The 257555-nt window shown below is 39.5% G+C and overlaps 3 protein-coding genes across 3 annotated transcripts; 1 reads left to right on the top strand and 2 right to left on the bottom strand.

Annotated features, from left to right (window-relative positions):
- Window positions 1–49526: 49526 nt before the first annotated feature.
- Window positions 49527–219944, top strand: MYH15 (myosin heavy chain 15). The gene is given in 44 exon segments (XM_061193051.1): window positions 49527–49614; window positions 53587–53693; window positions 57103–57246; window positions 58679–58835; window positions 59477–59504; window positions 60757–60850; window positions 62659–62751; window positions 65777–65840; window positions 65918–66013; window positions 75202–75305; window positions 76535–76673; window positions 91451–91569; window positions 109376–109481; window positions 116860–116903; window positions 117514–117684; window positions 125163–125342; window positions 126416–126548; window positions 129537–129604; window positions 130438–130525; window positions 134038–134155; window positions 135057–135180; window positions 137092–137228; window positions 141480–141735; window positions 144804–145058; window positions 146435–146611; window positions 148294–148439; window positions 151552–151642; window positions 155118–155507; window positions 169456–169582; window positions 179797–179915; window positions 182638–182834; window positions 186351–186592; window positions 186595–186699; window positions 188776–188900; window positions 191738–191853; window positions 197497–197689; window positions 197921–198126; window positions 201962–202089; window positions 204592–204667; window positions 204669–204750; window positions 206533–206637; window positions 218437–218536; window positions 219496–219626; window positions 219858–219944. Coding segments are annotated over 44 exon segments (5802 nt in total). The 3' UTR covers window positions 219891–219944.
- On the bottom strand, window positions 53849–54595 carry LOC133093292 (pancreatic progenitor cell differentiation and proliferation factor-like). Its single transcript, XM_061193052.1, is given in 2 exon segments — window positions 53849–54129; window positions 54131–54595. Coding segments are annotated over 2 exon segments (498 nt in total). The 5' UTR covers window positions 54458–54595; the 3' UTR covers window positions 53849–53958.
- Window positions 219945–224458: 4514 nt separating the features above from the next.
- Window positions 224459–241272, bottom strand: HHLA2 (HHLA2 member of B7 family). Its single transcript, XM_061193050.1, is given in 8 exon segments — window positions 224459–224506; window positions 225296–225354; window positions 227711–227840; window positions 227843–227859; window positions 230433–230750; window positions 238035–238301; window positions 239305–239655; window positions 241209–241272. Coding segments are annotated over 8 exon segments (1254 nt in total).
- Window positions 241273–257555: the final 16283 nt, after the last annotated feature.

Raw genomic sequence — 257555 nt, 5'->3', positions numbered from 1 at the left:
ATCTAGCCATTCTTGCAAGTATGCATTTATTTAAGCCACTCAGTTTGCCTATTCTTAAAGACCTATATAGGCAGAGACTCCATATGTTTTTCAGCCTTTCTTTAATATAGTAGTTTTAACCTGTTAATCTCTTCTCCCTGAAGAAGAAAGGCCATGTTTCAGTTTTAAAGGTGAGTACTGTCATCCATCTTCACTTCTCTTTTTTCATAGTCTTTCTCTCGTAGCATCTTTCATATTGTTCCTGTTGTGTTGTTTTTCTTAACCTTAGTGTGTGGGCTACCTTTTTGGTTTTTTTTTTGCTTTTTGGTTCTGTGTACCTCAGATCAGAAAAACAAGTGTGCATGTGTAAATGTGTGTATTTTTTCTTCTTTTGTAAAAAATTTTATTTTAAGCAAGTTTGAGTCACTACCATTGTCAGAGTTTTACAAATGATTTCTATGTGTGTATTCCCATTTCTTAATGGGGAATACAAAACTAAGTAAATGCATCATTATATTAGAATTGTTCATATTCTCTAAGAATTTTGCTATAAAGAGTTTGAATCCAAGTGTACATTAACACACTTCCTTATACTGTTTACACTTGCTGCTTGAACAAATAGAGTTTCCATGGCTGATTGGAGTTATACTAAACTGTCATCTATTTCATGTCAGGGCAGAAAAAAAATGCTCATTAAAACTTAATGCTGTGTTTTGGGGGAAAATTGTCAGATTAGTGCCCTTTTAGTTTTCTTTATTATATGTTGCAAAAACTAGTTATTTATGTTAAGGATATAGTGAGGTTCTATCTTGAGTTAGGACTGTTAGTTAAATGAAAATGTAACTGAATTTAAACTTCTACTTGAGGCTCATTCTTATATGTTATAGGTACCTCTAATCAAGGTATAGTCACTGAAATACATAACCCTATTGTACTTTGATTTTTTTCTTTTCCTCTTTTCAAATAGTTATGAATCGTATTTACTACTTTGCTTTTGACTTGCCTACTGTTGGATAAAACACATGTCCTGTGTGTAACTTAATTCCTTTGCAGAAATCAGCATACATTTTTTGTAAAGGGCCAGGTAGTAAATAATTTAGGTTTCGAAATATTTTAGGTTTCGTGAGACATACGGTCTCTCTTACAACTACTTAACTCTGCAATTGTAGCATGAAAGTAGCCGTCCACAGTACGTAAATAAATGGGCATGGCTGTGTTCTGATAAAATTTTATTTACAAAAGCAGTTGAAACTTTGCTATTAAATGTTATATCTTACTGATTAATTTGACCCTTTTATCATTAAGAAATGTATCACTTTATCTTTGGTAATCTTTGTCTTCACATCTATTTTATTTGATATTAATATAGCCTTTTTATGTTTTCTGTTGGCCTGGTATATCTTTTTTTTTTAATCCACTTTTAACCTGTGTCTTATAAAATGCATGACTTGTAGACAGTATGTAGTTGGGTCTTGCTTTTTTACCTGTTTTGACAAGTAAGTCCTTAACTTTCACAGTCCACTTGGAGTTAATATTGTACTACTTAACATAAAATGTAGAAACCTGACCACTGTGTGGATTCTCTTATCCTCATCCTTTATGCTGGGGTTGACATGTATAAGTATATACATTATTGACCCCCAAAACAATGTTGTGGTTTTTGCTTTAAAAAAGTATATAGAAATACCCTGGCTTTCAACATCATAATATATTTACCTATCTGCACACAATAAGACACACAAAGTAGTGCCTTCAATGTAGCATTACTATTTTTCCTTCTGGAAATAATAAGTAACTTGTGGGAAGATACTGCAAATATCCTGTTTCTTCCAACTTTTGCCTACTAGCTTTAGTGTCCATTGATGATTCTCGCTTGAATCAGTTATTACTCAGGTGGTTGCCAAGTGGTTATTTTCTTTTACTTTTTTAATAGGAGACTATTGAACATTTTGTTGATACTATGATATACTGGGCATAACAGTCTAAATTGAATTATCTGTTACATCATTGACAAAATACAGTGCTTACAGTTTTACAATTAATAGAGTATGTACTTTTTTGTTTGCATATTCTCATAAGCCGGGAATTTTGAGGTTTGCTTTCTGAAATTTGAGAAAATAAATAATACGTATGTTAAACATATTGAATATTTTTTCAAACCACAGAGCCCTTTTGATATTATCTTCCTTCCCAAGCTCCCTGATTTGACAATTGCTCATTTAGATTGTAAGATTCTATTTGTTTCAGTCACTTGGCCTTGGCTCTCTCAATGATCTCCAAAAAATATTAAATGCATGTTACCTGTAATGATAAATATTTTGAGTTAAGAAACTGATTGTATATTTTTAGCATTCACTGAGTTTACACTCAAGATAATAAATTTTAAAGAAATAATTAAGATGAACAAAAAAATATGACCTATGCCTTTAAACGGTAGATGGTTTATTTTATTTTTATAATACTGATAATGAGCCTGATAAGTACTTGAAATCGCATGCCTCTGTAATCCATAAGTTGAGAGGAAACATTGTAAAAATTAAAAAAGCATGGGTTCTTTGAGGTGCAAATGTCCTATCTGGTCTTCTCTGGAACCCTTATCTCTGCTGTCTTTTTAAAGGCAAATTTTAAAAAGATGGTAAAGTAATTTAGAACGTGACTTGTCAAGGATAAATAGAAATCTTAAGTGTCTTTTCTGTAAACACTAGTAAAAAGGGTTTAGCCATCTAGGTAGGTGACCTTGATTTGTTCCATCTACTAGAAGCCCAATTTGAATCCAGCCCCTTGTAACTGATGGCTTTTATGCTGTACCTGACTGAGGGCTGAAATTCTGAATGGGAACTATGAGGCCTCTGTGTTTGTTGTATGTTCATATGTATATGTGTGTTGTAGGTGTATGATATTGCCAAAAATGAATTCATAAGAGAGCTCTACTTAATTGGCATTAAAAAAAAAATTAAGTGCTTATATAAATACTCAGAAATAAAAAACAATCTGGCCAGAATGAATTTTCAGGTTCATGTCATCTGGAAACTGATATCTGGCATTGAAGGTGGCTTAAGCTTGTTGGTTTGATTAATATAGACATGTTTCTAGAGTCATCAACATTAAACATAATACTTCTGTTGTACCTAGGTTTATTAGACGTCAAATAAGACCTTATTCTATCTGTTACAAATTTGTCAACAAGAAAGGTAACTCAATGTGAAAAAACTTTTAAGAAAAGTAAAATACATGTTTTTAGTAAAAGTTGTAAAGAATGAAAAATACTGAAAAGAGTTATGCATGATCAGGATTTTGTAAGGTTGGATTGAATTTAGTTGGTAGATGGATTTTGTTAGGAATGGGCTAGAACAAGACTGGATTTGGTTTCTCCCTCCAAAGTATTCTTGAAATGCTTCTTTTGACAACAGATTATGTGAGTTTCTTTGACTTTAAGTGACTTGTATTTTCTTTTGAGCTCTTTTGTAACTTTGGTTAAAAAATAAGTATTGTCTCACAGTGACCTATGATCTTATTTGACCAAGTGCTTTAAAACTTTTTGACAAACTTCCCAAATACCAAATTTTAATTGTTTCTTTTGATTTCCAGCTAACTTTGGGGTACTTTAGAGGGCCCCTGAGGTATGTTAAAGAGAAATATTTAACTAGGATTATTTGGTATGTTAAGTTAAATGTAATCAGTCGTAATTCTGGTTATTATAACCAAGTTTCTTTATCGATTACACTGTAATCAGATGTTTTACCATGCCTTTTAAGTCTTTTGTCATTTATAGATATTTTTGTACTCTGAAGCTGTTACAAAAAGTGCTTCATCATCAAGGAGATTCATAGAAAGGCTAGGGAAACAGTTTTTCCACACCAGGATGATGGCTATGCGAGGATTCCAGGCTATACCAACTTAAAACAAGGAGGTGTCCTGCCCCTAGGGCCCCTAGATCAGGCATCCAGAGATTTTTACTCCCTGACAGGCAGGGTCGACGCTGCTACTCAGCCTTGAAGCAGTTACAGAAGACAGACCATCGCCCTTCTGCTTCCCATAAGAATATGGGAGTAAAATCTCTGAGGGGGGAATGAAACAGGAGGGGAGGAGGCAGGGCACAACCTTTGAAAGAATGACACAGTCCAAGGACACAACATAAACTGATTAGAACCAAATGAGTCCAAGATGGCAGACAAGTAGACTTCCACTAGACTTTGAGCCTCAGTATACACTCACATCAGCAAGCTAAATGACACACCCACAGGCGCCATGACGGTTCCAAGACTGACCATAAAGTTCAAAAAGTGGGCGGTGGCCCAATTCCTGGAAATCCCTGCCCCTTCCTGAAATAGCTGAATACTCCTCCCACTCATTAGCCTATGAAATTACCCACTCCTATAAAAACTGACAACCCCATACCCTGGTGCCTTTCTCACCTGAGAGGGCCCACACTCTGTGGAGTGTGTTTCTAAATAAATCCACTTCTTAACTAAAAAAAAAAAAAGCGTTCCTTTGAATCTGCAATTTACTTTGAAGTCTTATACAATCTTACTCTGCTTAGCATTTTGTAGCTAATTGACTTTCTTCCTGTCATACAAAGAGGGCTATTTTGTTTATGCTTGTGTTTAAGCATTTCAAAAATACCCTAGAGAAAACATAATTATCGTCATGAATGAAGAAGTACCTTAATTCTCAGAACCCAGCTTTTTTGCACATTGAGCCACAAATAGCCCTTCATAAACTAAATGTGAAAAGAAGTATCTTTCCTCCCAATTAAATGCACTTTTTTCATTATCTAATTCCCCAAGGACCCAGCATTCATATGGTTTTTTTTTTTTTTTTGGTTTTTTAAAAAATTTATTTTCTTGAAGTATAGTTGATTTACAATGTTGTATTAGCTTCTGGTGTACAGCAAAGTGATTTAGTTATATATATTCTTTTTCAGATTCTTTTGCATTATAGGTTATTATAAGATACTGAATATAGTTCCCTGCGTTATACAGTAGGACCTTGTTTATCTAGTTTATATATAGTGGTTTGTATCTGTTAATCCCAAACTCCTAATTTATCCCTCCCCGCCTTGCCCTTTGGTAACCATAAGTTTTTCTATGTCTGTAAGTCTGTTACTGTTTGGTAAATAAGTCCGTTTGTATCATATTTTAGATTCCACATATATCATATGATATTTGTCTTTCTCTGACTGACCTCACTTAGTATGATCATATCTAGGCCATCCATGTTGCTGCAAATGGCATTATTTATTTATTTTTTATGGCTGAGTAGTATTCCATTGTGTGTGTGTGTGTGTGTGTGTGTGTGTGTACCACATTTTCTTTATCCATTCATCTGTCAAAGGACATTTAGGTTGCTTGGCTATTGTAAAACATTGGGATGCATGTATCTTTTCAAATTAGAGTTTTCTCTGGATATATGTCCAGGGGGAGATTGCTAGATCATAGGGTAGCTCTATTTTTAGTTCTTTAAGGAACCTCCATACTGTTCTCCAGAGTGGCTGCACCAATTTACATTCCCACCAACAGTGTAGGAGGGTTCCTTTTTCTTCACACCCTCTCCAGCATTTATTATTTGTGGACTTTTTAATGATGGCCATTCTGACCAGTGTGAGGTGATGGCTCATAGTTTTGATTTGCATTTCTCTGATAATTAGTGATGTTGAGCATCTTTTCATGTGCCTGTTAGCTATCTTTATGTCTTCTTTAGAGAAATGCCCATTTAGCCCTTCTGCCTATTTTTTGATTGGATTGTTTGTTTTTTTGTTACTGAGTTGTATGAGCTGTTTGTATAGTTTGGAAATTAAGCCCTTGTTTGGTCACATCATTTGCAAATATTTTCTCCCATTCTGTGAGTTGTTTTTTTGTTTTGTTCATGGTTTCCTTTGCTGTGCAAAAGCTTATAAGTTTGACTAGGTCCCATTTGTTTATTTTCGGTTTTATTTCTTTTGCCTTACGAGACTGAGCTAAGAAAACATTGCTACAGTTTATGTCAGAGAATGTTTTGCCTATGTTCTCTTCTAGGAGTTTTGTGGTGTCCTATCTTATATTTAAGCCTTTAAGCCTTTATGAGTTTATTTTTGTGTATGGTGTGAGGGTGTGTTCTAACTTTATTGATTTACATGCAGCTGTCCAATTTTCCCAACACCACTTACTGAAGAGACTTGTCTTTTCCCCATTGTATATTCTTGCCTCCTTTGTCAAAAGATTAATTGACCATAGGTGTGTGGGTTTATTTCTGGGCTTTCTATTCTGTTGCATTGATCCATGTCTGTGTTTGTGCCAATACCACACTGTTTTGATTATTGTAACTTTGCAGTATTGTTTGAAGTCTGGGAGGGTTATGCCTCCAGCTTTATTCTTTTTCCTCAGGTTTGCTTTGGCAATTCTGGGTCTTTTGTGATTCCATATAAATTTTAAGGTTATTTGTTCTAGTTCTGTGAAAAATGTTATAGGTAGTTTGATAGGGATTGCATTAAATCTGTAGATTGCTTTGGGTAGTATGGCCATTTTAAAGATACTAATTCTTCCAATCCAAGAGCATGGGATATCTTTCCATTTCTTTAAATCATCTTCAGTTTCCTTTATCAATGTATAGTTCTCAGCATATAAGTCTTTCACCTCCTTGGCCAGACTTCTTTAGTGTAAAGAAACGCAACAGATTTATGTATGTTAATCCTGTATCCTGTTACCTTGCTGAATATGTTTATCAGTTCTAGTTTTTGTGTGGAGTCTTTAGGGTTTTCTGTATATAGTATCATGTCATCTGCATATAATGACAATTTTATCTCTTCCCTTCTAATTTGGATACCACAGAGGGTTTTTTATGTAAAGTCTAGCCAGTGCTGAATAAGAGAATGACATTGTCAAAGTCAATAGAGTAGGTTGAGTTACAGTTTCATTATGTTATTAGAAACTAATTTTTCACTAAGTAGCTGAGCATTTGGCAGGGATTTAGTAGTGAACATGATTCTGCCTCTCTGTTAACATTATCTACACTCTTATTCCAAGAGTTATATTTCACCTCACTTATCTCAAAGAGCCAAAAGAGAACAATGTATTAGAGTAGCCTTATTCTTTTCGCAAACTTCAAATAAAAAGGCTTATGATTAGCCCTTAGAAAAGACAACACTGTTCATGTTCAGTTAAGCAGGGTTTTTCTTTACCCAAAGGTAAAGACTAGTATTAACTACTACAAACTAATTTATATAAAGCTCACAGTTAATCAGCATGTTAGAGCTCTGGATTCTTAAAGAACAGTGAGCCCAGGCCTCATGTGTTTCACAAAGATATTTAAACTTTATATTGCATTTTCGGAAAAAAGACCCCATGATTCAAACACAAACTGATATGTGATTAAAAAAACATGTATTATGGACAATTTCACTTCTGGGAATTTATCTTAAGGAAATAAGGATGTGCACTAAGATTTAGGTACAGTAATATTCATTACAACACTGTTTATTGTGGCACAAAATTGGAAGCAATCCATGTATACAGTTAGAGGAGTAAAGTACATTCATTCAATAGAATAATGTGTTGCCTTTCAAAAAAAAGATACTGAAATGTATAAGTACGTGGAAAGAGATTCCTGTTGTGTTAAGTGCAAAAACAGGAAACCAAACTATTTGTAAACAAGGATTCATTTATCTGCCTATCTTTAGGATATAAATATATATATCTTTAGGTGCGTATAAATATGTATGTGTACATATACATATTATAAATGATGAAGTGGTTGCCTCTGAGTAATGAAATTATGTTTGAATTTGTTGTTTATTTACATTCTAAAATTTTAAAATAAATTTAACTTTTTAAAACCATGTTTCAACACATGAGTTTTATAACCACATCTAAATTTAACTTTTGTCTCAACGTAAAGAAAGTTTCATCAATAAAATGAGGATAATACATACTTCATAGTATTGTTATATTTTTTAAAAAACATAAAAATAAAGTGTGGCTTTTAGTAGTTTCTCAGTAAGTGTTTATCCAAACCCTTTTGGAAGAATGGAATAGAAACCTTTATTTCCTTTGTCCGTGGTTTCTTATTTCTCTGCAAACCTATAGCCAATTATAGAAAGTAAAATTAATGGTAAAGATTCTGCATTTTCAAAAGTAGTGCAGGGTGGTGAGGTTAGTACTAGGAGTTAAATCAATTCAAAGTATTTTTTTTTTTTTAAAGGGTCATTTTTTTTTAGCAAATGGAAACCTCTTTATTTATTTATTATTTATGGCTGTGTTGGGTCTTCGTTGCTGTGCGAGGGCTCTCTCTAGTTGCGGCAAGTGGGGGCCACTCTTCATCGCGGTGCGTGGGCCTCTCACCATCGCGGCCTCTCTTGCTGCGGAGCACAGGCTCCAGACGCGCAGGCTCAGCAGTTGTGGCTCACGGGCCCAGCTGCTCCACGGCATGTGGGATCCTCCCAGACCAGGGCTCGAACCCGCGTCCCCTGCATCAGCAGGCAGACTCCCAACCACTGCGCCACCAGGGAAGCCCCAAAGTATTCTTGTCTACACCTAGGGGTAAAATTTTATTGACTAAAGTTAGTCTACTTGCTTTCCTACGTAATTTACTTCTACTATGAGCAGTGTTAAGTAAACATTTTTCTCTTAGAAAGAATTATCCTTCATACTTTAAATCAGCCTTCTCTTGGGTGTCATAGCCTTCTCCAACTGATGAACATATTTACAAAATTTATTATGAAGTTGCACATTGTTACTGCTTTTATTTCCTGGAAGAGAGTATGAGGGAAAGACACAGTTGAGAAAAGTTTGCCAAACTTTAATAACAAAACAATATGTCTAGGATTTGGATCCTGTTATATTCCTAGCTCTTTTGGTAGATTTATGGATGCTAAAAGCAAACAAGCTTTAAAAAGATACTTGGCTACTTAAGCCACATATTTGTAACAGCCTCATTGATTTTCCACTTAATATAGAGTTTGCTTATTCTCTGTTAATATTTCTATTTAGAAGTGTCATTTTCATGTTATCCTCTTTTAAAAAGTCCAAAAATGTTTAGGGCCATGTATTCCAAAGTAAAGATTTATACATTTGTGTTTACAGAGATAATGAAAATATAAAACTGTAGTTGTAATATCAAGGAAGGGTTAAAGAATATTGGAAATCTATATAGAATCAAGAGGAGAGATACTGTAACGTGGTAAGAGATGTTTGAAACTGGCTGTGTAAAAATACCAAGAGAATAAGCAAGGTCACCCTGAACCATTTAGTCTGAGTGGCATTTCACGCAAATACCCTTGAGGTTAAACTGATTGAAGCCATGACTTGAATTGCTGCTATCTTTGAGCTGCTGATCTGAGAGACTCGAGGTATTGATGTTGTGGATGGATCCAAGTAGTAAAATGTCTCATTTGCTATGATGCCTGCGTGGGTACTTAACTTCTGATCATTCTGCTAATATTTCCAGGGGCTGTGTTTCTTTGTAAGGTTAGTTCAGTGATGATTACATATTAATCAAATGTATTTATGTTCTTTTTGGATCTGTTCCATTCCGTGGACAATAGTAGCACCTTAATTTTAACAACTGTGAGATTCTCTATTTGGGGAAGGGATGGGGGATAGGAATAGATTATATAAACACATGGTGCAAAATTCAAAATTTAAGAAAAGATACATGAGCTTTTCAGTTTCAGCTTCGACATGTAAAGCTTGGAAGCTGTCTCTTCTACCGTCACAAGAGAAAACTAAAACTGAAAAATCAATGGCTTTTTTTTAGATCCTTTGGAGAATTGAGGTCACAGGACTAACCACCACCTCAAAAACAGGAGAGACAAATGAATGCAGAGAATATAGATCAACCTATCTGCAGCAAAGGTATGGTGGGAACCCTTAAATAATAACTTTGGTAATTGCAAGAGGCTGTGTGAACTAGCTTGAGAGTTATAAACTTCTGGGAACCATCATGCTTTTACACTTTCCTGAGTTTTACCTCTGGGAGCCCCACCAGGTTCTCACAGTGAAGATCAGAGGAAATTTCCCCATGTTTGGCCTAGAGGAGAGGGAAAGTAACCCTTTTGAAATAAGCCCAGAACATTCTCCATAACAAAGTCCTATCAGACAAGGAAAAAACTGAAGGCTTGGAGGAAGGGTAATTACCTAACTCCAGTCCCTTTTAGCCTTCAAGTCTCACCTAAGGGAGAAAAAATGCTGAGAAGCACTTGTAAAGGTTACAGCCCAGGGACACAGGACCACTCAGTGAGAGTGGTCATCACTACTGATCTCATTAATATGAAAAGGATAGTAAAGGAATATTATGAGCATCTCTCTGTCTACAAATTTAATGACTTAGATGAAATGGACCAATTATGTGAAAGACAAGCTACTAAAATTCACACAAGAAGAAATGGATACTCTGAATAGGACTGTATCTATTAAATCAATAATTACTAACCTTCCAAAACAGCATCAGGCCAAGGTGGTTTCACTAATGAATTCTACCAAATATTTGAGAGAAATGATACAATTTTTCTACAATCTCTTCCAGAAAATAGAAGCATATCATTCTGTGAGGCCATCATTACCCTAATACCAAAACCAGACAAACATTACAAGAAGACCAATATCTCATGAACCAAAGATATAGTCATACCTTGGAGATATTGCAGATTCAGTTCCAGACCACTGCTAATAAAGAAAAGATCTCAATAAAGTGAGTCACAAATTTTTTGGCTTCCCAGTACATGTAAAAGTTATGTTTATACTGTAGTCTATTATGCATGCAATGGCATATGTCTTAAAAAATGTACATCATTTAAAAATACAAAACAAAAAAACAATTACAATAGTAACATCAAACATCACCAAAACAAACATAATGATGGAAAAGTTTGAAATATTGTGAGAATTATCAAGATGTGATACAGACACGAAGTGAACAAATGCTGTTGGAAAAATAACACTGATACACTTGCTCAATGCAGGGTTGCCACAAACCTTCAATTTGTAAAACATGCAGCATGTGGGAAGTGCAGTAAGGTGAAACACAAGAAAATGAGGTATGCCTGTACAAAAATCCTCAACAAAAATTAGCAAATTGAATCCAGCAATGTTTGAAAAGAATTATAAGCCACAACCAAGATGATTTAATAGGTAAACTGTTACATCCATACAATGAAGTATTATTCAGCAATAGAAAGAAAGGAGCTATCATGCCATGAAAAGACATGGAGGAAACTTAAATGCATATTGCTAAGTGAAAGGAGCCAGTCTGAAAAGCCTACATACTGTATCATTCTGTAAAAATTAATAAACAGGAATCTCAATTAAAATAGAGTCAGGAGGCCAGAAGGGGGAGCTCTTACACCCTACAACAGTAGCAGAGCCAACAGGAAAAAGAAAGACTTCTCTTCTTTCCTGGCAACAACTCAACCAATGAAAAGCCATGGACTCTTTGTTTACTATAGCCCTCCCAAGTCCCTTTTCCCCTCTATAAAAGAGTTCTTCCCTTACTGTGTGAGGACTTGGCACTTGGCTCACTAATGTTGCAAACCCTAAATTGCAATTATTTGTTGATCCCGAATAAACCAATTTTTGCTGGAGAAACAACTAGCAGTTTGTTTTAGATAAACAATTCTAACCACATGACATTCTGGAAAAGTAAAAACTAGCAACAGTAAGAACAGGGGTTGCCAGAGGTGTGGGTGAGAATAGCAGGAAGGATGGCTAAGTAGGTGGAGCTTAGGGTTTTTTTAGGGCAATGAAACTATTTTGTATGATACTGTAATAGTGGGTACATGACATTCATTTGTCAAAATCCATGGAACTCTGCAACACAAAGAGTGAACCTTAATGTAAACTGTAAACTATGGTTAATATATCAATATTGGTGCATCAGTTGTAATAAATATATCAGACTGATGCAAGGTGTAAATAATAGGGGTCCCAAGAAGTGGGTAAGTAATAAAACTATACTAAAAGTATATTATTTTTAAATGTTAAAAAGAAAAAAAGGTACATGATGATAATTATTCCCTTTTACTCCTCTCTCTTAGCCATCTAGTTCTCCACAGAATCATTCACTAGTTACCGGTTTCTTTATGTAGTCTTAAATAGAGGTACAATACATATGAACATGTATATGCATATACATGTTTTTGGTGGGTTACAGAAATGAAAACATTCTATATATATTGTTCTATACCTTCCCTTTCTCACCACACAGTATGTAGGAAAATGTTCCAGGGTATCAGCATGCATAGAACTTCTTGATCATTTTTGACAATTTCATAATATTCCACTGATAGATATGCCATCATTATTCAACTCATATTAACGAATACAAATTATTTTTCACCTTTTGCTATGATGAAGACTCTGCAATTAATATCTTTATATGAATGTCATTTGAAGTAGGATTACTTAGTCCAAATATATGTGCATTTCAGAATATCCCACCAGCAATGTTTGTTTCCCCACATCCTCATCATTTTATTGTAAGCAAACAGTATCACTTATTATGGTGTTAAAATTTTCATGGCTCTTGTACATGTAAAAATTACTTTTCTTCTGTTTCCTTTTCTGTAAACTGCTTAATAACCCCTTTCCAGTTTTTTTCTCTTGGGTCATCCATTATTTTCTTATTGGATCGCAGACAGTCTTTAGTAAGTAAATTTTCTAATTACCTATGATAAAAGTTGCAAATATTTTTCCCAGCTAGTTGACTGACTTTTGACTTTGTTTATGGTGTATTTTTCTATGAAGATTTTTAAAAATTTTTAATCTTTTCTAATTTTTGCTATTGCAGCTTGATAATGTTTTAATATTTTATAGAACTGATCTCTCCTCATTTTTTTATTTAAGAATTTTCCTGAATATACTTGTTCATTTATTTTTTCCGCATTATTTTAGAGTCATCTTGTCTAGTTAAAAAGTTTAACATTTGTATTTGAATAACGTTAGATTCATAGATTATTTAGAATTAACATCTCTATAATGTTAAATCAACTTTTCTTAACATGATATGCCTTTCCATGGATTGAAGTCTTTTATGACCTTCAATAGTATTTTATATGTATATAGTTTTTGTAGGTTGTTAAATTTTAACTTTTTGCCATCTTTTTATCTACTATATTTTCTGATTTAATATATATGTGTACACATATATACATGAAAGCTATTGATTTCTATAAGCAGTTTCATATTTTGTACCCAAACTATTACTGAATTTACCTGAAAGAATCCAAGAGAACCACCTACAGTATGATGTTAACATTTCACCATTAAGTATGATTGATTTCTTTTTTTAGAAATGATTTATGGGATTTTAAAGCTTTCTATTTTTAGTTTAAAAGAATTTAAAATTTTTAACAAATGCTTTCTCTGCAAGAGATGTAAGGTGGATGGGCTCCTCTATTCCCATTGATGCAGCAGAATTGGAGCTTCCTGCTCCATCAAGCTTAGGCTCTGCTGCATTTGCGTTTTTGTTTCCCAGAGTAAAATTCTTTCATCAAGGGGTACAACAAATGTTCTTTTTTTTTTTTTTGCTTACGTAAATTATTTTTATTATAATGTTTGGTAAAAATATATCAATATAATCTTGGTATAAATGCCTTATGCTTATATACCTATAAAACCAAAACATATACACAAATTCAATATAAATAAAGTCAAATAAGTGTCACTTGAACAATATTTGATGTGACACTTGATGTCGTTTTGCTGAAATTAAGACCCTACCCGAAATGTGAATCGGTATGATATAGATTCTTTGGAGTTCAGTGATCCATCTCACAACTCTTGACTGCCCATTGGGGAAGATGCCTGACCTTGCGGAGGGGGGACAACAAATGTTCTATTAAACTGGAGTTTGAGACCAGCACCTGGCTCTTTGAGTTTCTAATGCCAGTGAACCACCAGGAAAAGAGGGGGTTACTGTACTGGCTGAGATGAATGATCCTGCACAATACACAATGGAGGCAGGGAGGACAAGGTCTGGAACACAGGAGAGTCTCTAAGGGGCCTCTTAGTACTCCTATGTCTGTGAAAAAATTAATAGAAAACTGCATCAATTGCTAATGATTCCAGACTTTTAGGAATGACAGTTTGCATCACCCCAGTAGGCAACAACCTAAGACCAGCTGAAGTGTTTGTTAAGAGCAAAGAGATATGGAATGGATAGTGCTAGAAGGAAGATGGAAATACCAGCAGTAACTACATGTTCAGTTACAAAAACAGGGCCTGTAGTAGTTATGAGTATTTCATCCCAACTTTGAAATGAATGTGTGTATTCTTTTCTTTCCATTTCAGTTATTTTTCTTTGCTCTCCCCCCTGCTTCTATTCCCCTGTTATCTAACCTAAGATGTGTTAATAATGGTTAACCTTATAGCCTGGTGTTTAGGTTACAGGATATCAGAGGGGTAGTGTGATGCAGCCCAATGAGGAATGGACATCACCAGTGACTGAGGTGACGTGGAACTCTATGTCCTCTGCAGAGACGGTAAGTTTTGATTTGTACAGGGATAGATGAATCATTTTAAGTGGAAGCATAATTTTTCTACTGTCTTTATTTGTAAGTTAAGTATGGCTGGAAGTAAATATATCAGAACCTGTTTTTAAGGTTTATGATTAGAGTGAGTCAATAGAGAAACTGCATAAGATTTGGAAGACAGAAACAAAGCAGCTGCCATTACTTTCTGAAGGTTTCCATGGTTAGGTGTGGTGAGAGAAAGACGCAGAGACAGCAGGAAATCCAGGTTACCTTCACACTCTCTACTCTGGATGCAACTGTTCCTCCCACCTGCCAGTCCTACTGAGCCACAGCACCCCAGGCTGACCACCATCCATGGGGGCAGCAGCTTTCTGTAGACATCACCAGCTTTCCTTCACAGTCTCCCCTGGCAGCTGCCTAGATTCTCTTTCAAGCTCCCAACTTGCTTCAGTGCTTCAGGAGGCTGACTAGGAGCTTGTCTCTGATCCACCAGCTTCCCTTTGGAGGAGGGCCATCTTCTTCCACAATTGTTCCTCTTATTCCTACAATAACCCTTTATTCCATAATACCCATAGTAGTTCTGCTCTCCTGATGGAACCCTGACTATCACACTCATATTCCTTTCTACCTTCAGAAATTACTGTCTCATCCTTCCAACATTTACATTTGATTTTATTAGATATTATTAATATATTCCTCATAGGTTGTAGGTTTCAGAGCTAAGCAAGCCAGCCTCCTATCCCAATTGAAATTTTCCCATTCAGTCACCAGGGACAAAGCAGTAACCCTCTCCCCACTCTGAGGAGGGCTGTCCAATGTGTACCACAACAGAGAAGTCACTGAAGAGGAGAATATACTTCATTTATGGACAGAAAGTCCCAAGAGAAAGAGAGGTGGACCTGAATTGTCTGTGTTTCTCCAGGATGATGTAGTCATGGATGTCATGCTCTCCCAAGTTTCACCAGGCAGATAAGTTACCCCTCCCAGGAAGAGCAAGTGATGATCTCTGAGGAACCCCACAAGTGTAGATTTTAATGTGGTCCAGTCTTTGGGTGTAGGGGACAGCACCTCACTGGAAACTTGGGGACCTGAGACTTGGGGTTCCACCTTGACACATTTCACTTGCCCTTGTGTCACTGCAGCTTGAAGATCCTTCTTGTAAATATTTACTTTAGTTATGGCTACCTGGACTGACATTTCCTATTTATAATTCTATAAACTGACTGACTCATTACTCACGTCAACCCCTTCTTGCCTGTATGAGTTCTTTCTTAAAGAACTATAAATTCTACCATATGGGAAAATATAATTCTATACTTGCCTTCCCATCATCCCGTGATGCTAGGGATTGTCCTGAATCGCTGTTCTGGCCAGTGAGCCATAGAAATCTGCAAAGTGGAGTGTTGTTCTTGAAAAGCTTCTGTTTTCCTAATAAAAGGGGATAGACACAGGTATCACCAACCCTCTCTCCTTCTTCCTGTCTTGCACATGCAAGTATCTTCTAATGCTATTTGTTAAGACAACAAAAACAACAAAGGAAACGTCATTATGCATATAAATAACCCTCACCAATTATCCTGAACTGGGAAGGGGAGGGTCTTGGCTAGAGGATACTTATGTCAGATTTGGATGCTTTCTGCCTGTTTGTCTTATTAATTATAAGGCTATCAAATAATAAGTCTGATCATTAATATTTTTTTCTCAACATGGTTACCTTAGTTACAAAAAAAAAAAATTTAGTACCTTTTTCCTGGGCTCTCACATTGTTAGTACCTTAGCGGCTCTCAAATGTGAGTGTACATCAAGATCACCTGGATGGTTTGCTAAAATACAGATTTCTGGAACCCATGAAACCCATCCCCAGTTTCTGATTCAGTAGGTCTGGAATGGGTCTAAGAATTTCCATTTCTAACATGTTCCCAGGTGATGCTAATGGTACTGGTCTGGGGACCACGCTTTGAAATTTGCTCTTTTACAGTATCAATGCTGTGTTGTCTTTTTCCACACTTATTTTGGGATAATAGACCCCAGATGATGTCAGATGCTGTGATCAGTCATATTATGTTAAATTTTGATAAAGTAGAAGTGCTGCAGTGACTCAAATGCAAGAAGCACATTATCAAAAGTTGCCTTCTCAAAAAGAAAATAGTTTTCTTCTCACATCTATTTAATGATTTCTTGTACAAATCTCTTTAAATTTTAGGAACAATATGTAAAAAGAATAATTAATAATCAGTATTTCTTAACACACGAATTTTTAACAAAAATTAAGAGAGAAAATTAAACCACTTTCTGGTTTGATAATAATTGAATATTTTACATTTTTTTTTTTTTTTTGGAACTAATGGAAGACCAAATGATTTTAATTTAGTTTTGGATGTCATTGGTTTAATAGCATTTTTATCAGGCATCCTTCTAAGGATAAACCTATTGGAAGATAATGTATTATCAAATAGACTGGTCTAATTTTCTATTTGCAAGTTAAATTAATTAATACACCTGACATTTGCTTTATCATCATATGCAACTGGAATTTTCTGATGTATGCTTTGATGATTACTATCATTCAGCTTTCTTAAAGAACCTAGGCATCCCATTAGTATTCTCTTACTGAGCAGTGTGATCATTTGTGCAGCAGCTGGAGAAGGATCATATATTTCACTGGACTCCTTGGATTAATGGCAAGAAATGCTCTGGTAGTAACCCATGAATAAAAAACAGGAACCTTTCAAAAAGCTTTTCATATTAATGAGCTTATCTTTTTCAGAGTAAGTGATTTTTTTTTTTTTTAAATTCATTTTTATTGGCATACAGTTGATTTACTATGTTGTGTTAGTTTCTGCTGTACAGCAAAGTAAGTCAGTTATACATATATCAACTCTTTTTTAGATTCTATTCCTATATAGATCATTACAGGATATTGAATAGAGTTCCCTGTGCTATACAGTAGGTCCTTATTAGTTATCTATTTAATATATAATAGTGTGTATATGTCAATCCCAATCTCCCAATTTATCCCTCCCCCCCTTCCCCCTTGGTAACCATAAGTTTGTTTTCTACATCTGTGACTCTATTTCTGTTTTGTAAATAGGTTCATTTGTGCCATTTTTTTAGATTCCATGTATAAGCGATATCGTATGATATTTGTCTTTCTCTGTCTGACTTATTTCACTCAGTATGACAATCTCTAGGCCCATCCATGAGGCTGCAAATGGCATTATTTTGTTCTTTTTTATGGCTGAGTAATATTCCATTGTATGTATGTGCCACATCTTCTTTATCCATTCCTCCATTGATGGACATTTAGGTTGCTTCCATGTCCTGGCTATTCAAAAAGATACATGTATCCCACTGTTCACTGAAACAATTTTTAATCTTTGTTCATATGGTATGGTAGCAGTACTCTTCCATTTAAAAAAAAAAAAATACTTTGGAGAGAAGGAGAAAGACCAGAGAAATGGCAGGTGAAGAGTCCTCACATCTTGCTTAATATTTTTTGTGTTGCACACTCTGACTGCAGCCATAGATGCTAGAGCTCTGAAGTAATCTTGAGTGCTCCCCTAATTCATCCGCTCCAGTTGCCTGAATCCGTACTATCACACAGCATATATTTTTATCCTTCTATTTATTCCACAGCAAAGTTTATTATAGAACTTCCCTTTAGTTTATAGGCTACTGAATGCCATCACAGATAATGAAAATATTTTTCCCCATAGCAAGTCCAGATCCTTCTTGTGTCACGTAAATTCATTTCTTTAATCTTGTTAAATACCATTAAGTTCCTCCATCAATACCTAAACTTCCTACTCATCTGTCTTTCCATTTTTCTGGCAAAAGAACACCTGTTCATAAATCAAATAATTTAGCAGTTAGAAGGTACAGCTACAATTTATAGATAATCTGTTCCAGTGCATAGGTGTGTCTCTGATTGTATGTGAGATAATTTATGTGGTACAGGGGCCTGGCATTAAATAGTATTGAATCACCTGGTGAAAAGGTAGTTCCCCCTCAATTATCTTTCGGTCCTTCTGATTTCATTTAGAAGAGTCTGTATTGCATTCTAGTATGTCTTTAATGCCCCTCTAATACTGACTAACATCCCTATTTAGCAGGCCTCAGGATCAAACAGGCAAACATGTCTATCAAACATTTATTAAGATCAATTAGTTTTCATTGTATTTTTTTTGTGGTTATCTTTCTTAATGTGTTCCATTTATGAGAGTTTATAAATCTCATAAGTTTTCCTTTAAATATATTTATTTAAGAAAAAATGTGAACTAAGAAAATAATTTTTTTTTAAAAAATCAAGTAGCATGCGACAGGACTGCATTAGGACTTTTGACTTTAGTAGGCACTTTGCATTTGTGGGTCCCTTCCTCCGTATAATATTATTCAGAATGCTTATATGCCACAGGAAAGAACTCATTTAGTAAAATATGTTTTTCACAGTGAAAATCTTTTTGTTTATTTTGAGGCTCAACCAAAAAATAGTTCTTGTCTGTTGAGAGACATTGTAAGTGATCTTCAGTCATGCACTCCCACAGGTTTTTTGAGTCAAAGATTATTTAACTCTGATATCTTTTAAAGATATAATTCTAATATAGAAAACAGAGCATGGAATTTGGAGACAGACGGAACTGGTCTTGAACCCTCTCCAGACTTAATAGCTCTGTGATCTCGGGCAAGACAATTACCTTTTATGAGTCTTTATTATCTCATCCGCAGGATGGAGTTGGTAACTCCCACTTAAGATATGGTTTTGAAGATGAAATTATCTCCACCAATATTTATTGAGCCCCTCCTATGTGCCAGGCTCTTTTTTTTTTTTTTTTTTTTTTTTTCACACACACTGTATTTTATTTTTACAAGAGATAAATAGACTGACACCAAGCATTGTACATAGATGACCACAACAAAAGCAACAATGATTGCAATTACCAAACATGAAACACACTCATACTATGTCATAATATTGACATTCAGTCCAGTAATCCTCCACTGCAACAGCTCCTTTACTTTGCAGTGAAAATTGATTTGTATATTCTTTGCCTCTGAGTTCTTGTGGGATTTTTTCTTTTTTTAAATTCAACCAGAAAGTCACAAAAATTATACTCATCCTCATCAGTTCACTCAGTCCCATGTAATTAATTTTTTTTTTTTCATCTTGATCTTTTGTTAGCACTTTTATGAGCTCATCAGTTTTTCATTAGAGTTCTGAAAATGCTTATTCATTCAGTTCAGCAGTACAGTCAGGTACCAGAAACCTGTACTTGTCAGAGTCTTTTCCATGAATTTCCTGAAGATGAAACCCTTTTATAGGAACATATTTACAAAAGCATCAGAGTACACCCAGAACTGTCTGTAAATGACAAAAGACTTAAAAATGACCACGGTTAAAGATTGGATGAAAGTTCATAATAATGCAGTTGACAAGAAAATTAGTTATTTCTGAGATATACATTTTAAAGTAATAACTAGGATTATGACTTATAACATTATACCAGAACATATAAGATTTTTAGAAATTTCATGTAATGTCTGAAACATTTATATTAACATATTTCCATACAAATAACCCAATGAAAGTTTAGTATTAGTTGTTTTGTTTGTTTGTTTATACTGCAGGTTCTTATTAGTCATCAATTTTATACACATCAGTGTATACATGTCAATCCCAATCGCCCAATTCAGCACACCACTATCCCCACCCCACCGCAGTTTTCCCCCCTTGGTGTCCATATGTCTGTTCTCTACATCTGTGTCTCAACTTCTGCCCTGCAAACCGGCTCATCTGTACCATTTTTCTAGGTTCCACATACATGCGTTAATATACAATATTTGTTTTTCTCTTTCTGACTTACTTCACTCTGTATGACAGTCTCTAGATTCATCCACGTCTCAACAAATGACTCAATTTCGTTCCTTTTTATGGCTGAGTAATATTCCATTGTATATATGTACCACATCTTCTTTATCCATTCATCTGTTGATGGGCATTTAGGTTGCTTCCATGACCTGGCTATTGTAAATAGTGCTGCAATGAACATTCGGGTGCATGTGTCTTTTTGAATTACAGTTTTCTCTGGGTATATGCCCAGTAGTGGGATTGCTGGGTCATATGGTAATTCTATTTTTAGTTTTTTAAGGAACCTCCATATTGTTCTCCATAGTGGCTGTATCAATTTACATTCCCACCAACAGTGCAAGAGGGTTCCCTTTTCTCCACACCCTCTCCAGCATTTGTTGTTTGTAGATTTTCTGATGATGCCCATTCTAATTGGTGTGAGGTGATACCTCATTGTAGTTTTGATTTGCATTTCTCTAATAATTAGTGATGTTGAGCATCTTTTCATGTGCTTCGTGGCCATCTGTATGTCTTCTTTGGAGAAATGTCTATTTAGGTCTTCTGCCCATTTTTGGATTGGGGTGTTTGTTTCTTTAATATTGAGCTGAATGAGCTGTTTATATATTTTGGAGATTAATCCTTTGTCCGTTGATTCGTTTGCAAATATTTTCTCCCATTCTGAGGGTTGTCTTTTCGTCTTGTTTATGGTTTCCTTTGCTGTGCAAAAGCTTTTAAGTTTCATTAGGTCTCATTTGTTTATTTTTGTTTTTATTTCCATTACTCTAGGAGGTGGATCAAAAAAGATCTTGCTGTGATTTATGTCAAAGAGTGTTCTTCCTATGTTTTCCTCTAAGAGTTTTATAGTGTCCAGTCTTACATTTAGGTCTGTAATCCATTTTGAGTTTATTTTTGTGTATGGTGTTAGGGAGTATTCTAATTTCATTCTTTTATATGTAGCTGTCCAGTTTTCCCAGCACCACTTATTGAAGAGACTGTCTTTTCTCCATCGTATATCTTTGCCTCCTTTGTCATAGATTAGTTGACCATAGGTGCGTGGGTTTATCTCTGGGCTTTCTATCTTGTTCCATTGATCTATGTTTCTGTTTTTGTGCCAGTACCATATTGTCTTGATTACTGTAGCTTTGTAGTATAGTCTGAAGTCAGGGAGTCTGATTCCTCCAGCTCCGTTTTTTTCCCTCAAGACTGCTTTGGCTATTCGGGGTCTTTTGTGTCTCCATACAAATTTTAAGATGATTTTTCCTAGCTCCGTAAAAAATGCCATTGGTAATTTGATAGGGATTGCATTGAATCTGTAGATTGCTTTGGGTAGTATAGTCATTTTCACAATGTTGATTCTTCCAATCCAAGAACATGGTATATCTCTCCATCTGTTGGTATCATCTTTAATTTCTTTCATCAGTGTCTTATAGTTTTCTGCATACAGGTTTTGTCTCCCTAGGTAGGTTTATTCCTAGGTATTTTATTCTTTTTGTTGCAATGGTAAATGGGAGTGTTTCCATAATTTCTCTTTCAGATTTTTCATCATTAGTGTATAGGAATGCAAGAGATTTCTGTGCATTAATTTTGTATCCTGCAACTTTACCATATTCATTAATTAACTCTAGCAGTTTTCTGGTGGCAGTTTTAGGATTCTCTATGTATAGTATCATGTCATCTGCAAACAGTGACAGTTTTACTTCTTCTTTTCCAATTTGTATTCCTTTTATTTCTTTTTCTTCTCTGATTGCCGTGGCTAGGACTTCCAGAACTATGTTGAATAATAGTGGTGAGAGTGGACATCCTTGTCTCGTTCCTGATCTTAGAGGAAATGCTTTCAGTTTTTCACCGTTGAGAATGATGTTTGCTGTGGGTTTGTCATATATGGCCTTTATTATGTTGAGGTAGGTTCCCTCTATGCCCACTTTCTGGAGAGTTTTTATCATAAATGGGTGTTGAATTTTGTCAAAAGCTTTTTCTGCATCTATTGAGATGATCATATGGTTTTTATTCTTCAATTTGTTAATATGGTGTATCACATTGATTGATTTGCGTATATTGAAGAATCCTTGCATCCCTGGGATAAATCCCACTTGATCGTGGTGTATGATCCTTTTAATGTGTTGTTGGATTCTGTTTGCTAGTATTTTGTTGAGGATTTTTGCATCTATATTCATCAGTGATATTGGTCTGTAATTTTCTTTTTTTGTAGTGTCTTTGTCTGGTTTTGGTATCAGGGTGATGGTGGCCTCATAGAATGAGTTTGGGAGTGTTCCTTCCTCTGCAATTTTTTGGAAGAGTTTGAGAAGGATAGGTGTTAGCTCTTCTCTAAATGTTTGATAGAATTCACCTGTGAAGCCATCTGGTCCTGGACTTTTGTTTGTTGGAAGATTTTTAATCACAGTTTCAATTTCATTACTTGTGATTGGTCTGTTCATATTTTCTGCTTCTTCCTGGTTCAGTCTTGGAAGGTTATACCTTTCTAAGAATTTGTCCATTTCTTCCAGGTTGTCCATTTTATTGGCATAAAGTTGCTTGTAGTAGTCTCTTAGGATGCTTTGTATTTCTGCGGTGTCTGTTGTAACTTCTCCTTTTTCATTTCTGATTTTATTGATTTGAGTCCTCTCCCTCTTTTTCTTGATGAGTCTGGCTAATGGCTTATCAATTTTGTTTATCTTCTCAAAGAACCAGCTTTTAGTTTTATTGATCTTTGCTATCGTTTTCTTTGTTTCTATTTCATTTATTTCTGCCCTGATCTTTATGATTTCTTTCCTTCTGCTAACTTTGGGTTTTGTTTGTTCTTCTTTCTCTAGTTTCTTTAGGTGTAAGGTTAGATTGTTTACTTGAGATTTTTCTTGTTTCTTTAGGTAGGCTTGTATAGCTATAAACTTCCCTCTTAGAACTGCTTTTGCAGCATCCCATAGGTTTTGGGTTGTCGTGTTTTCATTGTCATTTGTCTCTAGGTATTTTTTGATTTCCTCTTTGATTTCTTCAGTAATCTCTTGGTTATTTAGTAACGTATTGTTTAGCCTCCATGTGTTTGTGTTTTTTATGCTTTTTCTCCTGTAATTCATTTCTAATCTCATAGCGTTGTGGTCAGAAAAGATGCTTGATATGATTTCAATTTTCTTAAATTTACTGAGGCTTGATTTGTGACCCAAGATGTGATCTATCCTGGAGAATGTTCCGTGCGCACTTGAGAAGAACGTGTAATCTGCTGTTTTTGGATGGAATGTCCTATAAATATCAATTAAATCTATCTGGTCTATTGTGTCATTTAAAGCTTCTGTTTCCTTATTTATTTTCATTTTGGATGATCTGTCCATTGGTGTAAGTGAGGTGTTAAAGTCCCCCACTATTATTGTGTTACTATCAATTTCCTCTTTTATAGCTGTTAGCAATTGCCTTATGTACTGAGGTGCTCCTATGTTGGGTGCATATATATTTATAATTGTTATATCTTCTTCTTGGATTGATCCCTTGATCATTACGTAGTGTCCTTCCTTGTCTCTTGTAACATTCTTTATTTTAAAGTCTATTTTATCTGATATGAGTATAGCTACTCCAGCTTTCTTTTGATTTCCATTTGCATGGAATATCTTTTTCCATCCCCTCACTTTCAGTCTGTATGTGTCCCTAGGTCTAAAATGGGTCTCTTGTAGACAGCATATATATGGGTCTTGTTTTTGTATCCATTCAGCAAGCCTGTGTCTTTTGGCTGGAGCATTTAATCCATTCACGTTTAAGGTAATTATCGATATGTATGTTCCTATGACCATTTTCTTGATTGTTTTGGGTTTGTTTTTGTAGGTCCTTTTCTTCTCTTGTGTTTCCCACTTAGAGAAGTTCCTTTAACATTTGTTGTAGAGCTGGTTTGGTGGTGCTGAATTCTCTTAGCTTTTGCTTGTCTGTAAAGCTTTTGATTTCTCCATCAAATCTAAATGAGATCCTTGCCGGGTAGAGTAATCTTGGTTGTAGGTTCTTCCCTTTCATCACTTGAAGTATATCATGCCACTCCCTTCTGGCTTGTAGAGTTTCTGCTGACAAATCAGCTGTTAACCTTATGGGAGTTCCCTTGTATGTTATTTGTCGTTTTTCCCTTGCTGCTTTCAATAATTTTTCTTTGTCTTTAATTTTTGCCACTTTGATTACTATGTGTCTCGGCGTGCTTCTCCTTGGGTTTATCCTGTATGGGACTCTCTGCGCTTCCTGGACTTGGGTGGCTATTTCCTTTCCCATGTTAGGGAAGTTTTCGACTATAATCTCTTCAAATATTTTCTCTGGTCCTTTCTCTCTCTCTTCTCCTTCTGGGACCCCTATAATGCGAATGTTGTTGCGTTTAATGTTGTCCCAGAGGTCTCTTAGGCTGTCTTCATTTCTTTTCATTCTTTTTTCTTTAGTCTGTTCCGCAGCAGTGAATTCCACCATTCTGTCTTCCAGGTCACTTATCTGTTCTTCTGCCTCAGTTATTCTACTATTGATTCCTTCTAGTGTAGTTTTCATTTCAGTTATTGTATTGGTCATCTCTGTTTGTTTGTTCTTTAATTCTTCTAGGTCTTTGTTAATCATTTCTTGCATCTTCTCAATCTTTGCCTCCATTCTTATTCCAAGGTCCTGGATCATCTTCACTATCATTATTCTGAATTCTTTTTCTGGAAGGTTGCCTATCTCCACTTCATTTAGTTGTTTTTCTGGGGTTTTTTCTTGTTCCTTCATCTGGTATATAGCCCTCTGCCTTTTCATCTTGTCTATCTTTCTGTAAATGTGGTTTCTGTTCCACAGGCTGCAGGACTGTAGTTTTTCTTGCTTCTGCTGTCTGCCCTCTGGTGGTTGAGGCTATCTAAGAGGCTTGATGGGAGGCTCTGGAGGTGGGTAGAGCTGACTGTTGCTGTGGTGGTCAGAGCTCTGTAAAACTTTAATCCACTTGACTGTTGCTGGGTGGGGCTGGGTTCCCTCCCTGTTGGTTGTTTTGCCTGAGGCAACCCAACACTGGAGCCTACCCGGGCTCTTTGGTGGGGCTAATGGCAGACTCTGGGAGGGCTCACGCCAAGGAGTACTTCCCAGAACCTCCGCTGCCAGTGTCCTTGTCCCCACGGTGAAACAGAGCCAGCCCCCGCCTCTGCAGGAGACCCCCCAACACCAGCAGTTATGTCTGGTTCAGTCTCCCCCAGGGTCACTGCTCCTTCCCCTGGGTCCCGATGCACACACTATTTTGTGTACGCCCTCCAAGAGTGGCTTCTCTGTTTCCCCCAGTCCTGTCGAAGTCCTGCAATCAATTCCCACTAGGCTTCAAAGTCTGATTCTCTATGAATTCCTCCTCCCGTTGCCGGACCCCCAGGTTGGGAAGCCTGACGTGGGGCTCAGAACTTTCACTCCAGTGGGTGGACTTCTGTGGTATAAGTGCTCGCCAGTCTGTGAGTCACCCACCCAGCAGTTATGGGATTTGATTTTACTCTGATTGCACCCCTCCTACCGTCTCACTGTGGCTTCTCCTCTGTCCTTGGACGTGGGGTATCCTCCTTGGTGAAGTCCAGTGTCTTCCTGTCGATGATTGTCCAGCAGCCAGTTGTGATTCTGATGCTCTCGCAAGAGGGAGTGAGAGCACGTCCTTCTACTCCGCCATCTTGGTTAATCCTCCGATTTTTTTTTTTTTTTAATGCTTATAATAAAGATCTACTTGGCTCTCTATCTAGTATCTCTCTACCACCAAATCTAGGAAGGCATGGTCTCTCTCCATCTATAGTTTCAGCCCCACCCAACAATTTGAGGTCAGTTCTGGCTTTGATCGAGAACCATTTTAAAAACCTTGCAGGATGAAGCTGTAGCTCTAATCAGATGTTTAGATTCTACTACGCAGGCTTTAGTCTTTTAATTAAATCCTATGTTAAAACGAAGTTCTAATAAATGGATTCCTAACCTGCCACCTGTGTTCTGGTTTCCTATATAGAACCCTAACTCCTTCATGACTGGGGCTTTGTCTACTCTCCAGGTCTTCCAAGAAGTGCAACCTGACTCTCTCCCATAATCTGACTCCCTGCCCTATGCTGTAAGGAATCAAGTGTATCTGCCACTGGACGATCAGATCATCATAACCAACACCTGTGTAGGGCCTTGCCTTTGACAAACCACTCTCATTTTTTATACATTCTCTTCTTTTTTTTTTTTTAATTAATTAATTTATTTATTTATTTTTGGCTGTGTTGGGTCTTCGTTTCTGTGCGAGGGCTTTCTCCAGTTGCGGCGAGCGGGGGCCACTCTTCATCGCGGTGCGCAGACCTCTCACTGTCGCGGCCTCTCGTTGCGGAGCACGACTCCAGACGCGCAGGCTCAGTAGTTGTAGCTCACGGGCCCAGTTGCTCCGCGGCATGTGGGATCTTCCCGGACCAGGGCTCGAACCCGTGTCCCCTGCATCGGCAGGCAGACTCTCAACCACTGCGCCACCAAGGAACCCCTACATTCTCTTCTTTGATCATCAGAAATGTTCAGGTGAGCCTGGTGATAGTACTGCAGTTTAATTTAATTACAGAGAATCTAAGGCTCAGAAGGATTAAATAAATTGCCCTGGGTCCCCGAGCTAGTTAGTAATCAACAGTGATATGCAGTTGGGTTCTCTGAATATAAACTCAGTACTGTTTTGAAACCGGCAGAATGCATCTCAGGACTTGGTAGAGTGTAGGTTCTTCTGTCTTGGCACAGAAAGAACTCAGTGAGAGGCAGAGTGACAGGTAAGGAAAGAGTTTATTAGTATAAGATGCTTGTGAGAGATACAAGCGGGAGGACAAGGGAGTGCCACCCCCAGAACTTAGTGGGCTACAGTTTTATAATCAAAGGAAAAGTGGAGGGGGTAGAAGACCACCTTCTTCCTCATTCTTGAGTAGACGTCAAGCTTCCTTCATTAGCTTCTCCTCCTCTTCCATGTCGGGCAGGGGAGTTTTCTTGTCCCTACATGGTCAAACTGGGACTGTCATGGCACAATGGAAATGAGCAAAAAGGTGGTAACATATACTAAAATATGGTAAATCATTTCAGGTTTCAATATAATGTCACCTTTTCCTTAGATTTTTGTTTTTAGTGCACACAGAGAAGCATGTCCTAGGAATCATTAAGTTACCTCACTGGGCAGGATGTGGATCTCATTTCACCATTGTTTTATGGTTTTGAGGCATGTCTCATGCTTCTGTTGCACGGTTTTGTTGCTAAGCAAGCTTGCTAGGTTTTGTGGTTAAGCAAACCTGCTTTCTTGAGTGATCATTAACTTACAGGGGTTTCCCAAACTTTTTTATACTTACGATCCCCTAGTGGGATTAACTATTTAATCACCTACTTTGGCCTTTACTCTGTCCCTATCAGTTTTTCTTAACCCTCCTCATGTACCAGACTTCTCTGAAATTCTGGCCCTTACTTCTGCCTGAACTTCTTTCTCATGCCTGCCGTTGGGACCTTCTCTAGGTTATCCTGTTCTCCAGATCAAACAGTCTTGCCCATTTTGCCTGTCCTGCTCAAAACTCATGAGAAGGAAAAACAAAAAGACTCTAAAATGTTTTATTGTTTTGCTACATCTGAGTTGAATTAAAGTACAGTCACAAAAGATATATAGAGACTAGGAAGAACAAATCACCCAAAACAAAAATTTATCTCATACATGTTTCCCTTCCTTTTGATTGCTCCCCTGAAATTGCTTATTCTAAGGTGAGGGAGGAGCTCCCTAACAAATCTGAGTTATTTTTCAGTTTTCATGTCTTCGCCTCTATAGCATCTGGAATTCCTTCTCTGTGATACAGTCTTTTTATTTCTTTGGTCACATCTCAAGTCCACATCCTTGGGGAAATAGTGTAGAAGAGTCGGGAGAAGGGGGGTGAGGACTGGGAAGCAGAATATCTAAATGCAATTCCTGACACCAGCCTGTTGATTTAGGTAAATTGCTTAACTTCTCTGGGCAGGGTGGGAATGGCCAAGGGTGCTGGCATCTGGAGAGAGACTCGCTCTGAGCCTAAGGCAGATCAGACCCTGTGCAGTGTCCCACCACACCTTCCTCTCAGAAAAATAGAGATAATATTTGCTTCCCTTACATTCCTTCCAACTGAGACTCACTTAACTTTTTTTGTAAATAAAATGCCCTGTAATTGAGAAAATTAATATTACTACTTTGTTTTTACATCATTTTATATCTTCCAAGTGTTTTTGCATGTTTCTTTACACTGATAAACTTGAAACTTAGAGACGTTAAGTAATTATTCCAAGGGTGCAAAATTAGAGCAGAAAGCGGAGACAAATTCCCTGTACTCTTATCCTCACTTTCCTCCACACGCACGGTTACTATTACCTTGACCCTGGATTACAATCACGTGGAGCTTTGCTCTATTCATTCCCTCGTTTATTTCTACAAGCAATAGCTAGAGACCACTTCCACAAAAATACTTGTTATGGGTCTCTATTCTCCTATGCAGTGTGTCTGACTGTGCATGGTGCTTTGAGATACCAAAATCTACCTGAGTAAGGGAAGTCTTTTGCACTTAATAGATGCTTGAAAGAATTAGAGGTGGAAAAAAGAACTGGAGAAGAGAGAAATGCTGGCTGCCTGATGATCATGGGCTCCACTGCTGAATATAAGAGCTACTAGGCACATGCAGCTACTAAGCACTTGAAACGTGACTCGTCTAAACTGAGTTGTGTTATAAGGGTGAAATACACACTAAATTAATGTGTGTATCTTCATATTAAAACAGTGTAAAATTTCTCATTGATCATTTTTAGATTGTCCACATATTTTGGATATATGGATTTAAATAAAACATATTACCTGTTTAATTAATAAAATTAAATTCACCTGTTTATCTTCACCTTTTCTTAATGTGACTACTAGAAAATTTAAAATTATTCACGTGGCTTGAGTTCCATTGCTATTAGACAGCACTGCATTTAGGCATTAATTCAGCACCTTCCATTTCCTAAGTTGCTTCTTTCCTTCTCGGTGTCTTCTGCGCATAAAACTTCTCCTGCTTAAATCCATGTCTCTTCTTTCATAACTTGGCTTGTCACAAAGTTTGACCCCAATCAGTTAACCAGCTTAAACTTAAAACCAAGTACCATTACAATATTAACCTTCATACACCATATGAATTATTCTGTTTCTTATTTCTAAAAAGAAGACCCAGTTTTCATGAAATTTCAAAGATAATGCCTTTTTTTTTTTTGACATTGTTCCAGGATACCTAGTGTAGCTCTAAGAGTTTATCAAAATGGGCTTGAATGCTATCCTGCAGACTTCTAAAGTCATCAGCCTAAGAGACAGCCCCACTGATCCTTCCCTTCAAATGGACAAACTGCCAGGCACACTAGGTGCCCTTAATAACAAAATGTAAACTAAAAAAAATAAAATAAAATAACAAACCATTCCCTACCTCTATTTTCACCTCTATTCTTTTAGGCCAAAATATCGTTTCCCTGCTGTATTATTACAGTTATCTCCTGCCTAAATTCTTTGTTCCTAGTTTCCCCATCAATTCCATCCTGAATCTCACTATCCATTCAATCTTCCTAAAATACCATTATTTTCATGTCAAATTTTGCTGAAAAGTCTTCAATGGCTTCCGATAGCCCAGAGCAATAATTCTCAAACTGTGCTTCACTGAAACACATGATTTGGCTCATTAGCATTAACATTTCTTGACCAGAGCAACGATTTCTTGCTCTACATATCATGTTCAATATTTCTACTAGTAACTTGAATATATGGAATACAGTTTGGTAACTGTTTCAATGTTCTTATCTACTAATTCTATCATCCATGTCATTTCTAGGTCAGTTTTGATTGACTGATTTTTTGTTCTCATTTTAAGCTGTATTTTCCTGCTTCTTTGAATGCCTGGTAATTTTTAACTGGATGCCAGAATTTTAGTTTATTGAGTGTTGGACATATTTGTATTCCTATAAATATTTTTGAGCTTTTTTCTGGTATGCAGTTGAGTTACTTGGAAACTGATCCTTTCAATTCAGATTTTGAAGCTTTGTAGGAAGTACTAGCACAGTGCTTAGTCTTGGGCAAATTTTCCCCACTATTGAGGCAAAACTTTTTTGAATACTCTTCCTGATTTCCCATGAAGTATGAGATTTTCCACTCTGACTTGGGGAAACAGGAACTATTTCTGGTGGACTCTGACAATTCTCCTCTAGTTCTTTTGGGTGGTCCTTTCTTCACAGGAATGTACTGATCACTACTCAGCTGAGGACTTGGGGAAGATCCTCTGAAGGTACCCAGAACTCTCTCTCTGAGCAGCTCTCTCCTTTCCAATGCTCCGTTCTATGAACCCTAGCCACCTTGGTCACTTCAGACTCCCAGCTCCATCTCCTTAACTCAGGGAGATGGCTGAGAACTCCCTATGCCCTGGCCTGGCAACTCTCCAAGCAGTCACCTGGGGCTGTCATGGGGCTCACCTTGTCTGTTTCATCTCTAAAGGATCATTGCCCTTCCTTGCTTGTTGAATAATGACTAGTAAACCATTGTATCACATCTCCTATGAATATTTTTCGTTGTTTTAGGTAAGAGGGTAAATCTACTCCATCTCTCCATCTTGCTAAATGCAGAAGTTTCAGTCAAGATGCTTACATTGTAGTTAGTTTGAAAAATGTATTTGGCCCTTAAAAGAATATTTTTAAAATCTAGAGTAAAATCTACACTCCTTAGCCAGACAGCCAAAGCCTTCCACAGTCTGCCCTCAGTCTGAATTTCAAGTGTATTGTCATGTTGCCGGCAGAATGACTAAATACAGCTTGTATGTCTCCACCTCTTTATCCACAGGTTTTCCCATGCTGTCAATGCAACACCATCTTCCTGGCTACCTTCCTCTTATCTGATCCTCTATTTTGGTCTAATAATTTTAGTTGCATTTACCTCATCTTACCAATACAATCATGTGCTCTTTTAAGATGGGAACTGTGTCTGGTATTTTTGTATTTTTCCCAAAAGCTTAGCACCAAGACTGGGCAGTGAGTGGATATTCAACATATGTTTGTAATTTGTCTAAGAGAATGTTGAATAGCCTGACAGCAGGAGACTGGAGTTTTATTCTTGCTAGTCTTAATTTGCGGCACACAAATTACTATATGACAGAATAAAAATAGGCTATGATGTAATTTCTGAGTAATCATGAGATGACATTATAAGTGTAATCAGCCTACTTTTAAAAAATCCAGACAGATGGTAAAACATTCCATGTGATTTTATTCTGTGTGCTCTGTGTCCAATCCAGCAACACACAACTTCTCACGTTCCTTTTCTTAGACACCAAAGGTCATGGTGCTGAAATTTTCCAGCATTCCAAGTCTGTTCTCTGTACCTGGTAGGGCGGAGTATGTAATGTCACCTTCTCTCTTTCCACTGACACCAAAGCTGCATGAATCTAATTATTTACTGAAAATAGTTGTCTCTGGGACCAACCCAGAGACAAAGGGCCAGAAGGGTGAAGATCATGGCCTCTGGTGTCAGCCTGCCTGACTTTGAGTACTGGTCCTGCTGGATATTAACACTGTGACCTTGTGCAGTCACTCCCTCCCCAAGGCTCGATTCCTTCCCTATAAACAGGAGATGATAACAGTACCCAGAGCACAGAGTCTTATAGGAGCTTAGATCTTCCTGCCACACTCAGTGTGAGTTTAGTGCTTTTGAAATGAATTGAGACATATGCTCAACCTCCTAAATTGGGTCATTGCTCTTTAAGGACAAAATTCCTTACCATGTTGTTTGCCTGAGTGCAGAAAGTCACAGCCATTATCCCTGATTTTAATGTGTCTGTGAGCTCAACCTGTTTCACCATGAAGACTATTGCAAGAGGTTGAAGATCCAAAGGAATTCATTATATACCTGCCTATTAGTCTTGCCAGGATATGGCCATTCTTAATTAGTGAGAAACTGAATAAATTCTACTCCTATATGCCCCAATGTAGTTACAATTCTTTTATAATAATTATTGCCACTCACTGAATACCTTCTCTCTTCCATGTACTATTCTGAGGACTTTATAGATATAATTTTATTTAAAATAAAAACCTTAAGATGTAGGCATAATATGGATGAGAAAACTCAGGAACTTGCTCAGTGTCACCTGGTTAGGTAAGAGTGGAATTTGAATTCACACTCAGGCAGCCTGACTTCAGAGCCCACCGCTTAACCTCTAGGCTCTTCTGATAAACCAAAACAAGATTTTGTCTATGGTGACATATTTGTCAAACCCCATATTGGCCTGACTAGCGTAGATACTGAGAAGTTCTGAGACATGGTCAACACAAAAAGAAATGGTGGAAATTCATTCTAGACATTACTTGGGGGTGGGATGGGTGATGATTTTTAAAAAAATGAGAAGCTACCTAGAATAACATAAATTGTCTCATAAAACATAGCCTCTACAGCTGAGAGTCCTTTGCAGTGGGAGGTAGTAAAGGATGTTTCCATGTAGACCTGTGCTGGGGCAGGAAGCCCTGGGGGGAAGACTTTCCTCTCTTGGAGTCTGGAGGCGTACTATGTGTGCCAGTGTCTAAGTCACCAGAGCAAGGTTAAGTGAGCCTGGTCTTTAGGGCTGGTTGAGTGGGTAGGTCCGAGGAGAATACAGTAGGCCCTGGTGGGTTAACACTTGCTTACTATTGCAGGAAATTCCTTTAGTCTAGCACAGTTGTTCTCAGAGTGAGGTCCCCATACCAGCAGCATCAATAGCAACTGGAAGCCTGTTAGAAATGCAAATTATCAGGCTTCATCCTAGACCTATTGAATGAGAAACTGGAGGTGGCACACAGCAATCTGGGTTCTAATAAACCCTCTATGGTATTTTGATAGATGCTGAATTTTAAGAGCCACTTCTAGCAGGATACCTTTTGGACTCCCCAATTAGAAATAAGAGTATTAAGATGTGAGAACATAGTTGAGAGCTCTTCAAGATGAATTAGTTACAGATAATGTAAATGAATTTTAACCCACTGCATGTGATCTGTTTTCAAATTCTTTTTTTTCTGAGACAAGTGCATCAGATAAGTCTAGTCCTCACCTCTTTCCTCAGTCACATACATGACAAGTGTTCCTAAAATCAAGGCTTAGGGTTTGTGGTGTAGATCAGATGGGCTGGAGCTTATGACCAGGTGTCAGCTAGGTGCTTCAATTGGAGAAAACATGTGTGAGTGATTGCAAGTAATATGCATTAATGTATGGATATTTTCAAATCTGTTCTAATTTATATATATTTTTAATGTCATATCAAACATTTATTATATATATCACTGATTCTCTGCATATTCTAATTTATATTTTTTAAATAAAAATCACTGGAGGGGCTTCCCTGGTGGCACAGTGGTTAAGAATCCACCTGCCAGGGCTTCCCTGGTGGCGCAGTGGTTGAGAGTCTGCCTGCCAATGCAGGGGACACGGGTTCGAGCCCTGGTCTGGGAGGATCCCACATGCCGCGGAGCAACTGGGCCCGTGAGCCACAACTGCTGAGCCTGCGCGTCTGGAGCCTGTGCTCCGCAACAAGAGAGGCTGCGACAGTGAGAGGCCCGCGCACCGCGATGAAGAGTGGCCCCCACTTGCCGCAGCTGGAGAAAGCCCTCGCACAGAAACGAAGACCCAACACAGCCATAAATAAATAAATAAATAAAATTAAAAAAAAAAAAAGATACAATGAAGTTAGATGCTTGCACGTAATGGCAGAATCACCATTCATTCAACAGTTTAAAAAAAAAAAAAAAGAATCCACCTGCCAATGCAGGGGACACGGGTTCGAGCCCTGGTCCAGGAAGATCCCACATGCCGTGGAGCAACTAAGCCCGCAAGCCACAACTACTGAGCCTACGTGCTGCAACTACTGAAGCCTGGGCACCAAGAGCCCGTGCTCTGCAACAAGAGAAGCCACCATAATGAGAAGCCCGCGCACCACAAAGAAGAGTAGCCCTTGCTCACCACAACTAGAGAAAACCTGTGCGCAGCAACGAAGACCCAACATGGCCAAAAATAAATAAATAAATATTATATTCTCTAAAAAAAAAAGAAATATACAATTGTTCAAAAAAAATCACTGGAAAACATAAGTATTACAAGTACTATTCCGTTTAAAGTAATTTGTAATGGGTCTCACCATAGGGCTGTGCAGTTCTGCTGTAGGGCCTGGGCGCCTGGAGGGCGGAGATCTGCCTATTTACCAGTGTTCACCTCATGACTGGCACACAGCCCCATGCCCAGCTGCCCAATAATCAGGTCATGAGCTGAATTGACTGGAAATGAGTAAAAAAAAATCAGAGAACATTAACCTCACAAGTGAGAGAACAGAGATAGGAAAAGGAAGCAGAACAGGGAAAATAAATTTCAGACTTGACGACTTTGCCATCTTCAGTTTCCTGTGAGGACTAATAGAAGTGTATGCCTCACAGCTGCAAAATCAGGTAGCTCTGATTTGCATGATTTATAATTTTAACATCCTCGGTGGCATGAATTGATTAATAAAGTGCTGCATGGAGAGTTTGTTTATTGAAGCATCACTGCCTAAGAGTCTAACTTTATTGGCCCATTTCATGTATTTGAATTCAGTTTCAATCATGAGGGAAAAAGTCATCCTGCTGAATGACAGATCCAGGAGTTTTCAGAGATAGTGGAATCTTAAATGAGCAGCTCAGCACCGGATATTTATTTATTCTTTTATTACTATTAGACATGATCAAAGAATAAAATAAAAAGACATATGTCTGCCTGTCATGTGGCCCTAATTGTAATTCCTGACCATTTCTTTAATAATTCAGGTATCTTATTTCAAAATCAGAGACCTGATTTGCTTAAAAAGTTTGCATTAGTTTCAATACATGACAAACAGTGGGGAAATATAATTTGAAATTTATCTCTTAGGTTCAAAAGGCAGCCAGATAACAGACCCACATTATAAACTACGGCATCTGCATTGCCTCTATCTTTACTTCTTAAAGATAAAATTTATTACATTCTTTTGCAATGCGCAATCTTATTAAAAAATAAGCTAGACATGAGAACATCTAAACAGCAGTTACTGTTTTGAATCTAGCCACTAGCCACTCATTAAAAAACACCCTGCAGCATTAACCCTTCTAACTGGAAAATGTTTTTTCTCCCAGTGAATTCTTTCTTTGATCCTTTTTTACCAGACTCATGAAGGAAGTTTCCAGATTCTTGAGAGCATCAGGCAACTGATGAACCAGAGCAATGGATAGGAAAAAAAAAGTCTCTTTTTTATGCAGTGGTGTCTGGTCACTTTTGGTTGATAACAATTTTCCAAATAAGTGGGCATCACCTGCTATAAAATGTCTGTTCCCACTTGGCTAGAGAAGAAGATGACTGGAGAGTGGTTGTGTTGGAAGAGAGAGGTTAGGGAAAGTAAATGAGCTCTGGAAAAATATTAGAAGTGAATTCATTAATGTATTTACTCATCATTTATTTATCTATTTAGAGTAGTATAAAGCCTCCATAAAAGATATATTTTCCCCAAAATCATTAGTCTCAAAGTCTCTTGACTAATTATTGTTTTGAAGGTCTCTTGTGGTAAGCTTTAGTCATCTTCCAAAATATTGAAACCCCCGGTTTTTAGCTGAGCAAGAGGCCACCTGAAGTAAAGACTGTTTCATAGTCTCTCTTCACTAGTGGCCAGGGAAATGTAAGCATCCTTTGCAGTTAAGTGTCATTAAGTTCTTAATGTGACGTTAATGTGATGTAAATGGAAATGGTGGACAATTTCTGAGAAAAATCTTTAAAGGGCTTGGCGCTTTTTTCCTTCTTCTTTCTTCTGACTGGAAATGGACGAAATGGCTGGATCGCCAACAGAATTTTGAGTCATGAGCTGACATGGGGAATAGAAGCCATGCACAATAGATCATCAAGAAAGAAGAAACTTGATCCCTTAGAGTGGGGTATACATCCAAGCTCTGGATTACGTCCTTCTTAACTTCACTTTATGACAGAAATAAACTTCTGTCTTATTTAAGTCGTTATTTTGGAGTTTTCTGTTCCCAAATTGTCCATTTGCAAAAGGCAATTTTGTTATTGTTGTCATTCCCCTTGGCACCTAATACTGGGACTACCAAGAAATACTGGCTAAATATAACCATTTATAATCCTCCAAAGCTAGACACATAAATATTCTTAGTTATAAAAAGAAAAGATAGGTATATTTAACTGTATCAAAATATAATACAACTCTTACCACAAACAAATTCAGGAGACAAATGATATGGTAAATTAAACAGATAATACAGACGGCAGACAAAGGACTGGGATACAAAATGTACAAAGAACAGCTGCAAATTGAAAAGAAAAACCAAACACCCCCATAGGAAAATAGGCAAAATAAATAGGCAGAATAAAAAACTCAATCAATTCAAATGACTGATAAGCTTTTGAAAAGATGCTCAAGTTCTTTAATAGGCTGGGAAATGAAATTAAACTTAAGATGAGATATTACTTTACACTTATTGGATTGTCAAAAATTAAAAAGAATGAGAATGCAAATACTGTCAGTAATGCAGGAAAAAGTGTACTTTCATACACGGCAGGTAAAATTGTTAAGTGTTACCGCCTTTTTGGAAAGCAATCTGGCAATATATATTAAAATTTTAAATGCATTTTCTCTGACTTAATATTCCCACTCCTGGGACACTTTCCCAAAGTAATAAAACTTTGAGTAATGACACACATACAAAGATGCCAATTACAATATTTTTCATGGTGGCAAAAAATATCTAGAAACTTCAATAGGGGAATTACTGAATAAATTATGGTACATCTACTCCATGGAATATCATACAGCCATTAAAATGAGGAATTAGAGTTCCTGTGGTTGGTTTGACAGGTTTTCAATGACGTTATTGAGTGAGGAAAGTAAGCCCTAGAGACCTATATATAATTGATCTCATTTTGTTAAACAACCAAGAGCAATGTGTGATGTGTTTGCATACCTATGTAACCATTTCAGCATGGAGGAAAATATCAAAGGATGAATTCTAAATTGTTAACCTGGGTCATGTGTGGGGTAGGGGGGAAAGCAAGAAAGATGTGAGTGGAAGTATAAGAAAATGTAAGCTCTGATACAGATTACGGCAAGAGGCCAAAGGCAAACCAAAAAAAAAAAAAAAAAAAAGATAGGTGTATAATACGTTTGACTTATTTATATGTTAATTATATATGTATATGCATATAGTATATATTATATATGTGAATATATAAAGACATACACCCAATTATGACCCTAATTTACATCCAGAAATACTGACCAGCATCTTATTTTAAGATAATTTTTTATTACACAAAAATGCATGTTTATACTGATGAACCTAGTGGCAGGGCAGGAATAAAGACGCAGATGTAGAGAACGGACTTGAGGACACGGGTGGGGGAGGGTAAGTTGGGACGAAGTGAGAGAGTGGCATTGACATATATACACTACCAAATATAAAATGGATGGCTAGTGGGAAGTAGCTACATAGCACAGGGAGATCAACTCGATGCTTTGTGATGACCTAGAGGGTTGGGATAGGGAAGATGGGAGGGAGGCTCAAGAGGGAGGGGATATGGGGATATATGTATATACTTATAGCTGATTCACTTTGTTGTACAACAGAAACTAACACACCATTGTAAAGCAATTATACTCCAATAAAGATATTTAAAAATGCATGTTTATTATAGATTAGAAAATATAGGGCTTCCCTGGTGGTGCAGTGGTTAAGAATCCGCCTGCCAATGCAGGGAACATGGGTTCGAGCCCTGGTCCTGGAAGATCCCACATGCCGCGGAGCAACTAAGCCCATGCGCCACAACTACTGAGCCTGCGCTCCAGAGCCTGCGAGCCACAACTCCTGAAGCCCGGGCACCTAGATCCCGGGCTCTGCAACAAGAGAAGCCACTGCAATGAGAAGCCAGTGCACAGCAACGAAGACCAAATGCAGCCAAAACTAAATTAATTAAATAGATTAATTAAAAAAAAAAAACATAGAGATGCAAAATAATTTTTTAAAGAATCCATAATCCGACTACACAGAGATAGCCACTATTCTTAAATGCATCGAGTAATTTTTAAATATACTATGATACTTTTGTAACATTCTCATTTAAATACCACACACTTCTCTAATAATTATCCTCCTCATAAACTTATGATCTTATTTTCTAACAAACATGAAAGCATCACTTTACATCCACACATCAAGTCCTTTGACAAATGTGCTCATCCTCAAATCGCACCGATAGAGTTGGGAGGGGAAAAAGATGGGCACCCTGGAAGGGAGAGGATTTGATAGTTCTGTTTTATTCCTTCTTTTAAATCTGCAGCAAACTCCTCTCTCCCTTCCTCCATTCACTAACGTACTCTAACATCTTTTATGATATTGACCCTTCCATCTAAGTTAAAAACAGAAAGAATAACTTGTAATAAATTGTGATTCAAAGCAACATCATGTGAATTATTTGGCTCTCAAATGGTAGTAACATCTGTGCAGTCAATGTTGCAAAACATTTTGTCTTCACAATTATTATAGTAAGATTTGAGATTTGACTTTTGGGTCTCTGTATTAGAGTGCTTGATCAACTACATTTTAAGTAGAATGACTTCTGGTCATCAATATACAACAAATCTTCAAAGGTGCTTCTCTGTTAGGAATACATAGTTACTTTAGTATTATTGTTCAGTCAATTATGTGTGGGATTTGATCATTTGAATATAGCAGCTGTTGACAAAATTTAGCTCTCACCTGTTTTATTTTTTTAAGACACAACTTTACAAGAAGGCTTTTGTTTTGATCCCCATTCTCTATGTAAGCCAGAGAATGAGTAACCCTGCCTCACTCTCCTGGAATTATCATAAGATGTCAGAGGCCACATTTTAATCTCCAGAGCTATCTTGCCTATCTACCCTGTAGGTTGGTCAGCTACCAAATGCCAGCTAGGCCACATCAGCAGCCCCCTGATCCTGCCTTTTCTTGGGATTTTTTTTTTCAATAGACTGAACCAAAACATTCCCTCTCCCTCAGCATGTGCACCTCCTCTTGCTCCCCACCACCTGCCCTCAGAGTCTACAGGAACATGTCTCTCCTCCTGACTATTCACAATGGAAACAGGTTTATTACTCTTAATAGCTGCCTCTTATTTATTCCAAATTAGACCCCTCTGAAAATCCAATCTGGTTAGTTTCTTCTGCTTTTGGAATTTTGAAACCTCAGAGCTCCTTGAAATGCACGTTAAACTGTTTTGTCTGCTTTATCTGGATTGATTCTTCTTTAAATGTCCAAACAGAGCAACACACCCGTTTTCTCAAGCCCTAAACACACAGGAAAAACGACTTCCGGTCTCCCATAGGCCAAGTAGACAGCTTCAATGTCCATTTCCTACAGACTGAAAGCCAGCCAGGGTGATATTTCTCTTGCTCATCTCATATTGCCTGGGATTCTGTGAGGTTACTGCTGTCAGTGTACTCATTCTAATTAAATTGCATTCCTGTAAGACGCAACAAGGATCATCTCAATTAGGCTGCCATATTGGCTCACTTTAGCATAACTGATTAGCTATAATTATGCAGTACTTGCTTCAGCATTTATTACTAGCCCATTTCTGCCCGTAACGCTGCTATCATAGGCTTCAGCATAGGTGTCTCTCGACTCTCTTCTTTTTTTCTTCAACGGAAAATGGTGAATTAATTGGTTTGAGTGAAGAGTTACGCGGAACTGGCCCAACAGTGCTGAGAACTGATTGCATGAGCTGTTTCCTATAACCTCAGAGAATTCCACATTTTTACATCGCTTCCCAAGTTATTTTAAACATAGTTCAGAAACTCCTTTGCTCCGGGGAGACATTTTCAGGTTTCGCAAAAGGCTTTCAAGTCCTGGAAAAGTGATTCAAAGCCAAGGGCTTTGTCTAGCTGTTTTTAGCTTTATAGCAATCAGCTGTTTGCTTTACCTAGCGACTGCAGCAAAAGAAAATGTCCTGGCACTTGGAAGAAGAAGATAGCAATATATTTCCTTGGATAGAAAGGACACTTTCTAGAATTACATTTTTTTGGGGAAGATATTAAAGAACATTGTCAGAATTGTCAGTGGATAATTGTATATCATAATGGTTACAAGAATAGATTTTGAAGCCCCAAATTCTAGGCTCAAATCTTGTCTCCAAAAATTACTAACTTATCACCTCTGCCTCTATTTTCTCATTTGTAAAGTGGGAATAATAAAAGTCCTACTTTTTAGTGTTGTTATATGAATTCATATATGCAAAGTGGTTAGAACAGTGCTTGGAACATAGTAAACCACTAATATGTGTTCTTTCTTAGTATTATTAGAATGGCCTAAATCAATAGTAGACAACTATTGTTAACTGTTAACTTGCCAACGTGGAAAATGTTGAGACCCTTAACTTGATTGTTCAAAATCACTGGGAGAGATAGCATTAGACCCCAAGACTCCAAAATTGATGTCACCAGAAGGGGTGTTGCTGCTTCTCTTATTAATATTATCTAATCCTATTATGCAGCAAGCATTTAAAGAATGAGTTAAATTAGTCTGCGGATTTTGGTTATAGAAATGGAATAGTTTTCTGGCATCCTACACCCTTGCTTCAGAGACATTTTGGGTGCCAAATCCAGATCCATGGGTTCAACTTCTCAAAAACCAGTAGACAAATTTAGAAACAGGGGCAAAATTGTCTGAAGTTGTCACTATTGACCTTTACAAAAGTGTATAAATTCTTGATTCAGCACTGGTCTACTCAGTTCCTTGGCTCTCTTCAAGGTAGGTTTTTTTCTCTCTGTTTTCCACCAGTACATTGAATGACGGGTACGAAAAACAATTTGCTATTTTTACTGATATTTTTACCTTGGGGGTTATTCATTACATGAAATGAAATATTTTAAGAAAAAAAAAAAAACCCAATGTGTTTATTGAATGGAATCCTTCTGAGGTAAGAATTTTAACAAGTTGTTTTATTTTCATTATAATCTCTTCGCAAATGTATGTCCCTTATTGCACTTACGCTGGAAACAATTTGTTGACAAGTCTTATCTCCTACTAAACTTAAAGTTTGAGAGCAGAAGCTATGTATTAATTATTCAGGTATCCCTAGTATTTTGCCAATTTTTGGCACTTATTGGGTGTTCAAAAAGTATTTGTTTAATTTAATTGAACTAGAATACATAATACTCCAGTTTTATTTTAGAGGAGTATATCTTTGAATATCGATCATGTGAAGATGTTGATTATAACTGTACTTAGTTGAAACTCATATAATTATCCTGGATTAAGAACATATCATTTAGAAAAATACATAATCAATGAGAATAATACAAATAATACCTTTGATTTATATTATACATCACCTTTTAGAATTACTAAAATATTTAATGCATATTATTTGGGCTGAATAATAGCACCAGCAATTCTAAACTAGGTATTAAGCTGTTATGCCGATTATGGGTCACTGACCATAAGGAATATTTTACTAGATCATGACAATGTTCTATTCTATCTAATATTTACTCTCTGAGTGTGGTTATAACCAGTGTATTATGGGAGAACATATTTGCCTTCAACTCTGAAGCACAAAGATACAGCCCCTAATCTTAGTTTTCTTCAGCTCCTCTTCATAGATCAATCATGAGTACTTTTTTCTAAACTCTGCTCAAAACTGTCCATACTTTCAGCCTGGCTCCACTGTCATTGCCTGGTAAACTTGGGACAATTGTTTATTTGCTGGTACCTTTTATGCTCACCTATAAATTATGGAGCACTAAGATAGTTGATAATAAATAACTTTTAGTTCTAGAATTCCATGGATTCAAAAGTTTTGGAATAATACAATACAGATTTCTTACAAATACTTTTCTTTAAAAAATAGGCTACTTATTTAAACCTTTCCCAGCAAGTTCAGTTTTCTTGATATAACCAACCAGTTGACTTTTATCTTCATCATACTCCTTTTAAGCAAAGACCTAGATTTTCATTTCTCATCCAAAGTAGAGAATGGGGTAGTGATGCTTTTCTAACCACGGACATGATCCCTCCTAAGCTGGAGTTCAGCCGGGATGCTGTACAGCATCACACTTAGGAGTGTGAACTGAGGAGTCAGACTGATGGGTCTAATTTGCTTGTTGGTTCATTCCTTAAGCGTTTATTAAGGCCCTACTCTGTGCAAATGACTGGAGTCTGCTCTGAATGGAGCAGACCTAGTCCCTGCCCTAAGATCGCTTACATTTAGTTAAGAAGCTAGACAATTAAATAATAGTAACAATATAGAATGAAGAGTACCATGATACACGTAGTAAAGGGATCTAAGAACACATCTAAGAGGGACACAGCCTAGAGAACACCTTCCTTTAGAAAGGTTGCTTAATGGAGATCCAAAGGGTAAAGAGGAACTAGCCAGAGGGGGAGGGGTAGGACTGAAGGTTTCAGCCAGAAGTCACCTCATGTGTGAATGTCCAGAGGTCAGAGACACTCTTGGTGCTCACCAGGAATGCACCAGCCAGGTCAAGTCTGCAATGAGAGACAGGGTGGGGACGCTGGGTGGGCCAGAGGGTGGAGGGCTCTGCAGGCCCTGTTAACATTTTGGACTTTATTTCTAGTAACAAACATGGAAAGGTTTTAAATAAGATAGTAATATGATTGTGTTTCTGTATATGCAGCCTCACTCTGGATTGGCTGCTGTCAAGAGACCAATTCAGAGAGTAAAGTCATAAGCCAAGAGAGAAATGATAATGGCCTTGATCAAGGTGCTGGCGGGGAAATAGAAAAATACGGATGGTTCTGATCGATATTTAGATAAAGAGTCAGCAGAGCTTGGCAAATGATTGGATATGAAGGTGAAGGGAGAAATAGGAATCAAGGATGACTTTCATGTATCCAGATTCCAAACCAGAGACATCACTTGCTACCTCTCCAAGTGTGCATCATTATAAAATGTGGGTTATTTATATGTCCCTCATATAACTGCTGTGAGATTTAAAAGAGTTAATATATGTAAAGCACGTAACCCAGTGCCTGGTGTACAATAAATCCTCAGAAATGGTAACTACTATTTGCACTTATAAAATAGTGTTGCTACTGAATCCACAGATATCATTTCAGGGGCATATGAGATTCTTTCCTTTGAGTGCAAACTTTTATTTTTAAAATACAGTTATAAGTGAGAGAGTCATGCCTCCATGACCTGTATCCCCCTGTGTATAGCTCTATCCTAGCAGTTCTCATATGGGCTTCTAAGAGCTGATACACATCTCTGTAGCCCAGCCCCAGATAGGATGGGAACTTCTTGAGGTCTTATTGCTCTTTTAACCCACAGAGCCTAAGAGGGCATACTCAAAAATGAATGCATGACAGAATTTAATCAGAATTGTTTCTTTGGGTAAATAGCAAATAGCTGAGTACAGAGAATCAGAGTTTTGATCCAAGGTGGGGAGACAGGAAGGAGTAAGACAAGGTGGCAAGGTGGTGTCGGACAGGATAGAAGGGGCCCCAGAAGCTGGGAGAGGGGCACCAGTGGAAGGAGGGAGCTCAAGGGGAATGTCACTGACAAGCACTATGTTGGTTGGGGATGGGTCTTTGATTAGTCAATGGACACAGGGGAAGAGAACAGAAAGAGGAAGGTATCCCAGAACCAGGGAGTAGGATTAGAGACCAAAAAGTACCATTAGGATTTGTCTTTAGGAGATCATTAGAAAGAAGAGTTTCTGTGGCGTGATGGAGGTGGTGGGCTGGGGAGAGACCAGGAGGAGGGGAGCAGAGTGGCAACTGGATCGCCTGGAGACGTGGGGTCATAATCATCATCACCCTTTGAAACGAGTGCTCCAAATAATCAATAATTTGTGCGATCTGCTTGATTTGTAACTCAATTCAACTCGATATTTTAACATTTCTCTCCTAAGGAGATAAACTAGCTTAAAGTCCCTGATTTTTTAGAAAGCTAATCGGTATATAAATAAGTAAAATGTAGGTATTATGGCTGGTTAAGCGGGGGTGGATTTATGCATAAAGACGAAGCGATTAGCAATTTTCTACTGAGTAAATCTTGCTGAGTTGAGGCACGTAACAGATTATCCCAGCAGCATGAATGTTAGATCTCGGCATCACTTGTCTCCCCAGTCATGCCCCTAATTAAGAGCATCTTGCAGCATTTCCCCAGATTTGTGGTGTTCACTGGGCCTTGTAAGTAAAAGTATTTCACTTACTGCCTTGAGACACATGTTCCAGCTTTTTGGGAATCATTTAAGTGCTTGATAATTCTCCCCTTCCTCTGTTGACATCTGGATAAATCCATTCTCGTTTTCAGGCACTTTGTCTCCAATTTTAATAATGGAAGAGGCTTTGTCAAGAGATTCTTAGAGTTTGTTTACTCAGAGGAATATTACTATTTCTTCTTATTACTTGCATCATGGTTTCCCAGCAGTGGAAGCCCTTGAAAGTAAACACGCATAATAACCTAACTTGATGAAGAACTCAATTGAATCTAATCAATTATGATGAAACCAACTTGAAAACTGTTGAGGTTGCTAATGTGAAAAGACTTTAACTCTTTTAACAATTTACTTAATAGGCATTGATTGAATTTCTGCTTACAGTAAAAGCACTAAAATGCCAAGGTGATGAGGATTTCAAAGGAGACAGTCTCTGTGTCTCCTCCCTCCAGAAATGTATTGTCTGGCCCTGATTGAAAGAGATAAGATTGCCCGGTGATGGATTCACTGTGGTCATCAGTGAGAGGACTAGAGTCAACGTGACCTCCCAGGATAGAGCACTGCCCAAGTAAATGATCCCGTTGTTTCACCCGCATCCACCCAACTACAGCTGCTGCTTTGTGAATTTCCATCTCCCCTCCCTACTTTCCCAAGCTATTGTCCTCTATTACAGTTTTACACATTTCAGATTCACTAATCAAGTTAGCATTCAAAGCCTGAACAAATGCTTGTGAATAGTAATAAGAGTAGTTAACATTGATTGAAATTTTACAATGCACCAGACACTGTGCTGACTTTTATTTATATATAATCTTCACATCATCTTAGGAGATAAAATAAGAACCTGTATTAGTACAGAGACTGGGACATAATGTCTTCGTTAAGGATATGTTGATGGCAAAACCAGAAACTCACTTAAGACCATTTAAAGCTGAGTTTAGGAGAAAGGAATAGAGATTTATTGGAAGATTATTGAAAGATTTTATGAAAGCCAAAGGCAGGAATTGAATCTAGGTCTCAAGAGGTCTGTAACCAGGAAAGCTATTTGGAACACAGGCAAGCAATCTCTCTTTCTCTCTCTTTCCTCATCCCTTTATGGCTGTTTCTCCTCATTCTTATGATTCCCTCTCTGTTGATGCTTCTGCTGATTACCATGCATGTGGCACCAGGTGACCACACCACAATGCCCACCTCAACCCCCAAGTCTGCATCACTCAGTTCAAGCAAAAGACCCAGAATGAGAGTGGCATCTAAGTCTCGAATCTGTCTTCCCGGAAAAGACACTGTGATTGTCCCTGATTGGATTGGGTACTCAGACTTGGTGTAATCAGCTGGGCCAGTGACCAGTGTCACCTTACAGACATGACAGTTTGTGGTTCCTTGTCTGTGGATGAAGGCAGGCACTTCTCAGAGAAGTGTGTGGGCTCAGTGGGCACTCCAAACCGTGTCTGCTAAAAGTGGCTAAGAACCTGAGAATTATAGAATCAAGAGAACTTGGTGATCAATTGAATGTGGGCATGAGAAAGAAGGAGAAATTGGAAATGACTCACAGGGTTCATTTCCAAAGATGGGAACCCTTCCATTGAAGCGGCAGGCAGAGGATGCTGGGGGAGAGAAGGAGCCCGTGAAAGAACAGTGTGAGGAAAAGGCCTCTCGTGTCAACAAAATCATCACCCCTCCTAAGGTTTTAGCTGAGTGGTGAGCTGGGAGTCACGGCTGTACAAAATCACCTCTTCCCCTGGCTTCCACCGTCCCCTGGGCTCCCTCATTCTGACCTCTGCTGCATGACCAGCACCATTCCTCCCCGGGTGGGGTGGGGGGGGGCATGAAGATTTTTCTCTACAAATTTGCCTAAAGTGTAGCTACAATTCATGACGGAAGGAACTCCCTCTCCCGACCCTGTCCAACCCAGTCCCAATCTATTACTCTAAGAGAGAAAAGAGTGTATTTTTCCTGCCCATTACTGTAGCCCCCAAGCCCAGTGTGGGCAGTTGTAGATGGGCAATTCGTACATATTGAATGAGAGAATAAATGGACATTTTCAAAAAGCTATCGACAAAATACCTGGAGAGAGAGAGAGAACCACAGAAAATACAACCAGCATAAAAACAGCTAATTTCCAAACTAGAGATTTTATTCTTAAAATAACTAAATGCTCTAGACTTAGGGTAACCAAATTGTTCCAGCTTGCGTGGGACTTTCCTGATTTGAGCACTGAAAGTCCCAAGTCCTGGGAAATGCTTCAGTCCCCAGACACCTGGAATGGCCGGTCACCCACGCTGGCGTCACTTCTCACATGGCAGTTAACTTATCGCCTATCAAGGGCAGCTAGGTTCTGACCAGCATGAGCCTTTCCAGGCCAAGGTGAAAAGTTCACATGTCAACTCTCCCTTTCACATAAGGCCTTCCCACTCCTTGTCTTTACGAGGTAACCAAGACACATTTAACTCTGGAAATTGTTATCATGTCAATGTAAATGGAAGCATGGTGGTTTATATACTTATTTACTCAATCCCTGAAAAAGTGAAAAAGTGAGTGCTAGAACAGAACAGTAATAGTTGTTTGGCTGTACAACGAACATGCATAAGTATCTAAGGCCTCTGTCTGAGGCCAGCTTTCTGAGAGTAATGTTGCCTAAGTACCCTGTGAATAATGGATACATGTAATCTGCACTTTGTAGTTACTTCAAAGGTACTAATGTAGGTCATCCTCTTGGCCTCAGTTACCTACCTCCAAACAGCTATACTCCTGGCAATGCAGTTTCCTCCTATCCAGGGCTGCTTTCTACACCTTTAATTATGCTAAGTGGTCCAGACTAGGAAAGAGATTTACACAGCTGTGTGCTCTGTATCTTGATGTGAGCTCTTTATCCTTGGATGTTATAATAAGAACTACTTTAAAAAATCTGTTATATATGAAAGTACATGCACATGCCACAAATTGAAACAGACCAGAATGGTACAGAGTGTAGGGTAACTGTCTCCTTCTCCCACCCATATCCTGTTCCCCAGAGACATACCCGTTTCTTAGGTATCTTTCCAGGAAATGTGTACACACGCACACACACGCCCACACACAAATTTATGGATATCTTCCATATCAAAATACACTTCCTGAGCTCTACTGTCTATTGAGCACGAGTCACCAGGAAGTCACACGTAGTGAGAGGAGGAGGATAAGGTTTAATTCTCTCACAAATACAGACTCACAACTTGTCTCCCTGACTATGGTTTCTCCCCGTTCCAATCCACCCTGAATATGCTGCCAGAGCCATTTTCCTAAAATACTGCTTCCCCTCATGTCCTTGCCCAGAGTCTACGATGTTTCCTATAGTCTGTTCCGAAGTTTCTCTGCCTAACTTTCAGAGCTTTCCTTCATCTAGCTCCATTTTAACTATTCAAATACTTATGAAGTATTATTTTTACAAATCCTAAATCTGAATGCTCACCTGCAGAAAGGTCAATTTTATCTTTTTCTCCTGGGCAATGTCACTCCCTTTCCCATCTCTGGGCTTTGGCTCATGTGCTTCTCATGAGTACTTTTCTTCTCTCTATCTTGAAAAATGTCCCTATAGATTATAGGGACTTGCATTGTGTAGGGAGGGAAACTGAACCTAGAGAGATTAAGTGATTTCCTACAAGTCACGTGCTTATTTTCTGGCAGAGATAAAATTAACTCTTGTCCTGGACCATCAGTCTTTGCTTTAAACCACACTCCTTAGATCCCAGAGGTGCTGTCATGGATGCACCCAAGTCACCACGAAGCAAAGAATAGATTAAGTGCAGTAAAATACATGATTAGGCTTGTTAATTTTCACCCACGTATGAAATAGAAAGTGATTGCAGTTCATTCCGGACAGGGTAGACCATGGCGCTGTTCAGTCATGAGGTCCCAGAGCTAAGCCACCTTGGAAAATCCTTCTCTACCTTCTCATCTATAAAATAGGTATAAGAAGACTTGCTGTGCAAGCTTGAGTGGAGAGGAAAAAGCCTAAGACCTTTTCTGTCCAATTGGAGAGAATGACCTCTCATTTGGGATCATGATAGCCCAGATTTCATTTCTTCTTCTCATTTTCAAATGTAAAGTGTGCAGATTAAAGATAAAATAAGTAAAGTGTTTGGTATAGACTGACTGCTTGATGAATTTAGCCCTGATAATTTGCCCAGCAACTCAGTCCCTCCAAGACTGGAACTTGCCTTGCTTGAGCTGATGAACTTACACCCACTCACTCCATTCACCACACAGCCTGCTTCCCTCCTTCAGCATGTGCTGCCCCAGGACAGCTTCCTAAAGGTCTGTCTGCCAGCAGTTTCATATACCATCTGCTCTAGACATTCATCTCTGCTGCAGTATGCACCTTTTTATTCCTTTACTTTCTAAGGCTGAACATTCCCCTCTTTGCCGCCATGATCTGCCTACGATGTTCCATCCACCTGGATGCATCTAGATACCTGCAAGCCCTTCCTCCACTCCTACAAGGGCCCCGGTGTCCACAGCTCGACATTTCTCAGTCTGCCCCATTCCACCACCCACCAAGGTCAGAGCTCTGTGCTTTAAGGTTGCATTATGACTTTCGTGGGCTGTAGGCACTTTTGTCTTTCTGGGCCCCTTCCTTCACAAAAAGTATTAAAAATTGCATTTTACAACTGTATTGGTATAAAGACTGATTAATAGAATCCAGGCTGGTTTCATTATTGTATATCATTAAAATTATATTCATATGTTTCTTCTGCTTTTAAAAGAAATTAAAATAGTTTTGTGGGCCCTTAAAAGCATCATGGACTCTAGGCACTGGGCCTTCTGTGACTAGTGGATACATTGATCCTGCTAGAGTAAGATTCCTTGTGTACAGTTTTGTCATATACTTGAGACACGGCAGAGAGGTAGTGAAAAAGAAGACTCTTAACCCTCGTTGGTCCATCTGTGGTGAATAGTTTCTCACTTCAGTGCCTGATGTCTCCCTTCCCCTGGTTCCTTCCTACACGTGTCTTCTGCAGAGTGAATCCTTTCAGCTCACGTTTAGGCCTCAGTCTGATTTGGTGGATCACTTTAAAGGAGGATGGACCTGTCAGAGCTTGGTGAGGCTGCGGCCTTCCTCCGAAGAAGTGAGGCCGAGCTGCTTCTGCGCCAGGCCACGGCCTTCGATGGCAAGACTTGTGGCGCCTGCTGGCTTCACTTTATTTTACTGCTTCCAGGCGGCAGCTATCTGATCAGTGGAGAGAAGCCATCAGTTCTGGAGCCTAACTTATTTGCTTGGGGTTCAATCTGTCTCTATGAACCACTGAGCAGTTGAGGAGCTCGGGGTGTGGAGGGTAAAGATGGAAGTTTGCAAGGAAGACCAGGAAGCCTGGGAGGCAACCCAGGCCCAAGCCCTGCTTACTTAGCCCTACAACAGGTTTTCTCTTCAAGGGAGCACTAATATAATACAGACAAATAGGTATGGCCCCAGATAAAGTCTTTCTCAGAAGCCTCTTCATGTGGGTAAATAGCAGAGTAGAGTGAGGGGGCTGAAACTGAGACTGTAGTGGGGTTGGTGCAATCGTAGGAAGAATGAAGGAACAGGCTCCAGGAAGGCGGGAGAAACAGAAGCTGTCCTGGGCCCTCTTCAGGATTTGCTGATGCTGGAACTTTGCCCTCTGGCTGTTTTCTAGGTCAAGAGGGTCATTCAGCCAACACTAAACAGAAGATAATTGGGAGACTTGCTCACCCTGCTGAATAATTTCTTGGCAGTTATAGGCAAGGACAAAGGTTAATGAGGATTTACCCATAAGATAAAGGCTGAGTACTACATTAAAATCTCTAAATAAATGTTACATTTCCCCCCTCTTTCTTTACATGTCTGGGCTGCATGGCCATCTTCTGAATTTTGGTTAATTGGAGACTTAGAGTCAGATTCACAGTGTGATCCAGCATCAAGCCACCTATATATCTCAATTCCAAAAAGTATTCGACAGCACAGCCTAAACCCCGACCGAGAGTTGTTCTAGTACTCCGAATTAGTCAACATTAGGCTTTAATATGACCAATTATAATTCAAGCCAGTTAGGTAGCACATTCTATTTCCATCATAGACCAGTCCTGGATCAGTTCCCAGTTTCCAGTCATTGGATGTCATTACTGTGATTGGATTTTAGAGTAGCTAATTATAATCCATCAAATCAAATACAATAACAGAACTATCCCTGAGGTCAGAACTGGTCATGCAGAAGCTTATCGCAAGTAGTTAGATAATGAGGGACAAGATCCTAGTGGTACCAGGGAGAAAATCAAAATGCCAAAGCATTCGAGATAATTGGATGATACATTTAGTAGAATCAGCACAGTAAATAATTCCTTAAAATATAACAATCCACGTAATTTCTAATTTTTTTTTTTGTTTTGGTCAAACAATCCTTCCTCATTGAAATGCATTGGCAGCACAAAGAGGAGAGTCAGCAGAAGTTTTTCATCCCCCTGGGCTAGTAGACAATGGAGTCTGCTTTTTTGAACTCAGGCCAAATGGAAGCTGTGTGATAAGAGTATTTGGCAAGTAGTTTGGGTTCAAATTCCCTGTTCTTGACGCCTTCTGGCTAATTAGAGCAAATCACTTTACCTTACTGAGCCTCTGTTTCCTTATCTTTCAAATGGGAACATATGCTTTCTCTGCCTACCTTCCTTCATGAGGATCAAAGAAGACAATAAATGTGAAAAATAAACACAATGCATTACTATGATACCTAGAAAACTAGAATTGCTGGGTGTCAGGGAGGAAGTGTGCTTTCAGAAATAGAAACAAAACACCATTTCAAGGCAAATGTAAATGATTTTTATAGAACAAGTAAACCATCTAGTTAAAATAACTACAAAACTGAATACAGTATTACTTCAATTTTGATTAATATCATAGAAAAAAGACTTGAAAAAACATGCTTCAGATAGATAACAGTGGTTATCTCTGAGTTGTTCCATTATGGGTGATTATTTTTAAATGTTTTTCTTTACACATTTCTCTACTTTTAAAGCTTTTTTGCAATAAACACATGTTACCTTTATTTTGGAAAATATATTTAATCATCTAAAACTATGAAATCATAGAGACAAACCTCCTGAGCTTACAGATGAGAAAACTAAGGCCCAAAGAGTTGAGGCCATTGCCTTACATCTTGTTACTAGCAAAGCCAGGCCTAAAATCCAAGTGGCCTGAATCAAAGCCATTGCTGTCTATGTTTCCATCCTTGCAATTATTCATGAGAATGCAAGGAATTAAAAGTTGACTGAGTTTATTTACTTCATCTTCAGAACCATCCTTCTCTGGGACTCGGTCTCCGGTAGGTAAGTGCTTCCAAAAATTCTTCTCTCCCACTGTTTCCAGAGGTGATAAAAGAAAGAGCTAATCATGAGGCAGGTGATGAACATAATTTCTGAGAGAAAAACTGGAGGGAAAAAAGCTCAGCATATAATATAGAGGAAGAATGCTTTAGTGGAAAAGCTCTGATTTAGGAGGTAAATGATCTAATTTCTAGTGTCATTATTCTAATGACTGTCACTAATTAGCTATGTGACTGTGGACAACTCTCTTAATCTCTCTTCCCAGGTTCTTTTTCTAAAAAAAATAAAAATGACAAAAGGGAAATCTGTACCAGGTGGTACCCATGTTTCTTTCAAGTAATAACACTTGGTTTAAAATGCAATACCTTAAGCACACACAATGTATGCAAATGGGTGCTTTTCAAAAACAAGCTTATTTTCATAGACATAACACAAAGCCAAATTCGCTTTTGCAAAAACACCAAAATAATCAATACAATTAAAACCAGTATTTAAAATGCAAACAACAAGTAGACGCAAATGCAAAATCAATCAGATGGGAATACAAAAATCCTCTTGCCCAGCAGTTTGAGTGGTGAATCGGTTGTAACCAGGGAAAGGGAAAGAGAGCACAGTATAGGTGGTGATGGCAGGAAAGTAGTGAGCAATAAAATTCTTTTCAGAGACAAGTGTGATGGAAGAGGGGTGCGTGCTGCCCAGCTTCACCTCCTTCTTCCACACTCAGTCCTCAAGTCCTATCGTCCACCTCTGGGGAGAGCGTCTGGCGAGGCTGCCCACCCTGCAGCAGTGAGGCTCGATAGCTTTTGTGACTCACGTGTTGGGGAGGTGGGATGGAGTTGGCACTACCCGCCAGTGCTGTGGCTGCAGTGGGGTCTCCCCTGTGCATCCCACAGCCCTGGGCTCAGATTTTCCCTCTTCCAGCCAAATGCTCTCCTTGCCCCCTCCCCCCTATCTACCTGAGGAGCTGTGAATGGGGATTTCTGTGAGCTTCTGGTAAGACTCACTTTCCTTTAAGAGACTCTTTTTTATTCATCTTCCCTAGCGATCTGCCTCAGGTGGGAGAGGAGTTGAGAAGCATCCCAGCAAGGCCAAGAGAAGCTGCCTCAGACGTTCATAAGAATTCTGGCTCGTGTCACCCAAAGCCTCTTATTGGTTGATCGCTTTGCAGAGGGCTGCTTTGCTAAGGCATGAGACATTGGGGTTGAGGAGGCAGGGGGAGAGAAAAATAATATATGGGGAAAAATAATATGAATCAGTTATGCTGTATGACAGAAATAATCCATATTCTCTCTCCTCAATTCTCCCCCCTCCAAGTCTACCATATAATTCTCTTAGCAGGCTTTCATTCCAAAGTTAAAAATAAGGTCTAAAGAAACCCTGACAGACAGACATGGCCACTAACCTAAATTTTCACTTAGTTGCAACCAGACGTTTCTGAGGGAAGTTTTTTGGAGGGGAGCTGGGAAGGGTAAGAGCACCAGGCCAACCACCAAGCACCTGGGGCTGTGAGTGGGAGGTAAGTGTGGGGACTGGGAGGGGTGGGTAAGGCTTTGGCAGGTAACCGTCTTGTAGCAAAATGTTCCCAATCTCCACTTGCTGAAACGCTTCTTGCTCCTAAACGGTCCTTATGTGGGTTTATCTTCAGGGTGAGCGTTCATGATTTTATCTAACTTTGCAACTTCCTATATTGGTGACGCCAGGTCAACAAGCAGACTTAGCAGAAATGAGACCATGTCCATCAGTATGAAAGTGTCCAATGTACATTTCCTACAGGGACTGTAGTTAAAAATCCATTTTTTTCCCCTCTGTAGGGAAGAAGAAATGCTGGATTCATGATGTGAAGAACGCTTATGTTGAGGCTGAGATTAAAGGGAGTGGAGATGATGGCAGAATAATTGTTGAGACAACAGTTGGAAAGGTAAAGAAATCTTTATTTCAGCCCATTGGTGACTAAGTTCTCTATTTAATTTAATAATTAGGTGTGTCCTTTCTCCAATTGTTTTGTTAAAAACCTGGGGTAGGAGATGCCACTGATACACTTTAGAAAACTCATTAATCATTTTCTTTCTTTTTTTTTTTTTTTGCTGGCTGCTTGGAGTTTATTTTCTACTTGGTGCAAGGCACAGGTTAGGGGGTGCCGGGAAGGCTCTCATGTGGCTTGGATAGTAAAGAGTGGAGTTCTCTCAACTTCCTTTTTGGTGTTTTGCTGTTTTGATATTAAAAACCCAACTGCTTCTGTTGGCTGCAGCCTGCTCACTCTCAGGGAGGGGAAGGAGGGGGGGCTCTGATGAGCCTAGCGCCTTGGGAGGAAGCCCGGCAGCTGGTGGTGGCCACTCAGGATGGGGGCCTGTAGTTGGTTTGGCCAGGCTGGCCGCCAGGCTGCTGCTTCCCCACGGCTTCCCGAGCCAGGTCACAGGTGATCATGCCGGTGGAGGCCTGGGCTGGTTCTGAGTGCTCTGGGGACTCCAACACTGTGGCCATGAATGGGAGAGTGGACTTCCCGAAAAAGAAGCTAGCCCACCAGCGTCCCGGGTCAGCTCTGGGGAGACCGGGGTGGTGGGGGATGCCTTCCCCAGGGTACTCGGCACTTCCGCAGGAGCTGTTACTGGAAGTGGAGCCCAGGTGGCGCCGGTAGTAGTCGTGGGTGGCCACGAGTGAGCCGCTGGAGGGGATGGCTGCCATGCTCCTGCTTGTGGGCTGGTGGAAACCTCGGCGGCGACCCCTTGCGGGCCTCGGCGCTCGATCACGGACGGCGGGGACCGGGGCGCTAGGCCACTGAGCCCATCTGCGCAGGAGACCACGGCCGACGGCTCCACAACCCAGACGCGCAGGGCCCTCATTAATCTTTAAGAAGCTCCTCCACTTAACTGTCAAAGATGTAATGACGAACATTGAAGAATCAGAGTAAACCGGCTGCCAGTGGTAAAGCTCATTGACTCTAGAATGCACAACTTTTTCCACTTCTTCCATCGTATTTCAAGTTCTTTTTTAAAGGTGCCTCTTGGAGTAAATAATGACCTTAGGAACTGTGAAGCAAGCTATGTTTGTAGGATCAGGAAAGAGTGGGATAATCTGAATAAAAATAGAACAGTGTCATAGGATCCAAGAATTGGGAGAATGGTCAGTAATGTCAAATGCTAGAGAAAGAGATTTAGGGCTTGGAGAGAGCCTTGATCTTCAGAATTAGGAGGTCACCTATGACCTTTGAAAGAGAAGCTTAGGTCAAGTGTTGGGGCATAAGTTAGACTGTGAGGGGTCATAGAGAGAATGTGTAGTGAGGCTGTAACAGTCCCCAACCCCTTCTCCCTGTCACCAAGGTATTCAGAGCAACAGGGCAGTATTGTACAGACAGCCTACTCTCAGAACCTTTGCCTGCATCACTGACCTCAGGTGCCTGCCAGCTCCATGGCAGAGAATTGGGCCCTATTTCTGCCCTGACTTGGATGAACACTTCATTATAGATTTTACAGATGATTTCCTGCCCCCATATGCAATTCACCAATCTCCTTCCAATTCTGCCCTTCCCAACTCCATAACAAGCCACATCCTGTAACAAACAGGTACGATCATTATCAAGAAAGTTTGTCTTTTTCATGCCCTTATCTTTGTATTTAGACAATTTATGATCTAAAGCATTGCCATCTGAATTGTAAAATTCTGGAGGCCACTCAAAAACTACCACTTATGGTGTCTTATATGCCTTCCTGATGGTGTCTGTACATTTAAAAAATCACAAGTTAGGTAGATTTTATAACTAATTAATGGAATTTAGGGCAGAACTTGGTCCTTATCAATAGGAATATACATATTTAGGCAAGGGAAAAATTCAGAATGTCTTAAATAAGGAAACTAAGGGATTCAATTATTTTCTCCCAGTCTGTGTGTTGTCTTTTCACTTTCTTGATTGTGTCCAGTTCAATTTTATTAGGCCTCCAGATGAGAAGTTTGTTCTTCTGAGCACATTTTTTAAAACTGCTGTCTTTTTAACAGCATTTATGGTGATTTGTGAATATAATGTGGTTACAACTATGAAAGAAATCATAGGAAGAAGAACATGAAAGCAATAAGTTAATGATGTAGAAAGAGGAGTCTAAAGGTGGGTGGTTTTGTTCTGCTTGACCTTTCACCATCTAATGGAGGTCCCATTCCCCCCAGCCCCACTCTGCATCCCCCTGGCTCCAGGCTTCCTCCTCCTGATGTTAGAAGTGACTACACTTCCAATCACCTTTGGTCTTTGTAACATTAACAAAGGCAATACAGCCAGTGGGTGGAGAGTAATACTTAAAGTTGGTAACGAAAGGAGAGAAAAATAGAATCAGAGCTAAGGGGAGGTTTTCGATGTAAGAGACCTGATTATGTTCTACGGGAGAGAAGGAGTCCATGAAATATGGAAACTGAAAGGGACTCAAAAGAAAAGGGATTACTGTTTGAACAATGTCAAAGAAGACCATGGATAGGAATGAGATCAGGAATATTGAGAGTGTGGGAGCCTCAGAAGAAGCAGCTATTACCAACTGGGATTAAATGGAGCAATCAGCTGACACCAATATGCATTAATCAAGGAAAAGGGCTATAGGAAATGAGGTTAGGAAACTTCTGAGAGTAACTCTAAGCAACTATTTGGTAGTAGCAATGCAGCCATATTAATTAAGATATCAATACTTATTGAGTACCTACTGTGTCCTTAGCATTGTGATAAGGGCTTTAATAACTTTAGAAGAAGAAAACATCTAGACTGCTTCTTAAGATGCTTATAATCTAGCTGGGAAATAGTTTAACACAGCCACTTATTAAAACATACACAAGAGTTAATACTATCAAGATAGTACAGGTTATGTATATGGTACTTAAGGAAGGAAAAATAATGAGCTGGGGGAGTTGGGGAAGGCTTGAGGAAGAGAATAGGTCTTAAACTAAGTCTGGAAGGATGAGTCTGCCCCCTTGATCGTTCACTCTAAATTCCTTCTTCTAAACCTCTAGGTTGTGTTGAGACATCTAGAGAGGGGCTAGATCATGTGCAATATAATGTGTGTTCTCTCAGGGGCAATCGGAGTCTGAGGAGCCACAGGATCAGGGCACTGCAATTTAGAAAATTTTGATTCAACAAAAACACTTTTAAAAAACTTTATCTTCAGGCAAGGAGAGAACATGAGTCGGAGGAACACCTGTTTCTTGGAAAAAACAGGTTGGTTTAACTTCCTCTGGCTCCATCCTCTAGTGAGGCATCTTTTTCTTAACTCCTTGAAAATTCTTCCCAGTGCATGGCAAAAATGAATGAGCATAGAAGAAATAGGGGAATATATCTTACATTTTTCTCCTCTCTGAAGAGTCTGAGTGTCAAGGAGGACGAAATCCAGCAGATGAATCCCCCAGAGTTTGAAATGATTGAAGACATGGCAATGCTGACTCACCTCAATGAAGCATCTGTGCTGCACTCCCTGAAGAGGCACTATAGCCATTGGATGATCTATGTACGCGTATATGTTCACTCCTGAAACAGAATGCTGGCATCACATTGGCGATGTCCCAGCCCTCTTTTGGGTGAAAAAGATATTGAATTTAAGCATACTCATATGAGAATAATCCTTGAGAAATGCCCACTGGGAAGGGACATTGTCTTAGCGTTTCCCCAATTTTATTTGGTCAGTATTCATATCCCTTCCCACAGGTTTTCATACTAAAGTAAAGGCATGAGGCTTGGAGCATGATAGACCCGTGTCCAAATGCCACCTCTGTTTCTTACTAGTAGTTTTCTTCTTGAAGTCACCTTATCTGTAAAGTGGGATAATAATGCCTGTCTCTCCATGGTAGCTTGGAGGATAAATAAAAGAATGTAAAGCATGTAGTTCAGTGCCTGTTACCTAGTTAGTGCTCAATAAATGGAATAATTTTTTTTCATCCTCATTAAATTGGTGATGATTGGTTGCTCAGCTTCTTTAATTCACTCAGAATCTATTCAGCAGGAGCTGTGCTGAGCAGATTAGGTAAAGATGATGGCATTTGGGACCCATTGCTGTAGCAGCCTTGCCATGTAGCCAGCTTGCTCCTGGGCACTCTGATTTACGGTGTGACTGTCTTTGTTTCCCTAAGATGCTGTAACAAAATTACCGCAAACAGGGTGGCTTGAAACAATAGTAACTTATTCTGTCACAGTTCTGGAGGCCAGAGTCCAAGATCAAATAAACTCAGCAGTCACACTCCCTCAGGAGCCTCTAGGGGAGAATCATTCCTTACCTGTGCTGGTTTCCGGTGGCTTTTGGCATATTCCCTGTGGCCGCGTCACTCCAATCTTTGCCTCCATCTCCACATCACCTTCTCCTCTGTGTGTCTCTTATACGGTGATTAGCTGTTGGATTTAAGGCCCATCCAGATATCATCCTGAGATCCTTACCTTAATTACGCGTGCAAAGATCCTTTTTCCAAATAAGATCCCGTTCACAGGTTCTGGCGATTAAGACGTGCACATATCATAGCCACAGTCCAGCCACCACGGTTTGAGTGACCCACGTGAGCTACTACCCCAGTGCCTTAAGCATCAGCTTCCTAATCTTCCTGAGGCACAGATTCCCTTTGGGCCTCAAATGCCTGAGAGCTGGTTACCAAAATCAACAAGCCTGCTGTCAGCATCCTCCTTGTCTTCAAAAGGTGTGTGTGTGTGTGTCAGACAAGTTAGTGGTTGACAGATCTCCCAGCGGAGAGGTAATCCCAGGCCCCCTTGTTACTCTAACCTGGTTCTGTCTCTTCCTATTAGAAGTCCCTGCTGTGCAAGAATCCAAAAGCTCTCTTTCTTTTAGTTCCTTTATAAGTAAATATTCGAGCAAATGTTACCTGACATTGAAAGAGCTGACAAACCTGGAAGTATTCCTAACTTGTTTTCAGAAATCTTTTCTGATCTTCTGTCAGATATATTCGGGTCTCTCCTGTGTGAGCATCAACCCTCAAAAGTGGCTTCCAGTGTAACACAGAGCAGTGGCAGCTGTCTACAAAGGGAAGAGGCGATCAGAGGCTCCCCCTTACATCTTCGCTGTGGCCAGTAATGCCTTTCAGGTTATGCTTCACAGTAAGTGGCTGCCCTACAAAATGAAGGGTAAAAATATCTGATCTACTTTTTCTCCGTGTCACTAAGAGGCAGATAGGCATTGTGAGCGGAGCATGGCCTTTATAGTTGCCTAATCACTTGAAGCCTCCGTTTCCTTCTGGATAAAACGTGGGCAAAATAGGGCCTACCTCCTAGGGTTATGGGGACGATTAGCTCACATATCAAATTAAGTGAGATAATGCCTTGAAAGTGCTCAGCCCAGTGTCTGGCCCAGAGTGAGCCCCCTGTAGATGTCAGCTCTTATTACAAAAAGTACCTGCTAGAATGTCTGGCACAAAGGTTATTTTGTAGCTATTATTATACTAGGCTTAATAAAAGGCTTAAAATAGCGATATGTCAACCATTCGTCATTTACCATTTGTATTTGGAGCAAGGAAAGAGTGATAGAATTTGTATGATCTTATGACTGGCCTACATAGAGTCAAGAGAAAATCTATTTTACTTTGTACCATTGAAATGGTATTTTTTCTAACTGTATACAGAGCAAATCCTTCTCCTTGTGTCTGACTTCAAACTGTAACCAAGGAAATGTTGAATAAGTTCATACCAATACATGGCAGCTCTGGTAGAAGAATGATCTGACATTTTCCTTTCTTTTGTAGATTGAAAGAATCAGTCTGTACTCTTCACGTTAAGTGTTTGCCTTGCTTTTTCTTTTTGGCCAGCAGTGAGAGTTTCAATCAAAACAGACACATTTCACTGGATATGAAACATAAATTCACTGCCTTTGAATTGTTGTTCTTTAGATACCGAATACATTCTAGGCAAGAGTAAGATAGGAAATTGTCATAACACTTTAGTCAGTGATTAGCCAAATATGGTGCCAGCTAGGCTGCCTCCCATTTTAGAAGATCCTTTGGAACCTGCGGTGCACATGCTGGTCTTAATCATTTTCTTGATGGAGAGAGCTCCCTGTCCAAATGATCATTTTCAAAGTTCTCTGGTCTGGCTAACTGGGCGGAAAGACTGAAAGTCCAGTGGGTATGACCACAGAATAGATAACATGGTGTTGTGAGCAGCCAGAATGGGGCAGGCCAAGGTACATTAAGTAGTGGGAACTAAAAGATGGTGAGGCTTAGAGGGACAAGAAAAGGAAGTGAAGAAGAAGGATGGAAAGGATTTCACTGATACCATATTGTGTGCTAATTTTGACGGGAAGAGCATTGGCTGGCCAGGTGAACTGTCAACATGGTGGTTGAGGGGAGAGGCTGGGACTCAAGAAGCAGTCAAATGCTCAAGTTCTTGCCTTTCCTATGCAGTGATGCTGCCGCCTCATGTGTTGGGCTGTCCATTGGCTTCAGCCATCCCCAGAAAAATAATAGGTCTCAGAATCTTAGAGTTAGAAAGGTGGTTAAAGTTCAGCCCTTTGCAGAGAGGATAGACCATTTTCTGGAGTTTCAGGCAGATAAAGGCAGGCCTTGATCCTATGACGCTTTGGGTGAGAGGCTATAAATTCACCGTTGTGTCCTCTCCACATTACAAAGTTACCTGATTATCAAAGGTAAAGGCCAGGTCCATGTGATTGTAGCCTTCATATGTGACAATCTCTTGAACAGTTGGTGGTGAGGAGACCTATCTCTAATTAGCAAAGATACTCTTCAGCTTTTTGTTAACAGGACCATGAGGAACAGGCTTCTTATTTTTATAAAGTCTTTGATCTTTCCCTGCTCCAGATTTTTGCTCATGATGTTTTTCCAGCCTGAGATGTCCTTCTCCTTCTCCCAACCAACTAAATGTCTGCATCTCCTTCAAGTTCCCTCTTAAGTTCCACTTTTCTATAAAACTTTCCCTCTTGCCTTAGTTTATATGGTTAAAATTATTTATCTTTCATTGCATTTATAATCTGAACCAGTTAACTGTGTCATTGAATTTCCAATCATAGAGGAGAATCAGGTGCTGGAAAGACTGTGAACACCAAACATATTATCTAGTACTTTGCCACCATAGCAACCACGGGTGAATCAAGAGAAAAGCCAGTAAGTGTTTATACATCTTGGCAGAAAAGGTGGGTGGCCCTATCTGCTAATCATGGAGGCTCTGCCCCGATCACTTATGGGGAGAAAGGAGGAAACTGCACCATAGAACAATTAAAAAATTATAGAAAATTCTTTTTCCCCATTTTTCCTTTGCCTCTTGGGAGGATCATCAAGTACTCTGAACCAATAACCCGAAAACATTAAATTACATAATTTGTTTCAGATCTGTTTCAAGGGGCATTTACTGGCCTGATCTTTGTTGCATGGACCCTCTGAGAATTAGCTACTTAAGACCCAAACCACCTTCCCCCAAAACTAGGGTTACCAATGCCTTGAATGACCACTTTTGATATTTCTTAATATTGAATATCTTCTTTGTGGTATTTCTTTAGCTACTGTGAGATGTCAGAATCCCTCAAATATGTACCAATAGAAAGAACTCTGCTTCCTTTACCACTAACTTCTGGACCAAACCCCAAATGCCCAATGGATGTACCCTCAACTTCAATCACATTCTAGGTTCTGAAAACTCTACCTTCTCTCTTTCTCTAATTATTTTTATCCTTGGTAATTTTTGCTTCAGCTTACTTTGTTTAGCTCCATTAACAGGTTGATGGTAATAATCTGAGGATACCTAGACCATGAGAGTTGGTATGCAAAATAAGATTAGATAATGCTGAGCAAAACTCAAAATCAATGAGTTACTGAGCTGTTGGAGCCTCTCATCTATGTCTGACATTGCTGCTTTGCTTTTTCAGTATGATCGTAGATGTTTCCTGCTGTATTTGCAAGATAAGAAGTATATCAAAATAGCAATCTAGTCCAATTTCCACACCATAGAAAGTTTCTTTTCCAACCACCACGTTCCTGAATTTGATTGATTTCTCTAGGTATCATTGAATTCTATTATTCACTAGATATTACTTCATTTGTGTGTACATTTTAGGTTGTTTTGTGTGCATTTGTTTGTTTGGTCTAACCATTGAGCCCTATGATAATACATAACACAATACATAATACATAAAAATTCTATGAAAAATTTTGCTTATGTAGCCCTTTTATTTATTTAAAGGACAGTAGACCCATAATACATAGAAGGAATATAGTATTTGTAAATCTATAAATTCTGAAATACCACATACTATAAAATGCCCCCCATAAAATGTATCTTTGAGGCTGACTGGAAAAAAACAAAGCTATGTTGCAGTTTAGGTGCTAAGTGGTCATTAGCACTCACTCAGTGTAGGTGACCTGCTTTGGTCCATCAGCCTGAGCCAATATGATTCAAATTCAAGACCAATAATACCATTTCAAGTCACTGCTTGGTATGAACCTCTAGGTTACTTAAGAATAATAACAAGCAAAAATGTAATTTAATAATGCTGCGTCTGCAGTATTATTTTTGGATAAATTTCCAGGTGTGAGGATTGAATGGGAAGAGAGGCAGATTAGCAATGAGGGGGAATATATGGAACGAAGTTTGGAAATAGGCTATGGTATTTGTTGTTGTTGTTTACTTTGGTAAAATATCAGTTTTCTTCTACTCAGGCCAATGCCAACCAAAAGAGAAGCATTGCAAATAAATGAACTCCCACAAAAGTCATGGGGCGTCATATATTATCAATCTTTCATCCATCTATTTTTGAGTTCCCATTCCAAAATAACCTTTCATCACCAAATTTGGAAGTAGTTTTTGGCTACTGGTTACCTAAACAAGAATGAGGTTTGACCAGGGTATGGAGGGCTTGCCATATTACAGAATTCTGGGAAAAGTTTCATCAGCTGTATTTCTCCTACCTGTATCCCAGGGGACTCTACAAAATCAAATCAAACGAGTGAATCCTGTCTTGAAAGCATTTGGAAATGCCAAAACCCTGAGAAATGACAACTCCTCTCGCTTTGTAAGTAACATGATTGAGCAATATATCAGAGTCTTTAGTTTTTAGCAAATGGTAAAATTCATGCCTGAACACACAGATCCAAAAACATTTTTAGCACATCAAAGAAGGTTATTGATTAATGTTCATAATATTAGATTCCTCAAGAAAGTCCACCAGTTTCATCATTAAGACAATTAAAAATACATAGAAATATGTACTTGAGAAGCTTCTGCTGTTTGGTCAGTTTCAGGAAGAAAATATTTATCTTAATAGTTTCAAATTCCTTTCTACTCCCAGTAGGGAAGCTCATTCAGCAAATTCTAATAATGTTTTATATTTTAGTACATTTTACAGATCTGTAAATACTTTCTCCTTCATAATTTCCTATACTCCTTGTAATAAGTCATTTTAGTAAGCACTTCCAAATTCACTTACTACAATTATTGTTTCTACTCTTGCCTATGGCCTCCCTGCCCCCGCATATTTTTCATTGAGGATTTTTTTGGGGGGCACGGGGAGAAAGCACTTTTTAAAGTAGTTTTTGATAAATAGCAGTCCCATGATAGAAGAAGGATTTGGATTTCAAACTCAAGCTTCACTAATCCGTTTTATGCCAAGAATGAGTGGCAGGGAGCCACTATATAATTTACAAGGAAATTTGCAGAAGGCTTCCTGTTTGAGTCTCTAGGCATAATTAAATAACAGCCTCCTGCTGATTTGGCTGTTTTCCCTCCAAAGCCTTAGAGTTGCCCTGACTACACTTACATCTGCTTGCGATGTCCGGCTGCATAGCAGGTACTAATACTGGGCAATAAAACAACTGCTAGATTTGGGATTTGTAAGAATGTGGAGGGATTTTCCGCTTAAATATGAAAGAAAGAAAGCTGAAAAAAAAAACCAAAAAACCGAGAGGGCAAAAGGAAGGATGGAAGAGAGGGAGGGAAAAAAGGAAGAAAAAGGAAAGGGAAGAGAGTAAAAGAAAAGGAAGAAAGAAAAGAACAGTAAGTAGAAAGAAACGTAAATAAGGAAAGAAAGCAACTGAAAAAGACCAAGAACAAGAAAAAAGTTGGAAGGATAGAAGGAAAGAAAGAAGTAGAAAAGCAAAGTAAACAAAATGGATGAATGGAAAGAAGGAAGGAAAGAAGGGAGAAGGAAAGAGAAGAGGGGGTTCAAAAAAATCAAGAAATCCAGGTTAAATTCTTTCGATTAATACTCTGTATGTATACTATGAACGAAGAATGTCACCTGACATATCAGTAAAAAAGGATGTTGCAGCCATCAGCCACTGTAGTCACCCCCTACCCCACCACTGTGCACCCTGAGGGGATTCAGGTTGGAGAAAAGCAAGATATTGGCCCTAGACAGTTAAGGTGCATATCAAAGGAACAATTTCAATGAGCCAGACTCTTGCATCTTCCCATACATAGAAAAGTACTAAATTCATTAACTTGAGATGTCTGATTTTCTTTAATTAGCAGTAGTCTTTCGATGTTCTAACTACCTGGTTTTTGTTGTAAAAACTCCTATACATCCAGGGACCTCCCTTACCTCTGCGGAGCAGCCCCTCAGAGCTACCTGAGTGGCTGTCTTCTGGGCTTAAGTCCTCAGAAAGTCCACCGAATAAACATAGTTCTCAACTTTTAGGTTGTGCATTTTTTTCAGTTGACAATACACATATTTATATGTAAATGTACATATGCATAGAGGTACACATATGTGCACGTATATGTGTATATATATACATGCGTATGTTTGTGTGTGTGACTCCCAGTAGCCTGCATTTTTTAACTTAATGGCTTAATCACCTTGTATTGGCTGCTCTCCTTCTCTTGCCTGGCTGCAGTCCTGGTCTGATTCCTTCCTTGCATGGGTATACGTCTACCAGTCTGCCTTCCCCTCTGCACCAACATCCTCATCCTGCGGGCTCTAGCCCCCTGGACTGCCTCCTTGGCTGCTTCTTGATGCACCTGGGCTCTGTCACTCCTGGGCAGACTCTCTGCCCCACTAGATCCTATCTTATGGCTTTTCATTGACCGGGAAGGAAGGGAGCCCCATCTATTATTCATGTCAAAGTTGTGTTTAAAACACAAGTCAGATCATGTTACTCTTCGCTTGAAACCTCCCAATGTCTTCTCAGCACAAAATAAAACCCCATTCCTTCCTGTGGCCACATGGTTTACCTGATACGGTGCCTGCTGCCTGCCTATACTCAGACTCCGTTTTCTGCCCCCTTTTCTCTTACTTGCTACACTCCTGCACAACTGCCTTTTCTTTTGATTTCAAAACACACCAAATATTCCTACATTAGAGCTGTTACATTAGCTGCTTACACCTAGAATCTAGAAGAGCCATGAACACACCTAGTTTTCTAATGTGGTATCTCCAGTGCCTAGCAGGTTTTCTGGATCATAGCAGATGCTCAACGAATGTCTGTTTAATAAATGGAAGAATACGCCAAGCAGATATTATTTTTCTCATTTTTAGATAAGAACACTGAGGCCCGGAGAGATTCTATAATGCACGCAAGAATGAACAGCCAAGGGGGCGGGGATAAATTAGGAGTTTGGGGTTAATATATACGCATAACTATATATAAAATAGATAATGAATGGGGACCTACTGTATAGCACAGGGAACTATACTCAGTGTCTTGTAGTGAGCTGTAATGGAAAAGAATGTGAAAAAGAATATATATATATATACACACACACGCATACATATATATGTATGTATAACTGAATCACTTTGCTGTATACCTGAAACTAGTACATTTTAAATCAACTGCACTTCAATAAAAAAAAAAAAAAAGAAGAAGAAAAAAAGAAGACACAGCCAGCAATCAGCAGGTCTGAGGCTAGACTCCAGGACCACGGCTAGTCCTGATGACACCCCAGCTGCCTCTCGACATTAACTGGTGCCATCACAGACCCGTGTTGCGTTTTTTTAACTTTGGGGCAAGTAATCACTTTGGGAGTGATGTGTGTAATGAAGCCATTGCAACTGCTTGGAATGTTTCAATAGGAGACTGTGTTCTGTGTCCACCCAGGGCAAGTTCATCGGGATGCACTTTTGTGCCAGAGGCAAGCTGTCATCTGCAGACATCGACATCTGTAAGTAGCCACAGCACTGTCTAATTACTTTTCTTCTACACCTACGTTGGAATCTTTACTCATGTCTCATCATGCAGATTTGCTTGAAAAATCCCGGGTGGTTTTCCAGCAGCCTGGAGAGAGGAACTACCATATATTCTATCAAATTCTGTCTGGGAAAAAAGAACTTCATGGTAAGTGTATTATTCTGGAGCTGAAGTTCATTCTAAAACAAGAGACAATAGTCAGATTACTGGAACTGGAAAAGTGCTGTTTAATGTCTCCTAGCCTCTTTAGGACTCAGTTTGTTCATCCTAAAACTTAAGAAATTGAACCAATTTTAGAACCAATGTTCTATAATTTTACATGGGTAGAGAGTAAATGGTAACACTTTTTTTCAATTTGGTAGTATTTGGAGGTGGGTAGGATGCCCAGCAGAGGTAAATGAATGTGTGTGTATGCATGTGTGCACACATGCTTGTGTGTGTGTGTGTTTCTGTGTAAAAAGCATTAGATAATTTTAAAGCTTTAAATGATTAAAACCACTAATCATTTAAGTGTGTGCTAGAGACAAGAGGCTAGAGGTGGGAGACATCGCCATGGTGTTTAGTGGTTAATGGGAGTTTTATAAAGAAAGGAGGACTTGGGTTGGGATATGGAGAATGGGAAGGGGATGTAACCAGAGTAATGTGTGGAGGGTATTTCCGGTAAGAGGAACAGTGTACACAATGTCAGGAAAAGGTAAGGCAATATCAGGGAACAGAGAGACCAGATGAACTGGAGGAAAGGATTTTCACAGAGGAATAGTAGAGATTTTATTCTGATGGTGTCTGAACTCAGGAAGTTGGGAGGGTGTTGTGTGCATGTGTGTGTGTGAGTGTGTGTGTGTGTGTGTGTGTGTTCCTGTGTTTTGTGGGGCGGGACGGGGTAATAGGAGGTCGTGATTTGTTGAGGGCAGTGGCAGTTAGGCTGGTGTGATGGGCAGGATAGACTGGAGGCAGACATACTGAGGGAAGTGATTGCAATAGTCCCAGGATGAGATGACAAGACAATTGTCTAAGGCACTGTCTGTGGGAATAGAGGGCAAGGGGATGGGCTCATGGAAGAATAGAAAAGTCTAGGCAATGATAAAATGTAGAAATGAGGGAAAATGTTGAGTCAAAAATACTCCCAAGTTTGGTAATTTGACTATGGTAAAAGTAGTGCCATGAACAGAAATGGAAAAGCAACTTGTAGGGTAAGAGAACAAATTTCTTGTATTCACTCAACAAATATTTATTGTGGGGCTGCTATGTATACACTGCTTTTTAAGCATGGTGGATAGAGAAGTAAACAAGACACACAGGTCCCTGCCCTCGTGAGCTTACATTCTAGTATGGAAGACGGTAACAAACAAGTAAACAAAGAAACATATAATTTCAGAGAATGGTAGGTCTATAGAGAAAAATAAAGTGGGTAAGGAGATGGAGTGAAATGGGGTTTGGATGATGTTATTTTATTTTATTTTTTTAACATCTTTATTGGAGCATAATTGCTTTACAATGGTGTGTTAGTTTCTGCTTTATAACAAAGTGAATCAGCTATACATATATCCCCAATTCTCCTCCCTCTTGCATCTCCCTCCCATCCTCCCTATCCCACCCCTCTAGGTGGCCACAAAGCACCGAGCTGATCTCCCTGTGCTATGCAGCTGCTTCCCACTAGCTATCTATTTTACATTTGGTAGTGTATATACGTCCATGTCACTCTCTCACTTCGTCCCAGCTTACCATTCCCCTCCCCATGTCCTCAAGTCCATTCTCTATGTCTGCATCTTTATTCCTGTCCTGCCCCTAGGTTCTTTAGAACCATTTTTAAATATTTTTAGATTTCATATATATGTGTTAGCATGCGGTATTTGTTTTTCTCTTTCTGACTGACTTCACTCTGTATGACAGTCTCTAGGTCCATCCACCTCACTACAAATAACTCAATTTCATTTCTTTTTATGGCTGAGTAATATTCCATTGCATATATGTGCCACATCTTCTTTATCCATTCATCTGTCGATGGACACTTAGGTTGCTTCCATGTCCTGGCTATTGTAAATAGAGCTGCAATGAACACTGTGGTACATGACTCTTTTTGAATTATGGTTTTCTCAGGGTATATGCCCAGTAGTGGGATTGCTGGGTCATATGGTAGTTCTATTTTTAGTTTTTTAAGGAACCTCCATACTGTTCTCCATAGTGGCTGTATCAATTTACATTCCCACCAACAGTGCAAGAGGGTTCCCTTTTCTCCACACCCTCTCCAGCATTTGTTGTTTGTAGATTTTTTGATGATGGCCATTCTGACCGGTGTGAGATGATACCTCATTGTAGTTTTGATTTGCATTTCTCTAATGATTAATGATGTTGAGCATTCTTTCATGTGTTTGTTGGCAATCTGTATATCTTCTTTGGAGAAATGTTTATTTAGGTCTTCTGCCCATTTTTGGATTGGGTTGTTTGTTTTTTTTGATATTGAGCTGCATGAGCTGCTTGTAAATTTTGGAGATTAATCCTTTGTCAGTTGCTTCATTTGCAAATATTTTCTCCCATTCTGAGTGTTGTCTTTTCATCTTGTTTATGTTTTCCTTTGCTATTTTATTTTATTTTATTATTATTTTTTTGGCTGCACCACACAGCTTGCAGGATCTCGGTTCCCTGGCCAGGGATTGAACCCAGGTGACACGGCAGTGAAAGCCTGGAATCCTAACCACTAGGCCACCAGGGAACTCCCCAGGAGGTTATATTTTAGATAGAAGGGTCAGATAAGACCTCTCTAAGAAGGCAATGTTTTGGGAATCCCCTGGCTGTCCAGTGGTTAGGACTTGATGTTGCTACTGCAGGGGCCCGGGTTTGATCCCTGGTCAGGGAACTAAGGAACTAAGATCCCGAAAGCTTCTTGGCGAGGGAGGTGGGGGGGAAGAAGAAGGCAATGTTTTTCCAGATACCTAAATGAGTAAGGGAACAAGTAGGCAAAGATTTCCAGGAAGAAATTTCCAGGAGGAAGTAACAGTGAGTGCAAAGGCCCTGACGCAGGAATGCATTTGGTTTATTCTTGGAATAGAACAATGGCCATCGTGGGGGGCAGAATGGAGGGGTGGAGGGTGTAATGTACGGGCAGATAGGCTGGGTCAGACCAAGCAGCACCTTCCAGGTTATGATGAGAGTTTACATCTCGAGTGCTATGGAAAGTCATTGGAAGGAGAGATTGACAAGCTGATTGGATTTCAAAGGTATTGCATCTGTCACTGAGGACAACAGTACTCCCACAGGAGTGACTGTGGGATGAGATTGGAGATCCAGGTGAGCAAATTGATGGGGAACAATCCCCTCTAGCCCATTATGCTTAAATGAAGTATGGTATAAATCCAGCAGCGTTTTGACTACATGGTCTTCAACTCCAAATTGTTCTCACCAAATGGAGAAAGCTCTACAAAGTGGACAGTTATTTTTGCCATGGGTGCAGCTGGTGATAAGAAAGCAGCATCTACTCTCTTTCCCACCTTCCCTCTACCTAACCCTGGAACAGGTTGTTTTTGTTTTTGTTTGTTGTTGTTTTTTTTTGGTCTTCCTTTGACTAGCCCTGCCAAATCTAACATTCTTGACACTGATTTCTATGCTGTGCAGGGTATCTGACACATAGGGTCCAATGTGAGTGCCAACAGTGACCGCAAGATTTTTTGGAGCTTCTCTGTTTACTAATAGAACCATCTGAAGACTGGGCTGCTATGGAAAATTCATGCTTATCGTGAATTCATGTACTTTGGTCAGTCTGTGGGCTGCTGAAATTGATTAGTGTACAAAGGCTGACATCTGGTGGTGCAAATTGGGTATTGTCAGTTCATTTGTTTATGGCACCAATTGTCATTCTTTGGGGTATTTAAAATTTTTAAACTCTTTCTATTCATGGCTGCCGAAGAAGAGCTTTAGAGTGTCCTGAGGAGTGACACAAGAGGGCAGAGCTTAGCAGTATGAGGACTGTGTCCAAATTTCCAAAAATAGGAGCATTTGTGTATGACAAACGAATCGGGTGTGAAAAATGACAGCAGAGGCTGGCCACCCACTGAAGGAGCCAAGGAAATGGAGTGATGTGTCACCCCAGAGCCAGTCCTCATTTAGCCTCTACCTGGCCTGGAAGATCTCATCTCCCCTTTCCTTTCAGTTAAGGCTGATCCTTGTTCCAGGTACAGCTAGAACCCACTTCCCCAGTCCCTTCAGATAAGGCTCCTTGAAATACTTTAGTTCTCAACATCATCTGTATATCTTGGTCTGGTGTATATCTTCCTTTTACTCTTCTTTTATTTGATTTTTTTCTTTATATTTATTTATCATGCACTCTTGCTATTCAACTGTTGTGTAAACTTCAGGAGGGGAGGTCAGGAAACAAGTCCTTGACTCTTAGAATCCTTGACACTTTGCCTAATGCTCTGAGAACTCAATCCATAAAGTGACAGTAATACACAGTGGTGGTTGCCAAGAGGTGCGCCTGAGAATGTCTACTGGTGCCCTGAATGCCTCTGGGGAAGGAAATGGTCAGAGTCTGGACCTCCTATTCTGGAGCATATTCAGTTTACCCTCTTTACCCATTAAGTCTCTCTTGAACTAGTCTCATATCTTTACTCACTTTCTCCCCACTGATTATTAGGGGGCATAAGATGTGTGTATGATTGTGCAGACTGTGTGCTTCCCAACTCCAGAGAATGCATTTCAAACCATAGACTATGTGAATGATTCTCTCTGGAGTTGGGCAGTGCACAACCTCTTCAGCTGTACACGGCAGCACTGAGGAACAGGTAATGACGGGTGATGTGGCATAGAGGCACTAGCTACAGAACTTCATTTGTGAGATCCTAAACTGTTTATTTTTGGCCCAGTGTCAGCTTCACTCCTTTCCATAGTGAGCACCGTCTTGGAGAACATTCAGCCATTCAGAAAGTAAAATTTAATGTCAGGATGACATGAAACAAAGCCTTGAGTGATGAAACACTCACCCTTAATGGGTTCTCTGCATCTCCTACTGGAGAGTGGGCCCTAGAAATAAACCTGTATAACGGTTGACACCTGCACTTTTTGGAATTGTGAAGCAGTTGACTTTTACCTTTAGCATCCCCTCATTCCCTCTCTTTCTGCCCTACCATCAACCTTCCTGACACACCCCCTGTCCCCACCTGCCTCCTCCCGTCCTCCAGGTGCCCCAGCCTGGTCAACAATCTTCCGTGTGGGCCCTTACTGGCCTAGACAGTCTCTCTGACTCCAATAGTGTCTCATAAAAATGCATTTAGTTTTTTTTCTCATTCTCTCAAGGCCATTTCCTGTGGTAGAAAGAAATTAATTAAATAAAGGAATCCCCGTTTACATGATACTCCGCTGAGATAACCTCAAACCTCAAACCAGTTAAAATTTACTGTTCCTTGAAAATAAGTTTTGATAAGGCCCAGGGTGGGGGAGATGTTTGATCTAAAGGCCTTTCAGAGTTCCTCATTCATGCTTCTAGCCTTGACATTCTCTGGAGCCACCACTTCATGCTGAGGGCAGCTGCTCCAGGGAATGGTTACCATTGCGGCAGCCATGTTTCCAGTTGTAAGGAGATAGAAGGAAAGTCCATCGGGTGTGCTGAGTGACGTCCAGAAATAATGCATCTGGAAGCGGGGAGGGGCTGAGGGAGAAATGCATATATAGCACTTGGGCTCACCATTCTGTCTTATTACCAGCCCCCTCCTGAATCTTGGCTCTTTCCTCCACCTGGTCCTCTCGTCCTTGGGCATGTGGCGTTCTTGCCCCCTGCTCTGTCTCCCTCTGTGTTTGTCCAGTGTTGAGCTTGCACAGAAGTAAGACCCTCCTTCTGTCTATGACAAAGGAGGAAATGGAATCCCGTCATGTTTACTCATACAGGTTTCAGTAGTGGGTGGCGTAGTCTAACAGAAACACTAGAGACTGTGTTCTAAATTCATTTTATCATTAATTTGACCCTGGGCAAGTAGTGAGCCTTTCTAGCCTTCCATTTTCCTATATTTAACATGCAGAAAATAATGTCAGATATAGCACATTTGATCATCATGACCAGGATGAAAATGATCAAAAATGACATAATAAACATGAGAGTAAAATGAAAATTCTATAAAAGGTTGATCTAGAATGATCTAACAGGTAATTCGTGGCAAAGCAATCTTGGAAAGTAGATTTTTTTTTAATGAGTCAGCCACTGAAACATGCCCCACCCCCTAAAGACACAAGGCAGTGTTTCCTGCACTGTTTAGGTGTGTGATTCCTCTAGCCTCCTCGAGGGAAAGGACTATTTTAGTTTTGTATCCTTACGTCCTCCCATAGCATATACCTATGGTAGAGAAAAAAGATTAAACAAATGCTTTGATTTGAAAGACATGGAGATGATGTCTGTATCTGAGCTGTGAAGGAGGTGAAGGGACAGGACATTGTAGCACCCAGATGTCTGGCCTGGGTGTGGTGGTGACATTCACTGGCATAAGGAACCACAGAAGAGGAATAGCTTCAGGGAAGATAAGGAAAACATCATCGATCTGGTGTGGTAATGTTGGGTTTAAGCTACCTATGGCCATCCACATTGAAATGTCCAATGGGAAGTTGGAGACTAGGTCTGGAGCTCAGAAAATAAATGTAGATTTGAGAGAGTCATCAGTAAAGTCATGAATGAACCTTGCAAAAGAATATATAGAGAGATTATTGACAGTATATAGTCGGGACAGTATTTGATACCCCTGCTGACTCCCTCTTCCTTGAAAATCTCCCCCCCTTGGCTTCTAGTATACCACCCTCCCTTGTTTCTCTCCTAAATCTCTGGGCATAGCTTTGCAGGTTTCTCTCTTTCATCCAGTCTATGACTTCAGAGTGCCCTGGGGCTCAGTCCTTGGCTCTATCTTGTGGTGATAGATCATCTAGACTGACCGCTTTAAAGATTTCTATCTGATGACTTGCAAAGTTGGATCATGAGTCAAGACTTTTCTTTAGTATTTCAGACTGATAGCTAACTGACTCTTTTATGTCTCTGCTTGGATGTTGAATAGGCGTCTCAAACTTCATATGCCTACAGCCTAGTTCCTGAACTCCACCCCGCAAGACCTGCTCCTACCACAGTGTTTCCCAGGTGGCTGAAGGCATCTCCATCCTTCCACTTGCCTGGGCACAAACCCTTGGAGTTATCCTTGATCAGCCTTTTTCCCACATTATTCTCATTTGTTCCATCAGCAAATCCTGTTGACTCTACTTTCAAAACCCAAGCTCTGGCTACTTCTCACCATGTCTGCTGTTATTCTCCCAGTCAAGTACCATCATCTCTGTCCTGAATTAACCCTTTCCTGGTATCCCTGCTCCACCCTGTCCCTCTGTCTTTAACCAGCAGCCTTAGTAAATTAAAAAAAAAAAATCAGATCATGTCACTCCTCTGCTCAAAAACCTGTAATGGCTTCATATCTCACATAGACCAGAAATGCCCAAATCCTCAACATAGCCTATGAGGCACTCTTGATGCCCCTCTGACCTCATGATCTACCCCTTCTTTGACCAACTGTAGCCACTCAAAATCCCAGGCAACCTTCCACCCCAGGGCCTTTGCATTGGCTTTTTTCTTTCTGGAACATTCTTTCCCTACTTATCCATGATTCTCTCCCATAACTCAAACTTGACCTTGTGGAGGCCTTCCCTGATCACCCTATTAAAAACAGCAACTCTGCATATCCAGCACATTTTACTCCCTTTCCCTGCTTTTATTTATCTCCATAGCAATTACTATCTTACATGTCATATATTTTACTCATTTTTTTTTTTTTTTTTTTACTTCTGTCTCCTCCTGTTGGAATATAAGCTTTATGAGGGCAGGAATGGGATTTTTTTTTCACTGATGTATCCCTAAAACTTACAATAATGTCTGGCATATTTTGGATCTCAAACAAATATTTGTTGATATAAAGTGAAGCATAAGGAAGAATATAAGGAGATTCCTGAGAAGTAGTAACATTTCAGGGACATTTGAATCACCACTGAAGTAAATACTTTAAAAAATTATTATGAATTATATTTCTATTTAAGTTATATATTGTACTTGCATTCAGCCTGATTTCTTTTGGGCTAGCCCAATTACTTTTATCCAATAGCTTTATCAAAGTATTATTGACCTAAGTGTAAGTATTGACATGTGTATCTGTGAGGTGAAACCATCACCACAATCAAAATAATGTATGTATCCATTCAAAAGTCTTCTCGTTGTCTCTTGTAATCCCTCCCTCCTGCCCATTCTCACTCCCTCAAGCCCTCCTCTCCTAACCCAGTCCCTAGAAAACCACTAATATGTTTTCTGTCACTAATATGCTTTCTGCAATCTATAGATTAGATTGCATTTCTAGAATTTTATAAGATGGAATCATGCAGTATATACTCTTCTTTTTCTGGCTTATTTCACTCAGCATAATTATTTTGAGATCCTTCCATGTTGTAGCACATATTCATAGTTCATTCGTTTGTTTGCTAAGTAATAATAATCCATTGTGTGGATAGACAATGTTTTGTTAATTATTGATGGACATCTGGGTTGCTTCCAAATAGAGCTGCTATGAACATTCACGTAGCCCAATTTCTTTGTTTCTGAGATTTGGGGTTCAAGATATTAGAGCCTCACTTCATTGAGTGCTAAACAAAACTCTGATTGGCTCAAAAAACTTCACTGGGAGCGAGTGTCAGGCTTTAAGAGGTTAATGTGATTTGGCCACTTCGGTTGCAGATGTGCTGCTGACAGCTTGCCTTGGCTTCAGCTTGCATTATGCTTCCTGACTAAGTGAATCACATCAGGAGTCTTAGACATATCAGAGGTGCAGCACTGAACACAGTAGCTGATTTATGGATCCCTTGAAAGATAGACTCAGCCTCCTAATAGGGAGGACGTGATGTGACAGGATTACACTGCTAATGTTCCCTGGGTGCTGACCCCAGGGTCGGCCTGCTTTCTAGCTTTTGAAGCTCAGGCCTGTTATAATTTACAAACCACTCTGGCCCTCAACCACGTATCTAGGCCAAATTCCTGTTTTCAACGTTTCGCCAACATGCATTATCTGTTTTTTTTGCACACCAATTCAAGCTGCTGCAATTGAATCTGCTTTCAGATTTGGCCTGCCTGGTCTTCTCTTGGGAGGCATTAACACATGACTGACAAGTTAATAGAGGGCAGAAATTGATTGCAGAGGTTTGGGTGTAGAATATGGATTTTATTTTGGCTCGTTTACAAGTATGCTGTAAGCCGTAAGAGTAAACTGTGAATATTGGTCACTTATTTTCTAAAGCCTTGTGGATTTCTTTAAGCTGTTTAACTGATGGTTTTCCCACTGCAGATATGCTCCTGGTGTCTGAAAATCCCTCTGACTTTCACTGTTGCTCTCATGGAGCAGTTGCTCTGGAGAGCTCGGATGATGCTGAAGAATTGCTGGCCACAGATGTAAGGCCTGTTAGTTATCAAAGTCTGGTAATGACAATGAGAAATGAAAGAAAGCATCTCAGATCTCCTCTCTTCCAAAGGATCCTGGAGAAGTGACCTTCCTTCCCCTGGGGGTGGAGAGTGGAAGGAGCCCCTCCAGGACGGTTTCTGTCCAAAGTTTTATACTTATTTATTTTGTCAATATAGTGACTTCGGTACATATGGAAAAGTAGGAAGATGCTTCAACTCAGTGACAACCACTGTTTTTAGTCTTTTTTTCTATTTGGGATTGTTGTTACATAGTTGTTTTGGTGGTTTTTTTAAAATCAAAGATTATAATCATACTGCATATGCTATGTGATATATAGTTTGCATTTTTGATTATTCTTAAGCATTTTTAGTGTTATTACAAACTTCATAAACATTTAAATGGATACTTAATATTTTATCAGACATTAATTCTATAGTTTATTTAATCATTCTCCTACTGTTAGACTCAAGGTTGTGGGTTTTTTTTTTTTTTTCCTACTGTGGTGAATGTCTTTGTTGGTGAGTGCTTTTTCTATATATCAGAGTCACCTTATGCTAGATTCCTAAAAGTGAAATTACTGGGTAGGATTATGAATTTTTTATAGTCTCTTGATACATATTCTAAATTAACCACTAGAAAGATTGTACCGATTTCCATCCTCCTGGAGTGTGTGAGAACACACTTCTTACCATGTGCAGTGGCTTCCTAGGATGCGGTTCTTTGGTGACATGGTTTTTCTTTTCTTAAATACTTCCTTTTGCCAGTCTTTAAAATGTATCTGGAATAAAGTTGGGAGAACATATGGGATCCCAGAAATAAGCAACCTATCAGATATGGTGCTACTTTCTTCCATAACCATGAAAGGCAAAATAATTTAGGTCATATAGCCAGTTAATGATAGATTATTGGAAAGGAGAGGATGGGGGCAGGGCAGCCGAGGAAAGTTCTAAAACTACTGGAAATTAAACAAGTCAAGTCATAAGCCTTCCTAATTCTCTTTTAAAGGGATAAGCAGACTGCGGGTGACCAAGCACCAACAGGGCCAATTTGCATTGCTTTGAACAGAGCTGTCACACTTCACTTTGGGGCTGTGGTGATCTGTCTTCCTGGCAGCCCACAGCCCACTGAGTGGAGGGAGGTGTGACACACAGCGGGGGTGAGGTGCTTACTGCAGCCATTAGGCAAATGAAGACTTGGCCATCTGCTTCTCTTTTTACAGCAAGCCATGGACATTTTGGGCTTTCTTCCTGATGAGAAGTACGGATCCTATAAACTCACTGGAGCCATCCTGTACTTTGGAAACATGAAATTTAAACAGAAACCCAGAGAAGAGCAAGTAGAAGCAGATGGCACAGAAAGTAAGGATTACTTTAAAGACATGGCATGTATGCTCTTCAAATCCCTGACCCCAGCCCTGTTCCCCTTTTCCTTGCAGTTAACCTCACCTCTTAGTTTTTGGAAAATGTTGAAATTAATCAGCAATCTCCCTCAGTTGCTGTTCCCCCAAATTATTCTCTCAGCCACCATTCTGAATTAGAATCCTTGTATCTCAGGATAAGACACATTCCTTAATTAATTATTGATGATGCCAGTAAATTTGCTAAACTTGGGTGACATAGGATTGACTAAGACGTAGCTTGCCTTCAGCATATAGACTATTGAGAAAAACAGAAAAAGGAACAAATTACCATGAGATGTATGAAGTGACATAATGAAGGTGTGAACAAAGATCTGTAGAATTCCAAAGCAGGAGTTTCCACTGGGTTGAAAACAAAATGGCTTCTTTTCCCTTTGTTTTTTATTCATATTCTAAAAATCTATAGTCATGCCTGCTTATCAAAAAATCTATAATGAGTTATCTGTCTAGAATGATCATCAAAATAGAAAATCACAATTATGAAAAGAAGGAATCATAGTCATAATTATTTCATTTAATATTAAAATTCCTGGCAATTGCAGCAAAAAGGAAAAAACATTCATTCAAATCTTTCAACAAATAATTTTAAAAATTTTATATGTTTAATTGTGGTAAAATATACACAACATAAAATTTTACCCATTTTAACTGTACATATTAGTGGCATTAAGTACTTTCACATTGTTGTGCAACCATCACCACTATTCATCTCCAGAACTTTCTCATCATCCCAAACTGAAACTTTATACCCATAAAACAATAATTTCCTATTACCCCCTACCCCTAACCCCTGGAAAATTTTAGTCTACTTTCTGTCTCTATGAATTTGACTACTCTGGGTACCTCATATAAGTGCATTCATACAATATATATTGTCCTTTTGTGTCTGGTCTATTTCACTTAGCATCATGTCTTCAAGACATGTTGTTACTAAGTGTCAGAATTTCATTCCTTTCTAAGGCTGCATAACATTCTATCATATGTATATTCTACTTTTTGTTTATCCATTCATCTCTTTATAAACACTTGAGTTACTTCCACTTTTCACTAGTGTGAATAATGCTGCTGTGAACATTAGTGTTCAAATATCTGTTTGAGTCTGTGCTTTCACTTCTTTTGTGTATATACCTAGAAGTGGAATTGCTGGATTAAATGGAAATTCTATGTTTAATTTTTTAAGGAACCACCATATTGTTTTCCATGGTGGCTGCACCATTTTCCATTCTCACCAGCAATGCACAAGGGTTCCAATTTTTCTACATCCTCACCAACACTTGTTGTTTTCTGTGGTTTTTTTTGTTTTTGTTTTTTGGTTTTTTTTGATAAGAGCCATCTTAATGGGTATAAGGTGGTGGTGTCTCATTGTGTTTTTTTTTTTTAAATAGATCTTTATAGGAGTATAATTGCTTCACAATACTGTGTTAGTTTCTGTTGTACACCAAGGTGAATGAGACATATGCATACATATGTCCCCATATCCCCTCCCTCTTGAGCCTCCCTCCCATCCTACCTATCCCACCCCTTTAGGTCATCGCAAAGCACCAAGCTGATCTCCCTGTGCTATGCTGCTGCTTCCCACTAACTAACTATTTTACATTCGGTAGTGTATATATGTCGATGCTACTCTCACTTCACCCCAGATTCCCCCTCCTACCTGTGTCCTCAAGTCCATTCTCTATGTCTACATCTTTATTCCTGCCCTGCAACTAGGTTCATCAGTACTTTTTTTTTTTTAAGATTCCATATATATGTGTTAGCATACGGTATTTATTTTTCTCTTTCTGACTTACTTCACTCTGTATGACAGACTCTAGGTCCATCCACTTCACTACAAATAACTCAATTTCATTTCTTTTTATGGCTGCGTAATATTCCATTGTATATATGTGCCACATCTTCTTTAGCCATTCATCTGTTGATGGACATTTAGGTTGCTTCCATGTCCTGGCTATCGTAAATAGTGCTGCAATGAACATTGTGGTACATGTCTCTTTTTGAATTATGGTTTTCTCAGGTATATGTCCAGTAGTGGGATTGCTGGGTCATATGGTAGTTATTTTTAGTTTTTTAAGGGACCTCCACACTGTTCTCCATAGTGGCTGTATCAATTTACATTCCCACCAACAGTGCAGGAGGGTTCCCTTTTCATCATACCCTTTCCAGCATTATTGTTTCTAGATTTTTTGATAATGGCCATTCTGACTGGTATGAGGTGATACCTCATTGTAGTTTTGATTTGCATTTCTCTAATAATTAGTGATGTTGAACATCTTTTCATGTGCCTCTTGGCCATCTGTATGTCTTCCTTAGTGAAATGTCTATTTAGGTCTTCCACCCATTTTTTAATTGGATTGTTTGGTTTTTTTTGAGATTGAGCTCCATGAGCTGTTTGTATATTTTTGAGATTAATCCTTTGTCTGTTGCTTCATTTGCAAATATTTTCTCCCATTCTGAGGGTTGTCTTTTTGTCTTGTTTATGGTTTCCTTTGCTGTGCAAAAGCTTTTAAGTTTAATTAACTCCCATTTGTTTATTTTTGCTTTTATTTCCATTACTCTAGGAGGTGGGTCAAAAATGATCTTGCTGTAGTTTATATCAAAGAGTGTTTTCCCTATATTTTCCTCTAAGAGTTTTATAGTGTCCGGTCTTACATCTAGGTCTTTAATCCATTTGGAGTTTATTTTTGTGTATGGTGTTATGTAGTGTTCTAATTTCATTCTTTTACATGTAGCTGTCAAGTTTTCCCAGCACCACTTATTGAAGAGGCTGTCTTTTCTCCATTGTATGTTCTTGCCTCCTTTGTTGTAAATTAGGTGATCATATGTGTGTGGGTTTATCTCTGGGCATTCTATCCTGTAGCATTGATCTATATTTCTGTTTTTGTGCCAGTGCCATACTGTCTTGATTACTGTAGCTTTGTGGTATAGTTTGAAGTCAGGGAGCCTGATTCCTCCAACTCTGTTTTTCTTTCTCAAGATTGCTTTGGCTATTCGGGGTCTTTTGTGTTTCCATACGAATTGTAACATTTTTTGTTCTAATTCTGTGAAGAGTGCCGTTGGTAGTTTGATAGGGATTGCACTGAATCTGTACATTGCTTTGGGTAGTGTAGTCATTTTCACAATGTTGATTCTTCCAATCCAAGAACATGGCATATTTCTCCATCTGTTTATGTCATCTTTGATTTCTTTTATCAGTGTTTTATAGTTTTCTGAGTACAAGTCTTTTGCTTCCTTAGGCAGGTTTATTCCTAGGTATTTTATTCTTTTTACTGTGATGGTAAATGGGATTATTTCCTTAATTTCTCTTCCTGATTTTTCATTGTTGGTGTATAAGAATGCCAGAGATTTCTGTGCATTAATTTGTGTCCTGCAACCTTACCAAATTCACTGATTAGTTCTAGTAGTTTTCTGGTGGCATCTTCAGGATTTTCTATGTATAGTATTATGTCATCTGCAAACAGTGACAGTTTTACTTCGTTTCCAATTTGTGTTCTTTTTATTTCTTTTTCTTCTCCGATTGCCGTGGCTAGGCCTTCTAAAACTATGTTGAATAAGAGTGGCGAGAGTGGACATCCTTGTCTTGTTCCTGATCTTTGTGGAAATGCTTTCAGTTTTTCACCATTGAGTATGATGCTTGCTGTGGGTTTGACGTATATGGCCTTTATTATGTTGAGGTAGGTTCCCCCTATGCCCACTTTCTGGAGAGTTTTTATCATAAATGGGTGTTGAATTTTGTCAAAAGCTTTTTCTCCATCTGTTGAGATGATCATATGGTTTTTATTCCTTAATTTGTTAATGTGGTGTATCACATTGATTGATTTGTGTATATTGAAGAATCCTTGCATCCCTGGGATAAATCCCACTTGATCATGGTGTATGATGCTTTTAATGTGTTGTTGGATTCTGTTTGCTAGTACTCTGTTCAGGAGTTTTGCATCTATGTTCATCACTGATATTGGTCTATAATTTTCTTATTTTGTGATATCTTTTTCTGGTTTTGGTATCAAGGTGATGGTGGCTTCATAGAATGAATTTGGAAGTGTTTCTCCTTCTGCAATTTTTTGGAAGAGTTTGAGAAGGATCGGTGTTAGCTCTTCTCTAAATGTTTGATAGAATTCGCCTGTGAAGTGAATTCTATCTATCTGGTCCTGGACTTTTGTTTGTTGAAAGATTTTTAATTATGGTTTCAATTTCATTACTTGTGATATGTCTGTTTATATTTTCTAATTCTTCCTGGTTCAGTCTTGGAAAATTGTACCTTTTGAAGAATTTGTCCATTTCTTCATGGTTGTCCATTTTATTGGCATATAGTTGTTTGTAGTAGTCTCTTATAATTCTTTGTACTTCTGCAGTGTCAGTTGTGATTTCTCCTTTTCCATTTCTAATTTTATTGATTTGCATCCTCTCCCTTTTTTTCTTGATGAGTCTGGCTAAGGGTTTATCAATTTTGTTTGTTTTCTCAAAGAACCAGATTTTAGTTTTATTGATCTTTGCTATTGTTTTCTTATTGTTTCTATTTCATTTATTTCTGCTCTGATCTTTATGATTTCTTTCCTTCTACTGACTTTGGGTTTTCTTTGTTCTTCTTTCTCTAGTTGTTTTAAGTGTAGGGTTAGATTGTTTACTTGAGATTTTTCTTGTCTCTTGAGGTGAGATTGAATTGCTATAAACTTCCTTCTTAGAACTGCTTTTGCTGTGTCCCATAGGTTTTGGATCATCTTTTCATTGTCATTTATTCCTTTGTATTTTTTTATTTCTTCTTTGATTTCTTCAGTGATCTCTTGGTTATTTAGTAGAGCACTGTTTAACCTCCATGTATTTGTGTTTTTTACAGTTTTTTTCCTGTAATTGATTTCCAATCTCATAGCATTGTTGTCAGAAAAGAAGCTTCATATGATTTCAATTTTATTAAATTTTCTGAGGCTTGATTTGTGACCCATGATGTGATCTATCCTGGAGAATGTTCTGTGTGCACTTGAGAAGAAAGTGTATCCTGTCACTTTTGGGTGAAATGGTCTATAAATACCAGTTAAATCTATCTGGTCTATTGTGTCATTTAAAGCTTGTCTTTCCTTATTTATTTTCATTTTGGATGATCTGTCCATTGGTGAAAGTGGGGTGTTAAAGTCTCCTACTATTATTGTGTTACTGTCGATTTCACCTTTCATGGTTGTTAGCATTTGCCTTATGTATTGAGGTGCTCCTATGTTGGGTGCATAAACATTTATAATTGTTATATCTTCTTCTTGGATTGATCCCTTGATCATTATGTAGTGTCCTTCCTCGTCTCTTGTAACATTCTTTATTTTAAAGTCTATTTTATCTGATATGAGTATAGCTACTCCAGCTTTCTTTTGATTTCTATTTGCATGGAATATCTTTTTCCATCCCTTCACTTTCAGTCTGTATGTGTCCCTACACCTGAAGTGGGTCTCTTGTACACAGCATATATATGGGTCTTGTTTTTGTATCCATTCATCCAGTCTGTGTCTTTTGGTTGGCGCATTTAATCCATTTACATTCAAGGTTATTATCGATATGTATATTCCTATGACCATTTTCTTAATTGTTTTGGGCTTGTTTTTGTGAGTCTTTTTCTTCTCTTGTGTTTCCCGCCTAGAGAAGTTTCTTTAGCATTTGTTGTAAAGCTGGTTTGATGGTGATGAATTCTCTTAGCTTTTGCTTGTCTGAAAAGCTTTTGATTTCTCCCTCAAATCTGAATGAGATCCTTGCTGGGTAGAATAATCTTGTTTGTAGGTTTTTCTCTTTAACACTTTAAGTATATCTTGCTACTCCCTTCTGGCCTTCAGAGTTTCTGCTGAAAAATCAGCTGATAACCTTATAGGGATTCCTTTGTATGTTATTTTTTGTTTTTCCCTTGCTGCTTTTAATACTTTTTCTTTGAATTTAATTTTTGTTAGTTTGATTAATATGTGTCTTGGTGTGTTTCTCCTAGGGTTTATCCTGTACGGGACTCTCTGTGCTTCCTGGACTTAGATGACTCTTTCTGTTCCCATGTTAGGGAAGTTTTGGACTATAATCTCTTCAAATATTTTCTCAGACCCTTTCATTTTCTTTTCTTCTTCTGAGACCCCTATAATTCGAATGTTGGTGCATTTAGTGTTGTCCCAGAGGTCTCTGTGATTGTCTTCAATTCTTTTCATTCTTTTTTCTTTATTCTGCTCCTTGGCAGTTATTTCCAGCATTTTGTCTCTAACTCACTTATTCTTTCTTCTGCCTCCATTATTCTGTTATTGATTCCTTCTAATGTATTTCTCATTTCAGTTATTGTGTTGTTCATCTCTGTTTGTTTGTTCTTTAGTTCTTCTAGATCTTTGTTAAGGATTTCTTGTATTTTCTCATTCTGTGCCTCCATTCTATTTCTGAGATTCTAGATCATCTTTATTATCATTACTCTGAATTCTTTTTCAGGTAGGTTTCGTATTTCCTGTTCATTTATTTGGTCTTGTAGGTTTTTACCTTGCTCCTTCATCTGTGACATATTTTTTTGCCATCTCATTTTTTTTTTTTTTTTTTTATGAGTGGGATTGTGTTCCTGTCTTACTTGTTGTTTGGCCTTAGGCTTCCAACACTGGAGTTTGTAGGCTGTTGGGTAGAGCTGGGTCCTGGTGCTGCAATGAGGACCTCTGTGAGACCTCATTCTGATGAATATTCCCTGGGGTCTCAGGTTCTCTGTTAGTTCAGTGGTTCAGACTCGGAGCTCCCACCATAGGAGCCCAAACCCCTGCTTGCAAACCAAGATCTCACAAGCCACATGGGGTGGCAAAAAAATAAAAAAGAGAGAGTACAATAACAAAGTAAAAAACAAATTTAGACTAGAAAACTAACAGATATATTAGAAAGAAAATAAAAATATAGATGAATCTACAACCGGAAGGTACAACCGTACCATAATAGTAAAAAAAGAGGAGAAGGGAAAAGAAAAAAAAAAAGAAAAGAAAAAAAAAGGGGGGGGGGAAGGCCTTAGCTGTAGAAGGTGGGGCCTAAGCAAGGGTGAAGTTTGGGCAGTGGGTGGGGTGTATGCTTAGGACCCACAGGGCTGGAAAATGCCCTGGGGGCTGTGGGGGTGTTGGGGCTTAGGCTCAACAGAACAGAAGAGGCCCAGGCATGCCTCCCACCCCCGTCTCAGAGGGCAGGGACCTCACCTAGGAGCCCAGCAGGCTTCCTGGTTTCAAGTGGGCGAGACAAATGCCCTCTGCTCCTCTACCGCTCCTCCTGGAGGGCCCCTCCCGCCTGCCTCTCCTGATCTCCTGACCTCCCTCCTATGTCCCCAGGACCAATGCGGCCGGCGGGGGGGGTGCCCTGAAGGGCAGGGGACCAGCCTGGGACCCCAGCAGGCTCCCCAGGCCTGAGTGGCTGGGGCAATCGCCTCCTCTCCTGCTCCTCCTGGAGGGCCTCTCCCACCTGCCTCTCCTGATCTCCCCAGCCTCAGGGTCACTGATCCTGTCTGGCCTCCACTTCTCCTCTCCCCTCAGTACCCCCACATCCTACCAGTTCACTTGGGGGTTCCTCCCGTCTCCTTGGGCATCAGGGTCCCCCACCAGCAGCCAGCAGGTGCCCTAGTTGTGGGGAGACACGCTCATTGTGGTTTTGAATTGCATTTCCTTGATGATTAGTGATGTTGAGTATCTTCATGTATTTATTGGACATTTGTATGTCTTCTTTGCAGAAATATCCATTCAATTCCTTTGCCCATTTTTTGGTTGCATTGTTTGGTTTTTATTGTTTAACAAATAATTTTGGGGGGCAGTCTGTGTGGGGGACTATTCCTGGTGCTAGAGATATACCTATGAACAAGATATAATCCCTGTCTTGATTGTCTAGTGTGGGAGATAGAAAATATATACATAAATGGACAAATATGCATGAAGTCAGAATGAAAAAATTAAAGCAGAGTAAAAGAATAAAAAATAATAAGAGTTGGGGGTTATCGTTGATAGTGTGGTCAGAAAGTCCACTCAGAGAAGAGGACACTTGAGCTCAGAGGAAAATACAGTAAGGAAATGTGCCCTGAATATTGTGTAAACATCTTCTATATTAATATATTAATATATGCTTTCATGGCATCTTGCTGCCTTATTTTGCTGTTTTTGTCCTTGTTCATTTTTTTGCTTTTCCAACGCTTTGAAACAAAGTTTTTAAAATTATTTTTATTACAAAAGCAAGGCATAGTTATTAATTAGAAAATACAGATAAGCAAATGAAGCAAAGCATCTCATACAATCTCCATGGTGGTTCCTTCTCAGGTTCTTTACTGGAGCGTCCTCATCTTCCTTACTTCTAACTGCTATAGGGCTGCTGAGCTCAACTCTTGAAACTTTTCTCTGCTCATTTCTTAGTTGATCATCTCAAACTCAACATGTATAGAACTGAACCCTTCATCTCTTCCTGCCCCTTCATTTCTCAGTCTTCTTAATAAATGTCAACTGGATTCTCCTGACTCAAATCTTACAGTCATCCTGAACTCCTCTCTTTCTTGTTGTCTCTGCCTTTAAATATATGTAAAACTCACAACTACCCACAATCACCATGTTCACTGCCACCACTTAGCCTGAGCCACCATTTCTCACCAGACTGTTGTGATAACCTCCTTACTGATCTCCCTGTCTCCACCCTCATCCCATCACTGTAGTTCTACATATTGCAGCCAGCAGTGATCCTTTCATAGTGTAAACCAGCCCATGTTCCCTCCTCAGCTCTAGGTTCGTGCGTGGCTTCCATCTTACTCAAAATAAACCCTCAATCCTCATCATAGCCTCCTTCTGTTACCTCTCTAAATCTCTCTCTAATCCCATCTCCATATTATGCTTGATAATATGAAATTTATATTTGGTCTTTGTCCCAATATCTGGCACAGAGCTCTTAATTTGGAATTTCTTGAGTGATGAGAGCCATAAAGGTGTCTTTTATGTTAATAAGGTGACTTTTGGACTGTACCTATGGATAGGGTCTTGTCACCACAAGAACTAACCCTGTGATTAGAGAGTTGGAACTTTCAATCCCACCCCTGTCAGAGCAGAGGAGCAGGGCTAGAGATTGAGTTCAATCACCAGTGGCCAATAATTCAATCAACCATGCCTATGTAATGAAACCTAAAAAATAAAATCTTAAAAGGACAGTGTTCAGAGATCTTCTTGGTTCCTGAGCATGTGGAGATTTGGGGAAATTGGCATCCTCGGAGAAGACGTGGAAGCTCTGTACCCTTTACTCATACCTTGCCCTATGCATCTTTCCCATTTGGCTATTCCCAAATTATATTCTTTTACAATAAATCATTGATCTAACAAGTAAAGTGTCTTTCTGAGTTCTGTGAGCCTCTAGCAAATTAATTGAACCCAAGGAGGGTGTTGTTGGAACTTCCAATCTGTAGCTGGTCGGTCAGTAGCCTAAGTGACAACCTGGACTCACAATTGGCATCTGAATTGGGGGAAGCAGTCTTGTAGGACTGAACTCTTAACCTGTGGAATCTGATGCTATCTCCAGGTAGTTGGTGTAAGAATTGAGACATCCAGCCGGTGCCACAGAACTGCCTAGCGTGGACCCACGCACCTCAATGGAATCAGGTGCAGAACCCCCACCTACCCTTTCCCCATTCTCTCACTCCCCTCACTCAGCCCACGGGTCTCTTGGCTCTTTTGGGATCATTCGAGCTCTCCTGTTGCAGGACATTTTCACTAACTCCTCCTTCTATCTGGAACTCTTCCTAGGTATCCTCATGGCTGACTCCCTCACTTTGTCAAGGTGCCTTCTTGGATGTTACGTTATCAGAAAACCCTTCCATGACTTCCCCCACCTCCTTCTCATCATTCTCTATCTCCTTATCCTGAATATCTTTGTTTGTGTCATTCATACAGCTGTTTTTTATTGGGTGTCCTACTCCCCAGTCTCCATCAGATGTAAGCTCCATAGGAGCAGGGGCCTAATATGCTGTGCACTGTTGTATTTCTAGGTTTTAATACAGTGCCTGGCACTGTATCATAGTAGCCCTTACCGTAGTAGTAAATAATTATTTGTTAAATGAATCCTACCCACTCAGGGACATAGGACATATCCTTTGTGTTTTTCTAGTTGAGTGGCTTTCTCACTATGCTCACCAATATTAGCAGTCACAATTTTCCTCCTGCCAGTTAGCCAGATTTTATTTTATATTTAAGTATTAATAAAGTTAACATTTTTGTAGGTTATTACCTATTTGTATTGTTTCATTTTTGAATTTTTGTTTCCATTGTTAGCCCATTTTTAAAACTGAGGTACGGGATTTTTCTTATTGATTTCTAAGGGCTCTTAATATTGATATATTAAGCATTGGTAATTTTCCTCCCAGTCATTTAAGAAGGAATTGAAGGAGCTGGACAGATGGAGAAGAGGATGGAAAGGGGGAAGGGCCCCAAACCTAAGGGGACATCCTTGCCTTTACCTCCTTCTTGAGTCCCAACCCCATATTTCTAACTTTCTACTGCATATTCTCCTGCTACCCTAAACCCTGCATGGCTAAAACTCAGTGTATCATCGCGTCCCCCAAGTGATGTCTTCCTGTTGACTTTTCTATCCATATTCACGGTACTGCTCTTCTCTCTGCTTCTCAGGTTAGAAACCTCTTGGTCATGTTTCTCAGTCTCTCTTTTTCCCTTTCCCGTTCCTAGTTTAGACTTTCAGCACTTTTGCACTCCATTGTCCCACAGTGGGTTCACCTTCTCTGTAATCTCCTCACTCTCGTCTGTTTTGCATGCTTCCACAATATTAATCGTTCTGAAGCCTGACTCTTATTATGCCATTTCTCTGCTAACAGCCCTTTAAAATATCTCCATTATTTAATTAATACCTTACAGTGGCATCAGATGTCTCCTGCGACCACAAATCACCCACATTTCTGTTTATCTCACTTCCTAACTTGTTGGTCCTATCCACCGTCTTTGACCATCGCTGCACTGCCTGCATCTGGGCCTTTAAGTCATGCTGTTCCCTGTCTCAGAAATGCTTGTTCTCCCATACTTGCCCATCAAAACCCTTCTCATCCTTCAAGGCTCAGATGAAATGCTGTTTCTTTCTTGAAGTCTTCCCTGGTCATGCAGTCCAGAAGGGATCTCTTTCTCTTTCAAACTTTCATGGTACTCATGATTTGTCTCTTATAGGCAGTTGTTTTATTGACTTGCTATTTTTGCCTGTGTTTTATTTACTCTCATGGATTATAAACTCCTTGACAGCAAGGATTTTTGTCTTGTTTATCTATCTTCTTACTATAGCATCTAGCACCAGGCCTTGCACATAGCAAGTGCTCAGAAACTCAGTTCAATAAATTAAGGAAGTTTGAACAGCTCAGAAACCATATTATAACCCTACATAAAAGACTAATTGAAGATCATTTTCAAAACCCTTTTTCACATTAGCCAGATTGTGGTTTGACAAAACTGGATTTTGTTTCTTTATATCTGGTTATTTACAGATCAGATAGAACTGGGATAGAATTGTCACACTGGAAGGGATTGCCTCTTGTTTTTCTCTACCTCCTTACCTGTTTTCAGGTGCAGTCAGACTTTGTTCTCTCCATCTTCTAAATGCACTTACCAAACCTGTCTACCCTTCTCTAGAGAGTAGTTCTCAAACTTGGTTGCACATCAGAATCACCTGGGGAGCTTTTTAATTCCTGAAGCTCAGGCCTCACCCAGACCAAAGGAAACCAATCTCTGAGGGAGGATGCAAGCATAAGGATTTGTTTTTATAACGTGCCAGGTGACCCCAATGTACAGACAAGGTTGAGGACCCTCTGAGAAGGACTGTTCTCAGACCCTCATGTGTATCAGAATCACCCGGCGAACATGCTAAAAAATGGGCCCAGACCCTTACCTTCTTCAGTGAGCTAGTCCTTTGTTCCTTTATGAGCTCTCCAGGCTATTCTAATCCACACCACCATTTGAGAACCCCCTCTAGCTAAACCTCTCCCAGGTAATATCATAAAACCTAAGTTAAAATTCATGGTTTTATTCACAAGGTCCTAGAAAATGATGTTTATTGATGGGAATTTCATAAAGCCTCTTTGGGGAACACATCAGGTTACATGTTGAAAATACGTTTACAGATGATGCTGTCTTCATGATGGCATCTCCTAAATGTCAGAAGGACATTTATCCATAGATTTAACTTTTAATGCAAATGAAGTTTTTTGTTTTTTTTTTGGAATATGATGACAACTATTATTTTCTGTAAAAAAAAAAAAAAAAGGAGAACGTGAGATGTCTAATGTACGCCTGTGGGATAAATCCACTACTCCTCTGTCTGCATATCCTTGAGTGTCTCTGGAGTAGGTGAGAAATAATTCTGTAATGTTGAAGGCTATTTCTGTTAGAGCTTAAGGTGGGATACTGTACAGAGAATTTTGATTTCCTTTGTTCATGGATAAAAATAGACTCAAAGGACTGTCATTAACACTGGAAAAAGGTTGTATGAGATTGAGACTATTGTTACCTATATTGTCCATCTGAATGCTTCCAATGCATAGAAAATCGAACTCCTGTCTTTTTTTTTCCTGGGCAGATACTGTGGAATTGTTCGTTGTTCACATTGTTGGTTACTATTCATCTCTGCTCAGATTCATCAGGTACGTTGCATTTCTCCCTTCCTTTGAAATAGTTTCGTTTTGGGTTAGATGCTCTTTAAAGTCTCTTCTGCTTCAAAAAGTCTATGATTCTGACCCATTGGCTTCTCAACTTGAAATAATCAGGCTTTTGTCCCCAAACATGGCACTCCTAGCAGGAATAACTCAGCATAGGATGAGCATGTCTGCTTTACTTTTGATTTTTCCATTTATTTTCCCAAAAGGGCTTTGCATTTTGAAAGGTTTCGTAGCAACTGAGTACCTAGACCATTATCATTGATATGGAGTAGGTGTAGAGCTTGTAGAAATGTATGTATAGTATACATTGATTTTAGTTAACAAGTAAATCAAACATTTCAAGCTTTTCAAGCCTTTGTGAAAATTTTAAAGGCTGACAGAAAGGAAATGGATACTGTTAGTACAAATGACATACAGCTCTCTAAATGTGTTTTGTTTTTACTTTATTCTCTATTTGTGGTTACTGCTCAGGAAATTTTGTACTTCTTAGTGAAGTAAGGAAAGACTGCATTTTCTTCTATACTAAGACATTAATTTTATGGAGTTACTACATCAGATATACTAGCATATCTCAGGATTCATTTAAAATGGAAGACAGCAGAGAGGTTCAGTTGAGTAAAATATTCCCTTTGTCTGATAACTGAAAACATCTGCAATTTGAAATGTGTTTATAACTTTTTGCCTGTGGCATTCTTTTGTGTTATTGTCATTTTTTAACACCTGGTGTGATACATGTCTATTTGCTTTTCCTTCTGATAACACTTCTTCTTCTTCACTTCTTTCCTTAGAAGATAGAAGTGCTGTTTTATAAAAGTACAATTGTGTGGGTTGTAAGTATTCTTGTTAGGCAGCAGAGGGCACTATGGGGCAAAGACTTCGCAGGAAAAGGAAAGGTTTCTGAAAGATACTGGGCAAGTGTTCTGGCTTCTGTTGATTGGCAGCTGTCTCGAATTATCCAATTACATGGTCCAAGTTCCGGTTTCATTGAAAGGATCTACGAATGTATATGTAGAAGGGGAAAATAGGCAAATAATGAAAATGAGATTTTTCATGTCCTTCAGATAAATAGTTCTTTTCAGAAGAGGGCCAGTATCAAGAAAAAGATTCTTTTTAAAAATTGAGTTACAATTCCCGTATTATAAAATTTATCCTTTTAAAATGCACAGTTCAGTGAGTTTAAGCATATTCACAATGTTGTGTGACCGTCACGCCTATCTAATTCCAGAACGTTTCATTACTCCAAAAAGAAATCCTGTACCCTAAAGTAGCTACTCCCCATTCCCTTCTCTCCTAGCTCCTGGCAACTACAAATCTACTTTCTGTCTCTATGGACTTGCCTATTCTGGACAGTTCATATAAATAAAATCATACAATATATGGCCTTTGTGTTAGGTTTCTTTCCCTTACTATAAAGTTTTCAAGCCTCATCCATGTTGTAGCATGCATCAATACTTCATTCCATTTTATGACTAAAAAAGTTCCATTGTATTAATATACCACATTTTGTTTATCCAGTCATCAGCTGATGGGCATTTGTGTTTTTTTCATGTTTTGACCATAATGAATAATGCTACTGGGAACATTTGTGTACAACTATTTTGTGTGAACATACTTTTTATTTATCTTGGGTGTATACCTAAGAGTGGAATTTCTGGGTCCTATAGTAACTATGTTTAACTTTTGAGTAGCTGCCAAATGGTTTTCTATAGCAGCTGTACCATTTTATATTCTAGTAGCGTATGAAGGTGCCAATTTCTCCACTTCTTCACCAAAACTCGTTATTGTCTGTCTTTTTGATTATAGCTATTCTAGTGGGTGTGAAGTGGTAGTTCATTGTGGTTTTGATTTGCATTTCCAAGAAATAGAGGCTTTTAAACATTTAGGATTCATGCATTTATTTCAAAACTACAATCTACCTTGCTATATCATTCTCAACAAACCATCCTTCCATCTTCTGGGTAGTCTATTGGGCTATAGTAGAATGAATTTTAATAGTGTTTTCCTTCCTCTCTCCCTCTCCCCACTTTCCTCCTTCTCTTTTTCTCTCTCCCTCCCTCCTTCCCTTCTTTTCCTTCCTTTCTTCTGACCAGATGCTGACAAAGCTGCTTTCCTCATGGGCGTTAACTCCTCTGAGCTGGTGAAGGGCTTGATCCATCCTAGAATCAAAGTTGGTAATGAATATCTTACTAGAGGTCAAAATGTAGAACAGGTAAGGTATTTCCAGAGCATTACGATTCTATGATCTTGTAATAATTGTAGACATATCGTATTTGTGTATTTTTCAACTTCTGATGATGTCTGCAACAAGAACTTCTATAAAAAAGTGACTTTGATAAGTATTCCAAATGTTTTCATCTGTGATGCACACCACAGTAAATGCTCTTGTGTTGAGTTTTTCTAGTCTGAAATATACCATTTGGACAGTTTTCCCTTAGGTAACAAGTCTCTTTGCAGATGCAGACAAGTCCTTTACTTGTTGTAATCAACATCTTTGTTGTCCAGCTAAGAAGTTTTTAAAGCTATTGGTTTCTGACATGAATAGAATTGGCAAATTGACATCTATCACCTATTTGGAATATTGACTTTTTAGGCAATCAGACACATTCATTAAGAGTTTCAGAACATATGCTGAAGTTAGCATTTGAAGAGAGGGGAAAAATGAGAATAGAAGTGAGAGATGGAAGGTCATTTGGTTTTATTCAGTATTCAGGAGAATGTTTTAACTATAGAATAACAAGTGCTCTGAGGACTGCTGATTCTGAGGCTTTGCAATAGACAGTCCCAGAGCTGCCAGGTAATGAGACCATCTAAGTATGCTAGTGCATTTCAAAATAATAATTTACATCTGTTATGTGTTAGTCAGTGTGAGATAGGCCATGCTGCAGTAATACACACACAGTAAAATCTCAGTGACAATAAAGTAGGCATTTATTTCTTACTCATACCAAGTCCAATACAGATTGCACCGCCTTCTTCAATTTTGTTCTTAGGCCATCTGGAATGCATGGCCTCCCATGTTGCTGCACAGGGGAAAAGATGATTTGTGAAGAAAGTACACCCACTTTAAATGCTTGGGGCTAGAAGTGATATCACCTTTACTAATATTCTATTGGTGAGAATTAGTCAAATTCTCTCCTTAGCTACAGAGGGGCTGAGAAATGTAGTCTTTCTGGAAAGTGAAAGTGGTTTGATTACATATAATATGTATAAAGCATTCATATTATCTCCTTCCATTCCTACAACAATACTCAGAGGTAAGTAGGGCAGGGATACTTAACTTATGTTTCTTCCAGTTGGGGAAACCAAGAGTTAGGGAACATAAATAACATTCCAAAGGACACACAGCTAGTATTCAGGTGACGCTTAGACTGTCTTACTCTGAATCTTAAATCTGAAAATGAGATAGACAAATGTGAAAATTTGTGGTAGAAGACAGTTATTTTGACTACAATAAACTCTCTTTCTTTTGGTTTATTAAGGTATCTGGTGTGACTATGTTATTTAAAACAGTTCAACCAGTAGTCAAAATCAATTTCCTAGTTCAGCTTACTCTATAAATCAATAATTCTTCCTCTACTGTAATACCAATTCTATGGGAATAATTTACTTACATTTTTGTCCTCTGTGGTAATCGGAGTTCCTTGAGGCCGTGGACTGTATCTAATTCATCTTAGTACCTCAGCATCTAGCACAGTGCCCTGCAAGCAGTAGGTGTTCCATAAATGGTTGGGTTTTTTTTTTTTTTTGCATCTTTATTGGAGTATAATTGTTTTACAATGTTGTGTTAGTTTCTGCTGTATAACAAAGTGAATCAGCTATATGTATACATATATCTCCATATCCCCTCCCTCACACCCTCTCTATCCCACCCTTCTAGGTGGTCACAAAACACTGAGCTGATCTCCCTGTGCTGTGCAGCTGCTTCCCACTAGCTATCTATTTTACCTTTGGTAGTGTATATAAGTCAATGCTACTCTATCACTTCGTCCCAGCTTCCCCTCCCACCCCCTGTGTCCTCAAGTCCATTCTCTATGTCTGTGTATTTATTCCTGTCCTGCCCCTAGGTTCATCAGAACCTTTTTTTTTTTTTTTTAGATTTCATATATATGTGTTAGCATATGGTATTTGTTTTTCTCTTTCTGACTTACTTCACTCTGTATGACAGATTCTAGGTCCATCCACCTCACTACAAATAACTCAATTTCATTTCTTTTTTATGGCTGAGTAATATTCCATTGTATATATGTACCACATCTTCTTTATCCATTCATCTGTCGATGGACACTTAGGTTGCTTCCATGCCCTGGCTATTGTAAATAGTGCTGCAATGAACATTGTGGTACATGACTCTTTTTGAATTATGGTTTTCTCAGGGTACATGCCCAGTAGTGGGATTGCTGGGTTGTATGGTAGTTCTATTTTTAGTTTTTTAAGGAACTGCCATACTGTTCTCCATAGTGGCTGTAACAATTTACATTCCCACCAACAGTGCAGGAGGGTTCCCTTTTCATCATACCCTTTCCAGCATTTATTGTTTCTAGATTTTTTGATGATGGCCATTCAGACCGGTGTGAGGTGATATCTCATTGTAGTTTTGATTTGCATTTCTCTAATGATTAGTGATGTTGGGCATCCTTTCATGTGTTTGTTGGCAATCTGTATATCTTTTTGGAGAAATGTCTATTTAGCTTTTCTGCCCATTTTTGGATTAAGTTGTTTGTTTTTTTGATATTGAGCTGCATGAGCTGCTTGTATGTTTTGGAGATTAATTCTTTGTCAGTTGCTTCATTTGTAAATATTTTCTCCCATTCTGAGGGTGGTCTTTTTGTCTTGTTTATGGTTTCCTTTGCTGTGCAAAAGCTTTTGAGTTTCATTAGGTCCCATTTGTTTATTTTTGTTTTTATTTCCATTTCTCTAGGAGATGGGTCAAAAGGATCTTGCTGTGATTTATGTCATAGAGTGTTCTGCTCTGTTTTCCTCTAAGAGTTTGATAGTGTCTGGCCTTACATTTAGGTCTTTAATCCATTTTGAGTTTATTTTTGTATTTGGTGTTAGGGAGTGTTCTAATTTCATTCTTTTACATGTAGCTGTCCAGTTTTCCCAGCACCACTTATTGAAGAGGATGTCTTCTCCATTGTATATTCTTGCCTCCTTTATCAAAGATAAGGTGACCATCTATGTGTGAGTTTATCTCTGGGCTTTCTATTCTGTTCCATTGATCTATATTTCTGTTTTTGTGCTAGTGCCATACTGTTTTGATTACTGTAGCTTTGTAATAGAGTCTGAAGTCATGGAGCCTGATTCCTCCAGTTCCACTTTTCTTTCTCAAGATTGCTTTGGTTATTCCCTTCTTTTGTGTTTCCATACAAATTGTAAAACTGTTTGTTCTAGTTCTGTGAAAAATGCCATTGTAGTTTGATAGGGATTGCATTGAATATGTAGACTGCTTTGGGTAGTATAGTCATTTTCACAGTGTTGATTCTTCCAATCCAGAAACATGGTATATCTCTCCATTTGTTTGTATCGTCTTTGATTTCTTTCATCAGTGCCTTATAGTTTTCGGCATACAAGTTTTTTGCCTCCTTAGGCAGGTTTATTCCTAGGTATTTTATTCTCTTCTGTTGCAATGGTAAATGGGAGTGTTTCCTTAATTTCTCTTTCAGATTTTTCATTGTTAGTATATAGATATGAGAGAGATATCTGTGCATTAATTTTGTATCCTGCTATTTTACCAAATTCATTGATTAGCTCTAGTAGTTTTGTGGTAGCATCTTTAGGATTCTTTATGTATAGTATCATGTCATCTGCAAACAGTGACAGTTTTACTTCTTTTCCGATTTGGATTCCTTTTATTTCTTTTTCTTCTCTGATTGCTGTGGCTAAAACTTCCAAAACTGTGTTGAATAATAGTGGTGAGAGTTAGTACCCTTGTCTTGTTCCTGATCTTAGAGGAAATGGTTTCAGTTTTTCACCATTGAAAATGATGTTGGCTGTGCTTTTGTCATATATGGCATTTATTATGTTGAGGTAGGTTCCCTCTTTGCCCACTTTCTGGAGAGTTTTTATTATAAATTGGTGTTGAAATTTGTTGAAAGCTTTTTCTGCATCTATGGAGATTATCATATGGTTTTTATCCTCCAATTTGTTAATATGGTGTATCACATTGACTGATTTGCGTATATTGAAGAATCCTTGGTTTCCTGGGATAAACCCCACTCGATCATGGTGTATGATCCTTTTAATGTGCTGTTGGATTCTGTTTGCTAGTATTTTGTTGAGGATTTTTGCATCTATGTTCATCAGTGATATTGGCCTGTAGTTTTCTTTTTTTGTGATGTCTTTGTCTGGTTTTGTTATCAGGGTGATGGTGACATTGTAGAATGAGTTTGGGAGTGTTCCTCCCTCTGCTATATTTTGGAAGTGTTTGAGAAGGATAGGTGTTAACTCTTCTCTAAATGTTTGATAGAATTCGTCTGTGAAGCCATCTGGTCCTGGGCTTTTGTTTGTTAGATTTTTAATCAGAGTTTCAATTTTAGTGCTTGTGATTGGGCTGTATATGTTTTCTATTTCTTTCTGGTTCAGTCTCAGAAAGTTGTGCTTTTCTAAGAATTTGTCCATTTCTTCCAGGTTGTCTATTTTATTGACATATAGTTGCTCATAGTAATCTCTCATGATCCTTTGTATTTCTGCAGTATCAGTTGTTACTTCTCCTTTTTCATTTCTATTTCTGTTGATTTGAGTCGTCTCTCTTTTTTTCTTGATGAGTCTGGCTAATGTTTTATCAATTTTGTTTACCTTCTCAAAGAACCAGCTTTTCGTTTTATTGATCTTTGCTATTGTTTCCTTCATATCTTTTTCAATTATTTCTGATCTGATCTTTATGATTTATTTCCTTCTGCTAACTTTGGGTTTTTTTTTTGTTCTTCTTTGTCTAATTGCTTTTGGTGTAAGGTTAGGTTGTTTATTTGAGATGTTTCTTGTTTCCTGAGGTACGATTGTATTGCTATAAACTTCTCTTTTATAATTGCTTTTGCTGCATCCCATTGGTTTTTGGTCATTGCGTTTTCATTGTCATTTGTTTCTAGGTATTTTTTGATTTCCTATTTGATTTCTTCAGTCATCTCTTGGTTATTTAGTAGCATGTTGTTTAGCCTACATGTGTTTGTATTTTTTACAGATGCTTTCCTGTAATTGATATCTAGTCTCATAGCGTTGTGGTCAGAAAAGATACTTGATATGATTTCAATTTTCTTAAATTTACTAAGGCTTGATTTGTGACCCAAGATGTGGTCTGTCCTGGAGAATGTTCTATGTGCACTTGAGAAGAAAGTGTATTCTGTTGTTTTTGAATAGAATGTCCTATAAATATCAATTAAGTCCGTCTAGTCTTATGTGTCATTTAAAGCTTGTGTTTCCTTATTTATTTTCATTTTGGATGATCTGTCCATTGGTGAAAGTGGGGTGTTGATGTCCCCTACTATTATTGTGTTACTGTCAATTTCCCCTTTTATGGCTGTTAGCATTTGCCTTATATATTGAGGTGCTCCTTTGTTGGGTGCATAAATATTTACAATTGTTTTATCTTCTTCTTGGATTGATCCCTTGATAATTATGTGGTGTCCTTCTTTGTCTCTTGTTATAGTCTTTATTTTAACGTCTATTTTGTCTGATATGAGAACTGCTACTCCAGCTTTCTTTTGATTTCCATTTGCATGGAATATCTTTTTCCATCCCCTCACTTTCAGGTTGTATGTGTCCCTAGGTCTGAAGTGGGTCTCTTGTAGACAACATATATATGGGCCTTGTTTTTATATCCATTCAGCCAGTTTGTTTCTTTTGGTTGGAGCATTTAATCCATTTACATTTAAAGTAATTATTGATATGTATGTTCCTATTACCATTTTCTTAATTGTTTTGGGTTTGTTTTTGTAGGTCTTTTTCTTCTCTTGTTTTTCCCCACCTATAGAAGTTCCTTTAGCTTTTGTTTTAAAGCTGGTTTGGTGGTGCTGAATTCTCTTAGCTTTTGCTTGTCTGTAAAGCTTTTAATTTCTCCATCAAATCTGAATGAGATCCTTGTTGGGTAGCGTAATCTTGGTTGTAGGTTTTTCCCTTTCATCACTTTAAATATGTCCTGCCACTCCCTTCTGGCCTGCAGAGTTTCTGCTCTAAGATCAGTTGTTAACCTTATGGGGATTCCCTGTATGGTATTTGTTGTTTTTCCCTTGCTGCTTTTAATATTTTTTCATTGTATTTAATTTTTGATAGTTTGGTAAATATGTGTATTGGCGTGTTTCTCCTTGGATTTATCCTGTGTGGGACATTCTGTGCTTCCTGGACTTGATTAATTATTTCCTTTTCCATATTAGGGAAGCTTTCAACTATAATGTCTTCAAATATTTTCTCAGTCCCTTTCTTTTTCTCTTCTTCTTCTGGGACCCCTATAATTCAAAATTTGGTACATTTAATATTGTTCCAGAAGTCTCTGAGACTGTCATCAATTCTTTTCATTCTTTTCTCTTTATCTGCTCTGTGGCCGTTATTTCCAGTATTCTATCTTCCAGGTCATTGTCCATTCTTCTGCCTCAGTGATTCTATTGATTCCTTCTAGAGTATTTTTAACTTCATTTATTCAATAATGTTCATCATTATTTGTTTGCTCTTTAGTTCTTCTAGTTCCTTGTTAAACATTTCTTCTATTTTCTCCATTCTATTTCCAAGATTTTGGATCATCTTTACGATCACTACTCTGAATCCTTTTTCAGGTAGACTGCCTATTTCCTCTTCATTTGTTTGGTCTGGTGGGTTTTTGCCTTGCTTCTGCATCTGGTGCATATTTCTCTGTCTTCTCATTTTGTTTAACTTACTGTGTTTGCGGTCTCCTTTTTGCAGGCTGCAGGTTCATAGTTCCTCTTATTTCTCTTGTCTGTCCCCAGTGGGTGAGGTTGGTTCAGTGGGTTGTGTAGGTTTCCTGGTGGGGGGGACTGGTTCTTGTCTTCTTTTGGGTGTGGCTGGATCTTGTCCCTCTGGTGGGCAGGGCCGCATCTGGTGTTGTGTTTTGGGGTGTCTTTGAACTTATTATGACTTTAGGCAGCCTGTGTGCTAATGAGTGGAGCTGTGTTCCTGTCTTACTAGTTGTTTGGCATGGGGTTTTCAGCACTGGAGCTTGCTGGCCGTTGGGTGGAGCTCGGTCTTAATGTTGAGATGGAGATCTCTGGGAGAGCTCTCACCAGTTTATATTACGTGGAACTGGAAGGACTCTGAAGGTCTCTGGCAGTCCAGTGTCCTGGACTCAGCTCTCCCAACTTGGAGGCTCAGGCCCAACACCCGGCTGGAGCACCATGACCCTGCCAACTGCATGGCGTGAAATTAATGAAGAAAAAAAAATGAACAGACAGAACCCCAAAACAAATGGTAAAAGCAAAACTAAATAGACAAAATCACACAAAGAAACATACACACACACACTCACAAAAAGAGAAAAAAACAAAAGGAAGAGAGAAACCAAACCAGTAAACAAACCCACCAATGCAAACAAGCACTAAAAACTAAGATAAGATAAACATAAAACCAAACACGAATCAAACACAGGAAGCAAACCCCAAGGCTACAGGTGCTCCCAAATTCCATCGCCTCAATTTTGGGAACATTTGTTGTCTATTCAGGTACTCCACAGATGTAGGGTTTATCAAGCTGATTGTGGGGATTTAATCTGCTGCTCTTGAGGCTGCACAGAGAAATTTCCCTTTCTCTACTTTGTTTGCACAGCTCCTGGGGTTCAGCTTTGGTTTTGGCCCCACCTCTGTGTGTAGGCCACTCTCAGGCATCTCTTCCCCACCCAGAGAGGAGGGGTTAAAGCAGTGGCTGATTAGGGCTCTCTTACTCCCTCAGGCTGGTTAGAGGGAGGGGTATGGTAGTCATAATTGGAATGTGGGGCATGCCTGCAGTGGCAGAGGCCAGTATGATATTGCAACAGCCTGAGGTGCACCGTGTGTTCTCCCAGGGAAGGTGACCCTAGATCATGGGACCCTGGCAGTGGCGGGCTGCACAGGCTTCCGGAGAGGTGTGGGTAGTGACCTGTGCTTGCACACAAGATTCTTGGTGGCAGTGGTGGCAGTAATAGCGGTCTGTGCCTGCCTCTGGGGTCCAAGATCTTAGCCATGGCTCATGCCTGTCTCTGGAGCTCACTTAGGCGGTGCTCTGCCATCTGTGGGTACATGGAGCAGGAAGCCCCTCTCCTTGCACACCCCAAAACAATGGTCTCTTAACTCTCCATCAGGTCCAGACTTTTTCTCGGACTCCCTCCTGGCTAGCTGTAGTGCACTAGCCCCCTTCAGGCTGTCTTCATGCAGCCAACCCCAGTCCACTCCCTAGGGTCTGACCTCTGAAGCCCAAGCCTCAGCTCCCAGCCCTCACCTGCCCCAGCGGGTGAGCTGACAACCGTCTCAGTCTGGTGAGTGCTGGTTGGCACTGATCCTCTGTGTGGGAATCTCTCTGCTTTGCCCTCTGCACCCCTGTTGCTGTGCTCTCCTCTGTGGCTCCAAAACACCAGTGAAGGGACTTCCTAGTGTGTGGAAACTTTTCCTCCTTCACAGCTCCCTCCCAGAGGTGCAGGTCCTGTCCCTATTCTTTTGTCTCTGTTTTTTCTTTTGCCCTACCCAGGTATGTGGGGATTTTCTTGCCTTTTGGGAAATCTGAGTTCTTCTGCCAGCATTCAGTAGGTGTTCTGTAGGGGTTTTTCCACATGTAGATGTATTTCTGATGTATTTGTGGGGAGGAAGGTGATCTGCACGTCTTATTCCTCTGCTATCTTCAAGATCCACCTATGTTTCTTTTTTCCAGGGGTGTATGTTAGCCATTCTGTACTTCCTATGTATTCTAGACAGCTCTGGCTTGATATTTCACCAAGTTGAAAATGACTTCTGGTCTGGGAACTTGACACACCATTGAGATCAAGTTGAAATAGTTTTCCAGCATTACATCCCTATATAGACTTTTCTGAGCAAGGTCCAACAGTTGCCACTCCTCCCTGCTGAAGTCTACAGTTACATCCTTGAAAGACCCCGATCCCTGATTGTTCTTCACGGACATCAGAGACACCTCTTCACTCAGCCCCTGGAAGCTCCGTGCTCACCAGCCCCTCACCCACGCTCATTCAAGACAGTGGCCATTTCATCACAGCCATAAATGTTAAAATAAACAAAATATTGAGCTGATGTTGAACCATACTCAGCAGGACAAGTAGCTAAGCTATTTCTTGGTAGTGAGGTTAGAGGTGTTTGGCAGCTTCTTGCCTTTTAAGACATTCGCCACCACATGCCTGCATGACATGCTATGATTATAGAAGAGGACTTGCTCTGTGTAAAACTAATGAACCCATAGGAGGACTGAAATCAAACCTTCATCTCTTTAATATTGTGTTCTCAGGGACTGAGTTACTACCCCAGCCTCTACTATAATGGAGTCAGTGAAGCAAGCTAATATATTATTATTCAACAGTAAAAGAAAAGAAACCTTCATCCCCCATCCTCTCCCTCCCTCCCCCACTCTCCCTCTTGCTCATGCACTCTCTCTATTTCGCTCTCTCTCTTCTTCCATCTCCTGGAGACAGAGTAAGAAAGCACACTGTAAGGCTTTTCTTTTCTTAGGAATTGTACTGACTTTATAGAGACAATTGTCATGGCTAAGAATAGAGATGTATATGCTGTTGATGACAATTGCAGAAGATGGCAAAAATTCTTGCAGTGTTAACACGCTATACAAAATTTAGTTCTAGCTCTAATGCTAACTAACTCTGGGACTTTGGTCAAATACAGCATCTCTCTGAGCACCCCATGAAGAAGTTAAAATCTTCTGTGTGTCTTAGTGGTGGGGTGATTGGCATCTAAAGGGAATAATTCTTCGTGTATGAGCGTGTCCACACATTGTAGGAGGTTTTGCATTCCTGCTCCAAGGTGCTAAATACCAGTAACACTCTCAGTCACTATGACAATGGAAAAATGCCCACCCTGTTTCCAAATGCCCGCCTCCTTTAGGGGAAGGTACCATCCCGAGTTGAGAGGCACTATACTTGATTATCAGGAACTAAGGTTCTTCAGGCCTAGTATTTTATGATTCCAGGAGAGTTCTAACTGTGCTGATCAGAAATAAGTTATTTTACTTTAAAAAGATTAATAATGATCAAACAATAATAATAATCAGTAGCCATTGAATGCTCACTATGGGTGCTATGCTATGTGCTTTGTATGGATAGCTTATTTAATCTAACAGCAAGCCTGCAAAATTGATCTTATTTACATTTCCATTTTATAGTTAAAGACAGTGAACCTTAGAATGATTAACTGCTCAAGGCAACATGGGTAATAAATACTGGATTGAGGGTGAGGAAGTGATAAAAGTGGAAAAGGGATGGGAAAGGAGGAACTAACATTTATTGGATGCTAAGTGCCAAATGTTGTGCTATGTATATTTACATCCACTGTCTCATTGAACCTCTCCCAACAACCATGAGACAAGAATATTTTAATATTGTTATTTTACAGATGAGAAAGTGAGGGATCAAGGTGGTTAAAAATATGGCTATTTGACTCCATTTCTTTTCAGTTTTGTTTTTTTCTATCATATACTCTTGACCCCCAAGTAATCAAAATCTTCTGTGAGGTTATTTTAAAAAGAGCTCAGACATGGGTCCATTTAGTCCCTGAAAAGTGGGCATGTAGATTTTCCTACCTCTGTCATCCTTCATTGGACAGAAAGTGATGAAAATGATTAATTGGTGAGCAGTATATTGGATTATCAGTTTTATTCATTGATTCAACACACATCATACCATCCATTTCTTCATCTGCTACAATTTCAGGCTTTCTTCCTGTTTCTTTGCTACTCCCCACCCATGGCCAGTTTCTCTCCCACTCTCACTTCTCAAGTATTTAGGGAATTAAAAGGGAGTGAGCAAGTTAGTCATGTTCTTTTTAACTTTCAAAGTGACTGCTATAGACAGAGAGTGATTTCCTCAGTGCTCTGGAGGATAAAAATCATTCCTGGTGCTTTATTTGTGCGGGTGTGCTCTTGACGCCAATAATAAAAAACTGTGATGCCATCCGGCTTATGGATTACTGTGGAAATGACTCAAGATAACTGATCAGGGAGTGAGTGACTCATAACTAAATCACTACCAGACACAAACTGGCTCCTGCTGTGTTCACTCTCCTGGGCAGCTAAAGGATGGATGCAATAGGCCTATTTTAAATGTTAAGTCATTGGAGCACATTCTGCTTCCAGGCTTTGAGACTGTCCAGCTGAAAGTCACTCCTACTTGGAGTCTCCCAGAAACCTGCTACTACAGCAGTGCCTTTGCATCATGGCAACAGGATCTGCATCTGTACAGCAGCATCAGGCACAGAGGTTGGAGCTCTCCCTAGTAGGTTATGAGAGAGCTTTTGCCACACACCTCCAGGGAGGGGAAATGCAGCCTGAGTTTTACAGTAGGAGAATCTGAGTCAGAATGATGCACTAAATTGCCATTCTCCCTGCACAGAGTTGAGAATGGCCTTGGGAACTAATATAATAAAGAAGGTGGAAGCTGAGGCTGGAAAGAATCTTCAAGAGCATAATTCAGGTGAAGAGACTGCAGCCCAGAGAGGTTAGGTCACTTGCCAAAGGTTATACAATTTATTAGCAACAGCAGCAGCAGGACAAGGGCTAGGGATTCGAGATTCCTAACCTACTCTACCAGTATTTTTCAAACCTTATGGTGTGTAGGAGTCAGAGGGGATTGTGTTAGAGTACAAATTCTGATTTATAGGTCTGGGATGGGGGGAGACCCTCAAGATGGTGGAGGATTAAGACGTGGAGATCACCTTCCTCTCCAAAATTACATCAGAAATACATCTACATGTGGACAACTCCTACAGAACACCTACTGAACACTGGCAGAAGACATCAGACTTTCCAATAGCCATGTGGCTGACAGGGTCTTGGTGCCCCAGCTGGGTGTCAGGCCTGTGCCTCTGAGGTGGGAGAGCTGAGTTCAGGATATTGGTCCACCAGAGACCTCCCAGCTCCATGTAATATCAAACAGCAAAAGCTCTCCCAGAGATCTACATCTCAACACTAAGACCTAGCTCCACTCAACAACCAGCAAGCTACAGTGCTGGACACCCTATGCAAAACAACTAGCAAGACAAGAACACAACCCCACCCATTAGCAGAGAGGCTGCCTAAAATCATAATAAGGTCACAGACACCCCAAAACACACAGCCAGATGTGGTGCTGCCCACCAGAAAGACAAAATCCAGCCTCATCCACCAGAACACAGACCCTAGTCCCCTCGACCAGGAAGCCTACACAACACACTGAACCAACCTTAGCCACTGGGGGCAGACACCAAAAACAACTGGAACTATGAAACTGCAGCCTGTGAAAAGGAGACTGCAAACACAGTAAGTTAAGCAAAATGAGAAGACAGAGAAACACACAGCAGATGAAGGAGCAAGGTAAAGACCCAGCAGACCAAACAAATGAAGAGGAAATAGGCAGTCTACCTGAAAAAGAATTCAGAGTAGTGATAGTAAAGATGATCCAAAATCTTGGAAATAGAATGGAGAAAAAACAAGAAACATTTAACAAGGACCTAGAAGAAATAAAGAGCAAACAAACAATGATGAACATTATTGAATAAATGAAGTTAAAAATTCTCTAGAAGGAATCAATAGCAGAATAACTGAGGCAGAGGAATGGATAAGTGACCTGGAAGATAAAATAGTGGAAGTAACTATTGGAAGAGCAGAATAAAGAAAAGAGAATGAAAAGAATTGAGGACAGTCTTAGAAACCACTGGGACAATATTAAATGCACCAACATTCGAATTATAGGGGTCCCAGAAGAAGAAGAGAAAAAGAAAGGGACTGAGAAAATGTTTGAAGAGATTATAGTTGAAAACTTCCCTAATATGGGAAAGGAAATAGTCAATCAAGTCCAGGAAGTGCAGAGAGTCCCATACAGGAGAAATCCAAGGAGAAACATGTCAAGACACATATTAATCAAACTACTGAAGATTAAATACAAAGAAAAAATATTAAAAGCAGCAAGGGAAAAACAACAAATAATATACAAGGGAATCCCCATAAGGTTAACAGCGGATCTTAGAGCAGAAACTCTGCAAACCAAAAGGGAATGGCAAGACATATTTAAAGTGATGAAAGGGAAAAACTTATAACCAAGATTACTCTACCCAGCAAGGATCTCATTCAGATTAGATGGAGCAATTAAAAGCTTTACAGACAAGCAAAAGCTAAGAGAATTCAGCACCACCAAACCAGCTTTACAACAAATTCTAAAAGAACTTCTCTAGCCAGGAAATACAAGAGAAGGAAAAGACCTATAATAACAAACCCAAAACAATTAAGAAAATGGTAATAGGAACATACATATTGATAATTACCTTAAATGTAAATGGATTAAATGCTCCCACCACAAGACATAGACTAGCTGAATGGATACAAAAACAAGACCCATATATATGCTGTCTACATGAGACCCATTTCAGACCTAGGGACACATACAGACTGAAAGTGAGGGGACAGAAAAAGATATTCCACGCAAATGGAAATCAAAAGAAAGCTGGAGTAGCAGTTCTCATATCAGACAAAATAGACTTTAAAATAAAGACAATTAATAGAGACAAAGAAGGACACTACATAATGATCAAGGGATTAATCCAAGAAGAAGATAGAACAATCGTAAATATTTATGCACCCAACATAGGAGCACCTCAATACATAAGGCAAATGCTAACAGCCATAAAAGGGGAAATTGACAGTAACACAATCATAGTAGGGGACTTTACACCCCACTTTCACCAATGGACAGATCATCCAAAATGAAAATAAATAAGGAAACACAAGCTTTAAATGACACATTAAACAAGATGGACTTAATTGATATTTATAGGGAATTCTATTGAAAAACAACAGAATACACTTTCTTCTCAAGTGCTCATGGAACATTCTCCAGGATAGACCATATCTTGGGTCACAAATCAAGCCTTGGTAAACTTAAGAAAATTGAAATTGTATCAAGTATCTTTTCTGACCACAATGCTATGAGACTAGATATCAATTACAGGAAAAAATCTGTAAAAAATACAGACATATGGAAGCTAAACAATACACTACTTAATAACCAAGAGATCACTGAAGAAATCAAAGAGGAAATCAAAAAATACCTAAAAACAAATGACAATGAAACCACGTCGACTCCAAACCTGTGGGATGCATCAAAGGCAGTTCTAAGAGGGAAGTTTATTGCAATGCAGTCCTACCATAAGAAACATGAGGCATCTTAAATAAACAACCTAAACTTACACGTAAAGCAATTAGAGAAAGAGGAACAAAAAAACCCCAAAGTTAGCTGAAGGAAAGAAATCATAAAGATCAGATCAGAAATAAATGAAAAAGAAAAGAAGAAAACGATAGCAAAGATCAATAAAACTAAAAGCTGTTTCTTTGAGAAGATAAACAAAATTGGTAAAACATTAGCCAGACCCATCAAGAAAAAAAGGGAGAAGACTCAAATCACTAGAATTAGAAATGAAAAAGGAGAAGCATTAACTGACACTGCAGAAATACAAAGGATCGTGAGAGATTACTACAAGCAACTCTATGCCAAAAAAATGGACAACCTGCAGAAATGGACAAATTCTTAGAAAAGCACAACCTTCAAGGCTGAACCAGGAAGAAATAGAAAATATAAACAGACCAATCACAAGGACTGAAATTGAGACTGTGATTAAAAATCTTCCAACAGACAAAAACACAGGGCCAGGTGGCTTCACAGGCGAATTCTATCAAACATTTAGAGAAGAGCTAACACCTATCCTTCTCAAACTCTTCCAAAATATAGCAGAGGGAGGAACACTCTCAAGCTCATTCTAGAAGGCCACCATCACCCTGATACCAAAACCAGACAAAGATGTCACAAAGAAAGAAAACTACAGGCCAATATCACTGATGAACATAGATGCAAAAATCCTCAACAAAATACTAGCAAACAGAATCCAAGAGCACATTAAAAGGATCATATACCATGATCAAGTGGGGTTTATCCCAGGAATGCAAGGATTCTTCAGTATACGCAAATCAATCAATGTGATAAACCACATTAAAAAATTGAAGAATAAAAACCATATGATCATCTCAATAGATGCAGAAAAAGCCTTCGACAAACTTCAACACCCATTTATGATAAAAATCCTCCAGAAAGTAGGCAAAGAGGGAACTTAACTTACCTCAACATAATAAAGGCCATATATGACAAACCCACAGCCAACATCGTTCTCAATGGTGAAAAATTGAAACCATTCCCTCTAAGATCAGCAACAAGACAAGGTTGTCCATTCTCACCACTATTATTCAACATTGTTTTGGAAGTTTTAGCCACGGCAATCAGAGAAGAAAAAGAAACAAAAGAATGCAAATGGGAAAAGAAAAAGTAAAGCTGTCACTGTTTGCAGATGACATGACACTATATATAGAGAATCCTAAAGATGCTACCACAAAACTACTAGAGCTAATCAATGAATTCGGTAAAGTAGCAGGATACAAAATTAATGCACAGAAATTCTTGCATTCCTATACACTAGTGATGAAAAATCTGAAAGAAAAATTAAGGAAACACTCCCATTTACCATTGCAAAAGAAAGAATAAAATACCTAGGAATAAACCTACCTAAGGAGAAAAAGACTTGTATGCAGAAAACAATAAGACACTGATGAAAGAAATTAAAGATGATACAAACAGATGGAGAGATATACCATGTTCTTGGATTGGAAGAATCAACATTGTGAAAATGAATATACTACCCAAAGCAATCTACAGCTTCAATGCAATCCCTGTCAAACTACCAATGGCATTTTTCACAGAACTATACATACAAAAAATTTTCACAGTTTGTATGGAAACACAAAGGACCCTGAATAGCCAAAGCAATCTTGAGAAAAAAAACAGAGCTGGAGGAATCAGGCTCCCTGACTTCAGACTCTACTACAAAGCTATAGTAATCAAGACAGTATGGTACTGGCACAAAAACAGAAATATAGATCAATGGAACAGAATAGAAATCCCAGAGTTAAACCCAAGCACATATGGTCACCTTATTTTTGATAAAAGAGGCAAGAATATACAATGGAGAAAAAACAGCCTCTTCAATAAGTGGTGCTGGGAAAACTGGACAGCTACATGTAAAAGAATGAAATTACAACACTCCCTAACACCATACACAAAAATAAACTCAAAATAGATTAAAGACCTAAATGTAAGGCCAGACACTATAAAGCTCTTAGAGGAAAACTTAGGCAGAACACTCTATGACATAAATCTCAGCAAGATCCTTTTTGACCCACCTCCTAGAGAAATGAAAATAAATCAAAAATAAACAAATGGGACCTAATGAAACTCAAAAGCTTTTGCACAGCAAAGGAAACCATAAACAAGAGAAAAAGGCAACCGTCAGAATGGGAGAAAATATTTGCAAATGAAGCAACTGACAAAGGACTAATCTCCAAAATATACAAGCAGCTCATGCAACTCAATATCAAAAAACAAACAACCCAATCCAAAAATGGGCAGAAGACATAAATAGACATTTCTCCAAAGAAGATATACAGATTGCCAACAAACACATGAAGGAATGCTCAACATCACTAATCATTAGAGAAATGCAAATCAAAACTACAGTGAGGTATCACCTCACATTGGTCAGAATGGCCATCATCAAAAAATCTGCAAACAATAAGTGCTGGAGAGGGAGTGGAGAAAAGGGAACCCTCTTGCACTGTTGGTGGGAATGTAAATTGATACAGACACTATGGAGAACAGAATGGAGGTTCCTTAAAAAACAAAAAATAGAACTACCATACCCAGCAATCCCACTACTGGGCATATACCCTGAGAAAACCATAATTCAAAAAGAGTCATGTACCACAATGTTCATTGCAGCTCTATTTACAATAGCCAGGACATGGAAGCAACCTAAGTGTCCATCGACAGATGAATGGATAAAGAACATGTGGCACATATATACAGTGGAATATTACTCAGCCATAAAAAGAAACGAAACTGAGTTATTTGTAGTGAGGTGGATGGACCTAGAGTCTGTCACACAGAGTGAATTAAGTCAGAAAGAGAAAAACATATACATGGAATCTAAAAAAAAAAAAAATTAGTCTGAAGACCCTAGGGGCAGGACAGGAATAAAGACGCAGATGTAGAGAATGGACTTGAGGACACGGGGAGGGGGAAGGGTAAGTTGGGATGAAGTGAGAGTGGCTTGGACTTATATATACTACCAAATGTAAAATAGATAGGAAGCAGCCACATAACACAGGGAGATCAGCTCGGTGCTTTGTAACCACCTAGAGGGGTGGGATAGGGAGGGTGGGATAGGGAGGGTGGGAGGGAGACGCAAGAGGGAGGAGAATTGGGGATATATGTATATGTATAGCTGATTCACTTTGTTATAAAGCAGAAAGTAACACACCATTGTAAAGCAATTATACTTCATAAAGGTGTTAAATAAATAAATAAAAAGAAAAAAAAATAGGTCTCGGATGAGATGCCAAGAGTTGGCATCTTTAACAATCTCTAAGGTGATGCCGATGCTGCAGGTCTTAGGACCACACTTTGAACAACAAGGCTTTAGACCATGTTGCCACACTACTCCAGGATATTTGGTCCTTTAGTGATAGGAACATGAATCTCTCACAGGAGTGTTGGGTAGGGAGACCCCAGGCTAGCTCACCTCCGTTCCCCACCTCTCTTCTGCTTTTCACCTCTCTCCCTCCCTTCTTGCTTTCCTCCCTTCCTTGCTTCTTTCTTCCTTTCCTCTTATATTCAGCATAAAGGTAGAACCACAGATAAATATGCTGGTTTTACTAGAAGGTGGTTGCTGATAGAGAATGCCCAGGATCAAAATGAGCACTGCTGTCAGATAAAGGAATACTTTCAATGTGATTTCCAGGTGACCTATGACGTTGGTGCCTTGTCTAAGTCAATCTCTGAGAGAATGTTTAAGTGGCTGGTGGCATGTATCAACAGGGCCCTGGATACCAAGCTGTCAAGGCAGTTTTTCATTGGCATTCTTTTTTTTTTAAACATGTTTTTATTTTTTATTTTCTTTCTTTTTTTAACATCTTTATTAGAGTATAATTGCTTTACAATGGTGTGTTAGTTTCTGCTTTATAACAAAGTGAATCAGCTACACATATACATATATCCCCATATCTCCTCCCTCTTGTGTCTCCCTCCGACCCTCTCTATCCCACACCTCTAGGTGGTCACAAAGCACCAAGCTGATCTCCCTGTCCTATACAGCTGCTTCCCACTAGCTATTGGTTTTACATTTGGTAGTGTATATATGTCCATGCCACTCTCTCACTTTGTCCCAGCTTACCCTTCCCCCTCCCCATGTCCTCAAGTCCATTCTCTAGTAGGTCTGCGTCTTTATTCCCGTCCTGCCCCTAGGTTCTTCATGACCATTTTTTTTTTTTTTAGATTCCATATATATATATATATGTTTTTCTCTTTCTGACTTACTTCACTCTGTATGACAGACTCTAGGTCCATCCACTTCACTACAAATAACTCAATTTCATTTCTTTTTATGGCTGAGTAATATTCCATTGTATATATGTGCCACATCTTCTTTATCCATTCATCTGTCGATGGACACTTAGGTTGCTTCCATGTCCTGGCTACTGTAAATAGAGCTGCAATGAACATTGTGGTACATGACTCTTTTTGAATTACGGCTTTCTCAGGGTATATGCCCAGTAGTGGGATTGCTGGGTCATATGGTAGTTCTATTTTTAGTTTTCCAAGGCACCTCCATACTGTTCTCCATAGTGGCTGTATCAATTTACATTCTCACCAACAGTGCAAGAGGGTTCCCTTTACTCCACACCCTCTCCAGCATTAATTGTTTGCAGATTTTATGATGATGGCCATTCTGACTGGTGTGAGGTGATATCTCATTGTAGTTTTGATTTGCATTTCTCTAATGATTAATGATGTTGAGCATTCCTTCATGTGTTTGTTGAGAATCTGTATATCTTCTTTGGAGATATGTCTATTTACATCTTCTGCCTGTTTTTGGATTGGGTTGTTTGTTTTACTGATATTGAGCCGCATGAGCTGTGTGTAAATTTTGGAGATTAATCCTTTGTCAGTTGCTTTGTTTGCAAATATTTTCTCCCATTCTGAGGGTGGTCTTTTCGTCTTGTTTATGGTTTTCTTTGCTGTGCAAAAGATTTTGAGTTTCATTAGGTCCCATTTGTTTATTTTTGTTTTTATTTCCATGTCTCTAGGATGTGGGTCAAAAAGGATCTTGCTGCGATTTATGACATAGAGCGTTCTGCCTATGTTTTCCTCTAAGAGTTTTATAGTGTCTGGCCTTACATTTAAGTCTTTAATCCATTTTGAGTTTATTTTTGTGTATGGTGTTAGTGTTCTAATTTCATTCTTTTACATGTAGCTGTCCAGTTTTCCCAGCACCACTTCTTGAAGAGGCTGTTTTTTCTCCATTGTATATTCTTGCCTCCTTTCTCAAAAATAAGGTGACCATATGTGCGTGGGTTTATCTCTGGACTTTCTATCCTGTTCCATTGATCTATATTTCTGTTTTTGTGCCAGTACCATACTGTCTTGACTACTGTAGCTTTGTAGTAGTGTATGAAGTCCGGGAGCCTGATTCCTCCAGCTCCGTTTTTCTTTCTCAAGCTTGCTTTGGCTATTCAGGATCTTTTGTGTTTCCACACAAATTGTTAAATTTTTTGTTCTAATTCTGTGAAAAATGCCAGTGGTAGTTTGGTAGGGATTGCATTGAATCTGTACATTGCTTTGAGTAGTATAGTGATTTTCACAATGTTGATTCTTCCAATCCAAGAACATGGTATATCTCTCCATCTGTCTGCATCATCTTTAATTTTTTCTTCAGTGTCTTATAGTTTTCTGCATACAGGTCTTTTGTCTCCTTAGGCAGCTTTATTCCTAGGTATTTTATTCTTTTTGTTGCAAGGGTAAATGGGAGTGTTTCCTTAATTTCTCTTTCAGATTTTTCATCATTAATGTATAGGAATGCAAGAGATTTCTGTGCATTAATTTTGTATCCTGCTACTTTACTGAATTCATTGATTAGCTCTAGTAGTTTTGTGGTAGCATCTTTAGGATTCTCTATATATAGTGTCATGTCATCTGCAAACAGTGACAGCTTTACTTTTTCTTTTCCCATTTGGATTCCTTTTATTTCTTTTTCTTCTCTGATTGCTGTGGCTAAGACTTCCAAAACAATGTTGAATAATAGTGGTGAGAATGGACAACCTTGTCTTGTTGCTGATCTTAGAGGGAATGGTTTTAGTTTTTCACCACTGAGAATGATGTTGGCTGTGGGTTTGTCATATATGGCCTTTATTATGTTGAGGTAAGTTAAGTTCCCTCTTTGCCTACTTTCTGGAAGATTTTTATCATAAATGGGTGTTGAAGTTTGTCGAAGGCTTTTTCTGCATCTATTGAGATGATCATATGGTTTTTATTCTTTAATTTTTTAATGTGGTTTATCACATTGATTGATTTGCATATATTGAAGAATCCTTGCATTCCTGGGATAAATCCCACCTGATCATGGTGTATGATCCTTTTAATGTGCTGTTGGATTCTGTTTGCTAGTATTTTGTTGAGGATTTTTGCATCTATGTTCATCAGTGATATTGGCCTGTAGTTTTCTTTTTTGTGACATCTTTGTCTGGTTTTGTTATCAGGGTGATGGTGGCCTTGTAGAATGAGTTTGGGGTTTGTTCCTCCCTCTGCTATATTTTGGAAGAGTTTGAGAAGGATAGGTGTTAGCTCTTCTCTAAATGTTTGGTAGAATTTGGCTGTGAAGCTATCTGGTCCTGGGCTTTTATCTGTTGGAAGATTTTTAATCACAGTCTCAATTTCAGTCCTTGTGATTGGTCTGTTTATATTTTCTATTTCTTCCTTGTTCAGTCGCGGAAGGTTGTGCTTTTCTAAGAATTTGTCCATTTCTTTCAGGTTGTCTATTTTATTGGCATATAGTTGCTTGTAGTAATGTCTCATGATCCTTTGTATTTCTGCAGTTACAGTTGTTACTTCTCCTTCTTCATTTCTAATTCTAGCAAATTGAGCCTTCTCCCTTTTTTTCTTGAGGAATCTGCCCAATGGTTTATCAATTTTGTTTATCTTCACAAAGAACCAGCTTTTAGTTTTACTGATCTTTGCCATTGTTTCCCTCATTTCTCTTTCAGTTATTTCTGATTTGATCTGATCTTTATGATTTCCTTCCTTCTGCCAACTTTGGGGTTTTTTGGTTCCTTTTTCTCTAATTGCTTTAGGTGTAAGGTTAGGTTGTTTATTTTAGATTCCTTCTGTTTCTTAAGGTAGGACTGCATTGCCATAAACTTCCCTCTTAGAACTGCCTTTGTTGCATCCCACAGGTTTTGGATCGTTGTGGTTTCATTGTCATTTGTTTTTAGGTATTTTTTGATTTCCTCTTTGATTTCTTCAGTGATCTCTTGGTTATTAAATAGTGTATTGTCTAGTCTCCATGTGTTTGTATTTTTTACATATTTTTTCCTGTAATTGATATCTGGTTTCACAGTGTTGTGGTCGGAGAAGATACTTAATACGATTTCGATTTTCTTAAATTTACCAAGGCTTGATTTCTGACCCAAGATATGATCTATCCTGGAGAATGTTCCATGAGCACTTGAGAAGAAGGTGTATTCTGTTGTTTTTGGATGGGACTTCCTAAAAATATCAATTAAGTCCATCCTGTTCAATGTATCATTTAAAGCCTGTGTTTGCTTATTTATTTTCTTTTTGGTTGATCTGTCCATTGGTGAAAGTGGGGTGTTAACATCCCCTACTATGATTGCGTTACTATTGTTTTTCCGTTTTTTGGCTGTTATCATTTGCCTTATGTATTGTGATGCTCCTTTTTTGGGTTCATATATATTTACAATTGTTATATCTTCTTCTCTGATTGGTCCCTTGCTCATTATTTAGTGTCCTTCTTTGTCTCTTGTAATAGTCTTTGCTTTAAAGTCTGTTTTGTCTTATATGAGAATTGCTACTCCAGCTTTCTTTTGATTTCCATTTGCATGGAATATCTTTTTCCATCCCCTCACTTTCAGTCTGTATGTGTCCCTAGGTCTGAAGTAGGTCTCTTGTAGACAGCCTATATACGGGTCTTGTTTTTGTATCCATTCAGCCAGTCTATGTCTTTTGGTTGGAGCATTTAATCCATTTACATTTAAGGTAATTATCAATATGTATGTTCCTATTACCATTTTCTTAATTGTTTTGGGTTTGTTATTGTAGGTCTTTTCCTTCTCTTGTGTTTCCTGGCTAGAGGAGTTCTTTTAGAATTTGTTGTAAAGCTGGTTTGGTGGTGCTGAATTCTCTTAGCTTTTGCTTGTCTGTAAAGCTTTTAATTTCTCCATCAAATCTGAATGAGATCCTTGCTGGGTAGAGTAATCTTGGTTATAGGTTTTTCCCTTTCATGACTTTAAATATGTCCTGCCACTCCCTTCTGGCCTGCAGTGTTTCTGCTGAAAGATCAGCTGTTAACCTTATGGGGATTCCCTGTATGGTATTTGTTGTTTTTCCCTTGCTGCTATTAATATTTTTTCTTTGTATTTAATTTTTGATAATTTGATTAATATGTGTCTTGGCGTTTTTTTCCTTGGATTTATCCTGTATGGGGCATTCTGCACTTCCTGGACTTGATTAATTATTTCCTTTCCTATATTAGGGAAGCTTTCAACTATAATGTCTTCAAATATTTTCTCAGTCCCTTTCTTTTTCTCTTCTACTTCTGGGACCCCTATAATTCGAATATTGGTGCATTTTATGTTGTCCCAGAGGTCTCTGAGACTGTCCTCTATCCTCTTCATTGTTTTTTCTTTATTCTGCTCTGCAGTAGTTATATCTCCTATTTTGTCTTCCAGTCACTTATCCATTCTTCTGACTCAGTTATTCTGCTATTGATTCCTTCTAGAGAATTCTTAATTTCATTTATTGTGTTGTTCATCATTGTTTGTTTGCTCTTTATTTCTTCTAGGTCCTTGTTAAACGTTTCTTGTGTTTTCTCCATTCTATTTCCAAGATTTTAGATTACCTCCACTATCATTATTCTGAATTGTTTTTCAGGTAGACTGCCTATTTCCTCTTCATTTGTTCGGTCTGGTGGGTTTTTACCTTTCTCCTTCATCTGCTGTGTGTTTCTCTGTCTTCTCATTTTGCTTCACTTACTGTGTTTGGGGTCTTATTTTCACAGGCTGCAGGTTTGTAGTTCCAGTTGTTTTTGGTGTCTGCCCCCAGTGGCTAAGGTTGGTTCAGTGGGTTGTGTAGGCTTCCTGGTGGAGGGGTCTAGTGCCTGTGTTCTGGTGGATGAGACTGGATCTTGTCTTTCTGGTGGACAGGTCCGCATCCGGTGGTGTGTTTTGAGGTGTCTGTGACCTTATTATGATTTTAGGCAGCCTCTCTGCTAATGGGTGGGTTGTGTTCCTATCTTGGTAATTGTTTTTCATAGGATGTCCAGCACTGTAGCTTGCTGTTCGTTGAGTGGAGCTGGGTCTTGATGTTGAGAATGAGATCTGTGGGAGATTTTCACCATTTGATATTACATGGAGCTGGGAGATCTCTGGTGGACCAATGTCCTGAACTCGGCTCTCCCACCTCAGAGGCACAGACCTGACACCTGGCCAGAGCACCAAGACCCTGTCATCCACACAGCTCAGAATAAAAGGGAGAAAACAGAAAGAAAGAATGAGAAAAATAAAACAAAGTTATTAAAATAAAAAAATAATTATTAAAATAAAAAAATTTAAAAAGTAATAAAAAAGAAGAAAGAAAGAAGAGAGCAACCAAAGGAAAAAACAAATCCACCAATTATAACAAGTGCTAAAAACTATACTAAAAAAAAAAGAAAAAAGAAAAATTTGACAGACCGAACCCTAGGACAAATGGTAAAAGCAAAGCTATACAGACAAAATCACACACAGAAGCATACACATACACACTCACAAAAAGAGAAAAAGGAAGAATATATATATATCATTGGTCCCAAAGTCCACCTCCTCAGTTTGGGATGATTCGTTGTCTATTCAGGTATTCCACAGATGCAGGCACATCAAGTTGTTTGTGGAGCTTTAATCCGCTGCTTCTGAGGCTGCTGGGAGAGATTTCCCTTTCTCTTCTTTGTTCGCACAGCTCCCGGGTTCAGCTTTGGATTTGGCCCCGCCTCTGCGGGTAGGTCGCCTGAGGGCGTCTGTTCTTCGCTCAGACAGGATGGGGTTAAAGGAGCAGCTAATTCGGGGGCTCTGGCTCAGTCAGGCTGGGGGAGGGAAGGGTACGGATGCGGGGCGAGCCTGCGGCGGCAGAGGCCGGCGTGACGCTGCATCAGCCTGAGGCGCGCCGTGCGTTCTCCTGGGGAAGTTGTCCCCGGATCACGGGACCCTGGCAGTGGCGGGCTGCACAGGCTCCCGGGAGGGGCGGTGTGGAGAGTGACCTGTGCTTGCTCACAGGCTTCTTGGTGGCGGCAGCAGCAGCGTTAGAGTTTCATGCCCGTCTCTGGGGTCCACGCTGATAGCCGCGGCTCACGCCCGTCTCTGGAGCTCTTTTTTTTTTTTTCTTTTTTTTCTTTTTTTTAAAGGCTCACGGGCCTAGTCGCTCCACGGCATGTGGGATCTTCCCAGACCAGGGCTCGAACCCGTGTCCCCTGCATTGGCAGGCAGATTCTCAACCACTGTGCCACCAGGGAAGCCCCTGGAGCTCTTTTAAGTGGCTCTCTTAATCCCCTCTCCTCGCGCACCAGGAAACAAAGAGGCAAGAAAAAGTCTCTTGCCTCTTTGGCAGCTCCAGACTTTCCCAGACTCCCTCCCAGCTAGCTGTGGCGCACTAGCCCCTTCAGGCTGTGTTCACGCCGCCAACCCCAGTCCTCTCCCTGGGATCTGACCTCCGAAGGCCGAGCCTCAGCTCCCAGCCCCCGCCCGCCCCGGCGGCTGAGCAGACAAGCCTCTCGGGCTGGTGAGTGCTGGTCAGCCCTGATCCTCTGTGCGGGAATCTCTCCGCTTTGCCCTCCGCGCCCCTGTTGCTGCGCTCTCCTCCGTGGCTCTGAAGCTGCCCCCCTCCACCACCTGCAGTCTCCACCCGCGAAGGGGCTTCCTAGTGTGTGGAAACCTTTCCTCCTTCACAGCTCCCTCCCACTGGCGCGGGTCCCGTCCCTATTCTTTTGTCTCTGTTTTTTCTTTTTTCTTTTGCCCTACCCAGGTACATGGGGAGTTTCTTGCCTTTTGGGAAGTCTGAGGTCTTCTGCCAGCGTTCAGTAGGTGTTCTGTAGGAGTTGTTCCACGTGTAGATGTATTTCTGATGTATTTGTGGGGAGGAAGGTGATCTCCATGTCTTACTCTTTCGCCATCTTGAAGCTAATCTTCATTGGCATTCTTGACATCACTGGTTTTGAGATGCTTAATGTAAGTATATTTGTTAAGAATGAAATCAATGTATATTTACAAGGAGATAAGACTATGTGAATTGAATTTCAGAAAATTTAGTCAAAACATGGTGAGATTCATTCTGTGCAAACCTGAAGAGTTACTTTGGTTGGAAAAAGCTATTATTAATAGTAACAAATAACAGTAACTATGATTATAGTTAATAGTGTTAAGAAATTAATTCAGCCTTAAGTAGAGGTAAATAAGGACATCTTTTATGATTTTGAATTGTAGTATCGTTAAGTGTTATTTGACTGTTATAATCTTTAGTTTGCAGGTATAGATGAAGGAGGTAAGAATTTAATTGTGCTATTTTTACTTATTGGGTCTATTTGCCAACATATGATAGTGGTTATGGTTTTCTCTTTACATTTTTCCAAGTGGACCTCAATTTTATTTCATTTTTTTATTGAGGTATATTTGACAATTAAAAAATGTATATATTTAAGTAGCACAACTTAATGATTTGGTGCACATATACACTGTGAAATAATCACCACAATCAAGTTAATTAACCATCACCTCCAATAATAACCATTTTCTCAATTTTATTTTTATCTCTTCTTCCTACCTAATCACAGCCTTGAAGTATAACAGCCTTGAACAAATTTGCATTCATTTTACCAATGAAAATTTACAACAGTTCTTCAGTCAGCACATGCTGGTTTTGGAGCAAAAGGAAAATAGGAGAGAAGGCATTGACTGGGTGTCCATTGAGTTTGGCCTGGACTTGCAAGCCTGCGAAGATCTCATTGAGAAGGTGATGTGTGTTTTTCTCCTCATCCATCTTTGTTTAAGGAGACTTGTCCCTGCCTGCCATGTTGATCCACGTCAGGACCCAGGCTCTGTCAAGGGGATGGGAAATAGGGCAGGAGAGCTCTGCACATTTTCTCTTAATGTTTTTTTTGTGCAGCACCGTGGCATCCTAACTAAACTCTCACGTCAGTTACCTACTCCATCATCTCTAACTCACACTGTCGCTACACATTTGCTGCTTACGCATGACCTCCACTGTTAATGGGCGAGGAAGCTTGTCGAGATGAAAAAGGGTCCTGTTCTTGACTGGAAAAACACAGAGCTGAAAAGATGAACCCTGTAGGGCCTGGCTGATTAACATAAGGTGAATGAGTAGACCCAGAACAGCTTAACGAAATTTGGCAAATTAACATGCAAACAAACCATTGCCATAAATCCTCAAGGCCGCTACCTTGAAGGATGTAGTTTGTTCATTTAATTGGACAAGTACCAGTTAGTTTAAGTAATTTATGACAATACTTCATGGCTTATTAGTAAATTAACTGCAGTGTATGGTTTCTGAATTTGATGATGTTCCTCTACTCTGAACTCTTTCCATGTGCTCTGGAAAAGATAAACCAGATTTGCTGGGGAAATTCAGTATGGTTTTTCCTGTGGCTTTTTCCAAGGGAGCAAGCATGGTGGGGTGTGAGCAGCTATATGCCCTTGTGTCTTGCTATAGCCATGGATTGCAGTGAATTCTGGACACAGGTCTGGGCAGCTATGCTATGCTGTCACATCTGATTCTCAGCAACCCTGTCAGGAAGGGGCAAGGGTGACTGACCTTTCACTGTCCTTTGTGGGGTCCAGATTTTATCAATCACTGTCCCACCCACTTTATATGTTAGACTTAGATGAAACTAAATCTTCCTTGATAATAGCCGTTATTCCTAACAGGAGTGGACATCACATTGATTTTACTTGTTTTATAACCAGTGAACTTCCTGGGGGGAGGACAGGCTGATTAAAAAAATAATGATAATGAACCAGCTTGTGAGCTGATTAAAAATAATGATAATAATGACCCAACCATGATCTGGTAAATGTTTGGTGGCGTTATTAAAGCTATAGTTTCCTAATTAGAAATGAAACAATAGAACTGGAGCGCCTTCGAGGGGCAGATTTAACTTTGGGCAACTGTCACCTATAATATCTACTTACTCTGATTATGACAAGGTACTGTGTTCAGGCAGGAAGGTGGGATGCAGACATTATTCAGATCCTAATAGCCCTGTGAATGCTACTGATTTGTAGTTGATCTGAAGCCTGTTATCTTATTTATGACAAGGTTATTCTAAATAAGACACTAGCAACCTAGATGTAATTTCCTGTTGTACTTTCTACTGATATGATAAAATGAGAAAAAAAAAAAAACTGAGCAGATGATAGAAGGAAAAGATAATTCTTTGGTTTCCTGTGAATGATTTCAAAGGTGTTCAGGTCAGGCAAATGCGGAATACCAAAACGTTTCTTGAAATGATTCTATATTTTGAAAAGATCATTGTGTTTGCTCAGGTACGTGAAGGAAATTTGTAGTAAATATTAATGATCAAACTCACTCCTTGAAACAGAATGCATCATGGGAAGTTTTAAAGTTCAAAGAAACTAAAATACATCAATACATATAATATGTCTTATAGAATGCATCTGTGTGTGTGTATATCAGGAAAAGAGAGATTTTCATACATGTAAGTTTTGTGTTTTTACATGTACAAAAAAGTTTATATCAAACTAAAAAAAAGTATTTTCTTACCAAGTTTGTTAATTTGGTCTTCAAACATACAGTAATCTTCTTCTATACATATGCAGTGAACAGATCTATTACAGGATTAGGTCACACTTATCTCATTACTTGAAATATTCTAGTTTGTTTAGAACTTGAGCATCAATAATTTACATATCAAAGTATTAACATTGATTACATTTATGGTTTTACATTAGGTATTGGTAAAGAGATTATTTTTATTATTTTTTTAAACAAATACATCCAAAATTATATATTTAAAAACTGTTGTCCCTTCAATGAGTCACCTTGAGAGGCTACATCCTTCTTCCAATAATTCAGCCCATTTGGAAAAAGTCCCTCATGGGATGGGGATTGGGATAAATTGTTAGATTGTTACTATCTTTGAGAGAAAATTAACTTCAATACTGATCATCTTAACTGTTTTCGAGTCCAAACTGTATTACCAACTTGGTCACATTTTTCACCTTATTTGTCTGACTTGACCCAGATAACTTGTGATTGTTTCTATGCAATGATCCACGGTCAGACAACAGGATGTTTCCACATGCCAATAGTCAAAGGTGTCAGATATCCCATAGAAGTTTCTAAAATATTTAAATCCTGGTAGCATCCTGGCAATGACTGTTGTTGTCTCCCAAGTAGAGTTCTTTGGATATGCTAATTCTGGTGTTTTTATTATAAAGTGAATCACATTAATATCTAGTTAGTTATCCCTTGTATGCACATGAATATTTTCCTTAAACATATAACATTGTGTTTTTTGGCTCACAACTCTTACTTTCTGCCTAACTATTGCCCACAGCAAAGCAGCGCAGGTCCCAAAGCTCGAACCTGTATGTCTTAGTGTTCGCCTATCAATTAATTCCTTAACAGAAATTTGCTGAGGGCCTCGATTTTAGTCACCTCAGGACCTACTCTGCTAAGGGTTGTGAGAAATACAAACCAGAGACATCATCCTGGCACTCAAGGTACTGAGGATATAATTGGAAAGATGTCTTAAGACCAAAATTTTACTTGTTTTCAAAGTTTAACAAGTAAATGTATTTAGCAACTACTTGTTTTGATCACTTCCTCCTCACCCCAGTGGTGAGAGAGGGATTCCTATCCTAGGGTTATGGGAATGGCTGAACATATGACACCTGACACTGGACAGATGAGATTGACAGCAGCTTATAAGTCACATATACTCACAGCCTGGGGGAGGAGGACACGGCCTGCCATGTGAGGCCACATGGCAGTTGCACTTGGGGGCAGAATGAAAAAGCGAGAGCTGTGGGAGCCGGGCTTTGTAGTAATAATAGGGTGAGGTGACACTGATTCCCACTGGAGGATGTGATTGGCTTGTTTGAATATGGACTGGCAGGTAACTGAAATCCCTTGCTCAAGAATAAGCAGGCTCGGGACTTCCCTGGTGGCGCAGTGGTTAAGAATCCACCTGCCAATGCAGGGGACACGGGTTGGAGCCCTGGTCGGGGAAGATCCCACATGCCTGCAGAGCAACTAAGCCCGTGTACCACAACTATGAGCCTGCGCTCTAGAGCCCGGGAGCCACAACTGCTGAGCCCACGTGCCACAACTACTGAAGCCCGCGTGCCTAGAGCCCGTGCTCCGCAACAAGAGAAGCCACCGCAATGAGAAGCCGGCACACCACAGCAAAGAGTAGCCCCCGCTCACTGCAACTAGAGAAAGCCCGTGTGCAGCAACAAAGACCCAATGCAGCCAAAAATAAATAAATAAATAAAATTTAAAAAACAAAAAAAGAATAAGCAGGCTCTGTGCCTGTTCCCATGATAAAGAATGTTGCATGGCTGGAGGACCTAACCCACTGTAGAACATGGGGAGGGGAACGCCTGATCAGGTCATTTGAGGCTCTCCTAGTGTTCCCCTGATGTCAAAGCCCACAAAATATTGGACCTTAATTTTAGGCCTAATACTACATTACTATTTATAAAACTTTGAATTAAATGCTGTGGAAGACTTAAGCATTTGTTATAAATAGCAGTTGCCCTTAGGATGTATGCAGTCAAATAGGAGATTTGTAAGTCTAATAAATGTAAAAATATGTGTCAGGATAAATGCAGTAAAGGCACAGACAAAGGCCCACAGAGCTCAGAAGAGCAGAGGTCACCTCTGCCTGCAGGAATCTAGGAAGGCCTCGTGGGAAGGGGGATAAAATTTCAGCTGGGTCTGAAGAAATGGATATGATTTCAGCAGGTGAAAAGAGGAAGATAGTGAGCATGTGAAGGGGCAGGCAAGACCAAAGGCTTAGAGACAGGAAAGCAATAGACACATTTCAAAATCTGCTTAGAGCTTGGAGTATACAGATGGAAGTATCTAGAAGTAAAAAAGGAGGGTCAGGGGCTTCCTTGGTGGTGCAGTGGTTGAGAATCTGCCTGCTAATGCAGGGGACACGGGTTCGAGCCCTGGTCTGGGAAGATCTCACATGCCACGGAGCAACTAGGCCTGTGAGCCACAACTACTGAGCCTGCGTGTCTGGAGCCTGTGCTCCGCAACAAGAGAGGCCACGACAGTGAGAGGCCCGCGCACCGCGATGAAGAGTGGGCCCCACTTGCCGCAACTAGAGAAAGCCCTCGCACAGAAATGAAGACCCAACACAGCCAAAAATAAATAAATAAATAAAAACATGTCAATTCATTTAAAAAAAAAAAAAAGAAAGGAGGGTCAGACTGTGAAGGATCTTAATGAATTTTGACATTTTTTAGGCAATGGGGAGCCAGAGAAGTTTCCACATTGGGCAATGGGGCAGTCAGAGGTGCTTGGGTTTAATCTGGTGGGTTTATTTATGGGGTCTGGGATGGGAGGAAAGCTAGAGTTAGGGCAATTAAGAAGCTATTACAGCAGGTGAGAAATAGAGGCCCTGAATCAGGGCAGCAGACATGGAAATAATAAGAAAGTGACAGATGTAAAAAGAGAGGAAGGCAGAACTGATAAGATTTGAAGAAGGGGAGGTTACAGCATTAATGTTCAGAGTCAGGGCAACTAACTTAGACCATATACTGTGCACTAGAAGACAATTGATGCTACGGGGCAGAACATAATTACTTTTTTTCCTGACCTATTTGGAAATTAATTTGCTAGAGGGCTTCATATTTATTAGGAGTTTTATACTTCCTAAGCATTGGAGAAATAGAGAAGACCCTGAAGAAATAGCGTTTTTTCCCTCCTCAGTGGTTTAATTGTTAGGTTTTGAGCTGTGACATCTACTTGCTTTGCATAAAACATCCATTCATCCCCAAACAGAAGATGGCTTCATTGGTGTCCCAGGGACACGATGGTCCTCATGTATGGAAGGTGGCTCTGCTGGAGATGGGGGCTGGTGCTCCCTGTGAGGCTTTGCCACATCCCTCTTGTTAACAGGCACCATCCCAGGAGATGCTTACATTTTTAAATGATTCATTCTAGTGTTCACTGAAGGTTGACTATTTCTGTGGTAGGAAAATATGCAATACAAGATGGAGTCCACACCTCTATGACCCTGTACCGGTGACTCAACTGTTTAGTTTTATCAGATTCTCCTTCCTCCTCCTTGTTCTCCTCCGCATTTCTCGCTTTGCCAAGAACTCGCAAGGTCAGTGCCGCCAGGAGCAAGACTTTGCATATTTACTCACTGCATCATTCCCCACCTGGATGCTTGGGAGGAAGGAAGATGTGCCAGAGCCCTTCAGTACAAGAGTTATTGATGGAATGTCATTCAATACATTTTCTATAAAGTGCAGATTCTAAGTCTATGAGACTAGACAAAAGAGGTAGAAAACCATAGTCCATATATTAGAATGATAGACTCAGGTGGATAAAAAACATGTTCTTCAAGAATGTAATAATCCAAATTAGACCCATTTGTATGCTCCAGTGGCATAATTTCGAACAAAGGATTCTAAACGACAAACAAATATTCTTTTCATATATCACCCAGCCAGAGCCTTGACTCGGAGTTGGTGTGTTCCTTCTCCATGAAAATATTCAAGCATAAGCTAACCTACTTTTTAGAGGGAAATTGTAAATGGAATTCAAAGAGCTTTTCGGTGGGTTGGGCCAGACCTATAATGTCTCTCCCAAACCTGAGCATTTGTGGTTCTTAGGTACAAAGGATTGGTAGAGAATCACGAAATCTATGTTGTTGGACCAAGGGGTCGTGGTTCTATCTTAGAACTCTATGACATTTTCTGTTTGCTTTGTAGTCTACATATTATGTGCATGTCTTATCTTCTCCGTTAGATGCTCTGCAGCCAGAGCCCATGTCTGATTTTTCTGTTGTAACCCAAAGTGTTTGGTACAGTGATTTGTTCATAGAAGGCATTTCAAAAATGTTTGTGGAGTAGATAAATGAACATACAAATCCACAAATAGATTTGCAAATATAGGAATCCTTCATCTTTCCCCCCCCATACCTGTTTTTCCCCATGTGAATATACCCTATATTGGTTAATGGCAGCATCCACTACCCATTTGCTCAAACCAAAACCTGGTCATCCTTCCTCTTTCTACTACACCCCACGTTCTATCCATCAGCAAGCTGTGACTCAGCTCTACTCTCCACCAGCATCACGTTTCAGTGACCTCTCACAGTCTCCAACACTATCAATCACCTAGATCAGGGTTCAGCAAACTATGGCCCTGTGGGCCAAAGTCAGCCTGTAGCCTATTTTTGTAAATAAAGTTTGAATGCAACATTGTCACACCCGTTTTATTTACATGTTGTCAATTACTGCTTTCAGGACTGAAATGACTGAGTTGATGGCAGAGGAGCAGCAGAGACTGTGGCCCACAAAGTCCAAGAGCTTTACTATATGGCCCTTTAGAGAAAAAGCTTGCTGATGCTGTCATCAGTTTTCTATCACATATCCTTTCTTGTTTGCTTTTTTAAACAACCCTTTAAACATGTAAAAACCATTATTAGCTCACCGGCTTTCCAATACAGACCATAGGCAGGATTAGCCCATAGGCTTTACTTTGCCAACCCCTTCCTAAACAAATAATCCTTTTCAAGTATTAATTAAATCACATCACTTTAAAAATCTCCAAAGGCCTCCCATTACACTTAAAGTAAAATCCAAATGTCTTACCATGGCCTATAAAGCCTTTGGGATCCAGTACTGCATCTCTCCTTCCATGCACTCCCTCCGACTAGCTCTGCTCTGTCCACACTTGCCTCTGGTAGGACCTGAAACTTGCCAAGGGTGCTCCTGCCTCAGGGCCTTTGCACTCTTCATTTTTCTGCGCAGTACAGTTGTACACAGGTCTTCTCAGGATTTGCTCTTCTCATTCAGGTCAGAGGGTTTTACTGGACTCTCCTACTAAAACAGCTCTCACATAGCCCCAGTCATTCTCTCTCTTTACTTTGCATGATTTCTTCAGAGCCCTTATGGGAAACTAAGTTATTTATTTAGTGTTTACTTATTTATTGTCTGTCTGCTCCACTAGAATGTAAGCACCCTGAGGACAGACACTTTGTGAATGTGGCTCATGGCTTCATCCCCAGCTCCTGCTGTTGCCTGGTACCTAGTAGGTATTTAGTAAATATTTGTTGAATGGATGATTGGCTAATTATATGTAGTGAAGCTCCTTTCCCCTTGTCAACTAATTAGGCTTGTGGGAAAGAATTTACATTGACCCTCTACTGAAAATACTGCTTACTGGTGTTTTTTTCAGCTGCTGTTCATCTGTATCTCCAACAGCCAATGGGCATCTTTTCCAACCTCGAAGAGGAATGTATGTTTCATCAGGCTACAGATGTGACTTTCAAGACCAAACTATCTGACAACCATTTTGGAAAGTCAGTGCATTTCCAGAAGCCCAAGCCTGACAATTTGAAGAAATATGAAGCTCACTTTGAACTTGTCCATTGTGCAGGAGTGGTAAGTTACCTCTAGACCCTCAGCCCTGAATTTTCCTGCCTCTGTTTCAAATGTACTCAGCCCAAATCCTTAGATAATATATAAGTAAAGTTTAGATTAAAGAGATGAACAAAATAAATCTCAGTTCCCAAAAAAAAGTTGGTGTAGCTTTTTAGCACTTAGGAAATGAAACACCCATACTATAATAACAGAGGTCAAAAATCTCAAAATAGTCTCTGTCACCCCAACTCAAAGTAAGACAGCTTCAGAAAGTTATGGAGACCATCAAAGGCATGGGCTTTTCCTTACTTGTCCTTCCTTTCAACTTAACATTGTGTGAACCAGTGATTTCAATTGATCTTTTTATTGAAGATTTTTTTTTCCTTCTCTCATAAAGAGTACTGTGAAGTAATGGTCTCCAAACTATGACCAACAAAGATTCCTAATAACCCTCACTCTCTCTCCTCATTTCCCCACTGGGGGGTGTGTGTGTGTGTGTGTGTGCGTGCACAGGCCCCTTATTTCTGCTTTTATGCTTCTGGTCAGTAATTCTGAATGGCACAAAAAGAGAACTGACGAAGGATAAAATAATACTTTGACCTAAAAATGACCTGCCAGTTGTACCTAGATATGCTTGTAAATCTTTTCTTTGATATCCTTGAATATTAATTATAATGACATTTATAGTAAAATATCATTGATAATGTTTTTGGACTGCTCACTGTGTATCAGAGACAGTTGTTTTATTGCATCTATTCTTGCCTATGAAGGACGGCTGATGTGAATTGTTTCTCCTGGAAACGCCATCTATTTCTTCCTCCCTCTCCTTGGTGTTTCTTTCCCTCCCTGATTCTTTCTCCCTCTCCCTCCCTCCCTTTCTCGCCCTTTCTTTCCACAATGTAAATGGTAAAGCCTGAGAATCTCTTTGGGTTGCACATAGATTTCTGGAGTATTTATTCAGTACTGTTACATCAAACTGATTTAAAATTAAAGGACCCACACAATTTATGATTTTTTTTAAAAGGAATACACAATTTTCTAAGTAACTTATGCATTCACCTCTTTTGTTACCGGAACTGCATGCCTTTCCAAAGGTGCCTTATAACATCAGTGGCTGCCTTGAAAAGAACAAAGACTTTCTTAATGAAACAGTGGTGGCTATATTTCAGAAGTCGTCCAACAGACTCCTGGCAAAACTTTTTGAAAATTACATCAGTACCAACACTGGTGAGTTGAAAAATCTTCCTCAATTTTTCAGCCTCAGAATGGAACCCAAGTCTGCCTCAGCACTTACAAAAATCCTGGCTTCTTTCCTGTGATATCTGTGTTTGCTCCCTGTGGTCTGTCATCCCCTCTTATTAGCCTTTCCGTCCTCTGGCTGGTGGTTTTTCGGGGAAATGGTGCTCTAAGGTAGATAGATTTCAAGGAGACTGCTCCAGCCTGCTTTTATCTTCTACTTAACCAAGCTGAAGAGACAGCAGAAAACCATGTTTTGATAAATGATTTGGGAGAGATAACAAGCTCCTTTAATACATATCCCCCAAATATCTTGGGATTCTCCTTCACAGTGCTTTTATATTATAGTAATGGGGTTTTTGTAAGCTTCATGAGAGCAGAGATTATGTCTCACTTGTTCAAGTGTATCCTCAAGCATGTAGCAGATGCCTGTTTAGCAGGCACTCCATGAATACTTGCTGACCAACTAACAACTAATCTTGTTTAGTAGTTTGTAATTTAAAAAGCACTTTTAGATACATTATCTTACTCAACCCTTGTCCTGACCCTTTTAGATACATGTAAAGGGAAATCTCTCCCTATCTTATAGGAGCAAGTGCAGAATTAAAGTTTCACAAATCTACTGTTGAAAGATAAACTCAGGCATGTTAAAATTTTTAAGAGTTTATTTGAGGAAAAAACAATTGAAATTGGGCAGCACCAAATCAGAAGTGGTTAACAGCATTCCACCCACAGGAGCTCAAGGAGAGACTTTTATAGAAAAAAGGTGGAAGCAAAGTAAAGAAATGATTGATTAGCTGTATCTAAAGCCCACTTGGCTGTTTGTGACTGGTTGTCCTTAGCATTTTGATTTGGTAACCTTGGGGCATTAACAGACTTAGATTTCGTTTGCTTACATAGGCTGCCACAGCATTAGAGCCATCTCAGTCTGATGGCCTCCTTGCTTCATTAATTTAACACTACTAAATGGCAAAGGCAAGGCAGGAAACAGGACTTGTGCTTACTAGCCTCGTGCCTATTCCACTCTCATTGTCTTCTGGAAACAAACAAAACAGGGAGATGGACAGGCTACCTGGATTCAGGATCCAATTCAGACTTCTGCACCATGATACAAAGCCTTGGAGGACACAGAGGCCAGGTTGCTGCCATTACCCTCGTGTCTGGACCACTGCCAGCAGCAGAGGGAGGCTTGTCACAGTTCATAGCTGCCAGATTGGCAGCTCCTGAGCAGAACTGGTGTTCAAACACGTTTGGTCCACACTGATTAAAAAAAAAAAAATTGGAAGTTCGCACATACACATTTGGACTTCCTTTTTCTTTTGAAAAATGGAAATTATGGGAAAATAGAAAATCTGGCCAGTCTGGTTTCAGATACCCTTGTAGCAATGGGGCAAATTGTACTAGCTGTTCTTTAAGTGGGGCGTGTCCTCTCACCTTCTGACATTCTCACCCTCTTGTCTTACACCCAGCTTCAAGCTCACTCCTGTCCCCTGTTGCCTGCTTTGGGACTCCTGATGGCATGGTCAGGGAATGGAGAGAATTTAGCACTTCCCAGGTCCATCAATCAGCACATGATGACATAATTCAGAAGCATGCCTGAAATCCTGTTGGCCCGCCTCAAGAGGAGCTTGAGAAATGCAAGCTATTGTGTTTGGACCCTGAAAATCTGCAGGTAGTGCGTTTGCTTGATTCTAATAGCTTCTAAAGTACCTCTGAGAAGTCTGATAAACAGTGGCCACATAAGTGTATGGCTCCCAGATGAGTAATTCTCTGGTCATAAGAAATCAGAGAGTGGTTTGGGCAGAGAATGAGAGAGGAAATTATCTTCTGACTCTTCAGGGTGTGCTGTGTTCTTTTGAACTAGAAGAGAAGAATTGTCCAGAATGTCCTTTTTCATAATTTTTTAAGGACGCCCTGAAAAAGGACTTGCCTCCAAGTTTCTGACTCATCTCAATTAAATTACTCATAATAACCATACTTTCTTCTGGAGAATCCAAGTACTGTAAACCAGTTATAATTCTTTTAAAAAATTAAAGGAAGGTAGTAGTATCCCCTTTCCATGGGGAAGTACAAAGAAGTCAAGTGATTCACTTGGAAGGCTTGGGGCATGTCAATAGGACATCAGTGATTAAACTTCATGACATCTGCCTCAGCACAGTTGCTACTCAAGCTAGAGAATATTTTATCAGTTTTTCATATTGACAGCTGGCCCATTTTTTCCAGATTGCCTATGGGTTTTGTTGTTATGCTTTTGTACCTTCATGAGTTAGCACTACACAAATGTTTGTAAAACAATTTGGCTTAGCATAGATTCCTTTGCTTCAAGAAAGTGGGAATAGATTGTTTTTATAAATTACAGAAGTAACGCATGAGTGTTGCCCCAAACACAGACAATATAGAAAAACTAAAAAGAGGAACATAAAAGTTATTTTAATCTCACATAGAGAGATCACAATTGCTAATATTTTATTGTATACTCTACCCAACATTTTTTATGTATATAGTCACCCATAATACAATCACACTTAAAAACATGAATACACACTCAGTATCATAATATACAAAATATTTTGTAGCCTAATTTTTCTCTCAAAATAAATCCGAGCAATCTTCCCATGCCAGTTATATTGATCTGCATCATCATTTTAAAAGATTGCAGTGTTTCATTGTATGCATATTCTTTCATAATTTAAGTAACCAATCTCCTGTTGGTAGACATTTGTTACCATTTTAATTTTTTGCTTATTTTTTTTGTAATGACTAAACAATGCTGCAGTGAGTATCTCTGCACAGTTGCCTATTTCCTTAAGGAAAAGCACCAGAAATAGACTTTTGTGTTGAGACATGAATATTTTTAAAGCTTTTGGTAGACATAGCCATATTGCTTCTAGAACTTTGACACATTTATGCTTTCCTCAGCAGGGTTTGGTAATGTGACAAAAAAGAGCCTTTTTAGTGCTTTTTTTCTTCTTTTTTTAGCTCTACAGTTTGGGGAGAAGAAAGGCAAGAAAGGAGCTTCATTCCAAATGGTTGCATCTCTGCATAAAGTAATTTTTAATTGCATCTATTCATATATTAACTACCTCACAATCTGCATATGTTACTACTTATTTGAAATTTTACGTCTTCAAATAAGGATAAAGTATCTGAAGTTAACCAAGTTGGAAAAGTTAAAGATTATCTTGATATTAATGGACTTTCGTGGACACTGTCAGTGTCCTACTTAGATCCCCTTTATCAGCCCATCTTACCACTTATGAAAATATTAGCTCATAATAACTCACAGTTGCCAGAATTGCCCTTGGTCAAATGGGAAGCTAATCTGTCTCCTTACTCTCCCCTTCAGATTCTGGCCCCTCCCTTGCCTCAAGGAGGTACCAACTGTAGTATAATTGGTGCATTTGTGCTCAGAGCTTCTGCAGGACTCAGACTAAACTGAGTCCATACCACTGCTTTTTTCTCCCCCTGCCCTACTCTACTTCCCTCCTTCTCCAAATAAATCTCTTGAACCAGAATCTCCATCTCAGATTCTGCTTCCAGAGAAACTGAGCTAAGATAAAAATTTTCCAGGCAGGAAACTTGAGAAACAATTTCTTTCTTCAAGCCATTTTATTGCCCATCCATAAAGTATTGCTACCAAATTTAAAACAGGTAGATATGATACACAACAGAACTATGTCAGTCAGATAAATATTGACTTGTCAAGGGAAGGAAATAATGTATTTTGGTAAGCAGGGAAGAATGTTGAATTCATTATTTTATTGTTGCTATGCATCTGGCTTTAAGACTAAGTTGATCAACATGGAGACTTTTGTGACATAGATTGGTGTTTTTAGTGATTTGCAAAGTGATTTTGTGTTGGTTATGGTCTCTATTTTAGGAAAACCTAAATAAGTTGATGACTAACCTGAAATCAACAGCACCTCATTTTGTGAGATACATAAATCCCAATGTGAACAAAATGTCAGGTAAATAGATTTCTTTTTAATCCACACTAGGAAATTCATTTGATTTAAGCTATGTTAAATGTCTTTTAATGAAACACTTACCAGTTTGTTTTATATAAGGGTAGTTTTTCAGATAGCAAAGCTAAAATAAGTTAAAAGTGAGTTTTTTAAACCTCCTCAAGATTGCCTTTGAATTGAGATTCAAGTGGACATACAGAAGGATTTCACAAAGCAGACTCAATTGGGTAACATTAGAATGCTTGATATTATCATTTAAATTCCTCCTTGAATTTCACGCTAAAATGTGGATGAGCTTCTGTGCCATTGTCTACAAGGGCAAAGTATAATAAGAAGGGATTGAATAATCAACTGGGGGATTAAGGTAGATATTTAAGCATAAAGGAAATCATTTGTTCTAAATTATCTAAATTGACCATAAAGAGAGTTTCTAAATCCATTTCTAATTGTTAAGAACTCCCTCTAGTCTTCCTTCATAATAGTAATATCTTCCCTCTCCTTAACACTACCTGTCTCTTTAGTTATGTACTTCTGGGCAGTAGATACTTTTTAAGAAATATTTTATTTTTCTTCCAATTTTATTGAGATATAATTGACACACAGCACTCTATACGTTTAAGGTATACAGCATAATGGTTTGCCTTACATACATCATGAAATGATTATAAGTTTAGTTGACATCCATCGCCTCTTATAGATACAAAAAAAAAGAACGAGAAAAAAAATGTTTCCTTGTGATGAGAACTCTTAGTATTTACTCTCTTAATAACTTTCAACATACCATACTGCAGTGTTAACTATAGTCATCATGTTGCACATTACATCCCTCATACTTGTTTATCTTAAAAATGGAGGTTTGTATCTTTTGACCACCTTCATCCAATTTCCCCTCCTCCATCCCACCTCTGGTAACCACAAATCGAATCTCTTTTTCTATGAGTTTGTTTGTTTTTTAAAGGTTCCATGTATAAGTGAGTGTGTCTGGCATTTTCACCATAAGCTTCTTTGCTATTAACATCTTTGCCCCAAGCATTTTTGCTGCAAACGTTTTCCCCACATAACTAATTGGCCATAAGGCAATTTTGTCATAAAAGATAAAATAACAAAAAATAAAAGAGGGACATTAAAAAGGACATAATGAAACAAGAAAAATGAATAACAAAATTAAAAAGACTATTGTGAAACATAAAATATTTGAATACATTTAAAATGTGTGTAGATTCACGACAATACTGTACAAATATCTGATTTTACTCTGTGGGTTGAACCTAAGCATTTATCTTCCAAGTCTTTGTTCATAGTTCATTATACATTTTTTGGCTTGTTGATTCGTCTCCTTGTTCTGCATCACACATTTTCTTTTTTGCTAAAATTTCTTCCCTCATTGAGAGAGGTATTGGTTTCCAAATACTAAGATACATGTTTGTAACTGAGCTTTGCGTTGTGTTATGAAAGCTTTCCACACTGTTGTTTGTTCTTGGCATATTGTCACATGTCTGTTGGTAGATGTTCCAAGTTCTATGGAAAATGTGGGTTCAACTCTGCACCTCTGAGGCCCTCAGCCTCTTTCAGATTCATGTAATATGAAAATGGGAGTACTGTGTCAATGGAGAAATGAAACCAAATTGTCAACCAGTTGAAACCAAACTGTCAACCAGTTATTTTATCTTTTATGGCAAAATTGCTGCATGGCCAATTAGTTATGCGGTGAAAACGTTTGTAGCAAAAATGATTTTGACAAAGAAGCTTATGGTGAAAATATCTAGAACCATAAATGAGATCGTATGGTATTTGTCTTTCTCTGTCTGGCTTATTTCCCTTAGCATAATGCCCTCGAGGTCCTTCTGTGTTGTCACACATGGCAGGATTTCCTCCTTTTATATGGCTGAATAATATTCCATTATACATATATACCACAACTTTTTTATCCATTCATCCGTCAATGGACACTTTGATGAATGGATGGTGCTAGGGCGGTGATGAGATAGATAGGTGGTGGTGAATTATTTATGTTTTTAATTAACAAAACAAAGTTTTTACAGATATTAATTACATGGATTACTTTCCTTACATCTTGGATTTGAAGATTCCCAGGCTTCTCTTTGGAATTACAGGCTCCTGTGGAGCTTGGTTGGAGGCTGTCAGCCTCAAAGTTGTATATGTGACAAGCACTTATGTCTTCAGAGCACTAATCACCCTTGGAATATGTAGCCAGATGTTGTTGATTCTGATTTCTCAGGTTCTGTAGTACCTTGCATTTTTATTAACCTCCTGTAATTAAAACTCCCATCTTGACAGCCTGTGACCTATTCTGGGAAAGTGTGATGCTAAACAATGATGCTGCAGTTTGAGTTTTTGCAATGCAAACACATCATGTCCATTCACGCTGTATGTTTTTGCCTCATTGTTTCTTATCAGCTGGGTTTCTGAATGCATCTAGGGACACTGCTTCCATCTAGCAAGGAATCTAATTAGCTACCTCTATTTTGGAGCAATTCTGTTACCTATTAGAGTTGCCTCCCATCGAATCAGCTCTGATTTCAGCAGGTTTTTTATTTTTTTTAAGTCTTAAGAGAAAGTCATAAGAAAAGCTTCGTGATCTAATCAGAGCAGTTCTTCATATGTCCTTAAAGGGAATGAGCGTGCTTGACCCTACTGTGTCATAGAACTCCACTTCTGCTCCTGCTTACAGATGACCTGTTTCTGTCTATGAAAGGGATGGGAGTGCAGGGCTATGGATATATGGCTTAGAGTTTATTTCTGTGACCCCGGGCGTAAGCAGAGAATCATCTCATTCCATTTTCCTTGTAACACTCTAGCAGGTCTTTGTTAGGAGAGTGCTGCTTGGCTTCTTCCAGAAGCCTTGCTGAGAGCCAGATACAGTGGTTCATTGCTTGGCTTTTCTAAGGCTTCTATCAGGGATTGCAGCTGCAGCTCTAGTGGGCTCCATCTCAGGAACAAAGGGGTACTAGGAGAATGCTTATACTATAGAATACAACTTAGGCTTTCTCAAGATAATCAGGAGAGAAAGTAGGCCGGTACGTGGCCCATTCTTTCCTAATACAGAACAGGAAACAGAATGTTGTGGCTGTTCTCATCTTCCCCTTTCCTTGTGTTCCCCCTTCTTGTAATCCGTCCCCTTCCTACTTGGAGATGCCAGTTCTCTTTTGTGTTTTATCCCCTCTCTAGCTGGTTTTTGGCTGGCAAATGGATATAATGCCAGTCATTTACATTCTAGCAAAAATGTATTTTTTTCATCTTCTAGGAGTATTTGCTTATAAAATCTTGACTAACTGTGAACTAAAGGATTCATTCCAGGTAAATCCTATTCGGAGACTCCTACAGAATAGGATGGGTACTTTGAGTGCCATGAGGCTGGGAGTGAGTGAATCCTCTTACCTATCATGTAGAGAACACTAGATTCAAACTCTTTTAACCCCAGATGCAGCAATTAGGACAAACTCTAGGGTAATCATTATTTTAGACATGGACTCATTGTGACCGTTTTTCTTCAGGTGTAATGGACGCTTATTTGGTTCTACAGCAGCTGCGCTGTAATGGTGTCTTGGAAGGGATCAGGATATGCAGTGAAGGTTTTCCAAACTGACTGCTGTATGCTGATTTTAAACAAAGGTAAACAGACATCCCGGAATCCAAGAAGCCTGGGGCAGTCCATTTTGTTTTCTTCTCTTTGAGTGTTTAGGCATGCATTGTTTGTGTGGTTGATATCCTCCAGACTACAGATTGATGTGTTTTGATGGTGGTGAGATATATGATGACAGAGTTCCATTATTATTTCCCCTTAAATCCAACATCTATGTAGCTGTAATATCCTTAAATCTCTATTACTGGATAATAGACCCACATATAGAAGAAATATATAAAGAACGATATGGAGGCTGAATTGAGTCTCTGAAATGTTGTATGTACTTAATCGTAGCTGCCATGTAAGCAGGCTGTTGCTTTACTAGCAATCCTGTGAAAGGAAGGAAGCCAGCAGGGAGTGCAGCAGAAGGCAGGAGAGGCACCTTTGCTTTCTATTTCCCAAATTCTAGATGCGTAAATTATAGGTGATCAAGCAAATGTGAGAAAAGTAGAGTAGAGTAGAAAGAGTACCTGTGTCAGAATTAAGAAGTATATTTCTAGTTTTCCACCAATTCACCATTAGGGTGAGGGAATCTTGGAAAAGACCTTTAACGTCTCTGCTTTTCAGTTTCCTTATCTGTACGATAGAGATGTACTTAAGCCTGCCTCTTTCTTTCTCTTTCTCCTAATCTCTCCCTCCCTCCCTCCCTAATTGAGCAGAGAATCAAGTGAGGTGATCTCTACAGCACTATGAAAAGTACAAACTATTATTCCAAAGTAAGGAATTATTGCTCGTGTCCTCATTATTACTGCCAAGAGTTTTGTGAAAACTGAACATATTGGTAGGAGGGGTGGAAGTCTATATATACCTCCTTTTGTCTCACTTGTCCAGATTTTTCTTTATTTGCACCCCAACCTCAAGATTTATTCTTTACTTATTTTAAATTAGGTACTACATTCTGAACCAAAGGGCCTTTCCAAAGAGCAAGTTTGTGAGCAGCAGAAAAGCAGCTGAAGAATTACTTGGCTCCTTGGAGATAGACCATACACAGTACCACTTTGGAATCACTAAGGTAACCAGAGAACTACAAAGAATGCTTTTGGAGAAGAGTGGGAGGAAAGTCTGTGATTCTTTTTTTTTTTTTTTTTTTTTTTTTTTTATAAATTTATTTATTTATTTATTTTTGGCTGTGTTGGGTCCCCGCCTCTGTGCGAGGGCCCTCTCTAGTTGCGGCGAGCGGGGGCCACTCTTCATCGCGGTGCGCGGGCCTCTCACCATCGCGGCCTCTCCTGCTGCGGAGCACAGGCTCCAGACGCGCAGGCTCAGCAATTGTGGCCCACGGGCCCAGCTGCTCCGCGGCATGCGGGATCCTCCCAGACCAGGGCTCGAACCCGCGTCCCCTGCATTGGCAGGCGGACCCTCAACCACTGCGCCACCAGGGAAGCCCTGTGATTCTTAAAATACCCATGAAAGTGCAATTATAAGGCATTCTACAGCTCTTGTGACCACAACTAATACAAACAGAGCTCCGATGAAAGTGAAAACTTCAGCACTATTTGAGAGAGCAAATTCAAAATTCAATGCTTTTTGAACCTCAGTCTTGACTACATTTACATTTTTATAATTATTCATCTAAGCAAGTTTGTGCCAAGATATAAAATACTGAATCAACTTCAGTGTGCTAGAAAATGTGTATACACATCAGAGCTAGACAAAATTGAACCAACTTACTGGAGATAACTGCTTGTCTGCATGTGATTCATCCACAAATACACTTTCAGGAAATTAATTCTGAAAGACTGTCTAAAAATGTTAAGGTCAACCCTACCATCCAAAAAATTAATCCAAAGTTAATTTCCTTAAATGTGATTCACTAAATTCTGCTTCATCTTGAAGATCTTAACATGATCCACATATTTTGGGAAACTTCCGACTAACAGATTTGGTTTTATCCATTAGTCAATATCAGGCTGTTTCTAATGACATCCATATAAAGGCCAAATTATTTGAAGGAGAATTGGAGGGTCTGGGATGAAGAGCTTACAGAAAAAGAACTCTGTTGGACATGATTATAAAATATTACTCAACTCCCACATTTTGAATACCTGAGAGTCTGTTTCTGCTGATTTTCACTCCTGGTGCCTTGCTTCCTTGTATGTTTAGTTATTTTTGCTGTATACTACTCATCTAGGGCAGGACTAGCATGAGTTGAGAGAGCCTCCTAAGGCACAAAATTTAAGGCAGCACTTACTCTTCAGGTTGTATGAGTACTGACTTGTACCACCCTGAAAGTGAGTGCTTCCTTAAAATTTGTGCTTTAGGTACCTCACTCACCTCATCTTGGCCATTACTAATGATTCTTCAAAAAATATTTATGTGTATTTTTTATTGTCTAAGACAAAAGTGACTTTCTCTAGAGCAGAGGTCAGCAAATTATGGCCTAAGGGTCATATCCATGGCCTATTTTTTATATGGCCCCCCTAGCTGAATATGTTTTGACATTTTTAAAGGGTTATTTTTAAAGAGGAAGAAGAAGAAATAGAAGAAAGAGAGGAGGTGGAGGAGGAGGTGGGGGGGTGTGGCAGTGGAGGTTCTACAAAGACTGTGTGTGGCCTGTAAAGCCTAAAAGTATTTACTATCTGGCCCTTTACAGAAAAACTGTGCAGACCCCTGCCTGGGCCTATCTTAAAACGTAAACCAAGTTCCCTAGACAACCTAGACTTTACTAATAGATCAGGAGGAGGATAGTCTAAGTTCTTAAGGAACCAATATAACCACAGGATCAAATAAAGTTGTTTTTTTTGTGTGTGGCAAACTTTAGGTTTATAAAACCAAACTTTCTAGAATTTACATTTTACACATTAAGAAATATTAGCAAGAAGTAGAACTGATAAACAAATACATCAATTGCTCATAGGGCCATTCAACAGGCATTTACTGAATGCCCACTATGAGTAGAACTAACATCTGACATTTCTTTTAGGTGTTTTTAAAAGCCAGCTTTCTGGGCCAACTGAAAGCAATGAGAGATGAGAGACTATCTAAAGTCTTTACATTGTTCCAAGCCAGAGTACGTGGAAAACTGATGCAAATCAAATTCCAGAGGATTCTGGGAGAGAGGTATGATATCCCCACCCTGCGTCCCCACTGCTAGAGTAATGGTGTGCCTCAGTCAATGTGACTTTAGCTCATTGCCTTACAGTAGGTCAGGGTAGAGAGCTCTGCCACCTCTGCTTAGTCTGGGACTTAACTTGAAATTTTTAAAATTATGGAACACCAAACAGAGCACAAAGGGCTTCTATTACCCTATCTAACTAAGAATAAGCATAATTCAGATATTTCTTGCACTGCTTCCAGTCTTCCCTTTGGAGGGATTCTTTATAGTTGGCAAAGTCTGGAGCTCTGAGAGCTGTGTGACTCATGATTCAAAACAGAAGTAGACCTAGAAGCGTTTGCATGCATCTCACAGCCAGCTCTGTGGGGAAGTTTGCTGCAAAGTAGGTAGGTGTTCTGACCACTTTACAGCCTCCCCTGGGTCAGAAACTGACTCTTGGTGACATGTAACCATACCTCTGTTACTTCATTTCAGGCAGGTTCACTAGGGACATTTATCATCACCTCTGGACACTGAGGCATAGGTTTTGTTTAATAGAAGAAAACCTTTAATAGAATCATGGAAAGCAAGCTAACAAAATCTCCAAACAGAGGAACTATGAGCAAGGGATTCTGTGGTTGTCGTATTTACTTTTTACCATAGCACAGTTTACCTTCTGGAAAGAGGTCCACAGGTCTTGGTATAATTTGCTTACTTGACAGTCTGTTAATTCCCTCTGTTTCCGCAAAGAAGAAAACTATTATTACATGGTGATGTCAAGGATATTAGAGAGACATCTCCTAAGAGTTTTCTGTGACCTCCATATAGTGCCCAATGTGGTGTGGGAGTTTATGAGAGTTTGGGGTTCAGGAGACATGGCTTCTATGACCAGTTTTGTAAACTTGGGTAAGACTCTTAATTTCTCAAGTTCACTTCCTTCATTTCTAAAATGAGGTCGTTACTATCCATTCTCTCTAAATCATAGAATGACTTTAAAGGAATTATTATGAAATATTTCAAATACAAAAAATACAGAAAATATTATAATGCATACTCATGGAGCTATCATCAAAGTACATCAGTTCCTAACATTTTCTCTGTAATATCTCACAACTTAAAAATAAATAATTAACAAAGTTGAAACCCTTTGTGTATTTCTCCCTTGATCCAGATCCTATTCCTAGCTCCTGAATTCATTTTTATCCCTCTGTTTCATTCATATTTCATATATAAAACATATAAAGTTAACATTTTTCTGTAGTTACTCACAATATATTTTAAAAAATAAATTAATAGACTCAGTTGAAGCTCCTTGCATATTTCTCCCTTGATCCAAGTTCTGTGGAGATATGCAGGTGTCCTTAAAAAGTTACATGATTTTGCATGTTTTTAGTCTTCACATAAATATGCTCTGTGTATTATCTTAAAATTTGTTCTTTACATTCAGTACTAGCTTTTAGATTTATTAATGTTGATAAATCTAAGGTTAGATTATTGATCTTAACTGTTGTATAGTATTCCATCATATGAATATACCACAATTTATTTATCCATTTCCCAGCTCAAGTAAACTTAAGTTATTTATAATTTTTTGCTATTACAAACAGTTCTGCAGTGACATTTTTGTAAATGTCTTCCCCTGCATATATGCAAGAGTTTCTTGAGGGCAATGTTACTCAAAACGCTGGTCCATTGGCTGATAGTACGTAGGTAGCAGCTGGCCGAGGCCCACACTTTGAGTGGCATTTCTCTAAGGTATGAATTATTAGGTTTTAGGCTATACACAACTCCAGCTTTATGAGATGTTGCCAAAATGCTTTCTATTTTACTCTTTACCAGAAGTATATGAAAGTCCCATGGCTCTATATTCTCACCAACTTGTGGTATTTCAACTTCAAAAACTTTTGCCAAACTTAGTCATGTTTCTGACTTTGGGGAAAGGTATCATTTTCCTCTTAATATCATGTTTCCTATAGATTTTTTTTTTGGTAGATATGATTTATTGTATAAAGGACATTCGTTCCATCTTATTTTGTTAAGCACGTTTACCAAGAAATGGTTAAATTCTTCTTTTGCATCTAACCCATAAATGTGTTGAATTAAATTAATAGATTAAAAAAGGTTAAACCCACTTTGTTTATAAAATATGATCTTTTTCATACATTGTGGGATGGGTTATAGTATTATAGTATTTTTGCCTCAACATTCATGAATAAGTTTGGCCTGTAATTGTTTCTTCTGCTGTTATCTGACTTTGAATCAAGGTTACCTTAACCTCATGAAAGAGTTAGGCAATATTTTCTCTTTTCAAAACATGAAACAATTTATTTTGATTATCTGTCTTTGAGTGCTTGGTAAAATTTGCCTATAAAACCATCTAGATCTGGTGTTTCTTTCATGACAGATTTTACAATTTTGATTTAATTTATTTAATAGATATAGGCCTATTGAGATTTTTTCTTCTTGAATCAGTTTAGATTAATTTCTTTTAAAAAAGAAATTTTAGATTTCTTTTAAATCTTCCAATTTGCTAGATTATAATTTTTAATCTCTATCATATCTACAATTATGTCTCTAGGGCATGATCATAGATTATTTTATTTTTAGAGTATTATCATTCCTAGTATTGTTTATTTATGCCTTCTCTTTTTCTTGCTTATTCATGTCAGATGTTTATTTAATTATACTATTTAATAACCCACCTTTAAATTTTTTCTTTATTTTTTTTGTTTTCTCGTTCATTAGTTTCTGATCTCAGCTTTATTCTTTCCTTCCTTCCCCTTGCTTGGGTTTATTTTTCTTAATTCACAATTTTTTTCAGTGTGTCTAATCAGCTGCTTAATTCTTCCATTGAGTATTTGATTTCAATGACTATACTTTTCAGTACTGGGCATTTTATATGGTCCTCTTTCAAATCCGTCTGCCCTTTTATCATACTGGCTCATTTCTTTCTTGTATTTTTCAGTTCTTTCCTTTATGTCTTTAATAATTCTTAAGAATTATTTTATGATCTCCACCAGATTGTTCAATTATCTGAAATTCTTGGGGGTTTAATTAAACTTTTTATTGTGGGTGCTCACCCTCACTTATGGTTGAATTTTTTTCTATATGTGTTTTGTAATTTTGAACGGTAAGTTCATCTTCAAGGGGACTTTAAGAGAATCTCTAGTGCTTGATTTTTGGGTATTTTCTTCAGTGCACTTTTGTATTTTTCCCCCAAGGGCCCAAAGGGTATTTATTACCAGTGTAAAAAAATGATTATGCTAATTTCTTGTGTATTTCTGCACTAATCAGGTAGTATAATTTCAATCTCAAACACTCCGGTGGTGCTGGTTCATAGTATAAAAAAAAAATTCTTAGCGTAGGACCTTTTTTCTTCACCCTGAGCCCAGACCAAATCAGATGTACTTCTCTTTGACTTCTCTCTGTGCCAGTGGGTGAATTTTTAAATCCTCCTTTTCATTAAGGGTGAAATTCTTTGAAAATCACAGCCTGTCTCTTTATCCACAAGGAAAAAATACAAACCCTACAATACCAAGCCTGGCTTCCTCCTTCCGTAAGGATGGTCAGACTGTACAAGCATTCAGTTTCGCTCTGTTTTTTTTTAGCTCCCTCTATACTTCTTACCCTCTTTAAGGGTCAGCTCTCATTTAAAGGATGTTTGTAGTGGAAACATTTTCAGGACACATAATCCACAACATTATTAGCCCCAGAAGTCCCTCAAAGGGTTTTTGATAGAATCAAATGAGAGCTTGGATGTAGAAGTGCTTTGAAGACTAATGAGGATTTATAATGACTCCTAAAAAGATGTGCTTATTAGGGATCTTAATTTGGAAAATAACTTTTATTTTTAAATTTTTTTATTTTTATTTTTTTAAATTTTATTTATTTTTGGCTGCATTGGGTCTTCGTTGCTGTGCGTGGGCTTTCTCTAGTTGCAGCAAGTGGGGGCTACGCTTCATTACAGTGCACGGGCTTCTCATTGCAGTGGCTTCTCTTGTTGCAGAGCACGAGCTCTATGCACGTGGGCTTCAGTAGTTGCAGCACACGGGTTCGGTAGTTGCAGCATGTGGCTCGCAGGCTCAGTAGTTGTGGTGCACGGGCTTAGTTGCTCCGCGGCATGTGGGATCTTCCTGGACCAGGGATCGAATCTGTGTCCCCTGAATTGGCAGGCAGATTCTTAACCACCCAACACCAGGGAAATCCGGAAAATAACTCTTTTATAGTCTAGGTTAACTTGCTTTTCTTTTTTTTTTTTTTTTTCCCCCTCGATTTAGGGATGCACTTCTTTTGATCCAGTGGAACGTAAGAGCTTTCATGGCTGTGAAGGGCTGGCCGTGGATGAGGCTCTTCTTCAAGGTCAAGCCTCTTGTTAGATCTGCTGGAATGGGAAAGGAGGTAGCTGGAGTGAAGGAAGAGTGTGTGCAGCTGCAAAAAGCCTTGGCGAAATCAGAATCTCAGAGGGAGGAGCGGAAAGCCAAGCAAGTCTCCCTACTCCAGGAAAAGAATGACTTGCTTCTTCAGCTGCAGGCTGTGACTGGCCCCACCATTTCTTCTTCAAATCAAGTTTCTAATTAGATTCCCTTGTTTTGCAGGCGGTATTGACTTGAAAAAAAATAGAGGCACGTGCTTTGCAAATACTATAGACTTTCATCCAACACAGACAATGGAAACACTTAGAGAGACACCCTCTTTTATAGTGAAGTGATTTCATTGGCAGTATGTCTTTGAAAAAGGAACAAACTTTTAGATGGGTTTTAACTATATAAACAGATGGAAATCTATCATGGGAGCCAGGAAGCTCTGGATCTTAATTCAAATTCTGTAGTTAGCACGTAACCCATTAGCAAATCAAAAGATAGGATCTTAGTACGTCCTGAGAAAAGCTTTACTGAGATCTTCAGGATTATTGCAGTATGCCCCTAACTGGTTTTCCTGATTTTGATCTCCGTACTTGCCCTTTCCCAGTCCAAGTCAATATCACAATCAGTTGAGTTCTTAAAACAGCAGTTTTCAACCTTGACTTTGCATCAAACTTATTTGTGAAGCATTAACAAATAAAAAGAAAGGTGCCTAGACTCCACTCTCAGATACTTTGACTAAGCGGGTCTTGTGTGGGTCCAAATCATCTGTATGGGTGATTCTGATATCCAGCCAGGATTGAGAACCATTGTCTTGAACAAATATGTTGCTTCCCTGATGAACAAGCTTCAGATCCTGCAATATGTGCATTATAGAATCCAAACCCTTGGCCCTGGCATCTGAGCCTCCATCTCTAATCTGATGCCGATGTGCCATTATTCACTCCCTTTTTTATTCCTCTTCTCTAGCTACCAGGACTACTGTTACATCCCAAAGGCAGGTATGAAATTTTATCCACCTTTATTGTACTCTCCACCCCACTTAGCACAGTGCTAAGTTAAATAATACTGGGTTCAAATACATTATATAAATATATTGTATTTTTCCTGCTTTTTACGGAAAACAGAGAAAATTTAGTGGTTTTAGGCTGACCCAAGTTATTCTTTTCTTTTGGGACTCTGCTACCCATCAGTGTTCCAATAGGCCATATTTTACATGAGAGTTTACACTCAGACCCACATTTCTGATACATATTTAATATAGCAGTGGTTCAAGAACTTTAGTGTGTATCAGCCTCGCCTGGGATGCTTGTTAGAAATACAGATTCCTAGGCCCCACTCCAAACCTACATTAAGATCCATATTGGGAGAATCACAGTTTGTAATATCATATTTTGTCTGGCTTAGGACACAGGGAGCCTTGGATGAGACCTGGCCTCCTAGTTTTCATCATTCTTCCTCTCAACAAAAAGAGTGGCCAGTGCTACCTGGGCTGATGCGGGGATAGAAATACACCCAACTTGTGAAGGGAGAGGTGGGTAAAAGTCTGGGATACATGATAAAAGATCATTGTGGGGAGCACAGGAGACACATGAAGCCAATTGCAGGGCAAGTCCAGGAAGGCTGAGATGAGTTCAAATTGTAACTGATTTAAAAAGCTGACCTGGCTATGAAATATTTTATCTCATTGATTTTTAAGAAACACACCTCCATACAGTAGGAATCAAGGAAACAAGGATTCTTTTCAAATTATTCACTAACTCAAAATACCAGCAGCACTGAGTGAACCCATTTCAATTATCGCTGCGAGTACATGAGAAACTAACTGCCACTGGGGAAAGGATATCCCTACTGTTAAACTGTCACACCACGGCTCAGCTGGCCCCAAACCCGCCATCATGTTTAATGAGAGGATTGATGATGGTCGATTGGATTGTTGGCTTCATTTGGTGATGGTGACAGGTCCTGTACATGTGCTGAATGGAAGAGAGCAAAGAGCTGTTCTGCCTGTCAACTAAGGTCAAATGTCCCCATTATTGCTCAAGCATTGGAAACTTCTCTGATTTGCATGGATCCTTTTTGCCTTAACATTTTTATTCGTTTTTAGTTTAGCCCTTCTCTTGGGTCTTCAATGATGTTGGAGATTCACTATTTTATACCTCCCCCATCTGTGCCTCTTTGAGCCCCATTTGTTGGGCAGACAGGCTGAGAGTTAGCCAGGATCCAATAGCCTGGATTTTTGCCCTTCTCTGCTCTTGATCTAAGTAGATGAAACAACGTAAGCCAAGCAAATAGTTAGGTAATAGATTGCCCAAATTGCAGAGGATGGATGAGGTCTAAAGATGAAATATGGAGATATGTGTGAAGTTATGTCACAACGAGACCTACAGTAATTAAGAACTTACTCACAGAAAAGAGGTTTTATTTAGCCTCTAAATGGAGACAAATGAAAGGAGTTCAGAGTTACACAAGGTGCTTTTGTAGCAAAAAGCAATCGGCCCCTTCGTTTTTGACTTGGACCATAACACAGAAAGAGTGGGCCACACAGTGAGGGCTGGCGGCAGTATGTTTGAAAAAAATAAAAGGAAGGAGGATTGCACACTCTATGTGTATAACTTGGGGAATTTACTCCTGGCAGAACCATCGAGAAAAATATTTTTGTTGGAAATAATAGTAAAGTCTAGTTAGTGATATTCAAGGAACCTCATGAATTGTAAATTCAGCCTATGAATAAAAAAATATACAGCCCAGCTCTATTTATTAGAAGATGCTTATATATTAAACAAGTGCATCAGGGCCCTTATAATAATATTATAAATATTCTATTGTCTGAGGGAACACCACTTTCTTAAAAGACCATATTCTGAGCAGGTACCGCCCTCAAACTATATGCCTGCAGGGATGCTTCCAGTAGCTGTGATTTAATCAGCACACCACTGATTTTTGGAGGCACGTTAGCTCCTTTAGCCCACCAGGATTCTATTAAGTGCTTTAGAAGAGGTAATCTAATCTACTGAATGGCCTAAAAGATCAAAAGCACCTCCAAACACAAGCAACTTCTCCACTTCTCAACCATAGGGTCAGGGAACTAGGAATATTATTTCAACTGCTTAGGAAAGGTAGGTGAAAGTGCCGGGCGGAGGGCAGGCAATTATCTCTCTGCTATGCGTTAAGCAGCATTTCGCCTGGCTGATAAATTACTTCCAGCTGTTGGCAACAATTTTCTCCTCATCATGGCAGGAGCGAGAGACCCTGGCAAATGCTGAAGAGCAGTGCGAGTCGCTGATTAAATCCAATATCCAGCTGGAGGCCAGCGTCCAGGCGCTGTCTGCGTGGGGGGTTGGGGGGGAGGAAGAAGAGGAGGTAAATTCCCAGCTGACTGCCAGGGGGCGGAGACTCGAAGATGAATGTTCCGCGTCGAAGAAGAAAGAAATCGATGACCTGGAAACACTATTGGCGAAATCACAGAAGGAGAAGCATGCTTCAGAGTACAAGGTACTTTTTCTATAATGTCAGGAAGGCCTAGATGCCTGAATTCCACACTCCCAATCGGGCTCCAGGACCAGACTTGCTCTGTTTATATTAATTAACACAGTGGTCCGCAACTTTACAGCACTGGGAGTCAGAATTGGCATCAGATGAAAGATGTGGTGAACTGTGCCATCCTAATTCAAAGTTCCAACTTGAATTTATGGAACCCCACTTAATCTCCCAAATGAAACGTTTTCATTTGTTCCAATCTAATTGCATCTGAAATCTGATAGAAAGAGCAAAATGGTTTCATTGGGCCTCTAAGTATCCTTTTTTGGAAGGAGAGGGAGCAGGATGCAGTTTATCGAAAGGTGATTTGCGACACGTCTGAATTCCCACCTCTGTCGTTGATTTGGAGCTTGACCTTGAGATGTCATTTTAATTCCAGCTAAGGACCTTAATGTTTTGTTCATTTTAGCTGAGGTTTTTATCTTGTGCATCTGTGTATAGACTGAAGTCAGCTGAGGGGTCTGTATCAAACCTTTGATAAAAAAAAAAGTCTCCAGAATAATATCGTAATTTTGGCAGATGATTAAATAGCAACTCTTGTACATCAGTTCCCTTTCATAAAAAGCACTTGGGCCTGATATAAATGGCTTACATTTTTGCCTATTTTATCAGCTGGAACTCTTCTTTAACTGCCACTTTCTTAGGATATTGAGGCACAAGATTAATATTACCCCGAATACTCTAAAGAAAGCTAAGTTACCTTTAGTGGTGTTCTTGTTATACAATAATACGACACTCTGAAAACTGGCCATCCACTGACCTATGCTGATAATATTTTTTTTTAAATTAATAATTTATTTATTTTTGGCTGTGTTGGGTCTTCGTTTCTGTGCGAGGGCTTTCTCTAGTTGCGGCAAGCGGGGGCCACTCTTCATCGCGGTGCGGGGGCCTCTCACTGTCGCGGCCTCTCTTGTTGCGGAGCACAGGCTCCAGACGCGCAGGCTCAGTAGTTGTGGCTCACGGGCCTAGTTGCTCCGCGGCATGTGGGATCTTCCCAGACCAGGGCTTGAACCCGTGTCCCCTGCATTGGCAGGCAGATTCTCAACCACTGCACCACCAGGGAAGCCCCTATGCTGATAATATTTGATTAACCAGAATACCCCATTCCCTGACCAGGAGAGATAACAGATCATTTGTGTCTGTGTGTAAAACAAAAAGTGAATTTAGAGTTTTAAAAAGTCCTTCAAGAATTTGGCTAAATTTGGTTCTTTATGACAGTGGATACCTCCTGAGATTTTTGGCCCTAGAAAAGAGAGGAGATGGCCCTTAGTGTTTATACCCCACCTTCCATAAGTGGCTCTCATGGAACTGTTGTCGTCTTCTCCCCACAGGTTAAGAACCTGACTGAGGAGGTGGAGTCCCTCAGTGAGGATGTCAGCAAACTTCAGCGAGCAGCCAAGACTGCGCAGGAGGCCCACCAGCAGACCCTGGAAGACCTGCACGCGGAAAAGGAGAAAACCCTCACCCTGGGCAAAACCAAGCTGACACTAGAGCAGCCAGCGAACGAGGTCAGTAGTGATACGTCTTGTTAGATAGCTGCGTGTCTACATCTGTGCAAACCTCCACTTTTTACTTAGTTCATTTATCTTGACATTTTCAGGAAAACTTAGTAGCATGGCTCGTTTCCCTCATTATTTAGAAATAAGAGGTGAACCACTACAGTAGAAGAAAGGCCCCAGCCTGTAATCTGTCTGGTTTTATATGCAACTTTCATACAACCCTGGGCAGTGGGAGAACACTGAGATGAATGGTGAAGGGGTATCACTCTGACTGACTGTTCCCCACAGAACCTGATGTTTTGCCCCGTAGGTATGTTGCTGCTTTATCTGACACTAGTATTGAAGGATTGCTTTAAGGCCCTGTTGTGTCTCCAGCCGTGCACTGAGGTTTGTTAAAGTAGAAAGATAGGTAAGTCACAAGCTGTGTTCTACCAACACTGTTGGAAAACACTTGTAAGATTCTGGAGATGGTGCCCCTGTTCTGCCTCCAAATACCCTATGAAATAAAGATGCTTCAGATGAGTCTCAGCGGTTAGGTTCATCACTCTCCCTGTTTCCTCCCAGCTGACAGTGTGTGCATTCACTCTTTTATTAGTCCCCAAAGCTTAGCCTTTATAAAATTGCTGACAAGGGTGGTTAGGTTATTTTTTTATTATCTGCTTCTTTTTCCTCATGCCTTTCTATCAGTTTCCTCTATTACCTATTAGTCGTCTCACTTCTCTTCCTATTTCCACTGATATGTATCTCACAAAGCCTCAAGATGGGGATTTATTGGTTGTGTGCAAACAACTCACACACACACACTGTCACACATGCATTCTCACACACTTGTTCTCTCCCAGAGTTCATTTATTTTCAGATTTTTGCATACGCCCTCCAGAAATTCTCCCTTCTCCCCTATTCGAATTTTATATCTTTTGCTGGTCACAGGAAATAGCTTCTATTGTGGCAAAGTAAATATATCACTGAAAACTAGCCATATTGTAACTGTTATTTAGCCTCCCGCTAAGCTAACCTCAACATCATGGTTGGCAACACTACTCCAGACAGAACTTGAATGTTCTGATCACCTTGTTGGAGGTACCAGAATATGACACAATGTTATGGACCATAGAGGGTACCAAGGTGGTAAAGGAGGGTGTGGAAATCATGCCATGTGAGATACGTTTGAAAGGGTCAGTGATACTGAGTTGGAAGACTCAGGACAGCTGCCTGATATTCGTGAATGATCATGTGGAGACAGATTTGCTTGGTGCTACTCCAGGGAGCAGAGCTTAGACCGGTGGGACGAATTTACAGAGACTACTTTGGCTTCTTATGAAGAAGCACTCCTGAGTAAATGGACTTATCCACCCATGAAATGAGCTGCCATGTGAAGAAGTGAGCTTCTCATCACTGGAAAGCGATCAAACAAGGGCTCACTAGGCATTTATTATTGGTTTCTTCTGTAGGCTAGAACACATATTCCTTAATCTCTAAAGTTTTCCTTCATCACCGTGATTTCTAGATTCTTTTGTTGTCCTATTGATGTGTACAATATTTATTTTAAAATATCCACATAACTGGGCATCATTTACAGACTCTGCTTGTATTTTGCTTTCTTTTTCCAGAAGGTAAGTGGTTAATGAACACATCTAGTAAAATATAAACTTTACCTATTTTTTGGGCTCAATAATATCTCCTTCTGTCAGCTTGAGGGTGCCCTTGAACAGGAGAGCAAAGCGAGAATGAACTGTGAAAAGGAAAAGTGCAAACTGGAGGGCGAGGTAAAGCTGAACCAGGAGAGCATGGAGGACCTGGAGAGCAGGCAGCTGCAGCTAGCAGAAAAGCTGAGGAGGTGAGTCACCTTTCTGTTGACTCGAGATTCTGGGAGACCTTTTATTGGAGGAAACAGCTCTCTCATGTCATTTATCCTCATGACCCTAGGACCAGATGTCTCAAGACCTGAAGGGGAGGATAAGGATAACAAGCCTAGGAAATTGATTTTTTTTTTCTTTTGCTAGACTTTATGTGAACTTTCTTTTTATAATTATGTAATAACCTACAAGAAAGTAACTGAGAAGGCTGACTAGCAGATGCGAATGAAAGGTGTAAGGCACAGGAGATGCGAATTATTGGAATTTGAAGTTACAAGTCAAAATAAAAATCGCTCACTTCTTTTACTCATGATGAGACCAATGGCCTAAAGTAAAAAAATAAATAGAAAATAAATCCTAATGTGAAGTCCCATATACCATCTGATCATTTAAAAAAACAAAACAAAACTTGTTTGCCAGATATAACCTCATTAACATTTATATAACTTTTTTTGGTCAAATAATTTACTGTGTAAGTATTAAACCTTAAAACTGAAAGCAAAACATAACATGCTCAAAATCAGTAGACCTTCAGTTCACATGGCTTCCCAAGGAGCTCAGGGCAAGAAGGCCCTCTCAGTTTAGTTTCATCATTCAGGTAACCTTGACAAGGATTTTCTCACCTTGTCCCTTTTGTCTTCCTCTGTTCAACTAGACTTTCTTCTTCTTCTCCATATTTTTAAAAATTTTTGGCTGAGCTGCGCAACATGCAGTATCTCAGTTTTCTGACCAGGGATTGAACCTGTGCCCCCTGAAGTTGGAGCCCGTAGTCTTAACCACTGGACTGCCAGGGGAGTCCCCAGCTAGACTTTCTTCTAACCATTAGGGATTTTCCAGTTATTTGGAATAGATCAAATAAGAGAGGGAAACAGTGAGATCTAAGAGTGAGATAAGGCCAGGTTAAAGCTGGGAGCAAACTGGTTATTGGAGCCCACAGTGAAGAAGAAGAAAGTCAAGTGAGCAACTATGAGCTTCTGGTTTTCTTGTCTGTGTACATGAGTTTCCATTACACATGCTTGTGGTCAGACTTGATTAATAGCCTACCAATAAGTTACTGAAGTGTTTGGAAAAGATGAAATAAGTAACCCTATGAATGTAACGGAACACTGAAAGGCAAAATGATGATAGAGTTCCCTAAGCATTCAATTTTGAAGGTTGTGTTTCAGCTCAGCAAAGTGAAAATGATACTCTATGTCCTTGTAGGCCACAGGTCAAAGAGCTCTGGCGTTTCAGAAACCCATGTTTTCAGAAAATGATAAATTTATTATACAACATTTTCTCTAAATGGACCTATGTATATATGGAAACAATACATGAAAATGTGGCATTTTAAAATGGTGATGACAGGATAGAATACTTAATAAATAACACCGAGATTATTAGCTATTCATCTTCTGAGATAAAAGTTAAATTTCTTCCTCACGCTATTCACACAAACACAAAATCCAGTTTCATTAAAGAATTAAATGCAAAAATAAAGCTATAAAATCATTAGAAAATACAGCATTATTCACCATAGCCAAGATATGGAAACAACCTAAATGCCCACTGATGGATGAATGGGTAAAGAAAATGTGGTGTATACATTTAATGGAACATTATTCAGCCTCTTTTTAAAGGAAATCCTGCCGTATGCAACAACATGGATGAACCTGGAGGACATTATGCTAAATGAAATAAGTCGGTCACAGAAGGACAAATAGTGCATGATTCCACTTATATGAGGGATCTAAAACAGTCAAACTCATAGAAACAGAGTAGAATGGTGGTGTCCAGGGGCTTGGAGGCAGGGGGAAATGTGGAGTTGCTCTTCAATGGGTATAAAGCTTCCATCGTGCAAGATGATTAAATTCTAGAGATGATTAAATTCTAGAGAGATGTACAACATTGTGCCTATAGTTAATAATATTGTACACTTAAATATTTGTTGAGAGGGTAGATCTCATGTTAAATGTTCTTCAATTAAAAAAAAACAGCAAAAACCATTAAAAAACAAAACCATTAAAAGACAATATAGGTGGTAAGTCTTAGGAAACTGGCAGGTCAGACTGAATGAGTCACAAAAATCCAAAGGCATAAAAGGAATATATTGATAAATTTGATGTTGATACATCAACATTTTAAACATTTATGTGGCAAAAGCCAACATAAATAAAACTGGGGCAAATTAGAAAGTGGAAGAAATATCTGCAGCAGATATCAAAAAATAAATATCAAGAGTATTAAAGGAAAATCTATAATTCAATAATTAGATGAACAACCTAACAGAAAAATGGGCAACGGACACAAGCGGACAGTTCATTTGTTTTATTGCCCATTTTAAAATCCTCATAGTTGATAACATGCTGTCCTCACTAGTAAACAAGGACATTCATTATAAAACAATGACATACTAATCTGTTAGATTAGGAAGAATTTAGAAGTGTGCTAATGTTAAGTGTAAATGTAGAGAAGTAACCTCACACTGCTATTGGAGGCCAAAGACAAGGTTATAAGTTTTTAAACACAAACCTATACCTAATGCACCAATTCCCTGCCCAATATCCACTCTGTAGAGACACATGTACACAAGGGTGCATGTATATGAACAGCATTACTTATAAAAGTAAAATTTGGGGGGAAACCTCAATGCTTATTAATAGGGAAATGGATAAATAACCACATGATGTCTAAATCATAAACTAGTATGTCACAGTTAATTTTTAAGTGAACTAATCTATGTGTAGGCCAACATGGAAAAATCTCCATGTATTATTGGGTTAAAAATGTTGTAGAATTATAAATTCAAATGTATCCAATATTATACCTTTCACAGTAAAGAAAATGAAACTATTTCTACTGATATATAAGCACAAACATATGTCAATACTTAGAAAAATGTCTGGAAGGATTCACACCGAACTGATTATGGTGGTTACCTCTAGGCAAGGAAGAGAGATTGGGTATAATAGCCAAGAAAACTTCAGCTATACATGTAATAGTTGAATTTTTTACAGTGAATGACTTCATATGTTATTACTATAATTTAAAGAATATTTAAACAAAATGTTATTACTCTGAGCAATTCCACTTGATACTTCTTTTCCCTAACAGGAAAGAATTAGAAATGAATCAGATGAGTTCAAAGGTGGAGAATGAGAAAGGCCTGGTGGCTCAGCTTCAGAAGATGGTTAAAGAGCTCCAGGTAATCATTTATCAAATACCTGCGTGCACCTGTAGTTAGATCCGTGGGTGATGATTGACACTTCAGTGACAAATGCTCTGCCAAGGTACCCATAGCTCTAGCCAACTATAGACGAGGCAGAAAAGAGCAGTGGTTGAGAAGGTAACCTGGCATTCTATAGATATGTGACTCTGGAGAACATTACTGTTTAAGCTTAGATTTCCTTATCACGAAGATAATAAGAAACAAGTAGCTAATTTGTTGAACGTTTGACATAAACTAGGTATTGTGCTAAAATCCTGGACGTCTATATTTTTACTCATTAATCCTCCTGACAACCTTTGAGCTAAAATTAAATGCAACAGTACATTTAAGTGGTAAGCTCAGTGCCTGACCCATGGTAAGCATTCAATGCTACCAATTTAATTTTTTATGATGATTAGTTTTTGTGATTAGAAGGCAATTATGCTGAAAATCTGTCTTGTAGCTACTTGTAGCCTCAAAACATTATTTGATAATGGGCAGCTATTTATAAGTTTTAGACCATGCAACTGTTTTATACTATATGACCACATTATAAAGTTATTTAAAGCATGGATACATTTAACTCCTCACGTATACATGCAGATGGATTTTTTTCCTTTGAAGCTAAGTATTTATCTCACTAATGTAACTATTACTCAAAATAATTTTGGAACTTTTTTCTGATTATTACCTTCTGAGATATTTTGAGCCAAATTAGACCAGTCTCACTGCTTTATGGGCAAGCTTTCAGACAATATTAATCTCCAAGTGATTGCCTATCATATTAACCAGACTTCTCTTCAAATGATACTTTATCCAAAAAATGTTCAATTTATCCAAAATACAAATTTTCTTACCCTGATGATTTAAAAAAACTCTCTAAAGGTTCTTTCTTTTTTTTTTTAATGTCTGAAACATTTATATTAACATATTTCCATGCAAATAACCCAAAGAAAGTTTAGTATTAGTTGTTTTTGTTTGTTTGTTTTTTGTTTTTTTATACTGCAGTTTCTTATTAGTCATCAGTTTTATACACATCACTGTGTACATGTCAATCCCAATCGCCCAATTCAGCACACCACCATCCCCACCCCACCACGGTTTTCCCCCCTTGGTGTCCATACATTTGTTCTCTACACCTGTGTCTCAACTTCTGCCCTGCAAACTGCTTCATCTGTACCATTTTTCTAGGTTCCACATACATGCGTTAATATACGATATTTGTTTTTCTCTTTCTGACTTACTTCACTCTGTATGACAGTCTTTAGATCCATCCACGTCTCAACAAATGACTCAATTTCGTTCCTTTTTATGGCTGAGTAATATTCCATTGTATATATGTACCACAACTTCTTTATCCATTCGTCTGTCGATGGGCATTTAGGTTGCTTCCATGACCTGGCTATTGTAAATAGTGCTGCAATGAACATTGGGGTGCATGTGTCTTTTTGAATTATGGTTTTTCTGGGTATATGCCCAGCAGTGGGATTGCTGGATCATATGGTAATTCTATTTTTAGTTTTTTAAGGAACCTCCGTACTGTTCTCCATAGTGGCTGTATCAATTTACATTCCCACCAACAGTGTAAGAGGTTTCCCTTTTCTCCACACCCTCTCCAGCATTTGTTGTTTGTAGATTTTCTGATGATGCCCATACTAACTGGTGTGAGCTGATACCTCATTATAGTTTTGATTTGCATTTCTCTAATAATTAGTGATGTTGAGCATCTTTTCATGTGCTTCTTGGCCATCTGTATGTCTTCTTTGGAGAAATGTCTATTTAGGTCTTCTGCCCATTTTTGGATTGGGTTGTTTGTTTCTTTAATATTGAGCTGCATGAACTGTTTATATATTTTGGAGATTAATCCTCTGTCTGATGATTCATTTGCAAATATTTTCTCCCATTCTGAGGGTTGTCTTTTCATCTTGTTTATGGTTTCCTTTGCTGTGCAAAAGCTTTTAAGTGTCATTAGGTCCCACCTGTTTATTTTTGTACAGGAGGTGGATCCACTCTAGGGGGTGGATCAAAAAAGATCTTGCTATGATTTATGTCAAAGAGTGTTCTGCCTATGTTTTCCTCCAAGAGTTTTATAGTGTCTGGTCTTACATTTAGGTCTCGAATCCATTTTGAGTTTATTTTTGTGTATGGTGTTAGGGAGTGTTCTAATTTCATTCTTTTACATGTAGCTGTCCAGTTTTCCCAGCACCACTTATTGAAGAGACTGTCTTTTCTCCATTGTATATCTTTGCCTCCTTTGTCATAGATTAGTTGACCATAGGTGTGTGGGTTTATCTCTGGGCTTTCTATCTTGTTCCATTGATCTATGTTTCTGTTTTTGTGCCAGTACCATATTGTCTTGATTACTGTAGCACTAAAGGTTATTTCTAAAGAAATATTTCAGAAATGTTTGGTTCAGTGACAGTATTGTTATAAATAAAAGTATTGGATCCCAAGATAACTAATTGGAAGGGGATCACAATTACCTGGATGTGGAAATCATACATTTTTTGGCACCTTCTCTGTCATAACTCATCTACAGATTAGATAGCCTTACTTATTGGGCTGGTCTAGAAATTAGCTTCCTCTCAGCAATCATACTCTTATTTAATGAAATTTTTAATATTCTAAAATAGAAGTTATCCTTCTTTCTCTATACTCTAACCTATGCCTAATTATTTAAGGTGATGTTAATGACCATCCTTGGTTTTACTGTACTGTCCCACAATGATGCTGTCAAGATTTGTAGAGCTCTTTGCCGTTACACTGAAAGACTTTCGGGCTCTGAGAGTTCTTATCACTTCTTTTCTTTGTCTTATAATTCTGCTTCTAATGATATCAGATTACTATCCAATTTAGTAGTCGCATTCCTCCACCAAATTGAAATTATTTGTTATTTCTATTTTCCTGCTACCTTAAATCACCTACAGACTAAGAAACCAAGTAACCAGGTTTGTCAGAGTTGTGTGTAAAATTAAATTGACGCTTATGAGTTAGCTGCTTGAACTCAGAGGTATTTAGTCTATTAATCAGATTTTTGCCCAAGTTTCCAATAGTTGAGGTTGTCAGGTAAGCAAATTCCAGATAAATGAGGTATTGTATATAACATTCATCATGTTAGTTTTTTTATAAGCTCTCTTTAAAATGATTCCTTGTTATATGAAAAATATTTTCTATTCCTTTGGAAAGTGCTCTTTATTAAAATTTCCTCTTCATGTATATCATATAATGAGGTTGCTTATCACCAAGGCCTGGGAAATTGGGAGGAATTACAAATTTAATTCTGCTCTTGGTACTGGTTTGGATCAAATCTCTTAATTTCTCTGTATTCTATCTTCTTTAACTATAAAATGAGAACCAAAAGTGTTATGTTGTTTTTCTTAGTTGTGAGAAATAAAAAAAAAATACAGTAGAGCTCTTGAATATAAAATATGCTACAAGTGCTTAGTAAAATCAAAATTATTTATTGCTACAGACTCAGATACAGGTTTTGAAAGACGAACTGGGAGCTGAAAGGACCACTCGAGCCAAAGTAGAAAGGGAGAGAACTGACCTCACCCGAGAGCTGGAAGACCTCAATGAGGGGCTGGAGGAGACAGGAGGGGCCAGTTTGGCTCAGCTGGAAATAACTAAGAAACAAGAAACAAAATTCCAGAAGCTCCGCCGAGACATGGAAGAGTCCACACTGCACTTTGAGGCAACCTCTGCCTCTTTGAAGAAGAGACACGGAGACAGCCTGGCTGAGCTGGAGAGCCAGGTAGAAAATCTACACCAGGTCGAGCAGACACTGGAAAAAGACAAGAGTGACCTGCAGCTCAAAGTGAATGACGTCCAGGCCCATGTTGAGCAGATGACCAGAGCTAAGGTAAGGAACATTGCCAAGCCCTCCTTGAGGATTTAGAACATGGAAATAGGCAGAGGAGGGGAAGGAAAAGAAAGCTAAAGCAAATTGGTGACTCAAAGTATTTGCTAGTGGAGGCTAGAGATCTTCGGATTGGCTAGATCAGGTCTAATCTCAGTGATTGTTAAAGTCACATGACCATCCCCTGAAGGTAGCCTGACAGTGGCTTCTGGTTTCATTGGAATTCCAGTCCATGTTCCTTGTGGGTCTCTCTAGTGATGATGTAGTAAGTGGGCTGGACAAGTGAAACCACTAGCTCATGAGTGGTGCTTCTCTCTTGAAGGATGGCTTTGAGTTGGGAGCACTCCACGGCGGGGCTCAGGTACTTCGAGTCCTTCTGAACAAATGGCAGCACAAATAGCTTTGCGGGGAGGAGAGAACTTTTTCTCCTTCATGTCCTCTGGCATCTCTTTAACGAGGCAACACTAGGAGAAACTTTATCACATGTTCTTTCTTCACTGAGCCCATTAATCTCTACACTGCCAGCTCTCATCTCCAATGACTAGTATCAGATCACAGGTAAGAGCTGCCTTACCTCCTGGCAGTTGAGAGGAGCCTTGCTTGAGGTCACACAAATTGGTGACCAAATTGGTCACACAAATTTGGTGCCAAATTGTCCTTGTGAGCAGAATTTGTAGTCATCCGGGAAAGACGAACCAACAATAAAGCTTGATCTTTATGGACGGTGGCCAGAAAAATGTAGAATTTCTTCAGATACTGAGTGACTCCTGAAACGTTTAGCATTAATTTCCTTTAAAGACCACGTTGAGTAGAAACACAACTACCCTGCTTTTCCTTCTCTTTCTTTCTTTCCGCTGTCCCTGCCAACCCACCTCCAATTATCTTAAAATATAAATCTAGTGAGGACTTAGGTCCTCTCTTCCTCCGTCTCTTCTGTATTCTGCATTTTGTATCGATTCTGTCCTCAACTCAACGATGAAAATATTCTCACTCCTTGCCCTTGTAGGCTTCATCTTCTTTTGTCAGCCCAAGTGAGCCCTGGAAGACCTTACTCTCTTCATACTCTTTGCCTCTCGTTCATCCTCAGGAACTCTTCTGTTTCTGTACATTTTAGTAGGATGTCATAAAATCATAAAACTGTTGATAGGTTCACCATAAATCCATACTAATTAGGTGTGAATTTTATACTTTCCAACTTCCTGTAGAATTTCATTGCTGCTCAGAAGTTCTTTGTTCTTCTAACTCACTTTGTTTTATTTTAGAAGAGAAACAGACCTCTAACCCTGCCTTTCTGAATCCTTCCTTTTAATAAATGTTAACATCTTACTGATAAGATTAAGACCATTAATTATAACTTCACTCATCCATTTATTTCCTTCTTGTTCCAAAGAATAAAATATTCTTCCACATGGGCATTATTCACCCACTGCAAAAAACAAAAGACTTTTCCATACTAAGAATGGTATTTTGAGAAAAAAGCGAAGTCTGTCCATATCTGTCTTAATCTGACTCCTTGACCAAAAAGTAATGTTCTATTTATCTATTGATACGTAACAAATCACTCCAAAACCTTAGAGTTAAAACAATAATTTATTATTCTCTCTCTTGGTTCCGGGGGTTGACAGGCTTATCGCAGATGGAGGTTGAGACTGGAATCATCTGAAGGTTTACTCATTTGCGTGTCTGGCTCCTGGGCTGGGATAGCTAGACAGTTGTGGGCTGGTTGGAAATCTCTCTTTTTGTGTGACCTCTCCATGTAGCTAACTTGGGTTTCCTCATAGCATGGCAGCCATAAGGGAGTTGGACTTCTTACATGGCAATTCAGGGCACTAAAAGCAAATATTCCAAGAGACCAAAGGAGCAAAGACTCTTGTGAGGAAGGCTTACAATACAGTGGAGTCATTCTGTATGACTCCCAAACAGTGATGAGTCACAGGGGTAAGGTCTACACGTGGCTGCGAATACTAGAGACTGTGGCTCCCTGGGGGGCCATCTTTGGAGACTGGCTCCCACAAGGAGGTGTATACCTCACTACCTCCTACTCCTTTAACCCCTGCAATTTCTTTTATTTCCTCTGATTATCTTTAAAGTATTTTCTTTTTTTTTAACATCTTTATTGGAGTGTAATTGCTTTACAATAGTGTGTTAGTTTCTGCTTTGTAACAAAGTGAATCAATTATACATATACATATATCCCCATATCTACTCCCTCTTGCGTCTCCCTCCCACCCTCCCTATCCCACCCCTGTGGGTGGTCACAAAGCACCGAGCTGATATCCCTGCGCTATGCGGCTGCTTCTCACTAGCTATCTGTTTTACATTTGGCAGTACATATAAGTCTATGCCACTTTCTCACTTCGTCCCAGCTTACCCTTCCCACTCCCCACGTCCTCAAGTCCATTCCCTACATCTACGTCTTTATTCCTGTCCTGCCCCTAGGGTCTTCAGAACAATTTTTTTTTTTTAGATTCCATATATATGTGTTAGCATACGGTATTTATTTTTCTCTTTCTCACTTACTTCACTCTGTATGACAGTCTCTAAGTCCATCCACCTCACTACAAATAATTGAATTTCGTTTCTTTTTATGGCTGAATAATATTCCATTGTATATATGTGCCACATATCCTTTATCAACTCATCTGTCGATGGACACTTAGTTTGCTTCCATGTCCTGGCTATTGTAAATAGAGCTGCAATGAACATTGTGGTACATGACTCTTTTTGAATTATGGTTTTCTCAGGGTATATGCCCAGTAGTGGGATTGCTGGGTCATATGGTAGTTCTATTTTTAGTTTTTAAAGGAACCTCCATACTGTTCTCCATAGTGGCTGTATCAATTTAGATTCCCACCAACAGTGCAAGAAGGTTCCCTTTTCTCCACACCCTCTCCAGCTTTTATTGTTTGTAGATTTTTTAATGATGGCCATTCAGACTGGTGTGAGGTGATACCTCATTGTGGTTTTGATTTGCATTCTCTAATGATTAGTGATGTTGAGCATCCTTTCATGTGTTTCTTGGCAATCTGTATATCTTTTTGCAGAAATGTCTATTTAGCTTTTCTGCCCATTTTTGGATTAAGTTGTTTGTTTTTTTGATATTGAGTTGCATGAGCTGCTTGTATATTTTGGAGATTAATCCTTTGTCAGTTGCATCATTTGCAAATATTTTCTCCCATTCTGAAGGTGGTCTTTTTGTCTTGTTTATGGTTTCCTTTGCTGTGCAAAAGCTTTTAAGTTTCATTAGGTCCCATTTGTTTATTTTTGTTTTTATTTCTATGTCTCTAGGATGTGGGTCAAAAAGGATCTTGCTGTGATTTATGTCATAGAGTATTCTGCTCTGTTTTCCTCTAAGAGTTTTTACAGTGTCTGGCCTTACATTTAGGTCTTTAATCCATTTTGAGTTTATTTTTGTATTTGGTGTTAGGGAGTGTTCTAATTTCATTCTTTTACATGTAGCTGTCCAGTTTTCCTAGCACCACTTATTGAAGAGGCTGTCTTTTCTCCATTGTATATCCTTGCCTACTTTGTCATAGATTAGTTGAGCATAGGTGCATGGGTTTATCTCTGGGCTTTCTGTCCTGTTCCATTGATCAATATTTCTGTTTTTGTGCCAGTACCATATTGTCTTGATTCCTGTAGCTTTGTAGTATAGTCTGAAGTCAGGGAGCCGGATTCCTCCAGCTCCATTTTTCGTTCTCAAGATTGCTTTGGCTATTCGGGGTCTTTTGTGTTTCCATACAAGTTGTGAAATTTTTTGTTCTAGTTCTGTGAAAAATGCCAGTGGTAGTTTGATAGGGATTGCATTGAATCTGTAGATTGCTTTCGGTAGTAGAGTCATTTTCACAATGTTGATTCTTCCAATCCAAGAACATGGTATAGCTCTCCATCTATTTGTATCATCTTTAATTTCTTTCATCAGTGTCTTATAATTTTCTGCATACAGGTCTTTTGTCTCCTTAGGTAGATTTATTCCTAAATATTTTATTCTTTTTGTTGCAATGGTAAATGGGAGTGATTCCTTAATTTCTCTTTCAGATTTTTCATCATTAGTGCATAAGAATGCAAGAATTTCTGTGCATTAATTTTGTATCCTGATACTTTACCAAATTCATTGATTAGCTGTAGTAGTTTTCTGGTAGCATCTTTAGGATTCTCTATGTATAGTATCATTTCGTCTGCAAATAGTGACAGCTTTACTTCTTCTTTTCCGATTTGGAGTCCTTTTATTTCTTTTTCTTCTCTGATTGCTGTGGCTAAAGCTTTGAAAACTATGTTGAATAATAGTGGTGAGAGTGGACAACCTTGTCTTGTTCCTGATCTTAGAGGAAATGGTTTCAGTTTTTCACCATTGAGAACGATGTTGCCTGTGGGTTGGTCATATATGGCCTTTATTATGTTGAGGTAAGTTCTCTCTATGCCTACTTTCTGGAGGGTTTTTATCACAAATAGGTGTTGAATTTTGTTGAAAGCTTTCTCTGCATCTGTTGAGATTATCATATGGTTTTTATCCTTCAATTTGTTAATATGGTGTATCACATTGATTGATTTGCGTATATTGAAGAATCCTTGCATTCCCAGAGTAAACCCCACTTGATTATGGTGTATGATCCTTTTAATGCACTCTTGGATTCTGTTTGCTAGTATTTTGTTGAGGATTTTTGCATCTATATTCATCAGTGATATTGGTCTGTAGTTTTCTTTTTTTGTGGTATCTTTGTCTGGTTTTGGTATCAGGGTGATGGTGGCCTCATAGAATGAGTTTGGGAGTGTTCCTTCCCTCCTCTGCAAATTTTTGGAAGAGTTTGAGAAGGATGGGTGTTAGCTCTTCTCTAAATGTTTGATAGAATTGACCTGTGAAGCCATCTAGTCCTGGGCTTTTGTTTGTTGGAAGATTTTTAATCACAGTCTCAATTTCAGTCCTTTTGATTGGTCTGTTTATATTTTCTATTTCTTCCTAGTTCAGTCTTAGAAGACTGTGCTTTCCTAAGAATTTGTCCATTTCTTCCAGGTTGTCCATTCTGTTGGCATATAGATGCTTGTAGTAATCTCTCATGATTCTTTGTATTTCTTCAGTGTCAGTTGTTACTTCTCCTTTTTCATTTCTAATTATATTGATTTGAGTCTTCTCCCTTTTTTTCTTGATGAGTCTGGCTAATGGTTTATCAATTTTGTTTATCTTCTCAAAGAACCAGCTTTTAGTTTTATTGATCTTTGCTATCGTTTCCTTCATTTCTTTTTCATTTATTTCTGACCTGAACTTTATGATTTCTTTCCTTCTGCTTACTTTGGGGTTTTTTCGTTCTTCTTTCTCTAATTGCTTTCGGTGTAAGGTTAGGTTGTTTATTTGAGATGTTTCTTGTTTCTTGAGGTAGGATTGTATTGCTATAAACTTCTCTCTTAGAACTGCTTTTGCTGAATCCCATAGGTTTTGGGTTGTCATGTTTTCATTGTCATTTGTTTCTAGGTATTTTTTGATTTCCTCTTTGATTTCTTCTGTGATATCTTGGTTATTAAGTTGTGTATTGTTTAGCCTCCATGTGTTTGTATTTTTTACATATTTTTTCCTGTAATTGATATCTAGTCTCATAGCATTGTGGTCAGAAAAGATACTTGATACGATTTCAATTTTCTTAAATTTACCAAGGCTTGATTTGTGACCCAAGATATGATCTATCCTGGAGAATGTTCCATGAGCACTTGAGAAGAAAGCGCATTCTGTTGTTTTGGATGGAATGTCCTTTAACTATCAATTATGTCCATCTTGTTTATTGTATCATTTCAAGCTTGTGTTTCCTTTTTTATTTTCATTTTGGATGATTTGTCCATTGGTGAAAGTGGGGTGTTAACATCCCCTACTATGATTGTGTTACGGTCGATTTCCCCTTTTATGGCTGTTAGCATTTGACTTATGTATTGAGATGCTCCTATGTTGGGTGCATAAATATTTACAACTGTTTATCTTCTTCTTGGATTGATCCATTGATTATTATGTAGTGTCCTTCTTTGTCTCTTGTAATAGTCTTTGTTTTAAAGTCTATTTTGTCTGATATGAGAATTGCTACTCCAGCTTTATTTTGATTTCCATTTGCATGGAATATCTTTTTCCATCCCTTGAGTTTTAGTCTGTATGTGTCCATAGGTCTGAAGTGGGTCTCTTGTAGACAGCATATATATGGGCCTTGTTTTTGTATCCATTCTGCCACTCTGTGTCTTTTGGTTGGGGCATTTAATCCATTTACATTTAAGGTAATTATTGATATGTATTTTCCTATTACCATTTTCTTAATTGTTTTGGGTTGGTTATTGTAGGTCTTTTTCTTCTCTTGTGTTGCCCCACCTAGAGAAGTTCCCTTAGCATTTGTTTTAAAGCTGGTTTGGTGGTACTGAATTCTCTTAACTTTCCTTTGTCTGTAAAGTGTTTAATTTCTCTGTCAAAGCTGAATGAGATCCTTGCTGGGTAGAGTAATCTTTTTTTTAAATTAATTTATTTATTTTTGGCTGTGTTGGGTCTTCGTTTCTGTGCGAGGGCTTTCACTAGTTGTGGTGAGCGGGGGCCACTCTTCATCGTGGTGCGCGGGCCTCTCACTATCGCGGCCTCTCTTGTTGCGGAGCACAGGCTCCAGATGCGCAGGCTCAGTTGTTGCGGCTCACGGGCCCAGTTGCTCCGCGGCATGTGGGATCTTCCCAGACCAGGGCTCGAACCCGTGTCCCCTGCATTGGCAGGCAGATTCTCAACCGCTGCACCACCAGGGAAGCCCTAGAGTAATCTTTGTTGTAGTTTTTTCCCTTTCATCACTTTAAGTATGTCCTGCCCCTCCCTTCTGGCTTGCAGAGTTTCTGCTGAAAGATCAGCTGTTAACCTTATGGGGATTCCCTTGTATGTTATTTGTTGCTTTTCCCTTGCTGCTTTTAATATTTTTTCTTTGTATTTAATTTTTGATAGTTTGATTAATATGTGTCTTGGCGTGTTTCTCCTTGCATTTATCCTGTATGGGACTCTCTGTGCTTCCTGGACTTGGTTGAGTATTTCCTTTACCATATTAGGGAAGTTTTCAACTCTAAGCTCTTCAAATATTTTCTCAGTCCCTTTCTTTTTCTCTTCTTCTGGGACCCCTATAATTCGAATGTTGGTGCATTTAATGTTGTCCCAGAGGTCTCTAAGACTGTCCTCAATTCTTTTCATTCTTTTTTCTTTATTCTGCTCTGCAGTAGTTATTTCCACTATTTTATCTTCCAAGTCACTTATCCATTCTTCTGCCTCAGTTATTCTGCTATTGATTCCTTCTAGAGAATTCTAAATTTCCTTTATTGTGTTGTTCATCATTGTTTGTTTGCTCTTTAGTTCTTCTAGGTCCTTGTTAAACGTTTCATTCTATCTGTCCATTGTATTTCCAAGATTTTGGATCATCTTTACTATCACTACTCTGAATTCTTTTTCAGGTAGACTGCTATTTCCTCTTCATTTGTTTGGTCTGGTGGGTTTTTACCTTGCTCCTTCACCTGCTGTGTGTTTCTCTGTCTTCTCATTTTGCTTAACTTACTGTGTTTGAGGTCTCCTTTTCACAGGCTGCAGGTCCGTAGTTCCCGTTGTTTTTGGTGTCTGTCCCCAATGGGTAAGGTTGATTCAGTGGGTTGTTTAGGCTTCCTGGTGGAGGGGACTGGTGCCTGTGTTCTGGTGGATGAGGCTGGGTCTTGTCTTTCTGGTGTGCAGGACCACGTCCGGTGGTGTGTTTTGGAGTGTCTGTGACCTTATTATGATTTTAGGCAGCCTCTCTGCTAATGGGTGGGGTTGTGTTCCTGTCTTGCTAGTTGTTTTGCATAGGGTGTCCAGCACTGTAGCTTGCTGGTTGTTGAGTGGAGCTGGGTCTTAGCATTGAGGTGGAGGTCTCTTGGAGAGCTTTTGCCGTTTGATATTACGTGGAGCCAGGAGGTCTCTGGTGGACCAATGTCCTGAACTCAGCTCTACCACCTCAGAGGCACAGACCTGACACCTGGCCAGAGCACCAGGACCCTGTCAGCCACATGGCTCAGAAGAAAAGGGAAAAAAGAAAGAAAGAAAGAAAGAAAAGATATAAATAAAAAGAATTACAGTTATTAAAATAAAACCTAAAAAAAATTAAAAATAAAAAAATTAAAGTTTTTAAAAAAAAGAATAAAGAAAGACGAGAGCAAGACAATCAAAAAACAAATCCACCAATGATAACAAGTGCTAAAAACTATATTAAAAAAAAAAAAACAAAAAAAACGGACAGACAACCCTAGGACAAATGTTAACAGCAAAGCTATACAGACAAAATCACAAAAGGAGGCATACACATACACACTCACAAAAAGAGAAAAAGGAAAAATATATATATATCTATATGTTAAAAAATAAAAGGAAGAGAACAACCAAATCAATAAACAAATCTACCAATGATAATAAACTCTAAATACTAAACTAAGATAAACATAAAACCAGAAACCAGTCAGTCGCATACAGCAAACCCCAAGTCTACAGTTGCTCCCAAAGTCCACTGCCTCAATTTTGGGATGATTCGTTGTCTATTCAGGTATTCCACAGATGCAGGTACATCAAGTTGATTGTGGAGATTTAATCTGCTGCTCCTGAGGCTGCTGGGAGAGATTTCCCTTTCTCTTCTTTGTTCGCACAGCTCCTGAGGTTCAGCTTTGGATTGGCCCCGCCTCTGCATGTAGGTCGCCTGAGGGCGTCTGTTCCCAGCCCAGACAGGACGGGGTTAAAGGAGCAGCTGATTTGGGGTCTCTGGCTCACTCAGGCTGCGGGGAGGGCAGGGTGTGGAATGCGGGGCGAGCCTGCGGCAGCAGAGGCCGGCGTGACGTTGCACGAGCCTAAGGCGTGCCGTGCGTTCTCCCGGGGAAGTTGTCCCTGGATCACGGGACCCTGGCAGTGGCGGGCTGCACAGGCTCCTGGGAGGGGCGGTGTGGATAGTGACCTGTGCTCACACACAGGCTTCTTGGTGGCGGCAGCAGCAGCCTTAGCGTCTCATGCCCGTCTCTGGGGTCTGCGCTGATAGCCGCGGCTCGCGCCCGTCTCTGGAGCTCTTTTTTTTTTTTCTTTTTTTTTCTTTTTTTTAAAGGCTCACGGGCCTAGTCACTCCACGGCATGTGGGATCTTCCCAGACCAGGGCTCGAACCCGTGTTCCCTGCATTGGCAGGCAGATTCTCAACCACTGTGCCACCAGGGAAGCCTCTGGAGCTCTTTTAAGTGGCTCTCTTAATCCCCTCTCCTCGCGCACCAGGAAACAAAGAGGCAAGAAAAAGTCTCTTGCCTCTTTGGCAGCTCCAGACCTTTTCCAGGACACACTCCCGGCTAGCTGTGGCACACTAGTCCCCTTCCGGCTGTGTTCACGCCGCCAACCCCAGTCCTCGCCCTGGGATCTGACCTCCGAAGCCCGAGCCTCAGCTCCCAGCCCCCACCCATCCCGGCGGGTGAGCAGACAAGCCTCTCGGGCTGGTGAGTGCTGGTCGGCACGGATCCTCTGTGTGGGAATCTCTCCGCTTTGCCCTCCGCACCCCTGTGGCTGCGCTCTCCTCCGTGGCTCTAAAGCTTCCCCCCTCCGCCAGCCCCCGTCTCTGCCCGCAAAGGGGCTTCCTAGTGTGTGGAAACCTTTCCTCCTTCACAGCTCCCTCCCACTGGTGCAGGTCCCGTCCCTATTCTTTTGTCTCTGTTATTTCTTTTTTCTTTTGCCCTACCCAGGTACGTGGGGAGTTTCTCTCCTTTTGGGAAGTCTGAGGTCTTCTGCCAGCGTTCAGTAGGTGTTCTGTAGGGGTCGTTCCACATGTAGCTGTATTTCTGATGTATTTGTGGGGAAGAAGGTGATCTCCACGTCTTACTCCTCCACCATCTTGAAGGTCTCTCTTAAAAGTATTTTCTTAATTGGTTCTTTCAAAATTCAGTAATGTCTACCTTTCCTCAAATTAGCATGTCTAAAACCAAACTTACCCCTTCTCCTGAAGCTGACATATTTCCTGTGGACATTTTTGTTACCAGCAGCACCCTGTTTCTTCCGTCACCCAGACTCTAAGCCTAGAATTGATTATTTGTTTCCTCTCTGCTCTTGGCTTTCCAATCAGTTATTACAGCAGGTCAATTTTGCACTGTCTTGCAATTTTTCATTCCATTCCCACTCACATGTATGACTTTCATTATCTTTTAACTGGACTATTGCAGTGGTTTTCTAAATTATCTTTTTTTGCTTTTAGTCTTTTTTTCCAATCTATTTTAAATAGTATCTGTATGAATATTTCGAGAGATGGCTTTATTGAATCATGTCCCTGCTTCAAAGTGAACTCCAAACTTGTGCCCTTCAAGGTACCCTGGGGCTTGTGATCTGACTCCACTTGCCCTACCTCTTTTAGATTCTGGTGCTTTGTTTCCTGGACCCTCTATTTCAGCCAGATATCCACTTTCCCACCAATATGCCTTTTCCAACTAAACCGTCTCCCTGGAATGCTCAAGTTCAACTTTCCTTATTAAAATTTTATCTGTTTCTTAATTCTTGTGGCACTTTTGGTGTCCCCCTTTACTGCTGCATTGTATGGTCTTTTCACTTTGCTTCAATAGAAGACATCTCTAAGGCAGAAACTAGGTCTAATTTTACTCATGTTTACTACATGCTTTCCGTAATCTGTACACTCAGTTACTAGCATTAATCTGTTACATATGCCTCTTGGGAATTCTGTGGCTCATAGGTTTAACAATTTGTCCAGGGTCACAAAGCTTATATGGCAGAGCTGGGCCTCAGCTCCAAATCCTGTGTATATCTGTGGGTGACTGCATTCTGCCTTACATATTTGTTGGTGGGATAAAGTGATTTTGTTCACCCTCATAGGCATATACATTATGCTGAACTTTATCCTGAATTGTTTACTTCATCTTTTCTTGACTTGTAATGCCAGAAATGCCAATACTCAGTGGTACAGTGGAAACTGAAGCATTTTTGAAAGTATATTAGGCTGACAGAGAGGCCCAGGGCAATTTAGAAGTTATAGGCAATCTCACAATTATCTTGATTATTTTGAATTCCCATTGGTTCCTGAATTTCTAGGAGGCAGCATTTTTATGCATCATTTTAAGAGCCAGCTTTAGGATGAGTGTGCATTATTTCATTAACCTTTTCCTTCTTGGTATCAAAATTTAGTGTCTATCTTTAGGCTTAAACTTGAAGTTCCTTTGAAGGTACCACCCCTTTGAATGTTATATCCCTGTACAGGCCACCTTTAGATGAACAATCTCATTGTCTTTTGCAGATCCTGCTTATGAAAATACTTTTTCAATTGAAAACACTATACCAGTGTAAACAATGCCCATGGATAACTACCATTTGAAGCGGTGCCTAAGGGCAAGTGTCTTTCCTGCGTGCCCAGTGGCTGCCTACTCTGCAGATGTGCACAGCCGGCTTCTCTTGAAAACTGGGGATTCTCTGGCTCCTTTGCTTGCCATATCCACAACACTGACTAAGTTGTCTTATAGAGATCTGTATTCTTTTACCCTCAGCAAACAGGTGTGTAGCAGAGCACACTCATGGCCACAAGCAGAATTGGCATTTCTCCCATCTGGCTGTGTTCCTCTTGGCCCCAGTTCATGGGTCATTTATTATTGGAGAGAACATAAAATCAAGATGGTTCACAGAGTCATCATATTTTTATCCAGTTTCTTCTGAGACCCAGGATTCATGACAATTTGAGCCAACTGGGACATTAAGTCAATTAATCCTTAACATTTCCTTTGTTGTTATGTCGTACAATGGATGCTTAGGAATCTAGGATCTAGTGCCTGACTTTTTTTTTTTTTTTTTGTATCTGCACAGGCAATTATCAGTTCAAATCCTAATCCCAATGCATACTAGCTGTGTGAATTTGGGCAAGGTATTTAGCCTCTCTAACTCTGTTTTCTCGTTTATAAAACAGAGGCAATCTGAGTTCTTGAGGAATATTGTGAGGAATACAGCAAGTGTGCCAACTTTGACTACCAAATTACTTTCAGAAGTGGGAGCAAACATATTCAACATTCAAAATATTAGAAATTACAGACTATCTAAAAACTGTTACCTGTGTCACTACTATAGCTTCTAGTAGCAAGTGGAGAATGTGGGTAATTGAGTGTGGCTGGCATTTGACATCAGTGCTCTAAACTACATGATGCTGATGGCATTGTAGAGAGAGCTGATGATTGAATCTTTGCCAGGTCTGGTTTCATAACCACCACCAAGCGTGGGTGTGCTATGGAACATCTGAGAATAGAACTATTCCTTTTCAGCCTCCAAATGGGCAGGCACCTGATTTGCCTCTTCCCTTGTTTGCTAATCAGTGGATAATATCCCAAGTCAGTTAAAAAAAAAAAAAAAATTGGGGGGTTGGGGTTTATAAGGAAAGCTTGAAGGTGACTTCTAAGTAAACTGTGGTGGGTATGTTGGCCAACCTCTCACTAAAGTCTGCAGTAATTTGAGTGTCCTAGACATTTATTAAGTGCCTATTTTGTGTCAAACACTACACTTGGCCTTGGGAATATAAGATGTAATCTAGGAGTCTTTCATAAAGAGTTTAAAATAGTCATTAGGGTAAGCTTAAAGAGAACAATCTTCAACAGAGCATAGGCTCCAGCAGAAGAGGTCCAATATTTGCTGATTCAGAAGTTTCCCAGAGGACCAAACCTGGTGTCATCTTTGAAATGTTTTTGGTCCTTGGCCATTGCTATATCATAAAAATTAGTTTAACATTGAAACTATTAGACTGACTACCAGATTTCACAGTTTTCACTATTTTCTTGGAATGCCATTGGTGTGATCCTTTCTTTGTTGTTGTTATCCCTCCCCCTTCTTCCCCTCCTCCTTCTTCCCCTCCCCCTCCTCCTCCTCTTCCTTCTTTTTCCATAGTACTATTTCTTTACAGAGACGAAAGTCTCATGGGGCTGTTTTATGAATTGTGATTTAAAACATGTAAAGAACAAAACACAAAAACAGCTATGTGAAATCTCCAGAACTGTGGTTCTATAGTACCACCAGTGTCATTTTATGACTTCTGACCATATTAATAATGAGAATGCAAATTATAGCTAGGTAAAGAGGATAGCACCATCTTACATTTGGCAGCTCTTCGTCCTGAAAATACTGGGTTTCATAGTCATTGGCATTAGTTTCCAGAGTGTGGCAAGAGTCTGATGATTAGATTGGTTACTTAAACCAGATAGAAGTGCGAAGGCCACATGCCATATCCATTTCTTCAAACATGAACAACCAATTCTGAGAAGTTAGAGTTTGGGATTGAAATGTTAACAGGGTAATCAGGAGCCTGCAGCCTTAGTGATCGGGAGGGTCCAGTTGTTTTGACAGTTTAAATTTCTGTTATTGTGCTACTGCAGCTCAGATCTATCTGTTTTCTCCTATCCTTCTTGGTCAGCCCTTTGGACTTCCTTCCTTCCTCCTCCATCTCTTCCCATCTTTCCTTTCCCTTCCCTCTGAGCCTACCCCCTTGTTAACTGAGCTCCTAATATGTGCTAGACACTATTCAAGGCACTGGGGGCATAATCTGTGATTAGATGGAATCTCTACCCTCATGAAACATATTCTAGCAGGAAAGAAAGATGGTTAAATATATAATACAATGTCAGGAAGTGAATATGTACTTCATCACTGACACGTTTTCTTCTTCAGAAAAGCAATGAATTCTAGAGAGGGTCCCCAATACCCAAAGAGTCGTTTCTCCATAAATACCTATAATCTCAAAAGTTTGGGCCTCTGAGGGGCCCAGACCCTGAGTGTATTGTGCTTTCCTAAATTAGAAGACATGGTTTCCCAATGCTGGCTGTGGCTTTCACGGCAGAGGAGAGTACAAGGATCCCAGGAACCACCCCTCCCCTCCTTCCTTATGCAGCTAATTCAGCATGGTCTCTATAAACCATGTCCAATCTTTCCTTCTCAACTTGTAGGGTAACGCTGAGAAACTCTGTAGTATGTATGAGGAGCACTTGAATGAAGCAAATGCAAAACTAGATGAAGTGACTCAGTTGGCAAATGGTCTGACAGCACAGAAAACAATGCTATGGAGTGAAAACGGTAAGTAAACTTTCAGTGCTGCTTCACTTATGAGTCTCAATCCAGCAGACTGGTAGAGAGACCACTGAAATGGTGAAACAGTTATTGAGCCTGAGTGGGCACTTAAAAATTCTAGCGGACAAATGAGGCCCTTGATGTTACCTTGTCCACAGACATGCTCTTGTCTGGGAAGGATCACCTCTGTACCACCTTGGGAGTCCCCGCCCAGGTCTCTTCCATGAAGGGGAAATGCAATATGCAGTTGACTGGAGCAAGTTTCAAGATCAAAGGATGGTAGGGGCTGTCCACACAGTCTACAAACATGCCTCTTTATCACATCTACCTCATTGAAATAGGCATTTTTCCTAATTTTCAATAATGAGCCCACACCTCTTTTTTTATATTTAAATTTATTTAAATTTATTTTTTTAATTGAAGTATAGGTAATTTACAATGTTGTGTTGGTTTCAAGTGTACAGCAAAGTGATTCGGTTATACATATATATATGTATTCTTTATCAGATTCTTTTGCATGGTAGGTTATTACAAAATACTGAGTATATTTCCCTGTGCTATACAGTAGGTCCTTGTTGTTTACCTATTTTATACATAGTAGTGTGTGTATGTTAATCCCAAACCCCTAATTTATGTTCCTCCCATCCCTGCTATCCCCTTTGGTAACCATAAGTTTGTTTTCTATGTTTTCTATGTCTGTGAGTCTACTATTTGTTTTGTAAATAAGTTCATTTGTATCATTTTTTAAAATTCCACATATAAGTGATATCATATGATATTTGTCTTTCTCTTTCTGACTTACTTCACTTAATATGATAATCTCTAGGTCCATACATGTTGCTGCAAATGGCATTAGTTCATTCTTTTTTATGGCCGAGTAATATTCCATTGGGTGTGTGTGTGTGTGTGTGTGTGTGTGTGTGTGTGTGTGTGTGTATATATATATATATGTACACACATATATATATACACACACATCACAGCTTCTTTACCCATTCATTTGTGGATCGACATTTAGGTTGTTTCCATGTCTTGGCTATTGTAAATAGTGCTGCTATGAACATCGGTTTTCTCTAGATATATGACCAGGAGTGGGATTGCTGGATCATATGGTAATTCTTTTTTTAGTTTTTCAGACACCTCCATACTGTTCTCCATAGTGGATGCACCAGTTTACATTCCCACCAACAGTGTAGGAGGGTTCCCTTTTCTCCATACCCTCTCCAGCATTAATTGTTTGTCGACTTTTTGATGATGACTGTTCTGACTGGTGTGAGGTGATACCTCACTGTAGTTTTGATTTGCATTTCTCTAATAATTAATGAAGCTGAGCATCTTTTCATGTGCCTGTTGGCCATCTGTATGTCTTCTTTGGAGAAATGTCTATTTAGGTCTTCTGCCCATTTTTTGATTGGGTTGTTTGTTTTTTTGATATTAAGCTGTATGAGCTGTTTATATATTTTGGAAATTAATACCTTGTGGGCCACATTGTTTGCAAATATTTTCTCCCATTCTGAGAGTTGTCTTTTTCCTTTGTTTCTGGATTCCTTTGCTGTGCAAAAGCTTTTAAGTTTAATTAAGTCCCATTAATTTATTTTTGTTTTTATTTCCTTTACCCTAGGAGACAGATGCAAAAAGATACTTCTGTGATTTATGTCAAAGTGTGTTCTGCCTATGTTTTCCTCTAGGAGTTTTATAGTAACCAGTATTACATTTAAGTCTTTAATCGATTTTGAGTTTATTTTTGTGTATGGTGTTAGAGAATGTTCTAATTTCATTCTTTTACATGTAGCTGCCCAGTTTTCCAAGCACCACTTCTTGAAGAGACTGTCTTTTCTCCATTGTATAGTCTTGCCTTCTTTGTCATAGATTAATTGACCGTAGTGTGTGGGTTTTTTTCTGGACTTTCTCTCCTGTTTCATTGATCCATATGTCTGTTTTTGTGCCAGTACCATACTGTTTTGATTACTGTAGCTTTGCAGTATAGTCTGAAGTCAAGGAGCATGATTCCTCCAGCCGTGTTCTTCTTTCTCAAGATTGTTTTGGCTATTCAGGGTCTGTTGTGTTTCCATACAAATTAAAAATTTTTTTGTTCTAGTTCTGTGAAAAATGCCACTGGTAATTTGATAGGGATCGCATTGAATCTGTAGATTGCCTTGGATAGTATGAACGCACACCTCTTTTTTACACTCAGTAAAAACCATAGTCTGTACAATGGCCTACAAGGGTCAGATGCTTGGGCCCCATTATCTCTCTGACCTCTTCTACTTTCTCTTCTCTCATTCTGCCTTGGTCACTTTGACCTTTTGCTGTGTTTTGAACATACCATGCACACTCCCACCCTAGAGTCTTGCCCTGACTATTTCCTCTGCCCAGAACACCCTATTAATTCAGCAAAGACTTAAAGATGAGGGTTAATCAAATAGATCTGGGGGGAGTCAGGATAGGCCTTGTTGGGAAGGTGACATTTGAGTGCTCTCAACCAGTTTTCTCCATGTGCTTCTGTTTTCATAGCATTTAATACCTTCAAAGAAGCTACATGCTTGACATACTAAATAAGTTTGTCGTGTCTCCACCTGCCAGAATGTAAGCTACACGAGGGCAGGGGTCTTTGTTTTGATCACTGATTTTTGTCAGTCATCTGGAACAATGCCTGACACTTATTGGAGATCCACAAACATTTGATCAATTGAAAGTAGAACAGTGTTCCACTGAGTTATTCTTAACTATCAACTGCTATTGTTAGTGAGATCTTTTTCCTATATTTTACATGGCGGCAATCTATTTAAGGTTTTTCTTTTTCAATTTGTCATGAGCTTTTTTGTATCTTGAATACTCAGTCATTTATAAGAGTGCTTCCAATCCATCAAGTAGAGGGACAATGGTTACTTCATCTTGCCCTGTAACTTGCTTGTCTGCTATGAACAGCATGTGGCTAGCTGTTTGTCTGTAATTAGAATTATTTTTAGTAGTATATTCCCAAAGATAGAATCCCTAGGTCAATGAAAATAAACAATGTGTTCTTGATGCCCAGAGGCACTCACTTTAAAATGAGAGTGAAAACCGTTTGTCCTTCTGCCTATGGACACCTCTGTTTCTAGATGTTAATCTAGAGTCAAAGCTAAATTAAAATGAACTGGCAAAATAACAAACCTGGAAATCTAGAAGAGGAAAGAGTTTTGGATTCTAGCAGGGACACTAAGTAGGACTCTTATGCTGGTGACAGGGTGTATCACACTTGGCCTCATTACAAAACCCCCAATTTGATCTTCTGTGCCATTTAGGATGTAGTCTGCATGGGGACTGTGCAGTTCAGAGACTAAGCTGGAGTATAACTTTATGTCCAGCTCTGAAGGTAGTATTGTATACAAGTTTTTTCATAGGCATCGCCTACCTCCCTCTACCTATTGGCATTAATTTTCTACTCACTTTTTTGATGAGGAAATTGGTGGGTGAGTGAAATGAAAGTGGATCTGAGATGATAATTCTGCTTAGGATGCAGGACCTTTTATTTCTTCCTTTATTCTTAGCTTTACCTTTTGGCTTTTGTACGAATTAAATTTTAAATATATACCTATCCAAACCTCCCCTCCTCTCACTAGGTCTATGCTCCAGATTTTTTGCTGCTTTTTTTGCTACTATCACCAAAGTTTCTTTCTCATGCCCTGTCCTGTTCACTGATTATACTCTGCTTTCAAAGGAGACCAATAGTAAATGTGATCAATTGAGCCATGTTAAGTGGGTCCTAATTCTATAAAATATGTGATATGTTTGTCTTAACCCCCTAATGCAGGGGTCCCTAGCCCCTGGGCCACGGTCCACAGCCTGTTAGGAACCAGGTTGCACAGCAGGAGGTGAGTGGTGGGCGAGTGAGTGAAGCTTCATCTGCCTCTCCCCATCGCTTCCCATCGCTCGCATTACCGCCTGAACCATCCCCCCCGACCCTGTCCATGGAAAAATTGTCTTCCACGAAACCAGTCCCTGGTGCAAAAAAGGTTGGGGACTGCTGCTCTAATGGATTGGCATTTCCCCAGAATACTTTTAAATATGATGCGTCACCCAGAGCTTCTCAATTTTGGTCTATGCAACCCCAGCAATTGTCAAGACTCTTTTAGGGGAACTAAGTAAGAGGTTAGAACTATTTCATTCTAATACTAAGATGCTGTTTGCTTTTTAAATTCTTTTGCCACTGCTATTGATGGTGCAAAAGCAATGACGATTAAAACTGCTGGAGCCTTATCACAAGCCGAGGCAGTAGCACCACGCTGTAGTATTAATCATTGTATTCGCTTGTACATACTCAACAGTTTAAAATAAAAAAAGTCAGTTTTACTTAAGAATGTCTTTAATGAAACAGTAAAAATTAATTATACTACATCTCAACCCCGAGTATATATCTTTTTAATATTCTGTGTGACAAAACAAAAAGTATGCATAAAGCACTTCCATTTCATACTGAAGTAGGATGTGTGATTGTGCAAGTTCTGAGTTGAACTAGCAATCTTTTCAGGAAGAATCATATTTACTTGAAAGAACATTTGACAAACTATGCTTATTCAGACTTAGATAGTGCAGATATTTTCTCAAAAATGAACAAAGTGAGCCTGTCACTACAAGGAAAACAGCTGACAATATTTGTTGCCAATAATAAAAGTGGAGCTTTTAGGTAAAAAATTAGATTTCGGAAAACAGGTAGGTACCATCATAAGCTTGATGGCTCTCAATTCTTGAAGGCTTTTCTTTTTCTTCCTTTTTTATTGAAATGTAGTTGACGTACAATATAATATTAGTTTCAGGTATATAACATAGTGATTCAACATTTATTTATATTTCAAATTGCTCACCACAATAAGTCTAGTAACCATCTGTCACCATACAAAGTTATTTCAGTACCATTGACTATATTCCCTATACTGTACATCATGTCCCCATGACTTACCTATTTCATAACTAAAATATGAAGTTTGTACATCTTAATCCCCTTCACCTATTTCACTTAACCCTCCCACCCCCTTCTCCTCTGGCAACCACCACTTTGTTCTCTGTATCTATGAGTCTGTTTCTGTATTATTTTGTTTGTTCTTTTTTTTTTTTTAGATTCCACATATTAGTGAAATAATATGGTATTTGTCTTTATTTGTCTGACTTATTTTATTTAGCATAATACCCTCTAGGCCCATCCATGTTATTGCAAATGACATAATTTCACTATTTTTTATGGCTGAGTAATATTCTATTGCATACACACACACACACACACACACACACACACACACTGCATCTTCATTATTTATCTATTGAAAGACAACTTAGGTTGCTTCCATATCTTAGCTATTATAAATAATGATGCTATGGATATAGGGGTTCACATATCTTTTCAAATTAGTGTTTTTATTTTCTTCCAGTAAGTATCCAGAAGTGGAACTGATGGATTGTATAAGGTTTTAAAATTTTTTTAAGTTTTTAAGGAACCACCATACTCTTTCCATAGTGGTTGCTCCAGTTTACAGTCCCATCAACAGTGCATGAGGGCTCTCTTTTCTCCACATTCTCACCAACACTTGTTATTTGTTGTCTTTTTGATGTATCCATTCTGACAGGTGTGAAGTGATATCTCATTGTGCTTTTGGTTTGCATTTCCCTGATGATTAGTGATGTTGAGCATCTTCTCATGTGTCTGTTGGCCATTTGAATGTCTTCCCTGGGGAAAAAATGTTTTTGCAGGTCCTCTGCCCATTTTTAAATCAGATTTTTTGTTTTGTTGATATTGAGTTGTGTGAATTCTTTGTATATTTTGGATATTAACCCCTTATTATATATATCATTTGCAAATATCTTCTCCCATTCAGTAGGTTGTCTTTTCATTTTGTGATGGTTTCCTTTGCTGTGCCAAAGCTTTTTAGTTTGATTAGGTCCCATTAGTTTATTTTTACTTTTGTTTCCCTTGCCTGAGGAAAGAGATCCAAAAGCATATTGCTGAGACCAGTGTCAAAAAGTATACAGTCTATGTTTTCTTCTAGGAGTTTTATAGTTTCAGGTCTTACATTTAAGTCTTTAAGTCATTTTGAATTTATTTTTGGGCATGGTGTGAGAAAATAGTCCATTTTGATTCCTTTCATTTAACTTCCAGTTTTACCAACACCATTTATTGAAGACTGTCTTCCCACTGTATGTTCTTGGCTCCTTAGTTGTAAATTAACTGCCCATATAAGTGTGGGTTTATTTCTGGGCTCTCTATTCTGTTCCATCGAACTATGTGTCTATTTTTGTACTAGTATCATAAAGTTTTGATTACTGTAGCTTTGTAGCATAGTTTGAAGTCAAGGAGTATGATACCTCCAGCTTTGTTCTTTCTCATGATTGCTTTGGCTATTCTGGGTCTTCTGTGGTTCTATACAAATTTTAGGGTTATTTGTTCTAGTTTTGTGAAAAATGCCAAAAATGTATTTTGATAGGGGTTGCATTGAATCTGTAGATTGCTTTGGGTAAGAATATTTTAGCAATACTAATTCTTCCAATCTATGAACATAGAATATCTTTCCATTTACTTGTATCTTCAGTTTCTTTCATCAGTGTCTTACAGTTTTCCAAGTACAGGTCTTTCACCTCCTTGGTTAAATTTAATCCTAGGTATTTTATTCATTTTGATGCAATTGTAAATGGAATTGTTTTCTTCATTTCTCTTTCTGATAGTTTGTTATTAGTGTACAGAAATGTAACTGATTCTGTATATTGATTTTGTATACTGTAAATTTATTGAATTCGTTTATTAGTTCTAATAGTTTTTTGATGGAGTCTTTAGGGTTTTCTATGTATAGTATCATATCATCTGCAAATAGTGACAGTTTTATTTCTTCCTTTCCAATTTAGATGTCTTTATCTCTTTTTCTTTTCTGATTGCTATGGCTAGGACTTCCAGTACTGTGTAGAATAAAAGTGGCAAAAATGAATATCCTTGTTTTGTTCCTGATCTTTGAGCCATCTTCACCATTGAGTTTTCACCATTGAGTATTATGTTAGCTGTGCTTTTGTCATAGATGGTCTTTATTATGTTGAGGTATTTTCCCTCTATATGTTCTCTGTCTCTCTCTGTGCTTTCTCTCTCTCTCTCTCCCCTCCTTCTGGGACCTCTATAGCACAAATGTTAGTATGCTTGATGTTGTCCCAGAAGTCCCTTAAACTAATCTCTCTTAAAAAGAGAGATTTCTTTTTTGCTGTTATGATTGGGTGATTTCCAATACCTCATCTTCCAGATTGCTGATCTGTTCTTTGGGATCTTTTAATCTGCTGTTGATTCCCTTAATGTGTTCTCATTTCAGTCATTGTAATCTTCAGTTCTGATTGGTTCTTTTTTATATTTTCTATATTTTTGTTGAAGTTCTCACTGAGTTCACCCCTTCTTCTCCTAAGTTTGGTAAGCATCTTTGTGAGTATTACTTTGAATTCTTTTCTGATAAATTGCTTATCTCCATTTTGTTTAGTTCTTTTTCTGGAGTTTTGTCTTGTTCTTTCATTTGGAAAGTATTCCTTTGTCTCCTCGCTTTGCCTAACTCTTTGTGTTTGTTTCTATGTATTAGGTAGATCAGCTCCATATCCTAGTCTTGAGAGAGTGGCCTTATGTGTGGCGCAATTCCCCATGGTCACCAGAGCCAGTTTTTCCCGGGGTTTCCCCTGTTTGGGCTGCATGCACCCTCTTATTGTGGTTGGGCCACAATTGCTGTGGGCACACTGGCTGAGGGGGCTGGCCCCAGGCCTGGCTGGCTGCATAGCTTGGTTGTGACTGCTGTAGATGTGCTGTGGGTGGCGCTGACCCCCAGATGGGAGCTCCTTGGAGGGGGTGCTGATGCTGGCCAAGGTGGCTCACCAGGTTGGATGGGGTAAGAGCCACTTTGGAGGGGCACCAGTGCCAGCTCGTGCCACCTGCCCGATGGAGTGGACATGGAGTGGCTTTTGAGGGGCCTTCCAAGGTGGGTCCTCAAGGGAATGTTGGGGCAGGGTACACCGTGTTAGCTAGGTTGATTGAAAGTAACAGAAATGGTGCCCACCAGTCCTGGGCCAGCCAGCTAGGTGGCAGAAGAGTTAAAAAAATAAAAATAAAAAGGTGCCCACAAGTGCTTCTGCCACTGGAGAAAGTTCTGCCAGATCCCTGCCCCTCCAAAATATGTCCTAATATTAGTCAATGAATTTCCTTCTTGTACGACTCAGGTGTTTTTCAAGCTATTGCCTTGACCAGGAGCAAGTGAGTTTGTACACAAGCATTGTCTGCAGTTTCCTGCAGTCCTCTGGCTCTCCAGGCCCTAAGCCCCACTGGTTTTCAAAGCCAGACATTACGGAGGCTTGTCTTCCCGGTGCAAGAACCCTGGGCTGGGGAGCATGATGTGGGGCTTGGACCCCTCACTCCCCAGTGGGGACCTCCACAGTTGTGATATCCCTCCCACTTATTAGTTGCCTTATTGGGGGTGTGGGCTCTGATTAGACCACGTCTCTGCCCTCTTACCCATTCCCCACATAGCCTTTTCTTTATAGCCTTAGTTGTAGAAAATCTGTTCTGCTAGTCTTTAGGTTGTTCTCAGAGATAGTTGTTCTATATGTAGTTATAGTTTTGGTGTGTCCATGGGAGGAGATGAACTCAGGATCTTCTAACTCCCCCATCTTGAGCTGAACCTTAAAGGCTTTTCTTATGAGATAAGTGGTGATGTTAACAAATATGATTTTTTAAATATTCTGTGATGAAATGTGTTAACATTTGGAAAATCTGCATAATTCAGTAAACGTATACTTTTCAAATCACCACTGCTTGATGTTGCAAAATCATGTGTAGGTAAAAGATCCCTTCAAAGCTTAAGACAGATGCATGAATTTTAATGTAACAGAATAAAATATTCATTTATATGGATTATACCATTAACCCTTAAGAAACTTCTATTTGTTGAGTTTTGGTACAGTATCAAACAATAGTCACAATTATCTGAAAAGACTATGAAAACACATCTCCCTTTTCTAACTACTTATCTGTGAGAGGCTGGATTTCTTCATGTGCTTCAACCAGAACAGTTGGATTCTTCAACCAGCTGACTTTTATTAAGCCAGAGATTTTAAAAAATATAAAATAAGCTTATTTTTCTCACTAATTTTTTGTTTGTTTTGGAACATACAGTTTTCCCTCTAAAAATCGTTGCTTCTGTTAACATGTCATTAAGATTTTTATTATTTTAAAATGAGTAAATACATACCTTAAATTTCTCTTTTAATTTCGAATACACTGTTAATATAAAACTCATATAAACAAAATCTCTGTGGGGTCCTCAAAATTTTTTAAGCATATAAAGTGTTCCTGAGACCAAAAAGTTTAGGAATTGTTGTTTTAACCCAAACACTCTTATAATGTTGAGAGTTTTAGAACTTGTTTGTAGCAAGATGGGTGGGAATCATAAATATTTGGGGCTTTTATTATTGCACTAATTGCATAATAGAAGTAACTGCCTTTGCTCAGGATTGGCTCTGCTTTAATACCATTTCTAATAACCAAGGCATTTCTCACCTATCATTAATGAAATAAGCTAAGCTGGGAAAGTAGACTAGAGTGAAATAAAATTTACCCTTCTCTTGGTCACATTCTGTACCATTTAATGACGATTTCTAATATTTATTTAGCAATTCAGTCTACAAAGTACATTCACACTCATTTAATTTTCATTAACAATATTTTATTGCCATCCTCAATTTACAAATGAGGCAAAGAAGTTGTAATTATCTAAAAATCACATGGTCAGAAATTTGTAGAGCCGTACATAGTAAACAAGGGAGCATGGCACAGAAGAAAGAATGCGTTCCTCAGGATTAAGAGCTTAACTTGAATCTACATCCATTGCATAGCTAGTAACCAGGTTTGTGTATCAATCCCATTTAAGTCAGTTGCCATATTTTCCCTTCTGAAAAATGGGTAACAGAATACCCATGTTATCAAGTAGCTATGAGAATTAAACTAGATAATATATATAAAGTACTTGCTCTACGGAAGATTCTCAATAAATGGTAGCTCACTCTCGACAGTTCTGGAAAGGATCATTGCCATGGTTTGCTGATAACTGGACCCTTGACTCTTTATAAATATCAAAAATATGTGGATCACATTAGTTGCTCTTAAGCCAACAAGTTAAGTGGGAGAGGCAGTAGATAAGAAGACCATGATTAACTTATTTTGTGAAATCTTTTTGTAGGTGAGTTCCTAAAAAGGCTAGAAGAAAAGGAAGCTCTGATAAACCAACTTTCCAGGGAAAAGATTACCTTCACTCTGCAGATTCAAGACCTGAAATGGCAAGTGGCAGAAGAGACCAAAGTCATGCATCTATTATTTCTCACCAGGAGCTTGACTGTATGTTAAAAAAAAAAATAGTGCTTGCTAGGTCAGCCTGAATATCTTCTCATATAAAAGAAGGGGGGAAAGTGCCCTAGAAGTTATGGAAAAAGATGTGTTGGATCTTACACGTGCCAGGAAGGACTCTGGTCACTGAAGGAACATCCTCAGTAATTCAGATCGCTTCTCTAGTTTGTCGGATTTAGAGCAAACTAAGTATGTGTTTCCATTTTGCATTATTGCTAGAACAGAAAGTCAGCAAAGTTCTTTATGGGTCTTTGATTCTGAATCGCACAAAGAAGTGGAATTAAATAAAAGAGCAGGATAAAATGAATGGGGCTGGATTAGCTCAATATTATTTTTAAATTGTCAATATATTATAAATATTAGTCATTATTAGTCATTTCTTCCCAAGAGAATATATAATGTTGCTAGCAGGTGACCACAGTGAAAGTGGTTCTTTTTTTTTTAAAGTGTTGCACTTTATTTTTTTTTTTAATTTTTACACTTTATTTATTTATTGATTTATTTTTGGCTGTGTTGGGTCTTCGTTTCTGTGCGTGGGCTTTCTCTAGTTGAGGCGAGTGGGGGCCACTCTTCATCGCAGTGCGCGGACCTCTCACTGTCGCGACCTCTCTTGTGGCGGAGCACAGGCTCCAAACGCGCAGGCTCAGTACTTGTGGCTCACGGGCCTAGTTGCTCCGCGGCATGTGGGATCTTCCCAGACCAGGGCTCGAACTCGTGTCACCTGCACTGGCAGGCAGATTCTCAACCACTGCGCCACCAGGGAAGCCCAAAGTGGTTCTTTAATGTTAAAGCATAGTGACTAAGATGAGAGATGGATTTTTGAGCCCTGGTATTCAAGTCTGTTCTTAGTTCATATTCAAGGCCTCTTTCTTACTAAGACCCCAAAGGACTTCACTTGTTATATAATCTCACTGCAACTCTTCAGACTTCAGTTTTTAAATGTTTTATTTTATTCCTTCTACTCTCCTTATTTTCTATATCATATGTACATTTTCAAATTACTGTCATGATTTGTGCATCAGACATCATGCTAGACGCTTCTCTCATGCCATCTAAACCTTCATATATAAGTCATATGAAACTGGTAGAATTATATTTTTTTACATGAAGTAACCAAGGCTTTGAGAAGACAACTCATCCAAGGTCATACAGCTGGTAGTATACTGTGAAGGAAGTTTAGCAGGTTGTGAAATGACTAGATTTATAGTTTAGAAGATCTCTCTGGCTGACTTCCCAGTGGCTTCCAACTGGCATACAAGGCCCTCTTTCTTGGCTCTGGCCTCCTTTTGTGACCTTACCTTCCACAGCTGCTTCCATCATTTACTCCCCTCCAGTCACCCTGGCTTCCTCGCTGCCCCTTATACAAGCTGCCATCATTTTGGCCTTAGGACATTTGTAGCTGCTATTCCCACTGTTTGAAGGCCCTTCCCCAAGGCCTTTGGGGGATGATGAGAAAGAACCAAACATTCTTCATCATGTCAATCTGTTTTATGTTCTCAGTGCTGTCAGCAATTTTACTTCATAATTTTTGTACATGTTTGTTTTATATATCCTCTTACTCCTTTTAGCTCCTTTGGACAAAGGCTTTGTCTCCATCTCTTTTACTTCAGTTAACACTCTTGCTTAGAACAGGCACTCAATAAATATATATTAAATAAGAGGAAGGGTAGCAATTTGAAGCCAAGTTTCCCAGATTCCAAAGCCTGTGTCCTTCTTAGGGTCGCTATGTATTATTGCTCCTCATTCACTGCCCAAAGGTGTCTGCCTGAGGCTGCCATTAACCAAGCCTTGTGCTTTCAGAGCTGCATCTACCTGAGAAGATGCTGTTTCCTAATATGCATTAAGGACCCATGAGGGCTGGCAGTGACCCTGGTTCTTCACACTAGACTACGTTATCTCTTGGGAATGATGTTGCTAGGTTAACCAGACCACCCCTTAAGTGCCAGCAATAGTCATTAAACTGAGTTCTACTGTCCAGTAAATACAGTAGCCACTACTACACTACAGGTGGCTACCTGAATTTAAATTGACATTAATTAAAATTAAATAAATTTGAAATTCAGTTTTGACTGAATTTGACCTTGTTTTGGGCACATTTTGAGTGTTTAACAGCCACGTGGCTAGTGGTTACCATATTGGCAGTGTACATATAGAATATTTTCATCACTATGGAAAGTTCTATTGGATAGTACTGTTGTTTTAAAGTTTTTAGGGATTTACATGTGAAATAAAAGGTTTTGTTTTCCTTATGAATAGAATGAAAAGGCTAGACTAAACTCATTGGTCCTTTCTAGTCCAAACAAGATCTAACTCTTGTATATTGCTAAATATAAATCTTATTACCTAAATGACAGTGAGTGTTCTTCTTGCTGCCTTTGCATTCTGCACTATTTCTAGAACTCCAGGCCTGTCTATTGTTGAAGCCCACATAGTCAGGCTGGCATTTCCCTAAATAGAACGCTCTTCCTTGTTTTAACAGCAGCAATTAGATACTCTCTCCTTTCTCTTCTTGTCCCAAATTCTCTCCCTGGTATCATCTTACGAGGTTCAGGTTCAGCTTGCATTTGTGGCAGGTGGTTATTAACCTTATCTAAAAACAATGATGTCACCTCCAAGCCTTTCATCATTTGTTAATGGTCGTGGTGCCTTTTTGTAACATGTGTTGTGTCCCCTACAGTCACAGAGCACCCTGGCCCAGGCTGTGAAGTCGGCCAAGCGTGACTGTGACCTTCTACGAGAGCAGTACCAGGAAGAGCAAGAGGTCAAGGCTGAGCTGCTCCGGGCCCTGTTCAAAGGCAATGCTGAAATGGTGAAGTGGAGAACCAAGTGTGAAGACGACACCATCCGGAGCACTGAGGACTTGGAGGATGCCGAGTGAGTGGGGCAGGGCTGCACAGAGGACTCGGAGAACAGTGACTTTGTCTTCGAGGCCACATGTGTACACTAAGCTAATCCTCACCAAGTGTGTGAACTAGCTCAAGACCAAAGCTGAAACAGCCACCACTGGCAAGAAGCACATGCTCTAGAGGGGTTCAAAAATGAAAATTATAATACAGAGTGACAAAGACTAGAGAGAGGTCCTGGGGAAAAAAGAGGTTCTTTCTAGGGGTACAAGGGAAGTCTTCATAGATGTGACTTTGAACCAGGGTTTGAAAGTAGGCTAGCACGAAAATCCTGTGTTTCATTTGGAACATCAAAATAATGGAGTCCATGTGTGTACATGTCTCCGTACATTAAAGTCATCATGTCTCTGGTCTACAACTTGTAGACTACAAAGTGCTCTGTGAAGATGGACAGGGGCAGCTGGAAACGTATTAGGATTTGTCATCCTGCCTATGGGACAAAGGTTTCTTTGAAAAGAAAGCGCCTTTGGGCCACCTCTAAGGTTAGGATATTGGTTTTATAGCCAACACTACATAAAAGCTTTAGAAGTTCTTCTCAGGAACTACAGAAGTTTGGGGCCCACATGAATCAAGACTTAGTACCAGGGTGTAGTTCTAAAGCATTTTGCTCAGAGGTCAAAGGACTGTGTGTCTTTGAGAGAAAGTGTCAAACCATCCCCGGCTTATAATCATTAAAGGTTGACTCAAAAGAGTGTATCCCTGGCTTGGTAGCTTGGCAGAAATTCAGGGCAGATCAATACATTTCTCTTTAGCATCAACCAAAAATATTATTTTTTCAGTTCTTCACCTAAATCTTTGAAAGGCATTGCTGTGCATGTGCTGAACAGCTGCTGTGTTCTGTCCCTGAAGGGGTACCAAGCAATCTGTCTCTGTAGCCACAGTAACTTAAAAAGGGCTTTGGGATGACAGATACTAAAAATACCTGCAGTAAATGTATTAAAAACTCTGGACTGCAGAAAAGTGGGGCTTTGAACTGAAATGGTGCCTCATATCCAAAATATGGCATTTGCTTCTAAAGTAAGATTTATTTTTTCCTAATAATTGAAGAATTCCAGTGAAAGTGTCTACCAGTCATTCTGTTTGAAGGTTTCTTAGGGAGGGACAGAAAAGAGGGAAAGTATATAGTTTACTTATGACCACGTGGATTTGTTGGAACTAACAAATTGTGGTCCTGTAGTACATGACAGCTAAAGAGAAATGATGGGCAAATGAGATAATATCCAAAGACTTTTTTTTTTTTTTTTTTGCTTTAAACTTAGTTGAACATCAAATAAATAAAGCATTGTCTGTATTATGATTTCCCACTAAAACCCCTAAGGGACGTGGAACTGCAAAAAAATCTAGGATTCCATTTTTTTTAATTGGAAAGTTGAGGATCTGTCTACTTAGATTTCCAGGCTGGGGTTCACATGATGAGTTAGTTTAGTGGAATCAAGCTCCCCTGAGACCCCATTTACTGCTTCTGAGTTCCCCAAGGATAGGGATCTGATTTCTTCATCTCCCACACCTTCTTGCATATTCTAGGAAACTACATAGGTGCTTATGGTTGGCAAGTTGAGGAGCAAAATTGTAGCTGGTAGTAAATGTAGAACAACATTATCAGTCAAATGAAGGTGATCAATTGTCCAGTTTGCCCTGGACTTGCCAAGTTTGAGCACTGATAGCCCCGTGTCCTGGTACAACCCCTCAGTCCCCCAGCAGTTGGTCACCCAAAGTAAAATTCCTGTTTTCTGGTTCCAATTGAGCATTTCTAAAGTAGTTAAAATATGTGTAATTATTTTACAGGACTCCTGTTTTAGGTGGGATAAAGCATCAGAATCTCCTTTTTTTCCCTCCCTTATTGAGATATAATTGACATATACCATTGTGTAGGGTGTACAAGTAAGGTGTAAAATGTGATAATTTGTTATATGCACATGTTGAGAAATCTTTACCACAGCATGATTAGTTAACACTTCCTTTACCCCACTAAATTACCATTTTATTGTTGTTATGGTGAGAACACTAGAGCTCTATTCTCATAGCAACTCTCACATATACAATACAGTATTATTATTATTTTTTTATAAATTTCTTTAGGGCTGCGTTGGGTCTTCGTTGCTGCACGCGGGCTTCCTCTAGTTGTGGTGAGCGGGGGCTACTCTTCGTTGCAGTGCGCGGGCTTCTCATTGCAGTGGCTTCTCTTGTTGCAGAGCACAGGCTCAGCAGTTGGGGCTCATGGGCTCCAGAGCGCAGACTCAGTAGTTGTGGTGCACGGGCTTAGTTGATCCTCGGCATGTGGGATCTTCCCGGACCAAGGCTCGAACCCGTGTGCCCTGCATTGGCAGGCGGATTCTTTAACCACTGCGCCACCAGGGAAGCCCACAATACAGTATTATTAATGATAGTCACAATGTGGTACAGCAGAATCTCTTCTTACCAGTTAAGAAAGATGAAGCAAAGATATGAAGTGACTATGGTTAGAAAGCCAGTGAGCAAGGAGTAGTTGTTAGAGCCCAGGTCTTTCTTAGACACTGAGCACAGATTGGTTTTGGCAGGACTCCACCAAAAGGGGGCTTTATGAGCACCCCGCTCTGTTGGGCTGCTGTGTGGAACATGTTAATTCCTGAGGATCTTCTTCTGTTTAATAACTGTAGATTGGAAAAAGCTTTGGTACGTACAGTACCTTTCATCTAAGAGGTGTGATGAATGAGTAAGAATGCGACTGCCAGTGTCCCTGCAGGAGATGGGAGCAAGAGAACACTTTGCATCCATAAGGAAGCGTATGAGCCTTGTAAGGACGGTAGAGGAAGCATTTTAATAAGCCACTGCATCTCAGAGGATTCTGGAGGGAGGACAGACAGGGGCTAAAGTACCCCCAACAGTAGTAGGACCTGATAAGTGAGCATAACGCTGGGATGGATGTGGGTATATAAATTTGGGAAGAGGAGCTGAGATGGAGAAGAAATTCAGAGAAAAGATAATCCGGGCATGTTTAGGAGTTCATGATGAGAGGAGGAGACAGTGAGCAGGAGAGAGCCAAAGAATGCTCCTTGGAAGCAATAAAGCCAAGGAGCTCTTTAGAGACTAGACGTGCCCCAAGACTTTTAACGGTTGCTTACTGTTGGGTGTTCAGTACCATCTTCCTCTTTCTCCCATTTCTTATGAAGTCTTTGATAAAGTCTGTATTGCTTACTTAAGGTTCAGGGGAAGCAGATACTTACAGGGATTCAGAGGTTCTGAGTTTCAAGTGCAGGTTGGCAAAGGGTGGGGGGGAAATAAAGGACATGTGGACACAGATGCCAGAGTGTGGTGGTCAGCAGACATCTGGGTTCCACAGGCACAAGGAGGTCATTGTCAGACACAAGCCGCTTCCCCTTCAGACTATGAAGCCACCCTCAGGGCTCCCCCCCCCATTTGTACCCGAGTGCTGTGTTTAATAAGGACACACTGCACGAGCTCTCTGAGGGTGGTGGCTTCACTCGCCCTTTGGACCTCCCCCTCTCAGGAGGAAGCTGGCAATTCAGTCGCAGGAGGCTGCCGAAGCCATGGGGGTGGCCCATGCCAGAAGGGCCTCCCTGGAGGGGGCCAGGCTCCGACCGCAGCTCGAGCTCGGGGACACCCTGTCGCGTCGTGGGAAGGCGCGCTGCGCGGCCGCTGCGCTGGACCGGCAGCAGCACCGCTTCGACACGTGCCTGCACGGCTGGAGGCGGGAGCACGAGGAGCCTCAGGCGATGCCCGGCGCCTCGCAGAGGAGGCCCGGGCCCTCAGCGCCCAGCTCCTCGAGCTCAGGCGCACCTACGAGGAGAGCGCCGCGAGCCAGCGGACCCTCCGGAGGGAGAACAGGGACCTGAAGTGTACGTTGCCCTGGGAACCGGAGCAGGGGCCCCGGGGGGACCCTGCGCCAAGGGCAAGGCTGCCTCGATGCACAGAAACCTCAGCATCGTCACGGCCTCGCTCGGGTCTTAACTTTGCCGTTTTTAATACTAACTTTGGAATTTGTTTTTCTTTTAACTACAGATACTATTTTCATTAAAGGAGTTCTAAACATAAGAGCACTTTCCTAACTTTAGCCCCAGTTCCTGTCAGTAAAGGAAGCCTATTAAGAATTTCTTTATATCCATAAACTGCATAATATGCGTGCAGGTATTTTTTACTTAAATTACACATTATTCTATACCTTTTACTTTTTCCATTTATTAACTTATTTTCTAATTTAACAAGTATTTCCATAGCCCATACTACGTGCCAGGCACTGTTCTATATATAACTATTCATTGTTTAAGTCTCAGAACAGCCTTATGTGTTAGTTTATCTGTAAAATGCAGATTCGATTGAGTCATTTAAGGTTAAGAACTTGGCCAAATTCACATTTGATAAGTAGCAGATCTGAGGTTTGAGCCCAGCCAGCTTGATTCCGGCATATACACACTTAACTACGGGCTCTGCCACCTCCCATGTGCCTGTAGCTGGAGCCCTACCAAGTGACTGTAATTAGCGGCAGAGTGTTTTATGATAAGGCTGACTAACACGTTTAACTAGACCTTATTAATTTTAGATAAAAATTTTCACAATTATAAATAATCCTATATTGTACATCCGTGTACAATGTGGACGTGTACAAATATTTCAGTAGGGTAGACTCCTAGAAATGAAATTGCTGGATTAAAGGAATGAATTTTCAAATTCTGAGATATTGCCCAGCAGCCCTTCAAAGAGGCTGCCAACTTATACCAGCACCAACAGTGATGTGCATTACAACCCTGAGATGCCCTGGGAGTAAGTTCATTACTATTGGAGGCATAAATGAAACTTGCTTTCTCTGTTGACCTACCTAGTCCATGAGCAAGCAGGTCACTGACTGGGCCTGTGAGAGGTGCTGGAACAGTTAGAAAACTTTCATGGTGTCCGAACCACCTGGAAGGCTTCTTAAAACATGGTTGGCTGGGTCTCACTGATACAGTAAGTCTAGGAGGGGGTCTAAGAATTTGTATTTCTAACAAGTCCCCAAGCAAGGCTGGTGCTGTTCGTGTGGGGACCACATGTGCTCTGGGCTGGAGCCTGGGAAGAAGTCTTTTTCAAAAGCTCTCTGAGTGTTCTAAGGTATGGTCAGAGTAGAGAACCACTGCCTTGAGTTTTCTCCTGGGAGCCCCTCTTCTGGAGAGGCTTTATCATTCACATGAGAATTGCCATCTCATGGGTTTGTTTTTGTAACTAAAAAATTCTTGTCACAGCCTATCCTAGCTGGGGATCTCAGAGCCAGAGGAGCGGTCAAGCTCTTGAATTCCTTCCACTGCCTCTGGACTGTGGGTAATTCCCAGAGCACTTGGCCCTGCTCCACACCTCTTAGGTTCCAGAGGCTTCCTTCATGAACAGGCAGAACTGACAATAACAGTGTCAGGTGGTGGAGGTTTTGTCGCTTCTGGATGCCTTGCTCTTTCAGAGACTTGTGTTCATGCATTGGCTTCTGGCAGACAATGACCCAGCTTATGCTGTAAATTCCCATTCTGGTGTTGAGCAACAGCTGACACAGTGGCCACCACCAGTGTTGATAGCTAAGCTCTTCCACTGGAATAGTGATTCCAGGTCTGTGTCCTAGAGCCCCACCAGGCAATATCTGGCATGGCTCTGACAAGCAGGACTGCCATGTACAGTCGCACAGGTTGTTCAATGCACAATACTCTAAGAAGCACCATCCTCACCAGTTGTTGTAGGCAACTTTGTGGCAGATGCCAAAAGAATACTTTGAAGAGGGGATTCTTTTTTCTAATTCAAACAAACGTCCCATACGTACCAGCGGTGGCCTTGCCATTGAGTTACCGAGGATGGCATGACCAGGGTCCCAGTGGGCCTCTGGGAACAGTCTCTTGTGGCTGATATCATGGATCTGAGACTGGTTCTTTTCACTAACTTTGTTTTTCATCCCTCTCCAGAAGAGATTTCTAATCTGAAAAATCAGATGAAAGAAGGAAAGAAGAACTTAAGTGAAATGGAAAAGGTCAAGAAGTAGATTGAACAAGAAAAGACTGAAGTCCAAATGGCATCGCAAGAGGCCGAGGTATTACCTCCAGGGAGCAAAGCAGGCTTCCATCACTGTGACAGTGCAGAAGACCTGCATTCTAGTCACAACAACAGCAACAACACACTTATAACCCTTGACCCTTATTCAGGGGTTAACTGCATGCTAGGCACTATGCCTGGCTCTTTGTATGCACTATTTTATGTAATCACCCTAGCAAACTATTGTCCTCATTGTACAAATAAGGAAATCGAGGCTAGGGGAACAGGATAAACAATCGTGGATGCAAATCTCTTGATTATAAAGAAAACAAGAACCATATCTATCTTGTCCCTAATTTATCCCCAGTACCTAGACCCTCACTACTCTAAACGTGGCCTGTGGACCGGTTGCATGGGCATCACCGGGGAGCTTGTTAGAAATTCAGACTCTCAGCTCTCTCCCCAGCTCTGTTGGATCAGAATCTGAATTTTAACAAGATCCCTGGGTGGTTCATATTTACCCTAACATTTGAGAAGCACTGGACTAGAACATTGCCTGGCATACAGTAGAGGTTCAATAAATATTTGTTGAATGTTGAATAACTATCCTCATACCTGCCCCTCTCTTTAAATAAAATCAGTCGAAACACTTTTTTTTTTTTTCCAAAAAAAACTTCAGGTAGTTTAAAAGATGAATTCAAAGCAATGTTCTCAAACATTTGTTGCTGAAAGCTCATCTCTGTGTGGGTTGTTTGACAGGAGTGTTTTCAGTGTTATGGATTAAAAGTTCAGGAAAAATCTCTGACTTTATCCCTAGGTGTGTGCTAGTGATTGAAAGGACCCCTGAGAAAATCTTTTTGCCAAAGAGGGTGAACTCAGAAGGAAGTTATCCTGTCACGGTCATTAATTAGTCAGCAAGGCTGACAAAGCCTCTTTTCTCCCAGCTGAATTTCATTTTCTTGACCTACCCTTTGACTAAGCACCCAGTCACATTAAAAATGCATCCCTCACCCACTCACCCTCCAACAGAGACAATAATTTTTAAAAGGCACGGCAAATCCATTTCAAAAGGCACGGGCCTTTTGAAAGGTGTGATAATGAAAAAATTAGACCCCAGAGGATTGCTCTGAGTCAAGCAATGTCTGATCAATTTATCTCACCACCACATTTCTGTAAGAAATCTACCAGACAGAAGATGTGTCAAGTGGACCGCTCTTGACACAGCTCTTGTCTTTTTATGCAAATTGTTTTCTGAGGCCTTCTACATTTTATATAGAATCCTTTCAGTTGGCAGTGTGGTGTCCCCTAACAAGGCTGGTCCTCGTAAAGTGGGTGAACTTTGTCCCATTTACTTGCTCCTTTTGGTTCCCGTCGGTTCTCTGGCCACCCTGGCTAGGGACTTTCTAAAGCCACCACCTTAACCCAAAGAAGTAACTTTTATGGTAGAAATTTCAAGCAACATGAGAAGCCAGTGAGAGCTGTGATTGGGCGGGGCAACTTTAGTCCTATATAACGTATAGACATCTTTGTACATTAAATTGACCTGCCCCGTTGAAGGTGAGATGGCTAAGGCCACAGCGCTCATACCATTTAGTAGCACTAGATGGCGTTATATTCTATTCACATTTTCTCAAGTTTGGTCTTCAGCTGCATCCATAAATACTTCATCAGCTTGGACATGTATTTGTAAAACTGGGTTATTTCTTTTCCTGAGTGAGCCTTTATGAGAAACGTTATCAGATTATTTTTGAAGTCACAAAACTCAAATTATCCCAGGTCACCTTCAAAGATTCACTTTCTCAGTGCATTCAAAAGGGTTAAAGGTGACAGTTTCCCCCTGAAGGAAGGGCATCATTCCCTCGGAGGAAATTGCTATACCGGCATTTGTTTTTTATTTATTTTCTTTTATATTGAAGTTAGTACTGAGAGAACAGCAGCAAGGCTGTAAGCCATATTAAAGTCCCAACATCTTTCTTATTTTTATTTTGAAATTGCTATTCAGTTTTACCTTTTACTTTTGATGGTATGTGCTAAGCACTCCTCAGAAGAGGCTACAAAAATTGCGTTTGCCCTCAGGACTGTCTGCCAATGGTTAACTGACCAATAGATGGTGGTCACCCCTTGTGCCCTTTATAGATATCCTCCTCAGTATCCTCCAAGTGTTCTGTTTGTTTCTTCTATATGAATTTTATCTTTGGAACAGGCTTTAAAGATTTAATCAAACCTACACTTTCAAACTTGAAACACCTTTATAACATCCCTGGCAGTATTTGCCTTGCCTACCTATATTTAAATACTCAAAGGGGCAGGAGATCTCCCTGCCTGTGAAAGCAATCCATTTGAAGTAATAGTAGTAATTATGGTGATAATGGCTCACACCAAGCGTTATGTGTCAGGTACATCATAAATTCCTTTATTTGAGCTCTGTCCTGTTTCTTGCTCTCTGAATGCTTTCAACTTTTTTTCTATCCCCCTGTGATGTCCAGAAATAAATAAAAGTTTCCAGGTAGGAATTATCACCTTCCTTGTTTTAGTTTTCATGCTTTTATTGATTCATCCCAAAGATGGAAACATTAGAAAAAGTCAAGGGTAATAAATTTAAAAATTGAAATATAGTCACAGACAAGATTGAAAATGTCTATTTTAAAAATGCTTTAGATTCCAGTTCTTGAACTACAGCTGAAAGCCCTCAGAACATCAGACCTATAGGTGATGTGACAAACAAAAGTAATCACTTGTCTCTCATCCTGTTCCAATCTTCAGGGACCTGATTTGAACTTAGATTATTCCTAGCAATTCTAAAGAGAGCTCCATTAATGATATACATTTAGAGAAAAAAAAATGCTTTTGTCCAAAAGTGGGCTGAATTTAGTGCTTTTTATTTATATATTTCAGGGAGCTCTGGAATGCAACGAAAGCAAGATTCTTTGTCTGCAGCTTGAACTCTCGGAAACTAAAGCGGAACTTGAAAGAAAGCTTTCAGAGAAAGATGAAGAAATAGAAAAATGTAGGTATTTACAATTATTTTGACGAGCCACAGTTGCGTATTTTAGAATCCTTAACAGAACCCGCTGTGTTTGGCTGCTTTTATGACCCTTGTTGGACTATTACCAAAGAAACAGCCAATCTAACCCAACACTAGAATCTTTCTAGTAAGCTCAGCACTGTTAATATAAAGGAATACCTCTACACGATTACTATCAGGTTTTTATGATTTTCTTATAAAATTCTGTTCGAGCAGCTTCTACTTGCATATGAGACTCAAGATAACACACCAAAAAAGAATAAGTATGTGGGCAAGGACTGTTTATGCTGTTTGGGTTTCCCTACAACAAGCCGCTTTCTTGAGCGTTCAAGACACTGACTGCTAATGCTAAACAGTGGAGGAAAAGAACTCAAAAATGTGATGCTGGGCATTAAAATTAATGTCAGATCAGAGTGAAATTTCCACATCCCCCCTGCCTGTACCTGTAGCCATTTGTTTGGAGAGGGGCCGAAGCCAAGAGCTAAGCTGCTTATGAATCCCTGTTGAAGCAGCTGGGTCTTAATAGTCAGGAAACTGAATTAAACAGGAATCCTGGGCTGCAGGATCTCTTCTTAGCTTCATCATAACAAGCTGATGATTTTAGAAATTTTGCTTCTTCGCTTCTCAGTGAAGTGAGGGGATGAAAGCAGCCCCATCCATGTCACAGAAGGTGGTGAGGAAGATCAGTAAGCTGATGTTAGCAAAGCACTTCACACTCTAGATCAAAGGCACAATTATAAACACATGGAATTAACTATGATTGTATTATCCATCTCATCTGTTCCCTTAAGTCAATGCCATATGTCAGCATGGAAAAGCATTTTTGAGTCGGAGGTTCAACTGGCAATTTGCTTTAAACGTGTTTGTTAAACAATTAAAAGAAAAAGTTACCATGTTCAATTGAACTGGCCTCTTACCCATAGCCCATCTTCAGACAAAACTCCCGTGGGGGTCATTTTTTTTAATGAGGATGTCAAGCCAAATTTGGTCCTCTGTGTGCTTTGAGTTATCTTTGCTCTCACTCACTGGCACTTTCCTCTATAGGACTGACTGTGGGGATGAATTCTGGTCTACTTAAGAGGCTCTGAGTCCGTGTCTAAAAGAATTTTTTTTTTTTGATGGAGGGCGAAAACATTGGGCCTTGATATTTGCCCTACTTCCTTCCATGAGGAACAAAAACGAATGTCTCCTTGTGCATTAAAAAAAAAACCAAAATACCCCTCGTTTCAGGTAACGTCAAACCTATGCCTATTAATAAACCCAGCTACGTAAAACTGAATCCTGAGAGTCTGCATCTTGTCAGGTACATCTGAATGTTGTAGAGCTGTTCACCAATTATAATAATTTTAGTGCACAGGAAGCTGGAGATCCAAACAGCTAGGGGTGGGAGAAGAAAGAACTGAAGATGAGGCAGGAGCTGCGAAGGGGCTGAAAAAAGAAGGGCGGGCTGAAGGGAGGAATAAGCTATTCCTGAGTTTTAGTTAATGATTCATAATAACTGTAATAGGTACATCCAGAAAGGAAAGATGAGCGTATCTTAACAAAATATCACAAATACCATGCAGACCCTTTCGGTGTGAGTGCCCTGTGCCAGTGGAGATTGGATCAGAATGCCTCGGTCTAATCCAAGGGTTTAATCTGACTTCAGGGCTAGGAGAGGAAGGGATTTTAAGGAAACAAGAGAATGCCAGGGGGAAATACTAGCAAAGCAGACGATTGGGAGCAATCAAGGGTAAACCAGGTAAAATCCAGAACTCAAGGGAAATATTGCCTGAGGGAAAGATGAAGTTCAAGGTTCTATTTCACATAATCCTTGGGAAGCTCCATAGAAACCGAAGGAGGCCTGTGAAGCAGGACCCGAGAAGCTGAAGGGACCAGGAGAACAAGAGAGAGACTCAGAGGCAAAGGCAAAACCTTGGTAGAGCTGCAAACCGGGTAACTCATTCACTCATTCTCTGCCCCCCGGCCCGCTGCTCTTCCATTCGGCGAGGACTGATCCTGTGTGAGCCGGGCTGGAAGCCTGTTGGTGGTGAAAGAATGAGCAGCTGGTACACGAGTTGTATGTTTCACTTGCTCAACAGATATTTGAGCGCTTCATGTTGCCAAGATGCTGTGCCTGCTCTTCTAGACGGGGCTTCCCAAACTTTTATGGATTGTTAGGACTTTTTTGTTTCCCTACAAATGTTATAGTTAGCAGAGCTAGAGGTAGGCAGGCGACAGTGCAGTCACTGCTGGAAGGAGGGGAGGAGCTTTGATGGCCGGCTTTGATCCTTGCCCTCCTCCACACAGGAAAGGAAGAGTGACATCGTGGCTCCTTGAAGGCCGGCTGGCAGCCATGACTGCTGTCTAAGTCAGGCCCTGCTGCAAGGCCCGACTGGGTTGAGAACAAGTTGGTCAGTTGCGTCCTGAATCTTCTGGGGCCACTGACTATATACATCCCCCTCCCAACTCAGGGTATTCAAGGAAATGCTGAAATGTGTGGCGGTCTTCTCAGTGGCCCGGGTGCCCCTGGCCTGCATTCTGCTCTCCCTGGACACACTCAGCGAGGTGCTGTGGAAGGAGCTTTTGGAAATGAGGTATCGAAACGCCTTACTCTATTGAAGTGTGCTTGTTTGCTTTGGTTTGATCATCTACGGAAGGGTTAGATGTATGGGGTCACATGGTAGATATTTTTGGCTTTGCAGGACATAGAGTCTCTGTTGTAGCTACTGAACTCTGCAATTGTAGCTTGAAAGCAGCCATAGACCATAAGAAATTAAATGGTCATGGCTGGGCCCATAGCCCATAGTTTGCCCACCCCCAGCCTATGGCCTCAGGTACCTGGTAACATTCCGTCATCTTTTCCTTCCATATAGTTCACTCCTCTGAACTCAGTAATAGTGAACTTTGCCACATGGTCTCAATTTACATGTACTATCCAACTTAATTTCTTTTATTGTCTGAGTCTCTGCCAGAAGAATATGTTTAAATCTCTTCTCATTTCTAAGGAAAATATTTTAGTGCGACTTCAAGAAGTAGGAGCTCAAACTCAGTCATGGCATTTAGTTAGCAAAATATCTTGTTAATCACTTTAAAGCTGAATCGTATGTATTAGAATTAAGGAAAATCTTTCATTTCCCTGATATAGATGAGCAACATGGCAGGAGAAAAATATTACTGATTGAATTGACTGTCAATTTAAATCCTTAACTTTTTCAAGTTTTAAAAAAGAATGGTTTTGTTTTTGTTTGCATTTGGTTTCTTTCCTCAAATTGTGTTTCACATTTCAGAAAAAAAGAGGAAAGAAAGTAAAGGAACTTCTTACTATATTGCCCTGGTCCTGACTGCTTCATTTTTCTTAAAAAATGTACTCAAGGAGCTTTCATTTTAAAGATTTCTTGACTCTGCATGGAATGCGCTGATTGTTTAGTGGCCATTCTCTAGGCCTGTGTTATACAGAAGCCTCTTAAACCGTAGCACTTTCTACTTGTCTGTAGGCACTCATGAAGTTTCATAAACAACTGTGGAAAAAGTACAATTTGAAACATTCATTTTGTCTGCCTAAGTAGAATATATCTCTGTACAGAGGATTTTGACACCAGCTTAGAGATGCCTTAGTGTTCCTGCATAAGGAGAGTCAACTGTGGCAAAAATGAGTTTCCTCATGTAAGACAGAGCAGTGTCTTAAAGCTTTCAGTGATGCTGAGTGTGTGTCCCTGTAGTATTATGGGCTAGGGCTGCCATAACAAAATAGACTGCGTGGCTTAAACAACAGAAATTTCTTTTCTCACATTTCTGAAGGCTGGAGGTCCAAGATCAAGTTGCTGGTAAGTCTGGGCCTAAGACCTCTCTCCTTGGCTCGCAGGTGGCCAACTTGCTGGGTCCTCACATTTTCTTTTCTCTGTGCACACCCATCTCTGTGTCTCTTTGTGGGTCCATATTTCCTCTTCTTATAAGGGCATCAGTCAGATTGGATTAGGGCCTACCCTAAGGGCCTCGTTTAACTTAATCACCTCTTTAAAGGCCCTGTCTCCAAATTTACTCGCATTCTGAGGTGCTGGGGGTTAGGGGCTTCAATATATGAATTTGGCTGGGGGGAAGAGAGGAGGGACAAAATTCAGCCATAACAGTCTCTAGTAACATTACGTGCTGGCATTCCTGTAGGATTCTGATCTGGGAGCAGGAAAAAAGCCCAGGACCTAAGGATAGGCAGGAGAGGCTGGCCGCAGCATGTGGGAGCCAGGACGTGGCGCTGGCAAAGGAGAGGTGCTGACTCTGGAACCAGAAAGAGTTCTTTCCTGTACATTTGCATAACTACTTCTGAAACCTCCCCCCCATCAATGGGGTGAGGGTGGTCACAAAAAGTGGCACCTCCACCTGTCACCCAACGGGAAACTCTGACCACACTCTTACTCCTCTGTAGGCTGTGTGACTTGCTGCTGGCCTCAGAGATCAGAATACAGGCTCAAAGACAACTCAGTGTGGAACCCAATTCTGACTCAAGATGAATATGTGTCTGCTATTTGTGCTGATGGGCTCTGTGAGTATGTCTTGTCTTACCTGCCCAGTACTAGGCCCTGTTTCATAGGGTGAGCTTAACAGGGCCTGTGTTATAACAGTTACACCGTCCTGACTCACAACCACCAAATCTTGACGGCTTAAAACCAACAAAGCTTATTTTTGCTTTGTGTCAGAGTCCAATGTGGGGTAGGATGGAGAGTGGGCCACTATCCCAAGTCACTCAAGAACCCAGGTTCCTTCCATCTTCTGATGCCAGATCATCCATGTGTGGCCACCAAGTTTGCTATAGATGGGGAAGAGAGAGCACAGGATCACACGAGTAAAAGGCTGTATGTGTGAGGCTTGGAAACACTTCTGCCCGTAGTCCATTGGTCAGAATTCAGTCACATGGTCCCAGACTTACTGCAAGAGTGCTAGGAAATGATTGCCATGGGTTCCCCACAGTTTTTCATTGTCTCTCTGAACACACATCTATTGTGTAAGCTTCTGTCACTTTGCAAAAATGATTTCAGCATGGACCTTTCATTGTTATAAAGGCATATTGAAGTAATTCAATATCACACAGCAGTTGGTTTTCTCAGCCTGTTCTTGGTTGTACTCTCAAACTCCTGGAGAAAGATAACCATGCTATTCTAGGGGAATTTGGTGTCACAGGCTGTTAGAGCAGGATTGCTGGCGATCAGGACTTATTCCAACCTGGGTGGCTCTTTCTTGCCGTGTTCAGACATGTTTCACCGTTGAAAGTATTTAAATATTATGCCTGTCTGAAAGTGCATCCTTCCTTCACCCTTAGCCACTCTAGGGAATCTAGACCGTCCTGGAGGGGGTCTTAGATAAGGCGAAGACTGACCCACAGGAACCTCAAAAAGATTCTGGTGCTTTTCTTGATTTTTCTGGGAAGTTGGTCTGGGAATCTTAGTCTGTTATGATGGACAAATGCTCACTGACCTAACCCTTCCATCTCCATGGTTTCCAAATGAAGACCCTTTAGACTCATTTTGTTAATTACACAGAATTTTTCTTGAATTTTAATTTTTTTTCTGATTCCTAAACAGTTGTGTGTACACAGCAGGTAATCTTTCTTAATTTGGGTGCATGATTTTTCCCCTGAATGTGATTCTAAAATTAGGAGGAAGCAGCAGTGTGCTATTCACTCCCTGCAGTCGAGTCTGGGTTCTGAAGCTCGGAGCAGAACTGAGGCCACCCGGCTGAAGAGGAGCATGGAAGGGGACCTCACGGAGACGGAACTCCAGCTCAGCTGTGTCAACCGGCAGGTGTCAGAGGCAACCAAATCCCTGGGCCAGCTTCAGATCCAGATCAAGGTATTTTCAATTGTAATGCAGGGGTGAGGCAGGGATGTCTCTGCTTACGGGAGCAAACCAAGCGCAGGTTGTGTTGGGCAATAAACGCGAGGACAACAAATCTAATCCTTCAGGAGAGCAGGAAGATGCTTACGTTGAATCTGTGGGGCTTGTTCAGAGCGTGTATGTGTCAGCGCAGGTCCCGCTGAACTGCCCGGGATCCGTGTCCCCGGCGCGTGTTTTCTCTCGCAGGACCTTCGGGCGCAGCTGGAGGACAGCGCACGCCTGAACAGTGCGCTGAAGGAGCACTTGGCGGTGGCCGATCGGCGCAATGCTCTTCTCCAGGCTGAACTCGAGGAGCTGAGGGCCTCGCGTGAGCAGACAGAACGCGGGCGCAGGCTGGCGGAGGAAGAGCTCCTGAAAGCCACAGGAAAAAAATCAATCTTTTCCACGCCAAGGTGGGGCCCGTAAACTCGCCGTTAGCCATGTCAGCTGGTGGGAGGCAATGGAACCACACCGGTTGGCCTAGGACGGTACACGGTTGCCACGTGGAGCCTTGCAGGTGGCCGGTGAGGCAGGGAGGGCCTTAGGCAGCAGAGTGGTGGTCTTGCCCTTCATTCATCCCCAAATGCATTGGTTCTCTAGGGCTGCAGCAGCCAAGTTCCCAAACTGATTACAGAAATGTAATCGCTCACAGTTCTAAAGGCTAGAAGTCTGAAATCAAGGCATTGGCAGGGTCGTGCACCCTCTGAATCTTGCAGGGAGTCCTTCCTTGCATTTTCCCAGCTTCTGGTGGTTTGTTGGCAATCATTGGTGTTCCTTAGCTTATAGATGCGTCACTCCAATTCACCTCCTTCACATGGCATTTTCTCTGCGTCTTTAACATCATCTTCCCTCTGTATCTGTCATTGTCCAAATTTCCAAATTTTTATGAGGACATCAGTCATATTAGATTCGGACCCACTCTAATGACCTCATTTTAACTTGACTACCTCTCTAAAGACCCTATTTCCAAGTAAGGTCACATTCCGAGGATTGGGGGTTAGGACTTCAACATATGTTTTTGGGGGGAGGGACACAATTTGACCCATAACACTAAGCCCTGGCCAGAAGAATGAACTGTCAGGGCACTCATAGCTAGGATGCTGGGGAGAGAGAGAGGAACATTTGCTAGTGTTCCAGAATCATTGGCCTGCTTCTCCTGTTCCCGCTAAGCCATGCATTCCCTGAGCATCCCAGGATTCGAAAAAAAATGCTCCTGCCTCAGAGCCAGGAGATTTCAAACAATTCTGAGTGGCTGCTGACAGGTATGATGAAGTGTCAGGACTCTGGCTTCTCATGGAAGGTTATGTAAGTGACACAAAGCGAGAGTTCTTAAATCGTTGCCATTCTCATGGAATCAGGAGAAGCCATAGTGGCTAGGACAAAAGCTTGACAAACATTTTTAGGGCACCCACCATAAGCTGAACAGGTATGCATGGTATAGACAGATGCAAAATGTCTCCATCGTCCTAAAAAGGTGGAGATCTAAGTTACCAAACTGCAGTGCACTGCTGGGGTTGTAGTGATAAAGCAAGCACACCCCTACAGAAAGCCTTCCCTGACGATCCTAGACTTAGGTAGATGTACAGTATGCTTAATCTGAGTCGTGAAGGACATGGAAGAAGTTAGCCAAGTAGAGAGAAAAGTCAAGGGCAGAGGCATGGGGAAAAGAGGGAATTTAGGATGTTAAGGAAAATTGATATACTTACTATAGCATACGGTAGGGGGTAGGAGAGATCAGCAGAATTGATGCTAAGGGAGAGGCAGGTAGAGCCAGGTCACCAGGGATCTTGATTTTGAGACTGATGGAGTTTGAATTCTATCATGCAGCTAATGGGGTTCTGCTGAAGAATTGTGAGTAACTGGGAGGGAAGTTGTTAGATTTGCATTTTAGGAAGTTTACTCTGGTGATTGAATTCTATCATGCAGCTAATGGGGGTCTGCTGAAGAATTGTGAGTAACTGGGAGGGAAGTTATTAGATTTTCATTTTAGGAAGTTTACTCTGGTGATTGTTGTGAAGGATGGATTAATGCAACTAGGGGCAGATGTGCCATGCTCTGGGATATTTAGAAACATCTGTGGGATCATTTTGGTTGCCATAGTGACTGGGAAGTACCACTGACATTTAGTGGGCAAGGTCCAAAGATACTAATGCTCCTGCAAGATCCAGGATAATTCAACATCCCAAAGAATTGCCCCTCCCAGAATGCCAACTGTGACCCCACTGAGAAACACTGGATAAAAGGAAGTATTAGTATAAACCAAAGATGTACCTGCTGGAAGGCACTGCATTTAGTTTGTGCCTACAGTTTGTGCCCATGTGCATGACACGATCCTATTAGGATACCATGTGGTATAAAACAAATAGGCTATACGTTATGCATAATTCCCAACAGGCTAACTTACTTCAATATTTTCTTTCTCTCTCAAGAAAACTTAACTAAATACAATGAGTGGGAATCTTATAAAGTAGAATATTGAATTTTTAAAAAGTAAATCATTCACTATCTGTAGTACTTAATATCTATTGGTAAAAAATTATTTGCCATGCATGTTATAACTGATGATATACCAGTGGGTCCCAATATGATGAAAAACCACTAGCCTAGAGAGAGATAAGGACATCAACCAGAGCAAAAGCAGACATAGAGAGGAGGAGATAGATTTGAAAAAAAAAGAAAGAAAATTAGGTAATAGACCTGATCTCCAGAGCAGAGTTTCTGAAACTTTACATGTATAAGAGAAACTAACACAAAAATGCACATTCTCAGGCCTCACCCCAGACCCACTGAATCAGAATCTCTGCAGCAGGAGGAATCAAACGAGTTTTCAGGTGATGCTGTCAGTGCAGAAACTACCCTTTGAGCAGCTCTGGTCTAGGTGACGTATTGCTCACAAAGGACTTCTCCCCCACCTTAGCCATTGGTGGCCCCCTTGCAATTACGGGAACACCGTCAATCTTCTGATTGACATACAGTGAGTATTTTCTAGAACCTTCTGCATCTTCAGACTTCTAGCCTAGAACAAACATATGAGGCCAAACTTATCCTTGTCTAATTACATGTGTCCTTTTTCAAACCTGAGCTGTGACAATCTAGATTGCTCTTCTGCACAGTACTCCCTCATCCCCTGCTTCCCAAACGGAACCAATCATTCAGCTTGAAAAGATTTTAACCATCAACTCCCTAACAGATTTTAAATGATTCTATGTATAAACGAATCACCATTTATATTGTACCTGTCTTTACAAAGAAAGAGTTTCTATGGAGTTATGTGCAGTGAGCATCCCAGCATACTCCCGGAAATACCCTCATCCCTCCAGGCCACACCCATGGCAGTGGGAGGCCTGAGGCACACAGAGCCTGGCTCTCCATAAGGACAGAGGATAGCAACCTTGATGAAGATGCTTCACGCCATCAAGGAAGTAGGGTAGAACCTGTGAGGCTGGAATATCTTTCTTCCTATTTCCAAAGGCTTAATCTTGCCACTGAGAGAGGCACTAGCTAGAGGAAAAGTGAATGAACAGAAGAGAACTTAAAAATAGGAAGGCTATGCCTTTTAAATACATTCTCTATGCTAAGATTTCACACCCTCAGAAAAACTGTGCTACAAACACAGACCAAAAAGGAGTTTCAGCCTCTAATGTCACAACCCAGGAAGGAAAGAATTAGGGCAGCATCAGCCAAAGAACACAAATAATCCTCCAGCGTAATGGAGGTTTCTCAGGCCTGGGGGATGAGGCTCATCTAAATTGCTTTTCCCACCCCCTCACTGCAAAATTAATAGAAGCAGAGGTAGATAATGAGGAAGATTTTCTTCCCCTGGAGCAGCATGAAGGAAACTTATTTTTATTCCCCAAACCCCTGCTTACCACATGTCTGCTTTTGACCCTGACTTCTGCTCTGGGACACTTGCTTCTTCCCCATCAAAGAGCAAAAAGCAGAAAAACATATCCCTCAACCAGCTGAAAACCAAACACATGTTTGGGGCTTGTAGGTTGTCTGGGTCCATTTCTCCTTTCTGACTCAGGCTGTCATCTCTCCAGTACTAAGCCTCTAATGGATGAAATCCCTTGCATTCAAGTCTAACATTGTCTCCTGGGCCTGGAAGTATTGCTTCATGAGTATGGCTGACGAGAGGAAAACACCCTCCCGGCCAGAGCCCCTCGCATTGCATGTCCTGAACACACCAGCTTGCGTTTGCACCACTGATCTCAACTTGCCTAATGAGGATGCCGCTTTTCCTTAGAGCACGAGTCTCCTCAGCCAGAAGGAGAAACTGGAGGTTGGTGTTGCCAGGATGCAGAAGGCAGCTGAAGAGGTGATGCAAGGATGTCAAAATGCAGAAGAGAAGGCCAAGAAGGCAGCCACCCACCGAGGTGGGTCCATTGACTGCCTGCTTGCTCCTGTCTTCCAGAGTTGATGGGAGCAGTAGCCAAGGGGCAGGGGCAAAGCTGCAGACAAAAAGGATTCCATTGATTCTCCATATGGCTACGGGGAGGTCAGCTGACCCCTCTGCCTCTGTCCCTATTTTGAAAAATTAGGCCAATTGGCTCCTCCCTTCCACTCTGTCCACACAATGAAAAGGAGCAGCTGAATTGCCATAAGCAAAATCTTATGAAAGCAAGAGATTTTTTAAAAAGTTAATCCACTTTCCACTTGTGAATCAATATATCTAGTGTCTAGAAACAATTCTTCTTGTGTTTCCTTACCCATAGATATTTTTCCTAGGGTCTGTAATAGCTTTATGATGATGATTTGCAAAGAATGCTTATTTCACTTATTTTGTTTTAATTTTTATTTATTTATTTATTTATTTATTTTTGCCTGCGTTGGGTCTTCATTGCTGCACGCGGGCTTTCTCTAGTTACGGCGAGCGGGGGCTGCTCTTCATTGCGGTGCTCGGGCTTCTCATCGCAGTGGCTTCTCTTGTTGCAGAGCACGGGTTCTAGGCATGCGAGCTTCAGTAGTGGTGGCTCACGGGCTGCAGAGCACAGGCTCAGTTGTTGTGGCGCACGGGCTTAGTTGCTCCACGGCATGTGGGATCTTCCCGGACCAGGGCTTGAACCCATGTCCCCTGCATTGGCAGGCGGATTCTTAACCACTGCGCCACCAGGGAAGTCCCTATTTCACTTATTTTTTACAGACCATACTATTGCTTCAGTAACAGAGTCAGGTTGGTGAAGAAGGGCTTCAGGATTGGTGTACCTTCCTTATCTGCAAGTTTAAAATTGTTTATAGTGGTGTTTTTCCTGAATGAGACTAAGCTCAGGGTTGGCTGCCAGCCTTGACTGTACCTTTGTGGCAACTGGAAAAAGCCACCCACTGGACCCCCACTGTGGGTAGATGCTGACTTCTCTCAAAAGGCATGGCAACCAGAAGGCAATACTCAGCAAAAAAAAAAAAAAAAAAAAAAAAATGTCATGGAGGAGGGAGGTGAGGAGAAGTCTGTGTGTGAAGAACCCAGCCTTGCAAGTGCCAGTGCTTGCTGAGCAGAGCTTGGGCTTGATTTCAGCCTCCACCCACCCCATCCCCATCCCCATCAGGTGGTTCTGTATAGTCCATCAACACACAAACACATGCAGCAGCCCTGACCTTGCCCTGTGAATGAAAACTGATCCTTTTGCTAAAAACTATATGGGAATCGAGGAGACAAGATATTCAATTAGATTTTACATTAGTCATTTTAAAATTCAAAAGGAGGGAAAAGCTTACTGAGATATTTCGCATTTGGGGAGCTAAACAAAACTTTTGCACCAAATCCTAGCTACCAGGTCACTGTAGAATCTAGAAGAATGGGGAAGCATGCCTAGCACTCAGCCATTCAAAGCAGACACTTTCTGATGGAAAAGAGGTGTGTGAAAAGCTTAAAAGCTTTCTGATGGATAAGAGGTGTGTGAAAGCTTAAAAGCGTTTGGCCAAGGAAAAAATAATATGCTTAACATTTATGAAAATCCACATAGATAGAAAGGAATAAAAAGAGCTTTTACTCCTGCTTGGTAGGTATATTCAGTCAACACATTAGGAAGACTCTATCTGTATAACCTCACCTTTATAAGATTTCCTTGACAATGTTGAAAAATGAACTCACTACCTCTTTCCTCGCTTTAATTCTCCAATAGTTCAGCTGTGAGTTCCAACCCCACATAGCAGAACCCAGTTACCTCCGTCATTCATTCTTTGCCCTCACCATCTACACAGACGTCTCACACTTAAATTATACAGATGGTTGGTAACCTGATAGACAGAGAAACTTTGTCTGGGAGGGCAGTGTCCTTACATTAAAGGCACTGAGAGAGTCATGAAACAGTTCTTAATAATTGCAGCGAGACCCCAAGCCCTTAGTATACATAGCCAAAGCCAAGAGTGGGCTTCACAAGAATTAACCCTCCTTGTGCCAGATTATTGGCACTGAGAGCCTCAGTTGCTACCAAATTCCTGGAGCCTAAATTTGTTTGCAGTTGCACATCACAGAATTATAGAAGTGAGACGTGAAAAAGGTTCTCATAGGCACTCCACACTTTTCCTGGTGCATGATGTTACAGGACATGTCCTGGTGCTTTACTCAGTTAAAAGCTGTGCCTTCAGTTGGTCATCTTTCTTTCAATACAGGTGTATAATAATGTTCACATGGTGTTTCATCTCTGGTCTGTTTCCACCACCCCTCACCCTTATCTCCAGTAGCTGCTGCTATCTTGATTGCCTTATGGTTAACAAACTCGAGGGCCACAGAGGTTAGGGAGAGCATGGTGGGAAGAGATTAAGTACACAGAGGCAAGGCATGGCACCTAGTCACATCAGGAACGGAAGACTGTGGGTAGAAATGTTAAGCTTGATTGGCTGCTGGATTGTCTCAGTCCCTTTCCTTCTTTTCTAGGTAGCAAACATGTCAGAAGAACTGAAGAAGGAGCAAGATACCAATGCCCACTTGGAGAGGATGAGAAAGAACATGGAGCAAAGACTTACAGGAAAGGCTGGATGACGCTGAGCAGACCGCCATGATAGGGAATAGAAAGCAAAGCCAGAAACTAGAATCCAGGGTAGGAGTTTGCCTGCATAATCATGGGGTCTTGACAACTCCCAATTCGAAGCCTTTTTGTCCTGTAATGTCACACCAGATAGCCCCTACCTCCCTCCTCACTTTTGCTTGTAACATGTTCAGATCTTTGACAGTGTCAGATCTCAGTATATTCTTTCCTTCTTCTTGACTTTGGGCCACTAAATAGGACTTTTCTTGGACTGGGTGAAATCCGCCATCCTGCTAAGTGAGAATGCAGTTCCTCCCACTCACCCGCCCCAGCTCTAGGGCTCCCCACAGCCAGGGAGACCAACTGTTTCCAAACACACCCTCGCAGTCTTGCTTCTGTGCCTTTGCTCCTGTTATTTCCTCTGTGGAGAATGCCCGTTTCCTAACAGCCAGACAAAGGGGAGGGAAATAACTAAATCAAGGATCAAAACAGACTTAGTGAAAATATAGTAAAAGGCCTGACAGAAATGATGTAGCACCTGCCTTCAGGGAGCTCAAAAATAAATAGGAAGACCTAGCTTGAAAATAGGATTTTTAAAATTATTGAATCAATTTCAGTGACAACGTATAGGTCATGTGACAAATGCTATAAGGATGGAAAGGATATTTGAGTGGGATTTCATGGTTCAGAAGGGCCTCTGAAAAATAAAGTATTGCCTTTGCACATTTATGGTATATCCGTATAATGGAATACCAATGCACATTGATGGTACATCCATATAATCACACTGATTAAAAAGGAGTGAGGAAGAGCTCTGTAATGTCCTGGAGATCATGGCTAGTGGTATAATGATGATAAAAGGTACAGGTGATGTTGAGAGTATACAAACTTCTGTGCAAGAAAGAGGGGAAACATGAAGACATGTACACATTTGCTTGTATTTTCAAAAAGAATTGGTGACAGAATAAAACAAGGACTAATAAAAACAATTACTCATAGGAGGAGAACACAGAGATAAAAGCTAGACCTTCTGAATGCAACTTGTATAGTTGGTGTGATTGCAAAATCATATGAAACGCACCCTCCCCCTTCAACCCCCTACCCCGTGTGCTGCTTTATTTCTCTCCATACCACTTATCACCATCTAACATAGTCTGTATTTTACTTTGTTTCGTTTGTGTGTTTCCCTTCCTTAGAATGGATGCTTATAGAGGGGAGAGAGTTTTGTCTGTTTTGTTCCCTGCTGCATCCCTGGCCCTGGTGTCTGATGCATAGTAGGCATCAAATATTTGTTGAATGAATATTATGTTAACCTTGGTTGTATAACTCTGTAAGGCTGCAGGCCAGCTGTTCATCTGTACTACAGCTCTCCCACAAAGCAGGTCTATGGGGCTGTGGGTGACATATGTGTGACAAAAACTCAGAGTCTGATTTCTTTAGAGAGTCAGAGCTTAACATGGAGAAAGAAGCTTAAGATGAGGCAGTACATTGGCTGAATCCTTAAAGAGTGCTATATATAGCTTATTCTCTCTATATACTTACGTACATTCGTAATACACACGTGTGTGTAATTTTGTAATCCAAGAGGGGAAGTTTATCACCTCTGCGTGGATTAGCCTTTCACATCCTTGAGTCTAAACAGCCCTTTTATGAGCTCACATAGTTCAACCAGCTCACTTTTGGCGAGGTGGTTTTCCCAGAGAGTTTGCCCTCTTTCACCACTGCCAGAATGAGAGAGCACCCGTCTTCCCTGATGGTGTCACTATTTCAAATGATCGTGCCAGCAGGCAAATGCAATGCCCGCCTGGCTTGCTGGCTGCCCGCCTGTCATCTGAGACCGTGGTTTGCTTGCAGGTCCGTGAACTGGACGGTGAACTGGAAAGCGAAGTCCGACGCAACGCGGAGGCCCAGAGGGGAGCCCGCAGGCTTGAGCGATGCATCAAAGAGCTGACCCACCAGGTACTCCAGGAAGCCACTCCCTGTTCGCCTGGCTGCGCTCTACCCTGGGCAGATGTGCTCCTTCAGGTCTGAAACGAGCCCCTAGGTCTCCTGTAGTTCTCTCTCCATCTTTGCTCTCCTTCAGCAGGAGACATCAACCTGCCCTTCCAGGGCTCCTGTGCTATTGTTGGTTTGGGATAGTCTCTTTTCAGAGCTCTCAGGAAGCAAAATGTGAGCAGCAAGTTGCAATTAGAAGTGAAAAGCTATTTATACTGTCCTTGTTTCTTCACACATAATGTCTGCAGCACTTTCAGAAAGATGTCTTCCTGTGAGAGGCTGAGTGAGAACAATGTGTAAATGAAGTGACTGGCAGAGACGGGGAAGGGGGGCGGGCGACTCAGCCAGCAGGTTGCATGGGACGCTAGCTAAATTGGAGCAGGGGACATTTCCACTCTTGTTTTCTGGCCGCATGAACACTCCAGGCCACCGAGGACTCTATCTGGTGCTGGGGCCAGGTGGAAACACAGCAAATGCTGAGAGGCCCCCGCAGCTTTCTGACTGTTTCCCTGTGGACTGGCCTTGGTCTAAGCAAATAACTGAAAAGAGGTGGGCAGACTTCTTACCAGTAACTAATGTATTGCCAAAGTAGCAACGTACTCCTTCACTTGTGTTTTCATTTTCTAGCCTTTCTTCCCTTTTCTTCAAATGGAGAAGACCAGCGATTCCACGGTAGCGGAGGCACAGTCTTGCTCACCACTCTGGGCCCAGCACCTTCCTGGCACAGAGTAAGTGCACGTGTTTCAGTTGTTAACACAGATGCCAGAGGTCACTTTCTAGCCCTCTCCGCTGCACAGTACAGCTTGTTCCAATGAAAAGGCAAACTCATCCTAGGCGCCCGCTTTACAGCAACTTGGACAGCACTCACGTGAGATCCGCTGGTCCTGATGCTGGTCCCTGAGGTTGAGTTGGTGTCAAAGACATCAAAGTCTGCCTTCCTTGCAATAGGAAGGATAGTGTTGATAAGAAAGCAGAACGCTTCAGAAACATCATCTTGGGCTAATTAAGACGAAATGAAATGAGGTATTCGCACAGTTCTTCTTTGCTGAATAAGTGGTTCTTTTCTAAGGCGAGTTAGTCTGACACTGGGGAATGCACCCATGGCATGTGTGGCTGAGGAAGTAAACACCTGGGGAACGTGAAAGGTGTGCTATTCTACTCTTTTTTTGAGCAAGGATAAGAAAACATGAGGAAGCAAAATGCTGCTTGTTAATTATGTCTGGCTTTTTCTTTCTATTTTCCTATGGATTATTCTTACAGTTTTCTTCTGTAAACAGGTTCATCATACAACAATACACCAAAGCTATACTTTCTTTGGTTTCTGTTGTCCCAAGGAATACAATCTTATTCTACTGTATTTTTATCTTTGTTTCTTGGTAGCAATAATCTTAGTGTTTCCCTTGTACTAGTATGGTGGTGTATTTCTTAATTTCTTCCAAGTGTCTGCCCAATGCTTAGAGTATATCTATTCAATTATACAATGATTTTTCTGCCATCAAATCAGATAATACCAATTGAGTACCTTTTTATTCAAGATAACAGGCTAGACCCTGTCAGTTTAAAGAGATGTTAGAGAGCTCTCCACGTTCTTTGATATCAATGCCTGCTTTTGAAATATTCAAGGTAGATGTCGAGTCAACTCAATCTGTTCTCCTTTAACATCAAAATAACCATCAGGACTATGAGGCAGGGTGTTCTGTGATAGTACATTGTAGATGCCTTTATGAAATGTCATTTTGAAAGGGACATAAATATGGTTTTCCTTTCCTAGGAAAAATCCTCCAGGAAGATCATACTGTATTGGAAAAGGGAATCAAGTGTCACCCCATCCACAATAGTTCTATGGCCAGTCCCCACTGAGCATTTATCTTCCCCAATATGTCCCTCTAGTGTCTGGAAATTCATCCTATTTTCCTCTCTCCAGTGTCTAAAAATGTACGCTATAAAGCAGGACATAGGATTAGGAACCTATACTCGTTATGGAAGGTAAAGACAGTTTTCCTCCCTCTCCTCCCACCTCTCCATCCACCTGCCCCATGTTACCTTTGTCTGCTTCCTATATTCAGGGATCTGTGTGTAGATGTTATTTAATCCTTTCCAATCTAAATATGGATATAGTATCTTCATTTCTAGGGATAAGAAAACAAAATTTAGTCTTGGGTTTGTTCTCCAGGAACCAGATGCCAGGATGGAGTTAAAGCACAAGAGATTTATTGGAGGTAACACCTGGGAAAGATAAAGGGGAGAGCAAGCAGGCTGAGGTAGAGAAAGCTTTCAGAGCACCTTGTGAGTCTGACACCTGTGAAAGGAAAGGGTGAAGGAAGGAGGATGGGATAGAAGGAAAGGGTGAAGGAAGGAGGATGGGATAGAAGGAGCCTCCGGTTGCAGTGCAGCTCTGGGCAAGTCTCCAGCACATAGATTGCTGTAAGAAGTCCCATGCTGGGCAAAAAAAGCCAGATCCTGGTAACTTGGCTGTGCCCCACTGTCAGCTGGGGGCTGCTTGGGGAGTATGTGATCTCAGTATAAATGCTACAGCAGATCCCAAAGGCACTGCAGTTGGAGGGTTTCATGTTCCTGCACTCCTCACAGCTGAATGGCAGGTTGTTTTCTTGAAGGGAAATCTGAGCCCTGCACAACTATGGCAACCACAGTTACTTAATGCCTTGGAGGGAGCTGAGATGTGAACCTAAACCTAACAAAGGCTTTGCCTCCCCACGTGGGGGGAACATCAATATCACCTAGCCTTTTTCAGTTTTCTCATGTGTGGCCTCCTTTCCCACACAGGAAATTTACTCACCTGAGTAAATTGGTTTTAAGCAGTTAAACCTCTATTGGGTTTGGAATTCCCTATGACCACATAATTCTATGAGTCTTCAAGTTTCTTAAACCTGAGAGGTAGAGAGCTAGGCAGATGAAAACAAAGAGGGATTTTATTTATAAAGTAGACATCTCATTTCCCCAATCAGGTGATTTCTTATATATTGGCCCCTGCCTTAGGAAGTTTAAAAATAGTAATTAATTATCTACTGTCAGATTGTACTTTAAGGTGGGAGTGGGGGAGGAGTGCTCTAGGCAGCACAAAGAGTTGGTTAAACCAAACTCTCCTTCCTCCCTCCCTTCCTTCATATATATATATATAAAACAGATAACATTGTATCAGTTTGGGGTGTACAACTTAATGATTTGATATATGTTGATACATGTTTACATTGCAATATGATTATTACAACAAGTTTAGTTAACACCCATCACCCCACATAGCTGCAAAATTTTTTTTTCTTGTGATGAGAACTCTTAAGATCTATTCTCTTAGCAACTTTCAAATATACAATACAGCATTGTTAACTATAGTCACCATGCTCTATATTACATTCCCAGGACTTATTCATCCTATAACTAGAAGTTTGTACCTTTTGACCACAATCACCCATTTCCCCCACCCCCAATCACCCTCCTCTGGCAGCCTCTAATCCATTCTCTGTTTATGTGAATTCAGTTTTTTAGATTCCACATATAGATTAGATAATATATTGTCTTTCTTTGCCTGATTTATTTCACCTATTATAATGCCCTCAAGATCCATCCATGTTGTCACAAATGGCAGGATTTCCATCTTTTTTATGGCTGAGTAATATTCCAGTGTGTGTGTGTGTGTGTGTGTGTGTGTGTGTGTATGTATGTACACACACCACATCTTCTTTTTCCATTCATCTGTTGATGGATACTTAGATTGCTTCCATATTTTGGCTACTGTAAATACTGTTGCCATGAACATGGGGGTGAAGATATCTCTTTGAGATAGTGATTTCATTTCCTGCAGATAAATACCTACAAGAGGAATTGCTGGATCATATGGTAGTTCTATTTTTAATTTTTTGAGGAAACTCCTTACAACTTTTCATAGTGGCTATACCAATTTGCATTCCTACCAAGAGTGTACAAGGACTCCTTTTCTTCACATTCTCACCAACGCTTGTTATTTCTTATTTTTTTTGATGATAGGCATTCTAACTAGTGTGAGATGATATCTCATTGTGGTCTTGATTTGCATTTCCCTGATGATTAGTGATGTTGAGTACCTTTTGATGTACCTGTTGGCCATTTGTATGTTCTTTGGAAAATTGTCTATTCAGATCATCTATCCATTTTTAATCAGGTTTTTAATTTTTTTGATATTCAGTTGTATAAGTTCTTTATTTTTTTAGATATTAACCTCGTCTTGGATATATGATGTGAAAATATTTTCTCCCATTCCACAGGTTGCCTTTTCATTTTGTTGATAGTTTCCTTTGCTGTATAGAAGTTTTAAAGTTTGATGTAGTTCCACTTGTTTATTTTTGCTTCTATTACTTTTGCTTTTGGCGTCAAATAAAAAAAAAATCCTTGTCAAGACCAATGTCATGGAGCTTACCCTCTGTGTTGTCTTCTAGGAGTCTTATGATTCCAGGTCTTAGATCCAAATTTGTATCCATTTTGAGTTCATTTTTATATATGGTGTAAGATAACGGTCAAATTTCATTCTTTTGCATAAGGCTGTCCAATTTTCCCAACACCGTTTATTGAAGAGGTGGCTGTCTTTTCCCCATTATATATTCCTGGCTCATTTGTCATAAATTGGCCATGTATATATGAGTATTTCTGGGCTCTCTATTCTGTTCAGTTGATCTACATGTCTGTTTTTATTCCAATACCATACTGTTTCAATTACTATACCTTCGTAATATGTTTGAAATTGAAATCAGGGAGCATGATGCCTTCAGCTTTGTTCTTCTTTCCCAAGATTGTTTTGGCTATTCGGGGTCTTTTGTGGTTCCATTCTATTTCTGTGAAAAGTGCCATTGGAATTATGGTAGTGATTGCATTGACTTTGTAGATTGCTTTGGGTAGTATGGATATTTTAACATTAATTCTTCCAATCCATGAGCACAGAATATCTTTCCACTTATTTGTGTCTTCTTCAATTTCTTTCATTAATGTCTTATAGTTTTCAGTGTGCAAATCTTTCACTCCCCTCGGTTAAATTTACTCCTAAGTATTTTATTCTTTTTGTTGAAATTATAAATGGTATTGTTTTCTTAATTTCTCTTTGTGATAGTTCATATTAGTGTACAGAAACACAACTGATTTTTGTATAATGATTTTGTATCCTGCAAATTTACTGAATCCTTTTATTAGTTCTAACAGTTTTATTGAAGTCTTTAGGGTTTTCTATATAAAATATCATGTCATCTGTAAATAGAGAGACTTTTACTTCTTCCTTTCCAATGTGGATGCCTTTTATCTCTTTTTCTTGCCCAATTGCTCTGGCTGGGACTTCCAGTACTATGTTGAATAAAAGCGGCAAGAATGGACACCCTGTCTTGTTCCTGATCTGAGAGGGAAAGCTTTCAGTTTTTCTTCACTGAGTATTATGACAGGTTTGGGTTTGTCATATATGACCTTTACTATGTTGAGGTATTTTCCCTCTATATCTACTTTGTTTAGAGGTTTTATCATAAATGAATGTTAAATTTTGTCAAATATTTTTTGCTGACATTTTTGAGATGATCATATGATTTTTACCCTTCATTTTGTTAATGTGGTGTATCACATTGATTGATTTGCAGATATTGAACCATCCTTGCATCACTGGAACAAATCCTACTTGATCATGGTGTATGATTCTTTTAATGTATTGTTGAATACAGTTTGCTAATATTTTTTGAGGATTTTTGCATCTATATGCATCAGGGATATTGGCCTATAGTTTTCTTTTTTTCATGATGTCCTCTTCCAGTTTTGGTATCAGGGTAATCCTGACCTCAGAAAATGAGTTTGGAAGTGTTCCCTACTCTTCTATTTTTTGGTATAGTTTAGAAAAGATTGGTATTCTTCTTTAAATGTTTGGTAGAATTCACCAGTGAAGCTGTCTGGTCCTGGACTTTTTATGTTGGGAGGTTATTGATTACTGATTTAATGACCTAACTAGCAATTGGCCTTCAGATTTTCCATTTCTTCATGATTCAGTCATGGTAGGTTGTATGTTGTAGAATTTATCCATTTCTTCTAGGTTGTCCAAACTGTTGGTACATAATTGTTCCTAGTAGTCTCTTATGATCCTTTGTATTTCTATGGTATCAGTTATAACATCTCCTCTTTCATGTCTGATTTTATTTGAGTCCTCTCTCTTTTTCTTGGTGAGTCTAGTTAAGGGTTTGTCAATTTTGTTTATTTTAAAAAACAGCTCTTAGCTTCATTGATGTTTTCTACTGTTTTTTTTAGTCTCTGTTTATTTCCACCTTGATTTTTGTTACTTCCTTCCTTCTATTAACTTTGGGCTTCATTTGCTCTTCTTTTTCTAGTTCCTTGAGGTGTAAAATTAGGTTGTTTGTTTGAGGTTTTTCTTGTTTCCAAATGTAGGCATTGGAACTTCCCTGGCAGTCCAGTGGTTAAGATTCCATGCTTCCCAGCTCATGCAGCTCAATATCAAAAAAACAAACAACCCAATCCAAAAATGGGCAGAAGACCTAAATAGATATTTCTCCAAAGAAGATATACAGATTGCCAACAAACACATGAAAGAATGCTCAACATCATTAATCATTAGAGAAATGCAAATCAAAACTACAATGAGATATCATCCCACACCAGTCAGAATGGCCATCATCAAAAAATCTACAAACAACAAATGCTGGAGAGGGTGTGGAGAAAAGGGAACCCTCTTGCACTGTTGGTGGGAATGTAAATTGATACAGCCACTATGGAGAACAGTATGGAGGTTCCTTAAAAAACTTAAACTAGAACTACCATACGACCCAGCAATCCCACTACTGGGCATGTACCCTGAGAAAACCATAATTCAAAAAGAGTCATGTACCACAATGTTCATTGCAGCTCTATTTACAATAGCCAGGACATGGAAGCAACCTAAGTGTCCATCAACAGATGAATGGATAAAGAAGATGTGGCACATATATACAATGGAATATTACTCAGTCATAAAAAGAAATGAAATTGAGTTATTTGTAGTGAGGTGGATGGACCTAGAGTCTGTCATACAGAGTGAAGTAAGTCAGAAAGAGAAAAACAAATACCGTATGCTAACACATACATATGGAATCTAAGGGAAAAAAAATGGTCATGAAGAACCTAGGGGCAAGACGGGAATAAAGACACAGACCTACTAGAGAATGGACTTGAGGATATGGGGAGGGGGAAGGGTAAGCTGTGACAAAGTAAGAGAGTGGCATGGACATATATACACTACCAAATGTAAAATAGATAGCTAGTGGGAAGCAGCCACATAGCACAGGGAGATCAGCTCGGTGCTTTGTGACCACCTAGAGGGGTGGGATAGGGAGGGTGAGAGGGAGGGAGATGCAAGAGGGAAGAGATATGGGGATATATGTATAGGTATAACTGATACACTTTGTTATAAAGGAGAAACTAACACACCATTGTAAAGCAATTATACTCCAATAAAGATGTTAAAAAATTAAAAAAAAAAAAAAAGATTCCATGCTTCCACTGCAGGGGGCATAGGTTCGATCCCTAGTCAGGGAACTAAGGTCTTGTATGCCATGTGGTACAGCCTAAATAAATAAAGGCATTTATCACTATGAACTTCCCTCTTAGAACTGCTTTTGCTGAGTCTCATAAGTTTTCGTATGTTGTATTTTCATTTTCATTTGTCTCAAGGTATTTTTTATTTCTCTTTTGACTTCTTCTTTGACCCATTGGTTGTTTAGTAGCATGTTGTTTAATCTCCATATATTTGTAAATTATTATTTTTTTCTTGTAATTGGTTTCTAGTTTTATACATTGTGGTCAGAAAAGATACTCAGCATGATTTCAATCCTCTTAAATTTATTAAGAGTTTTTTTGTGGCCTAATATATCATGTATCCTGGAGAATGTTTTATGTGTGCTTGAGAATAATGTTTATTCTGTTGCTTTTGAATGAAATGTTCTTCATATGTCTAAGTCCATCTTATCTAACATGTCATTTAAGGCCAATGTTTCTTTAATGATTTTCTGTCTGCATGATCTATCTTTCGATGAAAGTGGGGTATTGAAGTCCCGTATGTTAATTGCTGTTTATTTCTTCCTTTAGGCCTGTTAATATTTGTTTTATAGATTTGGATACTCCTATGTTGGTGCATAAATATTTACAAATGTTGTATCATATTGTTAGATTTACCCCTTTATCATTATATAATGACCCCTTTTGTCTCTTATTAGCCTTTGTCTTAAAGTCTACTTTGTCTGATATAAGTATAGCTACCCCACCTTTATTTTAGTTTCGTTTGCATGGAATATCTTTTTCCATCCCTTCACTTTCAGTCTGTGTGAGCCCTTATATCTGAAATGAGTCTTTTGTAGGCAGCAGATAGATAGGTCTTGTTTTTTAATCCACTTGGCCACTCTGTGTGGAGTAGAGAATTTAGTCCATTTACATTTAAAGTAATTATTGATAGGTATGTACTTATTGCCCATTTGTTAATTGTTTTCTGACTGTTTTGTAAGTCCTTTGTTCTTTTTATCTTCTCTTGTTCTCTTCATTTGTGCTTTGATAATTTTCTGTAGTGGTACGCTAGATTCCTTTATGTTTATCTTTTGTGTATCTACTATAGGGCTTTGCTTTGTGGTTACCATGAGGCTTACATAAAACAACCTGTATTTATAGCAGTCTATCTCAAGTTGATAACAACTTAAGTTTTGTTGCATTCTAAAGGTCTACGTTTTGCTCTCTCCCCACCTATGTTTTATATTTTTGATGTCACAATTTACATCTTTTTATCTTGTATATTCATTAGCAAGTTTTTGTAGTATAGTCATTTTTACCATTTTTGTCTCTTAATCCTACATAGTAGATTTATAAGTGTTTATCTACCACCATTACAATATTAGATTATTCTGAATTTAACCTATATTTATCTTTATCAGTGAGATTTATACTTTACTGTTACACATGAGTGCCCTTCTGTTTCAGCTTAAAGTCCCTTAAACATTTCTTATACGGCCAGTTTAGTGGTGCTGAACTTCAGCTTTTGCTTATCTGGAAAACTGTTTATCTGTCCTTCAATTCTGAAGGACAACTTTGCCATTAGAGAATTCTTAATTGGCAGTTTTTTTTCTTTCAGCACTTTGAATATATTGTGCCACTTTCTTCTGGCCTGGAAAGTTTCTGCTGAAAAATCTGATAGTCTTATGGAAGTTTCCTTTGTATGTAACAAGTTGTTTTTCTCTTGCTACTTTTAAGATTCTCTCTTTGTCTTTAACTTTTGACTATTTAATATAGTCTTGGTTTGGGTCTCTGTGGGTTCCTCTCATTGGGAACTCTAGGCTTCCTGAATCTGGATGTCTGTTTCCCTCCTAGGTTAAGGAAGTTTTCAGCCATTATTTTTTCAAATCACCTTTATGCCCCTTTCTTTCTCTCTTCCCCTTCTGAGACCCTTATAATGCAAATGCTGGTCCACTTGATGTTATTCCATAAGTCCCTTAAGCTGTCTTTACTCATTTTCTTTTTTTTTGCTACTTTAATGGGATGAAGTCCACTGCCGTGTCTTGAAGTTCACTGATCCTTTCTTCTGCTTCATCTAGTCTACTGTTGAATGCCTCTATTATATTTTTTTAATTCAGTTATTCTATTCTTCATCTCTGTGATTTCTGTTTGGAGTACTTTCTTATATTTTCTCATTTTTGAAGTGTTCACTTTGTTCATGCATAGTTCTCCTGAGCTTGGTGAGCATGTTCATGACCATTATTTTGAACTCTTTATCAGGTAAATCACTTTATCCTTTTCTGGGGTTTTATCTTGTTCCTTCATTTGGAACATATTCCTTTGTTTCTTAATTTTTTTTACTCTCTGTGTTGGTTTATATGCATCAGATAAAACAACTACCTCTCCCAGTCTTGAATGAGTAGTCTCATGTAAGAGAAGATCTTTATCATTCAACCCTACCCTAGCTCTTGGTTGTCTCTGAAACCTTTGTGATTGTCCAAGCGGCCTTCTTTGTTCTTAGTGGCTCCCAGTAGTTGAGGGTGTCCAAGAGCTGTCAGTGTCCCAAAGGGGAAGATCTCAGTCAGTACCTAGATGCAGGCTGATTGGAAGCCATACCCTCAGGTGGGAGCTTTTAAAGTATGCAAATATACCTCTTCCAGGAAAGACTGGGAGATGGGAATTTCTGTTTCCTCTGTTCTGACCCTTGGGGTGACAGCCAGTTAAGAACTGTTTCTTTGTTTGCTACTGTCCTGTTGAACCTGTGAACACAAGCCCTGCTGGTCACCGGAGACAGGATATCAAGGGATGTATCCTCTGGGCATCAGCTACAAAAGTCAGTGCACCAGACCTGTGCATAAGCTCCTTTCTCAGAGATACTGGTGACCTGGGTGGGGCATGTGAAGATGGTACCCAATGGCTTTCCCAGGCATTTCAGTCTGCTGCTGCTGCCCTGGAAGGAGCGGATGGTTGCCAGTTGAAAACTGTCTGTTTGTTGCAGTACTGTAGGACCCATGAACATAAGTCCTGCTGGCCACCAGAGCCAAGCTTTCAAGGGGTGTCCCCTGGGCAGCAGCTGTAAAAACTGGGCCACCGAACATGTGCACAAGTTCCTTTGCAAGAGATACCAGCAACCTGGAGTGAGGCAGAGGGACAGTGTGAAGATGGTGCCCACCAGCCTCCCTGGTCTCTGGAGAGTAATGCAGCCAGCCCCTTGATGTATGTTAAATTAGAAACCTTCCCCTTGGGCTGAAGCTACTAAGAGAAACAAATAGGCCTCTTTCAAGAAAACACTGGGCATTTCTGTCTGCTGCCTCTGTGGTGTGTCCTGGGGGATAATGGTTAAACCTAGCAAGGAGGGAACAAGCAGGATAGCTATGGAGGCACAGGAGATGAGACTAGTTGGAGTGAAGGGAGTTTGTAGAGGGCCGTGGGAGGTAAGTGGAGAAACCATGAAAGCCACCAAAAAAGTTGATACTTGATGGAATAGGTAAGATGGAGCCAGAAAAAATTTTTGAGCAGTGGGGGTATGTCTTGGGTAAATGATTTATCTCAGTCATCAGCCAGTTAAGATACTTTCTTCTTCAGGGAAGTTCAACAGCTCCAAAGTGGAGATACTCTAGTTAAAAGGGTGTGGGAAAGGGGGTGACATGCAGAGCCTTCCTACATGTCTGTCTCTCCACTGCTTTCTCCTCAGAATACCCAGGGCTTCACAGAGCATGGTTGAGAAATACCACCTCACTAGATTTTCTTTCTCCAGCCCAAGCCTGGATTGCAATGGAAGCAATGAGAACACACCAAACAGTGTCCCCACAGCTTATGGAATTTTCCTCACTATCTCTGCTGATGCCCACACCAGAATTCCAGAAAACTTAAACTTTCCTATAGTTCCATTATCCAAAGCCAAGGATCAACTAGAAAGTTCAAGGGAGGAATTGATTTGATGGGGTGTTGGAGGTGGGCACTGAGAAACCACAGGCAGATGTGGCTTGGCTGGGATGGGAGGGCTGAAGACCAAATTGAAACTAGTGGCTTTAACTTCCATTTTAGCAAAGGCTGGGAGTTCTGTGGTGGATCAGGAGAAATGACTGTCATTACTCTGAGCTGTGTTTATTAATTTCTTAGAACTTGGGATGAGTAGAGTTAAACCCATTTTTCAAATCATAGCTCTAAATTTGGTGTTTAATAAAATTTCCTTGCTCTCATTTCCTCATGTGGGGCTATACCCAATGCATACTGCTGCATCCTTCAAATCACCTTCACATACATACCTATACATTGCAGGCAGAGGAAGATAAGAAAAATACGAGCAGGATGCAGACTCTGATGGATAATCTTCAGCTAAACGTACAAAGTTATAAGCAGGAAATCGAGGCAGTGATAAGTACCTGAGGCGGTTGCAGCCTCATGGACTTCCTAGCCACTTACTTTTGATTCATGGAGATATGTGGCCCTAAGCTAGATGAGCAGCTTGTCAGAGAGGACCAGCTCAGCTTAAAGTCTGCTCATTCTGTTTTTTTCTCATGCTAGAATTATTACCTGTGGTTAAAATTTGTGCAGCTTTTCCCTCCAGGGAGGCAGAGCTCTCTCCCTTGACCTTGTGGTTATGCCCAAACATGTGCATTGCAAGAAATGAGCCAAATAAGAGCATGGTATCATGTAAAGATGGAACATTTTTGGTTGGGTAATCACCCTGAGACCTTCCTCACCCTAGGGCTTTCCTCACTCTAAAATCTTGCTTGAGCATAAATGCAGTTCACAGTCCTTTTTCCTGATGCGCCTGGACATAACTGTGGCCAAAACTACCATCTCTTGAAAGGTACTTGTCAACCCTGGTTAGGAGCCACAGCTCCATGGAATGTAATTGATAAGCACCATATATATTGGCTTATGCCTAGTAATAATATATCTTGAAGGGTTTTGAATTGATTATTTAAACGCTTTGGGCTAAAATACTGCTATGTCTAATAATTACCCATTGACCCTTATAATTGTAAAGACAAGCTCCCTCTACCCAGAATAGGATGTTAAACTGATTACAAAACAAATAACTGTGGTTAATCTATCACATACCAAATCTGTGAAAGCTGGACTACATCCAGTTGGTGGAAAGTGCTGACCATGTTCTAAATGTCCAGGGAACAACAGTTATAAAATGGATCTGGTGCCTGCTAGGAATCTGAATCCATATATATCATACCAAAATATGATATTCCATTCAACACTCAGAAGTTTAGATTCCTTTCACACATTTTTCAACTTTCTAATGTCAGAGCAGAACAAAAATATGACTAGTAGGCTCAGAGATTCCTTTTTTTTTTCATTTTTTATTTTTACAGGAAGCAGAAGCTAGTCAATACCTTTCCAAGTACAAGAAGCAGCAACATGAGTTGAATGAAGCTAAGGAAAGGGCGGAGATAGCCGAATCTCAAGTTAATAAGCTCAAGATTAAAGCAAAAGAGTTTGGGGAAAAGGTACGTCAGATATTCAGCTCTAACTTTTAAAGCACTTGTGTTTCAGGTTCATGTCATCACATGGAAATTTCTTGTTTCTGTCTTTAAAGGCTTTTTAAAAACTACATCAAAAAACAGGTTCTGACAAAATCTTCCTATATTTATTAATTCTACTTGTCCAGGTAGTATGAAGCGCTAAGCATTTGAGTGGGATGCACATTGTATTTACGCTTCTCAAATGCTTAATTCTAGGTTAATGTGCAGGCTCTGAGCTCCAGGGCCTAGATTCATGTGGATAGAACCGTCAGAAGTCCAGGGAGCAAAGATGATTGAAGAAGCACAGATGGATCTGCTTGAAATTCTAAGTGAACTTTTATTGTGGGCAAGTATGTGACTTTGTATCATATTGACATGGAGACCCCAGGTGGACACGTTTAAAATTGAGGCCATGAATGAGAACAAATGCAAGAGTCCTGCTTTTTAGCTATCTTCCCTAAAACAGAGAAAGGGACTGTCTACATCTCTGGTCCCCCAAACTTTAGTTCTGATCCAATAGTAGGGGCCAGTGCCCTAATTTTCCTGGTAAAGTGATAGAGTGACAGAGAGCACTAAACTGTAGGCTTGGCAGGGTCATTGTCTTAGTCTGTTCAGGCTGCCATAACAGAATACCAGAGACTGAATGGCTTACAAACTACAAACATTTCTCATGGTTCTGGAGGCTGGGAAGTCCAAGGTCATGGTGCTGGCAGATTTGGTATCTGGTGAGGGCCACTTCCTTGTAGACGGCCCTCTTCCCCCTGTAACCTCCCATGGTAGAAAGAGAAGGAAGAAGCTCTCTGGGGTCTTTTTTGCATAAGGGCATTAATCCCAGTCACGAGGACTCAACCCTCATGACCTAATCACTTCCCAAAGGCCCCATCTCCTACTACCATCACCATGGGGGTTAGGATTTCAACCTATGAATTTTGTGGGCAGGGACACAAACTTCATACTGTGGCTGTTAGGGTAGCCTCAGCTTCCTCATTGAGATTGTTCCCAGAAACACAGTTTTAGAGTGTGATCTGGCTTTAGGAGGAGAGAATTAAAGGAGGTTGGATACCCTCCACAGAATGCCTACAGAGCACTTAGCACAGGCACCGTCATTTCAGTTTTAAAAACATGGTACATGCTTGGTCTTTCTTATTTATTATAAATGAATTACTAATAACCCTGCAAGATAAGTAGATAGGGCAGCCAATAATAAATACTACCTTATGGGAGGGCGAAGGATCTCTTTTGAAGAAGAGACTAAAAGTTGGTTATATTGAATATATTTGGATCCAAATATGAGAAATATGAGACATTTGCAGACTCCAGAGATTTCTTATTGATGAGCAAATAGTTGTCTCAGGGATAAGGCCTATAAGGAGAGGTCCAGTTAAGTGGTTTGAACTCTGGCCTCAGTTTGAGAAGTGTTATGGCCTCAGATTGGGGTCTTCTGTGCAGAAGCTGCCCAGCAACCCCATGTAATGGATTTGTTTAGGGAAATACTTCACACGTGCGGCAATTGCACTCAGCTGCAGGAGGTCGAAGGGCCTCGGAAACAGATGTAATGCATTCGACTTTGTCACGATTATTTCCAACAAAGAATAAAATGAGTGAAGCAGAAATTGCTTCTGAGAGGCCAGAGATGAATAGGAAAATCGTCCTTGGCAGTGCAATGACTAACGGTTTTCCATTCACAGGAGGAGAGCCTGAAATTCCTTCAACTGTCATAAACCAAAGGAAGAGGTTTTCTGATAGAACTGTGCATCAGGTCTGTGGAGCAAATTGGTGATGTGGCTAGTCTCTCCCTCATGGGGTCTTCTATAGAGGGCGCTGCCTTCTCTGGCAATCCAAGGCGAGCAGAAAATTGAGTGACCGAGCACACCCTTGTGGTGAATTACCGGTGTCTGCTTTCTCTCATGCAGATAATTGCCTCAATTCCCTGCCTCCTTTTGAAGCTAATGAAGAGTTGGCTAAGTCCTGCTTACGTCTGGAAAGCACTGGGTTTCGTTCTTGGTATGCGTTGCACTAATGAAAGTCAGTCACAGGAATCTCACAGAACACACTGATATTCTGTTTTTCAGGTTCATGAAGAATGACCAGTCCTTGTTTATAAAGGACAGAGGCTGGAGAAGTACAAGGAGGTACTGTTTTATGGCCAGAAACTTAAGTTGCATTTGAAACATACACTTAATTTTTTTACTGAAGTATAGTTGATTTACAATGTTATATTAGTTTCAGGTGTACAACATAGTGATTCGACATTTGTAGGTTATACTTCATTTAAAGTTATTATAAAATGTTGGTTATATTCCTTGTGCTGTACATTGCATCCTTGTGTCTCACTTACTTTATACCTAGTAGTTTGTACCTCTTAATCCCCTTCCCCTCCCTCTACTCCTCCCGCTACTGGTGACCACTAGTTTGTTCTCTGTATCTGTAAGTCTCTGTTTTGATATAGCCACTCATTTGTGAAACAGACATTTAAAAAAACATGTTTATGCTGTGTCAAAAGTAGTTTAAACAAGGTGATCAGAAAATGAAATAATAAAAGGGAATATTGTTGCTTCCAAGTGTAGTGGGGATTTTTTTGATCCTCAGAGGCAAGTAAACATTTCACATGAAAGATTAAATAGATGCAAGAATCTTTTAAATTCTGATGTTAAAAAAATACTTTGTCCATATTGCTTCTTAATGAGTAATCACAGAAGACATGAGCTATGTTATGGTCTGCGGGGACTAGGGCCTATTGGTAAACAGTTATTACTGAAGTTAGTGAACTCTGCTGGCCTTATTTCTACATCCGTGAGTCTATATTTTTAGCCAATAATGGTGGGAGACAACAGGCTTTTCTTAGCATTCTATAGTGATTTACATATAGTCATAGTTAGGCATTTTGCACTTGTAGGTAAAACCCTCCTGCTGGACAACCACGTAGGCTACATACTTGTGCAACACTGAAGCAACACCCCACACAAGATGTTCAGATCAGTGATAGCTGGTATGCTGTCTTTGTATTGTACCAATTTGGCTAAGCTGGAGGTACATTTCCTGTGTGGTTCTGGATTAAAGTTGGTCACAAGAGAAATATGCACCAGATTTGAGAGGAAGAAGTGAAGGAACAGCTGGGTTCTTTCTGTGCTCATAAGGGCAATGTATAGCCCCAGGCACACTGATGATAGCTGGCAAATATTACTCCAGGCTAAAAAGGTGAGCTAGCTGGGATGGGCCACAGCTCCGTGGACCCGCAGCTCTCTCAGCTCCTGTCAGAATGCTCGCCCGGCAGGTGTGCAGCTCCATGGCAGTGGGCGCCAGCTTATCTTACAGGTCACTCACAGTGTTGACTTTGGAGGCCCTGAGAGACCGCATGGGGTCCAGTTTGTTCTTATAAATTCCAGTCCATCCTCAGTCCGTGTCCAGCCGTCCTTCCTGACCGCTGGCACAACTGACCGACAGCAACCTCAGGCCCAGCACCAGATGCAGAGGGGACAGCCTGGTGCAGACTTCTTCACCAGTGCCCACAGTTGTGTAATGTTGAATCTCTATAATAAATCCTTATTCTGTCGTTCTCAGCAGTCTGCCTCTCTGATCCAACCTGCTTCACACAGGTGGCTCTAAGATTAATTCAGGGACTCAGCGGCGTTGAAGGACACAGAATCTTTCTTGTCCGCCATCCTCAATGTGTCTGCTTTGGTCTTGAAATTTATCACCCTCATCACCGTAAGTAGACTAGAGCAATTCTGAGCACTTTCTCCTCACCAAGTGTCTTCTGTCCTTTTCTAAAGTTTTTCTTTAAGCGTCCTTAATACTCTACCATTTGTGATGAACACTGGTCACAACATTGTAGCAAATACCTGAAGTCAACAGAACTATGTGCAAACTAGGAGATTGTGAAAGAAGTCCAGCTGATAAAGAAAATTGGACCAGGTAGTATTAATACACAATTGAGGATTGGTTTTTCTCCTGTAAACTATACGGTTAAAAACTTGAATAAGATAACAAAAGTCCTGGTTAGGCTTTCTTTCTTATATATTGATGATAAAATTGAGAACAGATCATCCAGTCAGCTGAATTATCCATTCTCTCCTTGCATAAAAATTTATATGAAAATCTAAATTTATTAGAAATCTAATTAACAATATGACAACTGAGCCAAAAGAGTAAATCAAATTATCTTCATAACTAGGGTCACTCGGCTATGCAAACCCTGGTGTTGAAAGGTACAACCCAACCCCAGAGATGTCAATTCTTGAGTTGATAGGGCCCTTTGCACCCTGGGTAGTCTTAGAGATACTGACATTCTTACTCTTTGGGGTCCCTAAGAGTCACCATACTAAATCTAGTTGATTAAACTGATATTAACCATTCATATAAAACTAGAGTACAATACTTTAGCAAATCCACTGCCTTGTTTTCTAGGCTCTGGTTTTTCACCTTTTCACTAAAGTGACTTCTGCTTCTACCACTCACCCATCATTAGTTAATCAGATTTTGAATCATCTCTTAGTGATTCATTTCTTCTGAGTTCTTGGCGGAAACCTCACTGTAGCCTCCTGGGCTGATTGCAGCAGGAATGTAAATGAATGAGATAGATAGTTCTTTTCCAAGCTGAACTGGAATCCTTGGCATCCAGGCATTTATAATCTTGATGCATGTAGGGGGTCAATGAATGATTCTTAGGTCGTGAGAAAGAACGTAATTATTCTCTTTCCAGTATCACAAGTCTTTGCAACGGTAGAATTGTCAGGTCATGACAAGCCATTGCTGGAATCGCAGTGAAGAAAGGGGAGGTGAGATCACTGGATATTAAGGATGTTTGTGCTGTGTTGTCAACTCCTGTCTTCAGTTCCTTTAATGAATGAATATTCTGAAAGAGCCTAGAACCAAGAAAAATGGACTCAAAATCACTGTTGTTCATGTCAGAATAACCATTTTTATCTTAAGTATTTAACGCTGGTAGCGTTTTGTTTTGTTTTTTTGGGAGGAGGGAGCTTTAAGCTACTGTTTGCATCTGTAATCAGAGATCCATGAGACAGTTATAAAATAAGTAGTTATGAAGTCTGGGTCTTATCAGTCAATTTTAATTTTCCTGCTAGATGTTCCTGAGATTTTAACAAGTAGAAAAACAAGTTTACCCCACTCTTTACTGTTATTTATTCTGATTAATGGAACTCATAAATAATAAAAGGTGTGCAGCAAAAAGGAAGTATGCAATCAAGCTATAATTCGTAAGTGAATTATAAGTTCTGAAGGAACCTAGAAGTGGCTGGAAAAGTGTAGAAGGTCAGCAGTCTGAGTCCGGGCAGAAATTATAGTCTGCTTTTCTCTTCTTTATCTGTCTGTATTGCCTTCCACTCCTATGCAATCCCATGTTTCCATCAGAATAATAAGTATATTGGTGCATAGTGCCATTTGAAATCATCTTTACAAATAACAGTTGGAGATGATAAGAGCAAGCACTTATTTAAGCAAGTAGAGCATGTTTAATTACAGTGGGAAAAGCCTAAGTGTATTTTTTTTTTCCCATTCTATTATCCTGCAATCCCTCCTGCCTTTTTTTCTGTGTAAAAGTCCTGCATGATGATGTGTGAATCAGTCAAAACTTCAATTACCTTTTACAGTAGCATCCTTATACTATAAATAGTTTGATAAAGGAAATGCCTTACCATGTTTTCTTCTGCAGTACCGGCATGGCTAGATCTCTGATCAGTAGGTGGTTGCCCTTCTACAAGAAAAAACAGAACTTAGAAAAACATGTCTTCGCAAACACCCAAATTCTCCCTTATTCCCTCCTCAGTATAATTATTAGAAGCACGTTAGTTACTCCCCTCTTCAAATCTTTTTTCCAACAAACAGCATTAAAAATGCATTTAATGTACAAATACCTCATCAGAAACAGACAGCAGTAAATTCTTATGGCTGATTCAAGTCCTCCAAAGCAGGGATAAAGGCAATTCAACCAGGCCAGCAATTCCTGGCTCTTTAAGATTGTTGGCCTGATTCCTACCAAATATAAACAATGGAAAATAGCCAAGGTAGTGATGGATAGGAAAAAGAGACATAATGTCATTTCTCAAGGAAGGCCTTCCTTCTGGGTCTTGCTAAAATCTAGGATCATTTATACTAAGGGCATTTTAAAACAGCGTAATAGAAAAGGGACTTTAAAAAGAAAACATACAAGCCATAGTCATATGAAACAACAACCTGGGAACTGGAGGTTTTGTGACTTTTAGTTTAACAGCATGAAATATATTTTCAGCCCACCTAACTACAGAACTGTGGAACTTCTTTTTATTTTAAGTGGTCAATACCCTAACATGGTTTTTGCTGACATCTCCTGACTGCTCCTCCAGAATCAGAATCCATCCTGCTCTCTGCCACGGGAAGCTGACCTGGATGGGTTCTACCTGCAGGGCTTCTCTTCCCTCTGGTTTCCAGTTGGGGTGGAGATCAAAGGGAGGGAAGGGCAAAATCAGGTACTTATTCTAGCTCCTTCCCTATAGTCTAGCTGTGTCCTCTGAGTGAAGGTCGCCCTCCTTACAACACAGCTTGTTCCATGACTCTCCTTGCAGGTTTTGGGCACCGCTCTTTCTCCTTGTCCCTTCAAGTTCAGGTTTTCTAACAAACTTCTGGGGGAATGCACTGTCTGCTGTGCTCCCCTTTGTCCAGTTTTGAGTGTGCCAGGTACTTTGTGTTGGAACTTCACTTGTGCACACTTCCAATATAGAAACTAAACCATCATTCTTGAGCAGTATGTAGTGCCCCCTCTCCTATAATTTGAACCTAATCTAATCACAAGTATCATTATATTAGGGTTTGCACGTGGGGGACAAACTAGACTACCTGCAACCTCCCATCTTTTTCTACTTCTGGCAGCTAAGAGACAGGAGCAACAAGTAAGGGGACTGACCTATTTCTATAAACAATCACAGGGCTACAACTCGTGAAATCCTCACTCACTATCACCCTTAAAATCCTACCTTCAATAATGGTGTCTGCTATATCAAATAACCCTAACTTCAGCAGGGGCAATAGGCAAATATCAATCAAAAGAAGGGACATGGGATCTATTTCAACCTCCCAGGACACTCAGAGCTTTCTCGGAGAGATTATGAAAGAAGGGAGAGCTTCTTGGGGCCTAGATCTACCTCTGCCACTGGTTAGCTGGGTCATCTTAGGTGGTGCATATAAGAGTCTGTTTCACATACCTACTTAGCATTTGTGTTAACTTTCTGGATTCTAGTTTTCTGATCTGTAAAATGTGGAAATAAGTAAATTCAAGCTTTTCATAGATCTAATTCTGTTGATAAAAGCAAAGTCTTTTAAGAAGTCCTGTGACCATGGAATCTTAATGTATCATGTTAAATTACTACAAGTAATTAAATTGCTGTAAGTAACACAGGTTTCTAGCAGAAAATTTAGAAAAAGTTTTTCTTAAAACTTAACAAGGATTAAAATAAAAGAGCCCATCAAGGACAATGCTGTTTTGAGCAGTAGCAACTATAGGCGAAGCTCAAAGAAAGAGAAAACAGAGCCCAGGGACTTAAGGAAGTCCAGACATAATAAAAGTACGTGGGCAGATGTGTGGTGGAGAGATGTGTAGTACCTCTCTACAAAGGCAAAGAACGTTTTGGCTTCTTTCCAGCTATTTTTCAATGCAAGATAATTCAGATCATCCTGTGTATTATTTTACTGCCAGATCTAAATTTTCTCTCTTTAGTAGAAAAAAGACAAATAAAACAACTTAAATAACATGTGACTTTCAATTCATTTAATCAATTTCCTGTTATTTATTAAAATATTCAATGAAAAACTGGCAGTGTGATTCAATGGATGTGCTTTTATATAGCTTGCTGTGTCTCTGACCATTTAACTCAGGATAATTTCCTAGAAGTAAATAGTTAGGTGGAAATGTGGGCATCTTTTAAAGAATTTTTGAAAAAGTTTAAAAACAACTCTGCAGAAAATTCAGATCTATTTACATGCCTAGCAGCAGTGTAGGTGTGCAGCTGCAGATGTATCTTTGATACACCTCTACCTGAACACCTAGGCACACGACCAAATCCTCCGTGAGATATTACCTGTGCGGAAACAGATGCATCTTCTTGATTTAATGGCTAGAGTTACCCCTGAAAGCAACAAAACTGCGACTGCCACCAATGTTGAAACAATTATTCCGACAACTGTTCCTTGACTTGCTTCTAAATAAAACAAACAAAAAGTCTATAAGCTGGAAGAAAAGTTACCAGAAAATAAAAGAAAATGTATAGATGGGTGAGTAGAGTATGTTTACTAATTTTATAACTAGCTATTTCTGCATTCTGGATGGGAGACAGATTTCATATTAGTGAAAAGACTCTTCCTAGTGAAAAGACCCATTAAAGATATGAACAACAGCCCTGTCTGGACCAGAGTTTTTCATGAGCATAAATAATACCTCCCAACCTCAATGTGTCTATTGTGGGAAACCTGCCAAAGCTGTGATATTAACCAATTTGGGGCCTAGTGGGGATGAGAGGAGAGAAAAAGTCTGAAAACTTGAGAGACAATGAGTCTTCTATGTATTTTAAGTCTCTATTGTTTTTTATTGTAATAAGATAATTAACACACTTTTACAAAGGAATAATTATGACTACAAACTAGCCTCAGCCTACCGCATTCCTTGGGGGATGAAGGAAGGTTGCAGTGTACCCTTGGCTTGGAGAAGGCAGGATCCTAGAGCAATAGAGATGAGCAGTGCAGAGGGGATGGGAAGAGCTGAGCAGGAGCCATGATCTTGAGTAAAAGGTGACAGGTGACCACTAGGATAACCAATAGTGCTTGGAGCTCCTCAGGAATAACTGGAGGAGCCAGAACTCTTTTCAGCATCTTGGTTGGAACTAGCATTGTTATAATTAGTATTAAAGGAAGCGGGGAACTCAGAAGCCAGAAACTTGGAGACCTTGAGTAACCAAAGTCAGAACCAGCTAATCTTATAATCCATGTTCTACCAAAGAGTAAGGAGCAAGCATTAGAGAACAGAGGTCAAATTCAGGGGGGAAGATAATTATGGCTTTTCTTTAAAATGAACAGCTCTGTATAACGGATGTCAATTTTTATGAATATACTTTTACTTAATGTTTTACAACCAATAAAACGTGACTCTCTCCACATATTTGTCATCCTGAAATTCTATACCCATGTAGAGAAGGAGAAATTAAGTAGAAATGTTGACTTCCTAAAGTGTTTTCATAGGCATATTTTTCCTCCTGAAGAAAATTCTGCAATGTATAGCTTCTTACTTTATCCATGACCCTCAGTTCCCCCATCTGTAAAGGGATTTGTCCAAGATCACATATTGATTCAGCAGCAAAATTTAGCAAGAATTATTTAATTTCATTCAATTCAGTGCAACCTTTCTAGAGAAGATCCAGACTCTAGGAATCATAAGCCCCGCTATCTGGGCCTCCTTTTCAAATACTGCAGTATTTCCTGGGCAAGGCAGCAAGCAGAAAATTGCAATTCAGTACAGAACACCAAGTTTCCTTGAAGGAGTGTTTGTCCTGTTCCCTGCCCTGATGGGGTAGTTCCTGCTATAGACCTCTTTCTGGGGGGAAGTATGGGCAAACCCTCTTGTAGTCTCAACTGACCAGTATTTTACTTCAGAATGAGAGGTTCTGAAAAGCTTTTCTTTGACAGAGGTGGAATGGTCATGATGCTTCACTTTGTGTAAACTGAAAATTAGACCTCTAATTAGAAAGATGGGCCAGATGTGGTCTTCAGACTGTTTCTTCCTGATTATTTTTCTAAACTCCAAAATGAATCCAACATTTAAGAAAATAGAATTAAAGTTTAACTGTATTTTACATAAAAGTGACAGTCCTATTTTGGGGAGAAATAGGAGCTTCATCTGCATCTCAGTTTTCAGTACCCTCAAAGTAGCAACTCTACAAAGGGAGTGTTATCACTCAGTGTCTTGAAGTTTCTACCTATTTGAAGTTGTCCTTGACCCAAGGACAACTCTGTATTCTTATTTCCAAAATGTACTACATAGGATCTCCAAACCTTCAAATCTGTTATTTCTCCTAATTTTCATAACTAGAATAATAAAAATATTTCTAAAACATATGTTCCACTGACTCATATTTTAATAAAGAATAGAAAGAGAAGCGCCATGGTCTCCCATGATGTCAAGTTGATCACTTAAGGGTAAGGGTGATCAGCCCACCTTGAAAGTCAACTTCATGAGTACACATTCCATGACTCTGTGGATACTGGACTAGAAATATTTTAATTAATGAGTTTTACCAGTTAGCTACCAATAGAGGTAAAAAAAAAAAAAAAAAAAAGCCGAATCAGGCATACACGTAATGTTTCAAATGTCCTTTGATAACTGTTTTCACCAGATTCACAGACCATGCTTCCCCAGCATCCAGCAGAGTCCAAATTCTAACTTTCTCCTGTGCCTACACAGCCTCAACTCCCCAAACCCAGACCCTGAGGCACAGATGAGGCACAGTGGTAAGCAGGAACTGAAGATGCTCAGCCCACAGAGTAACAAAACATTCCCTCTTCATTTCTGAAGCCCTGAAACCCTAAAAAGGAAATCTTCTGGGAGTAATTTCTTTTTTTTTTTTTCAATGCAAGACTTGCCTGTGGTTGAAGGAAGGAGATTGTCTTGACTGGAAGTATCCCTGTAAGACAGTATTTTCAGAAATTCTATTCAAAGGTATTCTTGAAATGGCAACCTAATTTTCCTGTTTGATGTTCACAATCTCTAATGCTGTACCCGAAAACCGTTATCCAACCCTACTTGTAACTTACCTACATGCAGTGTTTGGATGGTGAGTAAAGTATACTTGCTTGAAGAAATATTGCACAAGTATTCCCCACTGTCTGAAAGACGAAGATCCTTCAAAGTCAAAGAGAAGTCATGCAGGTTTATCAGCTCTTTGTTCCGTGAAAGTAGGGGTTCATTGATAATTGTTTCTTGTGAGGAGTTCAGAAAGTAAGCCAGGACCAAAGAATTCCCACTGTCCACTCTGGACCAAATGACTATGAAATCTTGATTTGGTAGGAAAAAACTGTTTTCAGGTTTACACGAGAGTGAAACGTTTTCACTTTGCATTTTACGAAGGCCATCTAACAACAGAATAGAAAAGTAAAGATTAATGAAAACAAAATTTTCAAATGAATTTTCTAAGTTACACTTAGAAATATCTTTGAAAATACCTTTTGGAAAGCAATGAGATATTTGTGCTGTGGAGTTTATTAAAAGCTTTACTACCACTATTTCAAAGTCTCCCACCAAGGTTAAGCTTAGACTTCCGGAGGCCTAAGCCTGGGCCAGCTAGGGAGGTGACACACCTGGTTTTTAACTCCTACAGCCTGACGGTGATCACTCAAGAATGTTGCTATGGTTACCAGCCTTTTAAACTCAGTGATCTGCTGCTGACCTTGAGTGCTGGAGTTACGTCCTTGTCACTATCTACACCGTGGCAGTCTCTGCTACTTTCATGGTCTCAACCACTTCTTAATCTCTCTTTCAAGACAGAGTCTCTTTTCTTGCACATAAGAAGTGTATTTCTAACTGTGCAGGTAATTCCTCACTGGCCCGAACTCTTAGAACAGGGACTCTGCTGGGTATTCTTAGCTTGCCCCTCCAGAGCTAACTCCATCTTGTCCTTCCTATTCTCTGGTTCTGTCAGCTGACCTCTATGGACTACCATGAATTGTTCTCCCTGGTTCTAGACATACCTACTTTGCAGTCCACCTGCGAGAGAGTAATGCCAAAGCAAGCCATCTAAAATGCCACTTCCAGTCACTCCAATGTTTCATATCCTTCTTTGGCTCCATACTACCTCCAGGGCTGGCTCAAGCTCTTTAGCAAGATGAAGGCATTTGATCTGGTTTTTGATACTTCAGTTTAACCCTCAACCATTTATATTTCCACAAATTCAAGCAATATTTACTCCTCTGTGCTTTTGCATATAGTATGTTTTTTGCCTGGAATGCCTATGTTCTCCGGGAATTTCCTACTGCTCTTTTAAAATTCTGCCCTTATGCAACTTCCTTAAGCATATATTCTGTAAAAACCTGATCCATACCCAACCACAGTGAACAGAATTACTCATTCTCTTTGTATGCTACGTTCCTGGTTTAGTTTTATTTTTACTTGTTTATACTAGATGCTGTGGATCCAGAAGTAAGAGTCCACAGCATCTAGTACACATCTGGTTCTTAAGTTCACAGTCTGAGAGTGACAAAACTTGGCACATAATAGATCCTCAACAAGACAAAATAGCATTGAGCCTAAGGAACTGTTGGAGCTCCAGGATACTCATTTCTGAATAAACATAAGAAATTATGATTTTCCGTGGAAAATATTTGCAATTTAATATTTTCAACCCTTTCCCATGTTTCCATTGCTGCCTGGCTGATGAACAGAGAACACTGGCTGCTCACACTATTGACATCATATAAAGGTAGTGAATAATTCATATTTTTAGTGTCTTCTTGGTGAATATTTTGAGAATTTGAAACTCAGGTGGAGGCAGGACCAAGATGGCAGAGTAGGAGGACCCCAAGCTCACCTCCTCCCACAGACACACTAAAACTACAACTACATGTAGAACAACTCTCTCTGAGAATGACCTGAAGACCAGCAGAATGGCTTATCTATAACTAAGGATATAAAGAAAAAAATACACCAAGGTGAATAGGAGGGGAAGAGAAGTGATCTAGTCAGGACCCACACCCATGAGGGAGACCCTGCACTGCTCCAGCCCCACCCCTGTCAAGGCAGTAGTCCTCACATGCCCCAGGAAAAGCCCTGGCCGGTGCCAGGCTCCAGCTCTAGCCCCCCCTGGTTCCAGCCTGCACCTACCAAGGCTGTACACCCAGCATGCCCCAGAAGAAGCCTTGGCCTGTGATTGGCTCAGCTCTAGTCCCCACCCCTCACCAAGGCAGCAGCCCCCAACACACCTGAGGAGAAGCCCCAGTCCATACCAGGCTCCAACTCTAGCCCACCCCACCCCCCAGCTCCAGCCCATGCCAGTGATAGCCCTGGTGTGCCCCAGAAAAAGCTCCTCTCCATGCTTGCTTCATATCCAGCTCTCCCACCAAAGCCACTGGGCACACGGAGACTGCATAGGGAGACTCTCACACAAGGACATACCTTCAAGACTGAGATAGGTACTTGTCTTGCCTAATTTTATAAACACAAACAGAGAGTTGAACAAATTGAAAAGACAGAGAAATATGTTCCAAATTTAAGAACTACCCTAATGAAATGGAGATAAGTAGTTTACCTGATAAAGAGTTCAAAGCAATGGTCATTAAAATGCTCACCAAACTCAATAAAAGAACAGAGGAACACAGTGAGAACTTCAACAAAGAATTAGAAAATATAAAAAAGAGCTGAAGAATACAGTAACTGAAATGAAAATTAGAGGGAATCAAGAGCAGATTAGGTAATACAGAAGAATGTATAAGTGACCTGGAAGATAGAATAGTGGAAACCACCCAATCAGAACAACAAAAAAGAAAAAAAATACATTTTTAAAATGAGGATAGTTTAAGGGGACCTCTGGGACAACATCAAGCATACTAACATTCATATTATAGGTGTCCCAGAAGGAGAAGAGAGAGAGAAAGGGGTAGAAAACATATTTGATGAAATAATGGCTAAAAATTTCCCTAATCTGAAGAAGGAAACAGATATTCAGGTCCAGGAATCTCAAAGAGTCCCAAACAAGTTGAACCCAAAGAGATCCACACCAACATATCATAATCAAAATGGCAAAAGTTAAAGACAAAAAAATTTTCAAGGCAGCAAGAGAAAAAGAGTCACATAAAAGGGAACCCTTATAAGACCATCAGCTAATTTTTCAGCAGAAACTTTGCAGGCTAGAAGGGAGTGGTATGATATATTTAAAATGCTGAAAGGGGAAAAACCCTACAACATAGGTTACTCTACCAAGGACGTTTATCATTCAGAATTGAAGAAGAAATAGTTTCCCAGATAAGCAAATGATCTTAAATGACACATTAGACTAAATGGACTTAATAGATAACTAGAAACCATTCCATACAAAAAAACATCAAAATATACATTCTTTTCAACTGCACATGGAACATTCTCCAGGATAGGTCACTCACAATGCTAGGTTATAAAACAAGTCTCAATAAATTTAAGAAGATTGAAATCATATCAAGCATCTTTTCTGACTACAATAGTATAAAGTTAGAAATCAATTACAGGAAGAAAACTGGAAAGAGCACAAACGTGGAGACTAAACAATATGCTACTAAAAAACAAAGTGTCGATGAAGAAATCAAAGAGGAAATCAAAAAACACCTTGAGACAAATGAAAATAGAAACACAATGTTCTGAAATCTATGGGATGCATCACAAGCAATTCTAAGAGGGAAGTATATCACGATACCGACCTACCTCAAGAAACAAGAAAAATCTCAAATAACGTATCTTTTCTAAAGGATATAGAAAAAGAAGAATGAATAAAGACCAAAGCGGGTAGAGAAATGAAATACCAAAAGTCAGAGTGAAAATAAATGAAGTAGAGACCAAAAAACAATAGAAAAGATCAATGAAACTAAGAGCTGTTTCTTTGAAAAGATAAACAAAATTGGAAAAACCTTTAGCCAGACTCATCAAGAAAAAGAGATGTGCTAAATAAATAAAATTAGAAACAGGAGAAGTTACAACCAATATCACAGAAATACAATCATAAGAGAATACTATGAACAGTTATACACCAACAAATAGGACAACCTGGAAGAAATGGATAAGCTCCTAGAAACTTATACTCTTTCAGGACTAATTCAGGAGGAAATAGAAAAGCTGAACAGACTGATTTCTAGTAATGAAACTGAATCAGTACTAAAAAAATTCCAACAAACAAAAGTCCAGGACAAGATAGCTTCACAGGAGAATTCTACCAATATTTAAAGAAGAGTTAATACCTTCCTTCTCAAACTATTCCAAAAAATTGAGGAGGAGAGAACACTTCCAAACACATTCTACAATGCCACATTACCCTGATACTAAACCAATCAAAGACACTACAAGAAATGAAAATTACTGGCCAATATCCCCAAAGAACATAGATTCAAAACTCCTCAACAAAATATTGTAAGCCAAATTAATTCAACAACACATTAAAAGGATCATATGTTATGATCAAGTATAATTTTTCCCAGGGATGCAAGGATGGTTTAATATCCATCAATCAATCAATCTGATATACCACATTAATAAAGCAAAGGATAAAAATCACATGATCATCTCAAAAGATGCAGAAAAAGCATTTGACAAAATTCAACAATCACTTATGATAAAAACTCTCAACAAAGTTGGTTTGGAGAGAACATACATTCACATAAAAAGGCCATATATAACAAACCCACAGGTAACATCATACTCAAGGGTGAAAAGCTGAAAGCTTTTCCTCCAAGATCAGGAACAAGACAAGGATGCCACTCTTGCCACTTCTATTTAACATAGTATTGGAAATCCTAGCTACAGCAATCAGACAAGGAAAAAAAATAAAAGGCAACCCAAATTAGAAGAAAAGAATTAAAATTGTTGCTATTTGCAGATGACATGATACCATACATAAAAAACCATAAAATCTCCACCAAAAAACTATTAGAATTAATAAACAAATTCAATAAATTTGCAGAATACAGAGTCAATGTACAAAAAATCAGTTGTGTTTCTGTACATTAATAAAAAACTATCAGAAAGAGAAATTAAGAAAACAGTCTTATTTATAATTAAATAAAAAAGAATAAAATATGTAGGAATAAATCTAACCAAGGACATGAAAGACCTGTAATTTGAAAACTGTAAGACACTGATGAAAGAAATTGAAAACAATACAAATAAATGGAAAGCTATTCTGTGTTCATGAGTTGGAAAAAATTAACATTGTTAAAATGTCCATACTACCCAAAGCAATCTACAGATCCAATGCAACCTCTATCAAAATACCCATGGCATTTTTCACAGAACTAGAACAAATAATTCTAAAATTTGTGTGGAAACACAAAAGACGCCAAATAACCAAAAAAATCTTGAGAAAGAACAAAGCTAGAGTTATCATGCTCCCTGACTTCAAACTACACTACAAAGCTATAGTAATCAAAATAGTATGGTACTGGCACAAAGATCAGACACATAGATCACTGGAACCAAATAGAGCACCCAGAAATAAACCCATGCACTTATGGTCAATTAATCTACGACAAAGGAGGCAAAAATATACAGTGGAAAAAAGACAGTCTCTTTAATAAGTGGTGTTGTGAAAACTAGACAGCTACATGTAAAAGAATGAAACTAGAATATTTTCTCACACCATATACAAAAATAAACTCACAACAGATTAAAGACTTAAATGTAAGAACTGAAATCATAAAATTCCTGGAAGAAAATATAGGTAGTATGCTCTTTGATATAAGTCTTAACAATACTCTTTTGATCTGTCTCCTCAGGCAAGGGCAACAAAAGCAAAAATAAACAAATGAGACCTAATCAAATTTTAAAACTTTTACACAGGGAAGGAACTCATCAGTAAAACTGAAAGGTGACCTACTGAAAGGTAGAAGATATTTGCAAATGATATACCTGGTAAGGGTTTAATATCCAAAACATATAAAGAACTCATACAACTCAGTATGAAACAAAATAACGAAATGATCTGATTTTTAAAAATGGGCAGAGGCCTGAGTAGACATTTTCCCAAATAAGACATACAGATGACCAACAGGCACATGAAAAGATGTTCAACATCACTAATCATCAGGGAAATGCAAATCAATGCAACTGCAATGAGATATCACCTCACACCTGTCAGAATCACTGTTATCAAAAAGACAATAAATAACAAGTGTCGGTGAGGATATGGAGAAAAGGGGATCCTTGTGCACTGTTGGTGGGAATTTAAATTGGTGCAGTCACTATGGAAAACATGATGGAGGTTCCTCAAAAATTAAAAATAGAGCTACCATATGATCCAGGAATTTGACTCCTGCATATTTATCTGAAGAAAACAAACACACTAATTCAAAAAGATATGTGCACCCCAATGTTCATAGCTCATAGCACAATTATTTACAATAGCCAAGATATGTAGGCAACCAAGTGCCCATTGACAGCTGAATGGATAAAGAAGATTTGAGTTACACACACACACAAAGTAGAATATTACTAAGCCATAAATGAAGAATAAAATCTTGCTATAGTGACAACATGGATGGACCTGGAGGGTATTATAATTAGTGAAATATGTAGAGAAATAGAGACGAATGCTATATGTTTTCACTTATATGTGGAATATAAAAAACAAACAAACATAATAAAACAGAAACAGACTCACAGATACAGAGAACAAACTAGTGGTTACCAGAAGGGAGAGGGATGGGAAGAGAAGCAAAATAGTTAAAGATGATTAAGAGATACAAATTTTCAGTTACAAAATAAATAAGTCACAGAGATGTAATGTCCAGCACAAGGAATATAGTCAATATTTTATAATAACTTTGTATGGTGTGTAATCTATAAAAATATCACTATGTTTTATACCCCAAACTAATATAATATTGTAAGTCAACTATACTTCAATAAATTTAAATATTAAAAAAAAGAAACTCAGGGGAAGAGAAGGCCAAAAAGGAAAGCTAACCTCCACTTTCCCCATATAATAGAGATTTACAGAAAAAATTCGCTTTGTTTCTAGTGAAGTATAAAACAATATTGATAATTTTCCTCAGAATTAGATAAATGGTGCCAAATTAATTTTTCTTCTCCTTAAACTCTTCTTAAACAGTAGCTTATAGATATAGAGACTGGTGAGAGTTTGGGTTTGTTCAAATAAATGAGAGGAAGGAGTAGAGGTGTTGATAAAGATTAATGGGCTAATACTACTTAAGAAGACTAAACATAAAGAGACTAAACAGAAGCAATACTAATTTCTGTTGGTTGAAAAACTGGCAAGAATTAGAGCTTGTGACCTGCTGGGAGACAAGCATCCTTTCCTTCTCCTCTGATCTTCTAAAGTGCAATGCAGGTAGAAAATTCTATGTAGAAGAACCATAGAGAAAAACAGTAATGTTCATGGATGTATTTTCTGCTTTCCGTTTCACAATTGTTTTCCTTCAACACATAAACACCTTGCAAGGTAAGAATTACTTCCATTTTACCAACGAGGAACCAGCGCTCAGAAGTAAAAATGATTGCCTGAGGTAATAGAGCCAGTAATATTAGATCTGGGACTCCAGTCCTGGTCTTCTAACTGCTGCAAATGCATTTCCTTCCTTTGTGTTCCTCTCTTAACCTGTAAATCAAACCCCATTCCCTCCCAATCTCTGACAACACAGGTACACAGAAAGCCTTGTGGAGCCTACCTTTCATTGTCCATCTCCCTGTCCATGTTTGCTTCAGCAATGTGTTTTCAATAGTACATTGATAAGATGAATTTGATCCTGTAATATTTACTCTACTGTTAATATAAAAAGGACCCAAAGATCCGACTTCTTCCTTATTGTTTTCAGAGATAGGTGTATTATCCACTTTCCATGTGATAATTGGATAAGGATAAACACTTAACACATTGCATATTAAGAAGCTGTTTGTGGCGTTCTTTTCATACTTCATCACAGGTGTGACAAAAGCTATGTGGGAGAAAGAAGGGCACGTGAGGAACTGTCATTAGCTTCTTTTTAGCCCATCTGTGCAGAACACATTATTTTAATACCCATGAAATGAAAAGCTAAGCTTTGTGAGCAAAACTTGGCAGTTTCTGAAAGGAAAAACAGCAAAAACTCTGTAGAACCTTAAGATATAGTCTGGTGATCTACAAGGAAAAAAGAGCATGTATGGATACATAGCAACTAGCAAGCTCAATTCTCTAGAAAGAATTCTAGAAAAAAAATCTAATGGCCTCACTGAGCAGTCAAAATGTGGGTGTCAAAGCTGATAAACTAGAGCTCACACAGCAGTTTGTACTCTTTAGGTACTGACTCAGAGCCTTTTTGATTCTTTGTTTACCCATAATTCTTAGATTTCTGAGTCAAGGTCTGAAGCAGATAAATAGAACAGAGGGAGAAAGAACAAGAGCTAGATAAAACAACCCATTAGAAAATGCCCCTCCCAATAAATAAATTATTAGATAAATAAAGTTAATACAAACAGGAGGAAAGCATATATTATTACAATTAACTTCATTTAGAAAACAGAAAAATGTAATTTAAATCAATTCAATAATTTTAAGCTATCATATTGGCAGAATTTCTTAAGATGGGTAATATTAGGTGCTGATAAGACTTAAGGGGAAAATGTATACTCTTATGCTGCTGGTATAAGTGCCATATTAAAATTTTACCTCTGATACTTTTGTTTCAGATCATTTCCCAGTATTAAATATAAGGATGTTCATCACAACATTTTTTGTAACATAAAACACTAGAAATACCTAAATACCTACTAATGGAGGAACAGGTGCATCAATTATAGCATGTCTAAACTATGAGGCACTATGCATTAAAAATAATGAGGTAGTTTGTATGTATTATCTTGGAAGGAAGCCCATAGCACATTAAGTTAAGAAGAAGGCATTACAGAAAACATGGAATGGTATCATTGTCATGTTTTGTAAAATGTTATGTGTACACTTACCTCCCACTTTTAGTACCACTTTGTTTATGATTTTTCCAGGTGATGTTCCCACATAGCATATGTAAATTCCTTCATCCTGAAGCTGTAATCTTTTGAAAGATAGGGAGGCATTCCCATTGTGAATTTCACCGTGGAAGAGGGATGTCCTATTTACATATCTGGGATCTTGCTTTTCCAACTGGTCACTGTCTTTGTAGTATGAGTAAACGTAGTTACCTTGATTCTGCCAGTGAACTACAACATCAGGCCCACTCTCAAATGAGCAAGGGAGAATTACATCTTCATCAAGTCTTCCAATGACTATTTGCTCACTCATACTAACATGACTGAAGGAAGCTAAAAAGGACATATCTAAAAGCAAGAGCAGTTATGAAGAGAATTAGTGATGGGTGCTTATCAAGGGTTATATCAGGACTACCTAGAAGAACTATCCTAGGTCAGCAGCCTGATCATTAACAGACCACATCATCTATCAAGAACACTTGCTAGTCTAATTACTAGAAACAAGCCATTAAGCTCTATGTTTGAGTGTCTGCAATTTCAATTGAGTATCTGTTGTAGTCAATGTAACCATGAGAATTGACAACAGCATAAAGCATAGAAACTTTGTTCCATGCTTGATCAATAGTCTCATCTCTCCTCTGATCCCGGCCTGCTACAGTTGCTGGAAATTATGTATATTATATAAATTAAAGATTCCTGTTGATTTTTATTCCCTGAACACATTCATTTTTAACACCTACTATAACAAAAACAAATTAGTTTATCCAGCTAGCTGGAGCCAGCAGGCCCTAAAAGAATAGAATAAACTTAACTTGGTTGGGTTAGGAAATATTTGGAGCATGTAGAAGACAATGCTGCATTAAGGGGTCTGTTGGGAATATGTAGACATTAGTTTCAAGAAAGGGTGCACATAAGAGGAGGAGTCCAAAAGGGGAAATGAAGTGATTCATTTATTTTGGCTTTAAGACAACTCTCAGGATATACTATGAGTCCATCAAAATATAGTTAAGGAATATTATTCTGGATATAAATGTAGAGGTCCAATCCTCCTAATATACATAAGTTTGTATATGTGTGTGTATATATATATATTTATATATTTTTTTACTGTCAACTTCAGAAGGTGATTTTAAAAAGCAAATGGACTCATCACAATCAGGTTTTTGCAAAGAAAATATACTTAACCATTTCATAATCACTGAAGGCAGTATCCAGATTTTTTAACCAATTCACAAAACATTTTAAGTAGATCATGTGCCCTGTCTATGAATTCTGTGATATTTGCACTGGAAAGGACCTTATCTTATGGACAATGGACTAAACTCCTTTGACCTTGGTCAAAGCCACCCGAGATGTGATAATCGGGGGTTCGTATGGCCTTGTCACAAAGTCTTTTTCCTCTGCCCGCTCCTCTGAGGCTCTTTCCACTCTGCCATGTCCCACTTTGCCTTAGAGTGATTTAGTCTACCTCTGTACAAAGGGCTAGAGGAATGTGGCATCAAGCTCAGAAGAAAGACATGGAAAGGTGGGAGAGAAAAGGAGTGTTTTTGTCAACCTCCCTAACTGCTCTACTAAACACCTCTAATATTTCATTGGATAATTTAAAATGCCTGCCACAGGGCCTAGCAAACCTGATAACGCCTTTTGTCAAGTGTCAAGTAAGTACCAAGCTTACACTTAAAAAAAAAAACAAATCATCCAATCAATCAAACTTGCCTTTCTAGTGATTTTATATTTGGTAGCAGATAACAGATTAGAAAGAACCTTAGAGTAGATAGAAGAAAAGTTAGAAAAGTTGACAAGCTATGGCTACAGAGGAAACAGCCCCCTTGCCTTGTGGCTCATGTTCATACCTAATGATACAAACAACTGACACTTGGGTGTATTATAAAGGTGCTTACCTTGAGATCCACATAGAGATGGTATAAGAATGAAGAAGAAAGTCAGAGCTGCCTGTGCCTTCATGTGGAGGTCATGGAAGAGGGATGTCCTATTTACATATCTGGGATCTTGCTTTTCCAACTGGTCATTCTTCTTGTGGAGGTCATATTAGTTATACTATCAAAGAAAAGCAAAATATACAAGTTACAGATTTTAAGTACAAACAGGAATTGGAAAAGAAAGAATTAAAGTGTCTGCCTATAGGAGATTCATTAAATTAACTATGGTACATTCACACAAATAATACTTCTGCAACCATTAAAGATAATACTGTAAAACATGGTTCAATGGCATCGAAAGAAGCTCTTAACGTTACAGGAGAAAAATCAGATTACAATGCAACTTTTAAGAAGCATAGTCCCTTTTTAAAAGCACACACATTTCTGCACATAGGAGGCTGACATGACATATCACTAAATTTACAGAAGGATGTTAACTCTGAAGAACAGGTTTCACATCTAAAGCAGTACCTGTTACATAATAGGTACTGAAAAATGGCTGTTAAATGAATAAAGATTTGGTATACGTTAAATAGTGGTTCTCTGGATAATAGTTTTTGTCGGTTATTTTTAAAGCTTTCTACAGTGGACATGTATTGCTTTTATAGGAAATATACTAAAAATAAATTCAATTAAATATTAAATGTCAATGGTGTTAACTATCGTGTTATTTATAATCACACATTAAAAAAACAGTAAAACGAAACCTGAAAACATATTCTTAAGTCCAATAATTGTGCAAATTATGAAGCAGCCATTAAAATCATGGTTTACAAACAGCACTTTGAAAACTAAAAAAAGTGAGAAAATATAGATGGCAAAATGCATACACACATGATATAAATTCAAGTAAGTAAATAGAACTGATTTTCTCTAGTGATGGGATTATAGATAATTTTTAAAACCTCTAAAAGAAAATTTTGAAGAAATCATTTGGGAGCTCTACTTTTACAAAGTTGTACTCAATCTGTTGTAGGATATGAGATGCAAGAATGATTAAAACTATTCTAAAAAATAAAGTTAGATTCCTTCATAATATCCTATCAAAATGAAACCTGGTAAGTTAATAATTTATAGTTTCATTTTTACATTTTAAATACTAAAATAAAATAAATGAATATACAGCCTTGGAAAAGGGCCTTTTTAACATGGCTATACTTTTCTATATCAGATACGTCTACATAAAAATGGGAAAAGCAGGGAATTCCCTGGCAGTCTAGTGGTTGGGACTCCGTGCTTTCACTGCCAAGGGCGTAGGTCTGACCCCTGGTTGGGGAACTAGGATCCTGCAAGCCGTGTGGAGCAGCCAAAAACAAAACAAAAAAAACCTTAAAAAAACTGGAAAAGCAACAAAAACATATTAAAATACAAATAAATAGGGAAAACATTTGCCATATGTCAAAATTATCACTCTAATAGTTTCCATCTTTCTCAGAGTAATAGCTAAAATGTTTGGCAAGTGGCCAAATGGCAGTGTAGGAAGACCCTAGGCTCATCTCCTCCCACAGGCCCACCAAAATTACATTTAGGGAGCAACTATTGATGATAAAGACCTGAAGACTAGCAGAAAAGATCTTCTGTAACTAAAGATATAAGGAAGAAACCACAAAGACGGGGGTAGGAGGGACAGAGATGTGGTATGGTCATGACCCACACCCTTGGGTGGGTGATCTGCAAACAGGAGGATAATTACAATTACAGAGCTTCTCTCCAAGGACTGAAGGGTCTGAGCCCCACATCAACCTCTCCAGCCAAGGATCCTGCACTGGGAAGATGAGCCCCCAAAATGCTTGACTTTGAAGGCCAGTAGGGCTTACATTCGGGAGAGCCAGATGGCTGTGGGAAATAGAGACTTCACTGTTAAAGGGCGCACACAAAATCTCACATACTCTGGGACCCAGGGCAGAAGCAGTAATTTAAACGGAGCCTAGGTCAGATTCACCTGCTGGTCTTTAGGAGCTTCCCAGAGAGGCAGGAGGCAATTGGAACACACCCTGGGGACACAGACACTGGTGGCAGCCATTTTGGGGAGGTCGCTCTACTGTGAGGACACTGGTGCTGGCAAGTGCCATTCTGGAATCCTCCCTCTAGTTTATTAGTGACGGGACCTGCCCTCGCCCACCAGCCTGTCAGCACCAGTGTGGGGACAACTCAGCCCTGCCCACCAGCAGGCCTGCCACCTCAAGACCTCCTGAGGCTTCAGCAGCCCCAGGGCACAGCCCTGTCCAACAGAGGACCCAGGACACAACCCCACCCAATATACACCAGCACTAGTCCTGGGAGTCCTGGGGCCCCAAAGCTAGCCATTGGGACCCCGCCCCACCCACCAGCAGGCCAAACACCAACTCTGAGACCTTCAGGTCCCTGTAACCAGAGGCCCCAGGACACAGCTCTACTCTCAGTGGACCAGTATTAGCCCTGGGACCCCTGGGCTCCCACCCTGCCCACCAGATGATCATAACAGCTCTAGGACACCCAGGCCCTGTAGCCAGAGAACCTGGGACTTGGCTTGGCCCACCAATGATCCAGAATTAAACCCTGCACAGCCCACCAGAGAACCAGCATCATCTCCAGGATCCCCAGCCTGGCAGCCAGAGACTGCAGGACACAAGTTGGCCCAGCACTGAGCCAGCATTAGCCCTGGATCCCCTAGGTCATGGACCAACCCACCAGCAGGCAGACACCAGCCCCAAGACCACTGCAGCCCCACAGCCTTCTGTATCAGGATTCAGCCCACAAACCAGCAGGACGGCATCAGCTCTGGAACCCCTGGGGCTCCTGCCCCACCTACCAGCAGGCCAATACCAGCTCTGGGACACCTTGGGCCATGTAGCCAGAAACCCCAGGAACTGACTCTACCCACCAGTTGACAGGCTCTATTCCCACGACACCCTGGCCCCAGGCCCCACCCACCAGCAGGAAGACACCTGCTCTGGACCCTAGCCATGCCGACCAGCTGGCCAACACCAGCTACAAGACACCTTGGACCCCTCAGTCAGCCGCCCCAGGATCCAGCTGCACTCAGCAGTAGGCCAATACCAGCTTTGGGACAACATAGAGCCAATATCCAGCAGTGTCAGAAAACTGGTCCTGCCTACCAGTAGGCTGACACTATATCTGGGACACCTGGCTGAGCAACCACCCACCCAGAACCCAGCTCTGCTCACCAACGGGCTACAACTAGCCCCAGGGCCCCCTGGGGCTCTGCAGCCAGCCACCACATGATGTGGGTCCACCCACCAGTGGCTGGCAGCCCCCACACAACACAAGGCCTGGCAACCAGCAGGACCAGGGGCCAGCCACACCTACCAGACCACCCACAGTAGTCAGCTCACCACAATAGAAGGGCACATGCAGCCCACAAGGGAGAACCACTAGAGCATACAGCTCTGGTGACCAGAGGGGACAGCACTGATGGGACACACAGGATGCCTCCCATAAAAGGCCATATCTCCAAAGTCAGGAAACGTAACCTACCAAATACATAGAAATAAAAATGGCAAATTAAGGCAGCAAAGGAGGATGTTCTGAACAAAGGAACAAGATAAAACCCCAGAAGAAAACTAAGTGAAGTGGAGGTAAGCAATCCACCCAATAAAGAATTCAAGGGAATGATTATAAAGATGCTCAAAGAACTTGGGAGAAGAATGGATGAAGGGAGTGAAAAGTCAGAAGTTTTTGACAAAGAGTTAGAAGATATAAAGAGGAACCAAATAGAGACAAAGAATACAATAATGGAAATGAAAAATACACTAGAAGGAATCAACAGTAGATTAGATGATACAGAGAAACAGGTCAGTGAACTGGAAAACAGTAGTGGAAATCACTGAAGCTGAATCGAAAAAAAAGAATAAAAAGAAATGAGGACAGTTTAAGAGACATCTGGGATATCACATGCACTAATATTCACATTATAGGGGTACCAAAAAGAGAAGAGAGAGAGAAAGGGACAGAGAACATATTTGAAGACATAATAGCTGAAAACTTCCCTAACCTGGGAAAGGAAACAGACATCCAGGTCCAGGAAGCACAGAGAGTCATAAACAGGATCAACACAAAGAGGAACACACCTAGACACAGTGCAATTAAAGTGGTAAAATTTAAAGATAAAGGAAGAATATTAAAAGCAGTGAGTGAAAAGCAAAAAGTGATGTACAAGGGAGCTCCCATAAGGCTATCAGCTGACTTTTCAGCAGAAACTCTGCAGGCCAGAAGGGAGTGGCGTGATATATTTAAAGTGATGAAAGGGAAAAATCTACAACTAAGAATAATCAACCAGGGAAGGCTATCATTCAGATCTGAAGCAGAGAGCAAAAGTTTTACAGACAAGCAAAAGCAAAATTGCTCAGCTGCACAAAACCAATTTTATAAAAAATGTTAAAGGGACTTCACCAAGCAGAAAGAAAAGGTCATGTATGAAGATTACAAAAGGAAAAATCTCAAAAAGGCAAGTAAACAGTAAAGGTAGTAAATCAACCACATATAAACCTAGGAGGAAGATTAAAAGACAAAAGTAGTAAAATTATATCCACAATGAATAGTTAAGGGATACACAAAATAAAATATGTAAAATATTATGCTAAAACAGTAAACATGGAGGAGGGAATAAAAATGCAAGGTTGTTACAGTTGTTAAAATGTGTTCAGGGCTTCCCTGGTGGTGCAGTGGTTAAGAATCCGCCTGCCAATGCAGGGGACACGGGCTCGAGCTCTGGTCTGGGAAGATCCCACATGCCATGGAGCAACTAAGCCCGTGCGCCACAACTCCTGAGTCTGCGTGCTGCAACTACTGAAGCCTGCGTGCCTAGAGCCTGTGCTCCACAACAAGAGAATCCACCGCAATGAGAAGCCTGCGCACCACCACAAAGAGTAGCCCCCGCTCGCCGCAACTAGAGAAAGCCCACGTGCAGCAACAAAGACCCAATGCAGCCAAGAAATTAATTAATTTAAAAAAAAGAAAAAAAAATTTTTTTAAATTTGTATGGAGACCCAACGCGGCCAAAAATAAATAAATAAATAAATAAATTTATATTTTAAAAAAGTGTTCAAACTTAAGAGATCAGCAACTTTAAATAATCATGGATACATATATAAGTTGTTATATATAAACCTCATGATACCACAAACCAAAAATCTATAATGTATAAACACACACAAAAGGGAAATGAATCCAAACATAATACTAAAGATAATCATCAAATAACAAGGGACAAGAGCAAAAGAAGAAAGGAACCAAAAACAACACCAAAACAATTACAAAATGGCAATAAGAACATACATATCAACAATTACTTTAAATGTAAATGGACTAAATGCTCCAGTCAAAAGACATAGAGTAGCTGAATGGATACAAAAATAAGACCTGTATATATGCTGCCTACAAGAGAATCACTTCAGATCTAAAGACACACACAGACCAAAAGTGAGGGGGTGGAAAAAGTATTCCATGCAAATGAAAATCAAATAAAGCAGGGTAGCAATACTTCTATCAGACAAAATAGACTTTAAAATAAAGATTGTTACAAGAGACAAAGAAGGATATTACATAGTGATCAAGGGATCAATCCAAGAAGATATAACAACTGTAAATATATATGCACCAACACAGGAACATCTAAACACATAAAGGAAATATTAACAGACATAAAGAGAGAAACTGACAGTAATATAACAGTAGGAGATTTTAACACCCCACTTACTTCAATGCATAGATCATCCAGACAGAAAATCAATAAGAAAACATATTAGACCAAATGAACTTAAGAGATATATATAGAACATTCCGTCCAAAAGCAGCAGATTATACAGATTTTTCAAGTTCAAATGGAACATTATCCAGGATAGATCACATGCTAGGACACAAAACAAGATTCAGTAAATTTTGAAAAATTGAAATCATATCAAGCATCTTTTCTTACCACAATGCTATGAGACTAGAAATCAACTACAAGAAAAAAAAAATAAAACTGCAAAAACAAACATGTGGAGGCTAAACAATATGCTGCTAAACAACCAATGGATCACTGAAGAAATCAAAGAGGAAATTTAAAAAATACCTGGAGACAAATGAAAACGAAAAACCAGGGATCCAAAATCTATTGGACATAGCAAAAGCAGTTAAAAGAGGAAGTTTATAGTGATACGAGCCTACATCAGGAAACAAGAAAAATCTCAAATAAACAATCTAACCTTACACCTAAAGCAACTAGAGAAGGAACAAATAAAATTCAATTTTAGTAAAAGGAAAGAAATCATAAAGATTGGAACAGAAATAAATGAAATAGACTAAAAAAACTATGGAAAAGATCAGTGAAACTAAGAGCTGGTTCTTTGAAAAGATAAACAAAATTGATAAACCTTTAGCCAGACTCATCAATAAAAAAAGAGAGGGCCCAAATCATTAAAAACAGATATGAAAGAGGAGAAGATATAACCAATACCACAGAAATACAAAGGATCATAAAAGACTACTGTGGACAACTAAATGCCAATAAAATGGACAACCTAGAAGAAATGAACAAATTCCTAGAAATGTACAATCTTCCAAGACTGAACCAGGAAGAAACAGAAAATATGAACATACCTATTGCCAGTAATAAAATTTAATCAGTAATTTAAAAACTCCCAAAAAACAAAAGTCCATGATCAGATGGCTTCACAGGTGAATTCAACCAAACATTTAGAGAAGAGTTAACACCTATCCTTCTCAAATTATTCCAAAAAACTGCTGAGGAACAAATGCTTCTAAACTTATTCTATGAGGCCAGCATCACCCTGATACCAAAACCAGTCACAGATATCACAATAAAGGAGATTACAGGCCAATATCACTGGTGAACATACTTGCAAAAATCCTCAACAAAATATTAGCAAACCAAATCTAACAATACACTAAAAGGATCATGCACCATGATCAAATGGGATTTATCCCAGGGATGCAAGGATTTTTCAATATCCACAAATCAATGTGATATACCATATTAATAATATGAAGAATAAAAACTATATGATCATCTCAATAGATGCAGAAAAAGCTTTTGACAAAATTCAAAATCCATTTATGATAAAAACTCTCCAGAAGTGAGCATAAAGGGAACATACCTCTACATAATAAAGGTCATATATGACAAGCCCACAGTTAACATCATACTCAACAGTGAAAAGCTGAAAGCATTTCCTTTAAGATCAGAATGCCCACTCTCACCACTTTTATTCAACATAGTATTGGAAATTCTAGCCACATCAATCAGCCAAGACATAGAAATCAAAGAAATCCAAACTGGAAAGGAAGAAGTAAAACTGTCACTGTTTGCTGATGACCTGATACTATACATAGAAATCCTAAAGATGCAGCCAGAAAACTACTAAAGCTCATCAATGAATTTGGCAAAGTTACTGGATACAAAATTAATATTCAGAAATCTGTTGAATTTCTATACACTAACAATGAACTATCAGAAAGATAAATTAAGGAAACAATCCCATTTACCATTGCATCAAAAAGAATAAAATACTCAGGAACAAACTTACCCAAGGAGGTAAAAGACCTGTACTTGGAAAACTATAAGACACTGATGAAAGAAATTGAAGACGACATGAACAGATAGAAAGATATACTGTGTTCGTGGATTGGAAGAATATTGTTAAAATGACCATACCACCCAAGGCAATCCACAGATTCAATGCAATCCCTGTCAAAATACTGAGGACATTTTTCACAGAACTAGAATACATAATTTTAAAATTTGTATGGAAACACAAAAGACCCCGACTAGCCAAGACAATCTTGAGGAACAAGAACAGAGCTGGAGACATCATGCTCCCTGACTTCAGACAATACTACAAAGCTTCAGTCATCAAAACAGTATGGTACTGGCACAAAATCAGACACATAGATCAATGGAACAGATAGAGAGCACAGAAACAAACCTACACACTTATGGTCAATTAATCTATGACAAAGGAGGAAAGAATAAACAATGGAGAAAAGACAGAGTCTTTAATAAGTGGTGTTGGGAAAACTAGACAGCTACATGTAAAGGAATGAAATTAGAATATTCTCTAATGCCATATACAAAAATAAACTCAAAATGGATTAAAGACCTAAATGTAAGACCAGAAATCATAAAACTTATAGAAGAAAAAATAGGTAGAACACTCTGACATAAATCATAGCATTATGTCTTTGGATCTGTCTCCTAAAGCAAAGGAAATAAATGCAAAAATAAACATATGGGACCTAATTAAACTTTAAAACTTTTGCACAGCAAAGGAAACCATCAACAAAATGAAAAGACAACCTACCAAATGGGAGAAAGTATTTGCAAGTGGATAATATCCAAAATATATAAACAGCACATACAACTCAACATCAAAAAAACAAACAACCCAATTAAAAAACGGGCAGAAGAACTGAATAGACACTTTTCCAAAGAGGAAATGCAGATGGCCAAAAGGCGCATGAAAAGATGCTCATCATTGCTAATCATCAGGGACATGCAAATCAAAGCCACAATGAGCTATCACCTCACATCTGTCAGAATGCCTATCATCAAAAAGAACACAAATAAAAAATGTAGGTGGGGATGTGGAGAAAAGGGAACCCCCTACACTGTTGGTGGGAATGTAGATTGGTGCAGCCACTGTGAAAACAGTATGGAGATTTCTCAAAAAACTAAAAATAAAACTACCATATGACCCATCGATTCCACTCCTGGGTATATATCTGAAAAAAACAAAAACATTAATTTGAAAAGATGCATGTACCCCAGTGTTCATAGCAGTATTATTTACAATTGCCAAGATATGGGAGCAACCTAAGTGGCAATCAACAGATGAATGGATAAAGAAGATGTGGTATATATATACAATGAAATACTACTCAGCCATAAAAAAGAATGAAATTTTACCATTTTCAACAACATGGTTTGACCTGGAGGGTATAATGCTAAGTGAAATAAGTCAGACAAAGAGAGATAAATACTGTATGATATCACTTTATGTGGAATCTTAAAAATAAAACAAACTACTGAATATAACAAAAAAGAAACATACTCAGATATAGAGAACAAACTAGTGGTTACCAGTGGAGAGAGGGAAGGGGTGAGAGGCAAGATAGAGCTTGGGGATTAAGAGGAACAAACTACTATGTATAAAATAAATAAGCTACAAGGATATATAGTACAACACGGTGAATAGAGCTAGTATTTTATAACAACTATAAATGGTGCAGAACCTTTAAAAATTGTGAATCACCTGAAAGTTGTATAATATTGTACATCAACTATACCTCAATTTAAAAAAGAATTAAAAAAAAAAGACAACAAATAACAAGTGTTGGCAAAGATGTGGAGAAAAGGGAACCCTTGTGCACTGTTGGTGGGAATGGAAACTGATGTAGCCACTATGAAAAACAGTATGAAGATTCCTCAAAAAATTAAGAGTACAACTACCATATGATCCAGAAATTCCACTCCTGGGTATTTATCTGAAGAAAATGAAAACACCAGGGACTTCCCTGGTGGCGCAGTGGATGAGACTCCATGCTCCCAATGCAGGGGGTCCAGGTTCGATCCCTGGTCAGGGAACTAGATCCCACATGCATGCCGCAACTAAGAGTTCGCATGCCACAACTAAGGAGCCCTTAGCTGCAACTAAGGAGCCTGCCTTCTGCAACTACAACCTGATGCAACTAACTAAATAACTAAATAAAAAGAAAATGAAAACACCACTTAGAAAAGATATATGGACCCCTGTGTTTATTGCAACATTATTTATAATAGCCAATAGGCAAACAACCTAAGTGCCCATCAATAGATGAATGGATAAAGAAGTTTTGATATACATATACAATGGAATATTATTCAGCCATAAAAAGGATGAAATCTTTCCATTTGTGGCAACATGGATGGAACTAGAGGGTATTTTGCTAAAGGAAATAAGTCTGACAGAGAAATACAGATACTGTATGATTTCCCTCATATGTGGAATCTAAAAATCAAAACAAATGAACATAACAAAATAGCATGAGTTATAGACACAGAGAACAAACAGGTTGTTGCCACAGGTGAAGAGAGTAGGGGGAAGAAAAGACATGCGTGAGGAAGATTAAAAGGTACACACTTCCTACTGCAAAATAATTGAGTTATGGTATGAAAAGTACAGTGTGGGGGAAATAGAGTACATAATTATGTAATATCTTTGTAATGTGACAGATCATAACTAGACTTCCCATGGTGGTTATTTTGAAATATATAGAAATATTAAATCACTGTTGTGTAATAGGAACCAACATAGTATTAAAATAATGTAACATAAAACAAAAATAAAATAAAGTGCTTGGCAAAGTAAAAACTTGTAAAAGAGTAGTAGTTATGAAAATAAGACCTTTATATTTTTTGCTATAGTTGTATTTGCTTGTATAATATATGAAAAGATATATATCACAAGGCTTATCTCTTGAATAGTAAGATTAAAAGTCATCATTAAATTCATTTTCTACTATAAATATATGTAAATATGTAATAATGCATTTTACCTTTATAGGCTATTAAAAAACAATTTAAGATTGAATCAATCTCTTTCAAGCAAAAATTAACTCCACCTTGTTTAATGTAACTTTGGAGCATTCCATTTACACTTTCGTACTACAGTTTCAACTTCCCATTCTCCATGATGACTGCAATATTTTCTACCTTTTCTTGAAATTTCCAATATCCCCTTTTCCCATCCTCCTTTTAGCTAATGTTCTTGATTCATTAATTCATTAAAATTAACTATGGATGCTCCCTCATCCCCCTACCACCAATTTAACCAACCCATTAACACCTGTCCACTCTTTCTGCCTCCCCTTCTCTTCTTACCCAAATCCAAATCCTTCACTTTTGCTCTGCATCGCACATCATTTTTTATATTCAAGAAATCTGTCCCTGTAATTACATCCCTTCTCTACTCTATGATTAGGTTCTTTCTCTCTACTAGATCCATCCCATGAGCAAAATACTCCAATTTGTCCCATCTTAAGAACATGAGAGGAACTTCTCTGGTGGTCCAGTGGTTAAGAATCTGCCTTCCAATTCAGGGGACACGGGTTCAATCCCTGGTCGGGGAACTAAGATCCCACATGCTATGGGGCAACTAAGCCCACGCGTCACAACTGCTAAGCCTGCGCGCTCTGGCGCCTGTGTGCCACAACTAGAGAGGAGCCCACAAGCCGCAACAAAAGATCTCACATGTCGCAACAAAGATCCCACATGCTGCAACTAAGACCCAATACAGTCAAATAAATAAATAAATATTTTTTAAAAAAAGAACATGAGAAAAAACAGCGTTCTCCTCTGACTCTGGATTAACTATATACCTATTTCTCAGCTCTATTAACTTCTTGAAATAATTGTCTAAATAGCCACCCCCATTTCCCCCTTACAATTTCCCCCCAATCCACTCCAGGCCCCTGCTTACATGACATGTCATAAACTACCCTTTGTCAGTATCACCAAGAAGTTCTATGTTGCCAAAAATGGTGGATACAATTCGTCCTCATCTTATTCAATCTCACAGCAGCAGTCAACATAATTGGCTCTTATCCTTTTTATGGAGGATTCTTCTCTTTGTTTCTGGGCCACCACATTCTCCTAGTTTTTCCTTCCTCATTGCTGCTCCTCCTTAGTCCTTTACTGAGCCTCCTCCTTTGCTTGCCCTATTTATGTGAAAGTATAGAAAGTTCTCAGGACTTACACTTTCTTGGTACTCTCTCCCTAGATAAGCCTGTTACTGAACTCAGGTCCGGCTGCTCGCTGCTTGAAAATCAATACCTGAGAGGAACACAAGTGTTGATGGAAAGGAAAGCTGCTTTTAATCAGAAAGCCAGCAATCTGGGAAGAAGGCAGTCTCATGTCCCCCCAAAACCAACTCCGAAGATTCTGCTTGGCCGTGTAAGTTTTTAAAGGGAAAAAGGGAAGTAATTTCAGTTAATCATTGAGATAGGGGGTCAGAGTCGTCACCATCCCCCACTGTGTACAGGCTTGTGTGCAGGCTTTTCAACTTCTTGTAATCTTTCTTTAGATGCTGTCTTGTTCACAGAGTCTGTTCACAAGATTACTGAAGGGGAAGCTAGGGAAGAGATCTGGTCATCTGTTAACTACTTATCCTTCATTTCTACTTCTTTGATCTACAGAAAGAACCAACAGGTTAGGCAAGGTATTGTGTGATCCAAAGACTTGATAGGTGTGCTTGGGCCAGAGATGAGTAGAGCATGGGGGTGTCTGGTTTAAGATTAGTTACAATATAGCTCTGCTAAAGTGACAAGACAAAGGTGTTTCCTGCTAAGTGTGGTTTCCTGCAAAGAGCTGTTTACAAATCCCTGTATTCCATGGCTCTGAATGACATCTGTACACCAAGGATTCTTAAGTTTATCTGCTGAGTCAAGGTCATATATTCAATTGCCCATTTGACCTGTTCATTTAGATGCCTTAAAGGCATCACACAACAAACATGAGCCCTTGATTTATACCTCATTCCCTTTACCATTGTTCTCCACCCTGAACAAGCCCATAAAAATTACCCTATTTCTCCTCCAGTCTTTATCTCAATATCCTCCATGCTGTTTAGTCCAGAAACTTAGAAATCATCCTTGATTCTTCCTTTCCCTCATGTCCCGTATCTAATCCATTAACTGGTCTTTTGTTAATGGATTAACAAAACTCCATTATTTGTGCACTTCTCTCCAACTCTACCATCACCATTCTACTCCAAAGCCACTATCATCTCTTACCTGGATATCGAAAATAGTTATCTGGATGGTTACCACTGTTCTACTCTTGCCTCCTTATAATCCACTGTCAACACAGCATCCGAGGTCATACCTTAAAAATATAAATGAGTCTACAACAGCCTCCTAATTAAATCCCTTCAGAGACTTCCAGCCACACTCGGATCAAATTCTTAACCCTAGCCTACCAAGCTTTGGATGGGTACCCTGACTCCTGGTCCTGCCCGCCTCTCCAGCCTCTCCCATAACAGCCCACAACATACATTCCAAAAGGCTTGTGAACACAAGTGCTCCAATTCAAGGGTCAGCATGAGCTGAAAATTAGGCCCCTGAAAACTAGTTAATTCATGTCTTTTGGATAAAATGAGAAATTACAGTAACCCGTTTATCATCTAAGATAAAGTACTAGGAATAAAAAAACAGACTCAACCTCTTCTACACAAATGCTTGATTTAGCGCTTTTGAAATAATTTCAGCATTCAGCTAAGTGAGGCAGTTAATGAGTATTTGGCCCTATTTTTATGCCTAAGTTTTATTTTTAGACATTTATTTTCTTCCCTAAAAGCAGCAGAAATCTTCCACCTTGGATTAAACTGAAACTACCCAAGTTGTAATCAGCACCCTTTACAAAAGGGCTCAAATGTTAGAAGCATCTTGTTCTGGTACATTTTGGCTAGATTCCAGATGTGGGGGAGAAAGGCAAAGAGAAGCAGCCTCTGTAATGAAACATGGCAAAAAGAAATCCAGATGCTGAGACTAACCAGACAGAAGAAAAAATTGAGGCCATTCTACAACATAAAATAAAGAGAACAGAACAGCTATTCCTATACTCATCTTAATAGCTACAGACCACACTGACTGAGGCCATCAGCACTAACTGGGACAATGACAAACTTCACTTGTGTTCAGGTCAGATTCTCTAGCCTGCACATTAGTAGCATTCAAGACTAGTCCTGGCCTCATAACTGCTGGCCTAGATATGACCAGCTGCACATAGAAGGTCAATTTTCTTGTTCAATAAACAAGAATGTTTCACATCACTTGAATCATGCCGGTTCACGTTATGAATTCCTTCAGGAAAAGTGGCTTCCAGGGTGCTCCTTTCTCCTCTGCATTGTTTTTAAATTCAGTGCCTCTCCACAGTGCTCAGGGCACTGAGCCAATTTGTGAAAGAAGTCATAACAAAGGAAAACTCTCTGTAGCATCCTAGGGATTTCTCCTCAGCATCCACTTAGATTTTAATAGGATTGACTTTGTTTAGATAGAAAAAAGAACAAAAGAACAATTTTAGGATTACCTTCTCCTTACTCAAAAAAATCTCCCCTCTTGTTTTACGATGAAAATCCTCCACTTGAGGATTCATATATTGGGTTGAAATTTCGAATCTCTAGAGGTACTGTCTTCGCTTCAAGCTCATTTTGGGGGTGGGGTGCGGGTGTAGGGAGTAGCTCTTGGCTTGTTTGGAACCCAGGTTAAAAGTATGTGCTAACACATTTTGGGGGAGGTGAAAAGGTGCAGCTACAGAGCAGCAAGAGTGAAGGAAAAGGGGAGTGAAACAAGAAAGGAGGAAAAGCAGATATCAGGTAGTGGTTGCCCTGCTGGCCATAGCTTTAGAACACAGAGCCACTTGCTCAGTCACAGGGGATGCTCTCCAGGCATCCTCTGCAGAAACACAGCACCTCAGAACAATCCATCAGAGGAAGAGAACAAAAGGAACTTATCTATAGGTTTTCTTCACTGGTCAAAGTTTATCCCATGGGGCTTTAACTCTCATGCTCTTCCTGGTTGTGTACCTGGCCCCTCAGGACAGCAGCTAAGGAAGCCAGATGTCATGTCTCCCAGGATGACACTTTGAATCTGGAAATATGGGGCAAGGGAAACTGCAGCCTCTGGGAGTCTCCTTGGGTCATGTCTGGATCCTGTAGCTGTTGCAGCTTTCACTGTGCAGTGTACAATGGAGGACATGCTGAAGTTGGCCTCCCCAGGGGAGGCAGGGTCAGCTGCTGAGGTTTGGAAATGAGGCAGTGGCACTGGGGAAGGAACTGTCTTTGTCCAACCAGTTAAAGGCCCAGGAAACAGGTGAGGCTAAGAAAATCTAGGGAGGCTCATAAATTGGGCCGAATAAAAGTAGCTATTTCAAAAATGCCACATATTTAATATTTGATATTTTGTATGTTAGCAGACCATTAATCACCTGTTCAGATCCCCTGCAATCACTTTTATCCATTCATTTTCAAGCACACATTGCTCAGTTAGTGCTACCTGCTCACATCACTGTAGCCTTTTTCAGAGGCTTGCCCTTAGGTGATGGAAGCTATGGTTCTGGCAGTTACACTCCTTCCCTACTCTGCGCCCCAGTGGTGGCTTCAAGTCAAGAGACATTCTGTGATCCAGAGCCCCACCGTGGGAATGAGGTTGAGACTTCACCTAAAGCCCCATCCTTGCTTAGCTTCTATCTCTGCCCCATCCTGCTTCCCACACTTCCTTACGGTTTTCTTCCTTATGGGACAAGTTTCATTCTTGTCCACAAACCCCCATCTCCAAAGGGGTTGGTCTCCTAGAAGTGGAGCCCTAGACAAAGCACACGTAAAGGAAACTACATTACATAGAAGGGACCAGGGCACTTACTAGCCTTCAAGGACCATCTTCCAGTTCAGACTTCTATCATGAAATATTTCTTCTTGCCAAAAGCATAGATTACATAATCCTCCTCAATAGCGCTATACATGAGAAAGAATATAGCTGGACAGAGTGGAGGGGTTTTTTCTGTTTTGTTTTTTGTTTTGTTTTAGCAAGAAGTCTGCAAAGCCAAGATGACAGACAAAAAACATGCCAGGGTTAACAAGGCAGACAGCAGGTGTTCTGCCAATCACATAAAGGTAGTAAGTAATTGAACAAGACTGCATTAAGTGAGGTGAGTTTGGAACATGTGCGTGTGTAAGTCCAAGGATGTCCTGGAAACAGTCACCTCTCCCTCTTTAACAGACACCGATAGATGCCCATGGCACATCGAATGCCTGCGGGAAGCCTGTTGGCTGTGCCTGTCTACTTCTACTCCTTTCTGTTCAGAACGTGTGTTATCATCGTTAAATAATTTAACTATATATTATGTTAATTGATTAAATGGGAGGACAAGACAAACTTGGTGTTTCTCCAACAACTAAGTAACTAAGATGAATGCTTTGGAGAAGCTAAATAAAAGCACAAAAAAGGAGGGAAGAAAATTCAGCTATTTATATTAGGTGTGGGAGAAACAATTTGAAAGCAAATTGTAAAGCTCTAGAAGGAGTTGAATTCTTTTTAACAATCTAAATGCCAAGCTCCCTGGACACTTTTAAGAAACAAAAACTGACAATACTGGATGGTGAGTTATTGATTTAGTCTGTGTAAGAAAGATAATATAGAAAATCATACAGTGGCCCCATACTCAGAACAAGGCCTTGCTGCCCTCCACTCAAAAAATTAGAAAATGAATAGACAGCTGTGTATTTTAAGTTTAAAAACATTTAAAATACATAATTTGGATACCTCACTTTTTTT

Source organism: Eubalaena glacialis, chromosome 6 (assembly GCF_028564815.1).
Source record: "Eubalaena glacialis isolate mEubGla1 chromosome 6, mEubGla1.1.hap2.+ XY, whole genome shotgun sequence".
Lineage (NCBI taxonomy): Eukaryota > Metazoa > Chordata > Mammalia > Artiodactyla > Balaenidae > Eubalaena > Eubalaena glacialis.
Note: the sequence above shows the minus strand (reverse complement) of the source record. Positions and strands in the feature narration are given on the sequence as shown.